This window comes from Pseudoliparis swirei, chromosome 18 (genome assembly GCF_029220125.1).
Source record: "Pseudoliparis swirei isolate HS2019 ecotype Mariana Trench chromosome 18, NWPU_hadal_v1, whole genome shotgun sequence".
Lineage (NCBI taxonomy): Eukaryota > Metazoa > Chordata > Actinopteri > Perciformes > Liparidae > Pseudoliparis > Pseudoliparis swirei.
In genome coordinates this window covers 15728226-16016583 of record NC_079405.1, presented here as the reverse complement: position 1 = coordinate 16016583, position 288358 = coordinate 15728226, and the positions used below count along the sequence as shown (strand labels likewise).

Genomic DNA, 288358 nt, shown 5'->3' with positions numbered 1-288358 from the left:
AGAGCCGAGTAGAAACCTCAAAGTGTCACTAACGTTGCCCGTTCAATACAACTTTTACTCTCTGAAATTAAATTAAGTTGGCATTCTTACCTCAAGAAGAGCTGTCATGTCAGGAGGCTGTTGTTCAATCTGTGGCGTTTCGTGAGTCACTGAAGCAGGAGAGCAGCGCGCAGCTCAAACTGCGGAATAGTGGCGCGAAACCGGGTTCAACAGTTCAATCTGTGATCGTTGCTTTCTGATCACTGCACCTGGCCTCGCCTTTGAACTCTCTCTCTCTCTCTCTCTCTCTCTCTCTCTCTCTCTCTCTCTCTCTCTCTCTCTCTCTCTCTCTCTCTCTCTCTCTCTCTCTGTTCTCTTGTCTGTCTCTGGCTGTCTGTGCTGTTTTCTTCTCTAGTAACTAGATTATTTGAAGAATACAATACAATAAAATAAAATCACAGGACATATTACATTTAAGAATTTAAATAATAAAGGACATTTAAAAAATAATAAAAATGAAAGTAAATACAGTGTATCTAAGTGTATATAAAGTGAAAGCGGTGCAATGTTCATTGATGTTGTTCAATTTGAGGAGGATCTGGCCTGAGGTGATTTATTGTAAAGTCTAATAGTTGCCAGGAAAGTTCTCCTGTATCAGGAATGTTCTCATGTCTCAGGAATGTCCTCCTGTATTAAGAAGGTTCTCCTGTATCATGAATGTTCTCCTCTATCAGGAATGTTCTTCTGTATCAGGAATGTTCTCCGGTCTGTCCTTGTGAAGCGGAGCTGAAGCAGTCTGTTGAAGAACGTGCTCCGCTGTCCCTGCAGTATAGGTGGTGGAGAGGGTGCGGTCCATGTTCTCCAATATGGACAAACATTTCTTCATGTCCTCCTCTCCACCTGTTCCGGATAGTCCTCTTTGCAGCCAATGATGGAGCCGGCCTTCCACACCAGTTTAGTGAGTCGGTTGGTTTTCTCCAGTTACAATGCTGCTCCCCCAGCAGAGTACGGAGAAGTTCAGAGCACTGGTCCAACAGCCTGGTAGAACATCATAACTGAGATTTTTCATATATTACAAACATTTGAGGACTTCCTTGAAAACCTTCAAAGGAGTGCATTTGTTTTCTTCTCGTTTTTTAAACCGCTACCAAGCAGGGATGCTAAGTGCTAGATATTGCCAGCCTACATGGTTGGGCCCCATTTGGGAGTGGCTACAACCTGGAAAAGAAAGCTAAGATCTGACATGTTTAGAAAAGAAGCTAAAATCAGCCCAAACTCTTAACAGGGTCTCATACCATAATATGCTTAAAATCAGTAATTTGACAATGTATATCATACTAGAAATGTGTAGTTCTTCTGTAAACCCAATGAAAACACAGTACAACTGTATAATATATTATAGTACTTTATTGAAAAGTTCAATTAACGGTGAACATACAAGACATGACAGTAAGTTTTGTAAAACAACAGTTATACTATAAACTTTATTACAGTTATGGTATTTTATTACAAAGTTCAAAGGAAGTTGCTGGCAACTAAAGTCACTAGAATTCCTTTGCAAAACATGGTACAGTGTATAACAATAGGTTGGCATAGATTTTACAGTCAACATTTGATTCTTGTAAATTACAAATGGAAATATCTTAATAACACCTTTTGGAAAACAAGATACAAACCATCATTGATGAAAACCTTAAGAAACTAACATTCTGTGAAAACAGGTTGAACTGATCCACTCACATGTGTTGTTTACTCACAAAGCATTGTTGAGATCTTGAAGAAACAGGATGTGGACATGAAGGATATCCCATGAATAAGCAAAAGATTAGCCACTTGCCCAGAGTTGATTAAGAGCAATGAGTCGCTGTGTCCAGACTTGACTGAAGAGGGCACCCAGCATGGTAGAGTCTCACACGGACACAAAGTTCAGGAAGTTCTTCTTGAAAACTCGTATGTTGACATCAGGTGATCCTCTGCAGCCAAAAAAACAAAGCAAAGGCAAAGTTAGATTGATGCAGTGCTTGAGCAAACAGATACACATTCACTGCCTTCTGGTAAACTGAGCTCCAATGATAAAGTCACCTTTATAGTTAAACAATATTAATAAGTCAGGTTCAATGTTGAATAAGGACATATTTTAGCATAAAGGCATCATTACAATGAGTTACATGTCTGTAATCTTGCAGCCTACAGATGAGTCCACTCAGGCAATCAAGACCATCATCACGTTTCACGTGGTTCGGGTTTCCAACCAGGGTAACAGCCCATCCAATTAATTCCATCATTTAAAAACATGTTTGTATTTTTTTAAGATACACTAACATAAAACCTGTGTATAACACAATTTTTATTGCAAAAAAAGGATAAACTAGATTACAGTCGAGCCTGTTGTGGATTTGTATAACTGAAATACTCAGTGTACAATAGCTGATATATCTTCCTCCGCCTTACATTTAAATTGTTTTAATGAGACCCAGTCCAATTGCAAACAATGCCCTCCTGCATTTATCATTACATTTATAGTACATGTCACCTGTGTGCAAAGACAGAGTTGCAAACCTATTTAGGGTGGATTTGGGTAAGATAGTACACATGACGATATGCCATAGAATTAATGAAACGTTACTGCTATACGTGGAACTAAATTTAAGGGGGATATCAGTTCAAACCACAAGAAAATTAATTGAGGATGATCAATTGAGGGAGGTTTGAGTTGTGCTTGCACCTATCATTTGCTATACTGAACTACATCACTGCTTACCTCGATTTAGCCTCGACAAGACTGGTGTCTGAGTCATTAGGTCCAGACTGAAGACAGGTGGGGACCGAATCTCCTGCAGACATGCCATGATGTTCAGGAAACTGGAACTTAAGGCAGGCGCAGTCATCATTACTGCTTGAAGACTCACAGGTCAATCGGTTGTCTGTGGGCTGACATGATTCTCTCTACAGCCAGAAAAAAGACAATTGAAAAGATTAACAATAATATAACTGTAAATAGCATTTACAACATGACAAAGTGGTTACAACAATAACAATTTATTCTGTTGTTAAATTAACACACTGAACCTAAAACCACTTACCACCGTTTATCCTTGACAACTTGTATCCGATCATGGGTCACACTAGTGGAACAGCAAAGAAGGTGTTGAGGTTCATGCTGGTCGTCGTAGTCACACCTAAAAAGAAAGAGTAAGGAGATAAAGGACAAGGGGAGGACGTACATCCTCTTCAGTAAAACCAAAATCATCTCAATCATCAACTTTTGCTCTTTTCAATGCTAAGGTTGTAAATCAAAATGAAAAGGCTAGATTCACACTCAAGTGCCCCATGTTGTCGTCATCATAGCGGCCAAGGTTTGATTTCCGGTGGGCCCTTTGCTGCAGATCCTCCCCTGTGGTGCTTGTGTGCGTCTCTAACACAAATAAAGAAAAAACATCTTAAAAAATGTCATGCTTCTTGCATTTAAATGGATTATAATCTCACCGTGTTGCTGGGTGTCATTAAGGTCACGAAGTTGTTCCATCCAAATTGGATGACAATGTCTGAAAGGTGGCAGGAGAAAATAATTAGCATTTTACAATAAACTAAATGTTCTTAATTATCTGTACATAAATGTAAACATCGACTCAAAGGACAATCTTTGGTGACGTCCTCATCTGATAATGTGGACGGTAAATGAAGATTTGAACATGAAACCATCCCCTCACTGGACAGCTCACGGCGCTTCTGAGGAGCTGCATCATGTCCCGCCACAGCGCAGTTATAAGCGTCATGTTAACAACAGTCACGTGAACAGAGTCCCGACCATGTCAACAGCATCAAGTTAAGAGCGTCACGTTAACAGCAGTCCCGACAGCATATGACACAGCGCAGTTTAAAGCGGTCACGTGAACAGACCTGTACAATAACGTGTCTGGTCACGTGACTATCCGGACTGACCGCTCCGGTATATGTGAGCTTGTCTACACATGTCTGCGTGGAACCAGTTTCAAAGCACTTCAATAAAATGGTCGTTATTAGATGGTGTGTACGTGACCCTCAGGTGTCTTAACCCACCTGCCACAGTAATGAACCTATAATACGAAAGTTAGCTACACATTGCCTGAGCTAACATGTGGTAAAGTAAGCTAATGTTGGCTCCTTCAACACAGAAACCGACAACCCACGTTACATCGACGATGTTAAAGAAACGTGAAGACACTTAACCATCAGATAGCTAAGTTAACTTACTCTTGACGTCCAAGGCGACACAGAACTGCAGAACACCATGCCTCGAATTCAAAAGTAGCTACCCGCTAGCTCACATGAGGCTAGCTCAACTCCTCACCAGAGCCGAGTAGAAACCTCAAAGTGTCACTAACGTTGCCCGTTCAATACAACTTTTACTCTCTGAAATTAAATTAAGTTGGCATTCTTACCTCAAGAAGAGCTGTCATGTCAGGAGGCTGTTGTTCAATCTATGGCGTTTCGTGAGTCACTGAAGCAGGAGAGCAGCGCGCAGCTCAAACTGCGGAATATTGGCGCGAAACCGGGTTCAACAGTTCAATCTGTGATCACTGCACCTGGCCTCGCCTTTGAACTCTCTCTCTCTCTCTCTCTCTCTCTCTCTCTCTCTCTCTCTCTCTCTCTCTCTCTCTCTCTCTCTCTCTCTCTCTGTTCTCTTGTCTGTCTCTGGCTGTCTCTGGCTGTCTGTGCTGTTTTCTTCTCTAGTAACTAGATTATTTGAAGAATACAATACAATAAAATAAAATCACAGGACATATTACATTTAAGAATTTAAATAATAAAGGACATTTAAAAAATAATAAAAATGAAAGTAAATACAGTGTATCTAAGTGTATATTAAGTGAAAGCGGTGCAATGTTCATTGATGTTGTTCAATTTGAGGAGGATCTGGCCTGAGGTGATTTATTGTAAAGTCTAATAGTTGCCAGGAAAGTTCTCCTGTATCAGGAATGTTCTCATGTCTCAGGAATGTCCTCCTGTATTAAGAAGGTTCTCCTGTATCATGAATGTTCTCCTCTATCAGGAATGTTCTTCTGTATCAGGAATGTTCTCCGGTCTGTCCTTGTGAAGCGGAGCTGAAGCAGTCTGTTGAAGAACGTGCTCCGCTGTCCCTGCAGTAGGTGGTGGAGAGGGTGGTCCATGTTCTCCAATATGGACAAACATTTCTTCATGTCCTCCTCTCCACCTGTTCCGGATAGTCCTCTTTGCAGCCAATGATGGAGCCGGCCTTCCACATCAGTTTAGTGAGTCGGTTGGTTTTCTCCAGTTACAATGCTGCTCCCCCAGCAGAGTACGGAGAAGTTCAGAGCACTGGTCCAACAGCCTGGTAGAACATCATAACTGAGATTTTTCATATATTACAAACATTTGAGGACTTCCTTGAAAACCTTCAAAGGAGTGCATTTGTTTTCTTCTCGTTTTTTAAACCGCTACCAAGCAGGGATGCTAAGTGCTAGATATTGCCAGCCTACATGGTTGGGCCCCATTTGGGAGTGGCTACAACCTGGAAAAGAAAGCTAAGATCTGACATGTTTAGAAAAAAAGAAGCTAAAATCAGCCCAAACTCTTAACAGGGTCTCAGATTTACAAAGCCACACACCCTCTTCAAGTCCTGGATTTCAGACAGCCAATTAACGTTTGTGGGTGTTTTGGGGGAAATTTCACCCCTTCACCTCATTGTAGGCCCTGTCTTGAGTGTTTGTGTTCAATTTTGGATATCCAGGACTAATATTTAGGAGATTATGACCATTTTTGCACTTATCAAAAAATATGCGAATATAAGAGAATAAGGCCCAATTTGACCATTTGGACCTTTTTTAAATTGCAGCTATCAGTCCCAAACTTTAGGGTATTCATATTCAGATGTCCCTCTAGAGGATCCACATGTCTAAGTTGCTTGAAAGTACGAAAAATTAACTAAAAGACTGGTTTTAAGGATTTTCCTCTTGTGAAGGTTTTGGAGGCGATTTCACCCCATGACCTCAATGTATTATAGTTAGGTAAATATTATATGTAAGGTTAATTTGAAAGACAATTAGGAGGTTACGGGTCAGTTGGCTGAGTAGTGTGTGTATGTGTGTGTGTGTGTGTGTATGCATGTGTTTAAAAAGATGTTAGTGTCAGAATTTATTTTAATTTATTCATTATCATTTCTGATTACAAATATTTGACAGTGCTGTCGTTGATGTACATTTTATGAATAAATAAAAGTACACTTGTTCTCTGATCTTGAGAATTCACATTTATCTTTTATTGAAGAGGGAATCTATGACAGATCTGCTCACTGACGTCATCGAAGGTATAGGCGCCAAAGTACTGAATGGTAATATGTCAGAATTTGGACTGGTGAAAAACATATTTCCTTTTGATTCCAACGTACAAGTAAAATACCATCTTGGAGATAGAATAGAATTGCACAACAGTTCAAATGACTCAGTGTTTTCCCCAGATGTCTATTATATACAATTGTGTTCTGTATTTGGTCTAGGAATACATAATTGCTCCGCTGTGTTTTAATATTGACACCAAAACAATGAACTCCATTGAGTTTTTATCTGTTTTTAATTTGTAAATAGATGGAAAGGATGGGAAGCTTGAAATAAGAAAGTCTGACTAACAAAGCAGTTCTGTACTTGTCAGTGTTGACCAAACAGCCTTATGATTATGTCAATTCTTGTTTCAAGCGTTAACTTGCTCAAAACAAGTAATAACATCTCATGAACAAGTTTTAATACCTTATTAAGATAATTAAGGACTAAAACACTTAAAACAAGTGAAATGCTCCAACATGCAAACTGCCTTGTAAGAAGAAATATCTTGTCAGTCAAAAAACAAGCATAGATTGCCTTAATTTGAGATATTTCATCTTACTTAGATTTTAATTTTTGCAGTGCAGCAGAGAGCGCCACGGGACAACAGCAGTTTGTTTCATGTCCAGTCGCAGTGTGGCCACATATTGCGTGCTTAGGAAGGCAGAGTATTTTATCTTGAAATTGAAATCCGCAGAGGCTTTACCTAGCCTTTATTAATAAATATGGCTTAGGATATATTCTGAAGGCTTAAAGTCAAACTGAGAAGACTGCACTGAACATACGTTTAGTATGAGAGAGAGAGAGACTGGCAATGTTGCTGATTTCTTTGCAACATGTCATGAAACTACCTCGTCACCAGAGAGCAGCAGAGGTTCAGCCGCAGAGACTCGAAGTGCATTTGTGGTCAACTCATAATTTTTTTCAGCCTTGTGTTGACAAAAGCTTTGTATCAATTAATCATAAAGAATTTCCACATATACTGGACAACATGAAGAAACAACAAGCAGAGTATCCACAGGAAAAGTCTTATTGTAATTGTCAAAGTTCTGTATACTTCTGCAGAATGGAAAGCTTTTGTTCTCCAACAAGACCACAGCACATCTCTCTGACGTTTAGTTTAAAAACAACAGAAACAGTCATGTCTCCCATCCACTGAGGATGAGTACAGAATTTAGTGTTGAAGAAATGTTACTTTCTGGATTCTTGTTGTTCTGAGTTTGTACTCTTGGTTGAATGCATTATTGTAAGTCGTTTTGGATAAAAGCGTCTGCTAAATGACATGTAATGTAATGTAATGTTTCAAGTTAAGTGATTGTAATTATTTCTAATATACAATAAGCTGCAACACTGTGGATATGAGTTTCAGTTTCCACTGTTGTCCTTCAATGTCATTTGTTTTCCACCCCTCTGGCGTTGCTGTCATGTTCAGACCTGTCAGTTAGTGACACTCCCTGTTCCGGCCCATCCTAATGTGTTTGTGAAATTCAGTCTGTGTTATTTGTTATTGACATATCATTATGCTTCAGTTCTCAGACATACACAGCTGGTAACTCGGCCACGGGCCACGGCTGAGCTTTTATCAGTCATGCATGTTGTGAGAGCAGATGAATAGATATACAATTCTTACACAGATTAATAATACACACACCCATCAAGATGGACTCCTTTCATTCCTCTGATAAATGAGTTCTGCAGTAAATAGCAGACAACGCCGCATGTGGAAAAGAATAAAAAGGTCTTTGGGGAGTCCTCGTAATGGGTGAGAGGTCTTTTCTGCCCTCAAGAGCCTTTTGAATGGACTCCGACATGGTCCTTTTTGTACATAATCACATAGACTTTCCTCTACAATCTTTTCAGCCCTGGTGGACACACACACACACACACACACACACACTTCAGTGAATGGGAGCTTTCCTCACTACCGGTAAACTGCAGGGTGGACAAATGTGTAGAATAGAATTGAAAGCTGAGTGACGGGAGACTGACCTTTGGGTGGAGGTCTGTGAGGTTCTTATCTAATCGATCTGTACCTGCTGAGGTTCATGATTAATGGATATGTTGGGAGTTGTGTTTTGAGAGTTACAATTGTATCTTTTGCTGGTTTTTGTACTCATTACTGCATCTCTTCATATCTGCATTTTTACCTGCGTGAACGAAATACACACTCATTGACAAAATATATGTGTTTTTACACTTACATAGTTTTTGCGTCTTGTTCAAAATTTGCAAAGCTAAAGTTGCATTTTACATAAACAATACAACCGTTTTTGTCCGACAAACGAAGCTTTATCAACACTTGTTATGTGCCAAACATGTTTGAATATATGTGTAAATTAATCATTTAACACTTTTGATTAGGCTTATAGAAATGATGAATTAGATATTGATACGATCACTCTAGTTTGTCCAGTTTGCATTCGAATTGATTACTTTCCGCCGCTCATTTAATTTTCTCTGCTCACGTGCCAACTACTGTAGTTATGACACAATGGTGTCAAGGCGTAACAACCGACTCATGTGTGTGGGAGGTGTGTCCTTTACAACCAGCCTGTTATTGTGACTGTAAATATAGTAAATATTAGTACCTCTGGTTGGAAATCACAAATCAAAACATGTGTAAATCTCATGCTACTGTATCTGAGATTGGCTTTTCATTTGTATCACATGATGGAATTCACAATGTTTCGTTAGAAATCAAGAGAGAAACACACTATCTGCGCTGTGTGTGAATAAAGTTTTTGGAGAATATGGAAGGATAGTCACCAGATGATGCAGCTGACCTTCATTCCCTTATCCTCATTGACTCTGCCTCCCATTCAATCTAGTGCCTCCTATACCTTTGTACTGATATTTTACAGTGCAGATAAGGAGTCTAACTAAGGCTGCCTCAGTCTCCTCATCTGTGTTTATCCTCGACTGCAGTGTACTGGCACCTGATGATAGAGAATGGGCAGCCTATTTCATTCAAGAGGCCGCCCCCCGGAGGGAGTCTGGCTCACCTACCTGTGTGAGTCTGATAGACTCATAAAATCCCTGACACCCATACTTCTCAGTGTGTGGTTCTGTCTCACAGTCATGTGTTTAGCTTTATAAATTTGGCCTGAGGATGTGTTGTCGGGAAATCCCAAAAAATCAGTAAGCAAAATGAGTCACAACCATAAATACATCACAGCTCTGGATGCGCATGCGCAGATCGTCTTCACCGCACACTTCCACACACAAAGTGGAGAATTCCAGGGAGAGTCAGTGAGTGCGTCACAGTTTCAGTGTGTGTGTCTGTGCTTGTCTGAGGTGAATTAACAGCTTCAGTCATGTTCTCTCCATCCCTGCCCTCCTCTCCCTCTCTCTAGATTTGTTATCTTCCCATATGCTCAGGGTCTTAGTTTTGGCTGGTTGTGTGTTTAAGGCTACTCTTACTAGGCAAACATGCTCCGCTTTCTTGAGTGAGGTTTTGTTACTTTGTCTGAGCTCCTGGGTTGACCCTCACACACACTCTACCACATGTCCAAGCACACACCTAAATCAAGCTCAAACACAATGTTGGTCCAGTCAGAAAGCGGCAGCAATCAATATCCTTATCATAACAATGGATCACATTACTACTTACATGTGAAAGAAACTGATTAGTGATGAACCTACAGATAATTATCACTTCTACAGAGCGTTTGAGCATCTTTCAGCTCATCGTTTAGATGTGTGGTTCACTCTCACCCCTTGCATCAACATAGCAGGAAGCTGTTTTTAGGGAAAAGTCTCTTCCAACCCCATCGTACAAGACCTACTCAGCAACAACAGATATCTGGTGAACATCAAAGGAACATGTTCCTTCATCAGAATGAACGTGACCGCTGTACTTTGTTTTGGTGTTGATCGTGTTGTTCGGTGCAAATATTCACGAGTCACAAACAGATGTACTACTTCTTGTTTGAGAACCATTTGCAAAAAATGGAAGGGCCTTGATGTTCCACAAAGTTACCATGTCTTTAAAACATATATATTTATACTAAATGTCTTCAGGATTACACAATGGGTGTCACAAACAGGATATAAAAGTCAGAAAGTATCAAGTGAAGTACAAATGTTGGAGGTTTTTGTCTTTTTGTGGTATTTGTTGGCAATAGAAACATATAGGATTAATATAGAATAACAGCCTTATTGTTTAGCTGTAATTCCATCACAGTGTACATGTAATATGGCTCACCTCGGTGTAACAAGTCCCCCAGGCAGAGGTCTGCCAGCAGAGATAATGACAAAGACAGAGAAACAGAGAAAGCTCTGCCTCTCAAGAGCGACATTTTGTAAACTTTGAAGCTCCGAGTCTGTATATATAATTCTGTGAAACCGTCCTGATGTGTGTACCGGCTTGCTGGTCTCCTACTGACGTGGCGTGTTGTCTTTGTGTTGGGATCCTGGGCCTGGCACCCATCACACACAGGAAACAGGCCCTGGCCCTGAGCTCCACATTAAACACACAGGAAATACACACAGGAAACCGTGGCTCAAGCCCTTGTGCACGGCTCACACACTCCTCCGTTCCTGCATGCCTCTCCTCCAGATCCCAGAGGAGGGCTGGCCGCCAAAGCCCTGCTGCACACTCAGCTGACAACCTGTCTAATTTCTTTGCAGTGTGTACAGTCTGCCGTTCACCCTCCGACCCCCTGACTCCACATCCTCCACGGCCCCCGCTCCAGACTCAGACCTACCATGAGCCCCTGGAACAGAATCTGTTTTTAGAAGTCAGACCAGAGTTCTCCCTGCTTTCTCTGAAATGCTTCATGAATTCACTATCATTGTATTAAAGACACAACCATACTTATGAATAATACACTTTGCTGTGAACTCATGCTTAAGATACATTTTTGGGACATTTCTTTTCCAATATGAGAACGTTTGTGCACGACTAGTGACTTTGCAGTCTATTTTGTTTTTTAAAATCTCTTCAGCTTGAAATTTAACTCCCTTCGATTGCCCCCTGGTGTTCTCTCCCATGTCCTTCTCCTGGACCCTCCACAACCTCACACTCATATGTCCACTGTGGGTTGCATGCCAGTCCATTTAAAGCATGGAGAAGGGGAAATGTTAAGGAATCATAATCATAATGCCTGATGTTGAATGTGTCCTTTAATTGTTGCCACAGCAGTCTCAGATGCAAAGTCCCATTGCTGCGTGGCTCTTCACAACATTATGTCCGAGTTCATAGAAAGAACCATGTAAAGGGCAGTCATACAAATAGCCAAACAATGAGTCTTTTTCTTCTTCTCTGCCCTCCCCCAAGCTCAAGCCACCATTAAGTCCTGAGAGACTAGATAATGAAGACTCTATCTGTTTACCATTGATTAATCAATGTCACGTTTAGCTCTGCTGCTTTGGGTCAGCTCTCCTGCTTAGAAATATCTGTTTCAGTCTGGTGGCAAAAGCCCGAGGCAGTTACAACGACTCTTCATCAAACCGGGATAAAAGCATTGTCTTTGGTTTTCTTCGAGAACCAATGTAGGCTATTCACATTGTTTTTGTTGATTAATTATCTTTACGGAAACACCATAAACTCTGTTAAATTGTATTTTCAGGAATTACTTGTCTACAGTGGGGTCCAAACTCTATTTCAAACTATTTGGATCATTACTTTGAACATACACATTGAGAGCATTGTGTTAATTTTGTGAATATCTCTAACTATGATAACCAATACTGATGTCAAAGAACATTGTTTACATCGTTGACTATGAAGTGATGCTGTTAGTCCTGTGATTAGTGATTAGATTACCTCTGAATTAAAACAAAGTAATGGTGTGAACATCAGAGCAGTCCTCAATTAAAGAAAGTCTGAGCCAGTGGTGAAAAGTAACTAATGCAAATATGAATGCACCCAATAATAAGTACTTATGTACTTTTACATTTGATACTTTAAGTACAACTTTTGTATTTATTATCTTCTATCACAGTAAAGTAACATAGTATAGTCATAATAATAATAACTCTAGTGGTAAAAATAATCTAATAATTGTCTATCTATATATTTTGACAGCGACTCTATTTCAAATCTATTGCTCATGCTCGTGAGGTCAGGATCATCTGGACATGATGGGTTTGTCCACAGGGAGCGCCAAAATGAGCACAACATGAAAGTTATCCTTGAGATGGTTAGAAGTCAAATAAATGGTTCTTCCACTATTTTCCACAGCTGACTGACTAACTGCTTTTGATTGAATTGAAAGAGAGGAATGTATTGACGCCGAGGGGCCTCTTCATTTCCAGAGACTAAAGCATATGCTGAATGTTTTGATGCCGGTGACGTTACATCATTCACCAGCAATTACCAATGACACAATGGTCATTTCTCTTTAAAGAATCGTATTTGTTCAAGACCTTGCAACTGTTCATCATTAAATAAGCTGTAGTTTAAATGTGAACCTCACTTTCATCCCATTCCTCAGCTGAGTCCTGTTTCGATGGCCCGACCACCATCTGGTTCACATGTCTGAGTTTCCAAGATGGAGCCATCCATCAGTGAGACGGAGGTCTCCTAAATGTTTTCTCTCTCTTTCCTGTATTTTATGATCTCTGGTTGTCGTTTCTGTCTCCAACTCCGTCTGGGTTTCTTTCACTGCTCTTTCTCTAGCCGTCTTGAATGTATACACAGGCGAAAAGATGAAATGAGTATGTTAAATGGAGCGGCTGGGGGTAAATGTTAATTTCCTGGGGTTAACATAAATGCAATAATACAAACAGGAGTAACAATACATTTCTCAAAACAGCACATTATTTGATTTAACATTAACAATGTGTGGAAATATGTGCTAAAGCTGATATCTTACATTCAGTGTTGATGAACCACATGAGAGAATGTTGAGTCAAAGCAGACTACTTCCTGTATGCGATCAGAGATGGGGAGAGACACACGGAGAGCACATCTGCCTGAGAGTGATAAAGTGTGATCGATAGGGGGACGAGAGAGTCACGGTTATGTTTGAGGAAGACAGGAGCCATCTTTGATTCCTTTGATCTTTAAATGGAAAGATGGATTAGGAGTTTCATTTTAAGCAGAGCCAGTGGGCTGTTCATATATCCTGGTGACACTTTGAGTTGTGACTTAATTGAAAACCGACTCCTGGAGTTTCAGCCTATTCTGCCCCCCGTCACCCCCCTGACGTAGAGTGACCTTTCTCTCCAACCTCTGGTGACCTGGTGTCGGAACCAGAGTGCCTGATTGATGCTCACCTGGTTTTCATTACTTATCAATCAAAACACCTCTCACATCAGCTGCCATCATGACATCAAATGCAAAGTTAGACTGAAATGTCTGATTTCAGGTGGGATATAGTCTTTGAATTTCTAACAGAAGTAGTAAATGTCAAGAAAGTCTATATGTAACGTAATACACGTGACAGCCTGTATATTCCTCCACCGTCAGGAAGCCTGTGTGTGTCTAACCCCACGGCTTTAGTGACCTGGTGTGGAAAAGCAGATAAATGACAGGTTAGCTCTATGTAAAAGCTCATCATCTGTGCCTGTATTCTGTTACTCGGCGCTGACTTACCTGACATGTGTTCCGAGAGCAGGATCCAGATGGAGGCACGACACATATGAATAGGAATGGTCATGAGGATCTCTATTACACACAAGCGCCACACATGCACATCCATGCATCTCTGCGCTAATCATCTAAACTGCATCGGAAAAGTAGCACAGGAGAGCTCCCACTGGCCCTCTTTTTTTCCATTTCGGAAAGTGTTTTGTGGGAATAAGGGAGCATGTGATACATCAGGCGGATGTTAATTAGGCCCTACACTTACTGATAGAACATGTCCAGAGGCACACTCTCACCTGCTACTCTATGTCAAGTTATTCTGCACAGCATCTCAGTACAACGGTCTAACCTGGCTGATGTCCATGAGCCTAATGAGCCAAACAGTAAACAGCCCTCACAGGACCATTTCACCCGAACAGCACTCTCAGTTTACATCTACGCAACATGACCTGTTAAAGTCACTCAACCCAAGTATATTCAACATAACCCTCATCACCCCCCAATTTATTCTAAAGTCACCATCCTTATAACATGTATCCCAACAGAACACTGTCAAGGAGCAGAGAGAGATGATAGTCTCACTGCACACCTCATGTCATATATGTGAACTTTTGTTCTGGTAACTAAAAGAGGACACCCAAGTGAAACCCAGGTGTGTGTGCTATGTATGTGTGTATCTGTAGAAAAGAACACCATGTTTTCATGTTCACCGTCTGTATCTGATCCTGTGCCCAGACTCATGGGTCACTTAGTGCTCACAACGTGTCAAAGAGTCAGCATGTGTTCTCTCATTAGTAACATAAAATGAGGTTGCTGAGGTAGAAGAAGATATCTTTATCTTTAAAATGACATCTTATAAACAGACTAATTCTCGACTAATTTCTCAGATATTTAAGTACGTGCTATTTAAAGTATCTCCTGCTCAACATGTGTTGAGCTTATTGTTACTCTATTTGTACGTCACTTTGCAGAATGATGAACATTCATGCTGCAGATGAAACACTACTTTGTGCTCACTCTTAAGAGTAACTGCAAATGTTTTTCTTAAGTTTTACACTAAATGATGCACGCTATGCTGTGAAGAAACAGCAATGCTGGTGTTAGTATTGAAAATAAATCTGCATTTCAGCCCTGATCTTGCAATTTTGAGAGTCGACAGATTAGGACTACGGTAATCTACGTCATGAAATAAATGTAAACACAACATATTAACGCCTTCTATCGTTTCTCTGGCTCTCGGATGAAATGGTCTCACAGCGGTGGAGAGTGAGGCTGTGGTGGCTGGGGTGTAATTATTGTCTCATTTGTGGGATGATGCACATGCATATTGCTATTTTCTATCCTACTGTTGCTGTCATAGTTGTCGGTGCTTCATCGAGCTTTTCATCATACAAAAGTGGCTGTTGTCTCATCTCTCAGCCCCTTGCCCACTTTATTGAATTTTTCTAAATTCTGCAGTAGGTGAGCTTAAACCGGGGAGGAAGTTAAACTTTAAATTCAAGCTTAACATGTGACTGAAGTAGGAGACCAATTTTGTAAAATCAAAAGTCTGGAAGCCAATTGTGGTGTAATATGCAAACTAGATGTCTGCAGATACAATAAGATATATCTTTTCGAAATTCAAAAAAATGTAGCATATTTATAGAATATGAAGAAGTCATGTTATTTTAAAAATATCAACAGAATCAAATTCCTTTTTGGGAAAACCGTAACAGACACAATCTATCATCAAAAACTGAGTAATTCATATTTTAAAACAAGTCTGGAAGGGATCTTAAGCCACTTCTAAGAATCTGTTGACACATAGTTCCAATGACAGAGAGGAGTGAGCAACACAAGCGATCTTGGCGAACAGTGACCAAATAACCCCACTGAACGTACAATATGTTGCTGGAAGGAGTCAGGTCACGCTGGCCCCTCGGGCGGGGCTGACCTCTGGGTTAACTACTCAGCAAAGTGCTGTAGGCCATAAAACTAAACGTGCGAGAAGAGGACCATTAATGAGGAGCACTCATTGGGAGGGCAGGACTGGAGCAGCGATGAGGTGCATCTCTCAGCTGAAGGCCCTTCCTGCCCTGTTGCATTGTCTCCTACATGCAACAGGATGGGGCCCCAGTGGATCCAGCTGTCATACAAAGTGCAACCACTGTCCCACTGGGGCCTGAAGTCAATCAGTGTAATCATCTCAAAACAAGCAACCGTCTGATGTTAAATTATACGTTAAAATTCCTAAATAATGTTATAGCCGATATGAGTTCTATTTTCAGAGGCAGAAAAGTTATGAAAATATCACAAAACTCTTCATCAAACATCTATTTGAATATTTTGGACAGCAGTGTTCATAATAAATGCAGTAGCTCACGAGAGAGTCCTTTATTATATGTATAAACAGTCGAGTCATCTGACCTTGACTTCTGGAGGCAAATACCGGCTAGCGAAGCAGGTTTGAGTGTCTGCACTCCTAAGAATTGAATTTGCTAATTTAAAAATCAAAAGGGCCTCTTTGAGTCCGGTCACATCCTCTTGGCTGAGCCCGGGCCTTAACGCATGTTGTGGTATGTGGTGGGCGTGATGGCGGCGTGTGCCCTGGGAAATATTGTGTTACACTGCTGGTTTTTAGTTTAGAAATAGGATTCAGGATCCTCTGCTGCAAGCATTTTTTTATATCAAGGGATAAGGTAGTGGTGACACATTGTAATAATAATCATTGCAATCATGATGTAAAACAGACGTCCACAAATACTGTACTCCTACTTTACATTTCCTTCATTTAAATGAGCCTGTGTTTGAACTTAGTATATATTTCTTGTGAGCTTTTGTTTTAAGTTTTGACTTCAAACATCAGAGCACACAGTGAGGCTTTTGTATGCATAATCCATCTGTGTATTTTTAAAAAGTAGAAGAAAAACAACAAATACATTTCCAATGGCATATGTGTAAACCCGAAAAATAAGCATGTCATTAAAAAATGACTTGGACACCAGAAATCTTGACTTTAGGCTTGAATTTTGCTTAAAAGTGTTAAATACAAGATTGGGATCCCAGCTCACAGCTAACGCTGAACTTGAAGGAGAACCAGACGGTGGGCAAGACGCTTCTGCGATGACACTGTCGGTCGAGATGACAATGTCACCTGTAACCAGAGGATGAGAGCAGCGGCCACTCAACCAAAAAGAGCGCGCTCACATGCACAAACATGCACTAAAATCAGCCACGGCCGGCCTGGCTATGTCAACAAAGCCCCGAGACGCTCAGATAATAACACACACAGACGGAGAGCAACTTTATTCTCTGCTCAGGTACAAATTACATTTATCATAGCAAATAGTTGTTTACTGCTATATTAATGCTCTGAATCCTGTGAATTGCACTTTTGAAGTGATTTTTGAGTGATGTCAAAGGTATTACTCCTCAATACACTGGTGTCTGCTTAGAGAGAGGAATGTTTAAATTACTCTTTCTTTCAATCATTTTATTTTTTTCAAGTTTTTTACAAGTTACACCAGATAACAAAAAACAACAACGAATAAATAAAAATGACATAACAGCATAACAACCAATTATATGAACAATCAGACAAGGACCAACAAAATTATGAGGAATAAATAAATAAATATATATTTTTAAATTACTCTGTTATTGACTAATTCTTCATAAATCCAAATAGGACCATTTCTAACGAAATTAAACATTTTCCATTTCGCATTCGGAGGCTGGTGTTCTTTTGGGTTTGAGTGGTACTGCAGGCTCCAGAGCAGAAAGGGGAGAGAGGCCTGCAGCACCTCCACGTTGACTCCTGACAGGCCTTGCTTTGTGTGGAGGGCTGTTTCCTGCTTTCACAGGAAACGCTCATATTGGAAACAGATTTTCTCTGACAGTTGATTTGAGCCAAAGCCCGGCTGAAACCACTCTCAGCTGCTCCGGCTTGCACGCGGAAAAAGGAGGAAGAAATTGAGGGAGGGGGCAGCTTTGAAACTCATCTCACTCATCTTACAGAGTGTGGCATTTCCTCTATTATTTTATCTGTTTTACAACCACATATTTTCCTTCTCTCTCTCTTTCTTTCACTCTCCTCACCAAGTTGCTGCCTTTTCCTCCTCGTGCATGGCTCATGTTTCACTGCTGAGTGCTATTTGGTTTTTCAAATGTCAACATGCAGGAGTCTGCCTGGGCGGAGGAGTTTCCCCGTCCTAAGCAGCCCAGTGAGGGTCCATGAGGAGATCTGGTCAGATGGACCTGCCAGGGCCCAAACATAAATACAGCATGCGACACACCATCACAGCACGCTTTTAACCCCTCAAACAGAGAAAGTTAACATCTGAGGGGCGCAGTGCAAGCAGCCTGTCATCCATTGGGTATATAAAACTGTCAGGAGAAACTAACTGACCCTGGACTCAACCCAAACAGTCTCTCTGCTCTATGCAGCATGTGGAAAACATGCTGGGAGTATGCACGTGCAGGAACATGGGTACATTGTTATTCACAGTTACATTGAGAGAACATCAAACTGTATGATTACAATGGGTTGTTTGGATCTGAAAGAAATGAGAACATATGATGCATTTGTTGTCTGGTTTTGCTGTAAAGATGAGGCATGATTACCAACACCCTAATGTGTGAAAGACAGATATGGTTGTGTCTATACTGATGCAGCAAATGACGACTCAGTGTCCATCACACCAGAACAGCTGCTGAAGTCTGTCCAGGCATCACCCAGTAGCCATTTCTCATGGGTGCTCTAGCCTGGATTACCATGGTGATAACCCTGAGGTCAAGGGAAGTGTGCCAGGGCCGGACCCCCCACACTGCAGGTTACCTCTGAGGAGACGATTGTTTACGTCATGTCATTTCAAAGTGGTCAAATGGACCAAGCATAAAACAAAGTCAAACAAGAAGTCTGCAATCATTTCTACTGTCACAAGCTGGTACAGTGCAGCCATTATTGGCTGAAACTGAATTGTTGGAATTTGCTGAAGGAGAAAGTATTGATAAACATTGGAATTCAATCTATATTGTCTGCATTAACAGGTTATTCCTGTCAATGTAATGGACTGTGTGCTCAGCCCTATCCCCTTAAGTCAGGGCTGCTACTCCTTCTCTCTACAGCGGTAAACAACCAGAGCTGTCACGAAATCAGAACCTTTTGATTATATTTGGATTAGGCTGTTTAATAAGAACATTCAATGATTTGTTCCTTTTTTTATATAGGCCATCAGAAAACCTGGCATGAATTTTCAGGGAAACGTTCAGTATCCCCACCAGCTCATGATCCACGTAGACATGTAAATCAAAGAAACAGCATTGTCGTTTTATAACAGTCAGTCGGGGTTTGCAATGTTGCTGATGTGGTCCACATTAAGGATTTCCCACCATTTCCTCTCTTGTCTTGTACTTCTCTATCTCTCATCCTCGTCTCACACTCGTGATTATTTTCTTCAGTTCGTCACTAATTCAATTCAATTCAGTTTATTTGTATAGCCCAATTTCACAAATTACAAATTTGTCTCGGAGTGCTTTACAATCTGTACACATAGACATCCCTGCCCCAAAACCTCACATCGGACCAGGAAAAACTCCCAAATAACCCTTCAGGGGAAAAAGGAAGAAACCTGGAGGAGAGCAACAGAGGAGGATCCCTCTCCTAGGATGGACAGATGCAATAGATGTAATGTGTACAGAAGGACAGATTTAGAGTTAAAATACATTCAATGAATATGACAGAGTGTATGAATAGTTCATAGTAGGCATATTCCACGATGGAGACCTCCACGATCCATCAGGCAGATGGCGGTGGGAGGAGGAGTGGGCGGAGTCTCAACAGGACAGTGGCGTAGTCATGAGCAGGAATTCCACGACCCAGACGATCCATCAGGCAGATAGGATCTATGCCGTCTCATAGGGTCCGATGACCCCATGAGACGAAAGTCAAAAGGACTTCGGGAGAAAGCAGAGTTAGTAACGTGTGATTGAGAGATGAAAATTCATCCTTAAGGAGAGAAAAAGAGGAGATAGGTACTCAGTGCATCCTAAAACGTCCCCGGCAGCTATAAGCCTATAGCAGCATATCAAGGGGCTGGACCAGGGCAAACCTGATTCAGCCCTAACTATAAGCTCTGTCAAAGAGGAAGGTCTTAAGTCTACTCTTAAACGAGGTGACTGTGTCTGCCTCCCGGACTGAAATTGGAAGCTGGTTCCATAAAAGAGGAGCTTGATAACTAAAGGCTCTGGCTCCCATTCTACTTTTTAAGACTCTAGGAACTACAAGTAGTCCCGCATTTAGTGAGCGTAGCTCTCTAGTGGGCAATATGGTACGACAAGCTCCTTAAGATATGATGGAGCATCACCAATCAAGGCTTTGTAGGTTAAGAGAAGAATTTTAAAAGTGATTCTTGATTTTACTGGGAGCCAGTGCAGAGCAGCTAGTGCAGGAGTGATGTGATCTCTTTTCTTAGTTTTAGTGAGAACACGAGCCGCAGCATTCTGGATCAACTGGAGGGACCTAAGAGATTTATTAGAGCAGCCTGCTAATAAGGAGTTGCAGTAATCCAGTCTCGAAGTAACGAACGCGTGAACCAATTTTTCTGCATCTTTTTGAGACAAGATGTGCCTGATTTTTGAAATATTACGTAGATGAAAGAATGCAGTCCTTGAGATTTGCTTTACGTGGGAGTTAAAGGACAAGTCCCGATCATGCTGTGTGCTGGTTTGGCCGACTGATGAGCCAGGCCTCATCTTACCTTCCAGGTGTTCTCAACGAGCCGTAGGTATCCTAGCAACCTGCCATTGAGCTGATTCTTGGGGAGCCGAGGCAGGTGTGGGTGCTCAGTCCAAACTCCATCAGAATCACTTAAATTATTCAAAACAACTCTCCCGCTGGATCGGGGGGGTCCCATCAGGCTATAACTGCATTCATGCTGTAATTGAGGCACAATCCTGACAACCAACCTCATGCAGCAGTGCACATACACAATAACCAACCGAGGACAGAAATAAACAGAGGGTGCTTCTTCTCTAGGCCACGTAAAGGAAAGGCTTCTCCAGCTCTCATGTGGGAGACAGCGAGTGTGTTTGCAGAGACCTAAACTTGTAGTCAGAGAGCTCTAATCAGGGGTTCGTGGGAGAGAGGTTTACCTTCCATCCTATTTTATCCACATGAATGCCACGCTGCCAAAAAACATGTCGATTTTTGGACGAAGCTTCAGGGTGTATGCTGTGACCTAATGCTGGGAAAGAATGTGTTCTCTCTGTGTCATTTTGTGCTTCTGCTCTTGTCTATATTTGAACATGAGAATCTCCACTGTGGTAAACCAGGCGCTTTACTCTGGGTTCAGATTGGGAGGTTGTTCTTGGCGTGGCTGGTGATTAAATGCTGGGAGAGAGGAGAGCAGCTGAGCAGATTGGATCTCTCACCACAAGCCAGGTTTCCCAAACTGCACAAAGTGCCCTGCGGTCGCAGCGAGATGAGAGCTATTACCTTACAGACTGCTGGAAGCAAAGTATTTTTTGTTTCACATTTCATGTTTTATTTGTTTTGTAGTGACAAATAATTTGCATTTCATTCTCTCTTATGAAGTACGATATGGCAATCACATGCTTTTGCAGAAGATAAGGAGGTCTCTGGAAATAACTTATACATCTTTAATATAACAAGCATGCAAATGTAAGCAAAACATTGAAGTTCAGCAAAGTGATTTTAAGCAAAAGCCAATGAGTCAAAGAAGCCGATCTCGCCCACTTTGTTAATGCTATGTTTCCTATTTATTCTCCCCTAGATTTTCTATCTTGTGTTCCCATCTTGCTGTCACCCGTATCTTGTCATCCCTGTGCCTACCTGAAAGTGCATATGGTTGGGATGTTGTGGGCCAGGGAGAGTCGCCTAGTCCCCCACTGCATTCAAGAGCTTTTCACACCTGGGTGTCAAGGAAGGGGCAGCGGCTGCACAGTCCAGTGCATCACTGTTATTAACATCTATAATGAACTGTTCACCAGCTGGATTTAGATCAGCAAGGACACACAATCTCTATCTAATATACTTTATATCTCATCAGAAGCTGATATTAATAACTTAAATAGATAGACATTTCAGGAAATATTTGCTTTATTACCAAGAGTTACATAAGAGGTTTGATACCAAGCAACACTAAACATGAAGCTAATGTTAGCAGCCTGTTACTGTCCAATATGATCAGATTCCCCGAACATGAATTGAAGCGTCTTTGGGTATTTAGAAAAGCGCTATAGAAGTCTGAATTATTATAATTAACGGCTCAACAATGATGTTACCAGAAAGGGGAATAGCGCTGAAACAAGGGGTTTCCATAACCACAGATTAAGTCCATGCACACATGTTTTTCTTTTGAGAAGATAAGAATATTATAGATATCTTCACTTCACTGTTTATTAATTTATAAAATCATGGCGCAAATTAGACATTATTGTGATGTTCCAGACCTTTGCATGAGGAACTTTGCATGTGGACCTCGTTGAAGTTTAACTCCCTGTTTTAAAGGATGTTTTCAAAGTGGTCTGATTAGTTGTTTCCTTCCTCCATACAGGTGTCATTTCTACAGTGTCTGATATCAAAGGATGTGCATGGCATGTTGATGAATATGGGGGATGTTGTAGAACACAGGCATGTGGCAGCAAGAACTGGTAGTGGATGTTTAATGTTCTTGTGGTCATATTTCAAGCAATACTTGTGTGCTGTTAACATTTAGACATGGAAATTACCCAGTGTTGGGCACTAGTTCTCAGTAGCATGGTAGCAGCGTATAATTAAACAGTGTATGTTCGTGGCTGTGAACACACAATGTTGGATTATATTTAAATGCTACAGACAGTGTAGCACACTGTAGTGAAAGGCAGATGGATATTTCTATGGTAGTAAGGTGCTCGATTGTCCATTGATTTTAGAAGGAAGTGTGCATCAATAACTACTGAATATGCATTCCAATTTACTTTATAGTATTTATTATATGACATCATTCTATAATTTATAAAAGGCCTATATAATCATATTATATTGAATATGTATGGCACTGACTTAGCTTGCTACATGTCTCTGGGTGGTAGCTTCCTGAAATATAAGAACACTGACATTAGCTATAAGCTAAACAGCTAAATTGAAATGGTAGTTTTTTTTAGGCATTATGAGCTCATTTCTTTCTAGTAGTTGTACCATACCCAACTTCTACATTCTCTTGATCTGGACTAATAATAAAAACACAAACTTAAGTAAAGAAGGAAAGAACCAAGCCTTCTTTTGTAGATTGCAGTCTGGTGCCACTTATCCTGATTGGACAGACCTGCTGTGTCAAGGTGATTACATCCCACACACCGTCAGGTGTGGCAGCACATAAAAGACCTGAAATCAGAGATGGGTTGTGGGAATGGGGAGTCCATCTGTTATTCACTCAACAAAATTGGAGTTTAGTGTTGTTCACAGCCAGACTCATTGAAATCAGATTCCTTCACAAAATGGTGCACCATTTTCAAAAGTGGTAAAGCAGAGTAAAACATTCCCCTGATGCTGGCACCAACTAGATGTTACAAGGAGGTTTGCAGTAAAAACAAATATGTGGAATGTGTTACTTTGGTGGAAAGGCAGCCAATTCATCTTGAAGGATAGCTTGAAGATTAAGTTTAGGTGACATTTAATTTTGGGGCCAGCAAAAGCATACAAGTGTTTCCAGACGCAGTGGAGTTAACCACTCAATAATATCAGGGAACAGACATATACACGTGTTTCCTCCTGTAGCCAAGGCCAAATGTTTAGTGAACGGTTCATTTCAAGCTGTTAACACAAAAGCTTTTTAAAAAGTTATTTTCTTATACAGTTTTGAGAAAGTATCTGTTTTAAAACTCCCAAGATGATCTTATGTTGCACAGGTATACTCTATGATAAACAGCATGATAAGCCACAGCTGTCACTTTCATCCAAATATGGTCTTGCATACATAAAGTGAAACCCATCCTCTCCATATCTGCCTCACTTGCTATTGTTTAGACAAGTTGCTATAAACGTCCGGTCATATAGAAGCTAACCATAGCATTTAAACTCACCAGCTTGCAGTGCTTCTTCAGCCCTCTCCTTATATAGGCCTTGATCATCATTCTGTTTGGCTGCAGCATCTCATTTCCTCCAGAGCGGCAGACAGTGAGCCCCTCTAAAAGGTCAGCACTCGGGGTCCCGGAGGTCACTGGCTGCAGTTGCCTTTTAGCTCTAGTGGACCCTTTTGTCTTTGGGAGAGCCCCTCTGTTCTCTCTCCTAATATTGCCACACTTCCTTCTCTTATTATTAGCAGCTAAAGTCCCAGTTGCCTGCGTTGTAAAATGCCCAACTACACTGAGGACCAGTCTGTCACCACTGACCCTATTGATCTTCTCCAACCACTGTGACATCTGCTCGGCACTAATTGAGAGAAGTTTCATGTGTACAACTGTCAGCCACTATTGTGCCAGACTGTTGTAAAACACATTCTCTCATTGGCGTTAACAAGTCTGTGTTGTTTACTGGCAAACACCAGGCAGGTACTAAAAAGATAAAAGTCCAAATAAATGTTTGGATTATTCTTTTCCATATGGAAATTCAACGATTAATGTGCTAAATGGGCCAAATCTTGTTTTATGGATGACTTAATTAATTTGGAATAAATGTTTTAAAGAACTTTTTTCATTCCAACATTTAAATCAATTCTTTAGATATTGTATATTTCGGGAAAGGCACTTATTTGCTTTCTTGTTGAGGATTAGATGAAAAGATCCATACCGCTGTCATATTTGTCCATTAAATATAAAATTTGAGCCAGCAGCCGTTTAGCCGATAGTTTAGCATAAAGACTGGGGTGACAGTTTTGCAAGTCAAAAAACAAAGAATGCAATTGTCATGAGAGATTTGTTTCATCAACTCAATTAATAAACGACTGAGAATCCAGATTCTAACCTTGAACTACAAACATCTATTTAAATACATTAGATCTCTATGAGAGGGTATATACCCCTTTGCCAGTCGTCTGCACTGTATATCACATGGGCGACAGATACCCCAGTACAGAGAGCAGACTGAAGGCATCACCTCAGAGTTCAGGGGTCAAAAGGAGCCACACTTCCTGTTGCCTGCACTGTCGAACCCCTGCTGACTGCTTTACTGGCTCTCTCATTGTTCAGATTTATCATCCCTGCCATTGATGTGGCCTCTCGCAGAGGCCATTAAAGACCAAAGAGCATCACCCTAAACCAGATGTTTCACCTGACAAAGTCCTTTGTGCAGTCTGTCACTGGAACATACAAAGTGCATGAAAGACTGATGGGCTGGTGAACAAGGTTTAGATGTCACCAGCCAACATAAAGCACTCAAATGAAAGGATATGTCCAGGTGTAAGGTATTCCTGCTATGGTTTTAATTTGAACAACCACATACTCCATGAGAAAAAATATACATACAGAGTATATAATAAACTGATAGATGAGGGTAAAACATACTTTGTGTAAGTGTTCATCATTCTTCAAAATAAATAAGTTCAGGTCACATCACATCTTAGAACCTTTCACCGTGTGTTTTTAGTTCATTACATTTATTGTCAATGTTTTGGTTGCTTGTATTTAGCGTCACCCTCTCCTGTCACCTCTTGTTACAAAAACCAACAAGGCGACGGCCAAGAACTCGAGGCTTCAAAACCGAAGTTCCCAAACAAATGTAACACTTTATCATAACTGCACGCTATGAAGCATGATAGTTAAGTATGAGGAAACACATATCTAATCATTTATAAAGAATTGTTCTACACTTTATAAATGATGGATTTAACATTTATGAATTAAATATTACATAATGCTTCATAGCATGCAGTTATTATAAAGTGTTACCGAGTCATAGGACCAGAGAGACTTCTCTAGGCCACTGCTGCCTCGAACATAACCAAATACTGCACAGACCCAAAAAAAACACTTTATAATAACTGCTCGCTTGAAGCATTATATAATACTTCATTTACAAATGTTGAATCTATCCTTTATAAAGTGTTGAACAACGCTTTATAAATGATGAAGTACCTTCCCTTCCTATATAGTATGATTACATGGCACATTTGGCACAACCACATTAACTAAAGTAATGCCAGTGGGAGAAAAGTGTATTCAAGAGACCTGAACATCGACAAAACCTCTGTCAACAAATATTTAACTGGATCATATTTTTAAGACATAAACAGATTGTGAATTGGGAAGGTAATGTCCCCACTCCACCACCAACAGTCTAAGGACAAGTATAGCATGCGACATGCATTTCACCCATAATTTAGCTGTCAGAGTCAACGATGCACAGCTCATTTTGGAGTTATTTTGGTGGATATGTGACGTTCTGTGGGACAGCTGTGTGTTTGTTCAGGGTGAGAGAGAGAGAGTCCCCTGACATCCCAGTAAAGAGACAGAGAAAAAGCCAGAGCAGGAGATCAGAGACTGTGGGAAAGCCTGTGTGCAGCGCCTGCCGTGGTCTGATGATGTGACATGAAAGCTCTCTTGTCATTCTGGAGTCAGGGCTGTAGGATCACCACCCTGCTGCTGCCTGCTGGGCTACAAAGGCGGGATGTGGCTGCAGAGGGGGGGGGGCTAATTCGATGACATCAACCCTATTAACAGAGAGCATGTGGAAAAAAACAGCTGTACACAAAGAAGCACAGTGTTCACATATTTAGTCGAATAGAGAAGTGTTCCAGTGTGGGAAGGATATTAGCATATATTTCAAAGGCAGCAGTTCAGACGGCTCCCAATGTAGATGATGCACATTTGTGCTTGTGATGGAAGTGAGGTGTCTCATTTGTCCAATGGAGGAAGTGGGGTAGAGCAGTAAACAAGCAGAATCATCTCATTTAGATGAAGTAAGATACTCTAAATTAAACCTCTTTGATATGTCAAATGAGGGAACATTTTGCTCAACTGATATTGATGACAAGTTGAAATCCTTGCTCAATTAACACCTCTGGGTTCACAGCTGTGGTCGGAGACAAAGTGTGACTGACTAGGCATACATACAATATGTGCTTCTGACAAGACAACAAATCGTGGTAGGCTAACAAGTAAGAAAAAAACACATATCGCACACATCTACAAGTGGCCTCGCAGGTTTGCGATTCATTTTATTTTTCATATAGTCAGCAACATTTAACCCTTGTGTTGCCTTTGGGTCATTTTGACCCGAATCAATATTACACCCTCCCCCCGCCTTTGGGTCATTTTGACCCGATTCAATGTTTCACCCTCCTGTTACCTTTATATTTACTAACATATTTTACCCTTTGGGTTCAATTTGACGCCAGCAATTAAAACCTCCAGAAAATTATTAGAATTAATATTGTTTTCCAAGTTTAAGTGTGAGGCACTTTATGTTTGTTTGTTGACTACCGACATTAAACATTGAATGGGGTCAAATTAATCCTAAAGCGGGGGGAGGGTGTAATATTGATTCGGGTCAAAATGACCCTAAGGCAACACAAGGGTTAAGTGAAGGAACAGTTTGATATATTGAGAAGTACTCTCGTTGCCTTATTTACAGGGAGGGAGATGATGAGAAGATGGTTTAAAAATATGAAGCTACAGCCGGCACCCAGTTAGTTTAGCTGAGCTTAGAATCCAGTGCCTTATGAACACATTATATCTTGTTGGTTTAAACCGTACAAAAGTAGAGTATGTTTACACGCTACGCTAAGCTAACCGGCCGCTAGCTGTAGGCTAATTTGTAGTTTACTGTGCCGACAGGAGAGTGGTATCAACCCTCTCATGAAGAGGAGTCTGTGCAAGAAAGTGATTGGCAAATTTCTCTAAATGTTGAACTATTCCTTTGAATAAATACAGGAGGCATTTCCAAATCACTGCACTAAATTTACATCCCAACCCCCCAACATTATTTTATGTTTTATTAAAAAATTGAAAATCAAAATCCCATCTTGAGCCAGGAGTCAAACTCATTCCTGGCCTGATTAGCTGAACTTGCAATAAAAGCATCAAACCCAGCATGCTAGTGTACCACTCTAGGAATGTGGGTGTCAATTGCCGCTGAGCCAGTGTTTTTGATCTGAACTTAGCAACATGCATTACTCAGCCTGGCAGAGCAAGAAACCACTGACAACCAGCCAAGAGCGTGGCCTGACTTCACTGTGTCAACAAGCATTATCTGGGGTTTATTTGCTCTAGTTTGTCTGATTTATGTGTTTGCATTCAAATACAGAAGGTGAAAAGGCAGCGCAGATAACAGAATAAGAATTATGTGATTAATAGTGCTGATAAGAAGATGCAGGGGTGAGTGAGTGCTGTGATATGAGGTGCTGAGTAGAACCCAGTGGGAGAATACATTTTCATATACATCTTCATAAAGCATCTTGCTTTAGCTGTAAACGTAGAAGATTTAAAAAAATAAGCTGTTTCCTGCATATTTAATAATTACTTAGGTATTGGCAGAGGTTTAGTTATTTGTTTCTTGTTAAGTCAAAGACTTTCACTTTTGTCCGGGGTTAGGCACTGTGTTTGGGAGGGGGTTGATGGCCGGGGTGGGAGGGGACAAGTCACACGGGGACACAGAGGTGACAGATCTCAATGTCAGAGTAATTAGCAACACAGTGGTCAGTCTGTGTTGTCAGATGTAGAAGCTGCTGTTCGGCCCTGCAGCTACAGACCCCATGGTGCCACGGGTCACCACCGCCGCCGCGGCCATAAAGTCGAGATTACAGATCTTTGCTGGTGTGTGTGTGTGTGTGTGTGTACCTTTGTGTCTCTGCATTATAGATGGCTCTTTACTCTAGTTTGTGTGTATTTGGCCAAATGAGGTGTTCAGTCTGATGCTTCTCTTTTCTTTCCCCAAAACCTTTTATTGTTTGGTATTTAATTTTATCAAACGACTATTTTGATTATCAAGTAATCTGATGATTAATTTCTAAATGAATCAAAAGTCGTTTTGTCTATAAAATGTAATCAGAACAAAATGTACAAAAGTGAAAGTGAATGTCTCGTAAGAAGAGCAACAATCCTCACATGTTAGATGCTGGAATCAACATATGTTTAGTATTTGTGCTTGAAATATAACAACAAAAATGTCATAAGAGTTGCCGATTGACTTTCTGTTAATTGGCTATTTTATTAATTGGTCATAAATATAGAATAATTTTCAAACTCTGCCAGTCAAAATTGCCCTGAAACAACATTTCAGTTAGCTATCGATTCATTATCAAATATGTTGTGTAAATGTCTCAGGAGAGATTTTTAACAACACATTGTTAATGCTATTCCACAGATTCACAATATTCTGCTGAGATAGCGTGCACCACCAAATTGGACTGACCTGCTTTGCCATTCCTAGAGCCATGCTGCAAACATAGCTGGGAAAATATGTGTCGACATTTAGCTTTCAACAGGCATGCGTGAGTGACAGTGACACCAGTGGTATTTTTCCCACGCTGCATCCTTATGCCACTTTCCCTCGTTATGCAGCTGGTTCAGCCGGTCTAAAGTCAGATTGATCTGAGTTCCCACATTGTTCCTCCTTGGGTTTAACAGACATCTATCCCGCTTCTTCAGAGAGGGCGTGGCAGCAGGTAGATCCGGCCAAGATCCAGAAATATTATACAGGCAACACGTGCAGGAAGGTTTATTCCATCTAGTGACTGGATGGTGACTGCGGAAACAAGTGTTACAGTTCATGATATCATGATATTTTTATGCTGTTTGTCATTTCATTTCAGTTTCCCATCCACTCTAAACTCCTCAGGACATCTAATAAAGGTCACAAAACATATAGGTGTTCCCAAGCATTACCACAATCGTGTGTGTGTGTGTGTGTGTGTGTGTGTGTGTAAACACGTCTGGTCATGTGATAGACTGAGTCTTGCCATTGAATTAGTCTTCTAATCAGTTTTAAAATACTGTTGTCAGATGAGACCACTCAACCACATGACAGCATGCGTCTCTCTCCTCTTACACAAAAGCGTGACTCTCGTAAAAGTAGCTCAACTATAATCTACTAAATAGCCACGGAAACAATCCAGTTCAAACACAAATCTATTGTGTATAAATTAAAGCAATTTTTCTTTTTGGGTAACTGTTCCGCCACATAATGACTAATCTGCACTCTTAAAGCCGTGTTTTTGTGACAAGTCACCCGACCTGTTTAACCTTCTTGTGTAACATTGAATCAACTAACTGAGTATAAGTAAGTCAAAGGCCGAAATTCAGGTTCTGAAATTGTAAAACTGATTGTTGACAACTGTTTAAGTTTCACTATGACTTATATTTAGAGATAAATAAAAAAAATTATATAAAATGTAATTGTTCAGATGGTTTAAAACATCATTAGTTATTCAAATCTGTGTTATAAGAATATTAGATGCAATAGAACATAAATATAAGTCAGTTGACAGAGTTTAATCGACAACAATTTAGATGATTGATGAACACATTTTAAAGGAAAGTTCCCAGTTTCCAGATTCTAACATGCAGCAATTCTTCTTTTTTTAATCTGTTTTTTACCATTATGAATTCAATATCTTTGAATATTTGACTAGGAAACTAAAAATGTCTTCTTACGGTCTTTTGGTTTTTTTCTCAGAATTGTCGACAATTGTGAATTAAACAAGTAATCAATAAACTCTGGCTGTACATTTAAGAGCTGTAATGCAAAATACACTACAACAATTTTAAAAAAAACTCATTATGCTAAATGACATGAAACAATGTTTTAAATCTTAAAGTAAAGCAGTGAGAGCTCAGATGTTCTCTGCTGTGATATTATGAGCACCAACATACAGTAGCTTCACAACGATGGTATTCAAATCAACGATTCAAATGGACCAACAACTATTGGACCAGGACCGTGTGTACTGGGAGGGTGTGAGGAGGTGAAAGGGTCATTAAACTCTCAGTTTAATATTTGACTCCATCAGTTGTACTGAGGCGTTCACTCAGCCATGCGATCTGCATTAAGACTGCCAGCTTTGTTTAAAATCAACAGTCGTCCAGGTGCGGCAGACGGCCATCTGGTGCCGGCAGTAGCCCACCTTCACTGTGCCGTGTGTTGACACAGGGGCCACGAGGAGGACATGTCTCTCTGCCAGCCAGGAGCTTTTCAATCTGCTCAAATACTGCTGCACTGGGAAATTTGGTGTTTGCTCTCTGCTGCAAGTGTACTCTATAGTTTACACCAGATCACTCTGACCAGAGAGGATGAGTGTATTTTAGTTTTGGGCCAAAGAGAAAGAGGTTACGCAAGACGATGTTAATAGTTTGTGTGAAATGCATAAGGAAGTACACCCCCAGAGCACCATTTCCTACATTCTCACTCGTTTCCCAAATATAAATACTAATATTGTGAATTTGGTTGAGGGTGGATGCATCTGGTCTCTCACATGATCATATGACTTCACCCTCTGACCCTCTGACCCTCCCTTACCCACATGACGGGTTGCCCTCAAACCTACGATCAACCCAGCTGATCCTCTATGACACATGATTTGAACTTGGGTTACACAACACCGCTTTTTCCGGCACGGCTGGTATCTCCTTGAAGAATGAAAGCACTTATTAAAAGGTTTTCCATTCAGCAGTTGAGCAATTTCAAAGAAATTGCTGAAGCGTATTCACTGACTACATACACATCTGTTTTTAATAGGGATTTCTACATGGAACCCATGGTGGTTAAACTGGTCCAAGATCACCAAAAGGTTGTCATGCTGCAGTTTCTCTATACTCCAGCACATTAGAAATAAATCTCTGAAAAAGTAAACAAACAACCCAAGGGGTATCATTATGATTATAATTTGTGTGACTGCATGGCCTCCAAGGACATTTTCTCTCATTTTTCTCAACATTTCTATTTACACTCACCCTGCTCTGGCATGTATCAGGACAAGAGGTCACTAAACAAGTTTGGCCGTCATAACAAATTATCCATCGCCAGACACAGTGGGAGAGCAAGTCAGCCATGACCAACTGGTTAGACAGCAACATAAAGCAAACAAATAGCACATCGTTATTAACAAGTGGGCCTGCTCTGATGGGAAAAAGTTTAAATGCAAAAAGTTGAGCATTTTTTTGTTGCAGTGAATTGAAAGGACATCATCCGATTGAGAAGATGAGCTGGAGGGGGACGTCAGCAGGAAGTGAAAATGTCAGAGAGAGAAAAGACTCGGAGGAAGTGGGAGACTGAGAGATCTTTGAGACCACACAATGTCTGCTTTCTGTCCGTCCCATCTGAGACTGAAGAAGGACTCTATTGTGTGGACGTGGAGCGAGGGTTCTCTGTCTGGAGCTGTGGAAGGACAGCTAGTGGCGCGACCATGCTGTGGAGCACCACAGGAAGACAACTTATCAAGGTCACTCTTCTGACCTCAGTTTCCTGCTCATCAGAATCACCAATTGTGTGGCCCAACGGCTCACAGGCATGTCAGAATTCTGATTACTGCTCACAGCCCAGTCTCTCCACTTTCACTCACATCCTAAACGGTGCTATTATTCATCTCTCTTCTGCTATTTTATTCCTCGTCAGCATTGGCTCTTTCCCTTCCCACTCCTTCCTCATACTTGTAGGATTTATGTCTCGTCTATCTACCTCCTCTTATCTCTCCACACCTTGAGCCAGGCAGGCCCACTCTCCCACACTGCCAAAGTCTGTGCTGCTTCCTGTGTCTGCGATATTTGGGTAAGACAGAGGGTGCCTTACTTCCCCAATCTTTGAATGTCAGTCACATGAGCTATTTTCAGACATGAACGATGGAGAGAATATGATGGCCGATATGGACAATTATAAATCACCCTTTTTTTGCCCCGGGGGCAGTTTTTAAGAAGATCACATGCTGCTTACTTTTGGTAAAAAGAGCCCCATGAAGCCCGACAATCAGAAGGCATGAGGGTGTGCGTTTTTATGAGCAAAATGAAGAACAGCATCCTCGCCTCCTGATTATTCTGCCTCATTAACTGTAACCGTCTGTGTCTATACTGTATCAAAGCATACAATGTGACAATGTTTGTACGTGTGAAAGTGTGAATATTTGTGTTTGGCAGTAAAAGTGTGTGTTTGCTGCAGGATGTCTCGTCTGTGTGACTATAAACACACATTGAGCCATGTGGCTGTGAATGGACTTGGCAAAACAAGAACTGGGGGTCGCTTGTCACCAGATGTGGCTTCGGCATCTTCCACAGGCTTTGTTTGGAAAGCCTTCTTTGTGGTATTTATTGTAACCATTTCCAAACGTTTCCAGTGGTAGCCCTGCAAAGTGAAAGAAGGGGCTGCACGATGATGAAGTGTAATCTACATATAGCTGTATAAACAAAAAGAAATCTGAGTCTCCGTCCCATTCTCACTCACACTTGTCTTTTCTATGTGGGAAACTGCTTCTTTTTGCAAATGCTGAAACATGAGTCTCTGCAAGAAATAGAAAAGCCATTAATTGTCTCCAGAGAAGCTAATGCTTTTTCCATCCCCGTTACTGTGGTGTTTTCCTCTGTTTCCTCCGGCTCTGCAGCGGCTCACGGGCCCAACGCTGACTGAGCCAGTTGTGGGTGAACTGGAACATGACACAATGCAGGCTCAGGCCGGTCCCGACTCACGTGCACATACGGCCAACTCATAGTAATAGTAGATGGGAAAGAATGGAACTGCATTCCAGAAGTGGTTGTTTATTTAAGCTTTTTTTTTATTGGAAGAAACATTTTAATAGAAGAGAATGACTCATTGTAATGTTACAGAAATTAAGAAATATCTTTAATGCATGAAAACGCTTATTGAAGCTCTAATGCTATTATGCATATGGTTAATTGGATATATATGGATTGTACACAGTGGATGAAAGGAAGGAGTTATATCAGAATAGTGAAAATAAGCATAATTGATTTCCTGTAGTGAAGTAGTCGATGCAGAAAATTGCTGATTTTGCCGAGAACAAATAAGATGTAATTTCTGTAAAAGCAAAGGTTTAACGTTGATACAACTTTTCGTTGTCATGTAGGAATAGTTCAATCGTGTATCTATGCTGATGCTGAAACCAACCAATCAATGGCATAAGCACAGTGGGCTATTTGGACCTCTAATGAGGCCGGTTTATTGCATGCCATGGAATTGTAGGTTAGCTTGTAAAGCCGTGGGTTTTAGTGAACAGAGGAAGTAGGGTCTGACCTAAGAGGCCCTGTTTGGCCATGAGAACCAAACCAAAGTCCTCTGGGATATTTCGCCAGTGTCATCTCATCTGTTATGATTCCCATGAACCTCGTTGTCCGTTTATAGTCAGCAGAAGAAGAGAGCAGCTGTGTGGTTTCTAAATAAAGCTTGTGTGAAGTCCCCTGATTCCCCGTGTTCAAATCTTATGTGGTCACAACAAGGAGAATATTAAATCGTTATGTACAGTAATAGTATACGTATGTATTTCAGTGGGCTATACAAGGAGATGATAAGTGTTAGGTACTTAAAAAACGATACATTTGTATTTTCAGTATTTTTTAAATGTCAAAATTATTACCTACGTACTTTCATTTTGAAAATCTACAAGGAAGTCTGTGTTGTATTAAGATATATAAGAATCACAACACAATAATGCAGTGAATTAATGACTGCGGAAATTATCTTTTAATTCTGGCCAGGGGAGTTTTACCCAAATAACGAGAAAGAAAACAAAAAAAGACATTAAGCGCAGTCCTTATTTGTCAGGCTGCAGGCTCAACACCCCCACTCTTCACTTCCTGTCCCGCTCTCTGTGAGCTGATGATAGGAGTTGCCTGTTCGTGTGCGCTTGTCTCAGCAGTCGTGAGAGGAGTCATCATCAGTAACATAAAATGAGAAATAGATTGTCTATATCTGTGACGGAGCATTTTTCTAGCAGACAAGTTTTGAATCGTCCTCTGGTTGTCGGACAGATATGGAAACCAAACACTGAGCATCTGTCCAGGTATTAAAACCAATGTATGTTTAGGCCTCTGTTAGAAAACGGCATACCTAAACTAAAAAGAGGTTATCTCTGCAACCACAACAGTCTTTAAATACTTTTAGTGTGTAAATATCAGTCTATATTTCATTCTTGCTCAGTGTTGATTGTTGTTGATTGTTAAATGTTGCTGTCCAATCTTGCACCACCGGCCATTACACATTCCTTGTATGTGAAAACATACTTGGCAATAAAAGGTTGTGGTTTAGCGGGTACACCGGCCAACAGCTGCCCATTTATCTCAACCACAGTTCTCAACCAGGCATGGCTCAAAACAAAAGGATGTCTGCAAACTGCTCAACATTTTCATTGTAAATCATCAATACAGCTATAAGAATGAGGTGGTCATCGTATTATCACGTTTTTTCAAGATTTTTGTGATTCAATTTTACAAAAGCATCAGAGTAGCTGTATATTATTGACAATTTACAGAAACATTCAACTTTTCTCACTCTGTCTCTCAAACACACACAGTGAGCAATATGGATCTAACAACACCATACATTGCATTTATATTTCACCACAATAAAAAAAATGATGTGTTCCAATTTCCTTTTGGAGATGACATCAATAAATATTACAACAGACTTTCAAAGCTTCATTCAAATACCTATAAGCCTACATTTCTTATGAAATATCTTGTCTTACCTTGTGCAATACATTTTTCTTGTCCCTGTTCCGTGCACAATGCTCCACGATACCATCAAAGGACTGATGTATCTGTCAGTTCGCTCAGGAAAGTGCGTTTTTGCTTCATTTTAATCCTCAATCTATTGTAAACCTGGACAGGTGAGAAACTGACTCCTTCATCGCTATTACTGACAGGGAAGAGTCAGAAATGGCCTAGTGCGTCATAAACATGTTGTAAACATAGATTGCAGACCATAATCCAGAGCAGTTATTTTGGGTGTGCATTATTAATTCATTTAAATCAGGGGTGTCACACTTATTTTCACCATGGGCCACATCGGCATCATGGCTGCCCTCAAAAGGTTGTAACCAAAACATATAAACGTATAAACTACTACCGAACATATTGTTAAATAACTCTCTGTGGGACTGTATAAATATTGTACATAAGAACATTTCTCTAATATAAATCCATTTCATTTTAGACCTTCAAAATAAAAGCACAGGATATTTTTTCTTAATCTTCTTTAAGAAAAGGTGATTACATGTCTTTCAAGCCATCAGGGGCCACATTAAATTACGTGGCCGGCCGGATTCGGCACCTGTGATATTAATAATCAAAACTAAACTAGATTAGGCCGAGATATCATATGTTCAACATCTGGGTGGTGCTACATTTAGCATGATGTGCACTTGTCAATCACGCTCAGGTTGACCTTATTTTGACCTCATCTGTGACCTGTCTGAAAATTCACAGTTTAATAACAGTGCCCTCTATTTACCAAGTTCTATGGGCTACTCAGATCATTTTAATGCGAATGGACATTTTAGCCTCCTTGAACAAATTATTTCACAATATTATATCTTTAAGCACCAATACGCTATTCAAAACAGTATTTTTATCTTCATGAAAGGATTCTCACTTGTCCCAGTTAAAGAATGACACTAAAACATACAAAGGAGCATAGAGTAGAGTGATACATAACAATAAAAGACCAGTCCATGAAGGTTGTCTGTTATGCAGAATATTTCAAAGAGCATTATTCAACAAGTACGTCTCTCAGCCCCTCAAATGCAGAAATCTAGTGTATGGCCATGCATTTGTAGATTGTTGTGTAGACTCATGATATATTATGAAAATAGTCCCCATAGACATATTAAAGGTCGACAATAACAACATTATTCATGAACCATGACATGTTAATGCAAAGTATATAATAAAAGCGCCACCCTGGGCCATTTGGCCTTGGTGCCTGGTTCACTGCAACATGAAACGCTTAAATTCCAAATTACGCATGACCTTGTCAAATCGCTCCGCTGGGATTTCATCAGAACCCAAAATCAATCGTATGTATTCATCGTGTTATCTTTTGTTTTTAGAGGCGATTCGTGACACACTTCTTTAGGATCCTTTCTTTCCAGTGGAAACCTGCTTCCTCAGAAGCATCACAGCTTCACAGCATGCCAAGTTGCTGCACACGACATAATTACCCTCTGATTACGCAGTAACAGGGTTTCAGGAGGTGTGAAGGCAGTTGCAGATCTACATGATCCGACTCAGCAGCCTTCTCATGTAAAAGCTGAAGAAACAAAATAAAAGTGGCTTCTTTCATTTTAAGAAAACTACAATAAAATCACCAGTTCAAGTTGTGACAACATTTATTCTGACATCTAGATATATTTAAGCAATGCGGTACCAGAGGCAGTAGGCCTACTGTATCGTCAATAATGTCCGCTTCAAGGGTGTTAGGCCTGACGCGTGAAACATTATGAATAGTAAGTAAGTAAATAGTAAGCTGCCTTTCAGCACTAAATGGTGTGTATCGCATTTCAGAAGCCGAGAGAAAATAGTCAGCCGGGAAGTCCGAATCTGTAAATATCTTTCCAACATTACTGAACTTAGTTTTGTCGTGTCCCAAACGTCTACAGGTTTTTACAACGCCAACATTTCATCTGTCTCACTTTCTTTCTTCTCTCATCAATTGTCATTCCCCCCAAAATAATAAAGTTCACACGAAACATGTTTGGTAACTGCCAAGTTTAAACTGACAACTAACGGTCACGCAAAATCTACCATTATTGTTATTTTGAATGCGCACTGAAATGTAACGCTCAGATAAATGTAAACAGCTGTCGGATATTATGGCTGAATAATGTACACCTCGTGACTCACTCTCAACCAATCAGAATGCTTGATTTCATCTACCCGTATTATAATTCTAGATATTGGTAAAGGCATCCATTAAATCTGCTGTGCAGCCAGTAAGCCATGGAGTTTTATACTGGTCAAATGTGATAACTGGGCGTAAAACACCATTCATTTCTGATCCCTTCCTCCCAATATGTGTTCACCTGGACAGAGAACGGCTTCTCTTCGCTGTAGCTCTGTTCACTCATATTAGAGCTTGTTTCTATCAACACACACAGAGCACAGAGAGGAGGACACATGGCCCATCTTCTCCTTCTGTTTACTGAAGGGATAATTACAACATGGGTGAAGGGAATGAGGGATTAGTGAGGATGAGTTCAAGCTCACAGCACCGAGGACTATCAGTGAGCACCAGGGGAAAGAAAATCCTCACCGGCGCTTTTAATTAACAGGAGGTTTGTTGTGTGTCCGCTACATTAGACTGGGCCACCCTGTAAGTGTGCGATGCCTCAGCAGATCATCTTTTCTTAATGGCAACTGGCACTAATGTATGCCAGAGAGTCTCATTTGCACCCGTCGTTCATCCTTTATAGTTTGAGGAAAGGTATTTTATTAATCTGTGATGGAGGGCGAACTCTTGAGCAATCTTCCTGGAGCTTCTTTACCTTCGTGCCGCTTAACGTGTCCCTCTAAAGGGGGTTTGGTGGAGCCGGCTCACGGGATGATACAGTTGTGAATGCTGACTAATTGCCATCATTCAGACAATAATATCTTGGCTCGTAAAGGGAACATTTGTGTTTTAGATATAAAGCATTTAGCTGGACAAAAACTATATCACGCAAGGCTCCTGTTCACATGAGTGATAAATGAGGACTCATATTTAATATGGTGGTCAGAGCAATAAGGGCGAGTAGCAGAGGTTCGCACTCCAGTCCACGAGAAGATGATGATGATTGTTCATTGTTTGCTGTCCTGGCTCCTCAGTGGTGGAACGAGCTCCACTGACATCAGGACAGCAGAAAGTCTCTACATCTTCCGCCTGAGACTGAAAACACATCTTTTCTGACTACATCTGGATTAAAACACAGATTTGCACTTCAGTGGCACTGGGATGGCACTTATTATGGTACTTTTGTAGTTCGACAGAGTTGAGGAAATGTTACTTCCTGTATTCTTGTTGTTCTTAGTTTATACTCTAGGTTGAAATGCACTTATTGTAAGTCGCTTTGGATAAAAGCGTCTGCTAAATGACATGTAATGTAATGTAATGTAATATGCATAAGTGTAACCTCAATTTACAGCAGTGAGGGATTAATTTCCTTCCATTAACGATGCTTGGCGTCGACTACTCTCCTTACTCGACGTACATGACAGACTGCTCTGGACATACGCAGTGTGGGTAATATGTGCTGGAGAGATGAGTAATGGCTGGATCCTTCGCTTCCTCCCTGTTCTCTTCTCCACTACTCTCCCTGAATGATTCTCAGTCAGCTGGGGGGAAGGTGATGTATTGATGCACTTAAACAGCTGCAGACCACTGGGAACTGGCGCGTGCTAAAAAAAGAAGAATCAACAGTAGAGCCAGAAAAATCTCTGGAAAAAGTGAACACAGATATATTTGCTCCAAGTTCTCTTGGCAAAGTATTCACTGTTTTTATCGTGCGTTGTCACACACATTTAAACTTATCCATGTTATAGCCGTGTCCTGATAAGTGACGTCCCACAAGGAGACCTAGATAATAAGGCTAAGACCAGCGCACCCACGAAGAACCATCTCTCTTCTGTTGCCCCCCATGCCCTTGGTATCAGACGTGATTTGTGAGGCCGGCTGCAGCAGGGAGCATGGGAATCAACAAATCCTTTTTGGGGGGAAATTCTTTATCTTTATAATGTCTGGTGCTATTTCTCCTTTGAATTGATGGACAAAGTGAATATGTAAAGCCAGAGGTGAAGTGATCATTAGCTTATCTTGGCGTTAATGTCACTCTTTACCCTCCTCAGTCGACCAGGAGCTGATAGTATCATGAACCAATGTGTGTGGATGAGTTGGTACCACCTTTACACCGCAAGAAGAGCAGGGAGCACGTTCAATGAAGCAGGGGGCTGTGAGTGAGACGCCATGCTTCATAAGGGAAGAGTAAACCTCGGCTCCATCTGCTTCACCTCTTTCTGCGTGGACACACGGGGAATTACCTCATCATGCACACAGCGCTCTGTGTTGATACAGCCTTCGTTTCTGGCCTGTAAAGAGCTCCGTTGCCTCGTTTACAGCCTCTCCAAAGGATTCAACTTTTTGTTGAGTAAGAAGAGACGCTTTTTTGAGAACATTGAGTCCCTTGGTGTCTAAACTTCGTATCTTGGTCAGCAAGAAATGAACTAAAATGCACTTTACAAACTCATTCGCTCTTATTAGTCCTGAAATTACTGCAAATCTGCTACTCTGTGATATCATGTTTGTCAATTTATCTTTTTTATTATGAACCAATTAACCATGCATTTACAAACTCCCTCATGCCTGCCCAGAGTATTACATTTCTAATGAAAACAAATGAACCTACATTCCATTGTTTCACCGCCAGTAATAGCCTTCGTTAATCCAGCGGTCCGGAGTCTCTGTCGAACTGTAATGAGCTGGAATGAAACTCAGATGACTCTGGCGGAAGCTTCATTCAAATAATGAAAACTGTGTTTGTGTGCCTTCTGGGAATTCAAACCAAACATTATGAGAACATCTTTATTTCCATTATCTTATTCACAGCATATCAGAAAATGAAAAAAAACAGTCATATAAAAAATAAAGTGACTCTGGGGATTGTCCCATCTTTACATGGCTTTGCATCAGACGTAGCCAAGGATATCTTTGCAGATTATGGGCTGTCGGCTGCGTGATTTCAAGAGAGCTGCAAAGTGGAAAAAATCTGGGTCCATCTCATTAATGCCTGAGTAAGACTGGTGGAAAAAGGGGACTTTGGGCTGCGATGCCATGACTGGACAGGACAGACGTTTTGGAGCATTTGCAGTTCTGTTAATATGCGCAGATTCTGTGGATCTCATCCTCACTCGGTCCTCTACACTCTTGGAAAGCCCGGCCAGTTTCCTCCTCATGTTGACAAGGAAACCTCTTCCCTGTCTACTTCTTGAGTTTGGCTTCAGCTCGGTGGGCTCGGGACAATCTGGTAAGTCCATCCAGTTCTGTATGAGGTCTGCAAAGCTGTTGTCACCCAGAACCAGCGGCTGGCGGTTGCGTCCTCTGGTCAACAAAGAGTTGGTCCAGTCCTCGGGGTCGCTGACCTCAAACGACGTCCACCTCTCCAGACAGGCATCGGACGTGGATTTGGGTCGAATGCGCCCACTTGGTGCTCTGTTCGTGCGAAGACAGGCCGAGGACGACACGCGCACATTCCGGGTCCTCCTGAGGACCACCACTTCGTCCTGCCACGACGCCTCGGAGTACCCGGAATCAAACTCCAAGCTTTTCTGACTGCTGGGAGAGCCCAGGCCCAACCGGCTGCTGGCGTTGTCCTCGTCCTCCTCCAGATGACTCGCCAGGCAGCAGGCCGAGTCGTAGGTGCTGGCCGTGCTGGCATCAGATATCCGCTGGCGTGTGCGCAGCTCTCGCTGCAATGCTCGCTGCTGACAGGCACGTGCCACTGCAGAGTGGTGCACTAAAGCCGGGAGTTGGGTACTAAGCGGCCGTCTGGCCGGAGGGCAGGTTTTGCGTAGTTGTTTCAGGTCTTGCAGTGACCTCATCATGTCCTGCATCTGCTCCCGTAAGCAGTCGCTTGAGTCACGCAGGCAGAGCTGAGGAGACAAAGAGAGAGAGTCAGACACAAGTGATATCACACACACATCAGTAGAGCCAGACCGTTTCGAAGTATTCATTTTTTTTTAATGGATCTAATCATAAGAGTTGAGTAAATGCAGAGCGTGTGATTGTAATGTTGAAGACCTGCCGATCAAAGAATACAGGTCGTCAATAGGCCGATTTCAACACAATGCTAATTCATCTGTTAATTTACTCAGCCACACCAGCAACGCCCTATTTTAATTGACCGAGGCATGATTCAACTGAAAACTCAGACGTTATTACAGGGAGAGCTGTGTTAATGCTGAAGCTCAACTATTTATCTACATCCTGAGACAACTCCAGGGGCAAAGTCAAAACATCTGCAGTATATCAAGTGTTAACTGGGGTCTTGTGGATCTAGATTAAGCTACAGGGGTCCTACTACTCCTGCCTCTTTAAGGGTGCAGCGGCTTTGCCTATGAAATTCACCAGCGATACACTGAGGAATATAATACTCCTACTTCCTCTCTGACTCACATTGCTGATTGGTCAGAATCAGCCAGTGAGCAGCGGTAGCTCACTCTCAAACTCAAACAGGGCATACGAGATCATGTGACAGTGTGTGTGTGAGAGTTTAAGTGTAGATGTGAAGCAAAGGAAGAAAGATGAGCTCCCATATTATTTGTAAATACCGTCTAGCTTCTTCTCATTTCTTAACACTGTATATGTCTATGTATGTCATATAAGCAAGTACTGCCTGTATACATTTGTTTTCATTTAAATCAGATTTTAAAAAAGCAATGCAACTTATTGTCAAAAAAAGAGCTGACAGAGGTGAGATGTGCTCATCAGAGGGGAACCACAGGATACCGGTTCATATGTGGCCGCCATAGAGGTCACATCCAACATAACTGATGTCAGCCCACTCACCGTTGAACCTGTCGTGACCTCTCTGCTCTGAGTCTACACAATCCATTTGAGTATTTGACCCTGCTGCAAGACCTCCTGCCCCCATTGGCTATTCATCATAACTCTGTGAGATGTTACAAGAACTTGAGAAAGTACCCAAAGCTCAGGTTTTATAGGCATGGCTCCAACCAAGCAGGGTATGCGCACCATGTGAAAATAAAGTACTCATCAGAAGCAGAGACTGTCCTAACGACCTCCTCCACATGCTGCTTACACACACATAACTGTTGGTATTTACTCCACCAAGTAGCTACAAACTCAAACTGTGGTTGTGTTCTCCATATGTTGGGAGATAGCCGGACTGATTTTATATTTTTAGATTGCACTAAATACAGTTGATTTGAAATTTTCATCGCGTAAAAATATTAGTGGCCGCTGTCTGACATAAGAGCGCCTGAGTTTATGTATGTTTAAAAACTACAGTTAGTATAAACATAGATTATACGGAGAAAAGGAACTCACCATCTCTTCCCTTCTCATCTGTAGCCTACAACTCAGATCCTGCAACAAAAAGGATGAACCACTTTTAAAACAAGATAACGCGTACACAACCATTCTGTAAGAAATCAGAACAGCAAGTAAAAAGTAGGCACACAAACACACACACACACACACACACACACACACACACACACACACACACACACACAAACACACTCACTTCTCATGTAGCAGAGCTTAGACAAATGCGTAATGTGCCGTTCACAGAGGAAAGCGTCCCGAAGCCGTCCAGGAGGGGTTGCGGGCTGCACAGTGACCAGAGAGGATCCTCGGGCAGATGTGTGCTGGGTCTCCACGCCGCTCCTCTCCTTTTCACAGCTCCGCGCTCTGCAGCCAATTACAGCCGCTTGTGTCTGAATGAGCCAATCAGAGCGCAGGAAGCTACCGCGAGTCATTTCCAAGCCCGCCTCCGCCTGCAGCCAAACACAACTGCAAGAGATGGAAGGAAAAGGCCCACATTGTTATACCTCTGTAGAAAAAAAAACTATGATCTGAGTCCCTCTTCCTCTATATTTGATATACTCGAGTGATTTTTCAAAATTAGATTAATGCTTTTTCGTCCCTGAGGACGTCTTTGACTTTAAATCTGTTTCAAATGCATCTCACTTAATCTATTTAGTTGAATAGGTGGAATATCACAATCAAAGATCAGAACTTTCTGTGGTCCATTTGAGTTGTTTGTGTCTTGAAGCATAACTGTTTATAACTGTGTGGCTCTGTCCATGATCAAATATATTGCGTAAGGATCTATCGTTATGATAAATGTGCCAATTCCATCCTGGATGAATTTCAATTCAGTTTATTTTGTATAGCCCAATATTACACATTACAAATTTTCCAATCTGTACACATACAACATCTCTGTCCCAGGAACTCACATCGGATCAGAAAAAAATCCCAAAAATAGGAAGAAAAAAAATTACGGGGAAAAAAGGGAAGAAAAGAAAGATTTGGTCTACAAAATTACAGAACTATTGTAGAAAACTTACCAGTTACCCAACAACCCAAATACATTGGGTTCGCCAGATTAATAATACATAATAAAAACACATGCAAGATGCTGGAATCAGTGTTTTTTAGGCATTTCTTTCAGCAATTGGTCCATTTTCAGTTTACTATTGATGCATTTGTGTATTTTATTAAACCTTATGAAAATAAAGGCAAGATATGTATCAATTTCCAGTAACTTCATTTTATTTTGCAGGATTGTTGAAAGTCACATTGTAAAAAATATCCAAACCCCTTGCACTCCTTTTTGGTCTGCTCGTAACTCTCGTAGACAGAAGCTCGTCCTCCTGATGACTCATTGTTAATCGCTGAATTGGAGCGTAAACAAAATACCTGCATGTAAATGTGATAATCTGCCCACTAATTGGGCATTGAGCCTGTGACCCCGGCAGTCGTTGGGCACTCGCCCTTCCATTCACAATATTCAGTTCATGGTTGTTTATGCAAATCTTTAATGGGTGGAGAGGAATGCATCTGTTCACTACTGTATAGGGGGAATCCAGATCTGATGGTCTGCTGTTAAAGTGCAGATTTGTCTCCACAGCAAGTCCAACATTAGCATCCAGGTACTCACGGCATGTCCAAACGGGCTTGACCCAACACTTATCCTCTGGTCTCATGTGGCTCCTTCAGGGAGATTGTAAGCACTTTAATACAGAATATCTGTTATTTGACTTCCCCCTATTTAATTATAGTGTTCCACATATGTTCATACAGCTTCAATCTATAGTATAAGTACAGTACAGAGTAAGACTGGAGTTTGAATATAGTCCTTTAAAGAGTTCCTGAGAACTCCATGCTTTTACTTCTATCAAGAATATGTTCTAAAAGATAATCACACAACGTTGAGGGCACCGCCTTCACTCTGAAAGCCACCAACGCATCCACTCTACATTGTGCATTAAGTAATTACACAGGGCTATTCATGGAATTGTGATCTTTTCAATTTTCCACACAAGCCAACCTTTATTCTGATAATTCTGCTTTTAGGGATGCCTAATGGATATCATAATTATATGAGTTGGTACTTGAACACAATCCATTAAGTCCGATGAATACTCTCCTTTTTTATAATAGTTGATTTTAAAATGAGAATGTTTTGTCAGTTTTCTCTTGACATTGCATTTGTATTTCAGTGGTGGTGATTAGGGCTGACCCTCAGATAAACAGTATTGTGTTATGTTGCGTTCAGCCGTACAGACGGGTACATAGAATATACACTTTTATTAATCCCCAAGGGGAAATTAGTTCTCTGCATTTAACCCATCCTTAGTTATTAAGGAGCAGTGGGCTGTATGTGTCCAACATACATCAGGATGAAGTTTTAAAGCACCAGCTTGTATGTTTATACGTCTCATTTATGGCTTTGTGAGAGAATCATTCATTTTCACAGACATTATTACAGCCATGTCTTACAGCTTAGATGCATGAAGAATTCATTTATGGCAACATTTAAACATGAAATGTCTGCTTCAGAGATTGCTTAAATACATCAAGCAATAAGCTTGCTTTTCAAAAATGAACCTTTACTTTAAAGGATTTACCCGACAGAACATTTTCTTTTACTGGCGAGTGTGCAAACTCTGAAATGTTGTACTGGTTTGTGTTGGGCCTCTGGGAGGCTGACGGCAGAGAGACGGTCGAGTCAGATGAAGAGCTGCAGTGCCCTCTAGAGAAAGCACTGCTTATTGCTTTATGAATGCTGATTGCTTTATGAATGCAGTTTCCCCCGCCTATTATTTTATGTATCTGCCATTGTTTCATTTCTTAAAAAACAATGCTCGTGTGATAATGTGTAATAATCAAAAGTTTTCCATAATTGAAAAGAAGAAAATGTATGGTTTTGTGGTCATGGCACAACAAGTTAACAAAACATGCGACTGTTTTAGCATTTATATATAATAAAAATAAGTCTATTCGGTGTCTTTATAAAAAAAAGAAGATCAAAGCAGAAATTGTGGTGGGCCAGTGCCGTCATTCAATGTGTTTCTATATTCCCCCGATCTTTATGCCCATCAGAACTCTTCAAGTATTCTGATAAAGCACTAAACTAAATTAGCCATGTCAACCAGCTTTATTTCCCCGTTGAAGAGCTGAATCACTTGAGGTCATTTCTCTGAACTCACCCATATTGGTTATTTCAGACTAATAAACTGTATACATCATAATTATCATACAATGTATGTCCTTTGCTATTGATCATTTCAAAAGGAGGTCTTGGTAATACGAGCATACCGGTAACACTCTTCAGTGACTTACAGCTCGACACATTTCAGTTGAAGTAAACCAGTGGCAAGTTATTTTGAATTGGATGAAAAGAACAGTGATGATAAAACCTTCTGAAAAATGTGCCGAGGTGGTTATGGACACGACTCACAGCAACGTGTCGCTCACACTCTCTGACCATCACTGTCTTAACTCACTCCAGTTCAAAGACAGACAACTGCAGGTAAAGGGAACAAGTTCACCTCTGCATCTGGACAAGTTGGTGATTAAATCTCTGACCGATGTAGAGTGCTCTGTCCTTATCGTGGTACTAATATGGTAGTCATTCTTAAAAGGCACAATGTTGTTAGGGAAAAAGAAAAAGCATACCTGAAGGCCAAACTGAGCTGGATGAGACTGAACAAGTTAATCTCTGGAAACTGTGACGGCATGTACTTCAACAGGCCACTAGATGGAGCCACCTGCCTGTTGAAAGACTTTTCTCGAGGAAGAAGTTGTGGATAGGTCGACAACACGTGTGTGTGTCTGTCTGTCTGTCTGTCTGTTAAGAGCAAGAAGATGTATCTTTTGAAAGAAGAAGTAACACATTCCTTCCTCCTACAAATTCAAACACACCTGTGATCAATTTCTACACTCGGAGTTCGTTGCTTTCGCCTTATCTGCTCTGGTGTGACCAGTAATTTAAGGTGTTCTATAGCGCTATTATTCCACTACATTTGAGCATTCGCCACGGGCCTTTATTTATCACTTGTGGCTTCAATGGTTGCTGTTCAGCTGGGGTACAAGGTCTTATTTTAAAATCATCCGTGTCTGCACCGAACTTTCATCGTTTAAATCACGAATCAAAACCCACCTGTTCAAAACTGCTTTTAATGTGTGATTGTGTGCTCTGAACGTTCTTATTTGCTTTTATAGTTTGTTTTTATTGTCATTTTTAATGCATAGCTTTTAGGATTTTTTAAATTATGTGTTGTAAAGCGTCTTTGAGTTCTATGAAAAGCGCTATAGAAATTGTATGTATTATTATTATTATTTTGTGAAGAGATATGAGTATTATAAATCCCAAGAACTTCCATTGCATTCATGTTTGCAATGGAACAACAGAAACGTGTTCCAGTAAAAAGTAGAAGTACTAAACAGAGAGGAAAAACAATGTGCAAGAGTCAGGTGATCTCTACTTTTATTTAAATTAAATCATATAAGACTTTTTAAAGCATTTTAATATTTACCAAAAACACTAACCTTTTTCTAAATTAGATTTTCGTCTCTCATTATTAATCACTATATATTCATAGGTGCTAGGCAGAAAATGCAAGAAAAATATAGGCGCACAGTAGGTCAAACATACTGAAAGCATATCTAGGAATTGGCTGTAAACAGAAGTAAAGGCACAAACATACTGCAACAGACATGGAAATGGTGCTATAAAAAGTGACAGAATGTTAGGTACACATATACTTTAAATATCAGTTAGGATTTTGCCATAATTTCCCCTGCAAGTGAAGCTTTTTTCATTTTTTTCCCAACATTTTAATATTTTTTCTTTTCAATGTCGGAATGCGATATAATTTGTGCAGATTACAGAGCTAATATTTGCCATGTTGAGTCATGCAGAACAACATACGGTTTGGCTATGAATGATGAACTTATGTAAACATTATTTAAAAAGCATTTTCCTTTATCGATCATATTTTCTGTCCATGCCTGTGCTTCATCTCTTCAAAAATAAGCTTCATGTGATTAAAAGTTTAATAATTTGCACATCAGAATTTCTAAAAGTTAAATGAATGCATTTATATAAAAAAAGTTTTCCTTCGCCTCCTCTAAGAATTGAAAATAAAGAAGAAAAAAAGACCCAAAATATAATAATAAATGTTGATTTTTGTGGTCATTGCCCAAAGAGATAATGATACGAGCGACTGGATCAGCATTTATTGAAATTCTGCGAGGCTCGTCGTTTTCAGTCGATTCGGTGTCTTTATAAAAAGCTGATCAAAGCTGAAATCGTGGTTGGCCAGTGCAGTCATTCATGATGTGTGTTTATTTCCCCTATCTTTATGGTCATCGGAACTCTTCAAGTAATCTAATAAAGCACAAAAAACAAAATTAGTCATTTCAAACAGGCTCCATTGTGAGCCCCTTTAGAGAGCTGAATCACTGGAGGCTCATTCGTTCCTCACCGTGACTCTTTCTCTCACGTGTGTTTAGAAGAGGCCGCAGTCCTTCAGGTTGTTCTTGATGATGACGTCAGTGACGGCGTCAAACACAAACTGCACGTTCTTGGTGTCGGTGGCGCAGGTGAAGTGGCTGTAGATTTCCTTGGTGTCCTTCTTCTTGTTCAGGTCCTCGAATTTGTTCTGGATGTACGCCTGGGCCTCCTCGTTCTTGTTCGGGCCTGAGAGACAGAGAGTGTTGGGAGAGCTTGAGTCTGCTGAGGGCGTCAACGCCTCAATATGATTTCAACATGCTAGTTTTTTTCTCAAACGAAACATTATGTCTTTGCTTGGTATATATACTCTGAAACAAAATGTTAACAATTGTATCATCAGTTATATATTTGTCTATGTTGAGGTTATTATCATCTTACACAGGCAGATTGTGCCTGGTTTTGATTCTGTAACAGGAACAAAGAAGTACAACACATGGAAATGTCACACCCTATACACAGATTATTGAAATTGTTTTAAATAACTGAAAAACAAGAGGTTTTGTCCCATCGAGACGTTCAGACTGTACCGGGGTACTCGGGGAAGCAGATGGTCAGAGGGCTGTGGGCGATCTTCTCCTCGAACAGGTCCTTCTTGTTGAGGAACAGAATGATGGACGTCTCTGTGAACCACTTGTTGTTGCAGATAGAGTCGAACAACTTCATGCTCTCATGCATCCGGTTCTGGGTGGGACGGGTGCAAATGTGGAGATAAAGAGATTATTAGGGAGCTCAACGAGGACACATAGGGGAAATGAGTTTACTGAAACCCAACCTCCCCTCACCATTTGGGAACATCCTGGGAACTACAAAACACATGCAAGGCTGCAAAGCATTTTATTAATTAGTGCCCGCGATTCCAAACCGTACCTCTTAATTCAAGTTGGGTTTTAAAAATGTGCACATAAATAATGGTATATGCTGGTAAACAACTTTGCAAGAAGTTGGTGGGTTCACTTTTGCGATAGAAATATTGTTAATGTCACACAAAATTGTAACATCTTATTAAATAGTATTTTTCATAATGTTATCTGAATGAGGGAAAGGTTTGGAAAGAGCTTGCAGTGGAGTATAAGAGGTCCATTATGTTTTTTATGTAGTCTCAATCCCTTTTTAATGGTTTCATTTTTAAACTTAAATCACCATCTCCTCGTCCTCAGCCAGGACCAAGTCGTAAGCGCTCATGGCGACGCAGAAGATGATCGCTGTGACTCCCTCGAAGCAGTGGATCCACTTCTTCCTCTCCGACCTCTGGCCTCCAACATCAAACATCCTACACACGCACACGCACACGCACAGAGCAGATAGGCCTAAGCATAAGAGAACACTTTTTAACGTATCATTTTCCCTGACATTTGTTGGCATTTCGGTTCAGGGCGGTTGCTGCGGTAACAGCGGCCTTAAGGCACGTTGAGGCACGGCAGGTTTTTCACGAGGCTCCGATATGACTTATTCATGAAGATGGAGGGTACCTCGCTGGATGAAGGAGAATGCTCATCTGGATTTTCTCCACCTTACATTGAGAGGAAGCTTTTCAGCTGGCAGCTGAGCGTTATCGTTTGCAGCATTGCAGAGATGCATTTATTTTTCCTGCCAAGCAGTTTTCACTTTGCAAAATTTGGTTCGTTATGGAGGAACTTTAACTCCGACGGACGACCAGCTTTATGCTGAGTAAGCAGAGCTCATTATAACAGTGACACATCTCCAGCAATGCTTACGTCGACTAAATATATCAGCAGTAAAGAGGTGCTTGAGGTGTAAACATATGCCAGATGGATTTGGTCCAACTGTCTCCCAGGAAGACATAAAATAAATCTAGACTGAAATATGAGACTAAAATATGACACACAGACATACAGCAGCTACAGAAGCACACACGCCTTTTTATTTCCACTGCCTTGTTAAAGCAGCAGTGACTAATGTATCCATAAGATACGAGGTGACACGTGTTTATGTTTGGCTTTATTTCATTATCTCAATGGGTAATATATTTATATATATGTAATGTCAGAATACATAAACACAATGATGAAACATTTCCATTGCAGGAACAAGACTTCTGAGAGGCGTGGCTGAAAACCGTCATTCAAAATAACAAACTGAAAGGGTAATTGTGATTTTGTATTCCTAAATCTTTTTTATTATTAATATGCGTAACCGTGCTTTGATAATAACTCACTTACACAAATCTCACGCATGTATATAGTTTATGTGGAATAGCAAAAAATTAATTCTGTTTAAGAACTTTTACTGGTGTTTATGGGTTGGTACTTCAATGAAGGCGTTTCCTTCTTCTTCTCAGCTTAAACAATATAAATATACATATAATATATATATATGTATATATATATACATATATATATATTATATGTATATTTATATATATACATATAATATGATATAATATATATATATATTACATGCTGTGAAAAATAACGCGTTAACTCAGTTAATAAAATTACAGGATTAATTAGTTGGTTTTTTAAAACGCATTTAACGCATGCGCAGAATGAGCTTCCAATCCGTCTGTTGTTGGTCGTCTCGAACCAGCAGCATGTCATTCTGTCTCTAGTGTCGCGTTAACACGACTTCGATCCCCCCCCCCCACCGTCAACAACTCCTCTCGGAGCTCTTGCCTGTCTTGAGAGCCCTGTAAATGTATATATGTGATTAATCATGATTAATCCACAGAAACCTGTGATTAACCTGATTAAAAATTGTAATCGTTTCACAGCCCTAATATATATGTATATATATAAATATACATATATATATATACACACATATACATACACATATAAAAATAATAGTAATAATAATAATAATAATAATAATAAAAGTGGCAGCCATTAAAAAAAGGCCCAGTGACTGGCTGGATGAGCCTTGTGTAACGTCTTTATTGACTTTCCAAAAAATAGTATTGTTCGGTGGCAAACATATGCATTTTTGATTGCTTTCTAAATCATGTTTTGAGTCTGTTATAACTGTTTTAAATTAACAAAATGATGCACCAAGGATTTGTTGGGAGATCAAATAGGGTTTCACTGCTTTTGCAAAGACTTGTATTATTACTGCTAAATATTTCAGGCAACCCTCAGAGAACTAAGAGAAATGTGTTGATATACTTCAGGTGGCGAGCTTGAGCGTAATCAAATGCACCCGAGTCCTGGAGGCACCTCACCGTCTCTGATTTTAGTTCCTACAAGATGATCTAAAAAATGAATTGCTATTCAACACAATATATATCCTCTGCTGTGAGAAATAGCTTTTTATTTAATATAGGAATATTAGCAGAGGCGGTTGTTGAGTAAATATAAACCTTTTGCAGATGAAATTAAATTTCGAGCTGTACATTATAAACTGATTTGCATCTGTATAAATTTTAACTGTGTTCCACAAAATGAGCCGTTGAGTAAAACACACGGTTCAAGGGGGATCTTACTTAAAGTGCAGGTCCTTGAAGGTGAAATGCGTTTCCACAATGCCGGTGGTCTTCACTCGGGTGCGCAGCACATCTTGCTGTGTGGGGATGTAATCTGGCTTGCCTATCCTCCCCATGTCGTTGAGGTAGCTGATGGGAACACGGACAAAAACAAGATACATCACATTTCTCCCACCGCCAGAGAGGGAATTTAAGGTGTCAGGGTTGTTTCGGGTTATACGTCTCATCTGTCCTTTCACACAGACAAGAGAAGGACTCAAGCGTCGCATGGTGGCCCTCTAACAGCACTGTGCCATCTCAGCACAGTCGGGTTCAAACTCTTATTAAATGAGCCGATGAGCCGTCACAGAGCAACACACGGCTGCTGCTAGACACATTTTTGTCAAGAATAATAATTTCATATAACGTACATTGTGTATCAGATAAGGAAACATTTCCTGAAACTTCGTATCTGCTGACATTGTGAATTCCTGAAACAGCTTCACTCATAATTCATTGATTGGTAATTGGAGAGTCGAGTATATTGTCCGTGAGAAGCAACCACGCTGTTGCAGACAGAGATTGCGAATCACATACTGCACACCCAGCCATGGGAAAACATCAACTGCAAGTCGTGTCAACACAATAGGTAAAGCATGGGGAGGAGTCACACTGGTTAGTGTGACCTTTGTCAATAATCACAAAATGATGTTGTATGTGGTCAGCAATGTAAACAATAACATCCTGCCGAGGGCCACTGAGATGCTCGTCTTTTCATATGCACAGTGACTTTTGTTAAATTTAAATGTCTCTTAAATGTGATGTGTTGACGTTCTGTTTTGTTGACAATATTGTCAGCATGTTTTGGTTTGTTATGCGTTTGGAAGAAACTGTATCTGTGTGTGTGTGTGTGTGTCGGTGCACAAAAATGGTCAAAAAGCAATTTGGCTTTATGCCTAAAACCTGATAAAAGCACTACATACAAGACCACAATCAATGTTTGAACATATAGTGTTACCATGGGAGACACACAATAAGACAAAAGTATTTGATGTCATTCTTTCAGCACAATATGCAACTGCATAAAAAAAGAAAGGGTTGTATAACAAAGTGTTGTTGCTGAATGTAATCCCCTGCAAGCCGCAGCCCGGGTGTAGATATTAGAGCACGTGTTTGACAGTTTCATTATTATCCGGCTCCCCAGGGAGAGCGCTTCAGGCTGCTTTTGTAGTCCACACATCAGGGAGTGTAGCACTACTTCATTTGGCCCACGGTTTATATAATAAAGGTAATCAACTGCAGTGTAACAGAGAATCATCAATGGACACATTTTATGATGAGGATTTTACAGAAGGTTTTAAAACCACTTCACTATATTTGATAATTGTTTACTCAGTGACACGAATAGAGGCCCAATGTGGAGACATTATGGAATTCATATTGCTGCAGACACAGAACTGATCTAGGAGAGACCATTTCCTTTTTACACATCCAGACGTGTGAAAAGGTCTTCATTGGCTGATGGATCCATTATTGTCTGAGTGCACAGTACATGTCTCTTTCTATCCAACCAGGGAGAGAGAAGAGAGAGGTCTCTGTTAATGTGAGCTGTTCGATCCCTCTCTTTCTGTATCTTTCGCTTCCTTTCTCTGGCTCTCAGCAGGTGCCATGGATTATGTTCTAGTACCAGACTCATTAGTCCTCTTATAGGAACCGCCTCTCCCAGTGCCCCACCAAGTCATGATGAACCATTGTACAATCTCCCGGCCTACTGGCGGTGTGGTTTCAGGTCCCCTCGGCTTTAACAAGAGCAAAGATGGGGAAGTTATGATTCTAGCGGCCCCCACAAACAGAGAACAAAATCACTCCCCCTGGAAGTTAAATACAGCCGTGACTGCAAAGCAATCTTTTGTGAAAGGCGTAACACTCCCCTGATATTTTACAGCACATTTTGGAGGTGTCATAGTATTATCAAAGGCCTTGCGTATTAAATATAATTCACTGCAGTCAATTCCCGCTGCAGCTTGCAGGCAGCTGGTTGCCAACCGGGCTGAAGCTCTCGGTTTTCACTGGATTTCCATTTCGGAGCAGCAGGTCGGAGTGATAACCACCTCTCACTTCTTAACCAGCAGCCTCTCCCAGTTACCTCACGCTCTCTCTGTTATTATCCTGGTATATTATAACGGGTCCAAAAACAGAGTGCTCAGAAAGGAGTGTCATTGAGATAATTAAGACCTGCGGAGAGAGGCTGAGGGTGCTGTGCTGTTGCAGATTAGCGATGTGATTGGTATTAATATTGAAAGCCACTTGTTAAACAAAAAAGTAATGGCTTCACTATTAATAACTGCAGCTGCTCTCTATGGGGCCCTTCTCTACAGCCAGGGCTGTGATGCTGAGAAAATTAACAATATGAGAAATGATCAAATAGAATCCAGCAGAAAACACTTTTGAATTCTAGTAAAGCAGACCAGAGTAGTAATAGTGCAGTAGTGCACAATAATGGTCCTTTTATTTTGAAACACAAGGCTCCATATATTAGCTTTGATGTCATTTGATGTTCTTAATGCACTCACTAAGCTGCTGAGTCATTGAGCTGGTACTCTCTGGCCCGTGTGAAGCAGCTCTGGACGCCGGCGTCGGCCCACAGTCGCTGGATGACGTTGGACAGGTCTTCTGGCAGGATGCCCTGCTCCTCTGCTACTGCTGACAGGGCAAACAGCTGGCGGGCATCATCCTGAAAGAAAGAACGCAGACCAGATAGAGTAGGTCTCTAAAAAAGTAATGTGACCGTATATTAACCCTCGTTATTTTTCTACAATGGACAAACTTGTATGACAAGTTGCGGTGAAAGGAATGTTCATATGTTATAAACTGTGTATATGGTTCTCAATACTGAGCTTCTGGCTAACTGTGACAGAGGTGTTTTACAATCTAACCAGCAATAACTAGGAAAATAAAACCGGTACAAAGCATAGATTCATTGGGATGGTTGTTTACTGCGTTAATTGGCTGGCAAACATTAAATCAGATATGGAGAGTGATTTTTCAGAAAACTGCCTTGTCAAACTACAAGCTGTAGCTAGCTTCTGCTGTGGGTACCCATTTAAAAACCCATCTCTCAATATACTTTACTTAGAAATTGTGGATAAGAGATACAACCACTGGAAAACATTCCATGACGGAAAGAAAGTTTTAATTATTCTAGTATGACTACAAAGTATCCATCGTTGGCATCGGGCCATCACACAGCCATCTGCCATCAAACTGCATCGTAATGAATCCATACAGTATATGAAACGTGTAGTGGTATGGAAAAACAGACGCATCAAAAGGTAGACTGTGCAAAAATATTTATGCTAATATTTACTTACCTTTATTACTCTGAGACATCCATAATAAATAAGCTAGAAGGCGTTTACAAACTTAGTTTATATTGTATTGGAGCACGAGGAAAGAGCTTACGTCACCTCCGTCGCACCACTCTGACCCTTTGTGTTTGATACAGGACCAGGGCTAGAGAGCAGACTTCCATGTATTAGTTAACCATTGGCTGACCCTCCACTCTATCTCAGCTGTAGGTCACAGTAAGTAAGCAGAACCTTTACATGGGACCACGTGGAAGTGATCGAAATCCTGTGACCAACACAAGCAGTATTAAATGGACGTCAGAAGAACAGAATCCAGAATACCATGGGATGGCATTTTTCTGTTTTTTTGATCTCTTTATGTGTTGACGAGTTTAGCTCGTAGAGTCCAAATACATGTTCCACAGGCGGCCATCAAGTATATATTTAATCTAATATCTAATCTGACATTTTCCCTCAATAGACCTTTAGTTAAACTAAAATACATTATGATACAGTCATGAAAATGTCTGCAACATCTGATGAGTTTGTAGCAATGGATATGTTTGGCCAACAATGAAAGCAGCTATTTGCTTTTAAAAATAAAGAAATCAGACGAACCAGTTCAGTCACCTTTTTAAATTGAAATCTGTGAAATATCCCAGGCTACTCAAATAACTCTGTAGGCCATTGCAGTGTGTGTGTGTGTGTGTGTGTGTGTGTGTGCGTGGGGGGGGGGGGGGGGGTCAAATAAACTAATTCACTCAGTCCAGCAGAACTTGTCATGCAGCGCTAGCTCCCTTGGCAGAGCCAATTCTGAGAATATACTATGCGGTCAAAAAGCACTTTCCACATAAAAAACATGTTTATCCAACTCCTCTGGACTGAAGGTCAACAGGGAGCGTGACATTTGGAGAGAATAGAAGTATCACAGATGTTCATACAGTGAACATTATTAGGATTAGAATCTGTGAGAATATAATATATGAATCATAGTAGACTTACTTTTGTATACATTACTTATTAATGCCTGAATGTTATGCGTGTCATCTTATCTCTCTGTGTGTAGAACACGTATTGTACCTTTTAACAGCTCTCACATTCATACAGGCAGATAATGCATGGCTCTGCTGGAGTCCATCTTAACCATCTGTTTCCCAGAGTTGATTTCCAAAGAGAGACCGTCACGTTGCACTCGGTGAAATTCTTGAGCTGCATCATTTCTGCCGCCTCAAATCCTCAAGGCCAGATATGGGTGGTTAGAATGTAGGCAGAGTGGAGGCGTTGATTAGAAGAGATGATATCACTGAGCTGAGAGCCGCTATACTACACTAAACTTAATCAGATTCCCAGTAGGATGTGTCACCTCCTTTTACATGGGAACGATATGGCCCTTAAAGCGACTGTATGGCAGTTTTTAAATGCATCTGTCATATGTATTTTCATAAGGCTTGTATACTTAAAATAATTGAGCCACATTGGTTGGAGATGCTTTCAGCCACACAATCTTCTTTCTACAACAACACTGACGCCTTGATGACATTCAAAAAGTTACCCATTTCAACTTTAGTGTCAGATACCTACCGCTCTAGTAGCTTCCTCATAGTCGATCTTCAGGTTGGCCATAGCTTTGATGATGGCCATAATGGACTGGATTGTGTTGCTGTAGACAACGGCTCTGTACTGCTTGCACTCATCTTCTGAGTATCCATCCTCATGGATAATCCTGGAAACAGAGACCAGAGGAAGGGAGGGGAAGAGCAAGAGACCAAAAAAAGATTAGTTTGTATTTCAAGCTGAAATCCCAAAGTCACAATGAAACACAGTAAAGATGTACATACTTATGATTACATGAATACATAAAATGGTGTAAAATAGTTGAATTTTCCCCAAGATCTTGCAAAACAACTTATGAAATGTTGTCCATTATGTGTTACAATAAAACAACTTAAAAAGTACACATTTAGTTGATATTTCATTAGATCCATTCACAATGCCTCAGTCCTCCATGTATGAGATCACATATCATAATACTGGTAGTTTGGATTAATGGGAAAATTCAAATGTTTTTCTATCTCCCTCAGCTAGAGAACATGAACAAATATTGACTCGCTTTTGAAGCTGTGGAAAGAGACAGAGAAAGAGGCATGTGGTGGAAAACGCAAGGGGCAACCAGAACCATCGCCCATAGCCCGTCGCGGCCCAAAGACCGGAGTCGCACAGCCAGGACGCTCATTGGCTGTGATGAGCTGAATGGGACCTCATTAAGATGCAAGGGAGCCCACTGAGCAGCAGCCCAGAGGACTGAAAGCCGACAGTGTTTCCCCCACATCCAACAAATACTTACAATCATTGTATACACTTATTTGATTGACTTGATTGTGAAGCATTTTGCCAACTTTATTTCTTAAATCAATCTTTTTTTTAATTATCATATTGCAGTCTCACATTAGGTTGGCACATTCAATTAAATTCAATTCAGTTTATTTGTATAGCCCAATTTCACAAATGTGTCTCGGAGTGCTTTACAATCTGTACACAAAGACATCCCTGCCCCAAAACCTCGCATCGGATCAGGAAAAACTCCCAAATAAACCTTCAGGGGAAAAAAAGGGAAGAAACCTTCAGGAGAGAACAGAGGAGGATCCCTCTCCAGGATGGACAGGTGCAATAGATGTAATGTGTACAGAAGGACAGATTTAGAGTTAAAATACATTCAATGAATATGACAGAGTGTATGAATCGTTCATAGTAGGCTTATTCCACGATGGAGACCTCCACGATCCATCAGGCAGATGGCGGTGGGGAGGAGGAGTGGGCGGAGTCTCAACAGGACAGTGGCGTAGTCGGTAGCAGGAATTCCACGACCCAGACGATCCATCAGGCAGATAGGATCTATGCCGTCTCATAGGGTCCGATGACCCCATGAGACGTGAAGTCAAAAGGACTCCGGGGAGAAAGCAGAGTTAGTAACGTGTGATTGAGAGATGAAAATGTATCCTTAAGGAGAGAAAAAAGAGGTGATAGGTGCTCAGTGCATCCTAAAACGTCCCCCAGCAGCTATAAGCCTATAGCAGCATATCAAGGGGCTGGACCAGGTGAACCTGATTCAGCCCTAACTATAAGCTCTGTCAAAGAGGAAAGTCTTAAGTCTACTCTTAAACGAGGTGACTGTGTCTGCCTCCCGGACTGAAATTGGAAGCTGGTTCCATAAAAGAGGAGCTTGATAACTAAAGGCTCTGGCTCCCATTCTACTTTTTAAGACTAGGAACTACAAGTAGTCCCGCATTTAGTGAGCGTAGCTCTCTAGTGGGGCAATATGGTACTACAAGCTCCTTAAGATATGATGGAGCATCACCAATCAAGGCTTTGTACGTTAAGAGAAGAATTTTAAAAGTGATTCTTGATTTTACTGGGAGCCAGTGCAGAGCAGCTAGTGCAGGAGTGATGTGATCTCTTTTCTTAGTTTTAGTGAGAATACGAGTTGCAGCATTCTGGATCAACTGGAGGGACCTAAGAGACTTATTTGAGCAGCCTGATAATAAGGAGTTGCAGTAATCCAGTCTCGAAGTAACGAACGCGTGAACCAATTTTTCTGCATCTTTTTGAGACAAGATGTGCCTGATTTTTGAAATATTACGGAGATGAAAGAATGCAGTCCTTGAGATTTGCTTTACGTGGGAGTTAAAGGACAAGTCCCGATCAAAGATAACGCCAAGATTCTTTACAGTGGTGTTGGATGCCAGGGCAATGCCGTCTACAGAAACCACATCACCAGATAATTGATCTCTGAGGTGCTCAGGGCCGAGTCAAATTACTTCGGTTTTGTCTGAGTTTAACATCAAGAAGTTGCAGGTCATCCATGTTTTTATGTCTTTAAGACATGCTTGAATTTTACTTAGTTGGTTGGTTTCCTCTGGTTTTATCGATAGATATAGTTGAGTATCATCTGCATAGCAATGAAAGTTTATGGAGTGTTTCCTGATAATATTGCCCAAAGGAAGCATGTATAAGGTAAATATAATTGGTCCAAGCACAGAACCTTGTGGAACTCCGTGACTAACGTTGGTGGTTATCGAGGCGTCATCGTTTACAAATACAAACTGAGATCGATCTGATAAATAGGATTTAAACCAACTTAGTGCCGTGCCTGAAATGCCAATCGACTGCTCCAGTCTCTGTAACAGGATGTCATGGTCAATGGTGTCAAATGCAGCACTAAGGTCTAACAAGACCAGGACAGAGAGGAGTCCTTTATCTGCTGCCATTAAGAGGTCATTTGTAATTTTCACCAGTGCTGTCTCTGTGCTGTGGTGTTTTCTAAATCCTGACTGAAACTCCTCAAATAAACTATTATGATGTAGAAAGTCACACAACTGATTTGCGACCACTTTCTCAAGGATCATGGATCACGTGTGGACAAGAGTTGGACACAGAGTGTGATAGTGTGCTATATAAACCTGAACACCTTAAATGTGAAGGGTTAAGTGGATAACACTTCCAGTGAGTAATAATCTGGAAACCAATTATAGGAGCACAATAGCACCAGATATTATATAAAACACAAAATTATGTTTGCCGATATAAAACCATTGTTGATGAAGAGGGTCGTAAACTCTTCTTTGTTCATTGGCCACATAAAACATAAAACCATTGTACAATAACCTATGAAGAAAAGCTCAAAGTGTTTTCCGTATATTAAACAATCCATTCACAAAACGGACGATGAACAGCCTGAGACGTCGGCAACAAATAAAAACAGACGTACGTTTCCTCAAACCTGCCAACAATTCATTCATCCCCTCTGTTCTGAGTTGTCCTTGCAAATTCCTTATTTCTTGCTATGATGAGGCTGATAATAGTACCGAATATTATATTCCTTGAGAACTGAAAGCACATGAGCACTCGCTCGCCGTTTACCTCTGTGAAGAAATATGAACTAGTTCATTTTACTTGAAAAACACAAAACTCTGTCCACTTCTCTCCCTCTGGTCAAAGACATTCCCCCAGTAGCTGGTGCATGAACAGTGGTCCAGCTTGACTTTGTTGTGTCACGTCGCCTGTACGTAGAATGTGGTCCATCAGATTTAACTGTAACGTGTTGAGTACATTTAATATATATTTTGCATTGAATCAGACAAACTGAACTGAAAACATGGCCATCATAATCATATTATAGACCAGGGGTTCTCATATAGGAGGGGTAGAAAGTAAATGTCCACAGGGTGTACATGACTGGTGTACTTTGTAAACGGCTTCCTTCTCATTTAAATATTTCATTGATTCTGTGTTAAAAACACTGCACTTGCAAGTCAGCCAGGGGTATATTTTCACGAGGATACAATAAAACTTGATTAAATTAATACATCCCATTAGTAGTGCTGTCATATCCTATGACGGTCACATTTTTGTAAGCATCAAAGACTTGTCAACCGAAGGGATTTTTCAAATTTAAAAGCCAGATTAAAAGACACCCCATCATTAGCACACCCGTTTCCTGTGACTCTCAAAGAAGCATAATTAATTCTTTTATCAGAATTTTGAATGGAAAAATCCCACAAATAATAACTCTGAAATCCATTATTTTCCATTTTACAAAAAAAGAAAAACAACCACAGAAAATGTTTCTACTTTCTCTAAGCCTAATTTGGAACTGTTGGTTCTATTTTCAGGGAGCCACAATGCACTTGATGACGGTGGTGAGCTGCTCTTCAGCTAAAGGGCTCGAGAGGCCTTCTCACCACAGTCATTTTGACATGTCATACCAGATCCAGGGCCCTATTATTGCATATGAATCATTCATGTTAATAATGATGTACGCTTTTGCTCATGATGTATCAAAAGAGAAAGCATCAAGCGTGTAGGTGTTCACTGATGTGAACAAAGAGCGTTTCTGAGAGATTTATCGAATTGCTTCAGTCAGTGTAGAGAGAATGAACAGGGAGACTAACATGACGTCATCAGCTGTGGAAATCCACATGTAGCACCACCTTCTCCACGCTGGGTATGAGGACAAGTAGGGAGTTTTTCACAGCGACTGCTCAGAGTGAACCTCTTCATTTGTGCGACAGAGTCATGGAGATTAGGATGTACGCAAGACAACACAAATACCAGCCTTTCTATAGACGGTCATCTTTACCCTGCCAGTTTCCTCCTGGCATAATTCTTACACTGATTGCCAAAATGGAACATTTTAGCATTATTAATTTTAAAACATCCTCCCACAGTCAGTTTTAAGTGGCTCACTTTATCATTATGTAGCAAGCTATGCTTTTTGTTTAAAAAACATCCTTTGAGAAACCTGAGGGATGAAAGCAAGAACAATCAGGAAATCTACGGACGCTGGTTAATCGTGACATGACTCTTTCAAATGTTGTGTACTTGTATCCTTATTTCTGCTTGGTATTGTAAATGTGACATCAAATGAATCATAATTCACCAAATACATGTTAAATTTCTTGGTTTGATCAAGTTACATACTTGGATATGGAATTTGACAGCGTTTCAAGACCGGCTTCATTTCTTTCTAGTTTTGTGATCTTAAGCAGCAAGCAGTGGCGGTCTAGTGAGGGGGAGGCGTCCTATCAGGTGAAGGACAAGTTCATGATGATATTTCAGTGTAGAGGAGCACTGAAAATCATCTTTTGTACAACCTGACTAATGTTTCCTGTCTTGAGCAAACACTAACTAGTGCAACAACATTGCCAGGATCATTCTGAATTGCACAATTGCACAAACATGACTGGAAGCCCATGTACCAAGATGAACCCTGGTATCTGCTTTTATACAGGCTTAGTGCAGTTAAGTAATGTACACATGTCAGAAGACATCTGTATTCTGCCCAGTGACTGGACTCCCCAATTGATTCGGTAAATCACTTAACAACGCTTCTCTCCTCCTTGAGGCTGGTGATAAAGGTTCAGGGTGAAACGCCTGTTAAGGCCGATTTCATCCTGCTGGCTCTGAGCCGAGCAGCGCCAAGCTAATACAATATCAGCTGCAGTACAGAAGAGGATAGAGCTGTGTGTGTGTGTTTACTAATATAAACTACATGAGAAGATACCATTTGGCACCTGCTTTACTTGAATGTAAATACAAAATATGAATGTATTGAAAATGTGATTAGTTCATTTACATTTGAAATGTGCAAAGTGACCAGTTTCAGAGCTTTTGGCTGATATATGTATATATGTGGACGGCAGAGATGAAAACCCTTCCACCTATGTGGAAATATCTGTCCAGACTCAATGTGGATTTTCAGCTAAACAACAACAACAACAAACACAGCAATAATATAAAGCTTGTGACATAATCAAATTATCGGATATGTTGGTTATTGACAGCAAAATACTGTCTTACCGTACAAAGGCTATATGTCGATGTATTTCAACCTCGGACATCGTCAGATAGGATCCAACAAAAGACAAATTAAGAACACATTTTAGGCAAAAAAATTCAAATTAATCAGCAATTCATCAAAGTACGAATTTTAAGGGGGCTAGGAAAGGTCTGAACTCAGTATCCTCCACTTTTAAGAGACTGTCGTTTCCATTATGACAATTATTCTTTTATTCATGCATTTCCATTAAGGCTTTTTTTAATAAATTGAAAGCATGGTTCATGGGAACATGGGAGCCGACAGTTGGAGTACATTGATGTGAGGCAACATTCGTGCTGCACTGCTATAACTCTTCAGTTTAAGTTTATGCATTCATTTAGATACTCATAATCAAATACATGTGGGAAAACCATTTATTTGTAATTAGTACAAACACATTAAATTGTGCTGTTAAACCATATATTAATTTGTCACAGATGATGGGAGGAAAAGCAAAACAATGAGCAGTCACTCACTTCATCTGCTTCACAATGGTGCTCTTCCCCGACTCTCCAGCACCTGCAGAGAGAAAGAAAACAGGCAAAGGTTAAAAATACACTCCCGTTGGTTGAGAAATGTAAACAGGCAGCCAGCGAGGCCGGCTCACATCTGGACCCTTGTCTTGCTCCCCTCCCTTCGCCTCACAGTTTTGCCTTCAGCTCTGCAAGACATCTGAGTTCTCATTTCCATCCTGGACAGGCCTCCTGCTCTCTCTTAATGTACAGGGATCAGTTAGAAATCAGTCAGTTATATTTGTGGTCTGATTTCAAATGGTAGTACAGAACTCTCTCAACCTCTAAAAGGAGCAAAAAAACACCCGTCATCATATTCCCCTCTTTTTATTACGCCTTTAAAGATGTTAACATTTTGATGGAAACATCTCACACTCACAGGATATGGGCTTTTCTTATCCACTGCTATGTTTATTCTAATAGCCTGAGGCCAGAGAGAGCACATCTGCCACAAGGAATCTAACACACACACACACACAAACACACACACACACACCCAGGGGTGACTGTCAGTGCACTCTCCATTCGTACTCGCCTGGGGTCTTTCTGGGATAACCCTTAAAATACCCTACTACGCAGCATGCACATGAACACCAAAGCCTCTGGGTGGGAAGGGGCAAAGATAGTTTCCATGGACAGCTGTCAGCTCCTACTCCTCCGTGGGATATAAGCTCAGACTGGCTGTTGGATCAGTTTTAACAAATATCCAACAGATTTTGACAGTCTAAAAGGTATGACATCATCACGTGCCTTGCTGCGTATCAAGGCTGACCCAATGTGACTAAAAATTCAACAAAACCTAAAGAGTGCGGGTGCTCGCGATCTGGATGGGTGATTTTACCTACAAACACATTGTGACATTCTCTATTTAACATCCACCTCATGGTTCTGAAGTCCTAACTCTCCCCACCAAGCAATTTTCAAATCACACTGTGCTGAAGCGCTGATCCATCTGCTGAGCAGTCTGTGGGTGATATTGTTAAGCAGAAGGAAAAGCAAGGGGAAAAATGCTCTCTCCGTCTGGCTCACTGCACACCTTGAATGCAAAACTGTAAACAGAACCCCGACTGAAAACAATTTGAAATAACTAAGATGGAGACTGATTCAGTGGAAATGAGCATCGGGAGCATGAGCATTCCTCAGCTATCCAGTTGTAGATGGAACACTTTGTGGTGAATAAATCATGACAGACAAGCTTTGTTTGATTTAAGCTGGTTAAAACCACAATATTGGTTTAAAGCCCAAAAATGCCTTCAAAATAGTTGTCTCTTAAAACCACAAACATTAAACTCTATGTATTAAACTAATGTGGCGAACTAATACGTTTCTAATTTTGCACCGCAAGCCATAACAGAGTTACAGTTACAGACTGGAACTAGACCTGCTTTCATGAATTTGATGAGCTAGCAGGCATTTATCTCATCTACAACACACACATACACACGCACACACACACACACGAAAGTCGTAAACATACCCTTTGGAGTTCGGACCCGAGTGTGACCCGTAGCTGCTAACAGTTAAGAGATGAGTGGTGAAGTTTGCCACATACCTTGGTGACACGGCTGCTTTGGGTAACACATAGGTAGCAGCTCTTTGTATTGACCCTTACAAACACACTTAAGATGCTGGAACTCTTTGAATATGTTTTGAAGCGTTTGCAAGAATAAATCTGACGTTCAAATGAAATAACTGTAAAATACAGTCTGTTCCTCTTCACACATGACAGTCACTTTAAAGTGAGAGGACAACACTCAACATGGATTGGAGTAGAGTGGGGTTTTATGTACACCTTCAAAAACATGAACAATGCATTGCTGCTATAGCATTCCTTATTATGAGTACTTCAGTGACCTCAATGTACTTTATACACACACACATATGCAGAGGCAAGGGACATCTTCCACTGCGCTGATACCTTTAACATTTCATACTTGGCGGTAAAAAGCTGCCAACAACTGTACCTGCACTTGTACTTTCATAAGAAGGTTTGCAGAATTCCTACAGGAGTGGACACACTTTTTTTCTACTAATCAATCCTTAACTGGATGAAACACACACACACACACATACGCACACTTGGTAGGACAGCTGGGTCTGCTGAGGAATCATATAGGATGCTGTCACGGATGTGATACATATGCAATCACTCTCAATATTGGGGCAATAAGCATATGCTGCTGGTGGTTCTGTGGGGAGAGGCGGTGGCAGGAGCTCAGATCCTGATGACAGTTGGAGTCATATCACTGATCCTATTACACAACACACTTTGCCTGATCTGTGGCTAACGTTGCATTATCACCACAGCTCCCTTTGGACCGTGCAGGCGCAGGACTGCAGCTGGATGAACATGAACACACACACACCCACACACACACACACACATACCATTTTCACATGCCCTATTGATACTAGTATGTTCTAAAGATTATTTGGAAAAAATGGTATGACTCAGCGCTGAACAAGCACAGCTTCTCTCTCCAGTCAGCTTCAACCTCCAACTGGCGGCCTTTGGTGACTGAAGAGACCCCCAGGTCTCACATAGTGCGGACAAACCAACTTTGCTTTGCACAAACAGCGTACGAAAATCAATACTTAACAACTAAACTGAAGCCGGATCTCAGCTCAAATTTAGCTAAATGGACCTTTAAGCCATCTTGAAGTGACATGAAGATGAAATTAAAAACAAATTGCGTTTCATGAAACAGTTTGACCAATGCACAGAGGAATAAGAGCAGGGGATGAAGAAAACAGTAGGAAAGTAAATAATGTTCACTGCCTAGCAACTGGGCAACATGTACGCCAGTTGTGGTTGTCTTTGAGTTATGGCGGAAAATGAGTTGAAATAACAGGCACAGGAGGAAAATAGTAAAGCGCCAGTTCAGTCCCAAATCTCATTTGAGTGAGATAAGTTAGCTTCTATATGTCTATCACAATTCCTTTACCCTCACCAATACAAAAGAAAGATGATAAAAATGGATAAAAAAAGGAGGTGACATATTGTCTCTCTGTGTGTGTTAGGAGAGAAGTAGGGTATCAGCACGAAAATATGCATTACTAGGAAAATACAGCGGGGAATTTGTAAATCTCCCAAAAGACTTCGGAAATTGCCCGATTACAGATGGGTTCCAATGTGACTGACAGACCGGCAGAACCAACAGGGAGACGGGTACCAGGGGAGGCTGTGCCAGGGAGCTGACAGGATTAGGGGGGTCCAGCTGCCGCGAGACAGCGCTTGACCCACAGTGGATGGACTGTATTCACAGGTGGATGTGTTATCAGACACAATCAGGTCAGATAACAGTATGCGCCTTTATGGGAGCATTCCCTACACACAATACATCAGCACATGTTCAACTCTGAAGTCCAAATAAGGAATTTGGGTTTTATTTTGCAGAAATATGATCCGAGAGAAGAGCTGATAAAGCTTTTTATCGGCTCCCACATTTGATCATTGATGAAACTCGTCGAGCCAGCCAGCTCTACTGTGAAAAATCCTGGCCCGCTCACACCGTCTATGGAGTTTCGTTATTCAGTGAAGCATGATGAAACTGACAAGTCCGGAGATTAGAGGAGGAAAGAGGGAAGGGCACATCACACTTTTCTGTGTCAAGACTGAGGATCAACAGCTTAAAATAATTAACGCATTTCTTCATCTTCCAGCAGTGCTGTGTTGCCTCAGCATCACACAGTGACACCCTTATCAAGTTTAAAATGTTAACAGTTTCAAAGGTCTACCTCCTGTGGTATGTTACTCTGTGTGTGAATAAATGTGCATGTGTTTGGAGCGAGTGTGAAGCATCCTGGTGGGATTGGGAGCAGTACACAAAGGACGCAGTGTGAACCCCTGCTAGCTGAGAACACAGGCCCGCTGTTGATGTTCAGGCCTGGACCGCTCCAATCAGCGCAAGAGCTCACACACAAGTTACTCACATCGCTCCGCCTCCTATGAGTCAGCACGACAACTTCCTTCGTCAGCCACAGCAAATCTTGTTATGGCCACTAGCAAGAGAAAAGGCTTGAGGGACGTTACTGAAGAATTTCAATCTCACTGCTGATGGGAGGAACATACTGTATGTTCCACTACGCATTGCTTTCAGACCAAAATAATGACTTGTGGCTTTGTTATACTTTTTAAAGCTTCATTCCTGATATTTGTCTAAATCTGGTAGCTGATTGTTTTGAACCAGATAATTTACTGAAAAATCAATAATTCTTTGGCTCTGATGTGTGAAAAATGAATGCTCCATGCTTTAAAGTAACATTATGTAACAATTGTACCTTAAAATAACAGCTTGAAAAAAATTGTGCCGCTACAATGACTTTTAATATGGCGATTTGCGTCTCCGCCATTGCCATCGGGGGTCTGTGGGGAAATAACTCCGCTATGTAAGATTCTGGAGCCGCCCGCTCCGGGGCGGATGTACTTCGACCTGCTTTCTGGCAGTGATTACGCAATGTCATAAAGTGCCACTCCACGCTCGCAGCTACAGTATAAGGGTAGCTTTTTTATGTAGCTTTTTGGTGTTGTCAACAATATTGTATTCGATCACACGTACTCCACATTCAAACATTTAGAAAACAACGTATATAGGCTGAAAACGCGATCGGTATTTCATCTAAACTAAATGTTGTCATTCTTTTGGTTATGTTGTTTCATTCGCCCTTAGCAACTCAATCAAGGGGAAAAGGTACAATACGCTAAAAAAAAGGGAATGGACGGATCTGCGAGTTCTGGTGTTAACTCTCTCTGCTCAAATGGTCGTAAAAGAAAAACACAGTCGATATGCGGAAACCCAAATGTTATTATATTAAATCAAATTCAATGCATCTGCAAGCCCCCAAAATGAACACATACACGACAAACAATCAAACCCACTCAAAACGAAGTATAATCCCCGGATCCCGACAGTCCCCAAAGTCTTTGCAGTCCCCCAAAACAAAAGTAAATGACTGCAGGCCCCCCCCAAAAGCCGGCAAACAGCTGACCGACCAGGCGGAAACGTGGCGAGGCGCCGCGTTCAATCCCCGCGCTACTTCACCCTAGTCCGGTAGGTGCTGGGCCCAGTTCACAGTGTTCCTGCGCAGTCTTCTATTAGTGATCCCGCCCGTTGGTATAAATCCAAAATAGAAACAGTCGCCGGATTGCTTCTACCGGGCTGCATCTATCGTAACTGGGTATTTACGACACTGAAGTAAACGTTAAATACCTCAAAAACTGAAGGGGGCGCTAAAGGGGAAAAACGACATAATGGGGCTTTAACGAGACAATTATTTGACGAATTATTATGCTGCCACTGTGAATGTAGAGAACGTTAAGTAATAAATAAAGATAAAGTTGAATATAGCATTGACAAGTGGCAGAGCACAAAGACGTTTTCTTAAGTCATGCTCATCCGTATGTAAAGTGGAATGGACCCTGTGGTCCTTCCTGTCCTCACTTCAGAGCAAATCTGTTGAATAAATTAATATATGAACCATTGGTGACAGGCTGATCCATGAATACCAAATCTGCATTTGCTTTTAAGCTCAACTCGACATTACAGGCAGAAACTGGATGTCATGAGGTTTTTAAATCAATATGCACTAAAAGAAACTGAACACTTTTCTTCAGCAGATTGTAATGTGATTTTTCCTGCTTTGCTGCATGCTGTGGTGGCAATGCAGGCAAGACACATTTCATTGTTAGACATTGCCTCAAATGAACTTGAGATTTTCTTGTTTTGCTCTCAGCACCCTGAGACACATTGAGATTTAAATAAACACAGCGAGAGGCTTGAATTCCAACACTCTCCTCATCCAATCCAATGCAAATTTTTTGTGGGCGGCTGTAGCTCAGTGGGGTAAGGGGGTCGTCCTGCAACCCCAAGGTTGTCGGTTTGATCCCCGCTCTCCCCATTAGTTGCAAGTCGAAGTGTCCTTGAGCAAGGCACTGAACCCGCAGTTGCTCCCCGGGCGCATCACTGCAGCCCACTGCTCCTTAATAACTAAGGATGGGTTAAACGCAGAGAACACATTTCGTTGCATGTGTACCTGTACTCTGTGCAATGACAATAGATTGAATCCAATCCAATCCAATTAATATGCAGTACACTAAGCATACAGGGGGAAAGTGATGAGGCAGCTAGTGTTAAGGCCAAGATAAGTAAGTGGCACAGGATGCAATGGGAATTCAAGAAACTGAAGTAGAGAAGAAGAGGACAGGGTTAAAGAGGAGAAAACACAACAATAAAAACGCTGAGTTAGCATACTCCAGCCTGAGGGGGAACTAGTGAGTCAACCTCACTATACAAAACATTCTGACACTCTTATGCAAACAAATAAACTACCTCACTTATCCATCTCCCCACTAGTTACTCTCTCCTAATTCCATAATCTAATTAATATCAAATTCTATCATTTCTCAAACTCCCCCTCCCACTGTTCCCGGACGCCTACACACCAGCCGCCTGTTCCTTTTAGCTACGTGTTGAGAAAATGTGCCAATCCAGACTCGAGACCAGAGGCCCTCCGAGAGACACATGTGCCACTTCCTATTTTCGGACCCAATCAAGGAGGAAATGGAAGCAGCTTGTATACATGCATGTAGACTTAAGAACAGAAAAAGAGACGTGCGCGCACAACGAGAGGCAAATCGTTCCGTTTGAAAGACAGGGACGGAGAGATTCAGTGTCCTTCAACAGATGGCACCCATGCCTGGGGCTCCGATCAAGCTGGACAACCCACTGACAACTGCTGCCAAAGAAGAGAGGGATGAGACGCAAGAAGCCCACGTCTACTTCCTCTATACATCGAGTGAATGTCAGAGTAAAGAAGGTGGATGTCGATACAATTGATGACAATTCTTAAGATTACCTCAGCAAATTGGCAGCCACAAAAACTATCAAAAGATTCATAATTAAAAACGTCAAGTTATAAGTGTTCAGAAGGGCAGCAAGAACCAGTTTGGGAAAACTCGGACCTTTAACCTTTAACATGTTTTAATGCGTATGGAAAACTCCTCTCACCCTCCCACTGGCAGGGCTCTGCTCATATAATAACTCAAGATCATCAATTGACATTGTCAATTAAACTAAAATGTTCAGTGCATGTTGTCGGACCAAAAACATGCAGAAAATCAATAAATGGAGCTGGAGGAATGATGTGGTAGTTCTCCTGCAGAAGTTATTAGAGGACCACTTCCAGAGCAATTAGATGGTGTAAAGATTAACCAATGCAGAACATTAGGAGTGGAGAGGAGGGCGAAATGGAGACAGCCTTTAAATTAGTCAGAGATGTTGTACTAATTTAAAACACATAAAAAAGATGTAAGAGGTCAATGTAGTGGAAAAAAATCAATAAAATTCAAGTATCTAGTCTCTGTGGGATTCACAGTGCATGTCTGTAGTGTTATTGTATTGGATTACAGACCATAGATGTGTTGAGCTGTACAACAAGGTGACTACAAATGCCCGACTACTAGCAACACACCGCGGTAACCTTGCAGGTAAGGATGCTGCACAGACATCTTCCTTCCTTCCATTCGAGACTGAAACGTAGAGGGTTGCCGAGAGAGAAAACACAAATTAGTATTGTGCTGAAATGTGCATAACTGATGATAACAAAGCATGCATGTTTCGACATTCTACTGGGTTCAACTACTAGAAGTCTGCAGCTGGTTGAATGATAGAGGGAGAGCTCCCTGCTAGTAATCCTAGAGAGTAATAACTTTCCACCCCTCTGCAGCTGCTGCCTTACCTTTATGGTTCTATTTTCAATAATGTAGCGTCAGGGTTTTTTGATAGGATAAAGAAGCAAAGGAGAAATAACGTTTATTTATACAGCAAAAACCAATCCAGGGTTAGTATTTACGCTCCGAGGTAACTCGCCCTTTTCAGTGATCCCTCTCTCTAAAAGCAACATTCTCAATTCCCCTGGAAACAGTTTCTTCCTCAAAGGTCTTTTCGGCACATGCAGCATGGAACGCACGAAAAGGATCTGTCAAGGTAAGTAGGAAATTATATGTTTCCCTAATTGGACAGATTGACGAGAAGAGCCGGTCATGTCTCTGAACCACCTGCTGTCTGGTCTACGGGGGGGGGGGGGGGGGGGTAGACAGTGGTAGAAGTCAGAGAAGTGTTCTTTGGCGGTAAAAGTACAGAGGTTGGAAAAAGTCAGTGACGTTAAAGGCAGACTGAGATGAGAGGGACAGCAAGCCATTAATCGTAGCGGACATCAAAGAGGATCAACTGAGGAGAGGGAAAAGGTGAAGGGAGGAAAAGAGAAGGAGAGAAAGAGAGAGATGGCCTTTAGCCCTCCTGTCGCCTTCGGGTCAATTTGACCCGATTCAATGTTTAATGTCGGTGTTCTTTCGGGAGTCAACAAACAAACATAAAGTACCTCACACTTAAACTTGGAAAACAATATTAATTCTAATAATTTTCTGGAGATTTTAATAGCTGGGGTCATATTGACCTCAAGGGTAAAATATGTTCGTAAATATAAAGGTAACAGGAGGGTTAAACATTGAATCGGGTCATATTGACCCGAAGGCAACACAAGGGTTAGAGACACTGAGGGGATGCTAGACGGTGGTCTCCCTGGGAGTGTGCCAACTTAAATGCCGGTTTCTTGTCCGTAACTGCCAATGATTTAAATAACCTTGACATCCACCACACCAATGAGTACAACAAATAAATAAAAACAGGTATGGTCTTTCCCGCTCTCATTTATTTCTTGGATTTGGCCTGAGTGTCTCCCCCGTCTTATTTCATTAGCTCTGAATGCTAATAGTCAAACCATGTGACGGAGCGGCTATCAGGCCCGCTGCAGTCATTACCTTCGCATTGAAAATGCGGAAGGTTATGTTTTGATCGCTGTGTATTTATTTATTTATTTGTATGCGTGTTACTCGCATAACTAAATAAGTATTAAACCGAATCGCATGAAATTTGGTGGGATGATTGGTTATTATCCGGGGACCATTTGATTAGATTTTGGGATCGATCGGGTCAAAGGTCAAGGTCATGAAAAGGTCAAAATCTTCATTTTACCATAGCACGGTCAATTTCTATCCAATTGGCATGCAACCAATGCCAACATGTTCATAATTCAATGCCCAATCTTGTGATATGCGAAGGTATGCGCTCTACCGAGTGTCCGTTCTAGTTTATCATTTGCATGGATGAAGAAGCGCCAAGCAGAGGGATGCAGAGCGTCTGCAGCCCACAAAGCTTTTTGTAACGTGCTGTGACATCTGGAGCAGGCCATGGCCCACGGCCGACTATACAAAGCAAATAAATACGCTCGTTTCCCAAAAAAGGATGACCTACACGTCACACAAACCACCAATGTGTGCTTCTATGGTAATTTAAATGCTGGTGTAAAGATTTTTAAAGGTAAAACAAATGACTGTATTGCTTGCTACACAATGGAGTTCGCCAACTGCACTTCGGCCCAATCTCAGCTGCTCAGTTAAACAAAATGTTTTAGGGATTTGATATCAATGGAAACTGAATTCTAATCGCAGACACACACATTTATTCCCCCCCTCTTTAGACTTCCATAACACAGCTGTACTGCAGCTGACTACTGTGTATAGTTGTTATTTATATCAGTTGATAGATCTGTGCCATGAGTTATTCAAGTAATTTTTATATTTCACAGAACGACTCCTAAAATAAGGCCCGTAAAATATACACCGGTCGTAAATCAGACAGCAAGATAATGTCACCAGCTGGAGGCCAGGAGGTCTGCACGTCTTTGTCTCAAACAGCCTCTCTCCATTTCGACGCCTATAATTTGATCAGAGGTTACTACATCTCGCAGGCATCACACGTACTGAAAGACCCTGAAACGTATTTCTTTTGCATTAAAAAAACACAAACATGAACACACACACCACCTACGGGCATAGTATCCTCCGTCTCAAGCAGCACTATGGTCTCCAACCAGGGTCAGACACGGACTTCATACCTAATGCAGATGTTTAATATGCCGTGATGAACAGAAAATACACTCAAACCCGCCTTTAAAAGGAGAAAGCAGCACCCAAATACGTCTCTGTCTGCTACTGAACAATGCAACATAACTCCCTGTGCTTTTATGATATTTGATATGATTGCATCACATTCCCTTTTGGTTTCTCTGCATGTTTGATTTGTGCTTTACATATGAAATGTGATTGGATTTGTTTTTTTGTAATCTTTTTCTCTAGTATACAGATAAAATCTCCCCTGTCATGCTCATTGTATACAGTTGTGTCGCGGCGCATTCACTCAAATGTGCTTATTTATTGCGAAGTATCAAATACCTCAAAGTAATCCGTAACTGCAAGTTCAACCCATCACATGTATCAACAGATTACATGGGGGGACACTTCTATTTTTGCCCCCCCTCTGAAAACAGCTGAACATCAAGCTCTGACAAATATCTTTCATAGCTGGCATATTCTAGGCTTCTTGGCCCCCAACAATCAGTCAGTTCCCCAAAGCCACCCCAGGAACAGAGCGGACATGAAGATCCACTTGTAGAACTGTATCTGGCAGCCTGGTGACAGCACTTCCATTTTCCATAACTTAGGTTACACGTCTACGATTTTTGAAGAACTATGGCACATATTATTAAGGTGGTCAGAGCACCACCGCGATGTCTTTCCTCATAGTGCAGTTTTGTGTCACCCAGAAAGCCACTCCACACTCGCACTCCACTCACAGAAGGAGCCACTTCACACACCATCATTATTTGAGCCTCACTTCCAGCAGCAAAACAAAGCCTGGAGCTTAGCGTCTCTTTCTGGCATTAGCAGGCCACAGTCACAACAGCTGCGGCCTCACAATCACGAGACTGGACCATGGGAAGGAGAGCTAGTATACGTTGCCTCATAACAAGGACTGGTTCAAAAAATACAGGAGGAAACAGTTTGTCTTCATCAATGGGCAAAGATGAAGGCAAACATGGACATAGCGTAAGGAGGTCCTGGGCTTACTGGAGGCATGTGCTGCATCACTGGATATGTACTGCTGATGCATTATGTAAGCATCCATTACCAGCCGCCCTTCTGCACTAACCTTTGTACTCAGACACACACTCACATGTACAGGCACACGGACAGAAGGATGGAAGAAAAAGGTTCAATGATTTATGGATTGATGCATCCACAAATAAGCAATGAGATGCCGGCCATGGTATTAACATTTGGAAATAAACGTGCTTGGTAACCAAAGTCAGAGCGTGAGGCTTCTTGAATATACTTCTAATACTTATATATATATATATACATATTCAAAGCAAAAACCTGGAGCTGAATTAGAATAGATCTGAAATTAGTTGATTAAATGTATTAGGTCAAATGTAAGACATAAAAATAAATCTTAATTATTTTGGATCATCAAATATTGGTTGAATGTACTACTTTCAAAGAGGCATTCATTTGACATTTCAGTTGGGGAAGTAAACCTTTTGAAAAATGATCTCAAAGCTGCTGCGGATGCAAGTCATCACATGTAACCAGAATCTTTAGGTTCGTGCATCTTTGTACAGACTAAGTCACCAGCCTGCCAGTCTTGTCTGGGATAATTACAGCGGACTGAAAGGCCATCGATCAAAGAGCAGACGAGGCAACCAAGGCTGCCTGAGACGACTGGCCTTGAAGCCTGCCGACATGAAAGGGCCGGCCAGACCGCTGCGTCTGACATGGCCAGAGCAAACGCCATCGCTCAGTAGTTCAACTCACGTTGCAATGAGACACTGGGAATCCAATTTGAACATTCAGATTTAAAAAACTGTTCTCTTTCAAGATGATCTTTAAAAGCTAAATAATAAATGCGGCAATTCAACAAAATATCTAAACGTTTTAGCATTGAAAAAGGAGAGATGTGGCGCATGTAGGTTTCAGTGAAAGGAAGTGAAAGTTTTTAGAACGTAACTTAACAATAATGAAAACAAAATCAGTTTTTTAGATATATATTAGACCCACTGTGCATTTTGTGAAAAGTTGGCAATGTGTGTTGTGTCCAACTAATAATAAGATGTGTTTGTTGCTACGCTTGAGAAAATGAATGAAACAGCTCATTGGGAAGAGGAAGACTTCAAGATGTGTTTAACGAAGAAACTGCTGTGCTGCATGAATAATATCTCGATGATACCAGATACCAGAAAGCAATCTCGTTCCTGCGTCTTGAAAGGTAAAGTGATCAACGTGCAACAAAACCTCTTGACAAATACACTTTAAAACAAGGGTCTGAAAAAGGGCTTTGCTCATCAGGCAAACTGGTAATGTACTGTGTATGTTATAATTAACTACATGAAACGATGAATGGTGTAAAAATCAACAAAACTTGAGCGTGCAAGAGATTGTGGGGGAAGTAAATATGTCTGTAATTAACCCCTGGAAATAGACAGGAAGTGTATTCCAATTCTGCGTCTTTATAGTAACTTTAAAAAAGCACAGGAAATTAAAAGAGGAGGGGTGAAAACAAAGTTTCTCAAAGGTTCACACATTTCCTCAGCACGCAACAAGCTGGAACTTGCTTTGAATTAAATAATTATTAATTTGTCACTTCATGAAGACTTTAAGGAAGTTAATAGTCTCAACTGACCCACAGATCTCATGTGAAATGTGTTGGACAAAAAGTAAAGTTATGCGTAGCTGGTGACAATTCTGGTTCTGATGCAGTGGCTCTTTTATAAATCATGATGGGAACTCTGTCACATATTCGATGTTTTGACTGGGTTTTGACATTTGCAAAGTAATGCACACACCTTTGGTACATTACACTCAAGGGGTAAAACAATATAATAATAATATTGACTAGAAACAATACCGATATTGATACCGACGCAACTATATGTACACCATTATTTTAATAAGGAACAATTCCCTCCATTTACATTTATGCATTTATCTTCCACTTTTTGTTTTACAAAGTAAGGAAAATCAACATTTGAGTCCAGCCTGATGTTGCTTTATACATAAAACAACGATACCAGTCACTTGGCATGTAGCTAAATTGAACACTTATCAGATTGGTTCTCGGTATCGGATGATAATTAAAGCCCAAGTGTCAATATTAATATTGGGACTGTCAACGAGACAGAAAGATCTGTGTGATGAGTGATGCCAGGGGGACGATACGTCCACTTCTTTATTACAGTCAGTGGTAGCAACAAGCAGCTGCCTCCTGTTCTCACCAGTGGAGGAGATGCTGTCACATCATGGAGGCGTATTAAGATTTCTTAATTAAAACTATAATAACTGTTATCAGACAGGATATACAACCCATGACACATGTAAAGAGCTCTCCGTGTACTGATGTCAGCCAAAGATGATCAGACTCACTGTGCAGGCACCAAAGGGAAACCTGGATTCTCATTTAAGATACTGTGTTGATTAAACAACATGTGTGATGAATTTAATTCATCACACAATTCAATTGATGGGAAAGTTGGTTTGAAAACTTAATCTGTAAAAAAAATAGGTGTTGTTAAACTCTTAAAATACAAGCAAGCAATGCACTTTTCTTTCAAAGGTTCATGTTGCGTGGTTTTAGCTCGGCTTCCAGTCAAAAGATGTTAGTCAATCAAATGCTAACATTAGAACGAGCAGATCCAACTTGTTGTTCAGCAGCATAGAGGGGTTCCTGTGCTCTTTTATGGCAGTTATTTGTAATTAAAACAATTATTGGGGCATAACCCTGAGCATTGACCTCCCAAGACAAATGTAACTTCATTTTTCACATTTCTGACTGACCAACAACTGATCCTTCGCCAAGTCCTGCCCCTCAAACGCAGACTGGCCAATCACATGTAGCATTGGCCAGCTCCATCCAGGGTCATGTGATTGTGTCATTATGTATCTGTGATACTGGTAGGAAGGAGATATGTACGCTTCTAAAACCTGCGAAGCTACCATTAGCAGAGTCTGTTACCTCATCATGAACTAGTGTTACCACTTCTATGCTACCTAGTTGTTCCTTCGTGTCATTGTCTTCTGTCTCCATCACCAAGCAATGTGCTGCTTCACTGTTGTCTTTGTTTGTAAGCTTCCTTTTGACTTGTTTTCACTGCTGAATCAGTTTGTTGACATCCTGGTATACCCTTCAAACACATATTGTAGACCCTTCTGTCTTCTTCTCGTTGACATATTTGTTGAGGGAGTTGGTGAAAGTGTGGGCTCCATGGTAGCTCTGACAGCTTGACGGAGTAGCAGTGGGGGCGGGGCTTAGCAAAGGGTCAATGACTTGTGTACTCTTCTCAACACACAGTCTTTGAATGGGAACCTGTTTCCTCTGCGTCTACTGTTCTGATCATGTTGTTCGTCACTACTCATGCGCTACAGATACTCCTTCACAATGTCTGTATCACCTCCTTTACACTTTGACACTTTACAGACTCAGGAATTCTCTCCATTCTTTGACTGCTGCAACTGACCTTTGCAGGATGTTACTGCCCCTCTGCACCCTCATGGTTCACTAAAGTCATGCATTACTGTGCCATAATAAGAACAAGATTTCTTCAGTCAGTGCTTATTCAAATGTGTGTTTAATCCATACTGGTATTCCTGGTATCCCTTTACTTGTGACACAGCGTGCGCATACTAGGTTTTGTTCCTGAAGCAATAAACACGAATACATCAGCAGAGAAAAAGACATTATGTAGAAACCCACACTTCACGGAACACTGCTGGTTCTGAACCCGTATCCATTATGCTCTACTGTTCACAAAAAGTGAGCAGTTGTTTATTTCTCTGGTGCGACACAAAGTGGCCCAAGATTTATAAAGTATCCAGTGTGCCAACTCCCCTAACAAGCACAAAGCTTTTGATAAATCTCAGCATTACAGACTTCTGAAGCGTAGCACATAATTCTGTTGCTTAGATTGCCTCTGAGATTCAGGACAGGTTCATTCATTATGTAACATGTGTATGGTGGCCTTATGGGGCCAGGACTGAAAGAAGCTGCAGTCCAGAATCTGTTTATATTAGCTGATAAGAGACAATCACAGCCACATACAGAGGGGTGGGTGCTTTTATATTTTGGACATTTCAACAACAGCTATATGGAACACAGAGAGAAAAATGTCATCACAATTCAATCAACTAATGTGACAATTAAAATCAAATACATGTGAACTACTCACTACCACTGCTTTCTTCTGGAAACCCAAGTAATCTCATTTTCAAATCAAAGTCTTTTTAGGAGTTAATATTTGCTTCTGATGAGTGTGGACGGAGCCTGGTAGTGACTCCAGATACCTGCATCACTGGTCCAGAGATGATTCTACAAAAACACATGTACTAACAGATTAACCATGGCATGCTTCAGTTATCTGTGTGTACGACTGCTGTGTGTGAGATTGTATTGACTGTGAGTGACTGGGTGAGTACATCCGAGGAATACGGAGCACCGCTACTCTCACAGAGAGCTCTTTGTGAGCGCACGTTGCCCCTGAACTGGCATGTCTACCAAAGCCTCATTGCAGCTTTGTTTGGCTTGCTTTCCTTTTGTTTATTCCACTTCCTTTCAGGTTCCTGTCTCTGCAGCTGACCAGAGCGATGGCCCCACACTCTCCAAAGAGGGAGCAAAAGAGACTCAGAGAGAGAAAGTGGGAGATAGACAGACACCAGACAAACAGACAGGTGCTGTGTAAAGTGAGTTTAGAACGCAGCCAGGGTAATTGACATATTAACAGAAGAGATGGCAGAGAAACAAAAGCTCTCAGTACTTCTATTACTGTCATATTATTTGTTTGACAGTTTGGTTAGTAACAAACTTTAAAATATCACAGATAAGAATGATGGCCAAAACTTTGAAATAGGACCCATTTAGAAATTCCCCTTCCCTGCTTGTGGCTTGCTCATGCAGACCACTTTAATAAACATGGCCATCTTGGGTATCCCAGCAGTCAAGAAATTCTCATCTTTGCAAAGAAAACATTGATTTTATTTTATTTTTCATGCAAGTTTCACAAGAGGAGTCCAAATACACACTGCTTTCCTGGGGCCGTATACAGCCACGCGTAACGGAGCCACCTGCATCCTGCCTTGTTTACTATTATCACAAACATATATTTATGTATATAACGGTGTAATAACCACTAATAATAATGCAAAATATAACTTCGATTCCAAGTGGAGCAGATGCTTTAAATGTCCTTTTTTGGAGCTTCGTCTGGATCTTTTAGTGTAAAAAACACTGGAGAATGGTCATACTTTGTCCTATCTTCTTCGACTTTGAGGCAGGTGTTGACTGATACCGCCCTTCTTGTCCTTTACCTGTACAGGCACAGGCAGTTATTTATAAGTTCTGTTCTGCTCTGTTTCTATATATATATATGTGACACTTTCACAAGAAACTTTAGGGGTTTTTCTTTCCGGCAAGAGATCATTGAAGCCTATCGTCAGAGTGGTTCAGAAGCTCCAGACAATTTAATTTAGGTACGTCAATTTAGGCATTTTTTTTTCAAAATAGGGGTGGAGTGGAAGAAGTTAAAAACAGACATGTGACTGTGCACGCAAACACAGTCACCTTCATTGCCATCAGTGACATCCTCCGCGCCGGTTATAGTGCCAAAACAGACTTGTTTGCTTTCAAAACACACTCTGCTCCAGTGATAATCGCCATAGTAACCAGAGAGCTGAAACTCTAAGCTATCTGGACGCTTCCACACGTTAACAATTAACGTTGACTGAAGTCAACATGCACAAGACATCAAACACGGGGTCAGAGATGACCAGACAAAGCAGATTAATTCATTAACTCTTTTACACTGAGTGCAAAGCTTCAGAGTTGACTCTCAACCACGAACACATTCCCATGACAACGCAGCCTGGTGAGAGGGCCCTCTGTGTGGCTTCATCCGGGAGATGGCACAAAAAAAAGGTGGAGATAAGGATTGAGTGCATTTTATTTAACACCTGTATTTATCCAGGGTAGATTTGCTGTGCATGAACGCCCGTTTGCAGGAAACGCCCATTTACACTCACTCACTCTGGGAGCAGCCCAGTACAACCAGTTTGATCTCAAGGCCGGTGCAGAGCCTGTAGAAAACTTAAGGGCCAAAAGAACAAACGCAGCGGTAACACTATTTAACAGTTGTCCCATAATTACCTTTATGCAGTGATTTACATTTACAATGTCATTGTCCTTTGTCCTTCAAGAGGACAATAACTATGGTCACTCACTGCTAAAGAGGAAGTTGGGGTCAAAGGATAAACAAGAAATAGAAAAAGGGCATCTTTTCAATGCCCCTCCTCTTTCTAACACTGTCTACAGGAAGTCAGGGCAAACTGCAGCGTTGCTATTGAGGTCACACTGAGGTACGGAGACTTGGTTAAAGTGTCTGCATGCCATTCAATCTGTCATTTGTTGATTCAACTTTGGGTTTGATGCTGAGGAACATTTTGTACTGATGCAAGCAGAATCAATGCCATATAAAAATGAACAGGAAAATAAGGTATGAATCAAACTTACAAGTTCAAAATTCAATTCTCCAGCCGCATTTGCAAGTGGTTCTAAAGTATGTGGGTTCAACTTGTGGTGGGCAATGAATGCAGGTCTAGAACATATTGGGTGTGTATACTTTGTGTGTGACTGCTACGGTGACAAACGCTGTAATCCTGATGAACAGACACATACCCAAATGAAAAATGTATTTAAATATATTAACTTAAGTCACAGACCTTCAGACACCTGTCTATGTGTAGCTTTGACACAATGCCATCAAGTCATGTGACTCCAGTCAGTGTACGGCTGTGACTGAACTCTGTCTGTGAGCTTTAGTTAGTTCATAAGCAGGTCTGAGCGTATTGAGCTTGTCTCCATTTTTTCAACAAGATTTAAATAATTAAAATGATAATAAATATGAGATCTTTGTGATCTGCATCTGTGCTTTATCAAATAATAGATGAAATACAATTGCAATCACTTTCTGTTGAGCTTTTGTTTTACATAAACATTTACATTAAGGTACAGGCATTTCAACATTTATTTATTCATCTTAGTTTTATTCTGTACTTTGACCGTGTGTAATATGTGGAGTTGTCAATAAAGGTCTTTCTGCATTTCTGCGCCTCACCTGTAGTCCTACGTTTCTTTCAGGAGCACAGCTGACAACACGGCTGTCAGATAACCCGTTTACAGGCGTTCTTTAACATAGATCTTTTCTGACGTCCATCTTCCAGTCAGGAAGAAAACGTTTCAGAAGACACCAGAAAATGTAGAGAATGAGCAACAATGTGTTTCTGATTTTATTTTCATTTTATCAATGTTACGCAGACAAAGGATTTCAAAGAAAGAATTGAATGACTATTACTGATAAAGGAGTTTGTTCATTGATTATAGTTCAGCTTTCAACACCATAGTCCAGACTAAGCTGATTGAGCTGGGTGTGCTTGGATCCTGGACCAGGCCACAGGTTGTCTGGGGTTAACTCTTTCTGCTGGCTCTGTTGTGCCACATGTTCTCTTTTACATTCATCGTTGTTGTTTTTTCCGTATCAAAAGAAAATAAACTAGAACGGGCACTCGGTAGAGCGCATACCTTCGCCGCAGCCACTTTTTTGGTACTTGGCATGAGAGTGTGGGGAACTTGATACCGGATATTGTGGTAAACATCACAAAGACGACACATCAGTCATCGGCCTCATCCGTGATGATGACGAGTCTGCATATAGGCGGGAAGTTGAACAGCTGGTCCTGTGGTGCGGTCGCAACAACCTAGAGCTGAACACGCTTAAAGGGTACCTGTTGTGATCTCGAATATGTAGCCAGATCAAAAGATAATGTGTTTCTAAAGGTTATTCATGCACTGACGGTCCAGTATTCAATAACAATACGTAGTTTAGGCTGTTCAAAGTCCCTCAACTCCGACAAGCTTCATTGCACTGGTGCTTGAATATGGCGCCGGTGGTGTGACGTCACATCGTTGATAGATCGACAGCCAGCCACAGCGGATGTGTTCAGAAACCAATGTAAACAACGTCGGCCGCAAACAAATGCTGAGAACTTGATAATAATATAGAAAACGGGCGAAATATGGACGATGAAAGATTGTCAGATTCAGCAACTGGATACTTGTATGAACCATTAAAAGCAGACTATCCCCATTTAGTGAATTGTGACAGCGATGATAGCGATGATTCTGATGAAGTTGATGCCGAGGACCGCGGTCCAGATGCTTCACCGCGGGACCGTGCATGCAAGTCGGCGGACGCTTTGGTGCAGTTGTGGAAATGTGCCACAAAAACAGACATAGTGCATTTGTTGTATAGAGCACGAACTTATGTCCGATGATATAGTGTCATTAGACCTCATCTGCTTCACACAAAAGAGTGAGCTTGAGAGCTACATCGCGCATAAGCCAGCGCTGGAGATGTCTTTCATTGATGCAATGTTCGCCGACATGTTCGGGGTGCTAGTGACTTTTTTTGCTCCGTCCGTCCCGATGCGCCGCAAACCGGTGTCGGAGCTCCGCGCATTTAGACGCGGGCAGAGGACTGTAAACGCAACACGTAGAGACAGAAATGACATGCTTCTGCTGTAATGTGGCGCTATAGAGAAAGTGACAGGGGGGCGGGCCAATGTTTTTAAATGTCATGCGACCTACCAATACTACGCCGCGATCGACTGGCAGGTCGCCGCGATCGACGTATTGAGCACCCCTGATATAGATTGTGTAATTCTTGAGGCCACCGATCTATCCCAAGAAGCAACGCGTGTAGAAGTGGCTCCGGATTGGCTGAATTCCTTTCAACGACTCAACGTCATAGTTAGCTTTGACATGAGTAAATAACTGGCAAGATGTCTGCGCCCTGAAGCGTTCACGGACTCGGAATGTTGACAAAGAAATGTAAAGCCTCGGGCTATGCGTGACTTGTTGACAATAGCGGCAGGGAAAATATGATTTATTTGATGCGCCTAATGGATGTAGCACGTTGTTGTTTTTGACTACAGGTACCCTTTAAGACTGTGGAGATGACAGTGGACTTCAGGAGGAGCCCCCCAGCACTGCCCCCCCCTCACCATACTCAATAACACTGTGTTGGCTGTGGAATCCTTCAGGTTTCTGGGATCCACAATCTCCCGGAACCTGAAGTGGGAACCTAACGTCAACAAAATCATCAGGAAGGCCCAGCAGAGGTTGTACTTCCTGCGCCAGCCTAGGAAGTACAACCTGCCTCAGGAGCTGCTGATCATGTTTTACACCGCAGTTATAGAGTCTGTTCTGTGCACCTCAATCACTGTCTGGTTTGGATCGGCCACCAAACTAGACCAGAACAGACTCCAACGGACAGTCAGGTCTGCAGAGAAGATCATCGGTGCCAACCTGCCCACCATCCAAGACCTGTACACCTCCAGAGTCAGGAACGGCAGGAAAAATCACTGCAGACCCCTCCACCCCGGACACAAACTATTCAAACTCCTCCCTCTGGTAGACGCTACAGATCACTGCTCGCGAAAACCTCGAGACACAAAACAGTTTCTTCCCCTCGTCTCTCACTACTAAACAATAACCCACTGTAGCATATATATTTATCCCTTCTCTTCTCGCACTCTCCACTTCTTCTTGTATATACTTAAGTCACTTCTACTTTAGACCGTTGCACTGTTTGTTCTGTTCTGCACTACTTGTTTTGTTTGTTCTGTGTTGTAATGTACATTTTGTGTAAGCACAGAGACACTTTACCAAGACAAATTCCTTGTTGTGCAAACTACTTGGCCAATAAAACTGATTCTGATTCTGAAAAGAATTATGTATGAACATTTGACTGCGCTATGGTAAAAAGAAGATGTTGACCTTTTCATGACCTTGACCTTTGACATGATCGATCCCAAAATATAATCAAATGGTCCCCGGATAATAACCAATCATCCCACCAAATTTCATGCGATTCGGTTTAATACTTTTTGAGTTATGCGAATAACACACAAACACATACAAATAAATAAATAAATACACAGCGATCAAAACATAACCTTCCGCAGAATGCGAAGGTAATCACAGCAGTTTTCTCTCTTAGGGGGGCCTGAGAAGAACTGCCTTGTCAGTTTTTTTGCCTCCAGGTTAAATGTCGAGTATCATTATAATGCCCCAACATTTTAAAGGCATTATAGGCTAATTTCCTAAATATATGCACGGTTATAGTAAATATGGGGATATTCATCTGAATAGTCAGTATTTGTTCGATTCATTATGTCACTATAAGAGATTCTTCAGTCATATAGCTGCTATACTTCAGGGTAACCACACAACCACAGCATGGTTTACAATGAGCGGAACAAAGCAGCTCTGTGAGAGCGGACAGATCCGCTAAACGGTGTAATAAAACAAAGTTTAGTGTAAAAGGGTTTGTGTAATGGTCCTCAAGGTCAGTCCTTTATGACCAGTGAGAATACTCATGGCTATACATCAGTTTGACAATGACATATTTCCAGCAAATAGAATTTAAAGGCAGCTGTCCTGCTCAAATTCATGATTTAATTTTCCTGTTAGGTCCTGTTAGGTCACGGTTGAGGTGCCACATTGTTTGTCTTCACTTTAACCCTTTGTGAGCAGACGGTTATGTGTCATGGGCTTTCAGTGATTTCTAAGGTAATATGCAACAATCATCACACAAGGAAATACTTTGTTTCTTTTCCCACCAGTGAATCACATTGTCCAAAGGGAAATGAGATAAAGCTTCGTACAGCCGAACATCACACCAGTCCGTTATGTTATGTTTGGATGTGTTTAGTAAAATGGTGGGTGGTGTCTCAATAACTTTGATGGTGTATTTCTTAATAGTAATATAGTATTCCAGTCCATAACTGATGCAGTGCTGGTGTTCAGGAATCTTAATAGATTACTCATATGAAAGTAAAGGTTGTGAGTCCAGTACACTCCCATCTGCATGAGTGAGTTGTGTGTGTGGACGTGTGAATACAAAACAGACAAGGAAGCAACGAAGAACGAAAACAGTCCAATATTAATGTCAGCAGAAACAGACCAGACCCAAACAGCTGAGTCATACAGTTATTTCCTCCTTTAATTCTTCTTTGATCCTCACACAAATGTCGAGTTCCTGTCCTTCCTCATACTGCATTACTTATACGATCAGCTCTTTTCTGTCCACAGTAACCTTCAGGAGACTTCTGAGGCAAAGGCAACATGGACACAAGTGTTTCCAGGTACAGGGGGCAGGAGCCAATGTTTTTACTCTGCAATTTAAGAATCTGCTGAGCTCTGAGGAGGAAAACAAGACTAGAGTGTCTGTTTCATCCTGTAGTGCCATTGCTGATAGTAATACAACACTGAGAAGTAGTCTAATTAGTGTAACGTTGGAAATCAGAGGGAATGGATTGTTTATTTAGGCTTTTGGCAGCAGCAGCTCAGAGCAATAACTCAAAGTGCTTCTGTGGTCTGACCCTGCTCACTTCCTGCCTCACAGGAAGCGCGCTGCGTCGCCCCAGCCCCACCTTTCCTGTTCCCTCTGCCTGTATTCATACACTCTCACAGTTTGTCTCAATGGATGACCGTTTCGTTCCCGCTTTAATTCAATTCAATTCAGTTTATTTTGTATAGCCTAAAATAACAAATATGCCTCAGAGGGCTTTACAATCTGTACACCATCGTATGTTACATCTTTAGGTTACACCATCAAGTCACCCAGGTAACTAGCATGTGAACATAATTCTACACTGGATAGTTTTATCCTGAAGGGTATATATTATCTGCAAGATTAACTTTAAAAATTAAAAAATAGCATTGAACTGGAGTCTTTACAGCTCATCACAAGCACTAAATCGCATTCTGCTTCCCAGACTGCAAACACAAACTAAGTCGTCTTTACCACAATAAGAGACTCACTCAGCCAATGGAAACACAGAGTACAAAACATCAGGACTGCACTGTCTGGGCTCCAGTGGGAGGTCATTTAGAAGTGATATAGTTAATAAAAAGGTTCTCATGTAAAGACGAGAAAAGCTGTATTTAGGACTCTTATAGCAGAGAAAGCAGGGAGGCCCTCCCCCGCACTGCTGCAGCCCAGATCCTCCAAAGCCTCTCAAAGCCTCATCTCAACAGTCAAACTTGAGCAGAGTGCAGGTCATTTTTCACCTCAGGCACTAGCCTTTAGAAATTGCGAAATAATTGGGATCCACTTTAACAGATGAGGATGTGTGACTAAAAAAGCTGAGCCATGCAGAATCAAATTGTCTTGAATCAAATCTGATGTTTCTTTGAATGTTGCTTCAGTGTTTTTTGTGCAGGCAAAAAAAGAGAAGAAAGCCGAACAGGAAACCAACCATGCTGCAACTGGAAGCCTTCGTGGGCAGCTTTGAGTCAATGCATATAGCTCTCTGCATTCGGTTCAGTCTGCTTGTCAGGGCGGACCCAGAGAACAGTGATCAATAAGCAGATACTAACACAGACTAGAAGTCACGGTCTGTATACAGCATGTTGGACTAAAAATTAAACAAACTATGAACATTACTCACTGTTGAAAACGCTCAGCTTCCAGCCTCAAATCAAAATGACAACAAACAGCATAGACTAGTTCAGATATGCAGCCTATAGTTTTACATCCCTGGCTGTGCAGGCACCACCATTAAAGTGGCATGCAGGCATTACAAGCTGCCCTCTTTCCAAACTCAGTCCAGCCGTCAGCTCTCTTCAACCCAACTGGCACAGCTCAGCCACGAGCCGACAGCAAAACATGCAGCACCGCAATTTAACACTCCAACACTCTTCATCATCACCTCTGCTCTCCACTCGAGCTCCTTCCCTCACACTCAGGTCCATCATTCATTTCATATATGTTCATGTTCAGTTGGAAGACAACTACATTTGTGATGTCTCTTCTATTTAAAAAAATCTTTGTGTGTTTTTCATTTGTTTGTTCAACTGTAGCCCATTTGTCTTTTCCTCCACGTTTACATGAAGGGATCCTCTGTCTCCTGAGGTGGCCGAGAATAAGGATTCAGGTCTCCGCGAGCACACGGCTGAGGAAAGCTGAGCCCCTCCAGAGACAGCCTCCGTCTCTCACGCACAATCACACAACACGGACTGACAGCTCTGCAGACGAACAGCTTGTTGGAATCTCACAATAAAATAAACAACACATCAATGAAGATATTTTCACACGGTGCTGCCCACTGTAATGTTGTGTAACTTGTGTTTGTATCACACGTCACTACGGTGCAGACAGATCAAGGGTTAAACATGGGACTTTGAGACTATTTATAATCCATTTGCCATTGAAGTGAAGTACCACGATAATTTAACCGTTAATGAAACAATGGAAGGTTTGGTTAGGACTGAGCAATAATTCAGTTTGATAATTAATTGTATTTCAATGGAATAATATCGTTCAGAGTTATTAAATTCACATATCCTGATTCCTATTTGCATCATCTTGTAACTACATGGGCATGTTCACCCCCAGGACTACCTCCTCTTCTTCCTCCTTCCTCTCTCCTCCTTCTTCCCCCTCCTTCCTCTTCTTCCTCCTCCTGCTTCTTCTTCCCTCCTGGAGGCCTCCTCCACACACGTCACTTTAACATGCACTTTAACTTAAACACACGTCACATGTAACATACACTTTTAACTTAAACACACATCACTTGAAACACACACCTAAACACTTTAACATTATTTGTTGTCCGAGCACTTTATCTTTATCTTATACTTAAGTTCACTGTTGCTGTTGCGTTGATTGTTGTTTGTCATGTCTAAATGTCGCACCTTCCGCCAAAAAAAATTCCTCGTTTGTGTAAACATTCCTGGCAATAAAACTGTTTCTGATTCTGATATAAACTATTTATTTACTGAATTACCCAAAACAACACGCTTTATCGTGACATATATTGTTGTCGGGATATGAAATGACCGATATATGTATCACCAAACATGCTCATCAGTAATCTACAGTCTATCATTTGCTCTAATGTACCCGTCAATGGGTTGTTGCAGTAAATGGCACTGAGTCAGACGCTGTGAATGCACGTGCAGCTCCAGAACCCTGTGCACTTCATTGCTGTGACCATTTGACCACATGCCTGTTGACTTGCTTCTGATACACATATCAGCAGCTAGTTTAGTCTTTCATGTGTTTTGTTATTGCTTCCTCTTTGGTGATTGTACAAATGCACAGTTATCCAATTCAAACGCCGTGCTAACCACACATATTGAACACGAAAAGGAAATGGTAAGTACAAAAATGAACCTTTTTGTCAACAAGTTGTGTGTGCATTTAAATATATACTGTACCTGACTGTTTGTGAGCCACCGTATTTTGCATGGCTGGACTCCAGTTGCGCTCCAGCTATGTCTGATCATTCTTGGTTTAACAGAAATAGTGAACAGTGACCCCAACCCCACCCTCTCTCTGTTCTCCCACTCAGTATTCCCTGGCTAAAAAGAGCCTCAGTGTGGGAGCGCACCAAACTGAGGCCCCACAGAAAACCACATAATTACAAATGACAATAAAGCCCTCAGTGATGTGTCCCTGCCAGAGGCTCAGCTGCACCCTGCTCTGCTCCCACTCCAGGCCTTTGCTTACAGATACACAGCCCCCCTTTCTTTCACTACTTTCTTTCAGTTTTCTAACCCATGGCCTCCTTCTCTACCTCCCCCATCTCTCTTTCTCTCGTCTCTGCTGTACATCGTACCCCTTCTCAGGACGGCTGAGCAAACTGGTGTTTGGATCAGAGGGCTGCACTGTTGAGCAGTATGAAGTAGAATTTGCTGTTGAGAATATCTGAAATAACTCATTTAAAATGACAATAACTCTAACAGTTAGACAAATACAGGTTCATACAAAAATAAGCAACGCTATTGATGTACAGCGCCAGCGACACTAACAGGTTTACTTTCTGAGTGAGCGCTGAACAGAAATGTGCTTTTATGAGGATTCTTGCAAGAGCAATACAAATATAATAGTCTAATACAGAGCTAAGCTAAACTCTGAACTAAACTAATCGTTAAGCCGTCTTCAAGTGTAATTGGCAAATATCAAGTGAGTGTGAGTTAAATTGAAATGATGGTAAGATTATTCCTTCAGGTCATCAGTGGGGTGTCTGACATTGAGGTCACCTTCATAGGTAGAGAGTCAGTTACTGTGAGAAGGAGGCAACGGCAGAGTAATCATTGTTCAAAATGATCAAGTGGAACTGACCTCAGCTTGTCGACTCGACACACAGAAATATTAACAAGGGGAGCTAAAGGCACACGAAAAAGGAAACTACACAAATACATATAATAAGCAGACTGTAACTCCATCGTAAACATGTGACGTTTGTTTCTATAACTGTTGCATATTTGGTGTTGGAATCAACAGAATGTGATGGGATATAACTTTGCCTTCAGTTTAGGTCCCCAGAGCTGCAGTCGAAAAAACATCAAATATGTAACTTTGGTACTATAGGGTGGGGTCATCGGACGAATACATCCGCCATCGACCAGTGGCTGAGTACATCGACGATTGTTGTTCTTGGCCAATTTAGGTCTTTTTTTTGTTGCTGCTAATTTAACGGTTTGCCTCCAAAGAACTAGTGAGAGCCACTGCTTAGCTTACACCTCCACAAATATGTCGGCAACCGGTTGCTGTTGGGGGGACTGTGGTCAGTTGAAAAGTGTTAACACATCACAACCCTATGAGGTAGCAACCAGCAAAACACAATACTGACATGTTTCTAGAATTGAAGTCCTTTTGAAGTCGTATTGCTTTCATAGATTCACAATATTCTTTCCAACATGTTAGCAATGAGGGTTGCAGGAAAGGAGCCAAGTCATATCAATGAATTTACTATTGGGGAGTTTTAACTCTTATTGTTATTTTTTTTAATTCAAAGTCATTCATCAGATGAATGAAGCTAAAATGTAGTAAAAATGTAGTGGAAGTGAAGGCCCCAAGTACAATACTTTTATTTATTGTTTATTTATTTAACCAGGAAATTCCTCATTGAGATTAAAAATCTCCTTTACAAGAGTATCCTGGTCAAGACAGCAGCAGTAGCACATTACACAAAGTTTCAGACAATACATACTTAAGTGAACAGACTGACCTCTGGCAGGACGAGCGCTACAGTCCAGCCAAGGAGCCACTAAATGAAGACCAACACAATGCTTCCCATTGAACTCACAGAGGTAGACAAAGTCACTCGTTCTGCTTTCTCGTTCACCTCTTATCACTGCCCCGTATCATTCTCGAGTCATTCTCCAACTACTGTAGCTACGAGCATCATCCCAAAGGTTCAAAAGGTCAAACATGGAAATAAAGGGTCATAAAAAAGGATTGGGTAGCATGCGATTATGATTTTTATGAACATACGCTTTAGGCCATATCTAGCTTCAGAGTCATCTCAAATCGCCCTGACTAGTCAGCCAATGTGATTGTTTATGTTTGAAGCAGGGAGGAGTGTAGCTCCGTAAATAACTTTTTTCTCTCATATTTTCTCTGTTGCACCTTTATCTTCAACATCGGACTCTCACACCAAATGATGGGCACACACTCACTGATACCTCTGTGGTTATTTTGCTTGTTGTCAGAGACAGAACCATCATTTCAACCAGAATGAACTCCCCCGTGTGGGAAGGAATTATTAATAATGTGGATGAGAGCATTTTATGCTCAACTTATTAGTTTTCCTAACCTCTGGCTCTCCAGCATTCAACAACTGCACTAGCAGTGGAAGGCACACAGCTCCTCAAGCCATTGGCACAGTTGTTGCAGTTGAGTTATTTAAGCGGAAAGTGCTCGACTGGAGTAAAATCCAGAGTCGGCTTCAAAATGGAAAAGAAGGAATGATGTAAAAGTGAGGATCGAGGAACAGTTAATCATTATAAAAGAGATTTACAGGCCAAAGCAAAAAAACATTTTTATAATACAATTTGAACTTTGTAAGATATAGTACAAGTGACTTGCAGCATGTTAGTATCTCATAAGTGAGGGAATAAAACTTTGTTTCTACTGGCATGTTAACACGTTAACATATTGGGGCAATCCTTTCAGGGAAACAAGCCCGTTTGAAATTAAACAATAAAAAAAATAAAAAAATGTCTTGTGAATTTTGTGATTAGTTTGCAGCTGAAGCTTGAACAGAACAAAACAAAAAACACAGGCTAGTCAGGTTGTTCCTTAGTCTGAGGAGGAATTTATCTTCAGTGCAATACGGTTATTTCCTTCCCCTGTAAGCACACATACAAACAATGCAGTATATCTTCACACGACAGGCCTGCGCATACACGACTATGACCATAAAACAGATGTAACATGAGCTGTGGTTCAGGTCTCATGAGATGCACACACGTATAGTGGACAGAAAAGCTGTCGACAGTATATCCATGACACCAAATGTTGTTTTTTTACTCATTTTATACGGTGTATACTATTTGTTATGTTATTGTTAAACAGCACAGGAGAATGCCCACTGCCTATTTTACTTGTGTTTTCTTACTGAATTTGTATTCCATTTAGATGTCCTGCTTTAAATACAACTGTTCTCTTTGTATATTGTCTCCACACCTAGAGTCTCTGTGGGGAGGAGACACAGCAGCATGCTTTGAAATAGAAAACGAATAAATCACCTTTTCTTCAGGAAAGGCACGGTGAAACTCTCAGCCTGCTCATCATATTTCCCTGGAACGTTAATGTGAACTGGTTTAAGTTGAGGGAATGTCAGCATGTCTCCCACGTGCCACACTGTACACCACACGAAGGCCCTCCATAATACACACTCACAAATTACAAGTGGCACAACCCAGCCTGTGTTGCCCACGACATCTTTTTTAAGATGTGGAGCTGGTATGGGGTCTCACACACATCTCTCCATTATGCCCTGCTGCTTTAAGAGTTGTTATGTTTATAGGTTGGAAAATAAAGACATTTTATGGCTCTGCTACATTCTTTCCAAAAATCGTGTTCAGGCAAATAACAATGGTGACGGAGTATTAAGTCTCAAAGATGAGTTAAAAGTCTCCCAAAGTATCACAGCTCACATTTGTTTTAAACTTTAGCAGACAAAACATGCTCGTGGCCCTTTTTGTTTCAGACTTGTTTTCGGGCTTCCTTGTTGTCTGACAAACAGGGAGCCTGCAGTCTGAGGATCAGAAGCAGAGAACTGACACAGGATGGGTGTGCTGGTTTCCTCAACCAGCCAAACAAAAGACTCACATCTACTTCTCTCTTACATGCAGCCAGCTGAAAGAGGAAGTGACAGATTGGGGAGGGTGACAGGCGGTTGAAACAGGAAATGACATAAATTCCATCTGCAGCACGAACATGTTCAAAAATGGTAAAGGGAGCGATGGAGAGATTTGAACACGACGCCAAAAGAAAAAGAAAAAAAGGTGCATTGAGTGATGATCCAAAACTATTCTTTTTTCAAATGGGACTTATTTAAAGCTTACCGCTTTATGAAATACAACACATTTAAATTATTAAAATGTTTTTTTTTTTTATATTTCAAAATATGATGAAATCCAATGAGCTAAAAGAAATGGTTGTGGTCTACATTTGTTCCCCCATGTGTTGTTCTTATTATATAACCGTGAAATGACTCGTGCCCACAGAGGACCATAATGTGTTAATAAGCAGGAAGTTCTGATTGGTTTTGGAGGGTGAACACAATTTCATTGATACAATGTAATTTGGAACATTTCCTTCAAAACACAGGTCTAATTGTTTGCCATTAATCGATTTCACAGCATCGACGTGAGTCTTCTGGTGTCATCAATATTGCGGAGGTTATTCAGTATAGTGTAACTGGAGAAATAAGAGAAATACATCCAAAGCGCTTGTACTCCCATTCATTTAGATGTGGTTATATATTTGGGCTGCAGTGGTGAGGATGCTGGGAAAACCCTTCAGTGGCCGGCTGAAACAGAATCGCCTTCATTGATTATAAAAGGCGATAGAGATCCAGCATATTTATGACCAACACTGTGAAGTTGAAACTTGTAGCTCCTAACATGGGCACTTCAACAGTCCGCTTTCATCTCAGTGACCCCAAAACATGTCAAGTGTTAACCTCATTTAGGTTTGGCTTCATTGAGATATAAATAGAAAATATGTAACTGCTTTTTATACGGATGTTATTGAAGTTTCAAGAATTCATCGGGACCTTAAAATCAAAGCAAGGCTTTAAGTTTAGCTTGATTGATATCATACGCGTGGTTGATGTCATTTAGAATCAGAGCTTTCGCACTAAAGTTGCACACTTTGGAACTGAGATACAAAAAATATATACAGAGACCGCGATAACCTCACTCAACAAGCTAATCCAAGATAAAGTCATGGAGTCAGTGGGGAAAGCGGGTCGGATGGTCGTAATGCGGGACAACAGCTGCCACAGAATCAAGCGTCACATTCCAGAAAGCGTTATTTGGTATGAGAAGCGCTGAATGCTCAACAGGAGGATTTGTTTGAGAAGAAGTCTAAATTGTTTATTTGGGAATAAGGGCAGCTTGTTATGTTAAATAATTCACAAGATGCTGAATTCTGTGTTTTTACCACGAGGATGTTGATACAGGCACAATATTATTTATTTTCCTGTTGGTTCTGTTTGCAGTGCTTGGAAATATAACCCTCCAGTTGACACTTCTATTCTATTTGTTACAAATATTGAATTAATACAAGATAATTAAAGTAAATTAATTTGGTTTTTTAATCATAAATCATTACAAATAGGCAGTGTGTTAAACATAGCAGATAGCCAGTGAGAAAAAATATATTATGTGTAGCAAGATTTTGATGCATTAAGATGAATCGATAATCGATTTATAATCCCATAGTTCAGTGGTCCCCAACCTTTTTTGAGCCACGACGTTCCGTAAGAAATTATTTTCACGACCGGTTGTTTGGTACGCTGGTTTGTTTACAAATGGGTTACTCTTTTAAAGCCTTCCACGTCAACGCCTGAAACATGTAGAATATTCCGCTGTTCACCAGCCTGAAGTGACAGAATTCATTGAGCAGGTTGAATAGCAGAGGGTTCGCAGCGATAAACCCGAACTTTAAGACTCCTGAACGCGGCTCAGACGTACACATCCGGTCCTTTTTCAAAATAAGATATTTTTCCGACTGAATTGGAATAGAAAATAATTGTGAGATGCCGAGAGATTTCCACCCCAAGTCGTGATCATGACGGAATTCTGTAGAACTTGAGTCCGTTGTTGGAATATTGATTCTGACCACCGAAGATGTAACAACCGGACATGTTGATGCCGTTTACAGTTTTAATTGAAAGTTTAAAGCAAAGCTTTTGCTCACCCGCCTGGATGTTGCCAACATGCGCATGTGTGCTGACGTAGGCTGTAAAAGGGTCCGGTGGTCTGAGGACAGACACTACTGCAATACATCAAGCTCTCAATTAAAGGAACAAAGCGCAGCTGTCACAACATTATCACCCTGAGCCCCCTTGGGGAGAAAAAACACATACCCTCACCCAGTGTGACTATTCCCACCATCAGGCCCCTTCCCATTGGCCCCTGCTGCTCAAGTTGTGTTAGGCCCCTCGCTCGATGCACTTTCTTCACTGATAAACCAACAGAAGCCAGAAGCAGCTGAAAGCCAGCAGCTTGTGACAGATCAAGTGCGGTCCCGGCAGAAACAAGAACATCTTACAGAAATGAAGGGCACCCTGATAGAAGAGATTACAAGCAGTTCTCCACTGCTTCCTGTACCTCTGGAAGAGTGACACATCCCCTTTCCTCCGATGTCTGCTTTCTGACAGAATCGCTACATCATTCTCGGTCACTTGGTACAAAACACAGACCAGTTAACGTTTTCCAAGATAACATTTCTCGCCATCTCGTCAGCTAGAAACTGACGGCCTTTTATCCCCCCCTATTCTGCACTTTTTTTGTTCGCCCTTCCAAGTTTTCTTCTTCTGTAGTTCTGTGAACGACTGTGAAGTTTAGCAGTGATATTTTGGGTTGAGTTAAGCCTCCCAGCTAATCATGCTCAATCTTCCACTTGGTTAAATAGGATCTGTGGCCTCCCCTCTGCTTCCATCCTTACGTATTATGTCATGAGCTACTAGGATTATGTCACCAATTAAATTCCTCCTCTCTTTCTTCTTTTTATCTCCACCTCAGCCCCCACAGTAGTACTGCTTATTTCTCCATGCAGGGCTCCAGACTAACTTTTTTTACTAGGAGCACAGTCGCCCCTAATTTAAAATTTTAGGGGCGCAAGCAGAAAATTTAGGGGCGCACACAGGGTTTTTCCTGGGTCAAAATGGGTCTTCGGTGCTCCCCAAAAATGTTTAGGCTGCAGGCACGCACCGTCTATTCATACAGGTCGAGCTGTTGAGTGAGTGATCAGCAGCTGGCCGCTCTGTCCATTCACGCACCTCACTGTTGTGTATTGATCAGACAAGAAGACACGCTTATCAACTCCAGTGTTTCCCCTACCATTATAACAGGGTGAAATCTCCACCCGCCACTCTGTAATTTCGTCACACCTCAGTGTTAAATTAAGCTCAGGGCACCAACATGGCTAGCGGCACTAGTCCCGCCCCCCTGAAGCTGTAAACCTCGGGTAAACACTGAACTCGATTACTATTGATCAAAACAGAACGAGGGTTCGGCTGTAGCCGACTTGAAACATACTATTGAGAACATATTCGCTGACATGCACCTGATGAACAGTTTTTTGTTTTTTTGATCGCAGACTTTTTTTTGCCTTAGGCGCTCGGGATTTGTCATAGGCGCTCGGGAAAACAGCTTAGGCGCGCCCAAATTTTCTCTGCAGGAAAAACCCTGACACACTACAAAACGACTTGCAAAGTTTTCCCATCATTTTTACTGTATTACTGATAAATAATTTGACAATATACAATCTTATGCCTGTTTGCCTTCATGAACTGCAAAACATTCACAACAGAGAACTCTTCAGAAGTTACTGTATTGAGTTTAAACATATTTTAAGAGAAAACATACCTTGAGCATGTGCATGTTGCACTTCGATGTGGCCAATCAAAACATTTGTTGGTTTCTAGAGATGCACCGATCAGGTTTTTGGTGCCGATCACCGATCACTGAAATCAGTATCTGCCGATCACCGATAATACCGATCACTGATCACTGAAATCAGTATCTGCCGATCCGATAATACCGATCACGGTGTTGATTGAAGCATTCTATTTATTGTGTAGCATTATTGCCTTGGACTATGAGGAAATACATATATAAAGCAACTCAAACATTAAAGAAATTACCGATTTCTTTAAACATTTAGGACTTTTACTTTGAAAAATGTCCTAATTGATACATTAAAATTGTTTGATTGCTATTGTAGGGGATTTCAGATATGTATGGAACACATCTGCATTATTCATTTCCTGGAACTCTTGGGGAAATCTATATACAGGACTTTTCTTAACATACAAAAGACTGACTAATTTTTATAAACTCTTCCTTGGTCCAGTAAAAATGTTTTAATGTTAGCATAATTTAAGCTAAATCTCAGAAACGATCTCTAAAGATACAAAATCAGTTAATTGTTTACTTTTATATGTTCGTGTATGATTTGTCGACATCTTATTTTGAAAAACGGATGTTGTTTCACGTGGTTCTTCCCGCTAACTTTGCAAAACCGGATGTTGTCACTTAAATCCTTCCGCTAACTTTATCAAAATCCTCGCGCGCTCCCGATCGAATGCGTTTACCGTGAGCATCAGTCTATAGGGGCTCAGACATGTGAGTGTCGGCTGAGTCGACCCAGAGATTCAACTCGGGGGACGGGGACGCCGCTCGGTGGTGAGGATCCCCTCGTGGACCTCTCACTCTGCGGCCCTCGCCCTCGTTGCGTTTCCGTTGCGGTTTTCCTCTTTTCACACATTAGCCCCCCCCCCCCCCCCCCGCGCTCACACAGGCCAGCCTTCTTCGGTTTTCGTCTCCTTTCTTCTTCTGGAGTTAATGTCGGTTAGCAAACCAGTCATTCAGGCATTACCGCTAACTATAGTGGGCTGAAGTGTAGAACAAGTTTATAAGCAACACAAATATTTAATAACAAAAAAAAGAAATCTGCTAATTTACTGGTCGCGCATGCGCGAGTTGATGAAAAATTTACTCGCACTGTGTCTAATTTTAGGCGCAAAATGCGACCATTTGGTCGCAGTCTGGAGCCCTGCCATGATTGCTGGGGTAAAACGTAACAAACAGTCACAGCCTACATTGAAAACTAAGAGCTATTTCCTTCTTTTTTTTAAACATTTGGATGTTAAAGTGAACTTTATCTGGATTCAACATGCAGAAAGCTGAGAGTGCAGACCGGTGCACGGAGGAAGCCCAGGAGCACCGACCCTTCCAGTGCAGAAAAATGACAGGATAACCTGATGCAGATAGAGGGGAAGTGAAGTGAGCTCATTTCCTGTAATGGCAAGAAGAAGGAAATGGATTGTGAAAGGGGAGAGAGGGATAATGGTTTTCTGTATGTCTGTTTAATGAAATGGTCAGACCAAGAAAGCCCCCACCTCCAGTCCCTAAGGGCACTTGGAAATGTAAGCAAAATAACTTAAAGGAACTTTGACCTTTCTGATGATGCTATAGGGCAGGGCTATTCAACTTCAGTAGCAAGTGGGCCGAATAAGAAAATCACGGGGGGTGTGAGGGCCGCACAGAATATTGATCAAATAATGGCTAAAAATGAAAAACAGTAATGTATATTTCCACAGGTAAACAGTCACACGAAAATGCGTCGGTATTGTGTGGCAAAAGTGTTGCGAACAAGCATCACTATAAACATGTTTCAAAGTGTAAATATCCGCTCAAGGTAACCAGTTGTTTCAGGTCCCTTCAACCAAACTGTTCCCATGAAAACATAAGAAATGTGACTTAATGGATCAATATATAAATTACTTGACTTGAAACTAATATCTGGTGGCGCAGCGCACAGACTGCGTGTCTTTGAGTGCAGTCTCCTTTTGCGTGAAAGAGATCTAAACCAGGTTGGGCGATCTTTTTATTTTTATTTTTTCGAAAATGTATTTCTTCATCCGTGGCTGTGATGCACTGCTCACTTATACAATCATAATCGCCAAAATGGATATGAACGGTGGCTTGAAGATCTTCAGCAATATGTTTGTGAATGTGTGACGAATCTGGTGAGCGAGACAGAGCCCCGCTGCAGATGTGAAGAGAACAGAACGCACGCGCAGGGAAACCAGTAGGTTTGAAAACCAGTAGGGGTGTAACAACGGCAACCAACACGGGTGCGTAACATAGAGATGTAACCATACAGGTTTGGTTGAGGCAACAGTGAAACTCAATGGCTCTGGGTTAGATGTCTCAATGTATAAAAGAGGCGTGTCCGTCAGTTTTATTTTTTCTTACCAAGCTATACTGATTTGCAGGCAGTCTTGCGGGCCGTAGTTAAACTCAAACGGGCCGCATCCGGCCCTCGGGCCGCTAGTTGAATAGGCCTGCTATAGGGGGTCATGAACTCGAGGAGTGAAGTGTGTGTTTTCAGGACCCTAGCAAAATAAACATCACTACAGGGAACGCCACTAAATATACTTTACAGAACAATGGCGATCAAGTTTGGCTTCAAACATTGAAAATAAAAGGTTTTTCTGGCCCCGGGCAAAAAATGGAAGAAAGACAGAATACTCACTGATGCGCATTAGCAGGTCAGTTAATAGAACATAACAAAAAAATACATATTCCCTTGACCCTGGTGGTATCTAGTCATGCAGATACATTTGGATTTATTCCCCCATGTTTTCAAACCTCAACCACTGACAGTCCTGCAAACATCCCAATACAATGCAAGTGAATACATCTTTGTTTGTGGTACACATGCAGCTTACCAGCAGCATGTTATCTAACCACAAGCAGTGTCCTTGTTACCCTGGATAATTCTAGTTAACCACAGTCAATGTATTTTTCCGTTACCATTCTTTTAATCTTTGGTAGAAAAAAACGTGTGCCAATTTGTCTAAAACAACCACAATACCATTCTGGCTAAACAAAATTACTAATGTTTATTTACTTTGAGCAGCAAAAAATAAAATGCCATTCACATTCAGTGTTCCGGCCTGGCTAAGCTAAGAAGCTAAGCCCAATCATATCGGCGAGGCTGCATGACCTTATGATTGACTGGGAAAAGATTTGTTCTAATTTGCGTGAACAGACTTTAAAAAAAGAGATCACGTGAACTCATTTGTACGTTCTGGATCTGAGCCCACATGCTTCTGGCTCTCACTGAGAGCTCTGCGTTTTGCAACAGTTCCGCTGTCTGTGCAGGGCCGTCTGCTGGCTGACAAGCTGCAGTATCTACTTCCCTCCTTCTAGAGACAACATCAGCAGTAAAGGGCGTACACAGAGGGTTGGGGTGTGATCTGGTCCTATGTTTATCATCTTCACACCCTGTGGTGACCAGGACCAAGGGGAATCCTCAGGGCTGCAGTCAAAATAGGGTAGCTTATACACCTTGGGATGCAAGACACAAACTGCCTTTCCTCAATAAATAATGTAGGTATATAGCAGCAAAATATGCTGCCGTGTAGAGGTAGGATTTTCCGTATGGGTGGAGGATTTTCTACTCCATCAGTATTTTCAGAGCAGAGAGGAGAGTGGAGCCTGTCCCTGGAGACGTACACTGAGACACCCAGTCTGCAGGAGCAGGCTTTATCTTCAGAGCCCTCTCAGTAATTGCAGGATATTCTGCCTCTTCACATACACACTCTTCTGCCCAGTGCGTCATACAGCTAATTGGACAGCACTGTGGTGCAGACTGTTGAGTAAACATGGTCAAGTCACCCAACAAAACATAGGGCAGCAGTTCATTTGATAAACATTTCAGAATTGGCACATTTTTGCCAATTGTGCTTTTTTGTAAATATCGGTTACAATGTAGCCGCTAAGTCGCTGATGTGAAGATGAGATTTCTTGGGGTAGCAAAAGTGTGCTCCTCTGCCAGAGCAGGCATTCAGACATAGAGCTGTTTATACCTGAGGAACAGGTCAGTCTGACTCAGATTCTCCAGAGAAACCCAAGTCTCTATAATCAGCCTCCGGTAATTACACCCACTAAAACTCAGACACTGACTTTAATAAGAGGAAGGAACTCAGTGTCTATGCAGCCCAGACCACATGGGCTGACCAGCAGCAGAACATGTCACCTTGTGATGTCATCAAACATGACTATATACAGTAAATAGGTGACTATTTGGGCTACACTGTGCTGCCTGCTTTTCAGAGAAATACTGCAACCTCATTTAAAACGTTTTACCCAAGTTTGACTTCTTCAGTGTTAACCTGGAGAGGTATAAAGAGGAAATGGAGAAGTTGGGCCTGACACGAGCAACTTTCCAGAGTTCAGCAGACCAGTCAAACACCTCTAATCACCAACTGGCAACGGGATAATAACAGGATCCGATCAGCCTGAGCTGCCTGCCTCCAACTTTACTACCACAGTAGCGACAGCTCAGGTTTCCCAGCTCAGCTCTGCTTATATTGATAGCTTTCACAAATGGGAGCAGTGACTGGGCTAGTCGGTAGGCGCCTTCTCTCTCTGATCGATACTGAGTCTGCAGCACTAAGCTTTGAGAAAGTTACCTGAACAAATCGTTTAAGTGAGAGGAAGGCAACTGTTTGTTCTCCTGGAACCAACAGGAGGAAACTGCCTTTGAAGATCTGTGGCAGTGTTACGACCTAACACAATTAGATGAGCTCAAAGGTCACCTCAGGCCTAGTAGGGTGTCTGCCTGTGGCCTTTTTGCAACAAGGAAAATGAAATACATTAATGCATGATACATCATCAAAAAATTAAACTCTCAAGGGAAAACTGTTCCCGTAATCTTGATGTATAGCTTTGTCAAATGACGTGGTGTTGTGAACTAGATTACCGTCTGAGCCTTTTAAAAAAAACATACTGAAGAAATATCCTTCAATTATTTTCATAGTAGAGGGGTACTGTGGTCAAACATCGGCCCAGGTCATGTGACAGTCTGCATGGCGAGATAACCGCTTCCAGGAAAATGTGTTTGTGATACGTATGGAGTGGCGCTAATTTCACACAACTGAGACACGTCGTACTCATCAATATGGGATCAAATAAGTTGAAAATCTATGAGAAATGTCAACTAAAAATGGTTGCAACTCCTAAAATTAAGTACTGCGAGCGCTGCACTGCAATGGCATTGCTGTCAGCAATAGATAAAGCATTACAGAACACCACTTTCACAATTTTTACTTTGAAACCATGTAACAGTAAATACTGTATACATGTCGGTTCTACTTAGGGTCATGCTTTTTATAGTTTTTAATGTTTTCTAGCCAAGAAAACATTAAATATCATAATATGATTTGTTTTTGGAGCTCACATCATCCAAAAAACGATCAGCGATCATTGGGAGTCCATTTCCCTGCCTTGTTACAAATACTTTAGCAAAGTACGCGGATTAATGAGTAAGCACCCTCACGCACAGAGATCAGAGTAAAACTGAGGAAGGTTTTGTATCATGTGTTCTTCCTTTCTTTAGTGGTTCAAACCATTCAATGTTGGTTTATAATAAGGACTAGTGTCTTTAGGTAGATACGGTCAAGGTAACTGTGTTAGAGCTACACAAGCTTCTCTCTACATCCCCTCTCCACACACAGATAATATATTCTTAGCCGGAAAGCATAAACAGCACACTTCTCATTCCGTGGCATGAGGAATGAAATGTGGCTGCCGCCTTCATTTTAGTCTAACTATTTGATGCTTTGATCACGAATAATACCAGCTGCAGGCTGAACAGTAAGTCAGCCTTACATGGTTACATGTGACAGTGGCATGACAGGCTTTGTAATGGGATCCAAGCCAATTCAACACGCAAGCAACGACCAAGTCATGAACTGAGTTTATGATGTGTACCGCAGTGAATGCCTTCTACGTCAGGTCAGAAAAGAAAAACACCTCCACTGTCCTCAATGAAGAATAAATAAATAACAGTTCTGCCATACTGGTTGTTTCTAGACTTCAAACAGACCACGCTCTTTGTTATTTCCCTTCTAAGGACATGATCAGCATATTTTTCACCACAGCCTTTATGTCTTTATTTTCCATCATTTATCACCTCGATCATGTCAAGCTGACAGCTGTGGGGGAAACGGGAGTATTCCATGATGACACACTGCATTCTTCTTTAATGTGCATACAAAGATGTTTTGAGTAAAGTGTCTGTATGTTGAGCTTAGAGGCTGAAGGGGGCTTCGACTGTGCCCACAAGCAGCATTCAGGATGCAAGCATAACCTATCAGGCCCCTGAGCCTATGTATTTATGCATAATTGACACAGAAGTGTGTGTGCGTGTGTGTGCGTGTGCGTGTGTGTGTGTGTGTGTGTGTGGTTCAAGCAGAGCATGCTGCCATTCGGAGCTTCTTATTTGTGTTGAGCTGGAAAAAAAAGGTTGGCAAGCCAAAGAATAGAGAGAATCAACTACAGTGAGAGGAGAAGTTTTCATTGTGGACGTGAAGGAGATTAAATGTCAATCAAAGACAAGAATCAGCAGGGAAGCCTGTGAATGAGTGCTTCCTGTTAATGAAAGCATAAGCCTCAGCGGTATGAAGTCCTCCGTGTTACATTAACTAATGGATTTCCCTGGGGACATCTAACAAGGCACAACAATCTAATGCACCCTTCTTTTAGGTAAAGCATTTGAGAAAAGTAGTTTAAAATGATGGAAATCCTCATTGCAATATAAAGTGTGAACATTTCAATGAAGCTTTCTGTGGCTAGACTTCCTCTGCTTGTTGAAGGAAGGCAGTGATTCAGAGTTGATTCAAATAGAGATCCATCATTTCAGTAGAAACAGGCATCCTTCAACCTCCACACCTCGTCTCAAGAGTCTCTCGAGTTTACTCTAGGAGCGACACAGGATTACAATCTACAAGTTAGGCTACATTGGACGGACAGAACAGACAGTTTACTGGTGTGGCCACATGCAGGGGGATTTTCTCAGCTGTTCCAACAGATATCAAGGCAGCAGATGGGAGAGCTGAAAAGCATGAAGCGTGATGTAGCACCTCTGGAAGGATGTCACACCTCTGTCACAAATACTGCGAGAAAGATCAGGATTTACTGCAACTACAAACGTATCATTCAATGGATTGAATCTTTCAAGAAACAATCATTCCCTTAACACTCTCTTTAATTCACTGTCATGGAGAATGAAATCCACTGAATCTGGTTCAGTCTTGGTGGAATTAACGGCAATTTTTCATTAAACAGTTAGAATTTAAATTTCACTTTTTAGAGAAAATCTTCCACAAGAAATTGCAGGTTCATATCCTCCTGCCGCCTCTGTGCGCCCTGACACATTCAGTTCATTGGTATGCACGACTGAAAAAGTCTTACTTGCATCACGTGATTCTTTACGCACAAATTCACAAACCCTCGGTTCAGATTCAGACCTCTCCTATAATTCCTCTCCACCCTCACACACTGCGCCGGATGGTAATTACTGATATGAGACCTGCTGTACAGAGCACAGTAGTAATTAGCCTTCTAACCAGGGGCACAACTTAACAACCAGCCGTCTCTTCAAAGACCCAGGAGAGAAAAACACAGTATGTTCTCCCTATCAATTTAATTTGAATTTCCTGTTTTCTGTCAGGAAAGAGGATAACAAATCAGTTATGTTACAAAATGCATTAATTAAATAACCAAACTACTTCAGGTGTATTCAAGCTACAGGAAGGAAAGTATGCTTGAAAGTGGGGCAAAAATAATGATATTTCAAGTATATTTCTTTGCTGAGTGGATCAATATTAGTTTGAACCTGAGAAAAGTCTGTTCTAAGAAAATGACTCACGATGTGAGATCATATGGGATTTTAATGATTACTAACAAACACAAAGTAATGGTTAATAAGCAGCAGCCAAGTGACTTTCTATCGTTCTGCATGCCTGAGCTGCATATCAAGTAAGGTTCATATCTTAGTGGATCCAAAAAAGCAGGCAGTATAAAATGGTATAGGACAACATTAAATGGATAAGCATGTAGGAAGTCAATCAAGATGACGGCTTCAATATTAAAAAGGACTTTGCAGACAAAAGCAATCTGTCCAGTAGCTTTGTATTGCATTCAGAAAGCTAAAAGGAACCAAGGAGATGTGTATACGCCTGGGAAAGGGTCTGTCGCTGTTGTTTTGTGTTTATGTGTGTGTGAGCTCGAGCCAGTGCTGGGAACTGTCAGGGCTGTTCAGCCTCTATCCAAACAGCAGCCCACTCATTATCAAGCAGACTCTGTCATGGCTGACCCCTGAGTCCATTACTGGTGAGAGGAAACCACTGCAAATGTAAGACTGCCTATTTTTGACCGCCCTGTCTAAATAAATCAGACCCTCTGCCCGGATCTCTCACTCAACATCCAGGGTTCAGCAATTAACGCCATCATTTACTGGATGTGTTTCAACTTCAAACCTTCCCAAGCATACTCAAAAAGGCACATAGGTTTCTCTCAAAGCAGAGTCGAGAATGAATTCAAAGGGCTCCAAGACATGCTGCTTTTAACATCTGAACTGGGAACAGTGGAAGGTCAAGTTCACATGGCTGCTCTCACACGAAGGGCATGTTCCTGCCACGTTTGTCTCTTAAGGAGGTGATGAACACTCAGGCAAACAACTCTGGACAAGTTCTGGAGGAACTAGAAAAACACTGAATGAAATCCACATTTCAAAAGACCAAATAAATGTTACAATAGATATACTTTCTAAACAATGTAATTAACTCCTGGACTTTTTGTATGATATGCTCCTGAGTCATATTTGTACAAACGGTCAAGTGTTTCATGCTGTTGCACAATTCGTCTGGACCCATGAGTGCGGTGCGTTGGTGTCGTGACAGTCGAACTGTTACTCACCCAGCAGCAGCAGTTTCACTTCTCTCGCCGCCTTGTCTCCATCTTCTCTCAGGTTTTTATCAATCATTTTAGACCTCTCGGCCGCGGCTTTATCCTCCTGACTAACTGTACACCCCATGGTTCCTAGTGCACGCTTCAGGACTGCTGCTTAGTGGGAAAATATCACCAGGAAAAAATATATATGTATCTTTTTTTAACGGCCGTGACCTACAAAAAACCTTATTTAAAAACAAGGGTTTAAATTGAGTAGTGCGACTTCCCTTTTGGATGAGTGACTGAGTCCGTTCACCCGCGAGAGGGAACGACAATGAACGATTTTCTCCTGCGACGTGAACTTGGATTCCTCACTTATGAAATCCCCCGAACACACGTTGGTTATTCAGTCAGTGGAGCAGCATCGGTGGTCTCTAACGAGAATGGATTAGTTGTCCTGCGCACGAAAACAAATCTTGAGCAACTTTTTGGGGTTAGACGGTTGACGTTTAGCACATTGGGAAAGTCCTCCAGCAGACCATCGGAGCGGATTAAAACACACGAGAACGAGCCGCGAAGTTCAGCAACAAAAAGTATTCCAGCTGTTGAAAAGCGAGCACACGGATTCCTGCTGCCAGTGAAGCTACCAGTCAAACACAACCCGCTTTTCAGAGGATATTTATCTGTGTTGCTTGATATATCTTCTTTGTTTTTTTTGTTTAATCCCTATTGCTGTTGCGCATTCTTTCCCCGCGTTGAGATTTATCACGTTTGAAGCCACACCCGGAGCCGCGGTGAAGTTCCCCTCCGCCCGACACAAACAGCGAGACAGCGCCGTCACCTCCCAACTCCACAGCAGCAGGGCCAACCCCCACGAGAAGAGACACGCCCTCCCAGTGCTTCATGGGAAATGTAGTTAAAGGTGGAGTGCTGTTTCATTCAAGAGTTGCCTTGCAGGTTCATCCGAATTATACTCCCTCAAGTGGATACATCAGGGCTTTATTTGATTCCATCTTTGACGAGCAGAGATTAGACGTGTTTTGTTGTTGTAATAGCTTACATTTAATTGATGGGTTAAAATTAGCACCATTAATCAGTGTAGCTATGTATCCCCCACACACACGCACACATTGCGTGATGGTCATAGCTCCACAGCTAATGCCACCACAGCACTTTAGTGTCCCCTCGTGGACTGGCTCCTAACCCTCAAGAGACTCAACTCCCTTCTCTTACACTTGCGTTGTCCTACGAAGTGTTACTGATATTTAAATATTACTGTAATAAACTATTTTTGTAAAATGTAAATCAAATTGTCCTTTTTCGCAGAAAAGATATTTTCTTAAAAGTTCAGTTTATTTAATTTTTTGTTTTGGTTATTATCATCATTCAAGTACTGTACATTGGGAATTAACGAATAATATAACATTGAAAAAAATAGTCTTTAAAGTGTGTCCATATTAGATCTCCTGTTTCCAGCGGACCATATCTGACAGATGATGAGATCAGCGTTCTGTTACCTCATTATCTTTATTGCAACATGGTTTACAGTACAATACCTGCCAGCATCATATTAAAATACAAAGAGATACAAGAACATTGACATAAAATGAAACACAAAGAAATTTAAAAGCACTTTGAAAATGATTACATTTTTATTTTTAATTGGACTAAAACTTTAATAGCTATCTACATTGTACAAACTAGATATGCATATAGAATATAAAGGGTATACATCTATATACAATATTTATAAATGCTGGCCAATGTCAATATGTTACTATTCAAGCATACACATTTCAATAAATCACACACAGGGAGACTAACAATACAGAGATCTAAGGTCATCAGGGATCATCTTGTATCGGCCAATAACAGTGTCCCTCACTTTGTTGCTTCATGTTTATTTCAATTGTTGTGTGTGTTTAAAATGTTTTTACATTTGCACCATTGCAAAACTTACCAATGTCAAATAGGGAACAGGAAGTTTGGGATAAATATAACCCTTGTATTGGTTAAACAACACCAAACACTGTTATGCCACATTGGCTGATTCACATGATTCCCTCTGCATACACTTACATCAAGACAACCAAATATTTAGATACAATGGAAAAAAGATAATAAAAGAGGTGTGTTGACCAATTGACTGGACAGTGACTCACTGTGACTCACTGTTGTCTGGTGTAACAGAGTTGATCATAAAAAAATATATTGAAATATATGCTAGTACACCAGATTACAAACAACTCAGAGTTAACAAGTCAGAAACAACTGAAAATGTACCACTGATGATATGCCATTGACTATAATAACAAGTAAGAAAAGAAACCCACACAATTCAACCCTTAACAAGATTTGTATTTCATCACTGGATCAGATTCAACCGAAAACATTAAACATGAAGTTGAAAACAACAGTTAATCCATCAATGGCAGGAGACGAACACTAGAGTTATACTTGACCAGAGTACAGGTCCAGGTTTATCAACACTAATGCTTATAGGTACGATAGTTTAAATTCAGTGGAGCCATGTTTTAGTTTTCTTGAACAACACGGACACCAGTACATCCAACTGATTAGTTGTTTTAGCTACAGAACGGACCAGAGGAGGTAACGAACGGTAGCAGGGCCGCACAGGAAAACTAACCATAACATTATTTCAATTCATGTATGAGAAGACGTCCATATTATACCATCAATGCATTGCTAAATTCTTCATAATCTACATTAGATTGATTACATCACCAAATGTTTACTTATACAAAAGGGACATGCCCTTAAATCACATCTATCAAATCTGGGAATTAAATTTGCTCGTGTTTAATCGTATTAATGGCAACAAGAAGTTGTGCTTATCAACGGAAAGTGCTATTGCTAACCACAAACTTTTCAATATTGTGTGAGAGACAGTCATCCCATGTCTGTCATTTCTGTTAGGGATCAAGCTTGAGCTGGACACAGACATATTTACAGACACCAAACTGTTACTAAGCACTTCATGAAGTGACCCTGCTGTTGAATTTTGGTTTTGCAGAGCACAGTAGTAATTAGCCTTCTAACCAGGGGCACAACAACAACCAGCCGTCTCTTCAAAGACCCAGGAGAGAAAAACACAGTATGTTCTCCCTATCAATTTAATTTGAATTTCCTGTTTTCTGTCAGGAAAGAGGATAACAAATCAGTTATGTTACAAAATGCATTAATTAAATAACCAAACTACTTCAGGTGTATTCAAGCTACAGGAAGGAAAGTATGCTTGAAAGTGGGGCAAAAATAATGATATTTCAAGTATATTTCTCTGCTGAGTGGATCAATATTAGTTTGAACCTGAGAAAAGTCTGTTCTAAGAAAATGACTCACGATGTGAGATCATATGGGATTTTAATGATTACTAACAAACACAAAGTAATGGTTAATAAGCAGCAGCCAAGTGACTTTCTATCGTTCTGCATGCCTGAGCTGCATATCAAGTAAGGTTCATATCTTAGTGGATCCAAAAAAGCAGGCAGTATAAAATGGTATAGGACAACATAAAATGGATAAGCATGTAGGAAGTCAATCAAGATGACGGCTTCAATATTAAAAAGGACTTTGCAGACAAAAGCAATCTGTCCAGTAGCTTTGTATTGCATTCAGAAAGCTAAAGGAACCAAGGAGATGTGTATACGCCTGGGAAAGGGTCTGTCGCTGTTGTTTTGTGTTTATGTGTGTGTGAGCTCGAGCCAGTGCTGGGAACTGTCAGGGCTGTTCAGCCTCTATCCAAACAGCAGCCCACTCATTATCAAGCAGACTCTGTCATGGCTGACCCTGAGTCCATTACTGGTGAGAGGAAACCACTGCAAATGTAAGACTGCCTATTTTTGACCGCCCTGTCTAAATAAATCAGACCCTCTGCCCGGATCTCTCACTCAACATCCAGGGTTCAGCAATTAACGCCATCATTTACTGGATGTGTTTCAACTTCAAACCTTCCCAAGCATACTCAAAAAGGCACATAGGTTTCTCTCAAAGCAGAGTCGAGAATGAATTCAAAGGGCTCCAAGACATGCTGCTTTTAACATCTGAACTGGGAACAGTGGAAGGTCAAGTTCACATGGCTGCTCTCACACGAAGGGCATGTTCCTGCCACGTTTGTCTCTTAAGGAGGTGATGAACACTCAGGCAAACAACTCTGGACAAGTTCTGGAGGAACTAGAAAACACTGAATGAAATCCACATTTCAAAAGACCAAATAAATGTTACAATAGATATACTTTCTAAACAATGTAATTAACTCCTGGACTTTTTGTATGATATACTCCTGAGTCATATTTGTACAAACGGTCAAGTGTTTCATGCTGTTGCACAATTCGTCTGGACCCATGAGTGCGGTGCGTTGGTGTCGTGACAGTCGAACTGTTACTCACCCAGCAGCAGCAGTTTCACTTCTCTCGCCGCCTTGTCTCCATCTTCTCTCAGGTTTTTATCAATCATTTTAGACCTCTCGGCCGCGGCTTTATCCTCCTGACTAACTGTACACCCCATGGTTCCTAGTGCACGCTTCAGGACTGCTGCTTAGTGGGAAAATATCACCAGGAAAAAATATATATGTATCTTTTTTTAACGGCCGTGACCTACAAAAAACCTTATTTAAAAACAAGGGTTTAAATTGAGTAGTGCGACTTCCCTTTTGGATGAGTGACTGAGTCCGTTCACCCGCGAGAGGGAACGACAATGAACGATTTTCTCCTGCGACGTGAACTTGGATTCCTCACTTATGAAATCCCCCGAACACACGTTGGTTATTCAGTCAGTGGAGCAGCATCGGTGGTCTCTAACGAGAATGGATTAGTTGTCCTGCACACGAAAACAAATCTTGAGCAACTTTTTGGGGTTAGACGGTTGACGTTTAGCACATTGGGAAAGTCCTCCAGCAGACCATCGGAGCGGATTAAAACACACGAGAACGAGCCGCGAAGTTCAGCAACAAAAAGTATTCCAGCTGTTGAAAAGCGAGCACACGGATTCCTGCTGCCAGTGAAGCTACCAGTCAAACACAACCCGCTTTTCAGAGGATATTTATCTGTGTTGCTTGATATATCTTCTTTGTTTTTTTTGTTTAATCCCTATTGCTGTTGCGCATTCTTTCCCCGCGTTGAGATTTATCACGTTTGAAGCCACACCCGGAGCCGCGGTGAAGTTCCCCTCCGCCCGACACAAACAGCGAGACAGCGCCGTCACCTCCCAACTCCACAGCAGCAGGGCCAACCCCCACGAGAAGAGACACGCCCCCTCCCAGTGCTTCATGGGAAATGTAGTTAAAGGTGGAGTGCTGTTTCATTCAAGAGTTGCCTTGCAGGTTCATCCGAATTATACTCCCTCAAGTGGATACATCAGGGCTTTATTTGATTCCATCTTTGACGAGCAGAGATTAGACGTGTTTTGTTGTTGTAATAGCTTACATTTAATTGATGGGTTAAAATTAGCACCATTAATCAGTGTAGCTATGTATCCCCCCACACACACACGCACACACATTGCGTGATGGTCATAGCTCCACAGCTAATGCCACCACAGCACTTTAGTGTCCCCTCGTGGACTGGCTCCTAACCCTCAAGAGACTCAACTCCCTTCTCTTACACTTGCGTTGTCCTACGAAGTGTTACTGATATTTAAATATTACTGTAATAAACTATTTTTGTAAAATGTAAATCAAATTGTCCTTTTTTCGCAGAAAAGATATTTTCTTAAAAGTTCAGTTTATTTAATTTTTTGTTTTGGTTATTATCATCATTCAAGTACTGTACATTGGGAATTAACGAATAATATAACATTGAAAAAAATAGTCTTTAAAGTGTGTCCATATTAGATCTCCTGTTTCCAGCGGACCATATCTGACAGATGATGAGAGATCAGCGTTCTGTTACCTCATTATCTTTATTGCAACATGGTTTACAGTACAATACCTGCCAGCATCATATTAAAATACAAAGAGATACAAGAACATTGACATAAAATGAAACACAAAGAAATTTAAAAGCACTTTGAAAATGATTACATTTTTATTTTTAATTGGACTAAAACTTTAATAGCTATCTACATTGTACAAACTAGATATGCATATAGAATATAAAGGGTATACATCTATATACAATATTTATAAATGCTGGCCAATGTCAATCTGTTACTATTCAAGCATACACATTTCAATAAATCACACACAGGGAGACTAACAATACAGAGATCTAAGGTCATCAGGGATCATCTTGTATCGGCCAATAACAGTGTCCCTCACTTTGTTGCTTCATGTTTATTTCAATTGTTGTGTGTGTTTAAAATGTTTTTACATTTGCACCATTGCAAAACTTACCAATGTCAAATAGGGAACAGGAAGTTTGGGATAAATATAACCCTTGTATTGGTTAAACAACACCAAACACTGTTATGCCACATTGGCTGATTCACATGATTCCCTCTGCATACACTTACATCAAGACAACCAAATATTTAGATACAATGGAAAAAAGATAATAAAAGAGGTGTGTTGACCAATTGACTGGACAGTGACTCACTGTGACTCACTGTTGTCTGGTGTAACAGAGTTGATCATAAAAAAATATATTGAAATATATGCTAGTACACCAGATTACAAACAACTCAGAGTTAACAAGTCAGAAACAACTGAAAATGTACCACTGATGATATGCCATTGACTATAATAACAAGTAAGAAAAGAAACCCACACAATTCAACCCTTAACAAGATTTGTATTTCATCACTGGATCAGATTCAACCGGAAAAACATTAAACATGAAGTTGAAAACAACAGTTAATCCATCAATGGCAGGAGACGAACACTAGAGTTATACTTGACCAGAGTACAGGTCCAGGTTTATCAACACTAATGCTTATAGGTACGATAGTTTAAATTCAGTGGAGCCATGTTTTAGTTTTCTTGAACAACACGGACACCAGTACATCCAACTGATTAGTTGTTTTAGCTACAGAACGGACCAGAGGAGGTAACGAACGGTAGCAGGGCCGCACAGGAAAACTAACCATAACATTATTTCAATTCATGTATGAGAAGACGTCCATATTATACCATCAATGCATTGCTAAATTCTTCATAATCTACATTAGATTGATTACATCACCAAATGTTTACTTATACAAAAGGGACATGCCCTTAAATCACATCTATCAAATCTGGGAATTAAATTTGCTCGTGTTTAATCGTATTAATGGCAACAAGAAGTTGTGCTTATCAACGGAAAGTGCTATTGCTAACCACAAACTTTTCAATATTGTGTGAGAGACAGTCATCCCATGTCTGTCATTTCTGTTAGGGATCAAGCTTGAGCTGGACACAGACATATTTACAGACACCAAACTGTTACTAAGCACTTCATGAAGTGACCCTGCTGTTGAATTTTGGTTTTGGTTATCTCTGATTACGTCCAGTAAATGTTCAGAAACAACACATCTTTCAGTAAAGAAATCTTCCCTCCATTACAAACACTGTTGATAGTGACTTTTTTTCTTTTCATTTTATTTATCACTTTGAGCTACAATCCACCTGATGAGGTTTTCAGCACCATTTCTTTCTTTCACTTACAAAGTAACACTGGAAACAAACTGCAACACAAGGCCTTGTTCTCTGTGGTGATCTGGAAACACGAGAGCCATTGAATAATCCTTCTAACCTGAATAATCAATCAATTCTGTTCTGAGTTGTTGTATCAAGTAGTGATTCATAATAAAAAATATACATCATCATATTTTGTAGGAATGTTTTGATAAATGTGCTCACAACAATTTACCACATACTGTCTGTGTGGTTTAAAACCCGCTCTGAAGTGAGAGAGGCGAGAGCGTTGACAACTCGGAACTTTAAAATAACCGTAAGTGGAGCGAAAGGGTGCACACTGAAGAAACAGTTAAAAATGTTCTGGTCTTTTTGCTAAGCAAATTTAACCAGTTGTTGACTTTAATTTCAAATATACGGCACAGGGCATTGAGAGTGGTATGACTCAAGCGTATTTACCAGAAATGTTAAACCATTCCTTTAACTTATCTTTCTTTCTTTGCAATAGCACAGTACTATCACTTTCATCTGCACAAAGTGACACAAAATGAAATTCAAATAACTTAATCAGAACTAATAATAATACTGATAATAATAGACAAAAAAATCATTAATTAATAATTGCCTATCATTGAGATTTTTGTCAACAGTTAAAATGGAGGTGACTCAGATGGTCTATTTTAATCTGAGTAGCACATTTCAGATGATAGAGGGAAAGACATTGATGGAAGTTGATCACAACCAATGCAGGGACCAGCGTATAATGACAGCTGCTTTCTATATTGTTACTCATTTAGTTTTTGAATCCATCTCACAAAGCACATTAACCTTTATGCACCTGGCCTATTTTGTAAATTCAACTATCAATTTCCCAGTCAGTAGACCGGCCTGGATCTGCAGTGACTGTTGGGCAGGATGTAAGAACAGTGTAACGTCATCAGACTGAGATCTTTTCTGGAGAAACTGCCATGCTGACTCCTTCTCTGTGGCCAACATTCCCTCATGGAAAAGGTTGGGCATATTCAACATCGAACATCATTCAAAGTAAAAACATCACAACACTGATCTAAATCAACAATAAAAAACCTGAACAAATGGAAGGTGTTGCCTATTGACCACTGCTGGCTTGGCTGTTGCCTGATGTCCAATCAATGATGATAAAGCTGACGCTCATTATCATAAACAGGATGCCTATCCCAGCAAAACAGGCCGCCTAAAAGAGAGGAGGAATGATTGAGTTAAAGAGAGTGACAGAAGAGAAGGTAGAGAGATGTGCAGTGGATGCATCCAGACAGCGTCACGATATTCATAGTAAGTTCCAAAGTAAATTGTTGAAGATGTGTATGGCTTTGATTGACATTTGTTTCAGAGTACATACTTCACTTTTGGAGGTAGAAATTATCGATGTAACGATACTGATGCTGATATTGGACATTGGATAGAGACTCTTGGGAATTTCAATATTGAAAAAGCGTCATGTCGGCCGGTCAACACTGATCTTCCATCTGAAGTTAAAGAGATAGTTTGGATGCTCTAAAGTGGGGTTGGATGAGGTACTTATCCATCGTCACTGTATTACCAGTAGATGATGGTCGGCACACTTCCAGTTTGGAGAAACAGACTATAGCACCAACACAAGAGCAAAGCAATGTACGAGTGGGGACGGGGCAGCGTACTTTAAACGTACTTTAGCCACCAAGAAGAAAGCCTACCGAAAAAATATCCCTCAAAATGGATGCCACACTGAGAATATTGTAATTGCTTTGTCTGGCTGACAGCCGTTTCTGAAAGTTAAACTTATTAAGACTATGTCTGTAACAGTTTAGCTCCACGCCTTCCTTTTTGTAATAGTTGTTTTCATCCTGTCACACCATCTCGTCAATCCAACTCCCCTCACCTGCCTCTGATCTCTCCCTCGTTAGTCCCTCATTCCCTTCACCTGGTCCTCACGCCCTTCCCACCTGCAGCCCATCCCCTCATTAGTCCCTCACTATTTAGCTCCCTCACTTCCACTTGTCCTCTGCCAGATTGTCTTGTGTTTTCGTGCCAAGTTCTCCAGCGTTATTAGAGTATATTCCTGACCCTGCCTGCCTGCCCTGACCTCTGATTCTCTGTCCCGCCCCTTTTTGGACTTGTTTGCTTCTTCGACTGATCTCCCGGTGTTGACCCAGCCTGTTTCCAACCAAAGACAGTATTCTTTGTTACTCCTGTCCAGTGTTGGGAGTAACGCGTTACTTTGTAACGCGTTACTGTAATTCCACTACTTTTTGCGGTAACAAGCGTGTAACGAAGTATTTTTTTTAATCAACTAACGCAGTTACAGTTACTGAAATTTAAATGAGTTCGTTACTCGCGTTACTCTCTTTTGTGAAAAATGAACACTTGCAGACAAGAAGACAAGCTAGGCTACTTTAGCTGCTTCTGATCTGACATCGCAGGACCTTGGTGGCGCAATGATATTGTAACGTCTCGGACGTTATGGACTGATGACACGGAGACGGGGCGACGTTATTATTCCTCCCTTTATTGGGCATTCACCAACACAGACAGCTGCTCCTCTCAGCTCAGCAGCTCGAACATCAACGGTTCCCGTCAACCACCCGTAACTTCCGTTTTCCGACAGGTTAACCCCGCCTCCCCTCTACTCCGCCAATCACAGGCACGCCTCCCCTCTACTCCGCCAATCACAGGCCCGCCCCCTCGACCAGCACGTACGGTGCCACACTGATTGACAGCCACTTCCAGTGTTGCCAGGTCCGCGGTTTTTGCCGCTGGTTGAATTTTGTGTCCGCTAGTTCGGGTAGACCTATTTTGCATGCAAATTACATGAATATCTTTAAATAAAAATCCATATTTTAAATGAAATAATTTATTTATACCCAAATCCTACCAAACTGACTCCAGATCAGCACGTACACGCCTCACTAGCACCCCCCCCTCAATTATATGCAGCACCTCAAGGCACCTTTGTTTTCTCTTTTAATTAGTGTTAATACTGTAGGCCAATCACTTTTATTTCATTGGGCCTAATGTGGTAAAAAAAAAACACTGTTAAATCACTGAGACAGTTATTTTGTATTAAGTTAACTAAAAAAGGGACTTTTGTACTCCTGCTTGATTTGAAGGCCTGTTGCCCTGTTGATTGCAATAAATAGGTCTACAGCATATGTTTATTGTGTTTGACTGTTCAGTACTGTTCATGACATTAAAAAAGCAGACATAAAAGTAACTTAAAAGTTACTTTCCCTAGTAACTAATTACTTTTGATATACAGTAACTAGTAAAGTAATTCACTTACTTTTAAAAGAAGTAACTAGTAACTATAACTAATTACTAATTTTCAGTAACTTGCCCAACACTGCTCCTGTCTGAGTCGTGCTTATGGGTCCATTCTAATAGCGCCGTGACAATGTCTCCCTGGACAAAAACAGTATTAATAAGTTTCACTTTCAGTTCCCGTCAGAAAATATTGTATATTATTGCATACTTGATATGATATTTATTCTTTCAGAAAGATTTTCTCTTAGGTGGATAAAACAAAACACAACGGCAGTAGATTGCTTTGCTTCCGAGTGCTCCGGTCTGCTTCTCCAAACTGAGCGTGTGATGACCGTCATCATCTCGTGTAAATAACACACTGATAATGGATCAAACATCCCCACCTCAAAACACACAATCTATTCCTTTAAGTTTCTCTTTACATTTGATATTCAAAATAACTGTCAATAGAACAACTATGTTTAGGAGCAGCATTCAAAACAATGCTACATTATACCATATAAATACAAAAGGTATTATATATATTAATTGTTTAATCACACCCAATATATCAACAAAAATCTAAGCACACTGTATATTATACTGTCATTTCCAACGACCGTATGCAGATGAAGCAACCTGGTACCGTCTACAAATGTCATTGTTGTTTTGCTCACTGAACCCAACCTTAAATAAACGTTACTAATCTGAATTTAAATGTACACTACCGTTCAAAAGTTTGGGATCACCCAGACAATTTCGTGTCTTCCATGAAAAATCACACTTTTATTTATCAAATGAATATAAAATATAGTCAAGACATTGACAAGGTTAGAAATAATGATTAATATTTGAAATATTAATTTTGTTCTACAAACTTCAAGCTCAAAGGAAGGCCAGTTGTATAGCTTATATCACCAGCATAACTGTTTTCAGCTGTGCTAACATAATTGCACAAGGGTTTTCTAATCATCCATTAGTCTTCTAAGGCGATTAGCAAACACAATGTACCATTAGAACACTGGAGTGATAGTTGATGGAAATGAGCCTCTATACACTTATGGAGATATTTCATTAGAAACCAGACGTTTCCACCTAGAATAGTCATTTACCACATTAACAATGTAGAGAGTGTATTTCTGATTAATTTAATGTTATCTTTATTGAAAAAACAGTGCTTTTCTTTGAAAAATAAAGTCATTTCTAAGTGATCCCAAACTTTTGAACGGTAGTGTATGTTATTCTCATGGGACGCTCACCATCACTTTGGGGAATGAGCGCATCGGCTCCTCTTCTTCGGGAACAATACGGATGTAGAAGACAGCAGGGAATATGAAGATGAGACATGGGGCAGATGTGGCACCTGGAAAGCAGACACAAATTATTCATAAAACTATTTTCTGTCAATTCTCACTCCGTTCACTTCTCATTAAGTGCAGCTGCAAGTCTGACAGCGCCATGGTGGTGATATGGAAATTAGAAGAAAGGGGAGGCAAACATAAATATGAATATACGTTCACAATCCACTAATATATCGGCTTTAATGGAAGGAGGATTTGTCAGGATGCATCTTAAATAAGCCAGGGCCAGCCTACCTATGACCCCAAAGATGCCCAGGATGTTGGGAGCAAAGATGACGAGCAGGTTTATTAAAGTGAGCAGAAAGAAGGCAATGGCGATGTGACGGGGCCAGTTGAAGGTCTTGTTGGGAAACATCATCTGCTGGATTGCTCTTCGCACCTGATTATAACACACATTTTATTCAAAAAGCCATTTTCAATTGTAACCGCACGGAAGAAATAACGTCTCCGTGACTTTACGGAAGTGAGCGAATGTGTAAAGTTAAAGTGCTGAAGTTGTACTTACGGGAAAGAGCACGATGGGTACAGTGAGTGTGACAGCAGTGAGTACAGCCACACGCACACACACAATCAGAGTATCATAGGGGTCGATGCGACTGTAGGTGTGAAGCAGCTCTGGTTCCACTTCACCTGAAAGAGATTTTTTTGTTTTAATTAAATAATAGAATAGTTTGAATGAAGGTAGAACATTCGTTGTTTCCTTCTATAGTGATAATATTAATTAATAACCATGGACTTATAATACAAGTCAAATATTAATACTAACTGGTATATATTACAATGATACAAATGAGAATAATGCAAAAATCTTTCTTTATCAACATCCTGAATATAAGTAAAATGATGCTGCTGTATTTAATAAAACCTCCATAAATCATGCAGTGGATTACTTTAGAGGTATACATGGTTAACGTGAAGTCTGCATTATGACCACTAGAGGGGGAGATGAATCACGGTGCTTTTACAGCCTTCAGGAGGGCCGTTCTGCTGAAACATGGTGATTCAGACTTGTGCTGACAACCATGTAACATTAAATTAAAACAATTAATATGAATGGAAAACGAAAATTAAGAAGCATGTAGAGATAGAAAGAGACATATTTATAAATAGATATACATTTAGACAGACAGGCAGAGTGAGAGAGGGGGAGAGAGAGATACATAGATATACACAATGTTCTGCAATGGGAGGAGGACCAGGCCTCACCATAGAAAGTTAGGTATCCAAAAAGGGCAGCCAGGAAGTACATGCCGTACATGACTGCAATGGAGATGTTGGCCACATGCTGCATCTTTTTCTTGGTGGGACTGAAATCAGAAGATATTGCCATATGATGTCACATACACACACACACACGCGCTGCGCACACAAACATAAACTCCTACATAGACATAACATCAGGGCATACACTGTCATATAGAAAGCATGTAGCACGGTTGCGGGGCTTCTTTAGCTGTAGGAAACTGCAACAGGCAGGATGATACTTTTTAACTAACAACATGCTACATCAGACAAGCAGTGCCAACGCATTTCAAAATAAAGTGAAAGCAGTGCATGTGACTATAGCCAAGCACAAATAAGACCTTTTCTCTTTGTTATACAACTGATTCATTGTCCAAACGGTAGCGCGAGTTTTCCACCGTAAGAACATACTTGCGCAGCTCTGTGTAGATGGGCAGGACCTCGGGGTGGCACACAAAGGCAAAAGCCAGGATGGGGATGGTGTAGGCAGTCTGAAAATGAACCCCAACAGGTCACCATAAATACAGCAATGCCATCCCAGACGTTTTACCCCAAACCTCGCGCTTTACTGCCCATTACTGCCTCAGACATATCACAGAGAGCTAATTGTATCCCTGAGATTAACTCGGGCCTGGCTGTGGACACGTTTTAGCCTATTTAAGAATGCCTTACTCGTAAGCTGCTGAGCAGCAGGGATTGGTTTTACGAGCCTGGGTTAGGAAAGTCTCATACATCTTTAGGGGTTATTAGGACTTGATATGAACAACCGGTCAGTCTTTGCAAATGCGAAAATGGAGTGATAAAGTTATAATAAAATAAATTAAGCATCCCGCTGCCATTAAGAGTCCTTTCCTGTGTGAAGGTATGTACTGTGTGTAAAACAGGAGGGTACTGAGAGAAATGTCAGATTGTTCCCATTTAATTCATGACCCATCTCTCTGGCCCACAAAGACTTGAGGATCTCACTGTAACCAGCAGAATGTCAAAGCAATTTGTATTCCTCTGCTGACAGGCGCCGTCAGCTCGGGGGTCACTGTCCATCTTTGATCGTTGCAGTAATCACAGACTAATGTCTATCATCAACAGCTTGGTAAAAGAAAAACCTGCGTGCAACCGAGTGCTTCCAACCAAGTGCAATTCCCATGCTTGGATTGTGAACCGTCCCTGGCAACATGCTAAAGATGGGTGGCGGTCAGTGGAGGTGCATTTGCACTTTCAGACTAATTTTCATGCGCAAAAACCTACTTGTGAGTTGATGTTGGCCATTTTGGGAATACAGGCCGGATCAGGCTCCCCACCAAGATCCATGGCACTGACATTCAACGCAATGCCAGTGCTATTGAATGAAAAGTCCACAAATGGACACGGGGTGTTGAACTTCTTGTAGATGACCTGTGCAGAGCAGAGGAGAGGCGTTAAGCGGTAACAGTCTGTGGGACACAGTTAGCATCATGACTGAGAGTATATGGTACTGAGAGAGAGCCAGAGAGCGATGCATGGATTACAGCTCGCACAGCCAAAACTAGGTCAGAGAAAGACAAGAGATCCAACACAGCCTTGAACTGCAGCGTGCAAACATTAGTCCATGACAATGAGTAGAGAGAGTAGGGGGTACGAGAGAGAAGGTGGGAAGGTGAAAGAAAGTGTTATAGACTGATCCCAGTGCATTTGAGTATATTGCCTTCATGTTTCTGCCAAACAGACAAGAAACAAGAAGCAATAGATGATCTAGTATATGATCTAGTATATATATATATATGTGTGTATGTATAGAGGACGTACCGAAATGAGGAAGAAAACCATGCAGCTCAGGGAGAAGCCACTGGTGTATCCCAGGTATCCTAAAACACAAACGAATGACGGAAATAACTCAAATAAGTTCAACTATGAGGGCATTTTACAACTTTTAGGACCTAATGATTTAAAATCGGTGTGTTTCTACTGGGAAGTAGATTTACTCCAAAAATATTCATCCACATTACAGACGTCTCTCCCCTCCAAAGTCTTTTTGGGCCCCATGGTGCATCACGTGATGGACCCTGAAAATCTAATTTCACTATTTAGCCTTGCATATGGTCGAAGTTTGCCTTTACACGCTCACATGCAGTAACATGTACTAACATGTTCTAAAATTGACTAATATGCACAAAATGCACACGCTGCCGGCCTGGCTATGTGAACACAGCAGCCAGAGGAGAAGTTCTGATAACACGATACAGAGGGAGAGCGACTTCATGCTCTCTCAGACATTACTCGAATATATCTTTCCATAGAAAATAGTTGTTTGCTGCTATTTTCATTCTCTGAGTGTTGTGTATTGCTCCTTTAATCAGAATCAGAATCAGAAACAGTTTTATTGCCAGGAATGTTTTCACAAACAAACGAGGAATTTTTTTTGGTGTGCTGGGAGTTGGAGCTCATTACTGGATTCTCTCCGGTCTGTTGTCCTTGATGTCTCAGCAGGAGAAAGACTAAAAGAGGTCAGCCAATATGCCCCTCTTCCTCACTTCCAAACTGGCTCTCCCTGCTTTCTATTCCTCTTTCCATCCATTTGGTTTCATGTACTTTCTCATCTCGAGCACTGAAAGGCAGACGGACCCACATGACTCTTGACCAAACTTGCAAAAACATTTTGGCCGTTAAAGGAACAACAAATTCACATTGTTTTAAAGTGAGTGAATCCTCTGCAGTCTCGCAGCGTATTGGCAATTATTAGGCATGGCTGCACGATGAATTCAGGTGTGACTTGAAGATGCAGGGGCAGAAGCACCAAGGGACATCTCAGGAGGACAACAGTGGGAAGGAGAAGACTCTCTTTGCCAGTGAAAATGGGACTTGCAGAGTTCAGCTCACACATGGAAGCTCTAAAAAAACGAAGACATCCATGACCTCAAACAATTGCAATACCCCTCTTAAAATATCTTATTCCAAGGCATAGCATTAATTAAAACATAGAAGGTGCCTTGGAGGATATCATGGATTAAAGGTAGTTAAGGAAATTTATATTAGCACAAGACCAAGTTTCTTGTGACCCTGCAGGGTGTTGGGATGAAGTAAGTTGGAAAGCAAAGGCCACATTTTATAAACAATACTAACGGCTACATTCCCATATGTTGAGACTTTAAGAAGTATAAAAAGTAGTATAGTTGTGTTAGCATTTCAAAACCTTTTGTTCAAGCAAAACGTTGAAACTTTTGAGAGAGAAAACACATTCTTCTTCTTAACAATAACACATTGGATTCATGCCCTGACCGGCAGCTTTTGGTGGATACTGGATACAAACGTAGGGTAAATATGGCTGTTTATCAGTTGGCAGACTCCATAATGTCGCTCGTGCTGCTGTTGTTGCAATAGCTTAGCATTTTTCCTAGTCCGACATTTACCTATAACCCCGTAGTTATTGTATGCAGCTGCAGTGGCCGCTGTTCATCAAGCGACAGAGTCTGGCTTTAACCGACTCATGCAAACGGTAACACAAGCCTTCAGTTATCAAGCTCCTCTTTTATGGAACCAGCTTCCAGCTTCAGTCCGGGAGGCAGACACAGTCACCTCGTTTAAGAGCAGACTTAAGACTTTCCTCTTTGACAGAGCTTATAGTTGGGGCTGAATCAGGTTCACCTGGTCCAGCCCCTTGATATGCTGCTATAGGCTTATAGCTGCCGGGGGACGTTTAGGATACACTGAGCTCCTATCTCCTCTTTTCTCTCTACTTATGGATGAATTTTCATCTCTATTGCACATTACTAACTCTGCTTATTCCCCGAAGTCCTTTTGACTTTTGACAGATCCCATCTGCCTGATGGATCATCGAGGTCTGGATCATGGAATATGCCTACGACCAACTATGCCATGGCCCTGTTGAGACTCCGCCCACTCCTCCTCTCTACCTCCATCTGCCTGATGGATCGTGGAGATCTCGATCGTGGAATATGCCTACAACCAACTATTCATACACTCTGTCATATTCATTGATTGTGTTGTTAGTGTTTTAATTTGTGTATAATGATTCATTCTGTACACATTACATCTATTGCACCTGTTCATCCTGGAGAGGGATCCTCCTCTGTCGCTCTCCTGAAGGTTTTTTCCCTTTTTTTTTCACGTAAAGGGTTGTTTGGGAGTTTTTCCTGATCCGATGTGAGGTTTTGGGACAGGGATGTTGATATGTACAGATTGTAAAGCACTCTGAGACAAATTTCGAATTTGTGAATATGGGCTGTACAAATAAACTGAATTGAATTGAATTGAAAAGGAGGCCCAGACTGGAAAACTCATGAAATGGGTGACCCGCTGTAGGAAGAACGCTTGATATACTTACCTAACTGTTTCATGAGAGCCAGAGGTAATATTACTGCAAAAGATACCATGATCACGAGGTAGTTCCCGTTCATGTACCATTCACTGCAGAGAGGCAGAGAAGAAAACGTATTTATTTAGAATTACTCGGCTCAAACACTCACAATCTCAATCGTGGTAAGCATTTGCATTGTGTCAGATATTGATTGAGAAGACGTGGGGTGGAAATGGGTGAACAGCAAGAAAATTTGGTGCAAACAAATAAGGCTGACGTGATGGAAAAAGCAGTTACTGATTGAGGATTATTATGCCAAACTGAACAGAAGTGAACACAAATTGAACTGGTTGCCATCAAATCAAATATCTAGAGTGGCAAAAATAAGCCTCTTTCCTCCTGTACCAAAAAAAAAACTGTGGCTACAGCTCAAACACAGGGGTCATGTCCTCTGTATCGTTCACAGGAATATTTTAGGAGAGGTTAATATAACACACAAATTACACATGGTAGTTTTATACTTAAGATTTTTAAATTGTACAGCAACAATTTGAATTATAACCCAAGCAATGTGTAGAAGGTTTTGACAGAACATTTAGACAATTATCTTTGAGATGCAAGAGGTAATTTAATTCAATAAAAATCATGAAAATGAAATATACGTGTAATATATTCTATTATAAAGTAGTATTCGTTGAAGAGCTATTGTATTCTCTTGCATCAGATTTGGAGTTGTCTAGCAATAGAAATACACATCCAGTGACGGGATGAAATGCCACTGGGACAATCTAGTCTGTCATTTCAAATAAACAGTGATTGTTGACCATGGCCCAGATCACTGCTCCACAGAAAGCACAGAGCTGACACCACGGTGGACATGTTGTCACAGTGCATCTCCTCTATGGTGACTATATGTATCGGGACACATCAATCTGAACATTTACGAGCAAACGCGGTCTCAGATGTAGTTTCCATTCTCCTCCATATAGATTGAGGCCAGCGCAGTTTATGCACATATATCATGCCACACTGCCATCACTGCCAATTCCCCCGCTTCCTTCTCGAATACTTCTCCCAAACGCTAACAAGTAGGTGAGGAGAGGCTCTCACTGGGGTAAGGGTTAATGTAAGGGGGTTGCATCACACTTGAAATCACATCCAAAGAAGTGAGTGTTGTTTGTCTCTGAGGCCACCTGCACTGGCCAGTGATATCCCGTGGTTTACGTTTTCAGCCGTGGAGTCTCGCTGCGTTTTGTTGTGAGCGTTACCCAGAGGCTGTGCTGCTCTGCTCATCCAGGGTCACAATCACAGCTGTTCTCACGCCAGCTGCTCGCTACATCCTGAGCAGCACCAGGCCGATAGCTGGCAAAGCCTGACACAACTCCTCTGTGGAGGCTGAACTCCTTGTGCACGCAGGACTGCTGCCTAATATCCCACAGTGAAGTGGTGGGATGTCCACGAAATAAAATGTTCATGGGCAGGTTGCTTTTTAGCCTTTAGGAGGCATGGCAGTGACTACAGATGGGACACTGATCCTGATGTATTTCAAACATTAATTCAAGTGAATAGAATTACTTTTACTTCAATCAAGTTTCTTTGGCTGTTGTTGCATTTCTGACAAAGTGGCTGCTCAAGGAGCGTTTGCTGTAATGTTGAACTATATTTGCCATTACCACCAGTAACCATGGGAATCGCTAATAAACCAGGACTGAAATCTTCAGGTTTGTGTGAATTTGAGTGAAATAATGAAATATTTTATTTGTTATTTTTTGCTAGCAATTTTCTTAAAGATGGTAATAAACAGAAATTAACATCTATGTTTAGATACAAATAAGACTCCTTCCCTGTGTTTCATGGATCTGAAGTCTTATACTCTGGATGAAATGTCATGTATTGTCCACTCACCCTGCAGGTACATCCACCATCAGAAAGGCCTGGATGACCAAAGGAAACTCATACTTGACTATGTACAGGTAACTGGACATGGCTGTGGAAAGGAGAAACAAACAATGACTTTACTTATACAGTAATATTTCCAAGCTTCTAATTATAGAATACTATTATTACAGAAAACTTGTGTGCGCGTGTGTGTGCGTGTGTGTGCGTGCGCGTGTGCGTGTGCGTGCCTGTGTTAGTGTGTGTGAAAATGTGAGGATAGATGGAAGTGTGATCTCACCTCCAATGTTCTGAAGCGTGATGGCAATACCTGCTGCCATCTTCCCCGGGGTCCCAAAGGCCCTGTAGCCGAGCTGCTCATACGCACGAATACCTGAGCCACAAATGGCAGATGAAAAGCATTTTATCAAAGTGTTAAATCTATACAAACACAGTATAAAACTGCCAAGAGATTGTGCATGGTTTGAGATATATATGTTGTCAGGGCAAGGGAAAGAGCACAAAGAGCACAAAGAGCACACGCCATCATCAGAAACATAAGGCTGTCACTCATTTTCACTGCTACCATCAGCGAAGCCATATCGTAGAATCAAAGTACACTCCAAGGCTTATACTTGAGACCCGTATCTTTTTATTTATTTGAAACTTAAAATAAAGGACGTGTTCACTGCTGGCTGCAGATACTTTAATTAGCTAACAAAAGCGTGACCAAAATGCTGCCCTTGGTAATAAATAAATGATGTTGTTGGATGCTGCTATTTGACCTCTGCTGGGTCTCACGTATCTGGGCACAAGAGCAAAGAGCAGTTTTGAATGAAATGGAAATGCACTAGTTGCATTTTAATGCATATGCTAATACATTACTTGAATCGGAAGATTCATATTGTCAGACTACATACGTACCTACAATACCAGACAACTTTAGCAGGAGATGGATGGAATATGACGAGAGGACTGCCACCACTGTTAGAAGTACCCTGAAACAGACATGCATCAACAGTATTACAGCCTCTTCTTTTACCTGGACAAAATATTTTTGTAGTCATCGTTATACCAAGAATTCTAATTTATTCACCACTTTATATGTTACATGTTTACACCACACATTACCCTGCAGGCTATTTATACAGCTGCAGCATCGGCATACATTTTCTGGATACCGGCACATAGATTTTGTTGGGAGAGCAGAGTCCCTGTAGCTCTGCTTTATCCTGGATTGTTACTCAAGCTGAGCCAAGGAGGCAGCCATGTCCGCCTCTCTGCCCTCTGACACAGTAAGTAAGCACACACACACACACACACACACACACACACACACCAGATGGACAGTTTCAAAAGGAACCGTTTCCAACACAATGCTGACATTGACTGAGGAAAATTCTCTGTAAACATTAATCTTTTCATCTTTGTTCATCAGTGGTGGAATACAGGGGCGTCTCTAGGATTTTGATAGATCTGGGGCTTGGCCAGTGCAGCTGCTCGCCATGTTGGTGCCTTAAGCATAACTCCTTCATGATGCCCCCCTGAGATAAGAAAGTGACCCACGGCGAGCGTTGTCGACGGGGGGACGGGGGGGCTAGTGAGAGTGTGCTCACCTGTGTGCGGATGTGTCGGCGCGCATCACCGCAGAGCGATGCGACCCGAGAGGTGTTAACGGGGGTGCTGAGCGATTAAATATATCACTTGTTCTATCTTGTGGAGCCCCCTCAGGACTTGGTGCCCTACGCGCAGCGCGTAGTGCGCGTTATGGGAGCGGCAGCGCTGGGCTTAGCCCAGAAGAGTGAAGCAGCGAAATGTGTAGACATAGAAACACTCTCAGACAGCAGCTTGCTGTTACGTGCGCCTGCTGCCAGCCTGACTCCGCTGTTTTGGGTGAATGACGTCACGTGCGACCTGGAGGTGTTAACCACTTGTGTGCCAAATCTTTTTAATTTTTAATTAACATTCGGGGCTAATTAAAAACGCCACTGGTGGAATAACTGACGTCAGCCACCACAAGTCATTCCTTCAATTTTCAGTAATAGAGTGTTTTCCTCAAAAGGGACTCGACTCGCCACACACTCGTGTTCACATTTTTTACATATTCCTCTTCAGGCATTCTTGTCATAAGGACTTTAGCCCTTTTCTAGTTTTGCCTGGCTCTCTGTCGCTGTCTCCAGGTCCCGCTCACTTCCCCCAGACTATGAACCCTCCTCTCACTTCTCAGACCTGCCATCCTGTAACCGTCCACCAGATGCCCCCAGACGCTGCTATCAGTGCTACTCACCTGACGTCCCCTCCAACTGACACACCTGTTGCCATTTCCCTCATTAGCTTATGCGAAATGTATGACACTATTTGTGGAGCTGTAGCCTTGCTGTGATCCTAGGTGCATTAAGAGAGAGTAGCATGACCAAATAACAGGACTGGACGGGCTGCTATATCATTAACATGTTTACATTAGCCCATGGGGCTTTACTTTCACATGGCTTTAACATCTCTAAACGTGGTGTTTAGTAACTTTGTGAATGGGTCCCTGATCTAGTGACTTTCCTTTACCCAGTCCACCTCATTCCAACTATTTCCTATTTTTTTCCTCTTGGGGACATTAGCTCTCGCTGTCTGACACACACACACACACACACACACACACACACACACATTCCATTCCTCTATCCTTTTGGAAAAGCCAGACTGCAAGTCTCTCAACTTGACTTCAACTCTTGGCTGACTCAAAGTTTTTTGGGGGGGTGGGTGGGAGGGGGTTATACTATGTGAAAGAATGTGGGGCTGACTTGCAGTGGAGGATTTAGTCAGTCCAGTGGCAATGGGAGGACAGATCTGCTGACAGTCAGACCGACTGACACACTTGGGTCACTGTGATTCTGCTCATAGCTTTCAACTCCGCTGCATTCCTCGCAGCCAAGGCTACTGACCTGCTGAAGCATCTGCACCCACCCAAACAAATCTGTGTGACATCAGGGCATTTGGGAAAGTGAAACAAAGGACATTTTAAAATCTCAAATTAGATACACTATATATCTAGTTTAAGAGCATGAGTCACGCTGTGGCTCACACTAGTACAACACATTGCTCGTACTTCAAAACCTGTCCTGACTCCAGTCTGAACACTGCAAGTATTGCAACTTCAAATATGATTTGATACAGAATGCCATACAAACTATTAAACACACCTATTCACCTAATCCATGAGTATAGACCCAAAAACCCAACCCCACTCTTGATTTATTTATTTTGAGAATATATTGATACTTATATGATTATCATTCAAAAGACACTGACAATTATGAGCAAATGTTGACATATGTGGAGTGAACTGATAGAGCTTCCCTCACAAAAGGTTAAAGTAAATGATCGAAAGCCTTCATACTCCTTCAATGTTGAATGTACAGAAGATTTCTGCAGCAGACGACCCATCGGTGGAAATAAATGAGAACAAGCCATATGACAAAAAATATATATTTTTTATTTGCTTACCTCCCCATGTTTAAGCAAACATGGTTGCCTCATTTGTAGGTATTCTGTCCCCTTTAGGGGCAGGACCTAAGGTTCAGAATGACACTGGTAGGAAAAACTTCTCAAATGTGTTTTGAGGCGATTACAAGCCAGGAGTCCAATGTGAAAAATGTATTAAAATTGAGAAATTGTAATTGACCCTGTCTATATTTCCATTGTTTGATGCAAGATTGTGCACACAAAGACACAGAGTTTCATCCATTTCTGGACAGATAAATACACGCTAACTGCTGCATTCAGTCACGTACTATCAATTGGGAAATGAGTAGGCTACGTGTATTCACAGTTCAATGTAGTTCAGCTCCTGTCTAGGTGTCAAAGACGTCGGTGTTCGGTGTCAGAGCTCAGCTGGTCCAGAGAGCAAACAGCGTGAAAAGCCAGTCACACAACTCGGCTCAAAATAAGAAGCTTTCTTTAACACAGGAGAGAAATCCTGACATGGCTACCTTGGAAAAGCTCAAATAATGTCCTTGGGGAATATTTTGAGGTGATGGTCGCTGTTATTAGACCTATAGCTTTACATTACACCCAGATTGTATGAATCTTGAAATTTAAAATGACTATGCTTTCACCTTATGTTGAGCCCCATGACTACAAATCCACACAAAAAACAAGCCAATATTTATACAAACTTCCAAACCCTTGCTTCACCTCTCAATTAGACTCTGCATTGCATTTTATAAATTAAGAGATGCTCAGTTAACAGCAGTGCCTGCATTTTCTCACAAATATAGATCTGGAGGGCTTAATCTTTCTGCACCAGACATCTTCCACACTCTAGCACCACCAGGAAGAGGTGTCATAAAACAGCACCAGAAAGTGAGGAGGGGATCATGTTGATCTTGTTAGTGCTTTCTGTTGAGATTTCCCTCTGGAAACACCAGCCTGATTATTCTTGAGAAATATACATATATTATAAAAGACAGATCAACCTTACAGTTGAAAACCTGATGGAAAAATTGAGATTTTAGAAGCAGTGAATCCAGGAAAGACCTAAATGAACATGCATACCTTTGAAACCCCATCAGTCCGACGTTATACCACCACCAAGTTGTATCACATAGCTTCATGTTTGCATGTTTATGCAGAATTCAGCCACCATAAATGAATAATTGAGAAATATCTAGCCGACTAGATCTGCTCGAGCAGGATGAATCTGAGACTGACAGGATGGTCAACAAAAGTGCTGATGGTGAAGCTAACACACGACATGACACACAATGAAATGGTAATGCTTGTGATATTTCCTGAATGTGAGTCAGTCTATACGCTTTAGGGCTGGAGATATTCAGTATGTTTCTTACTGTCCGCTATACCGTAAAAAGACGAAAACAACTGTGAGCACTCACTGCAGCTCAAAGGTCAGAAGACCTCCAGTGAATGTAAATAAGGTACAAAAAACATCTGAATGAAAATAGAAATGTTTAACCTCAAAGCTGCAGTCGACTATGCCGTCATTATTGTCCTGACAGATAATTCTGCTGCAGAGGTTTTCATACGTTAAGCCCCTCTTACATACAATACAGACGCCCACTGGTTCGAGGCAGATAATCAATCCCACAGAATCAATCTGGTTCTTTTTTGCATCCGTGATTGCAATTGGGCCTCTTTATAGCACGAATAAATGACTGCCAGTAGCTTAGAGTCTTTATTTATCAAACAAATGTGCCCTGTGTCATAAGCAGTGACTACGAGACAATTATAATACAATTAGGTGCTATTTATGTGTGTCTCAGACCTCTGCTGGAAAGTGGGAACAAAATAAGTCAGACAATATCTGTGAGCCAGAGTCCTCCAATCTGAAATCATGGAGTTACATATTGAGTGTATGTAATGCATTTGAATATCTTACAAAAATAGGACGACCCCTGTGTTGGCCATAGCGTATGCCAGTCCTAGGATTCCACTTCCCATGATGGCATTGCCAAGGTTGAAGACAGACATCCCAAACGAGGTTTTCCCCTCAAACTATAACCAATGCAAGACAGGGGAGAGGGATACACATATTAGATCATCTGATAGTGCACACAAATATATAGATAGATAGATAGATAGATATTGAACTTACATCTGTAAAGCGAGGGGTCTTCTTGTCCTCCATGGCTGATAAGAACTCCTGGCTCTCGGGGAGGTTGGCCTCTGCATTCTCAGTTCTGTGGGGACTCATGGAAAGAAATGTCAGTCAATACTCATCATAAACCATGTCAGTTTTTATAGAACAAGCTCTGGTTTAGAATAACTTCCTGTACTGTGCAACAGACTCCCACTCTGAAATACAGCACACTATATTACAAACACATTCTCTGTTCCTTATCAACAAACCTATCATTCTGGACACTATTGGGTTCAGTTTCCCTACAGGCAGTGGAGTGAGAGGCCATCCATCACCCAATGAGAGCACAAAGTAGAAAAACAACACCCTCGGCTATGATATTATCAGTGAAGGGACCATCTATAAATGATCATCTGGATCTCAGAGAGATTTTAATTAACCAATCTATAACATAGGAAGAGGATACAAAAACATATTGCTAGATAACTAGTGACATGATAATGCATTTATCTATCCTCCATTATCCAACCAGAATGAGTGTACTATGAGTGAGCAGGTAGTAGGTAAATGTATTGCACAAAGGCACATCAACAGGCAAATATTGGACACAGTATTTGCTGTTACAGGGATTTTTAAATGTTGTATATCCATCTAATGTATTCTGAGCATTGAGGGCCTCACTCCGGAAATATGTTGTTATGATACTTTTATCTGATACAGAATTCCACCTGCACATTATATCATGCTTCTATACGGGAGAGAGTCAGGTCCTTCTCGTGTTGAAGAAGTAAAGATGAAGATTAGTAAAGAAACAGGCACAGGCAAGCTCCACATGACTCCTATTTCAATGGATTGTCTGTTAGCACAGAGCATAAACGTGATGTGGGCACGAGAGAAGATATGTGAGACTTTCGGTAAGTGGCACGTTAAGATGACAAGGAGGAGCAACAAGTTAATCACATCACCTTGTGGCACAAATAGTGGCAAGAGAAGCCTTTAAAAACAGAATGGAGATTTTGTATTTCCTGTAACAAACATGATCTGTGAGCCGTAATGAATTCAAAAGGTATTCCACATAGGAATGTAATAAATTGCACTTGCGTACTGTGGTATTTTATGTTGTGATACTGTATTGCTATTTAAAACATCTGTTTACATGCTAAGATTGGTGGTAGACGGTGGTTTCGATTGTGTTATGAGGTTGGAATGTACAGGTATAACACTGTGATATGCAGATCCCACTGATCTGAGTGCATAACTCTTTCTGCTGAGGAGACTGAGGTCTTCAGGAGTGCAGGGAGCACTCCTGAAGACCTTCTTTGACTCTGTGGTGGCATCAGACATCTTTTATGTAGTGGTCTTCTGGAGCAGCAGCAGCAGCATGGCAGCGGCTGACAGGAAGAGGCTGAACAAGCTGATAAAGAAGGCCAGCAGCGTGCTGGGTGTCCTGTGGATACTGTGGAGGTGGTGGGGGACGGGAGGATGATGACAAAGCTCTCGTCCCTGATGAACCACACCTCCCACCCCATGCAGGACACTCTCGCAGCTCTGCACAGCTCCTTCAGCTCCTTCAGCCACCGGCTGATTCACCCCCGGTGTCTGAGGGGCTGATTCACCCCCGGTGTCTGAGGGAGAGGAACCACAAGTCCTTCCTTCCTGCTGCTGTCAGGCTGCACAACACACTGCAGTAGATCACTGGAGATCCTGGCAAACTCAACACTTTACTCAGCACTTTACTTTGTCTTCCCCCTGTATATTTAGTATTAGTATTAGTATTTAGTTTTTAGTATTTAGTTTTTAGTGTTTAGTTTTGTGTTTTATAATTATTTTCATTGATGCTCTGATGTGCACCGCTGCTGTGATTTTTGAAATTTCCCCACTGTGGGACGAATAAAGGTATATATCATATCATATAAAAAAAGGAGAGAGAAATGCGCATTTTTGTATATGTTGGGGTGTTCTTTACACTATGACAAGTTTCCTGAAATTAGATTTAGAAAATCGCAACATATCTGCATATATTGAATGACCTGTAGTGTATCGCCAGATTCTTGCCAATAAAAAACATAAATTCGAAAGAGATTAATGAAGACTGTGTTCAAATGAATTATACTCACTTTTCCCCGGCCTCTGCAGATGGTGTTTTGACCGATGCTGCGCTCTCCTCCTCGTGACCTTTTCCATTAGGAATAGCGTTCACCTCAGATGGGGCAGTTTCCACAGTATCTGCTGGTTTATCCTCACTCATATCTGCTCTGGTGCCTGCGTGTGTGTGTATGTAATAATCTGTTGATATGTATCAGTGTATAAGGCGGGTGTGAGTGGTTGAAAGGTGCTCTGAGAGGGTATTTTCTGTCTTCTTCCTGGGATCTGTCGGGGGGAAAAAGATTGTTAATTAGCACAACATCCTGAAATCACAAAACGTTTTGAATCGATATTATATATTATAAATACCATAGTTCAATGAACTGGTCATATTTAATACATATCTTTTAATTATAAATTTGAAAACAGACCATGAACATTGAAGGCCCCGTATACTCTCACAGCTGATGTCACTCATTGTGTCTGATTGGACCTTATCAAGATGGTGTGAATGTCAACATACTTTAATTGATGCCTCCCTCTTTCTCCTGATGGCTCTGCCCACCTTCAACCCGAGCAGAGGTCTAATCTGGGCCCACTTCTTTATTCTCTGTATTACACTTGTGTGAATATCCAACAGTTTTATTATTTAGATCCCAGAAAGATAAGCTTTTTCTTAAAAGTCATCTTAAGAGGATCTGAACTAAGAATGTCAAAATTGGCATTCAAGTTATGTCTAATAAAACCACTGTGTCTCCAGGTTATTTTTTATTTTATTTTTGGCGAAAATTATCCAACTTGTCAGTTAAACATTTTTTATCAGTGTCCCAAATAAAAAAAACAGTTTCTCATGATATTTTGGAGATTATGTAACAATGTATTACTGATGCTGAAGACTCAACATAACATATACTTTTCTTTGATACTACGGCTGGAGCCCAGTGAATAGAGCGGGTCGTCTTTTAGCCACAAGGTTCAAGGTTAGATTCCTGGTTCCAAAACACTGACATCAGTTCACTGCTCTTAAATGCTGAGGATGGGTAATATTCAGAGGTCAGATTTCATATATGTACCCATATGTGGCAATCATAATTAATTCACTTTAAGAATTATAAGAAGAAGTTAAGCTCAATCAGAAATGTACATTGACTGCATTGGCACGAGCAATGCTTTCATTCTTAGTTTCCAACAATAAGAGGCACGTGGGAAGATAAAGGAGGCTACCCGAGGGCCTTCAAGTGAGCCTGTATCTTCCTGAAGGCCCAACAGGGACGTGACTGAACTCAAAATCACTCTAGGAAACGGGACGTCAAGATGGAAAACAAAACTTCTTGCAAACCTATTAAAATATTGAAGTGACTAAATTAGATATTATAGTTGTGGCTTAATAGGACTGACGACAAATGAAGAGTCTGACCAAATTGACCCTATTTAGAGAATGCCACAAAAAATGTAAACTAATGTGTCTATACTGAGAATACTACATACTATACTGATAATATAAATATGAATAGATGTAAATAACATGGTCAGCATGACCAGGAGACTAACAAACATGTTCCCTTTGCTTCCCAATAGTGAAAACACCAAATCCTGCTATGTTGGTCAGAATATAGAGTTGACAGTGGGCATTTGGGCAAATCCAATGAATAATTGACACATCAACTGACAGGTCTACGCTCAGAAAAAACAGGGCTTTCAGTTAACTGTGACACACTGGGCTTTGCTTCAGGCCTCTATTTCCTGGGCAGCATGCTGAGGTGTCTTAGCTGACCAGCCGACTTGAGGGGCCTAGAAAGGACACGTATCTCCTGTATGCAGCTGACCAAAGCCCTGTCCGACAGGTCCTGAATGATGTCCTTTGCTGTGCTGCATAAACAGCAGTGGAGACTTTAATGGAGAGCACATTCGGGGCCATAGAGGATTGCAGCTCCAGCATTGAGATCAAAAGAGATGAACCAGCTAGAACCAGCTATGAACCAGTTCTAGCCGTCTTTGTGCCTTCGTTTTATTGCGTGTCACTTTTCTCTTGGTTTTCTCTTTTTTTGAGGGGGTTTAACTTGACAACAATGCTCAGGGTTTTCTGTACTACCAATCCTGACAACCACTCGGCTTCCGCTTTCCCTCAGGCTTCTTCTGCTTCACAACCATGACCCTTTAAATGTAGCTTTTTGTAATATTATTTCAACACATCAAACGCAGTGTGAGGCGATGAATGAACCGTGGTCTTCGTCTTGCAGTCCTCTGAACCTGTCCTACCAACCACGTTGCTGTGAGCTCCACTGCCCAGACAAACCTCTCGGTGTCTCTGGCAAAAGCAGGGCAACGTGGTTGGGCAGCAAAGCCCAGTGCACAATGGCACATGTTGTGCGGTTTCCTGGGAACGGGTTGGAGAACAGTGCTACGATTGTGCCAGGCATCATTATACTGCTGGGGCCCCCTTGGCTGTAGTTCGCCAGACCACTCGACAGGCTGAAAAGGTATTTCACTGGGCTCTCGTTGAAAAGACGGCACCTTGGATTCAGCAAATGCCAGTATCCTGTATTCATGCACAGTTGTAGCAGGGTTGCTGACGGTAGCAATGGCACAGGCAGGGCCCCTCTCGAGGGACAAATCACTGCACAGAACTACACTGCCACTCTGATAGTCTACAAATCATGAGGAGGTTAGGGGGAGGCATTTAAAGACAATACATGATGGGCTGTCCGGCTAGAAGGGTGCTTCTTCAATGGCCTCAAGCAGTGGAGCACACCTTATTGGACAGAGTTATGGCTCTTACAATCAATATATTCAATAACAAAGGCAAAATATGACACATTTTGTCAGAACCTCTTATTTTTGGGTTCTCCAGTCCTCTAAGTTTGAAGCAAATGAAGGTGAAAAGGAAGTAGCTGAAACGTGGTGGGGATAATACTCAGTTAAGAGTTGGACGGAGTTTTGGCAGCAGATATACAAATTCCATTATCATTTATTATTTGCAAAAAAAACATATTTGAACTGAAATATTACAGATTCAGTTGAAGATGTTGATACTGTACGGCTGTTATGGGACACATTCTTTACAGAAACAGTCAAGTAGACCTACAGGTATGTGCACTACGAATATAGACTGACTATAATATAAATGATATATACAATCTTACTACATCTGTCTGCTGTATTAGGATACAATTTGTTAAGTGACAGGCCCATACAAATTCTTATAACCAAGATTATGAAGAAAATGAAAACAAGCACAAAGACAACCGCACGGGCTTGACGCCAGTCTTCATAGCACCATTGTGGAATTAAACAGGAAGAGTTGTGTGTGCTGAGCAAATGCTGAGCAAAACTGAAATGCTCTGTAGTCTGCAGACTCTGTCATGCAAAAACACATTACTGTTTACCCTAATTTTAAAATGTCCCATATATAAAAGAAAAACATTGGTGGGAGAGTAGATTTATCAAGAGCATCAATGCAACTGAACCACAATAAATCATCAAGATATCCACCATAATTATCGTGGGTTTATTTTGTGTGTTCATTTTCCTAATTACACCCTGCAACATATCACAACATGAAGAGGCTGACAGGGTGATAATCAATCTGGCTCAGTAGTGCCCTCTGTTTTAAATATAATAAAACACTTCTCAAGAGCAGAAGCACATTTTAACAAAGCTTTATAATAGAAAATAAAACAATAGTTTTACAGGAGAAAAGATCATCGTAAGAGACAACGCAAGGACCAGATGGAAAAAAGATTATCATTAGAAATCCAATGTTTCCGCAGTGGTATTCATCTTCTGAGACCTACGCAAGAGTTAATCCCACTATGTGATGCTCTTGGTGAGTAAATGAGTCTTTTCACAGCAGCAGCAGAGGCTATGTTGATTCAAGCCCTCACCCAAAACAGCACCTCAGTTTGCCAACACGCGAGTCAGTTCGCAGGCTCTGACGTGAGCAGCTCTGCTGAGACGTCATCCCACCAGGAGGAGGCAAGCGGAGACAGTTCCACTGATTGTTATTCCTGAACGGATACCTGAACCAAATACTGCAGTGCATGCTGATTCATCCTCACTTGTTGCTATGCATGTGTGCATTTGTAGTTCATTCGGTGAATAATGCAGTGTGTGCGTTTGCGTGTGCGCTTGTGCAGTTTATGCAATGAGTAATCTCAACATGTAATACTGCCTCCTCTGTCACTACTTGATGATATTCTCAAAGTCCTCTGGCCGTATAAGCTTCCTTAATTGAGTCTCCACTGTAATTGTCAGAGACTCTTAATCTGCTAACGTGAATGTGAAAAATCATTGACTGTTTTTCACTCTGTTTTTCTCACACCCAGGTCTATGGGCGCGCTTAAAACAGAATGATCAGATTAGGGCCCATCTTGATCGAGCAGGAAATCAGGATCAAACCGCTCAGGTCACTCCATACACGCTTGTTCCGGTATAAAAATAGCTGCATACAAGTTAATAGCCTCCCTGTAACCCCGACATCATGTCACACTGGAAGCTGTGTTAAAGTGCCACTGCATGTGCACTGCAGCTTCCAGAAAATAAGCAGCAAACAGTAGGGATGCACCGATCTGATCGGCGCCGATCCATATCGGCCGATATTCCCATTATCGGTTTTGATCGGCGTTCTCAAAACGGCCGATCAGATGACGTAACATCTGCGAGAATTATCAAACGTTTCAATCGCCGCGCACCGCAACGGAGACCATGCGCCCGGCGAGGACCGCAGAGTGCAGAGGACCACGAGGGGATCCTCGCGCACCGAGCGGCGTCCCCGTCCCCCGAGTTGAATCTCTGGGTCAACTCAGCCGACTCTCACATGTCTGCCCCTATAGACTGATGTTCACGGTAAACACATTCGCAGGGCTCTCAAGTTTTTAAGACAGGCAAGCGTGAGATTTCCATCAGCACCCAATACAGCTGACCGTTGCGCGCGCCTGCATCGAGCCGAAAAGAGTTGTTGACGGGGGGGGGGGCGGGGGGGGTGCTAGTGACTATTTTTTTGCTCCATCCCAATGCGCGCAGACCGGCGTCGGAGCTCTGCAGCGGAACAATCGATCGGCGTATCGAGCACCCCTGCATTCAAGCATTAAATAGCCGAGAGTTTTTTTCAGCGTGAGGAATTCGATGTGTGTTGGGAGTGCGTGAGATAAGACCGAAATGCGTGAGTCTCACGCTCAATGCGTGAGACTTGAGAGCCCTGCATTCGATCTGGAGCGCGCGAGGGTTTTGATAAAGTTAGCGGAAGGATTTAAGTGACAACATCCGGTTTTGCAAAGTTAGCGGAAAGAACCACGTGAAACAACATACGTTTTTCAAAATAAGATGACGACAAATCATACACTAACATATAAAAGGAAACAATGAACTGATTTTGTATCTTTATAGATCGTTTCTGAGATTTAGCTTAAATTATACTAACATTAAAACATTGTTACTGTACCAAGGAAGAGTTTATAAAAAATAAGTCAGACTTTTGTATGTTAAGAAAAGTCCTGTATATAGATTTCTCCAAGAGTTCCAGGAAATGAATGATGCAGATGTGTTCCATACATATCTGAAATCCCCTACAATAGCAATCAAACAATTTTAATGTATCAATTCGGACATTTTTCAAAGTAAAAGTCCTAAATGTTTAAAGAAATCGGTAATTTCTTTAATGTTTGAGTTGCTTTATATATGTATTTCCTCATAGTCCTAGGCAATAATGCTACACAATAAATAGAATGCTTCAATCGACACCGTGATCGATATTATCGGATCGGCAGATACTGATTTCAGTGATCGGTGATCGGTATTATCGGTGATCGGCAGATACTGATATCAGTGATCGGTCATCGGCACCAAAAACCTGATCGGTGCGTCTCTAGCAAACAGTCATCTATCCGTCTGTGTTGTGGTTCTTCCCACGAGGGTGAACATGGATATGAATACACGCGATGACAAACACAGACACACACACACACACACATATAGCGGTGTAACTACGAGAAAGCGTTGCGCTGTTGTACAGCTCTCATCCCAATAAAAGGATTACGCTGCTATAGAACCAAGATGTTTGCAATCTGTCAGATCTTCTGTGTTTCTATGACACAAGCGCATGCATGGGCATGAAAATAATCAAATTACTTCAATTAGGATGTGAGTTCATCTTGGAGGAGTTTAGCAACTATACTGCAGTTTTAAATCCACCTGCGACACCAAAATGTATTTTCTGATACTGTAGTTTTGATTTGCGTCTCTGACAGTCTTCTTCTCCACAGCAATGGCGACTGAGGCTCAAGTTAGTTTTTACAGCCATTCGTCATAACCAAACAGATGGAAATGTGATGAAAGGTTGTATTTAAAGTAGATACATGAGGAGATAAATGATCCGGTGGGTGTTTTCATGTTGAGGAACACTGAGGTTATTATTTAAGGCGGTGCAGACCCACAGGTGTCTTCAATCAGTCTCACTAATTAGAGCTCTGCTCAGGTGGACAATGAGGTGAGGCTACTGGGACTAATAGCGATGATAAACGTGAGCGCTCCCTTAAGGCTCCTTCGTTGTTCCTGTCTCTCCTATTATTTCCTGTCATCCCTCTAGTGTTGCCGCTCAAAAAAGGCATAATCATGCCCCACAAAAAAAGTTTTTTTGTTTAATGTTGACCAGCTTTGAGAGTTTTACCTGACGTTTAGGAATAAAATTGTTCATAACATTCACCACAAACTGAATAGAGTTATATTGTGTCCGTGTGTTCGAGTCTCATTAGACACTACTTGCCTTACAGGCCTCTGTATCATCCGTTTAGCTTCCTCTAGTGTTGTCTAGCCATATCTCTCTCCCTCTCTGCTGCAGGCCCTGAGTACCACTGTGATTAGCCAGCAGGGAAAATCGGGGATTAATTTCTGACTAAGAGATGTGTGTGTCAGTTTGTGAGCTGCTCCTCAACTCCAGGGTTCTTATAAGCTGTCGTGAGATACCCACGTCAGAGAATATAAAATGAAGCGGGATGTTGTCTCTACTGTCATGAGGAAGGTATTATCTCACAGCAAGTCAAGTGTTACACAGAGTCTCTAATCAGGATTGTGTATGGTAAAAACAGAAGGAAAAGAAGGATTGCAATAATTTGCCCTCAAATCTCGTTTGATATAGGCTGGATGGAAAGAATTTCATAAATATTACAAAACATTTCCAAAATACATTATCCTAGCTTTTAATATTCCAGTTGTGACCTCACACTGGAGGTCAGTTTAATCAGATTTCAAAAGGTGTGTGAAAAGGTGTGTGTGGTCACAATGTAGCTGATTCGATTCTAGCTGGTGTCTGTTGGCACATGTCATCTCTATCTCTTTCTCTCCTCATTTTCTGTTTTTATACCATATATTTTCCAAAAAGACCTTCAAGGCAAAATATATATTTTTTTTATTTTGTTAAACAGGAAACAGAACCACATTCTGGCTTCAGTGGCTATTAATTAACCTCATACATGTAGAGTTTTGCACAGGCCTCAGAGATACTGGTATAGGCTGCATTGATTCTGGTCTCAGTCTTGAACCCTGAACCTGACCCAATACCAAAGATCCATTTCACTCCATTTCATCCTCTCGCAAGAAATGAACTACACCCTGCGTGTTCTCGCTCGAGTCAAAGAGAGAAACAATGGAAGAATTTGACATTTGGAAATAACCAAACACAAATCTGTCGTTTTACACAAACAAAAGCTTGACACAACAACCACTAATTCCAAACCGAATGATTTGAGACACTTTTGTTGATTTTTGGTCGTCACTTGTTGGGTCACTTAGATTTGTGCATTTCCTCTCTGAGACTTAAAGGGACAATGTTCTACTGGTTTGTCTCCTGGCCCGACTGACACGCTTTAGCTCAAACATGACGAGTGTCTGCACGCCAGCGTGGAGCTGGAGGCGTGAGGCCTGAGGCCTGAGGCGTGAGGCGTGAGGCGTGAAGCGTGATGCGGTTTGCCTCGTGACGCACCTGTGCGATAGCACCCTCCTGGTGACTCACTGAAAATATGATTTATTTATAGAATCACACAACTCGTTATGTTACTCTGGCTCAACTCTGATACTGGCCACAGTCAGGAGGAAACACGAGAGCAGCAACGTAACCACACATAGGAGTCCAGAAACTTCCTAAAAATAGTGCAGGCAGGACAAGTGAAAACTGGTTCTGGGATGAGTTTAAGGATATGAGCTCAGCCCTGTGGGGACAGGACCAAAGGGAGTGGGTAAGATGCAAGACTAAAGTAATCAATCCGATGTTCAGGGTCAGATTTACATAAATGAACATGCAGGGAGCTGAGCGTTGCTTGAATATGCGCTTGGATTGTAATAAGCATCTGATTCACTCAATGAGACGCACAATGCACGCTTAATGTCTTATCAAAAGAGTCAGATTGCTATCGTGTATGAGCTAAGTTCAAGTCCAACAAATCCAAACCTTTTCATCGTCTTTTTGCAATAAAATAGTAAAATATGGTCTTCATTTATTATTACTATACCCTTTTTCTGTATTTATTTGTTTATTTAGTATCGGATTTGGTACATTTCACAGTGCAATCTTTTAAGATATTTCCATTTCCAGTCATTCTTGCAAATTGTGTGAAGGTTATCAAATCCATTATGTTTAATCAAGCAGACTTCCTACATTTCTTTTTTTACAATCCTCCATTAAATGCATCTGTATTTGCCTTATTATTATTGAATAAGTCAAATAATAATATTATAATAATAATAATAATAATATTATTATTTGCCAGTCAAATGTTGGCTCCAGGCTGCCGTGCACATTGAATATGAGGTAAAACACACACTGACTCCAGCTGCGGAATGCACTTATCATAATGCACTGAAGGCATGGTCAAATAAGGTCACTTGTTGACCCAGGAAAAGGGCGTCCAAACAGAAACAGACAAAGCCAATCAAAATGAGAAATGCCCCCCAAAAAAGGGGAAATCATTCCAGTATATTCAGTGCGGATACCAATGCCGTTTACAGGAAGGATGCAGAATGCCATGTTGCTCTTGCTGCTTCAAGATATTTGACAGGTTATTAAGATTATGTACAGTCCTACATCTATTTCAACAACATAGTTTGTATGTAGAACAAATGATTCACTTGATTTGAATGTGGCCCGAGCCCTGTGGCTCCTTGGCTCACAAGCTGCCTTCATCACCTTCATCACCTCTGTGCACAACACAGTAGCACTGTGCTAGGCTGCTGAATAGGCACAACTGTGTATTTCAATACACAGAACACACAGTTCATTTCATACAATTCAAAAGAATATTAACCTGCAATGTGAAATTGTATTGTGGCAGGTATCATCACTGTCCTGTAGTTATAAATGCAAATGTTCTGCCCTTTGATAATTTAGTCAACCTTGCAAACTCCTGCTTGAAATACAGAATCAGCCACAATCTTGATCTTTCCGCTCTGAAAAGGTGTTCTTCAATCTGCTAAGATAACATCAGGAACACCAGTGTATCTATCAGAGGCTACTGTTTTCTACACGGTCCTACACACTTTATATGGTGAAATGTGTATTCCACATAGTGTCTGATTTTTAACATCTGACACCATAATTATATTGTTATTATACCTGCAGAGTCAATGACGGTCCATTGTCCCTGTTTAACAAACTTCTTCTTTTTTAAATGGCGGGAGAGTGAAAAGTCAGAGCAAGGAAGGTGTAGACATGAGAAAAACAGCATGAATTTTAAAAAGTGGTGTGATAGAGAGAACTGGGATCAAAGTAACTGTGTTTTTTTTAGTTACACATGTGCTTCATTCATCCTATCTGATTGAATAAAGTAGGATTTGCTCTGGACAGTAACACAATCCTGGAATGGTAATGCCTAATCAAATGTGTCCGGCTCTCAGGTCAAATAGCACTGGAAGCAAAATGCCAGTATTCTCACTGCCAGACTAAGACGTTTGCAAGTCATGGTGGGAGAACACATGATTTGAACACTCTTCGGAATTATTTCTTTCTTGTATGAATATATCTGAATATTATCTGACATAAATTATCACTTGATGCTGCTGACGCACTGTAGCTGTGTGTAAACAGCTCAACAAGTTTGACATACCACATGGTTTTGCTTTAAAACCAGTAGTTTGAGTGGCCAAGACTGAGTTAAAAAAATATCCTACTGATATATAGACTGATATTCATTTTCTTTACACAAAATAATACCTTAAATAAATATGTGTAATAAGGTTCCCCCAAATTATTTTCTTCAAACCATTTTGACCAAGAAATAAAAAATAAATAAAACAATTGTCACGACTCTCTGGTGGACAAAACTATTAAATGGTGAAAACATATCTTTGTCATTTGTCGACTACAATCTCTTGAAATATACCAATATATCTGCAAACTAAGATCAGCCAAAACATATATATTATTTTAATATAAAGTCATCACTGTAACCTTTTCATATTATGTTGATAAGTTTGATTTCTGAATGTGTTCAACAAAGATTCTGACTGAATCTTACACATTGCTCCTTTAAGAAGTCCCTGATTATAGGGCTGCAACTATTATCCTCATTATCCATTAATATGTATCAATTCATTTTCTCGCTTATCGTTTGGTCTATAAATCATCAGAAAACAGTGAACACATTATAATGTAAGACCAAGAAAAGAAGCACATTCTCGTGAAAGAACCTTGAATCATCAAGTGTGTCACCGTTTTGTTTAAAGAACGACTTAAATGATGAACTCATTATCAAAATAGTTGCAGTTGATGCTTTTTTCCAATTGATGAATCAACGATTTGTTACAGATCTATCAGATATCACAGTTCAGGAAGCACTTTTGGACTCAGACACAGAGTTCACTTGATAAGGTAGCAGCAGGTGGTTGTAATGATTTATTTTGAGGAATAAACTTAAAGAGTCCGAAAACAGACCAGCAAAATGTAGGAAACAGGGTGGACTACTTAACACAAGGTAACACAACAAACTGACACAATGAGAGCACTGACACTAACAAATGAAGAACAGGTGTAGCAAAAACATTTGGTTGGAAAACATTCATTGACAGGTAGTAAACCAGACATGGCACAAGAGGAGAGAAACAGACTCAAACATCCCTGGACCATGACAACCGGTCTTACTTGGCCTTTTGTCTCATTTTGTACCGTGACTCCATCGGCAGATTGTCTCATGGCTGAAGCTAAAGGACAGTGACACGCTGCATCCAGTTGTATACTAGTTAGAACAATAGCACAGGATGCAATCAGCTAACCGGCCTCCCACCCAGAGAGTGCTCCCTCAACACTGTTCAATGACAGCTCTGTCTTCTCTCAATCATGCACCATCCTCTCCTGGCATCGGCCACTCGTCTCCCTCCTATTTCCTCCTCATCACATGGGAGGAGAGCAAAAGGAAGAGAGTGCACTGTGGGGGCGAATGCATTCATTCAGCTGAAAGCACAACTCGCGCAGTGTTTGACCCCGATGGTGGCTGTTGCACTGCTGACTCTGTCACATGCCGCAGCACCATGGACGCCCAAATCCCAATCCACTGACAGAGGACTCTGGAGCACAGCAGGCACCGACTGTAAGCAGATCAATGCTCGGCTTAAGTATCAAATCCCTCATAGAACTAAGAATTGTACTGACTACAATAAGCCAACGATGGATAATGAGCAAAAATACAGCCCTGGCTGAGAGCCAGAAGATTGTATTCAGACTTTAGGGTGTTTAAGGTGGCGCAGCGGTCAGACTTTCCTCTATCAGTCCTTCTCAAGTGTCATTAGCAATTTAATCGACCCCAACAAGAGCCAAGAGAGACTCACACCGACCGACCTTTTACTCTGACTTCCGTATGAGGACAGGGGCCTATGGGAGTGGTTCTTAACCTGGAAGTCTGGAATGAAACGTGTTGATAAACTTTGCTTTCCTTCTCTGTGTCGGGTCATCTAAATGAGCCAAAATCAATTAATTAAAGAACAAAAATGACTCTTCAAATGAACTGCTCACAGCTCATAGAAACAGAACATTTAAGGAGCCACTCCCCTGTTGGGGTTAATATAGTATAATGCACACAGTCTCACTTTGATAAAACATGTACGTTTTTCAGCCAATATGAAGTTTCAATTACATATAACGGCTCTTCACATAAGACATACATGTGGGACTGCTCAATCTACTGCTCTTTACTGGACTGCACAGGGTTGAGGGTACAATCATCTTCTCCTACTTAGGATAAATGCCAGCCTATTTGGTGAGATGAGCTCTAAGTGCAATGCCTTTATGCCAGCTGCAGTTCATCTATCTATCATATGCCTCAGTATGTCAAACAACTCTTTCATAAACAAATCTGAACTTAGAAAATGGAGAAATACTGTGATGGGACTATGAATACGCCCTCAGAGGGATAGATGTATCTCTAAAAGACAGAGCAGATCATCTGAGAAACTGACACACTATAATTGTTACAACTGCTTTTGGTAACCAGTGTGAGGATAGAGTTAAAACCAAAATCAAATCCCTGTCAAGTCCAGACAGAAGCTTGTGTCTGTTCATACTTTAATAGCGTCAACAAAGTCCCGGCCGGGTGGCCTATTCTTCCCACGGTGAACTACAGCCGTCCCTTCATGTTTTCATTTCAATAAACGAAACCAATACTGAAGCAGGATAAGAATACATGGCTTTCATCGTATCAAATAGGAACTTAGTGAATGTCTAATCGAATAGAGAAGGAGAGAAAAAGCAGGAGAAGGAGCCATGAATATTTCTACTCTAACCTGGGATTGAAAGAGAAGAAGAAATACTTAAGCAACTTCTGACAGTTTATTTTTTGCTGTCCAGGATTGTAATCATATTAACTAATTATCGTAGTTGTGAATGAGGTCTGTGACCTTTATTGCATAGCACTCCTCACTCTTTCCCTCTTTCCCTGTCAATCGATACATTTTGTAATTAACCAGCGAGACACAATATCTTTTCAATCACTGATCTAATATTGCATTTCCAAACACATGCACACATGCTTTCACTAACAATGTACAATGATACCGTCTGAAACACACATATGCAGGGGTTGATAACATACACACCGCATCAAAAGCTCAGCACAACCCTGTGCCGGCTGAGGCTGGATCAGTCTGATCTCACTGTGATTTCATTCTGGGATGGGGTTTGGAGAGAGCCAGCACATGAGTCCATGACAAGCCAGAGAGAGGAGCAAGTCAATTATCACAGCAGAGGCCAAGCCGGTCAGACGTGCTCCCTCCCCAGCTCGAGCAGTCACACAGTCTCACCTGCTGCCCACGAGGCTTTGAAGTGACTCATCGTGGAGGAGTGAATGACTGGGGACTCTAGAAACCATGAGTTGTATCCAGTCTACGGGAAGTGTTGCACCTAGCTGGAAAAATAAATACATACATTTTCTAAATGTAAATATTTATGTAAACGAGAAATCTAGTTCACTGTGTGCATAATTCGGTTCTTACATGTGTTGCCTTAAATCAGACACATTTTAAAAAATGCTAATACTTTAAAGCAGTATTTCCCATTGTTAATATTATCAGATATATATTTAGATATCTGCATAAAAGCTATATGAGTTGAGGGCTGCTTTGGCCACTTCCTACTTAGACTTGGCCTCCCACCAAAGGCCTTGGTGTGTCTCTCAGGCGAAGCAAGATCATCAGACATGAGGACCAGATGGCACCTGTAGCCAAGCTGTGACGTGGTGTCAGCCAGCTGTGGATGCGTCGCTGGCACGACTTAAAAATAAGACAGGCAATCCAAAAATTAAGCTTCAAACTGTGCAATGCATTTGCAGCAGCACAGCTCTACAACTCAGCCACTTGAATGACTCAAACATGCATTACAGAAACAGCACCATTAGGCCTGTGTGACACTCATGCAGTGAAATTGTTGTTTGGAGAGTGGTCATTTGTCAAATATTGTAATGAAAGTCATAGGAAGGGTCACGGGGGAGCTTCTATAGTCCCCCCAATTCCCAAGTTTGATCTCTCTAAGCTATTTGATCATGTTATAGTGATAGGTCACCACTGAGAGTTTAATCAGAGGATTCATCCTCAGCAGAGTAAACATGTCTCCATTCAACAAACCACAAAGATAAGGTCGGTGTAGTCCAAGTGGGAGCACCGAGCCCTCAGCCGTGTTCGGCAGCTACATGGAGATCAAGTGCAGCCCGGTTCGTCATGTCGCCGCTCGGCCGCTTCATCCGGCGATCGAGGAGCGCGCAGGTCGCTGAATGAATAGCAACGCTGTCTCAACTTGACTTTTACTTTGTATTTGTAGCTGTTATATAAGTGCCACACGCGGACTGTTAGCAAGCGGGCTTTGCTGCACGCACACGCACAAATAGCGTCGTATCGAGCTGTTTTATCTTCAAATGTAGTCTAATAAATAGGTTTCCATATCTGTGAAAAACATGTTCCTTGATGAGGGCTAAACGTCAACGTTAAAACGTCCAGCATCCTGCCAGTGCCTTACCAGAGAAGTACCAGTGTCCTCCTCCAACTCCAAATATCTCCACACAGGTTTAGCCTCCGCGTGCTGCTCGGCTCTGACTCGACCCGTGGCGTGCCGACCTGCCTCTGTCCCACTACATCCGTCCGCTTTCCCTCCAAACGGCGTTCATGTCATGTGTTTCTAACTCGATTGTCCGCGTAATCTTCTCAAAAGTGGGATGTGAAGAGCGCCCGGGTTCCGCCTACCGCACGCACAGCGACCCCAATCAGACGAGTGATGTGCGCGAAGCCAGCGCGCGCGCAGACAAGAGATCCCCCTCTTTGGCACGCGCCTTATTTGTAATCCGTTTTGGTATTGATGACCCCGCGTTGTATGGATATGATCGTGTCTCGGTTGTATGGGCGTTTATCTGTTGGAAATGTGGCTTTTCTGTTATTTCACACGGTGATGGTTGCGGTCTCTCTCTCTCTATAAATATATTTATATATTTATATACGTCATGTTCACTATGTCATCGTGCTTGAGCGCGCATTATGAGACGATGCGATTGAGACAGTGGGTGGTCGCGAGGAGACCACTCACCATGCATTAACTTGATCTACTCGAGCGTTTCCCCTTCAATTGATCCTTAAAGAATTCGTTGTTTCCCACGTAATCATCGACGTAAACAGCTGCCTGCGCCATGTGAGACAACAGCTCGCTGTTGCCTACGCACGCTCCATTTCTAGGTCATTGGCGGAAGCGCGTTTTGATGTCACATTGCTCGGGGGGGGGGGGGGGGGGTCTGTTTTCACTCTCCTCTGTTCAAACACTGAATACACACACCTGCAGCCAAATTAGACCAGGTTCCCTCATCCTGTGAGCCTGTATCTGTATTCATGGTGGGAGAACCAACTCCTCATCCTAGCTACTCATTTATAAGGCATTTATTACAACCTGCACTCTCAAAACAGATGTGTGTGTTTTTTTAACACACTTTTTTGACACATTTTGTGTTGCTTTCAACACAGTCAGTGTGTCAGCCCATTTAACACATGCTGTGTGTTACATATTTCCACATGCATATTTGTTAAACATAACACAAAGATGTGTTAAAATAACAATTGTGTGTTAATAGTTTTTTCAGAATTGATCCTTAAAATAATTTTTTTGTCCGTGGTAAAATTGCTCTAAAATAATCACAAAATAATTGATATAAAATGCAGGTGACATTTATTTATTTCATATAAATAAAACATTTGACAGATGTTCACAGATCTGTTTTCTAAAATTGACCTCTTTAAACCAACATTTCATAGACTAAATGTAGTCACTATATACAAATAATTAATTAATTCAGTCTGTTGCTGACTGGCAAAGGATTGCTGCAGGGGATATCAGGCCACACCGTCATACATCGACAGGACCACGGAATAGGCAGCGAAAATTCGTGAAAAACTTTTCCTAATAGTTACAAGTAAGTTGTTGGTTTGGGTATGTCCTCGAAAGTAGAGCACATAATACAAAAAACTGTTGGTATTTGTCTATGTGTCTATGCTTATGTTTCTAAGTAATCTGGAGCTAAACATGCTAATTTATTAGACTTGTGACCAAAATGTTAGAAAAATGTTGATGATTTAAAGAGAAAACAATTTAATTCAGATCTGAAGGTGAAGAAAGTTCCGGAGTTCCCAGAAGCATTCACCAATGTCCTCCCAGCTTAAATTAAAAAGAATCCCAACCCTCCACCTGCAGCATGCAGTTCCCTCCCAGCACCAGAGTCAATCCAGTCACACTTGAAACAAAAATCCGACTGATTGAAAGATGTTAACCTCACTGAAGATGTGGATAATGCTGCTTGCATAACACAGTCAGCCCATCATGGAGAGCAGAACAGGAGCCATCCATTTGAAGCATCCATTTGAAGTTTGCATGTCAGCACTGATGCCATGCGAGACCAGGCTCACTCAGTTGCAACCATCAAGCATGTCCTATTGGAAAGGTTTGTGATACAGTGGCTATCCTTAACCGAGAGCAGACACCTGTTGTTACTGCTGATCAACCGCTGTATGCTCTGGCTAAACAAATCCAATGGCAGTGGCCTGGTTATGGAGAGGACAAGTTGGTAATAATGTTTGGTGGACTTCTCATTGAGATGGCTCCACGGAGATCTTTGGGAACTCTTCTACAGGACAGCGGTTGGACCAGTGACCTTGTGGAAGCAGGAGTGGAATTAGCAAGACACAAATAACTGGAGGAGTTTTCTTTGAGATGAAAACAACAAGATCGAGCTGTTTACCTCCTAGCAGATAAGATATGTGATGCACAGACGACAAGTACAATTATTGTCACAAAAGAAGAAGTCATTAACAATACAAGAAAATGCCTGGATGCTATGTCCCCATGCATGCTCTTCTGAGGAAGCAGACAACCGCATATTTGTACATGCCAGGAATGCAGCAATGGAAGGTATCAAGTCATCAAGTCCCTCATCATCAATGCTAATGACACTGATATCCTTGTTATAGCAATATCTATACTGCCATCCTTACAGGCCATTGGTCTTGAGCGTATGTGGATTGTGTTTGGCCAAGGAGCCAGTGTTCGATGGATTCCAGTCCATGAAGTAATAGCGGCAATTGGGATTGAAAAAGCCAGTGGATTACCGTACTTTCATGCATTCACAGGCTGTGACATTGTGTCTGCATTTCGACTGCAGTGAGACTTGCAAATATGTTGTTCAGTTGTTGTGGACATCTTTGAGAACCCATGGGTATTAAGATTTCATCCATCCATCCATTTTCATCAGCTTATTACATGGTCCACTTGGATTCCATGTCCCCAACCTCCCTCAGGATGTGTGAGAACTTCATCCAGAGGTGGGAGTTGAAGACCTCCCGACAGGGTCCTCGGCCAGACGTTCCCAGTTCACCCTCACTACACGTTTGGGCTTGTGTCCAAGTGTCCAAGACATATGGCCAATGCGCTATTTATTATTATTTATTTTATATTATATATTATGATATATAAAAATAAATATTATATTATATATACTATAATATGTTATATGTTACCCACTGTCTATTTAATACTGTTATTATGTATTAGAATATATAGTATATATATTAATACATATAATATTATTATATACATATTATATTATTATATATTATATTGTTCTATATTATATTGTTATATATTATATGTTACCCACTGTATATTTAATACACGGTTATTATATATTATTATATATCATGGTAGGACATTTTTGTAGGGAGCTGAGACAAAAGACAAAGCTGTCAATTTAATGAAAGCAAAGACACACACACACACAGACACACACACACACACTCACACACACACACACACACACACAATGTAAGTGACGTCACGGACAATGTCACTATGGATACATTGTCATTTTGGAAACATTGTCACCGATATATATGTATGTGTGTCTGTATGTGTGTGTGTGTGTGTGTGTGTGTGTGTGTGTGTGTGTGTGTGTGTGTGTGTGTGTGTGTGTGTGTGTGTGTGTGTGTGTGTGTGTGTGTGTGTGTGTGAGTGTGTGTGTGTCAACATTTAACCTCTGGGACGTATGAACTCGACATCTGCAGAGGGGTTGACCCAGTGGGGAATGGCTACCCATAGAGGAAAGGGCCAGAGATGCTGAGAAATGTCTGGTGCATCCTAGAGATCAACAGAGGAGCTCAACAGATGTATGCTGGATGCTATAGTTCAAAAACAGACTTTTCAAGTGTATGTGTGCTTTAATTTAATAAGCACTGTCCTCTGCTTGTTCCTATTCCTGCTCACAAATAACATCGGAATGCCAATTCAAGTTCTAAACTAATGAGGCTGAGAAGGTGAAGGCGGATGACATCTGGCAACATGGTTCTGAAGGCACCGCGTTTTCCTTCAGCTGGATGAACTGTTTGTTCTTCTTTTCATGAGGGGAATATCAATCTCCCCTTGCCTCTCCTCTCTGTCTGCTTAAACAGTGAGGCATGCGTTGTGCTCATAGAAACTGTGTGTAGCAAAGGTTGCAACACAATACAAGTTAGATGACCACTGAGCAGAGATGACATGACTCATAAAGTATGTCACCACTAATAGAGGATGGCAGCACATTTTTAGATAACAAATGCCATTCCGGCCAGGATACTTTGACCCGAAGAATTCAAGTAGTTACTGAAATGGGGAACATCATGCATAAAATACGTATCTCAAATAGTAATATGTGGTAACAGAACAAAGATAAAAATGTACATTAACAAGACTACAGTCATGCTAGAGCTTCTGTCGGGCGTCATTTGGCACAGAGCGTTAAGCTCAATGATAAAGTCAACATGCTAACATGCTCACCGTGACAATGCTAGCATGGGGATGATGAGCATGGTCAAATGTTTACCATGTGAAACACCTTGGCTTAGCATGCTAGGATATGCTAAATAGCTCTAAATATCATGTATTCTAAAGAATATTTAAGATCCAAGACAAAACTGACAGAAGGGTTAGCTTCAGAAAAAAAGGCATTGCAAATCCATCTGCTTCATCAGTGCAGCTATGCTACTAATATTTCTGAGCCATGGGTGGGGGGTTGGGGGGGGAGCAGAGATTATAACTTGCACTAACCTCAATCAGATAAAGGATCAGTGAGTCAGGCAGACTAGACTACTCAGCGTAACCCTCTGGGGGATGACATTCCCCTCTCATCCTTCCTCAAATTGCCAACTGGGTACAGTTGAGGCTCATGGGAATGTCCGTTTTGCAGTCATTACTCAGAAACCAAAGTATTGGACAGACAATAAAAATGTTATCAGACTATGGCGCTAGGTGACATCAAAGCTATTACAATGGATCCTGTGGGAGCAGGTATGTCTGCACAACATTTCATGGCCATCCATCCAATAGTTTTCGAGTTATTTTGAATTCTGGAAAAGTCGTGGACCGATGGAGAATAATTGCGGGCTGCATTCTTTCTGTCTTTATGTAGAGATCACAAGTGCACATTGCACCGTAACCAATTTCATTGCAGTTTTATATAGCAGTATTTTCATAATAATAAGCTAAAATGCATGCAATGCAATGTGCGTCTTGCAGTTAGCTGCACGATTTCAATGATTGTTCATGTGCATAATAATCTGTCAGATTTTCCTTTTACCCCACATCCCAGTAACTCATTTGTAGAGAATAATACAGACTAAGAAATTATATGTATGATAAATTCCACATGTATTTTTATAAATAAAATAACTTAATGTTAATAACTTTAGTACAGTACGTTTTGACTCTTGATCTTGAACACTCATTATGATTGTTGATCAAAAGCAGTTTCATTTGGTGGCATTCATCGCTAAAAGCTATAAATCACCTTTGCACAATACACACACTATTGAACATCAACAAAGCAGCACAGCTTTGAATGGATTTCTGAAAACAATGGGAGACTTTGACTTCTGGGAGGTCAGGCAAATCTGCGTAACAATATAAAAGCTTACAACTGTTGGTGACTGATACATAAGTGGATTTAGACTTTTCAAAGGCAGGTCTCGAAAAATAATGTAAAACCAGCCAATTATTTTAAATTGTACAAATCTCCTTTCCCGGAGCCTGTTATTATCCTGCACCCTGTAACAAAAAACTCTCTCATACTTACTCAATTGACTTCAGTGAGATTTAAAACTATCCTATTAACTACACTTTTCCAAGGAGTTTCTTGTGTAGAGCTTGCTTTGTGTTCTCCTGTCCATCCTCTACAGCCCACAGCTCTCATCGTGTACATAATTAGGAGAAACAAGAAGAAAAGATTGCATCACAGACCACTAAACCCATTCAGTAGTTTTTGCTGAGCCCTGCTGGACGATGTAATCAAACTCAATTCAGGTCAAACTTCTAGTGCATTCATCATGTGGGGAAGAAATGCCAGTCACTGTGTGCTTCATCCAAAACAACATGGTCCACTCATGGATAAGCAAGTAATGGCCGCACTGTGGACATTATGTGGTTATGCAATTTCTTAAGAGCTGCCTTCAATGAGATGGTGCTTTATGTCGGAGCATAGGCAGTTTGGTGAAGGTTTTACTAATGCTCTGGGAATCGAGTGTGGTGGTGACTCAGAGTCACGCTGTGTGAACATCAGCTCACACTGACGTCACTGGCGCGACAATTGGCCCGGTGCCTTGGTGACTGCGAGCATGAGTCAGTTTGTAGGTGTCAATTAAAGAAAATGACATGCCCGCTCATTTGATCAGGTTTACATTCATACAATGATTAAATCAAAAGGAGAAGAATGTGATCCATATAAAATATGTCAACAGTCATTCATTTGCTTAATTTCTTCTTTAAATTATCAACATTGGTTTCACGTTATGTGGGCCCTGGTTATTCTGGGACAGGATCATTCATACACATTGTTTTGTAATCAGTCTTACAAAAATAAATAATGAAATCCTTTTCTGTGAACAAACCCAATTAGCCACTTGGAAATTGTAGTTTTACAATCCCAACTCAAATTTGACTTGCTAGATTCTTTGCTTTCAACCATATCACACTTACTTCATCAGTATATTTAGATTGTTGAACAGACATGGAGAAGGATTGTTTTACATGTTGTTTTAGTTAACAGAAAGCACAACTTAGCAAAATATAGTCTCATTTAATTTTACAGAACCAAATAGCACACTTTTATAAAATAAAAAAAATAACAAAACGGCATATTGTCAGCAACAGTAAATATTACATGACGAGGTAAGATAGAGTAATCAGGGAGTTTCTGAAGCATTTATCAAGAGGAGACATCTGTCATACCAGGGCGATGGTGTTTGTTGTTCTCGCTAAACTTCAATCATCTGAGAACGTTTTTACAGAAGAAGTTCACGAAGTGTCCCGTCTCCTACACACATAAACATACTTGGGCCACCTGCCCATCCTCTTCTGTTACCATCAAAGAAGCTGCACTATATAGCACACGCACACACACACACACATCCATACATACACACATACATACACATACCCCCCACTGGTCCTGAGCATTATTCCTCTCTGCAGGAGGAATTCCCTGAAGGAGCAGCTTAGCCCTTCCAGGAGGTGAGAATTGACACATCGAGGCCTAGAGAGGGAAGAAGGTCAGGGGGAAACAAAGTGTAGCCTGCAACGATGAAGAAAAACACCTTCTGAGATAAAAAGTTAGGTTTGGTTGGCTCTAAATCTAAATAATGTATCTCTTACACATTGAGTCACTAGAACCTTTACATTTCAGAATTATTTCAAAAGACATGTGCTGATGTGAAATGTTCTGCTGTTTTGTGTTTAGATGGACATTTTAGTTGGAGACCACTTTCATAATATGTTATTTTAGCCACACTAGTGAGGTGGCTCATTGGATGGGAATGCCAGTCAGTCAATATATATATATATATATATCGAAAAGTGTGCATCAAATGGGGCATTCGTAAAACAGGCTATTCAATTAAATATATGGTGAATCGCTCAAAATCGCTTTAAAATCTGTACACATACGACATCCTTTGTCCCGGGACCTCTCATCGGTTCAGGAAAAACTCCCAAAAAAACCTTCAACAGAGAGAAAAAGGGAAGAACCTTCAGGAGAGCAACAGAGGGGAATCCCTCTCCCCGGATGGACAGTTCAATAGATGTCATGTGTCCAGAATGAACAACGTTACAGAGTTACAACACATTCAATGAATATGACAGAAATGTTATCAATGTGATCAAACAAACCTGTCATTAGATGTAACCTTTGTTGGTTAATAACATTCAAACTCAAACTTATAATCTCCAAATAGATGGTTTCATAAAGTTGTCTTTATGTTCGTGGGAGAAACATCCCAAACATTTTGGAATAATAAGTAAATAATGAAGTTGAAATACCTTGTTTTATGACCGCTCAGCTTTAATCCCATATCTAAACTCTTTTCGAAATGAATGTATAAATTCCTCAGTTATTGAATTCAGTTTCCTCCTGTTTGGACAGCTGGTCAGATTTGAGGCACGAGTATTATATGTGGTCCTTCTGGTTGTCATGCATTTATTACGAGTATAGTCTTAGATGTATTTACTTTTAGATCCCTGAGGAAAGAAACATAAACATTTGCCATGTAGACAAAAAAAGATGTCACGTTGAAACAAAACATATCATCCAATCTATTTCAACATGTCATGCTTCCTCTACATCAGGGTGCTCCAGTTTGATTAAAGGCCTTCTTTCCTCTAGCTGCACGGAGGAATTTTCATATCTTTCATCCCATTTTCTGTCTGTATGTTGATGGTGTGATTGAGTTTGATAAAGAGAAATTTAATTTGTTGCTCTGCAGTTGTGAAATGTAAAAGACGACACTTGGTAAAGCAAAAAGCCATTACTTAAGTTCTCTGTCCTGCTCCAGTGTGGCACAGCAACACCACGTGACAAAAGCAGGGTCCAATCAGATTAAACCTCAAAGAATTCAGCGGTCTTTTGGCCTAGAAAAAGAGAGGGCATTTGCTAAAATCCTATTCATATCACTTTTTAACATGGTGGTCATATGCCAACCTCATCTTCTCAGTTGTATTCAGTGTGGTCACTCACGGAGTTATGCAAACCGGCTTAGTCAACTGACACAGATTCTGGTAAGCCGAGCCAGTGCCTTGCTGAAAACTGAGCAGGCATTCACAAGTATCCCTGTGGGACAGCGAGCACAGTTCATTTTGTGCTGCGGTATTAATCAACAGGCAGATCAAAGCGGTCCCTCTGCTAATTCAGGGTTACGAAGCTGCACTGTTTGGCTGTCCGTCAAGCGGAGACCTGGGTGAGCTCCGGCCTCCTGACCTCCCATGCCACCTGGTACGAGACCTTGGCTGAAGCAAAAGAAGAGGAAAAAACAGTGATATTAACCTTAAGCTGTATCCTTGTGATGTTTGTAGACCCCCCCACCCTGGGCTCTCTTTTGGAAGCCAATATGTCGCCATAAATTCACAAGTAGAGGATATTTTAAAATATTTTTGGAAAGACTTTGGAATTTTAGCACTGCCGTCTAGTGATGGAAATCAAGGTGAATGTATGCATTTGTAACACCTGTAAATATGACGGGGACATCAATGGACACAACACACATGCAATCAAACATTAGCTCTAAAATAATTTTCCCATGTTGGTCCAGAAATAACTTGTAATTCACTGACATGATCTTTCCAAAGGAAACAGGTGACATTCTCCTGAGGAATTAAGGCCTAAACAACACAACACTGGACATTTCTTTAGAGTTACATAATTAGGAACGGTCATTCAGGTGGCAGGAGCTACTGCACTGCGTCTCTGGGTTCACCTCACCAGTCTGTCCTTCAGCGAGTGGAATGCCCCCGAACAAACAAAGCAAAGATTCTTCATCTTCAAAATCCCCACTGAAGCGAGAGCTCATGGTAAAACATGTCAGCCAAGAGGCCTCAGGAAAGAGGATCTGAAGACAGCCAATAGAGTCTGGCAGAATTTATGGACAACACATAGTGGGGGATGAAAGCAGAGAATCCGAATTGTTCTGGCGTTTGTATGATGACCCTGTAAAATATGTTCATACTGAATTAAATGAATGTTTTCACAAGCCCAGCCCATCATTAGAGTCTGAGGATTGTGGATGTGTGACAGAAACAAGCGCAGAGATAAGTTCCCGGCTGGCCACCATGTTTACATTTAACAGCTTGGTGCTCTCATAAAGCACAACTAGAAGTGGATCTAAGGAACATACTGAATAAATAAGCCTTAGCTGAGGCTGAAGCTGTAATGTCTGAAGGGGACACTCGAACATTATTAATCCAACCTCTTAAATTAAGTCTCCAATTATGATCCTATATATCCACGACATGAAAGAAACTCAATGCAGATGGTGTCTTGACATCAACATTTAACTCTGACTGTTTAATAACGGTCTCATCCTTTTTGTACAGTTATTCTTCTCATCACAATTAGTTTCAGGTAAAAAAGGGAGAAAACATAAAATATTGTTACGCACAAAAATTTGAGTTTAATGTAACATTAATTCTTTAGATTTTCACAGAAACGAAACCTCAGCAGATCTGAATAATTGAATGTACAAACGCTATACAACATTTACATGTTTAGTCAACTACAAAGATACTATGGATCACAAAATATCTCACTATATAAAACAACAATATATACATAAAGATAGAAACTACAGTTTGAGTCTGTGCAACTCTTTCTTTCCAAAGTATCATTTGGCCACAATATTAATATTTCCTGGTTTAGCAGGACCACGTGTCCCTCTCCAGTGTGAACATGGCCTTTGGAACAGCATCCTTGTAGGTGTCGGATGCTGAGAGTTCATATGAGCTTCCTTTAATACCCCAGCCTGTGCAACTTGGTCCTTAACGAAGCCTGTGGGGAAAAGATGTGATTAGAGGAGACAGATTGGATGCACACACTTCTCAGGTAACACTGCTAATTACTTTGAGAGTGAAAAAAACACATTGACTTGTATATTCCATCTGCCAAGAGCTCGTAGGGAGACAAGAACCATGTAAAAGAATTGCAGTGGGCCTCCTCACCGAGATGGGAGCCGTGATGTCCTGTTGGTGGCGCCCCAGACCTTTGTCTTCCTGCCAGCCCATCGCTTGCAACATTTTGTTTCCAATGTTATCGCTTGTGAGGCCGTTTTTGGTTGGCTGTTCATAGTTTCTGTTGAAGGAGAATGACAGAAGTTATTAAAAATAAATTTGTGAACAATCACATATGTTTGCAGTGTAATGTAATTCTTACACTGTTGGAGTTGGTGGTTTATAGAATTTCTTCTTTTGAGCAGGAGGTTCAGGAACCCCGTACTTGTCCCGTCTCTCTGCAGCTCGGTCTCTGCATTACAGCTGTTAAAAAATGGCCGTGACACTTTATTGTGTCCTCATTGCAAAAAGGAGAAATCACTCTGAGAAAAATGAGCATACATTCCTAAACCAAATGCCAGTTTGTTTCTCTCCAGCTTCTCCAGCTCCGCTTCTCTGAATTTCCAAGTTGTGCTTCAATAAATGAAAGCGACTTTAATTGCCAAATAAATATTACATTCAGATTCAACTGGGACAACAACATGCAGTTTTAGCATCTGACTAGAAGTCAGAAGTGCAAAAAGCAGCACTAAAAAAGGTGCAGTTCAATGTGCTCACATGACACATATAGTGTATATATATATTCAAGAAATCATAAGATCAATAGTGTGCTCCCATTTCGTATTGAAGCTTTACATGTTGAACAGATGGCACTCACAGCTAGTTGCAGATTGAACGCCATCCTCACCTTGTGGAGGTCGGAGAGCTGCTGGTGACGCAGCAGACAAACCATCCGACTCCCGTCACCTGCTGCTCTCTCCGAGCCGCCCTCCTCTGGGTCACTGTCTCCGTTGTAAGCAGCAACCACGTCGCTCTATAAAATGGAAAAGGATAAAGGATTAAATGTTATGGGATTTATCTTTATTAGTAATTGTGGTGTGGAAATAAAGTCCAAGGCACAACAACAACAAAACCTGAGCTAAAGTCTCCTGCTCTGTGATCTTGAATTGTTCAATCGTGAAAGACGGCATCTCAAAATCTCCCATTTGCTAAAAAGGAAGCGACACGTTCATCATCAAATAGACAAATTCAGTTCTATCGTGATTCTCAGAGTGGGGTCCCTGGCACTCTGTCAGGGGTCTATGAAACGTTTTCACATTCATATACAGTCATTTTTATTATATATATTTTGTTACCAAAAGTTTATAGTTCTACAAAAAATATTTGAATTGCTAAATCTACAGCACAATAAATAATATGTTACGTTTTAATGTCAATGTTTTAAGTATACATTTTAATGAATGCCAGTTCCCAGTTAGCCCCCTCTCTATATCAGTACCGTTTCAAGTATGCTATGAATACTAAGATAAAATACATACCAAGGCCTAGTAGTAACTACTAAATACCTTTTTCTCAAAGAGGAAGAAATCGGCATCAGCAGCTGCAGACTCTCTCCTTTCTTCCTCTTTGGATGGTCCAAAGCCCTCCATTGTGGTGGTGTAAAGAGCCAACATGATGAAAATGGTGTCATTGTCCAAATATTTATGGTCCTGACTGTACTTGACTGCTGGGATCATAGTACAGGCCAGTCTGTGGATCATAATAGTACCCTGAAGACTCATCATACTGGTACACGGAGGTGTCAGGGGCAGCTACAGAAACAACAAGGAGGCACATATGAAACAAAACATTCGTCATAAATCACATAAAATAAATCTAAGGTTGATCTATTCAATCACGTGCAGGGGAGCCATTGTGAAGCAAACTAATCTCACCTGCTGTGTGAGCAGTCGGGGCCGCACCGACGGCCGCTGCAACCGTGGAAGCTGCTGGTGTTGCGGAGCAAACACCAGCAATCGGCTGTACCGCATCAACAGCCCACACTAAGTGATGAGGCTGAGTGAGGAGGGAAGAAGTCATGATTTACTTTGTAGCCACCATACAACACCAGAGTTGTACATTTGACATGTAGGACATCGATGCCATGTTAATACACCGTCTACCTGGATGGCAGGCTGGCTGATAATGACAGGTTGGTAAACCTGAGCCGTCTGGGATAAGACCACACCTGCAGCATGCAGGGATCAATGTCTTCATTCCTGGAGCAGCTAAAGACAGTTGGCAATGATAGATTAGCAATCCCAGTCAGAATAAAAAGTCAAAATACCCCGGAGTGATTCGAGACCTCTTTTTACCTCAGAGTAACCCATCTCCGAAGACAGGAGCCAACGCTTCAGGCTGCTGCTGCCATAATTGATAATTCTGTCCTATACATGAGATGAAAAAATGTCAATCACTGGTCTTTCTTGTTAAAGTCAGTGCCTCAATAAAGTCGACTGTAAACGAACCTGTGTCTGCTGTGCACAGCCCTCTGGAAGGGCAATGTAGTCAGAGGTGGGACCAGAACCTTGCTGTAACTACAAGAAAATACAGAGAGATAAGTCAGCAGCAACACACAAGAACCCCAATATTTGCAATTTAGCCAATATTTTTGCACAAACATTTTTTTTCATACATAGAAATAATTAAAACAATTTCTTTTTAATTAACAATGAATCAAATTACTCTACAGAGAACCAAACTGAGGATCAACACTCCACTTTGCATTATTGTGATTCACCAGTCGCTAGGTTCAGGCCACAAGTGTTCTTTGCTTTACTTTAATGTCCCACGATTAAGTTCAGGGAATTTTAAATGCAAAAAAATTAATTTGAAGTAAGAAACAGCACAAGTAAAACCCTGATACCTGGCTGGATGACCACTGAGCGGCAGCAATAGCTGTGTTGGCAACAGAGAGAGCACTAGCTCTGATCCCATCAGGTAGAGCCGAGTCTCTGGAAAGGACACAGAGCAATTAGTCGAACCGGAAAATGTTAGCACATTCAGGATGGAAATGAGTCGTTGATCAGCTTCAAGTATGCTTGCTTTTAAATTACTGCAGGACCAAATAAGCACCCACTAAAATGTGATTAGATAAAAAAGAGCTTATATGTGCTATTTTAAAATAATTTTAAAGTATATAAAGCTGAATAAAACCACGTGTGTGTGTGTGTGTGTGTATGTGTGTGTGTGTACGCACTTTCTCGCACTCTTGGCATAGTCCACACCAATTGTTTTTCCGTCCAGTTTTAGAGGTGGCTGAAGGTTGTGGAGAATGGTGAGCAGCTGAGAAGCCTCCTATACAGGAAATAAAAGATGCAAAATTGTCAAACATGTGTACACCCCAGAAGAAACATACTGACATATATCATGACTACATATGGACTACAGAAATAACAAACCAGAGGAGATGAGAGCTGAATAAAGGTGAAGAGTCTAATCTGTCCTGTTTGCTTGTCTTTGATGAGGCGGATGTTGCCCACTGATAGGTTGGCATAGGGGGCCAATATGTTCAAAATTCCATCAACAGTTGAAAGAGGGGCAATGTTTATCAAAATGATTGCTGTAAACAAAAAAAAGGTGTAAAAAAATAAATGTAGAATATGACCACTGGGGGGAACAAACTATTTAAAACTCCCTTAATGTCTCCATTGTAATCTCCTGGCTGTTGAGACTCAGCATTTGAACCACTTCGTCCGGTGGCTCCCCATCTGTGTATACAAGGTAGAGGAACACAGAGATAAGACATTACATTAATATGTAACATTAGTCAGAGCAAGCCAATCAAATAGTGCAGGACACCGTGGAAGTTTCTCACTGGGAAGAACAACACACTTATACTCATGGTTTGTTGAAGTTGCAACTCACAGACATTGGCTGCTCCACACCTTAACACTTCAGCCTCTTCCGGAAATTGTACAGGACACACTATGATTAACCAATGAAAATGTAGTTATACATACACCGGGATCACAGTTTAGTACGAAATGTATTTATTTATGTTGTATGTCATTTTTTATTTATTCTATTTATTCTCAATTAGGAGATTCTTCCAATTAAATGTCATACATTTTTGTTTCAAGCTATACGGTTTTTTTCCTTTTTCAGTTTCCGGTCAGCAGTCTTCTTCTGTGTTTCAGATTGATGGCAAACTGATAGATTGCGCTATAGCGCCACCCACTGACCAGGAGGACACAGAGCACACTACAAACGAGCGACTATGCAAGACATTGTATACGCAGTCTATAGTAGGCCTAACATTGTCTAAAGATACATGGTTAATAAATCTGGTTCCTTTTTCTTATTCAGTAAGACAGAAAATAAAAGAGGTTCAAATCCATATTACTCCTAAAACTGGTCACAATAGTAAGCTGCTTTCTGTTTTCCAAGATCTTACCTGCGATCATTCATTTTTAAATACATGACGTGTCTATTTCTTATGCTTGTTTCAGTGTACAATTCATTTAGTCTCTGGTCTTTTAATATATCCAATTACTGCTCTGCACATCCATCTGCTATTTCACTATACTTTCATTCCTACACGTACTGTATATCAATACAACAATAAAAGAGATATGTTAAATGCTACACAATTTACAGTGGCCTTGTGTTGATCTCAAATTAAATTGTTTCGCCTTTCATGTATTTAGGATTTGGAGCAAATAAAGAAAGAGATTGAAAATAATATTCCTCCTGTGTTTTGTTGCTGTAACCTACAACATATCACCTAATAGTTAGTGTGTCCTGTTCAGTGATGGAAAGTAACTAAGAATATTTAATCATGTAAGGTAATTGTACCTTGAGTATTTCCATTTCCTGCTACTTAATACTTCTACCATACTCCAATTCAAAGCAAATTGCAGTACTTTGTAATACATTACATACATGCAATACCTTTAGTTAGTTACTTTGCTATAAGATGAACACGAAATATACTCAAATAACAAATACGATTGGATTCACCACGATAACTTAAAGTACAACTTAATTTCTCCTGAAGGGAAATTTACTAATTATCCAGCAGTATCAAAAGTATATTGATTTATTCACCTCCATCAGCTGCAACTTTAAAGTTATCTATACATTAGTAGATCAATGTTTGTAATACAATAATATAATATATGGTTCTGAAATGGGTCATTCAGCATGATGAGTGCTTTTACTTCTGGTACTTAATGCACATTTTGATGTCAATACTTTTGTACTTTTTGGAATGTAGGAGTTTTACTTGTAGAATATGTGTATGGTGGTATATTGCAATCCGTACTTAAGTTACAGAGTATGTCTTCAACCAGTGGTTCAGTTCGTCCTTTGGCACTGCGATGGACCTTGAAGGTCCGTGTACATTTTTAATCTTTTTTTGTTGGTTTCATTCAAAATACGGAATACGGAAATAACGTGGTTTCTTCGTATTCCATTTCAAACCAAAAAGGGAAAAACGGAAAACCACTTCTGTATGTCGTTTCTGTCTGAATCAAAAAACGACAGAACGGAAGTGCTTAAAATGAAAGTCAAAATAAAAGCCAGTGATATGTATTCGTATTTACAGTGTTCTATCATGCAAACACATAGCAGGGTAACGTTAGAAGAATATTTATTAGTCAATATAAATAATAAATAATTAAACCTGGATATTTTAGCGACTACAGGAAGTTTAATATTCATGTACACAGCAAGAATCAACTTGTCACTTAATCGTTGCATTGTTTAATGCAACACTGTTCCTAATATAGATTAATCAAAGTAATTTGTCTGTGCAGAGTTGTTGCTGTTATCACATTTATATTTCCACCTCATTCTGTTGCTTCTTGGGCCAACACTGCAGAGCCTGTGTGAGGATACGCAGAGTAAAGGGTTCACCTTTATACCACTAGATGGCATTATACCTGTATGTAATACTAGGTTATTGATACATATGTATTTAATGCCGTTTATTTCCTCTGATATTTGTTCATGGTTAACTTCCAGCATAGTTGTATACATCATGTATTTACTTGTTTTATTTGTGTCATTTTGGAACTAAACATTCCTACATGGATGAGTGAGGATATGATGATCACCAGGCAATACATATTGCCAATTGAAAAATATAGACAGTTGATTTATTCTTATTAAGCAGCCTTCAGTTAGCACCCAGTCACAACACCACCTATGCTTCACCTGTAACCTTCATTACTACTGTCATCATCATGTGACCTGTTCTGTTGTGACTCTGCTGTCAGTGTCTTACCCCTCTGACTACATCACATCATCATAATGTAGTACTTTGGTCTCAAGAAGGATGGAGCTCTGTGTTGTGTGTGAACACTGTTTTGAAGAGTTGACTACATGAGTTATTGAATCAGACTGAAACATGGAGAGCACAGCTACTCTCACATATCTAAGATGACAAGTTAATGCAACGATTAAGTGACAAGTTGATTCTTGCTGTGTCCATGAATATTAAACTTCCTGTAGTCACCACTGTCGCTCACATATCCAGGTTTATTTATTTATTATTTATATTGATTATTTAATATTCTTCTAACGTTACCCTGCTATGTGTTTGCATCATATCCATCCATCCATTCTCATCCGCTTATTCCGGGGTCAGGTCGCGGGGGCAGCAGACCCAGCAGGTTGACCCAGACTTCCCTCTCGCCCACAACATTTTCCAGCTCATTCTGAGGAGTTTGCATCATAGACCACTGTAAATACGCCCTTCCTTTCCACATCATCTCTCTTTGGAGTGAGCAGTTTGATGGGATCAAAGCGGCATCGTTGATGTCACACAGTGAGGTCATCAGCTCTCAACCAATGAGTTTTAGTCAAAGGCTCACTGGTCCGTGTACGTTTTATTCGTTTGTATTTGAAACAAAAAACGAAAACACTTCTGTATTTCGCTTCTGTCGTTTGAATCCAAAAACGATAGAACGGAAGTGCTTAAAATGAAATTCAAAATAAAAGCCAGTGATATGTATTCGTATACAGGACTGTCTCAGAAAATTAGAATATTGTGATAAAGTTCTTTATTTTCTGTAATGCAATTAAAAAAACAAAAATGTCATGCATTCTGAATTCATTACAAATCAACTGGAATATTGCAAGCCTTTTATTCTTTTAATATTGCTGATTATGGCTTACAGCTTAAGAAAACTCTAAAATCCTATCTCATAAAATTTTAATATTTCCTCAGACCAAGTAAAAAAAAAGATTTATAACAGCTGAGTGTTTGTCAAGGCTCAGGAAACCCTTGCAGGTGTTTCGAGTTAATTAGACAATTCAAGTGATTTGTTTAATACCCTACTAGTATACTTTTTCATGATATTCTAATATTTAGAGATAGGATATTTGAGTTTTCTTAAGCTGTAAGCCATAATCAGCAATATTAAAAGAATAAAAGGCTTGCAATATTTCAGTTGATTTGTAATGAATCCAGAATGCATGACATTTTTGTTCTTTTAATTGCATGACAGAAAATAAAGAACTTCATCACAATATTCTAATTTTCTGAGACAGTCCTGTATAGTGTTCTATGATGCAAACACATAGCAGGGTAACGTTAGAAGAATATTAATTAGTCAATATAAATATTACATTATTATCATTATTACATGTATTTATTATTTATATTGATTAATTAAAATTATTAATTAATATTCTTCTAACGTTACCCTGCTATGTGTTTGCATCATAGAACACTGTAAATACGAATATATATCACTGGCTTTTATTTTGACTTTCATTTTAAGCACTTCCGTTCTGTCGTTTTTGGTTTCAGACAGAAACGGAATACGAAAGTGGTTTTCCGTTTCTGGTTTCAAACGGAATACAAAAAACCACGTTATTTCCGTATTCCGTATTTTGAATGAAACGAAAAAACAAACTAACAAAACGTACACGGACCCAAAACGTACACGGACCCTTGAAGGCTGACACTGACTGAGGAGCGCTGGTTTTCCCGGACAGACAGTTCCCCTCATCACCGCCAGATGGCGCTGCAGTCCCGGCGAGGCGCGGATGAGCTGCAGAAGCAGAACGCTGCTCTCATCCACAGACATTACGCTCCCATCCCTCAACACCACAGCGCGATGGCCGCAGCAGTGGATTCGAACTGTTAAATGTTGTTTAAATATTTTTAACTTGCGTTACCTCACAAAACGTATGATTCGCGTCTCTCGCAGCTGAGCTACAAACACTGCAAGTGGTCGCCACTGCGCTACGACGACTCACCAGCTGCCACAAGCCGTGACCCGAGCACCAGGAGGAAGGTAGCCGGCTGGCTAACGTTACCATTAGCGGACCATTAGCGTCAGCTGTTTTAATCAGCGGTAGTTTCAATGAATTACTGCTGTGGTTTTTGATAAACACCAGATTGTTTTACTCGTTGTAGTGGTGCTTTGATTAGGTGGTTTAACATTCGCTCGTTAATGCCACCTATTAGCAACGTTACGTTCATGACGCTGACTAGCTAGCTATATGGGCTGACAGCTCGTCCCTCTGTGGTTTCGAGGCTCTTGATCGTAGCTCGACAAAGCTAAGTTACATCTTCGTAAATTAGAAAATGACCGCAATAAAAATGGCTTACATTAGTTAGAACTTAACCCCAATAGTTGAGACTGATAAAAGCTGTGTTTAACTTGCCCGCTATGTTTGTAAAGTATTTCCCTGACGCTCGCGTTGCTGTGTTTAATTCTCCAGCTGAGCTACCAGGCTGCATGGCGGAGCCGGAGCTGCTGTTGGACTCCAATATCCGACTTTGGGTGGTGTTACCCATCGTCTTCATCACGTTTCTTGTCGGGGTGATACGGCATTACGTTTCCATTCTTCTGCAAAGTGACAAGAAGTTGACGTTAGAACAGGTTTCTGACAGGTAGGTTATTATTATTATTGTGAAGTGGATCCTATTAATGACACACACTCCAAATTCATGTGAATTAATCAATTTGATTTATTCTCCAAATCCAGCCAGGTTCTTATTCGGAGCAGAATCCTTAGAGAAAATGGAAAGTACATCCCCAAACAGGTAGCACATTTATTCATCCATCTCCAACCCATGTACAAGTTATTATTATGTTATGTCTACTGTATATATTACATATACTCTCAACACAACACCACTGTTTTGTCACAACTACAGTGTGTAGGACTATGCTGCTAAATATCTCTCCTTGTTTTAGTCTTTTTTGATGAGGAAGTTCTACTTCAATAATCAAGAAGATGGATTTTTCAAGCAGACCAAAAGAAAGGTTGTTCCGCCTTCTCCAATGACAGGTAATCATTTCAGGTATTCACCACAATACCTGATATGATAAGGCAGTACAATTAAAATGTCAGTCATTTTCAATTAAGCTTTGTGTTTTGTTTTAACAACAATGTAGTATATATATATATATATATATATATATGAATGACATATGACTGTGCTTTGCAAGAAGTTCATTAAGTGCAATTTGTTGTCTTTTCACAGATCCCAGCATGCTGACAGACATGATGAAGGGAAATGTCACCAATGTTCTTCCCATGATCCTCATTGGAGGCTGGATCAACTGGACCTTTTCAGGATTTGTAACAAGTAATTATGTCACTGATCTGGCAGCTTGTGGTCTTGCTCCCAGATAAGATAGTGTATATGCAAATCCTACCATTGAGTTCTCTCTTGTCTCTATTTCACACAGCTAAGGTTCCCTTCCCTCTCACTCTGCGCTTCAAGCCAATGCTTCAGCAAGGAATAGAGCTGCTTTCACTGGATGCCTCCTGGTAAACTAATAAAACAAGATCATTAGAGATCTACTGTCTTAGTTGTTGTGTATTCATCTCAAAATGCTGAACCTAATGTGTGATTATCTTGACATTTGTTCTGTCTGGTTGTGCATTTGTCAATTAGGGTGAGCTCGGCGTCATGGTATTTCCTGAACGTGTTTGGACTACGAAGCATGTACTCATTAATTCTTGGCCAAGATAATGGTAAGTGTTGCTAATTTTAAGATCGTTAAAATATTTTGTTGTGTCAGATCGTTTGATGATAAAGTGAAAATGTAAATTGAACCATGTCCTACTACAAGTAGTTATTGGATTCACAGGAATGTGACCATAAAAGAAATATTTAAATTCAGAGATTTTAATTTTAAGATTGTGCTACAGATGCATCCTGGTCTGTGATATATGCAGATCAATCCAGCCTTAAGAGAAAGGCCTGTGACTTTGATGAATTATATGCCAACAAAGCTTTGCATTCAGATACTTATTTTTCATTTCCAAAAGATGATTGTTTCAACTATGTTTTTCAATCCCCACAGGGGCAGATCAGTCGAGGATCATGCAGGAGCAGATGAGTGGTGCAGCCATGGCCATGCCTGCAGATACAAATAAAGCTTTCAAGGTATATATCGCAGCAGTTACAGCATAATTCATGAATGTGGTGGGGCTTTGCTCGGTTGTTCATGCGATCTCTGTCTTTGATTTTAGGGTGAGTGGGAGGCACTGGAGCTGACGGACCATCAGTGGGCGCTAGAGAGTGTAGAGGAAGATCTGATGAGCAGAGAGCTGGACTTGGATGGCATGTTTAGCAAGGAGCTGCCGAGTGGCATCTTCTGATGGCCGGGTCACTTCTACTTGGAGCCTTCATTTTTAATTTTGATCATTGCAGGGATTTGTTTTTGGTTAGAACCCCAGAGATTGGACACATCCCTTCATGTTATGCAACGTTTACATTTACTTATTTGTTGTCCTTGTCTTTGATTACCTTTCCTGTCCATGTAATATCTGAAATAACACTGGTTCTGCTGCTGTTCCATTTCTTTTAAGACATTTGAGATGTTTGGGAGACATTAAGTGGCTTTTTGCTTACTGGAATGCATTATTATTAGCGTGTAACTGTATGCCCCTCATGCCATTAGGTAATATAATGTGAACTACCTAGTGCTTCTTTTTTATTGTGTCATGTACCGCTAGACTAGCTGTTTCAATTTCCATTTGTGTCATAATGTTTAAACAATAGGCGTTTATTTTATTATACTTTAACAATCTTTATTTGACTCCTCTGTTAGATCATAGATTGATCAGTGGTTATGTCAGCTGCCTAAAGCTGGAAATAGACCCATAACTGATTAGCTGTTGGCAGAGAATGTTTGTGTCATTGAAATATTGTGTTTTTGAACTATGTAGATGGTTTATTTTGTAATGTAACCCCTCCGTGTTTTGTACAGCATAAAGCCTGTTTTGACAAAATCCACGGTTTTATTTGTTTCAATGCACACCAACGCAAGCAAACGTAACATAAACAAAATATGTCAGTCATCCTTCAGGCTATCCATTTTCAAAGGCGAAGTCGGTGCTAAGGTTTGTTGATCCCTACAAAATGTTTTTCATCATATACACGCATGCTATTATGAGTCCGTTTGGTTCCTTATGACTGACTGGTGTGTCGATGGTGGTGCGAGGATCAGTCGCATTGGAGTGCTACAGCAGCCCTCCTCGATTGTGTAACGTCACTGACCAGCGGAGAGGAAGAACTTTTCCCGGAGCAGAGCTCTGAAGCTTGCACAAGTCGAGTGCGCGCCTCTTCCACCCGCGCGTTCACGATACCGGCACACTCTCTAGATACATGATGGCCGAGGGAGGCGGACCCGAGCCGGGTGGCGCGGCGGACTCCGACTCGGAGCCGGTAGCCGCTCAAATGCTAACACCTTCAACCGAAAATCAAAAGCAGACTATTGGGTCACTTTTGAAGGCGACTTTAAGAAGGGGAGACGAATGGTAAGAATCGCCAATGTTATCTGTTTGTTTCAGCTCGCGATGCTAGCTCACGTTAGCTCGTAAGAAACCGGAAATGATAGCACGGTAAAGCTAGCATGCTAACGGAACCGATGGTTGCAAGTCTGAAATCGAAAGCTGCTGTGCTACCGATAATTTGTCCAGCTAATGTTGAACAAGTTAGCCCGCTAGCTGCGAGCCAGCTTGACTTAACAAGTTGCATGGTGCCTGTAGTAACAGCATGTTGGTTGTGTACAGCGAAACTTACACGGCTAAATTGGTCGTTTGTAAGCGTTAACGTCGGTTTTGTAACAACTTAAGTGACGTTGGCTGATGTGGTAGCTAGTCGGCTGGTAGAATAGGCCCTGGATTCAGATTGTGAGTTTACCTGCCAGTTAGACCAGCTCGTCAGGTAAACAACATCAGCTATCAGGAAATGGGCCCGTTGACAGGATTATATTGCGAGTCGTCACCTGTCTGTATTGACACGCCAGGAGAAGTTGTCTCTCAGGTTTCTGAACTGGCCAGCTTCCTGTTGTTGGCTAACAATGTTTCAGATCATACAAGCCGTCCAGGCCGAGGCACAATGCAGCGACGTTTCACGATTTTATTTGTCAACATAGAAATGTGAGATAAGCAACAATAGAAATGGGCAGCTAGGGAAGAACATGGCACAGGCATAATGCTTATTAGTTGCTAGCTACTGACCTAATAACACGTTGATATAGCGTTAGTTGTTGAGTCAGTTCATACGTATATAGTATTTCATGATACTTTATTATCATTAAATATAAATTGGAAACTATCCCATGGCATTCAAGCTGAAATGTAAGATTTTCCGCAAGCATATTTACACTCTTGCATAGCTTGGGGATGTTAACCTCAGGTTAAAGGGCAAAGTAAAACAAAACAAAGATATTTTACCCTCACATGTGTGAATGCTCACTAACAAGTCTATTAGTTGGAGATTATCTTGGGAGGAGATTAAGTCAAACTAACTAGCTGTCACTATATTGGCAAATGCCAATGCAGTTTGGTATTACATCATGTTATGGGTTAACATATGACTAATTACAATGTCTCTCCAAATCACATGTATCAGCTCTTAAACCTGTCTTGTTTTTGCTTGATATCTTAACCTATCAGGTGATTAGAAATACTTTTTTAAGTGTAAGTCTTCCAAGTTCAGAAGAAACTGTATGTACTACATTTGTTGTTAACTTTTACCAACCAATTTGTTTTAGGTATCTAATAGACAGTCGGTGGTTCAAACAATGGAAGAAGTATGTTGGATTTGACAGCTGGGACATGTTCAATGTTGGAGAACGTAGCCTCTATCCAGGACCAATTGATAACTCTGGGCTTTTCTCAGGTAAAACCATCATCTGTAAACAAATGTCTGTTGGACTTTGATTGGCTTGTTCTTGAGAACAGCATACACTCCACATATAGATTAAAAGAGCTGTTCAGCCTGTAATCATCATTTTGTTATTGTCTCCTTAAAGACCAGGAGACTCAGGTCCTGAAAGAGCACCTTATTGATGAACTGGACTATGTCCTCGTACCAACTGAGGCATGGAAAAAACTTGTCTGCTGGTACGGCTGTCTTGAGGGCCAGAGACCTATCATCAGGAAGGTAAAGCTGTTGTAATTTTTTTTTTTTAACTTAACCATTCACTTGTGGTTCTTGCTCCTAAATGTATTTTTTTTTGTGGTTCTGGCTCCTAAATGGCTTTTGTTCTTCTTCAGGTTGTTGAACATGGCATGTTTGTCAAGCACTGTAAGGTGGAGGTCTATTTGCTGGAGCTGAACTTGTGCGAGAATGACAACATGGACAATGTTGTCACACGTCATTTCAGTAAAGCTGATACTATAGGTGAGGGCTGACATGCGTTTTTATATATTGGACCCTGCATTGAAATGACGAAATAGATGGCTACTTACACATCAGAAATATCATACTTTGTCATTAAATGGGTTTGGTGTAAAAATAAATAAGCAGGAACGATTATCAAGTCTCGCAAATCCCTTCTTTTCAGACACTATAGAGAAGGAGATGAGAACGCTGTTCAATATCCCATCAGAGAAGGAGACACGGCTCTGGAACAAATACATGAGCAACACCTACGAGCAGCTGAACAAACCAGACAGCACAGTCCAGGATGCTGGTCTCTTCCAGGGGCAGGTAGGTGTTATTCAAATAACCTTCAGATTACTGATAGACTCTGGTCCTCGTTTCTTTTGAAGAACACCACGACCCAGTAGCGTACCGGTGCTCACTGCAAACATAATTCATTAACAGGCATGTACCGAATAACGTGAACTTTAAGAGTATTGCAATACAATACATTAGCCCTGCGATAAGATCTATATTGTTGAGGTTATAATGTGTACGTCTTGTGTAGGAGGTCAGATTATGCTTCAGCCGTATGTTAATTTTTTGTCCAAAATTTCTTGACGGTGTTGTCTTGCAATAGTATTGAAAGGTATTACAAATATTGTGTGTTCCCTTCATATCAATTGGGGCTTGACTGGGTATAGGATGATAATTACATTTCACCACATATCACAGTCCAATTTAAAAACTTGACAAACTATGTTGTGTTTCACATGCTACTCTAGAGCAGTGGTTCTCAAACTTTTTCGGTCACGTCCCACTTTGGAGGAAGAAAGCTGTTTATGCCAACACAATTGTAACTAAATGGTCCACGCTCATTATTATTGAAATCTGTGATTTTTTAAGTAATAGAATTGCTTTTCAATCACTTACAATTAAACCAGATTGCTCCATTAGACAAAAAACTAATACACGTTTGTAATCACTTAGAATACAAATATTGTTCTATTTGGCAACAAATAGCTTATTGTGGCTGAAATTAACCTGTTTTGCACTGAATATATTTTCAAGATAATGACAATAAAGTGCAACCTGTGAAAAACTAAACAACAAGTTCAAATATTTGACAATCAAAAGTTTTACTGAGTTTTACACTGCATATCTTAAAAAACAAAACCAATAACATGCAACCTTTGCAAAACGAGTGCAGATATGTGTGAGTCATCATGTTTGAGCATTATTATATGTTGCAATAAGCTTTCCACTCCACCTCTTTTTAAAAAGGGCATCCCAGAGGTAGGCTCTGGCAAGTCGCTCAGCATCTCGGCCGTCACGCATGCGCATCGTAACGTGTTAACGCCGTAACGTGTTACACGAAAGTACATGCATTTAGCTTTTTATTTATTTATGACTGTCTGTGTACTTTGTAATTGGTGAAGTACTAAGGTAATAAAGGTCTTGAAATAAAAAAATCTGCATTTCCTCTTGCGCCCCCGCCTGTCATGCCTTGGCGCCCAACTAGAGGGGCGCACCCCACAGTTTGAGAACCACTGCTCTAGAGGTAAGCCAATACCTCTATGGTATTACCATTTTTTTAAAGTAAGTTTTACTATTCAATACTTTGTTATTTAATGATATTAAAGTGTCACAGGTTGCAATGTGAAAGGTGAGAGATGAAGCTATTTTCTGAAAACTAAAGCGAACAAGTAGACTTAATCACACATTGAAGTCAGTGCAGTTGACAGACCTACCTACAGCTGCTAAAGGTGGCAGCACCTGACGCATGTTAGTATTCACTTTACGCCTGAGACACGATGGCTCTGACATGAAGGTCAGTTTTGCCGGCTTGGCTCTCAATCAGCTGGTTTTCCCACAGGTGCTTGTGATTGAGCGGAGGAATGAGGATGGCACATGGCCCAGACAAGCCTCCCATCCCAAGTAAGCAAATACCTTGTTGTGGTTTTTATTGTCATTTTGTAAACGCCTACTAGAATACAAATTGTATCCTATCCTAGTATATGATTTTTCGAGAGTTATCTATCCAAACATTGAAAGTAGGTCATTCTTTAACAAACGTTTAACACGGTCTTGCTCACCAGATCCAGTACTACCCCATCCAGGAATTTCACGACTTCCCCAAAACTCTCCTCCAACTCAACAGCCAGTATCTCCTCAACAGTAACCAATGGAGACAGTAGCTGTAGCCCTGGCTACACACTCAACAACAGCACATCCTCTGGTAACAGGCAAGTGTCGTTTTCTGATTTATCCCTCCCATCACTTTTTCCTCCATGCACAGAGTGCCGTCCTTTACCTCTCCTGCACATGTACTGTCTGCTTAATTTAGCACAGGACTTCACACTTATGGTCACGTGGGTTTTTGAACCAACTCTTCTCATAGTATTCAGTTGTTCCATCTCCAAAGGAAGTATGCTCTGCTGGTACTTGCACAACAAACATTTCTCATGCTGGTGTCTTGTAGAGGAGATTAAAGGGACAGTCCCGCACACTATTCTTGCATTTGTTGATTACAGTATAGTCAGTTCTGCCCCTACAGCCCATCGGAGCAAAAGAAAGAACAGATAATTAAATTTCTGTTACACCCCACAGTATGTTATTTACCTCTTCCTATAATATCATTAGTTCTTATCTTCTAGTACTTCTGCTTGTCATTGTTTTCGATTTTGGGTGTTTTGTTTGCTTTCAAATGCAACGCTGTGCGTCACTCAGAAAAGCAATGCAACGCCCATTTGAAGGCGAGCTGGTATCACATTTGTACATACACTACAGTGCTGTGTCAGCATAATGTTTATCATTTTTGCATGGTGAGGAATGTGTACTGTTGCAGCATGGGTCCATTATCGTGCTTTGCTTAATGTAAAAAGCATTACGGCCTTACGGTGCTTGCATTTGCTCTTTCTAAAGTTCACTGCTACCGAGATCTTAGTAGGATAACTGAAGCGTTGACTACTTGTAACTAAATGTGTTCCTGCACACAATTTGATATCAAACTTAAAATAAAAGATGGACAATTTGACTGAATTTCACACGTCATAGAGACTTTTTAAAATTTAGATACAAAAGAAAGCTGTTCTTTTACATGTTGCATGATTGTGAGTTTTTGTTTAGTATTCTATGAGTGTGATAGCGTGGCAATAGCATGTGTTGTCAACTCATAGAGCTACGCATGACAAATGGTAGAAACATGTTCTCGTCAAGTGGAATTTTGTCAATATGTTTTTATCCATATACCATATTTGAATGTCATGTTTAAACACAAGTGGCTTCATCGCAGCACACTGTCTTTAAAGAACCTCCACAGTAACCGATCTGCTCTTCCAACAGATTGGGGGGCTACAATTCATACAGCTCCTCCTACAACTACAGGGAGTCACAGTCACAGCCTGGCCTGTGTGGTCTCAGTAATTTGGGCAACACGTGCTTCATGAACTCTGCCCTCCAGGTACAAAACAATAATAACCCCATGCATCAAACTTCCTTTCAGAGAAAGTTTATATTTTTTTGGTGTATCATGTTAACATTATCCATTTGTTATTCTTCTTCCAGTGCCTGAGCAATGCATCTACACTCACAGAGTACTTCCTCAATGACCAATATGAGGCAGAGATTAACCGAGAGAATCCCCTGGGAATGAGGGGAGAGATTGCAGAGGCCTACGCAGATCTAGTCAAGCAGATGTGGCTGAGCCGCAGCAGCTACGTGGCCCCACGTACTTTCAAAGTGAGTCGTCTTCAAACTATTTCTCTTTGAAGTGACTGTTTTAAGATTCCGAAGGTACAAATAAAGTTGACCTTTTTTACCCCAGACCCAGGTCGGACGTTTTGCCCCCCAGTTTTCAGGCTACCAGCAGCAGGACTCCCAGGAGTTGTTGGCGTTCCTGCTCGATGGGCTCCATGAAGATTTAAACCGTGTCAAGAAGAAGCCTTATCTGGCTGTGAGGGATGCTGAGGGCCGTGCAGATGAGGTATGGTGGAAATGGAAGAAAACTAAAAGCGAACTGAATCTAGTTTCTGAATATAACGCTGCTAAAATATTCATATTCACAGAATTCCTGGCTTTGTTGTGTTTCGATTCATGAAGTTGGTGTTACATTTCAAAGATATTGATTGAGCTGCAAGACATGGCATATACTGTATTTATTATATTTGTATGTAGAAATATCAAGTGACACGCTTTATTTCTGAGGCTTTAAATTGGCATCTAATGAAAGTTGTTCTCCTCTGTTTGTGGAATTCCAGACTGTTGCAAAGGAAGCCTGGACAAACCACCGTTTGCGCAATGACTCCATTATAGTTGATATTTTCCACGGCCTCTTCAAATCCACTTTGGTATGCCCAGAATGCTCCATGGTGTCAGTAACCTTTGACCCATTCTGCTACCTCACACTGCCTCTGCCCATGAAGAAGGACCGTACTATGGAAGTTTTCCTGGTGCGATCAGACCCTCAGTCCAGGCCAACACAGGTGAGGCTGAATTAGAGTTATAGCTCTAGACTTGGAACACCTACAAATTAACTAATGATAATTAATACCAACTAACCAATATGAGCATTCCCATTTCTGAAAACAGGATTTGCTTTGTACCTCTTATGTTTCTGAAAGCTCAAGTATTTCTTCTTCTTTTTTGTCTTGCAGTATCGAATGGTGGTCCCCAAACTGGGAACAGTGACCGACCTTTGCATCGCCTTGTCCAAACTCTGTGGATTCCCTCAGGAAAACGTTAGAACTTTTTTAAATTATCCCTCCAGCTTTACATTTTCTTTGTCTTAGTTTGAAATGGAAATAATATGTGCAATTTACTTCTATATCTAGATGGTGGTGGCTGACGTATACAATCATAGGTTCCATAAAATCTATAGACGGGATGATGGTCTCAACCAAATCATGGAAAAAGATGACATCTTTGTGTAAGTAGTGTTGTTGACGAAACGATGAGATGTCTTCAGCGAGTCACCGTGGACACTGTTTGACACTATAGTTGTATTTGAAGTGCCTGCAGGGGTCGCTAGCTAGCCAGCTGGCTGGAGCTCTCAGCAGACTATTCTCATATTCAAGAGACTTCCCTGTTTGAAGAGCACAACCCACATTTCCATTGTACAATTAACAGGAACTTGCAATCATTTGCCTTTTTGGAGGTAAAAAGCTCCACAAGTGCTTACAAGCTTAGCTTCGTAGCCAGCTGACGAGTGAGACTTACAGACCAACTGCAGCGTAGCGGGCGAGATAAGAGGAGAGGGGGAAAAGCGGCCTCTGACAGGGCAGAGAGGTAGAGACAACATGACTCTTCTTGAACATTTGTTTTGAACTGAATACAACTAATAGACTAATATGTGTGGGATATTATTCCACTGTTATAACTGAAAAAGTAGGTCTAGTCAATTTTTTTCCAGCAAAGTCTTATAAACAGTCTCCCCTTTGATTCTCATGTCACTGTCAGCTCTTAGAATCAATTGTTTCAGGGGTGGGGAAGATAAACCATGCAGTCTCTTAATTAGGTGAACTAGCAAAACATTTAAAAGCACAATCAGTGTTTTTCTTCTTCTATAATATTGTAATCGTGGTATGAGTTTGTTTGATACGTTTTTAGAATTCTCGGTATATCCGTACGTTACTGTATGTCATCTCACATCCGGTCCATTATCGTGAAAGGGATTTTTCTGAAAATTAAACAAGTACAGGACTAATTGTACTGTCGTATCTGCATCCTGCGTTCATCACTAGAATGCAGTAGCAATTTCAAATACAGCCCACGTGTGTGTAATGTGTGTCTTTTTGTGTTGCTCTTTGCAGGTATGAGGTACAGGAAGAGGACAGTGAGAGGATGAACCTCCCTGTTTATTTCAGGGAGCGCCACTCCAAGCATGCAGGAAGTTCCTCAAGCACCATGCTGTTTGGCCAGCCTTTACTCATCACCGTGCCCAGACACAACCTCATAGCAGACGTTCTTTATGACAAGATCGTCGAGAGAATTGGGTAAGGACCTACTGTGTAAATGGAAAAGAAGAAAACCGCAGTGACAGTATCGTGACTTAAAATACAAAAGTGAGTTCTGAGGGCATTTGATGGTTAACTTATCTTCTCTGTTCCCTGGTGCAGGCGCTATGTAAAAAAAACCCAGAGCCCCAACAGTGAAAGCAGGCCGTCGGCCTCTGCGTCGGCTTCAGCGTCGGCCTCTACGTCGGCCTCTGCGTCGTCCCCTCCGACAGCCTCAGTGTCATCCCCAGCGTCGGCCTCGGCGACCGTTGCCAGCTGCAGTCAGGCTCCTGAATGTTCCACATCGTCTAGCCTCAATGCCAGCCTGGGTGGCTGTGGCAGCCCCCTGTCAGACGGGGCCTCGTGCAGTGCCAGTTCCAGTAATGGCAGCAACCACTCAGAGACCTGCAATGAAACTAATGGTTTATATGATGGTAATAAGCTAAGATTCACCACATTTGAATTAGTTCAACGGAAACATTGATCAGCCATGCAAAACACTGCAATGTGATGAGATGTCATTGTTGTCTGTTCAGGTGAGGAGGAGGCCATGGACCACCAGGTGAGTCCCGAGCGAGAGAATGGCCAGTCCGAAGAGGATGAAGAAGAGACCTCTGACTTGGAAAATGGGTCGAAAGGAGCCTCAGCCAAGCAGAGCTCTTCACCAGCCAAGCTCTTCACTTTCAGCATCGTCAACTCTTACGGAACAGCTAACATCAGCCCGCTGCCCTGTGATGGAAATGTCCTTAAACTGAATCGTCAGTGCTCTACCTTTGAACTTACAATTGCATAGTTTTATTTTTCAATTGCTTTTTCTGTTGACGGCGCCTCTCCCTCATCCTAATCTCTGCAGCACATTCCACGGTGGCCATCGACTGGGACGCAGCATCCAAGAAACTGAGCTATGATGAACAGGAAGCCGAGGTCAGTAGGTTCATAGTCGGCAGAAAAATCCTGTTACAAGAAATGCAAGCCGCCTATTTATGTTTGTGTGAATATTGTGTGTAGGCCTATGAGAAGCATGAGAGCATGCTCCAGGCCCAAAAGAAGAAAGCCACCGTGGCTCTGAGGGAATGCATCGAGCTCTTTACAACAATGGAGACACTTGGAGAACACGATCCATGGTAAGGGTTCACCACTACAGCCTAGTTCAGTGTCAAACCACCACTTCTGCCTATATCTTTGTCATATAAATATGATCTTTTTTGACGCAGGTATTGTCCAACATGTAAGAAACACCAACAGGCCACCAAAAAGTTTGACTTGTGGTCGCTGCCCCAGATTTTGGTGGTTCATCTAAAGCGGTTCTCCTACAACCGGTGTTGGAGGGACAAGCTGGACACAGTGGTGGACTTTCCCATCAGGTATGCAGGCAGTATTGCTCATTAACATTAATTTGAATACATTTAAGAACAATGCTTTAGTCTGAAGATGAGAAAAGCCACTGATGTGTCTTTTTCGTAGTTCCAGATGTTCCGATAACTGGTCACTTCTGAAGTTGCACAGTCGATGAGTGGGCCTTTTTTATTTTTTAGATTTGTTCACGTTGTCTCAGGTCTTAGCATCATGACAATATCTGCTTACTGAAAGTTCCTTTTGTTTCTTAATTATTAACATAGTTATGCATTTCTTTAGTAAATCAGCGTTATAGATTTTGGTGACCAAGTGATACTCGATGCAAATCAGTTAGACATACAGATCAAAATGTGACAAGCCGCTTTTGATACATATTGTTTTCCTCAATTTATATAATATTATTGTTTTGTCATTTGAAGATTGTGCTGAGAGTGCAGAATCAGTAGCACTTTAACACTAGGGGGCGCTGTAGCCTGAAACTCACAGAACAAAGTAACCTGAGGTCTCAATGAGGAAATACTGTATTTATTGTACTATCAAGAAATGGACTGTAGCCTCAGGAAACTCCTCTCAGGGAACTCCTCACAGAGTGAAAACGGTGGTGCTTTCAGGGACCTTGTTTTTATGAAATTGACTGCGCTACTAGCATTGGTCAAAACCTTGTTTAGTTCACGGCACATCTAGCTCTTCTCTGTGTATGACAGTGTGTCCATTGCACATTTGGAGAGAAACTCTTGACCAGCGCCTGCAAGCCCTTCCTTGGTCTGCGCATCATCTGTGACGCCGCGATCGCGCATGCGCAAGCGAAACCTGTTGACGCCGTAACTGTAACGAAAATATAGTTTGAGAACCACTGGCTTAAAGTAACATGCGAGCGGGCCATATGCTGTGTTTTACATTGAATTGGACTTTAAGAAAATCTACTCTCTTCTTGGCTGTAGTAGTAGTCGTAGTAGTTTAAGTTTAAATTTAATAACTCCGTTTTGGTGAAAATGTCATTTTATTTCCAAATGACTGAAGATATTTTCTTTGTCAGGGATCTGAACATGTCCGAGTTTGTGTGCGATCCTAAGGCCGGCCCCTTTGTATATGACCTCGTTGCCGTGTCCAACCACTACGGAGGAATGGGAGGGGGTCACTGTAAGTAACTTTTAATAATTTTTTAGTACAAAAATAGTTTTCTGTTATTTGAATTGCTTGTTCCACTTTAGAAATCACAGGTCAATATAACTCTACATCAACATACCATTTAAGAGCTGTTAATAGCTTATTTTAACATGCAACTATAATATTTTCATAATTCCCTGTCTTGTTCTTTTGCCAATGCAGTTTGTTTGTCTTAAAACATTCACACAGCACGTGTCCACAGGGGCTCTGCTGGACAAGCACAGTGTCTCATGGACACTAGGATCAGTTACATTTTAACACGGCGACGTGTCTTATGCATCTTTTTGTCAAGTAGTTTTTGTGTTTGCTTTGTCCCTTCATAGTAAAGAGGTGTGAGTTGTATCTCTTTCTGGATAAACAAATAAACTGAGTAGCTGCTTGTTTAACACTTATTTACATCTGACAGACACTGCTTATGGCAAGAATAAAGTGGACGGAAAGTGGTATTACTTTGATGACAGCAGTGTCTCCTCTGCCTCAGAGGACCAGATTGTGGTGAGTATAGACTCGTTGATGTTTCTTACATTTTCTGTATACAGGCAAAGTTATCCTGGAATTGAGAGATGCAGTGTTTGGTAAAAGTGGCCTTTGTGTCATTGACTGATGTTTGACGAGGATAAGCCCTCTTGGCCTTCTGTCCTCGGTGTTGAGTGTCCCTGTGTGTGTAGTGTAACGCTATTCTTGTCACCCTTTGCAGACTAAAGCAGCCTATGTGCTGTTCTATCAGCGCAGAGACGAGGAAGCCCCCTCCAAACCTCAGCCTTCGGGCTCACTGGGAGGAGCCCCAGAAGCAGCCGATGACCACATGGACACAAACTGAGAAGCCCTGATGCGAAGGGACACGCACTGAAACATATATGGCAAATTGAGACACTCGGACACACACACAAAGCTACTTTAGTGACAGAGGACTCCACAGACTTAACATTATTAACCCAACCTTCCCCGTATTTTATTTGATTTCTGTCTCAAATGTTGTCAACTAGAGCCAACAGCCGCGTCAGAGAGTGACCTGAGAGACTTCGTCCCTGCAGCAGACGGCCTCCTGATTTCTGATCATAGTTTACTAGTCTGGAACTAAAGAGGAGTATGGATATAGATCCTCTCACTGGATGAGCAGAATGTTAGAAGTGCCCTCAAATGCGTCGATAAACAAATGCTTCTGTTGCCCACAACAGTCAGACATATTTAAAAAAGCCAAATGCACATGTTTCAACCAAAGCGTTCCAAGGTTTTTATGATGAAATCTAACAACTGTTAAGACATTAGCAGGGTATTGGCATTGTTCCTCGATGCATCTCTGATAATTTTGCTGATGTAAATGCATACTCTTGACAGTGTGATGTGCACACAGAACAATACATGCCATGCTTGTTGAAAGAATCCTGTGACCTTATTTCAGCTGCGTAAAGTGGATCACTGATGGGCAGATCCAAACCACAGAGGGGTGTCTTGTCTCAAGGTTAAGAGCTGCGTCTTGACATGATTTGTGGCAGAAGCCGTTTTCCTTGTTCAGCCATCTGTTTGTGTTCTATGATGCACAGAATGGGCTCTGCTGCTTCGCATACCCTCAACTTATGAGAGGACTCTTACCCTGCTCACGATCTTTATTGCCTTTTTTTTGTAATGACAATGCAAACGCGGCCTTTTGATTCCTGCAACCTGACTAAAAAGGGGGCACTTTGAATTCTCCATAAGTACATTATCATTATCTACCTGCTTCTGGTGCATCAAGACATCACAGGATTGTATGATTTGGCCTTAGCATTAAGGGTTATGGTCTGTCATACACTTCCAGATCATTATAATGTATCTTATAAGCATTTTTTGATTGCTGCCTGATCAGACCCCTCGCTCACCTGCAATGGCTTGTCCTTATTAGTCTTGTACATTAATGCAGTGCTATATTGAAATGGCTGTTATTTGATATCTTCAAAGCACACTGAGTGAAGCAAAATAAACTAGTATAAAAGTGGTGCTTTTTGATGAAACTTGAACTCGCTCCCTGTCGTTGGGAACGATCGACATGTGTCATCAGATGGAGTCGGGGCAGCAGTACCTTGACAGCATTCCCACTGAGTGCAGGCATTTGCTTCCAGTGATCCCAGTACGCCACTCGGCTGTCAAGTGAAATAAGGCAAAGCTGTCTCTGTTGGCGACATAAGAGAAGAATCCCTCTGTTGCATCTTAACGGGTCTTCAGACACAGGAGAATCCTAACCCCAGGAAGCGGTTCACAACAGGTGTCCTGTGTGCCTGGGTATAAAATACACTTCTGTAAACTGTCTCACGGGTCTTTGGGTGAAGCCAGATGGCAGTTAACACTTAATGGATCTATTCCCTTAAGTCTTGTTCTGTGGCATAAATGCTGCCCTTTGTTGCATTACAGCATGTTGATAAGAAGGACCTCCAAGTACCCTTTTGCTGATTGGTCCTGCCAATCATGTCTTTCAGAGATGACTACCTAATTATAATCATGTAAGCCTCTAGAAAAGCTTTACATCATATTTGTAATCCTAGATACTTGGTTGAAAACAAAATCCATCTGCAGAATGCAGCGAATCTTGTTTTCCCTCTTAATGACAGCATTCAAACAAAAAAATAACCGAAGATATGTAAATAATCAGACTATTGAAAATAGATGTAAAGATTCACGTCATATTTATGTTATTGCCAATATCTACAGTATTTGTTATTAACTGAGAAATATTTGAATTTAAAGTACAATAAAGACTGGAGGCCTCAACAAAGTGGTTTGTTTGGACTAATTACCCAAAATATATACAATACTCTAATAAGCCTTCAATAAAGCTGTGACTAACAAAACTGGTTTAACATTTGAGATAGTTGGGAAATATCTATTGTGAAAGGATCTTGTTGGCAGATGATGCAGCCTTAGTTTAATGCTGACTGATTGCAAAATGTACGATAATCTGCTAATCCAGGATCCCCGACAGAAGTGCTGGGCGGGGAATCTTACCCACAATAACTAAATTACAACTAAATTACTTTAAATGCAGGTTAACGTTTTGCGTTTTATCATAAAGTTTTACTTGCATATATATTCAAAAGAACAATATAAAGTATTGGTCCTGTAATTTCACTGAGAGGCAGTCAGGAAATGTGTGAATAAAATAGTTTTATTGGTCCTCTTTACACTTGAAAACACTGCTGTGCTTTGCATACACAATGCAGCTGAAAACATTCAGGCTTTTACGGTTCATCAGATTCCCCCCTTACAAATAACTTGTTTTTAGAGGGTGCCTTCATATTGTAAAAGAACAGAACACAGCTACCGTATGTAAGAGAGCACAGGCGGTCTGACAAGTGTTGCACAGAAGCTGCAGAGAGACAGCAAGGAGCCCAAAGTGGGTCAACGGTACTGGAGGACGGGTTCTTTAGTTGGCCTGGCTGAGGAGCTTCTTGATGTCACCCTCGACGTCACTGGTGACGAACCTCCTGCTGTAGCGCTTGAACGGCACTCCATCCGGCCCGATGAGGAACTTCTCAAAGTTCCAGGCCACGTCGTTCCTGCAGACCGGACTCCACGTGATCAGCTTGGGGTCATCGAGCAGGGCAGCCGACTCGTCGCTGGGGTATGGGAGCGCCCCCCTCAGGAACACAAACAGGGGATGGGCATCTTTCCCGTTCACATCTACTTTCTCCAGGAGCTGGAACTTTGGCTCAAAGCCATTTCCAGGACGGATATACTTCAGAGACATGAGGATTTCCTCATTCTTGCAGTTCTCCTGAATGGGTTGAACAGAATTTTAGGTGTGATTGTTACATTTTAGGATGCAGGTCACTCTTAAGGAGTTTCCTTGGTAAAGTATATAATGGCAGTTTGTCTCTAGACCTTATTTCATTTTCATGTTTTATAAAGGAAGTGGTTAGCAGATAACGTCATGGAACAAAGGTGTGAAGTTCAAGTGTGATGTAAAACTTTAGAAGTCCAACATCATTCCAATACCACTGACTCAAGGTTTTAAATGGCTGAGGACAATGTAATGACGAAAGAAATCATGCAAGTCTTTACAGATCAGGTCTGACCAGTTACTATTACAACATGTTGTAAGTCCACTGTTTATTTTGTTATCTGCCTTTTCTCGAGCAGAAAGAACCAATCCCTACTGTTGAACTCTGCGGATTATTTGAACCATCATTTCTGTAACCATCTGTTAATGAATTATTAGGGTTGTCATACATAACTAGCTAGGTGTGCCTTTTATTACCAACAGTAGCACCATTTCCTCTTTCCTAAATTTGCAGAAACAATTTTAAAGGAACTCAATTCCTCACCAGCTAAATGTATCCTTAAGTTTTAAGTTTACTTTTCGAATTTTCATAAATTGGTTGAGATAATATAATTATTAACTTGGATTAGTGCATATATATAAATAGTTATATATAACTAACTATATATATATATAACTATATAGTTATATAAAGTCTAAACCAGGAAAAACACTTATTCCATCTGAGTAAATAGCCTACACATTCATTATAATTGACAATTTTGCTGTATGCCGTTGTATAATTGTTTCAAAATTCTAAAGTTATTTTCGGGTAGAGTCGACCTGTTGGAGAGAACAATCATTTCCTCACCTGATGGCCGAACTGGTTGCAGGGCACTCCCAGGATCACGAGCCCCTTGCCGGCGTACCGCTGGTGGAGCTCGTTCATCTGAGTGTAATCCCTGGAGGTCGTACCTCAGAGAGACGCGACATTCTCGATGAGGACAACTTTGCCCTTCAGGGAGGAAAAATTAAACGTTTTCCCCGTGAGGAGTTTGGTTGAGAGCTCGTAAAATTTCGCAGCCATTCTTGATACTTATTCTTTTTGTCGAGTCACTATGATCCCTTTATTTCCGAGTCACTCCACTTTCTTCGGTGTCTTGAGCATGCGTCAAGAGCAAGCGATGATTTATAGTCAAAGATCTTGTATTTAACTCTCAAGATGGTTCACATCCTGCAGCCTACGGGACGGGATTAGGATATTCCCATATATCATCACATTAATAGAAAGTATTAATGATTGTATCGCTACATTTATGGTATGTTCTATGTTAAAATAAAAGCATGCAAGAGTAAGTCAACATTGTTTTACTACACCCTGATTATTATTGTTATTACACAGCATGGAATTTAGAAACTCAAATGATATCTTCAACTAAATCGAAATGTTGCCTAAACATGAATACTAAATGTTGTAATTTCAATTTATATTCCTGGGGGAAGTTATCCAGGCAAGCAATGAAACAAACTAAATTAAAGATGGATATCATTGTATTGTATTAAAGTGCAATATACTAAGTGCCCTCTAATGGCACACAATGCTAGTTTATTTCAGGACAGGTTTAGTCTATTCGTTTAACGGCCGCTTTAACATTTTTTGTTTAAAAAGAGCCTCCTGCTCTCTTTTAAAAACAAAAGGGCTCGTGAACTGACTGGTTATGTCGCTCCAGTAAACCAAGCGAGGCGAAGGAGGACGCAGGTAGCAGTGAAGCCGCTCAATGTACGAATACACTCTTTGAAGTCGTTGGGCAGTTACAGCGCTTTGGGGCTGCGCCTGTTTCGTTACACGGCGTATCCCAGAAAAGTACAAGGAAAGTATACAATGATAAAATATGTCGACAGACTTCTGACCCCGCCCACCAACGGACAAACAGATTGTCTGAACACTTAACCTAATGCTAGAAACGGAGAGACCGTTTACAATATGTTGTCGTGGTTGGAGTGTAAAACGACGTACCGTTTTTAAAAGCGCAACCTTCAGTCAACATACTAACTTATAGAGGATATATTTATACTATCTATATTCACTTTATTAATTTACGTTCGGACGAGTTCATTTCTTCCCGCTGTGCCCCTCGGTTCCCTAAACTCATTGAAGATCATCTAAATCGAGTATCCCTAACTGGTTTGTGACGCACGCAATACATTTGGCGCGGAAGGTTGATTTGTAACTTCTGTGTCTTAAGCTTTGGTCGAAATATCGACGTCTCGCTACCAAAACGTATGTCTCCCTTTTAATATTTAACGTAACCTCAATATAACATACTTCAATGTGGCGTGTTTGTATTGTAGCGTGAGCTAACAGCACAGCTACAGTCTAGCAGTTTGCTGTGACTTTATGTACCCAGTGAAGTTCACTTGTTACAACAGTACATTATCTTGTTTGCAGCTGTTGATGCTAATACTGGTCTAACGCCAGCTATTAAACACGTGTTGTCCTTCATATTTTATCAGATGATGCGTAAAAAGCGACGCTCGTCTGTGGATAAAGGAGAGGAAGCAACGACGACCACTAGTAAGTATCATGTCACGTAACATCATCACACCAGTTAGTAACGCACCTATGTGTTGGTACGGGATTCACAGTGAATTTCCCCAGTTCCACAATTGACAGATCCAAAGTACCAGATGCCTGTCATTATTACGATGGAGTAGAATCAGTATCACAGGAGTATGCCATAAAGTAACACCATATCTCACTCCCTGCATTCACTGATGGCCCCTTGTCTAAAATCTCTATAATAATATAATAGTGCCCAGTATCCTCTGCTGGATTCGGTTATATTTATGGTGTATTCTCTTCTCTCTGTAGAGGCAAAGAAGAGTCGCAACACTGGTCGCAAACTAAAGGAACCGGCTCCAGAAGAAACAAATGAAAGTGTATTTGGTGTCTTTCTTCGAGAAGCAGGTGTCACCTTGAAACACGCTGGAACATCCAATGAGATTGGTAAAACACACTCAAACCAGATTTCAAAACATTAGTATGTCCACTTCTGATTTTTCTGGTCCTTATCTTTTCCATCTAGCTGTCGACCAAGTAGTTTTCCAAAAGAGGCTACAGAAGCAACTCCAGAAGAGTCCCAGGTACCCTGGGGTAAGTCTAAGCGATACACCATCCCTCACAAGATGAAGGTATGTGATATGAGGCAGTTATGTTTCACTGACATTTCTTTGCTTAGATTGTGAAGGAGTTTACCACTGGACTAGAGTCTCATATTGAGGACCCTGAGCGGTTTAGGAACTGCCTTCTTCCATGTGTCCCACGATTGTTGGATGGAGACTCCAGGTGACTATAAAAACACTCATTGATAATAGAGACTACTTATAAAGGGCACAGCTATGGCCTTGACCAAGCTCATGTCAGGAGTCTGACTGTATGGGGTGACCTACTGACATGTTTTCTTCTGTTTTGCAGTCAGGTCAGCTCTTTTCAGGAAAGCCTGCTGCGCATGCTGTTGGGCATTGAGATGCTGCAGGTTAGATGTTTTTTCATAGGTTCTCCCAAAGACCACTGCATCACCACATCACAAAGAATGACACGCTGAAAAACAAAATGTATTTTTCTGCTTTAAAGCATGCAAATGTGAATTGTGCAAGTGCATATTCCACTAAACCTTAATCCGCTTTTCTTTTTCATGCAGAGCTTTATCATTAACACCTTGCTCGAGAAGCTCCCTGAGTTTATGTTTGATGGGTCAGTATCATTGAAATCATTTTACACTTTCTTTGCCGCTGTGTTGTTTTTCTAAACGTAAACGTGTTCTGTCCCTCACAGCACCGGAGATGGAGGACTCAGTATTCCTCACGCAATTATCAACCAGTTTAAATGGCTAGACCGAATTGTGGACAGCAAGGTAGTCATTTCTATGATCATAGTTTGCATGTGAGAGAGCCAATCACAGCTATTTAAAGTTAATAACTGTGTTTTTGCTGTTCAATCAGATCTGTATTCATGTGTTTCTTCATATCAGTCATCATATAATGTCTAGATGGTGACGTCTTTATTTCAGCCCTTTTTGTGGCCTGTTATTTGCAGGAGTTGGCAGCGAAGCTCATGGAGCTGGTGTCAGTCGCACCGGTGGAGGTTCAGCGTGACATCATCACTAGTCTGCCAGAGATACTGGAAGACTCCCAGCACAATGATATAGCCAGAGAGCTCAAGTATGTTCAGTAACTCTCGTGCTGCATGTGTGGTTTCAGAGTTGATGATTATACTCGCTACTGTTCTCATCCCTGTTCTCTGTAGCTCTTTACTCCAGGAGAACACTCAGTTGACTGTCCCCATCCTGGATGCCCTCTCTAGTCTGAACCTTAGTTCCTCATTACTTACTGAGGTAGTACAGACACACACACACACACACACCTACACCTACACCTACACGTAAACACACACACATGCACAGATTATATAACACTTATTGTTGGTGAATTGTTAGAGGCAAAGTGAATGTCACTGTGCTGTTACTGTCTGCTCTCAGGTCCGTGGCGCCGTTATGGTCACCTTGGCTGCTGTGCAACTGGAGGACTTACCTGTGGTGGTCAAGTTCGTCCTGCATTCTGTCTCAGCCTCTGATGCCTATGAGGTCAGAGCCCAGAGTCATTTCCGCACCATTTTGCATTTATGATGAGATAGTAATTGTGTTCCCTACATTACATACTGTATATTTTTTAAATCAAGAATCTAACATGGGTTTTTCCTGCGTCTAGGTGGTGCGTAATCTTCGTAAAAAGTTAGAGTTGGAGCAGTGTGTTCTCCCTCCTGTGCTGCAGGCCTCTCAGAGCCGCATAAAGAGCAAAGGATCAGCAGCGTAAGACATACATATATGTCAGTATGTTTAGTCAGGAACCTATTTTGAAGGAGACCACTAGGTTCTTGTTATAATTGTATTCCTGAAGTGTAATCGAATACATCTGGTCTTGGAGCAGGTCCTCTTCCACACCATCAGCTGGCAGCAGCCAAGATAGCGTTACATTGATACTGGACGGCATCAAGTCAGCAGTGCGATTCCAGAAAATGATATCTGAGGCGTGGCTCAAGGTGGGAAATTAATCTTGTATTCCCCCTTGCTTTAATTGATTAAAAAATGCAGACTCTGGAATTTGTCTTCTCAATTTTAGTTTGCTTACTGAACTTTTACTGTGTCGTTTTTCATCAGGCAATTGAGTCTGTGGACGAAGAGGAGGACCATAAGGTGAGCCTCATCTCCTTCGTTTAGGGTGTCCTCTAGTTAATGGGTTCGATGTATACATGTGTAAATAGATTGTTACATACCATTCTGGGCTGATGTGTCTAAAAATCTATAAAATCAAAAAGGAATGTATTCATCTTGACTACAGTTCTGCAGTTGTTAATGAAATCTGGACAATGATAGAACAATAACTTATTATTTAATATTGGAATGCATCATACTGTATTTTAACTGTCATCTTCAAATTCAATCACAAAGTTTAAACACCGTAAACATGTTTAAAGTCAAGGACCTTTAGCAGAACTATTTTCATGTCTCACAGTCATGTGGGGATGTGAGAATTCAGTCTATTCCTTAAAATGTGCTCGGCCATGTCAGGTAGTAGATCTGCTGGTGCTGTTCATCCTCCACTCCACCAACGCTAACCAGAGCCGACGGGGCGCGGAGCGGCTGCTGAAGGGGAAAGTGAGGACTGGACTGATCCAGGAGCCTCTTCTCCAGAGGACCTTCAGGGACTATGCTCAGGTGGGTCAGTCTGCAGACGTACACGTTTAAATATAAAGACCGTAGCACAGGGCATTTTATGTTATGCTGTTGTCGTTGTTCCTTGTTATTTGAATGATTGCTTATATTTATCAATGATGGCACTCTAGGTCATGCGAGGGTATTTCCCCTCCATCCTGTCTCTGGCTCAGAGTTTGTTGCGCTCCCCCGACCCATGTGTGGTGCCTTTTGGTGGACACATGTACCGACACTCATTCACGGCTTTTGACTCTTACTGCCAACAGGTGGGTTTGGGATTCACTTAAAAAATACAATGTACAACTGTTTTTGCAGCCGAGTCATTTTATGTCTATCCTGTATGTTTCATAGGAGGTGGTGGGCTCTTTGGTGACCCATGTGTGCAGTGGTGTGGGTGGGGAGGTGGACATGGCTCTGGAGCTGCTCTGCGGCCTTGTCACAGAAAAACCCTCAGAAATGGCCCTTTATGCTGTTTTTGTCAAGGTAAGGAGGTGATCCTTATATCTGCGATTCTATTTGCTCACCAAAACACGCTTAACAAATGCATAAAGTACGGCTCTGAGCTTGCAGGTCCTTAAGGACAACTTAAATCTGCAGAACCGTTGTCAAGTTTTACTTAATAATATAACATAAATAATATTTTGCTCTTTAAAATACCATACTCTGAATCTTAGTCAGATTGTAAACAGAGATTATTTTCACATTAACCCTGGATTAATGGTTAACGGCAAGCTCTCTCTCTCCAGAACACATATATGTTCTTCATATTTGTGTCTCCAGTTGGCACAAATGTGTAACTTCTGCTTCTCAATTTTCTTTAACCCTTGTGTTGCCTTCGGGTCAATTTGACCCGATTCAATGTTTCACCCTCCTGTCGCCTTCGGGTCAATATGACCCGATTCAATGTTTAACCCTCCTGTTACCTTTATATTTACTAACATATTTTACCCTTGAGGTCAATATGACCCCAGCTATTAAAATCTCCAGAAAATTATTAGAATTAATATTGTTTTCCAAGTTTAAGTGTGAGGTACTTTATCTTTGTTTGTTGACTCCCGAAAGAACACCGACATTAAACATTGAATCGGGTCAAATTGACCCGAAGGCGACAGGAGGGTTAAATATTGAATCGGGTCAAAATGACCCGAAGGCAACACAAGGGTTAAAAGAAAAAAAGTACATGTATGAATGACATTTGAGCTCAAATGATGGATGTGGCCAACAGCTTGTAGCTAGCAGATGGTCCCTGATGGCTTTCTTACAACGGTTTAATATCATTATGTTTGGTTTAGTTTTTAACTGCAAACTATATTTGATTCAGGGAATCTTAGATTACATGGACAACCTCACACCCCAGCAGATCCGCAGACTCTTCCACCTTCTGAGCGGCCTGGCCTTCGGGCAACAGCAGCAGGGATCTCACATCCAGGTCAACATTCACAAGATAATTCAATCTTTTATATCCAAGGCCTTCCCTCGACATCCTCTCACCCGCTGACGCAGCTCTCTGACTCTGTTCCCTCTCAGGATGACATGCACATCGTGATCCGCAAACAGCTCTCCAGCACTGTGCCCAAGTACAAGCGTATTGGCATCATTGGCGCCGTCAGGATTGTAGGAAGCATGGGCGCCGTCAGGTAAGAGGTGTTCCTCACAGGAGGCAGTGTACATGTATCACATTAGTATTGTATCTCTTTATTCTGTCACTTTGTCAGTCTTGCTCTCTGCTGCCCCCCCCCAGGCTTAAAGTGAAAGAGTCACAGAATGGCTCGTTACCCCAGGAGACACTCAGACAGGTACATATTATTCATAACACAAATCTGAATGAACAATGTGTCTGTACGGATAATACAGTTTGGGATTTCGCTTTAGTTTGGTTTTAATTTTTTGAATTTTCATTTAAATTTAACTTCTGTTCTAGACTCACATAGACAGACCTTTCTCTACACTTAGTGTTAGCGCTGTGCCAGTGCAGGAGAAAGGTCTGTTGAATCCTGGTTGTATTCCTTTAAATCCATCACAGTTGTCTTCTAGGCGGCACTACGGTCAGGATGAAGCAACCGTGTCCTTGTGAAATAGAAAGCAGAAGGGGAAGATAAATAATTGGCCAATGGCAGGCTTATACGCAGAGACTACATCCTGTAAGACAATGTTTTTGTGGCTTTTATAGCTGCAATACATAACTTCAAGTCCATATAGATAACAGTATCATGTTATGTTGTTCATGCCTAGAGTTAGTGTTTAATAGTGGATAAGGGTAAATCAGATAACCAATGAATATTGTTTAGATTTTCCACATATCATCCAAAAGGCTGTTGCTTTTTATTTTGCATTTAATTTGGTTATATAAGTTGATAAGATGGCTTTTGGTTTGTGTTCATACTTTTTCCATCTTCACTTTATTAAAGAGATCAGTGGTGTTTTATCAACTGGAATTTGTGAATAACTTTTCTATAATAAAAATGTTAAACCAAGGGGGGTTTGGGTAGGGTCAGCACTTGTTGGGGGCTCGTGTTCAAGCATTTCAATCACGTACAGAGCCAGTGTCTTCAGACACTGCATCAGCTACAGGTTTGCTCTTCAGACCGTCACCTGCTGTAACCTCCTTGTGGAAGAGGGCAAGCAAAATCATTCCAACAGTAATCATTTCTCCTTCCACAAACTATCAAAAAGCCTTTTAATCTCAGCGCAGCATGATGTAAACTGAAGTTGACTGGCCTGTGGATATCTTTGTGTTTGTACCGTTTGCTGCAGGTGACCGCCCTGTTGGAGCTGGTGAAGTCCAGCAGTGAAAGCTCACCTGAGGCTGCCGCTCTCTACTATGATGAACTGGCCAACCTGATGCTGAGCTCTACCCTGGACCCACAGGTGCAGGTCTGTGTCAAATAAACATTGACTGTTGTTCCTTTATCGCTCCTCTTATGTCTTCATGTTTAGCGTCTTTGACATGCATCCAACACAAGACACAGCGAAGACATCATTAAGCATTCTGGTCGTGTTATTCTCCAACCAACAGCAAAGCATCGAAAAGAGTGTCATAGATGACTTCCAGGTTGACTTTGTGGTGGACGTCGGACCAAAAATATCAGGGTTAGTCATCGACAGCTGGCAGCATAGGAAATTATTTGTTTTAATAGAATTCCTATAACTACTGTCACTAATCCCTCCTCTCTGTGTGTCTCAGTTCCTTTCCCTTTACGCCCTGTGTGTTGTATGACCTGGAAGGTCAAGGAAACAGCATTGCCATCAACTTACTGCCTCTACTGGCCCAAAATGTCCAGATGAAAGGAGAGCAACAGAATCAAACCTCAAAGACCCACAAGTCAGTCCCCTCACTTCTTACCAGATCTCATGTGTGACAACAACATATGTAGTCAATGATCTATTTCACTTGTAGTACAGTCAGATTTGCAATTAGAGTTTATTTTGTAATATCTTACAAACATGTAAAGCATGTAATCAACGACTTGTTGCATATTGTTTCCTTCCTGTCCAGGCGCGTGTCTCCTCTCTGTCTGTCTCCATTATTCCGCCTCCTGAGACTCTGTGAGCACAAACAGCACCAGGGAGACCTGGAGGAGATTGACGGCCTGCTGGGTGAGGAAGTGGAAATTAGACATTCCTCATGAAAACCAGTTGGACCTCATTTTCTGTAGCTGTAAAATAATTTATGTGTGTGTGTTTAAAATTGCTGGGTCACAGGCTGCCCTCTGATCCTGACGGACATGGATGTAGTAGAGAAAATGGAGAGCCTGTCTAAAGCTGAGAGGGAATTCCTCTGTACGTTGCTGTTTCACACCATCAACTGGTTCAGAGAGGTAACTGCATGCCATGGATTTTCATTGCAACACTTTCTACCAAGTAGGTAAGATCGTGACGAAAGCAATCTCTTACCCTGTTTTATGATAGGTCATAAATGCATTCTGTGAACAAAAAGAAACTGAGATGAAGATGAAAGTGATGACCCGTCTGCAGAACATCACCTACCTTCAGACACTGCTGGAGAGGGCTTTGGCAGGTGAGCTTTGGATCCATAAATACTGAGCATCTCAAGATCTTCCCCTTGGGCCACATGGTGTCAATTCTATTACAGCATCGTTTTTAAATGTACCGTTTCTTTAATGTGTCTTCCAGAAACACCTGGCTATGTTCCACCGGTTGCCAACTTTGATGGAGAAAGCACAGAGGGTGTTATACTTAGTTCTGCTGCTCCTGTGATTAAGGCAAAGAAAGGTAAGAGAAGATATTTTACTCCACATTAATGAATAAGGAATACATACTCATATCATTTTAAACTCTCATTGTGTTATATTAGATGCACCAGGAAAGAAAAGGAAGGCTCCTGGTAAGAATTCCTCAGAGAGCAGCGCTCAGCTTGAGGAGATGACTGAAGCAGACAAAACTCAGCAGGTAAACTTTTACCTCCTGTATTAATCTCTTTTTTTATAGAACTACACTAAAAAGGTGACTGTGCTTGTGCTAAAGGAGCAGCCAGAAAAGGAGAAGGAAAAGGAGATCCGGCAAGGTGTCAGCCTGCTGTCCTACAGACAGTTTTTCAGGGAGCTGGACATGGAGGTGCTTGATGTGCTGCAGTGTGGCCTGCTGTCCCGCTCACTGCTCGACTCTGAGCTCCACACCAAGGTGAGAAAGGGAATAAGAAGGTGTGTAGGGCTTTCTACAACAATTAGAGATGTTGTAGTTATTTGAATAATAATAATTTAATATATTAAGGCTTTCCAACTCTAAAGGGTAATGTCTGTATTTTTCAATCCGGACCCTATTTTCCCACGTTGTTGCCGTCAGTTTTCTAGATTGTATCTAGGTAGATTTTGGTCTTGACAGAATGTTTTTTAACCAAACCAAATTTAAAGTATGAAAATGTGATTACCATTAGACTTCTACTGACCGGGCAGTCACATTGTAATTGTGAAAGTGTTGAGCAGATCCCGCCCCGCTACTTGTAGACTGGACTAATTTATGGAGAAGAACAACAGTTCGTGGACAGACAGCGAAAAAAATTGTCTGCTGGCATGTTTCATTTCACTCTGCTTTTACTTTCTGCCTCGTCCGCCTCAGGCTTGATTTATCTTTGCCGCATTCACGAGGGTCGCAAGTGTCCGACCTCACACCGTCGCACACGGCCCTTTGCTGGGTTTTCATGAGAAAGATTTTCGCCTGTCAATGCAAATCCATTTTCTGTCGGAAGAAATATAGAATTAAGAAGAGCATTGATAATATCTGTTTGCGTGAGGAGAAACCAGCAAGAGTTCTTAAAGATCCGAACGTTCCTGCATCAGCTCATGTGCAACTGTCCTCGTGGATAACCGAGGCGTATCATCTCAGGGTCGTTACAGCCTCCTCTTCTGCACCAGACAAAGACAGCAGCGTTCTCGCTCAACCCTGGACCTACTTAATACATTGTTGTACCCATTAGTCACTTGGACAAAGAAACATTGGAAATCCATGTTGAAAAATACTGAAGTTACCTTTTAAGGTTAGCGTTGGGTAGGGTTATTCAGTGTGTTTGTTTGTGTGTCTGTGTGTGTGGTCTTTTGGAAACATGGGGATTAATTTGGATTAGAGTGAAATCAATGTCTATGCAAATGTAATCTATTGTACAAATGTAAGCACCACTTACATCAATACACAGATTTCTGTTATACATCTCTAATATCCTTATGCGAGGTGCGGGAGGAGGTTCTGCTGGGTCCTGCTGAGCTGGTGTTCCTGCTGGAGGATATGCATCGCAAAGTGGAGTTCAGTCTTACCGCTGCCCCTGCAAAGAGAGTTCCTTTCTTTAAGGTGCATACAAAAGCTAACATATACAGTGATAAGCGCAGGTCAGAGAAGATATGAAAGCTCTCAAGATGTAAGAATGTGCAGGTATCCAAACACAATATCCAGGGAAACATCCATTTGCAATATTCATTATTGATTCCAAAAAACATATATATCGTTAATACAGTCAAATAAGATGAAGGCCTAAAGAAAGTCTATCTTCTGTCCTGTCTGCCAAGTTTCTTTGAGTGTCAATTATATTTTGTGGTAACTGTATAAAACATATGCAGGCTTATATGAGACCAGACTTAATGACGTGTTCTTGTGCAGGCCAGGGCCGATAAGAGCGTGGGCTTCTCCCATCTACAGCAGAGGAGCTCCAAGGATGTCGCCTCCTACTGTGTCCAGCTGCTGCCTGCCCTCTGCTCCCACCTGGAGAACTGCCACAACCACTTCCAGGTGCAAAATAATTCCGTAGATATGAGGGAAGACTTTGTCTCTTCCTTCCAGTTGTCTATTAAAATAAATAAATCATTGTTTTGTGTTAGTTTACATTGGTGCATTTTTCTCCGCAGACACTGCTGTCTGATAACAACGGTGTTGTTGACGGACCTGCCACAGACATTCAGCAGCACCATCTGATGTCATCAAGCTACCAGCTGCTCCTGCAGGTCCTGAACACCACCTTCAGCTGGTGAGGAGGACCAGCACCCCGGACTTTCATGCCAGACATTGAATATTTTAACTATTTGGAATTACAGAGGTGTAAGCCTTTGGAAGAGTCGGTGTGTCGAGCTTCTTTTTAGTTTAATCTCTGGAATAAATCTACCAATGTGTGTGTTGGTCAGGTCTGGATTCAGCCAGCCAGGACAGCGGGGCTTACTGAAGAAGGCGCTGGGAGTTTTGGCTGAACGACTAAAAGAGGAAAGTGCTGAGTTGACCTTGGAGCAGCTTGTAAAGTGAGTGATAGAATATGCTTTTAGAATTTTAGAAAAAAAGAAACAATCTATTGATCTATTTGTTTATTACATTACATGTCATTTAGCAGACGCTTTTATCCAAAGCGACTTACAATAAGTGCATCAACCCAGAGTACAAACTAAGAACAACAAGAATACAGAAAGTAACATTTCCTCAACATAGTCGAACTACAAAAGTACCATAATAAGAGCTATTTAAATGCCACTGAAGTGCTAATCTGTGTTTTAATCCAGATATAGTCGTAAAAGATGTGTTTTTAGTTTCCGGCGGAAGCTGTAGAGCTGTTTATCACGAGAGGCTTTTGTAGCCTCTCGTTTCCTTTTTGCTCCGAGTGACACACATACATATTTTAAAGTCAAGTGGTTTTAGTTGTGTTTTTTTCTTTGCCCCGTTTCCTCTGTGTTCAGACACAGCTTCGAGTACCTGGTGAACTTCCGCAGCACAATGCCAAGTCTCAGCACAGCTCTGTGTCTCTCCCAGCTGCTGTCCACTGTGTCAGAGAAAGGAGGCAACTCCGCTTCCTACAGAGAGCAGACTGGTAAGTGTTGTCTCACTTAAATAAATGTATCTGCTATTGATTGGACTGTGATGATAAATGCCTGATTTTTCTTCCAAGCTTCCCTTGCAAAAAGATTCCTCAGCCAAGACTGGGTGACAGCCAGCGGACAGAAGGAGCGCGGGAATAAATTCAATGAAGCGCTTCACACTCTCCTAAGGTGGGTCTGAATTTCAGAAATACATTTAGCACAAAACAAAAAAAGTTGCTTACAAAATTTATGGAACGTATCAAAAGAATATGTTTGTATTAAAGCCTGTCTGATACATTGGCAATGGATTTAAGTGTATCACACATACTGTGCATTGTTTTGTATTGGTGTATATGACGACTGATAAGATTAGATGAGAGAATATTTGTAAGGTCTCACATGTCCTTAAAATTCCAGTATTGGTCTAGCTTTTGTGAATCATTCACACAAGTTTCATCTTTAATAGGTAATTCATCAAAGGACTTTAATTTATTTGTATCATCTCGAAAGAACTGTTGAAAATAAATGTATGTTTTCAAAAGTATATTTTGTGTGTAATGTTATATGCAATGCAAAGTGCTGAGGGAAACATATTACCCATTGTTCTTTAATAAATGAACTCTATGCAGTACAATCAAAGCATCAATTCAGGGACAGCGTGCACGTAGTTTAGTGTAGTGGTCACACAGTAAAGTTATGAAGATGGTATTTTGTTCAGCATTTTTCAAGGTAACAACTCTATGACAACATCACATAATGTTAAAGGACCTAGAAGGGTTATAAAGCACACAGTTTTGTTATCTTATATGTTAACAAGCATCTGCACATTTTAATTATAATGTCTTTGTCTTTTTCCTCTGCAGAATTTACCTGGAGCATGTCGATGATGTTCTGAAGGCAGTGGAGGAAATAACTGAAAGAGGAATTGCAGAGCTCCTGAATGCATCAAAAGATGAGAGCTCGGCGTCATGGCCCACTCTCAACAGGTACATCACCATCACTTCAGGGTGCTTAGTTTTCTGAGAGCAAAATGTGAGTGATTATACAAAAGTAGCAGATCACAGTTAGATTGATTAATGCTTCTGCCATCGGGCACTCGTGTGCCGGACAGCTAATTGTGATAACAATAAATCAATAATAATCACATTAAAGCATCTATTTATCCATATTGTTATTATTTATGTAGTAAATTACTTGAATTTTTTAGGCAAACATTCCTGGTGTTCTACAAAGTGTTGATGGCAGAGCTGGAAAAGGCCATCAGGAAGATTCCTGTTGGCAAAGTCAGTGACAACGTTGAGGTAAGCCGTCAGTGTTTGGACTGTACACTGTTCTCTTGTATTCAGTATAGCCAACAGCTCAATGTAATGAGAAACACAAAACACTGCTACACATCTACTAAAAGGAGCAACGATTTATTTTAATGCCAATTTGTCCAAACTCTGTGAACTAAGAAATGTGCATTTTTGCGCATAACTAACTATATGTAAGTTTCTGTGTGTTTTAATGACAAAACCATGTGACTTGCGTCCTCCTTTAGGCTCAGAGTGAGAAGCTGCTGACATGGAAACTAGCTGTCGAAGATTTTCATGCCCTGGTCAAAATAGTGATGGTCTGTAAGCATCATGATCTAATGGCTCTGAATGTCTTGAAATGATTTATGACATTTAACCTCATCTATTTTTCCACCATTCAGCTGGGTCTTATTTTGACTAGTTTTCGGTAATTTATACTGCAGGTTAAATTAGATGTGCATTCTCATCCCATCTTTACCTTCGCATTGAAAATGCGGAAGGTTATGTTTTGATCGCCGTGTATTTATTTATTTATTTAATTATTTGTATGCGTGTTATTCGCATAACAAAAAAGTTTTAAACTGAATCGCATGAAATTTGGTGGGATGTTTGATTATTATCCGGGGACCATTTGATTAGATTTTGGGATCAATCGGGTCAAAGGTTAAGGTCAAGGTCACGAAAAGGTCAACATTTTCTTGAATCGCATGCAATTTGGTGGGATGATTGGTTATTATCCGGGGACCATTTGATTAGATTTTGGGATCAATCGGGTCAAAGGTTAAGGTCAAGGTCATGGAAAGGTCAACATCTTCTTTTTACCATAGCACGGTCAATTTCTATCCAATTGGCATGCAACTAATGCCAAAATGTTCATAATTCAATGCCCAATCTTGTGATATGCAACGGTATGCGCTCTACCGAGTGCCCGTTCTAGTTTGTTTTATGATTTTGTTAGTCTTTACCAAATGTGTGAGGCTCATCTGCGCATGTATTTTTGCTCTAATCTCTTCCCACAGGTGTTTGATTCTCGGCCCGTGCTCATTGTGTGTCTGAAGGTGAGTTGGCTGTGTGTGCTGAAAAAGATTTCACGTTCAGGTGAAACGGTTAACTGTGTTGTTAACTGTGTTAACTGATTCTAATGTTGTTATTGGTAGTATGGCCGCCTTTTCCTGGATTCTTTCCTGAAGTTGGGGATGCCACTATTGGACAACAGTTTCAAAAGGCACACGGTACGCATGAAATCTTTTCACCTAATACAGCTTGTAAATGTCATATTAAGTTGAACATCAGACATGGTGTATAGTACGGCCTTTAAAATCTCAAAAGCGAGGCACCTTATTTGAAATAAACAAAAGTAAATTACTGTAATAGACCACAAACTAAGTGCTCATACATTTCCGAGTTTATCCTAGAACAAGTTAATTCATACCTTGCTTTATGTATAAGTGCATGTTTTCTTCTTCCCTTTGTTCTTCAAACATGTGTTTGCACTACAGAAAGGCTCAGCACAGAACACAACATCCTGTGTTGTTGTGTGAAACTTGCCAAACTAGGAGGCTGCACTCAGTACAGTGCACCCCAGGTGTGTCTCCAACGAACACAGCTGTGTTGTGTGATTGAATTAACACAACCAGGGCTGCAATGCGTAGTCAAGACTTCATCCAAACTTAAAAAACAAGTGGCGATGTAACATTATGCAAGTAATTGTGTCAAAGTCGTCATACAACACATTTCAAACATTGTGCCAACACAAAGGTAAATTCACCAAGCTGTCTGCCCACGTAGCACGGAGAGTTTCTTTAGTGGTTAGACAAAAAAAAACTGAATAGTGAGCTGCAGAGTATACTGGTAGTTCCGTTAGCTCAGTGGTTCTCAAACCTTTTCTGTCGCGCCCCATCGCCCCAACAAAATTGTAAAAAATGGTCCATGCTGAATTTTCATTGAAATAACCTTTTGTGACTTCTCCATCTGTGCTTTTTCAAATAATAAAATAATGCAAAGTGCAATCACTTTCAAATAAAGCAGATTGCTCCATCAGTCAAAAGCAAATCACTTTGTTAGAACAATGCAAATAAAGTTATATCTCTGCAAAAAACAACTCATATTTGGCAAAACAATTGCAACCTGTAAAAAACTAAACCAAATAAGTTCAAATATTTGGCAATAAAGAGTTTTTTCATCTTTGATACTTTCAAAACAACAATAACGTGCAACCTGTGCAAAACAATGTGTTTAGGTGTGTGTGTGAGCAATCACATTTGATTAGTATTTCTTCTTTCCACTACCAATCTTTTAAAAACGGGGTTACAGACTTGATACGGCCACCCTCAATGTATGCTCAATGTTAAGCTTATATATATTTTGTTTTGAGAGGCAACAGCGGAAAAGCCGATCTCACGGAGGTAGGATGTGGTGAGTTGCCTAGAATCTTGGCCGTCGCAGTGTTTATTATTATTATTATTAATGACTTTGTTCTCAATAAAGGGCTTGAAATCAAAATAATCAACCCTTGCGCCCCACCTGTAATACCACCGCACTCCACTAGAGGGGCACACCACACAGTTTCAGAAATACTGCATTCGCTGCCAGACAAAAACACTTTCTAAAACTTTAACGGTGTGCTAACTCTGTCGGCCCAGAGTAACGGCTGTGCTTCGGCGATGCACTCAGCTCTGCTCTCACAAGCGGCCCCCGCTGGGGGCCAGTTATGAGCAGTGAGTCAGCTGGTAATCGGGATATAAAAGGTGTTTTGAGAAAGTATGGGTCACCGTAACCACGACAAGTCTTTGAGCATGCGGCTCTAACTGTGCACCCAAAATATTATGCAGTTTTCTGTAGCAGATTGCAAGATTAGCCATGGACAGACACAGAGGTGAACGCTCACTCAGTCACAGTCACACACAAGACTAATAAACACATCACCTCTGCCCGGGCTTACTGCTGGTGAAGATATCAAAGTGCTGACCCACTTCACCAGGTGACTCTGTGTGATGCTTTGCCTTTTTAAGGAGGATGTCCAGAGCCTGCTGAAAGTCTTCCAGCTCAGCACCCGGCAGCTCCATCACATGTGTGGACATTCTAAGGTCGCTACACTTCACACAGTTTCTAGCTCCTTCATTTCCAATTTCTTTAGTTGGAGGCCTCTCTCTCCATGGTCTGGTGCCAAATCTTACAAAATGTAATCAATACTCCCGTTAAATTAGAAACGGGTTCTGACCTCTGGTGCTCTATAACTAAATAGCCTTGTCATAATGTGTTGGCACTCAGATTCACCAGGATACAAGCCTGACCAATCACGTACCAGCCTTAAAGAAGAGCCTCGAGCTGTTTGTTTACCGAGTGAAGGCCATGCTGACGCTCAACAACTGTCAAGAGGCATTTTGGATTGGCAACCTGAAGAATCGCAACCTGAAGGTACAACATTAGTGAACTCATCGTAAGTGTCTGAATATATCTGTTTGTTAACAATAAAGCAACAATTTACGCTGCAGGGTGAAGAGATTCTTTCTCAGCGGTCACAAGGAAGTGATGAAGATGAGGATGAGGAAGAGCAATGTTCCCCGCTGCCTCAGGACCAGTCAGAGGACGAGGTACCTTTCAGACATTGTGTTCCCATCTCAAACAGGAATAGGATTGGATGAAAAGTTGAAAAGAGAGTTTACTCCAAACAACATTGACTTGACCAAGAGTTAATTCAGTTAATTTTATTTTCAATAACGCATCAAAATTGTGAAAAACTGAAGAAACTAACAGGTATTAACAATGCAATTACATTTGTGTCCACACAAATTATATATATATATATATATATAATTATATTATAACCAGTACATTGTGGGGTCTTTCAAAGCAACAACCTGAGAAATTTGAGAGATTCAGCGACTAACAAAAAAATCAGGAAGTGTATGTTGTAAAAAAAACATAATACAACCTTTTCCATGAAACTAAACATTGGATGTAAGTAAATAAAAAACACATAAATACAGTAATGTGTAGAAAGCATAACGTAGCTAAACAGATTAGCAGGAGAGGACCACAACACAGGTTTTATTTGAAGGTACAAGCAGCACTCAGTAATAATACTGTTGGTTGTATCAGCCAGCCAAACAATGAGCTCCCACTGCGGCGGAGTCGTTACTTTGTGAAGTTCAAACCAAACAGTTCAGTTAACCCTCCTGTTACCTTTATATTTACTGACATATTTTAGCCTGGGGTCAAATTGACCCGAAAGAACACCGACATTAAACATTGAATGGGGTCAAATTGACCCTAAGGTAACAGGAGGGGTAACAGGCGGTTGGAACTGTGAAGGGCAGATAAGGTAACTGTTGGAGCTCTGTAGCGCGCTAATGATTAGTGGATGACAGTTAATAGAGAAAAACATCTGATTATGGTGTCAGTACCAAGTTAATGTTATGCATTTTCTAGTGCTGTGAAAAATAACGCGTTAACTCAGTTAATTCAATTACAGGTTTAACTAGTTATTTTTTTTAAATGCATTTAACGCATACGTAGAATGAGCTTCCAATCCGTCTGTTGTTGGTCGTCGGGATAAAAAAAAAGTCACTTGCAAAATGAGCTTCCAATCCACCACTTCAATCTGAACTCTGTCCGCTCTCATGCAGACGGTCTGTTCATCGGTAATGATCCTTCCGCAGGTTCACCTCCGGAAACCTTGTTACGACTTTTACTTCCTGTAGATCAGGGTCTCAACACGTCGATCGCGACCTGCCAGTCGATCGCGGCGTAGTGTCGGTAGATCGCATGACATTAAAGAGATTGGCCCGCCCCTGACATGTTCTCTAGAGCACGTCTTTGTTCTTTTATTAAACTAAACGTCTGTTGTTGATCGTATCTCCACAGCAGCATGTCATTTCTGTCTCTTCGCGTTGCGTTAACACTTATCGATCTCCGTCTCGCCTGCCACAGAGCTCCGTGCGCGCATCGGGACCGAGCAAAAAAAAAGTAACTTGTCAATCTGTCCACCTGTCCGGGCCGGTGAGGTTTCAGCTTTGCAGCGGTGTCCCCGCCGTCCCTTTCATCACGGCCCAGTTCATGAAGAAAACCCACAGTCAGTTTGCCTCAGCAGCTGCTAGAGGAAGACTAGAGGCCTTTAGATTGTATCATGGTGGAGTTAATGGTTGACAAACAAGAGAAACATGTTCTGTTTAACCCTCCTGTTACCTTTACATTTACTAACATATTTTACCTTCGGGGTCAATTTGACCCCAGCAATTAAAACCTCCAGAAAATTATTAGAATTAATATTGCTTCCCAAGTTTAAGTGTGAGGTACTTTATGTTTGTTTGTTGACTACCTAAATAGCCCTTTAAATAAATAAAAAAGTTGATATTTCTGATATGTTTGACACAGTGAAAAACAGCCGACATTAAACATTGAATGGGGTCAAATTGACCCGAAAGGTAACAGGAGGGTTAAACATTCTGTTTAGGATGAAGATGTATTAATGTTCCATATGGAAGAAAACTGCTAAATAACTGCTGAGTTGCAGCACCATTGTATAGAAGAATGTACAAATGTATATATCCGTCTTTTGTCATAAATCTCTATGTTCTCACAAAATATACCGAGAATATCGGTAATATGTGATTAATCATGATTAATCCACAAAAACCTGTGATTAATCCGATTAAAATTTTTAATCGTTTCACAGCCCTAGTATTTTCTCCCTAATGCTTCCTGCTTTATGCGAGCTGGTTCACAGCGTGAGTTGAGCCAAATGTTTCTCGTGTGCTTTTCTTTAGGATATGGAAAGTACGACGGTCAACAGAGAGGACGATGTGGATCAAGATGATGTTATAGAGGACTCTGACTAACACACTCTTGGTTTGGAAGTGTCTTTTGTACATTAACACTTTCTATATGTGTTGAAAACTGACTCAATTGGCATTGCATTTATGTACTTCCATTGTTTTTTTTATTTTCTGTTGAAGTTAAACTATCCCTAATAATTAGGTGTTTTCACATGAAGTATGGTTCTTTAAAAAAATGTGCTATATGCTTTATTCTATTTGTTGGCGACAAAATAAAATAGAGATTATGGCAAGATTGTTTTAGTCTGATTTGTCATTCAATAAAAAATTCAAAAAACTGCTGTTTTTTTTCACTGACAAAACACTGTCATAAAGAGGGAAAACACTTTAGTATTAAATTAAGACAAGCTATGTCTTTGTTAACATGTTAATTGTGAAATATTCAGGATTCAGAGCAGCACAAACTATTTGCAATGTAAAGATAGAGTGGAGGTTATGTGAATGTTGTATCCAGAGATTCTCTCTTCTTTGTTGACAGTCAGACTTGCATACATTTGAATGATATTCTTCTTTCATAACCCACAATACCAAATATCCAGAAATCAGCCGAGTCAACAGGCTTGAAAACTCCGAATGCCGAAATTAAAGAAGTTAACTTCATGGACGTGGAAGGAAATATGCACCAACAGTAATAACATGTACTATCCGAAGCTATTTGGACACTTAAGTCAACTTTTCAAAACCATTAGAACAAAAACTTGTTCCATTGGCCAGTTTAAGGATGTGTCTCTCGATGACTTCATCACTTACTTAACTTTCACAAATTACCACTCAGCTGTACAATATTTTATAGAAAGCACGGCTGCTTTTATGTGCTCCACCAAAACTTGAGAAATTAAAAAGAGAAAATAAAACAATTAACCAATTAACAAGCAATTGTGGTTGAAAATAATTGCATTACATGTCACTTTTACCTGCACTTTACAGTCCACATTCTCTGTCTTGACACATCACATGATCTAATTGAGTCGGCGCTGACAGCAGAGTTCCAACACAATTACATGGAAAACAACCTGGACTCGATCCAATTTAGATCCTGGTCGAAAGTCCACCTGTGAGGCCCTCTATTGCAGGAATCCTTCATTTGCTTTGCCTGGGGGGCACTTTTGCAAAATGACAGGAGGCCAGCCCCAGTTAATAAACACATAACGTACATTCAGGGCTTAGGCTAGAACCCCAAGGCATTTCTCAATTTGATAAACAAGCTCTATTCGGCTATTTTGGATGCTTTTGATGCACTCTTGAAAGCTATTTACATTCAAAGTACGAAAACAATTGTGAATCATTTATATCCATTGCAAATTTCTAAATGTGTTGGTGGGACCTTCCATCGTGCCATGAATTGATTATCAATGATCTGCTGTTTAATCCAGTGATATTCCTGCATTTGTGTAACCATCAGCTTGTTTTGGCAGTTTTCTGCATCTGTTTAGGCACATAACTGCCAGAACAGCATACCGAATTGAACAAATTCCAGTGAGCAAAGAAAGCTATACTTGTTGTTTTTAAACATATATCACACCTCTGCTCTGATGTTGGGGAGTAGCCGAAATATTTATTAAATGACAAAATAAATGAAAGTGTAATCCTGATTCAGTCCTAACTTGATTACAGAACATGTTCTGATTTACAAATCTGTACCCGCACCCTGAACTCCACTGTATTCTCATTTTGTTATTCGCTTTATATTTTTTCTTTAATAAATTTCCATATTTTGGATACATTGACATAAGCAGGACATTGCAATTCTAGTTGAATTCAGTGTTCGCATCCCTAAATGCATCACTGACAAGTTGTGACAACTGTCTGCAAGCACCGACACCCTTCAAATAAGTCCCGTACATCATGTAAGGAGCAGTGAGAGAACAAAACACGTTCATGAAAACAAAGAAAATCCTCGCTTTTGTGACAGCACTATTATCTTTCTTCACAGCTCTTGGATTAAACCACGATGATGAAAAGGGGGGACTTCTTTTCCACGCATGCGTGAGCTGTACGCATTGTACAACTATGACTTTCGTAAAACTGGAGGAATCACATTCACTGATTATTATTTATCCTGTTTCCACTTCTTATTTTCGCTGCGTGATTAATACATGCAAAGTAAAAATATAAAAACGCATTCACGCCCCCCCTCTGCTATGGACGAGAATGGTCCATCCAGGAAGCGTGTCCTGTGTTTGTGGAAATACCATCAACAAACTGTCCTTTTTGTCAACTTGAACGAGTGTTTTTCTTTTTCATATCAGGTCATTGCGTCTGTGAATCCTAAATTCGACGCCGTCTTTTGAATAACCACTTTTTTTGGTCGCTGGAAGCTGCTGGACCACAGTCTCGCTGTGTGTGTAACCCGGAGGAGGACGTGTTTGAGGCTTGACAGATATTGTTGTTGCATCTTTACGTTCCCGCTTTGAGAAGGAACCATGTCGGATATCATTCTGGTTCTCCTGGTACTCGTTCTGCTGGTGTGTTTGCTCGTGACAGTGGGTGGCTTCGTGCTGTACTCGGGGCTACTGTGTGACGTGATTATAAAGACTGGGCCACCACCTGTCAAAAATGTGACCATTGCTTATAAGTTCAGAGAAGGATCATACAAGGACTGCGGAGCAGCGTACACGGAGAGCTGCAGCATTGGGCCGAAGCTGAGCACCGTCGGTGTCTTCTACGATGACCCCAAACAGGTGAGGGCCCAGCACTCAGGCTCTGGCAGTCAACTCCACATCACTGTATCCACACACCCAATGTCCTTATAGTTTCCTGATAAGATGTTCCAGCTGGTGTGATATGCTCAGTTTGACCTGGCCAGAGCCTTAAAGGTCATGGAAAGGAGTGTTTCAGTGACTCTCTAAAGAGTTGCGATTGTTTATGTAGTGTTTGCAGTAACAATGTATTCTTAAGTTGTAAGGGGGAAGAAAGTATAATATAAATAGGGCTATAACATATTTTAAAATCTTCACAATTTCCCAAAGTCCAAGTTGGCATCTTTAAATTGCTTTTTTTGTCCAGTTTATAATCCAAAATCAAAATATAGTTCACATACTGTCATGTATGACAAAGAAAAATGTAATAAGTTCAGAACAAGCAGATATTTTGCACTTTAAAATCCACATAAATGGCGAAACGGTTATCAGAATTGTTGCTCTTTAACTTTTATTCCATTAATAGGCAATTAATCAACTTACCGGTATCTCCTTGCTTTAAAAAGTTGTAGACAGATTTAATGTTTTTAGGGAGTTTCTGATGGAATTGTCCTATCATAGGTTCTTGGAAATTTGATATGGAAATATAATGTGCCGTGTAACTAAATGCCATACAATGTAATTTAGCATCTATTGGCTCAAGGGGTTAAGTAGACAAGTGGCCTTTTGAAGGAAATGAGCCTGGCTTGTGAAACCAGTCAGCTGTTCAATGCCACGTTGCACTGTTGATATTTCAGCCCCTCATCTGTGGCTCCAGGTTGCCTTTGCATTTGTCTGTTTCTAACTAACATATTGGAACCGGACTCCAAAGAAAAGGGAAAACACAGCCTCTTCATACGTGTCATAAGAGAGCTGATGCATGTCTGCGTGTGCCCTTATTGATCCAATCTAAATGCTTATGAAGCTACAGGCACTATCCAGATGCTTTCTAGAAGCAATGAATCTCCCTTTGTCATCCAGATCCAAATCCCAAACTAGGTCATTCCCCAGTTCTGTAGTCGTGTCCTGCTTTCATTTCACATTCTACTGTTCATCACGAGTTGTGTTTTTGTCAACAAGAAATGTGTACACACAACAGCTGCTTGTTCCACAATATGGTGTCTAGAGTTCATACTGATGCAAGAAGAGTACACACACATGGTAAAACTTTACAAAGGAAGAATATAACCTATTCATAGCTAAATCTGTGTCTTAACATCATTCACTGTATAATGTGGTGTGCTCTTTGATTAGCTCTTAGCTTATCTTGAATTGCTTCTCGTCCTGCTGACATTTGAGTGCTGAGTCTGTTGTTTTTGGTGAGTTATGCCATCTGATAAAAAGGTGTGCCGAGAGTGTAGGAGAACTACGGTGACCGTATAAACTTCTCATTCTAATGTCACGAAAAAACACATTTATATTTTCAGAAAACATACTTATTAATTTTATATAAAAATTGTTGGCACAAAATCCCCTGAAATGGATTGTTCCTTTTAATTCAATTAAGTTGCGTCAATTGATTAAAGGATGTGGCACACTGGAGCCCTTTGTGTTCGTCTTTCTGCTAAACACTGCCAGTTTCTGTGGAGCCCGCTGTCCTTTTTTAAGTAAATGCTTTCAGTGGAAACCCTGACTGAGTCATACCAGTGGAAAGTTGTGGCAGGAGACTTATTGAGGAACTTTTCAAACGTTTCCGCTGGTCTCAGAATGGATGGAGAGTCTGGATCATAAGTGGCCATTATGAAGAAGTCTCTGCAGGGAAAAACAATGCAGATCTGATGACTCGGTCCTGGGGTGTTTATTTTCAGATAATTTGAAGATGTACGGACCTCAGACTTCCTCATGGAGATAGATTAGACATCACAGAAATAATTTAAGTATCAAAATACTGTCATTAACTGATTCAAAGTTTAAGAGCCCAAATTCAAATGTTCCATCTGCCTCTGGCTTTTAGAAGAGGGAACAGTCTGTCAGAAAAGATTTGTCTATGGATTCAGAGAATAACCCCAGTCGGTCTCATACTTCGGTTTTCTTTGTCTGTCTTGTCACATGATACATTGTTGACCTTTGTTTACAAAGGCCAAGAGTCACTCACCACAAGTACATTCAAAATGTGATGAATGCCATTTGGCTGAACTTGGGCTGAGACATAATTTCTAGTCAATGTTATTACTTGTTTTTATGTGACTCAGTCCACAACTCTAATGCCCAATTGAAAGGAAGTCAAATTGTGTTGCTACTTTTGCATGATTAACAGTGGACTTTGCACCATGCTGTATTTAGACTAGACTCCATACTTAAGGTGGCCTCTGCATTGGGTTTAATTAGCAACTATTTATTACATTAAGAATACAAGGAAGTATTCATAAGCCACTAAAACTGTTCTGACATTTCTGCATAAATTCAATGATAATATCTTCTAAATGAGATCTTAGTTGATTGCATTAGAATATTTAATCTGAATGTTGTTAAAAGGTAGTATCATCCACCATGTACTGAGCATTAAAAGTCTGTTTGCTTACCGCGCACTAGATGGCAGTGTTGACATTGGAACTTGTTGTGTGGGAGATAGACACAGTCCTCAAAACCACATGAATCTATATAATTAATTCATTACCATGGCACAATGAGTGTGACTCTGCCTCTTATTAATTCAGTCAAAAATGGATTCCAGATCGACACAAGCGTCTGTGTGACAATTGATCACTGTGACTCTTCTGGTTTTCTAGTTTCACCGGTTTTCAACAAATTGCACTCATTTGCATTCACCTTGCGTTCACATTTGATGTAATCCTTGTTTAATGACCACAATACAAGCCCGAGAGTTAACCACAACAATGGATCAAATGAATCACTGGATGTGTGGAGGGCAGGCTTTGGTTCTCGTGGCTTAATCAACTGCATGTTTGGGAAGTCTGACCTCTCACTGGACAGCTGTGGACTCCAGAGAGTGGACTGTTTGATTTCACTAGTCTGCACTGGAGATGACTAGATGTTCACTCCTACTGGCATGTAGTGGACATCCTTACCTCACTCACTTGAGGTGGTTCAGGCCACGGCAATTAGCACTAATGATCTCATGCGTTTGTTTGTATGCTTATAATTGCCACAAGTTATTATCACAAAGGCCTGAGGGATCACGGGGCATTCAAGCGGAGAGCAGTCTGACTCACCGGATATACACTTTGGGTATACGCCTGCTTTTGGCCGTCTACTTCAGCTGGCATTCTCCTTCCCTTCCACCGTCATCGCTATCTATTTAGCAAAGGCTGCGTCGCCGTGTCCTGTATTTAAGGTGCAGTGTGTGGGTTTAGAGGGTTACAGATTGCAATCAACTGAAACTTTTCCTGATCGCCCTATCAAGAGCCAGGATTTTGTTTGTCTGTTTTGGGCTACTGTAGGAAGATGGCGGTCGGCTCTGTAAATAGGATATTCTATTTTAGCCAATATATTCCTCTAACTGCTACACACTGTTCCTTATACCAGAACCAGACTGAAACTTTGAGGCATCTTCTGCTGAACTTCGGTCAAGCCAGACGATGCTTGAAATGTAATACTTGTCTATTTGTGTTGTTACGGTACGGAGGCATGAACAGCCCAAAAAGCACGGAGATAGACCTATCATTTCTCCAATTTCATACAATTAGTCAAAAACCTCATGTTGTACATTACATTAAAATCTGAAGTTACTACACTGTTTTTAATTCAAAAAGGGGGCTCTAAAGTTGAAATGTTATCAAATAAAAATAGTTGATCTTTATAAATATTTCCTTGATTGGTTAGCTAAAATGTTCATCTCAAATGTCATGTGATTTAATTATACAGCTTTTATGTGTAAAGGCAAAGTCAGCTCAAATGTCATTCACATTCATAATTTCCTTAGACTTTAATTACAGGAATTTATTAAACAATCAATGTGTTTTTATTCTTGATAACCCTGACTACGACCATGTCAGATTTCATGTGATTTTTACTGAGGGAGTGAAAGGGAATATCAGCTCAGCGTCGGGTGAATGTTTCGCTTGGCTCTATAGTAAACTATAACCTTTTCAGGAATTTCTGCAATTAAGGTTAACATATAAGGAAACTCTGAATAGCGTAATGACTTTTGAGCTGTGGACTGAAATCCAGTGCACATTTGAGCAAGCCAATAAATGAAACATTCTTCTTATTTGATAATATTGTAATTTATAAGCTCCCTTTTTAAAATAAAAACAGTATAGTAGTGTAACTTCAGATTGTTTGTCAAATTAGATTTCATGTAATGTGCAACACAATGTTGTTTTGGACTTGTTATATCAAATTGAACAAATTACTGCTAAACTGTTGGTCTATCTTCATGCATTTTGGGCTATCCAAGCAGCTGTACCATCGCACAACAAATAGACGAGCATTTAATCTCAAGCGCCGGCTGGTTGACCGTAGTTCTGCAGAGAACCACCCACTTGACCGCAGTCTGACACAGAGGAGACGAGTATTGAACAATTCCCAGTCTGAATGAAGGACAGACTGACTCATTGAATTCCTGGATTGTCGCACTTTATTATGCTGTAGAATGGCAACGGGTAAAACATCCACAGGCAGTGTGGGAGAAAATGAAATGTCATGTGTTTACGTTTATGGAAGTGGCGGTGAGAGATGAGGCGAGGTTTTGAACTGCCTTGGACGAGGGGTACAAATTGGTAGGAGTCTGACTCACCTTGAGAGCCTTGAAGTGCTTCAATTCATCAATTGGAATTGCAGATCAGAGTGCCGAGCATCGCTGCACTCCCAGTCAAATGTATTGGCATTTTACTGCCGCTTGTCTGTCTGTTGACAGCAACAACATAAAACGGGGGCTTTTGGTTAGGATTTGCCACTTTTAAAGTTAGATATAAAATGAAAAATAAATAGGCCGATACTCTGAAGTCTGGTCCCGCAGGTCATCAAGTCAATACTCTGCATGATTGTGGACATGCAGGCTCTCCGTAAAGGGTATAGCACCCCATTGTGTTTATGGACATCTCTACTCTGTAGAGTGAGATGCTGCAAAAGGAGGAGGCAGAGATGCAGACAGAATCTATTAAATAGGTAGTGGATTTTTTGAAATCCAGACACACAACTGTTGATTCTATTTTTAGGATGTCCTTTTGATCCGTTTTTAACAAACAGTGTAGAGAGGAAGACAGCACTCAACTCAATGGTGAAGAATGCCCTTAAAATCATCTGCGCCCTCAAGCCTGTGACATATATTGACTCGTCAACCAGTGTTATGATGCGCAAGATATTGAATTGCACAGACAAATATTCATTGGAGCTGCTTAAAGAGAGCAAGGAGGTGGAGCGAGTCAGTTGAACATTTGTAGAGGGATGTAAGATGATGTAGTCGAGGGAGGGATTCATTCATATGATTATCTCCATGCTCTGTGACATCTGGCTGGAGGAGTGCCACACTATGTCCAGCTGGCCAAGGGGTGGGGAACCAACTCGACGACGATAGCGAAGGAAAACTGAGTCCTGCCCCCAGCAGGCTGCTTATCCACGCCAGTAATTATACATGCCAGAACTCCCAGGATGCCATGTGTAATTACCAGCTACGTCTGAGCACAGCCTCCAGGCACAGTGCTGCACTTGGTGAAAGAGGCACCGAAAAACAACCTGCCTCCAGACTTAAGGGGCCTCTTCAATGCAGACTATATATATATATATATATCTCATATGTGGGTGCTTGAGGGCCCCTTCCCTTTTTAAAGGGGGACATGTTGATGTTTTGAATAAGTCTTCTTTTTATTTCCCCAATCATAACAAGCGGTGACACATTGAAGTGGCTTCATGTTACATCAGTCAGTGTGATTGTTGTTTTCTCTTTGTCTCCAAATCGTAAAATGATCCTCACTGTTCCCTTGCTGAATCGGTCCGCTTTCCCTGCATTAGTTTGTGTCGGCGTACTTGCTTCACTGCCATTGCTGCTCCGTTAATTTAGCAGCAAACAGCCCATCACAGCGTACCTGTGGTACCAGTGCTGTGGAACGCTATTCGTTTCAATTACCCTCCTGGTGACTTTGTCTCTGCTGCCTTGGCTGCCGAATGGCTTCCAATCAACTGAGACAGGGTGTCGCTGTGACACACTGAGGCAGGAGATATCTCTTGTTGAGATATTGCTTATCCCGTCGTCTTCTCCTCCCGCTCCACATGTGTCAGGCTCTTTGCTGGTTGCCCACACACCATCTGTCTCGCTGCTCCAGATGTAGTAAGACAACTATACTGCTTAACAGACAGAGAGCTCTCCGGCAAAGGCTGTGACGTGTATTGTTTTTGTGATAAATCTATGGGTGATGTTTTTTCGGGTCATTATGTGCTCGTCACCAACTTTGTGTGGTGCTTCTTCTTTTACGAGGGCTGCGTTTGCCACTTGTAATATTTCACTGCAGACGTTGATTTGAAGACGGCCAACAAGTCCAGAGAGGCCCAAAATGTGCCGTGCAGTGAAGGGTCCTCGTACAATCACAGCCTCTTCACTCCATTCTGGCACACTGGTCAACTCAGTGGGCCAACACGAGCATGCAGGGCAAATGTGATGTTTTTCCTTTTCTTAAAATGTATTTCAAGATACTTTTTAGTTGTTGTATGGAATACTACACGGCAGCCTGTACAAACAATGTATTTATTCTTTTGAAGTTCTTGTTTCCTGTCTCACAGCATTGCTGCTGTGTTGCCTTCACTAGTTTATGTGGCTTGTTTTAAAGAGGTAGATGTGTTGCTCTTTTAATTGAACTCGCTCCCACTCAGCTAGTTTAGCATTTTGAGGATCAGTCGATGTGTTTTACTGAGCGTGGCGATGGTCCTCGGTCAGGCGGAATGTGGTGTGCTAATGATGATCCTGTCTTACCAGTAAACACAGAGTGGTGTCTTCTTGCCTTGCTCGTCCCTTTCCTCCCCAACCTGCTACCTCTAACTATACCAAGTGGTGATAGCCAGGATGGAAGACAAGCCGGGCAAAGAAGAGGAGAGATGAAGAGCGTAAATCCTCATTACCTGTCTGCTAATAAGGAATTACCTCTGCCAGCTATACCTTTTTATTGTTTGAGTACTCTCATCCATCAAAAAAAGGCCCTGGAACCTCAAGCAAAAAATTGCTTTTGAAATTACTTTCTTTCCCAACAGGTCCTTGGAGACCCGGTTTAGGGGGATCTGGTAGAGATGGGAATGGCACCATTTGTGAAGGGAAGCCATCTTCGGGTCCCATGGGCCACAAGCTTGACAAATGTTGGCCCTATACATTTTTTCCTCCCAATTTAGCGAGCTTGCTTAGCATAGAGAAATATAGGAAATTAATGTTTCCATGAAATCAGCAGAGACATATTCAGATGAAATTAACCATTTCTGTATATCTTACAGATAGCTCGAAATTAGTAAAGACTATTTCTGGGAGTTTGTTTGCTGTTCACTGAATTTTGTATTGTTTTTATGCAGCTTACTTAGCTGCGAAATGCTAGTTATGGTGGTACAATCGCCCCAGTTTTCCCATTATCTGGCTTGTTGAGTCTCACCCAGGACAATCAAAAGCCACAGTCTGCTTTCCTCAGCTACCTGCGAGAAATAGAATCACACGTTGTGTTGTGGGGTTTTCACCTTAAAGCTAAAGCCCCGCTAGTTGAATTACCAGACCAACTCCAATGACCACAGATGACAGACTGGAGCTCGTAGTTTTACTTGTCACAAAGAGAGTTGAGCTGTGCCTCCGCACGTCTCCAAAACACTCTGGCTCCATTCTCCCCCGACCGTCCTTTTATTGAAGCAAGTGGTGACACAAAACAGGATGAGGTCTCTTATCAGTGATGAGCTTCATGACCTTGAGTCCTGTGTGGTGTGGATGTGGGTGAGTTATGTGGGGAGACCTGAAACAAAACATTGTTCCTGTGTCTGCTTATTAACCAGATGTAACCCTGGAACCTTTTGCTCTCAGGGTGACCGGTATAGAATAAACAACACAGCAATAATATGATTGTAATTATTAATCTTCTTCTAATAATTACAACCCTGAGGAGTAAACAATAATTCATAGGGCTTACATTCTTTAATACAAATTGAAAACACATGCTCTAAAACCTAACATGTGTTACAAAGCACAGCTTCAGAAGTAGCTGACTTCGAGAGTGCAACTGCTCAGCATGGACAGCGAATTTCTACCGTTTGTGGTGTTTGAATTTCTGACACAGACAAAACAACTTTGGTGGGGAATACAAGACAAGTCAAGTTCATGCTGGTGCTGCTCTCTTTCCTAATTGCCTGTAGTCTCTGGGGTGTGTTATCTGGAGCGAAGCAGAGCTGCGATGCAGTCAGGGCTGCTGTTTGTTCTTGCCACTGTGGGATGTGAGTGAGAGCTAGAGCCCTGAATGATATCATTAGTGAACTACTGGCTTGGCTAACACACTGTCGTCTATGAGAGCACGAGAGATGGCGAGATGGTAAGATGCTGAAGCAAAACCGTAGGAGGACAGTTGTTATGCCCTCTGTGTTTATGTCTTATCATAGTGTTGACAAAGAGAAGCTCTGTACACGTCAGCCCATACTTTAATGGGTTCATGTAGGAAAAGACAGCGACGCAGATCAACCCCTGCACATAAATGCATCAGGATGGCAGCCTGGGTACTGCGCTCTTTGGTACTTTATCTGTTTTTGTTTCGCTTACCTCTGTTCTACTTTGTTGTCCTTGTTTTGTTGTTTATTTGTTTATTTCTGTGTTTGTACACAGTCAAATTCCTTGTATGCGTACACTAGGGATGAGAATTGATAAGATTTTAACGATTCCGATACCTTATCGATTCCTGCTTATCGATTCGATTCCTTATCGATTCTCTTATCGATTCTTTTGGGCAAGGGGTGAAAAAAAGAGCACAAACGGGTTTATTCACATTAATTTTCTTTTATATAATGCTGCACACACACAGTATGTATACATACACATTTACTTTTTTTAAATAAGCAAAAACATTTATACGATATTACTCTTGAACTTAAAATAAAACTTACATAACTTAAATAAAATGTATTCTGTTTAATTTAAACATGTTCCTAGAAATTACAGTGCTCCTTCCTTTTTTAAAAAGGGTATATGAACTGAGCTGCCAAAAATGAAACTAGCAGTGGCAAATACCAAGTGTGCACCATCAATTGTATGGATCATCAACAATTCTTGTGCAGAAAAATAAGCATGTCTGCTTTCTCCGGGAGGATAAGCGATCTCTCAGGACTTATTGTGTCTCCAGCCGTGGAGAACACTCTCTCAGATGGGGTGGAGGATGAACACAAAGATATGAGGAGGTGTACAAGACGTGCTGTAGCCTGTGACCCAGACAGACGACCAGCCTCTGAACCGGTCTGACTCTGAACCTCATCAGCTAAATGGGATGGCAATGGAGATTATTTATATAGTGAAAGCTGGTTTACACAATGAAACAAATGGCACTAACAAAATCGCTGAATTTGCTGAGCTGACATAAAGCCACATTAAGAGGGGAGGCAAACACGACCTCTGCCTCAATGTAGGGTGACAATGGAAGATTCTGTAGCTAAGCTAGCGTAGCTATATGCTAAGTTTAATAATGGATTAAAATCGATATGCTCAGTTTAATAATGGGTTAACACGATAACGCGAACGTTTGCTGATAACACACGCCCTCAATAATTAACACCGTTACGATCAAACATTTCTCAAAACTGGACTTTCAATCTAAACGTGAAGTGATCGATAACGGGACCAAAGCCGGAGCTCAAATGTCTGCTTCAAACGAAGGGACAGAAGATAACTTGATCGACTCCACACAATAAAGGCAAATGGCTTCACACAGTGAGTGGTTGTGATCACTTTGGAGGAGTTTACCTTGGACAGAAAGAGATGAAGCGCCGGCGTTAGCTGAGCTGCTGCATCGAACACATGACACTCCTGTCATTTAATTCCACGCTGTGTTCAAATGCTTCTTCATATTAGTTGTATTTCCTCCCTTCGACGAAATAGATTTTTGACACACGTTACAAGTGGCGTAGTTGTCATTTTGTCGTGTGAAATAGAGCCAAACTTTAGAGCGCTTCTGCCTCGTTGCCATGTTTGCTGCAGTCTGAAGAAACTAAAAAAGTTCGCGCATGCGCAACGCCACAGAGGACCGTTAGCAGAACCGTTAAAGAATTTGGCTAACGATCCCAAACAATCGGTTTACTGGGAACCGGTTCTAAAACAGAACCGGTTCTCGATGCCCATCCCTAGCGTACACAGATGGACAATAAAACTGATTCTAATGCGAAATCCATTCAGAAACAAAGTACTTGGAGAATTTGTATAACGGGCTTGGTGATAATTCAGTATTAATGTCATGATGATATGATCATGTTCTGTTGTTTTACACAAATGTGTACTTAATGATTCCAAGGTAAATGTAAAAAAAAATTGTTCATTACATTTGTTCAAGTGTATGTTTGACCGATATGAATAGTTTGTTCAATGTATTTGTATGCAAGTATTTTTTTTAGAGGCTGTACTTAATGCTGCAGTCACATGGAGTCACGCAGACTGCACGTGGAAAACACCTTCTGGATGGAAACATGCAATAAATCTCTACGGTGGATTAATAAAATATATATATCTGATATAATTATTTTGTGTTAACTACAGTCGTATGCAAAAGTTTGGGCACCCCTGATAATCTCCATTACTTTCATCTATAAATTGTTGGGCATTTGGATCAGGAACTTCTTTGTCATATATATAATACTTCATGGACACAGTGATATTTTAGCAGTGAAATAAGGTTTATTTGATAAACAGAAAATATGCTATATGCATCATAAGAGAATTAGACAGGTGCATACATTTGGGCACCCCAACAGAAAAATCACATTAATATTTAGAAGAGCCTCCTTTTGCAAAAATAACAGCCTCTAGACGCTTCTTATAGCCTCTGATGAGTGTCTGAATTCTAGATGAAGGTATTTTGGACCATTCTTCCTTACAATACATCTCCAGTTCAGTCAGGTTTGATGGGTGCCTAGCGTGGACAGCCCGCTTCAAGTCACCCCATAGATTTTCAATTATATTCAAGTCTGGCGACTGGGATGGCCATTCCAGAACATTGTAGTTGTTCCTCTGCATAAATGCCTTAGTGGATTTGGAGCGATGTTTCTGGTCGTTGTCCTGCTGGAACACACAACTCCGCCGTAACTTCAGCTTTGTTACAGATTCTAGAACATTATTGTCAAGAATTTGCTTGTACTGAGTTGAATCCATGCGACCCTCAACTTTAACTAGATTCCCAGTACCTGCACTAGCCACACAGCCCCACAGCATGATGGACCCCCCACCAAATGTTACTGTGGGCAGCAAGTGTTTTTCTAGGAATGCTGTGTTTTTTTGCCTTCATGCGTAACGCCTCTTGTTGTGACCAAAGAGCTCTAGCTTTGTCTCATCAGTCCACAGCACTTTGTTCCAAAATGAGCCTGGCTTGTTCAAATGTAGTTTTGCATACCTCAAGCGAGCCGGTTTGTGGCGTGTGTGCAGAAAAGGCTTCTTCCGCATCACTCTCCCATACAGCTGTTCTCTGAGCAATGTGCGCTGAATGGTCGAGCAATGCACAGTGACACCATCTGCAGCAAGATGCCCTTGCAGGTCTTTGGAGGTGGTCTGAGGGTTGTCCTTGACCATTCTGACCATTCTTCGCCTTTGCCTCTCCGATATTTTTCTTGGCCTGCCACTTCTGGCCTTAACAAGAACTGTGCCTGTTGCCTTCCATTTCTTAATAACATTCCTCACAGTGGAAACTGATAGCTGAAACCTCCGGGATAACTTTTTGTAGCCTTCCCCTAAACCATACTGCTGGACAATCTTTGTTTTTAGATCATTCGATAGCTGTTTTGATGCCCCCATGTTGCCACTGTTCAGAGGAGAATCAAAGAGAAGCACAACTTGCAATTGGCTACCTTCAATACCTTTTCTAATGATTGGATGCACCTTTCTCTGGAATTGAAGGCTTAACGAGTTAATCAGACTAATTATGTGTTGCAGTTAATCAGCATTTAGTAGGTACAGGTATTCAAATCAACAAAATGATAAGGGTGCACAAACTTTTGAACAGCCTATTTTTCACATTTGATTTAATTTCACACAACTAAATACTGCTCCACTAAATATCTTTGTCTGGAAAACACCCCAGCACTCAGTGTTAACTAGAAAATGAATATTACACAACTGATCTTTTTTTGGTGAAGACAGAGTAAATTATCATGCAGCCTCAGAGGGGTGCCTAAACTTTTGCATACGACTGTATTTTATGTAATTACCTTCGAATTGAAAATGCCGGAAGGTTATGTTTTGATCGCCGTGTATTTATTTATTTATTTATTTATTTGTATGCGTGTTATTCGCAAATCTCAAAAAGTATTGAACCGAATCGCATGAAATTTGGTGGGATGATTGTTTATTATCCGGGGACCAGTTGATTAGATTTTGGGATCGATCGGGTCAAAGGTCAAAGGTCATGAACAGGTCAAAATCTTTCGCAGAACTCAAAAAGTATTGAACCGAATCGCATGAATTTGGTGGGATGATTGTTTATTATCCGGGACCAGTTGACTAGATTTTGGGATCGATCGGGTCAAAGGTCAAGGTCAAAGGTCATGAACAGGTCAAAATGTTCTTGAATCGCCTGAAATTTGGTGGGATGATTGGTTATTATCCGGGGACCATTTGATTAGATTTTGGGATCAATCGGGTCAAAGGTCAAGGTCATGGAAAGGTCAAACTCTTTTTTTACCATAGCACGATACATTTTTGTCCAATTGGCATGCAACTAATGCCAAAATGTTCATAATTCAATGCCCAATCTTGTGATATGCGAAGGTATGCACTCTACCGAGTGCCCATTCTAGTTATCCTAGTAATGCATGCAGCTATAACATGCTGCGTTTTCTTAATATTCTAATACTTTCTCTGATGTGTGTGAGCTACGTAGCATCACCCAGAGAAAGTTACAGAAAGTTAAAATAGTTCTCCTGTTATTGTTGCCGGGTGTTTTGTCAAAGTCGGTTCCTGTTTCCAATAATGTCCAACACATCATACAAACTAGAACGGGCACTCGGTAGAGTGCATACCTTCGCATATCACAAGATTGGGCATTGAATTATGAACATTTTGGCATTAGTTGCATGCCAATTGGACAAAAATGTATCGTGCTATGGTAAAAAAAATATTTTGACCTTTCCATGACCTTGACCTTTGACCCGATTGATCCCAAAATCTAATCAAATGGTCCCCGGATAATAACCAATCATCCCACCAAATTCCATGTGATTCAAGAAGATTTGACCTGTTCATGACCTTGACCTTTGACCCAATAGATCCCAAAATCTAATCAACTGGTCCCCGGATAATAAACAATCATCCCACCAAATTTCATGCGATTCGGTTCAATACTTTTTGAGTTTTGCGAATAACACGCATACAAATAAATAAATAAATACACGGCGATCAAAACATAACCTTCCGGCATTTTCAATGCGAAGGTAATGATAGCGCCCCCTTCTGTGGGTAGTGTCAGTGATAAGGGTTGGTCCCGGTTTAGGTCGTGAAAAAACACATCGACTCGGAAACTGGATTCGACACAACACTGGTGCTGCTCTCGTTGTTTGCCGTTTACCTTCTGCTTGATTTCATGTTAACGGTGCAGCAATATTTTGAGGTCACTGCTAATGTCTGCATGTTAACATGCTCACAATAACAGTGTTTCGTAATAGTGTTTGGTAACATTGACAAAGTTCACCAGTATCTTTCATTAAATACTTAGCATACCATATATACATAGAAGTACACCTGAAGATGATTATTCTTGCAGGTAATTAGCCCAACAGTACTGGACAAAGTCATATTCTGACCGCAATATTGCAAATTATGTCCCAGCAGTTCCTGGGCTAATACTACTATAAAATGAGAAACAGACTAGTAGCTCCTTATGTTGATTATTATATGGCATTCATTCAAGCCACTTCCTGATAGTCAAGTCAAAATGTGGACATACGGCCTAAAAATAGATATATAGTCATTGTTACATGGCTGTCATGACTTATCCACACAATGCTAACACAGCCTTTGTGACTGCCTGTATTTACAATGACTCATTGCTTCATTGTAAATATATCTAGTGTATCTCATGGTGTCTTCAATAAATAATTCCCTGTCTAAAGCTGAAAAGTGATGTGTGCACTCATTGTTGAACATGGTTGCAAGGCGCTCTGTCAGGTGACAGTAAAGATTATCTGCTCATACTCAACAGGCAATGTCAGTCATTATTATTACCCACATGATGCAGACATTAAGAGGCACTGAGGGTTAGGTTGGGCTCCTCAAATAGATTTATCTCAGCCACGGAGTCTCACTGGCAGCCAACATCGCTGAATTACGGCACAAAAGCTGCTGTAAAAACAAAGTGGGACCGTGGAAAGAGTGAAGAGTATAGTAGCAACACAACACAGTCAAAAATAACCCAGAATGTGAGAAATGAGACGGAAAGGAAAGAGGTTGTGGCGGTTAGATGTGATAATTGTGCGAGGACGCCAGGGACATGAAGATGAGTGTTGCTGACTCCCATCTGTGTCCCCTCAGTGCCAGCCCTCCACAGACGGCCACTGTCACAGGGCAGAAACCAGCAGCAAGTCGAAAGGCATCATAGCAGGGTTTTAGTATGTTTTAGCACATTTAGTTTAGATCACATATAGTGGAGTTACTTCTTTTTTAATCCAGCCTTGAATGCTGCCACCGGTTCCTAATTTTAAGAGCAATACAAAAAACAACCTGCAGGTGCACATAACATTACTTGGATAGGTCTCTCAAAATTGCTTTTCTATACAGAAATGAATGGAAACCATTTGGTTTTTTTATGAGGCCTATTATATATTCTGTTATAAGATTCTGCAGATAATCGGTGCATGCTTTCTTACATCATCATTAGTATTGCCAGTTCTCATGTCTAAATGAATTATTCTAATATACTTTGCCCATCCATGCCTGCCTGGAAGCTAGTAAACAGGAAATAGCTCAAATACTGTGCCAATAAGTAAAGGAAATGGGCAGAAATGTAAAGTCTACTGGTACAGTCCTTTAACAACAGCTCCCAGTCTCCATCTGAAGCTCTACAGACAGACGGACAGCAAACTGTCTGCAAACATATGTGAGGAGGAGCGTCTGTGTCAGATCGTTGTCCGACTGACAATTTCCTCAGTGATTTTGATTCTGTCTCTTTCACATCTTCATGCGGACATGTAGGCACATTAAACATTAAACAACTAGAATGGGCACTCGGTAGAGCGCATACCTTCGCATATCACAAGATTGGGCATTGAATTATGAACATTTTGGCATTAGTTGCATGCCAATTGGACAAAAATGTATCGTGCTATGGTAAAAAAAGAGTTTGACCTTTCCATGACCTTGACCTTTGACCCGATTGATCCCAAAATCTAATCAAATGGTCCCCGGATAATAACCAATCATCCCACCAAATTTCATGCGATTCAAGAACATTTTGACCTGTTCATGACCTTTGACCCGATCGATCCCAAAATCTAATCAACTGGTCCCCGGATAATAAACAATCATCCACCAAATTTCATGCGATTCGGTTCAATACTTTTTGAGTTCTGCGAAAGATTTTGACCTGTTCATGACCTTTGACCCGATCGATCCCAAAATCTAATCAACTGGTCCCCGGATAATAAACAATCATCCCACCAAATTTCATGCGATTCGGTTCAATACTTTTTGAGTTTTGCGAATAACACGCATACAAATAAATAAATAAATAAATACACGGCGATCAAAACATAACCTTCCGGCATTTTCAATGCGAAGGTAATTATACAAAAAAAGAAATAAGCTAACCACCAACTAGCAGCAGGACAAGAATATGCAGTATACAAGTAAACTTCTCAAACTCTGACAGCCAGTAAAACAACATTGCTATATTATTACCTTCGCATTGAAAATGCCGGAAGGTTATGTTTTGATCGCCATTTATTTATTTATTTATTTGTATGCGTGTTATTCGCAAATCTCAAAAAGTATTGAACCGAATCGCATGAAATTTGGTGGGATGATTGTTTATTATCCGGGGACCAGTTGATTAGATTTTGGGATCGATCGGGTCAAAGGTCAAAGGTCATGAACAGGTCAAAATCTTTCGCAGAACTCAAAAAGTATTGAACCGAATTGCATGAAATTTGGTGGGATCATTGTTTATTATCCGGGGACCAGTTGATTAGATTTTGGGATCGATCGGGTCAAAGGTCAAAGGTCATGAACAGGTCAAAATCTTTCGCAGAACTCAAAAAGTATTGAACCGAATCGCATGAAATTTGGTGGGATGATTGTTTATTATCCGGGACCAGTTGACTAGATTTTGGGATCGATCGGGTCAAAGGTCAAGGTCAAAGGTCATGAACAGGTCAAAATGTTCTTGAATCGCCTGAAATTTGGTGGGATGATTGGTTATTATCCGGGGACCATTTGATTAGATTTTGGGATCAATCGGGTCAAAGGTCAAGGTCAAGGTCATGGAAGGTCAAACTCTTTTTTTACCATAGCACGATACATTTTTGTCCAATTGGCATGCAACTAATGCCAAAATGTTCATAATTCAATGCCCAATCTTGTGATATGCGAAGGTATGCGCTCTACCGAGTGCCCATTCTAGTTTTGTGTGTGGTGTCGGCGTACAGCTTAAGTTAGCTGTGTGTGGCCTGTGCCACTACCTGTGGACTGTACAGTATGGAGGACTCAAAATGACTTATGTATAAATAAATGCATGAATAAATAAGTAAATAAATGTTTAAATAAATGTATAAATAAATAAATGCTTATTTAAATGTATAAATAAATGTATAAATGTAGAAATAAATGAATAAATGCTTAAATAAATGTATAAATAAATACAGGAATGAATAAATATAAGTTATAAATCAACAGGACATCATTAAATAAATATATTTCTACATTTCTGTATTTCTTCATTTATTTATTTATCTATTTATGTGTCCACACGTATTTCTTCATTTATTTATGTGTGACATTTACGTATCCGTATATTCAAATGAGCTGGGGCGGTCCGAACCTCTGTCTAAAGCATGATTGGTCACAGGAGTGTAATGCACCTGGTGTGTTATGCTCAACTATTTCTGCCTGGCACATGACGCTGAAGTTGGCTCGCTCAGCTCACCCTGAGCAGAAGTTAGCCTAGACAGCTTTTTGACTTCAGCCGTTTATCAATTCCAAGTGCACTGAGTACAGACTCGTGTTCTTTTGGAGTCTGGTCTTGGGAGTCCAGACTCTCGAGGACGCAGGACGGTCTTTCTGGTCTTGTGACGTCACCACATCAACTGTTCTTGCTCATGAATTTACTCCAATTATTCACTGTAAAATACTTTACAGTGGAGTAGAATGTGTTGCGGTGTTCACTGTTGTTTGGCGTAGGCTACGAATAAACGGTAATAAATATACAACGTCTCGTGGCTTTCCTGACCCAGGGTCGCTACAATATGAAGTTATGAATCTTAACCCTGTCAAATTGACGTAACGTTATCTTTTAGTAAATAATAAACTCGTTGTGCTCTTTAGATTCTCCAAAACCTAATTATATCTCATGTTTAGCCGCTACGGAGACGTCAGAGCCAGCGGAGCATTTCAAAAAGTCCTGCCGAGATCAGGCTTCTCTCGGCGGCCACACAGTGCGCTGAGGGCCCGGAGCTCAGAGGTCCCGCGAGCAGAACCTCAAATCTCCGTCGGATATCCTTATTAGGCTGAATCTCGATAAACCGACCACATTTGATGCTTAAACTACTAACTTCTCGGCTGAAAACATCCTTAAATTACATTCCGTGACTCAACAACAGTAGTATTTAGAATGTACAGACAATAATGCATAATAAACGCTGTTCGTCTACAGGTCCAAGTGCTAGGGATCGATTGCTGCTGTCTTGCTCCCTGACTTGACCAATCCTGTTCAACAATGAGGTTCGGACAGCCCCAGCTCATTTGAATATACGGACACGTAAATGTCACACATAAATAAATGAAGAAATACGTGTGGACACATAAATAGAGATATACATAAATGAAGAAATACAGAAATGTAGAAATACATTTATTTAATGATGTCCTGTTGAGTTATAACTTATATTGATTAATTTCTGTATTAATTTCTGTATTTATACATTTATTCTTGTATTTATTTATACATTTATTTCAGCATTTATTTATTTATTCCTGTATTTATTTATTTATTTATACATTTATTTAAGCATTTATTCTTGTATTTATTCATGCATTTATTTATTTATACTTAAGTCCTCCATAGTACAGAGCATACAGGACTGTCTCAGAAAATTAGAATATTGTGATAAAGTTCTTTATTTTCTGTAATGCAATTAAAAAAACAAAAATGTCATGCATTCTGGATTCATTACAAATCAACTGAAATATTGCAAGCCTTTTATTCTTTTAATATTGCTGATTATGGCTTACAGCTTAAGAAAACTCTAAAATCCTATCTCATAAAATTTTAATATTTCCTCAGACCAAGTAAAAAAAAAGATTTATAACAGCTGAGTGTTTGTCAAGGCTCAGGAAACCCTTGCAGGTGTTTCGAGTTAATTAGACAATTCAAGTGATTTGTTTAATACCCTACTAGTATACTTTTTCATGATATTCTAATATTTAGAGATAGGATATTTGAGTTTTCTTAAGCTGTAAGCCATAATCAGCAATATTAAAAGAATAAAAGGCTTGCAATATTTCAGTTGATTTGTAATGAATCCAGAATGCATGACATTATTGTTTTTTTAATTGCATTGCAGAAAATAAAGAACTTCATCACAATATTCTAATTTTCTGAGACAGTCCTGTATAGGTTTTAGAAAGCGAGTCGTCCTCCCAGGAGAGAACTTAGTGGATGGAGGCGTGCAGCAGCTCCAGGAGATGGAGCTTCAGTTAGCTGAGCTGTTGCGACTCACGGTCAGCCAGCATGAAGCCCGGTGCCGGGGACTCCCACCCGGAGCAGCACATTTACCGGTGCAGCCGTTACACAGCTGGCACTGGGGTTTGCATTGCAAGCTAATTACTAACTATAATTAACTTATAGCTGAATGTCTGCCCTCCTCTTGACAAAGTTCTCTCTGGGTGGTGGGAAGTTATCAATATTTCACTAATTTCCCTAATTTGAATAGACAGGAGAACACTTATTTGTGGTTGGGCCAACTTATTGATTGATATTCAATAAAAACCTTCTCATGTCAAAAACAATTGACCTAAGTCAAATAAAAAATATTACATATAAAAACTGTACAATCTTTACTTCTATTAATAATACTTTTTGATTGGGGCACAGTGTAAACATAAGTGACTACTTGTGGCACACTAACATGTTTTGCAGCACAGATACAATTTGAGCTGCCACATATCATATGTGACCTGGCTGTTGCTACCTGGAGTGGGATGTTTAGCAGAGCTGGCATCTGAGCGTCCAGTGACACACAAACTATGTGAAGGTGCAATGTCACTCCAAGTTAAAATCAAACATCTACTATTTTTACTTTCACACACGTTCAGCATTAATAGCACGAGTGACATGCAGGTAACATCCCCCTCTCTAATGGGCCACCCTGCTGTTTCTATAATTAGGTGTGACAGGTGGGTCAGACCAAACCAGTGGGCTCTGCATGCTGATTTGATCTCTTGCAGTGTTCAGTTTTTTTTTTGGCAAACTCATTTAAGAGAGATAATACAAAGATGATCACCTCAATACAGTCACGACGACCAGGGAAAGGAAAAGTCAATCTATGGCATAATGATAGAATAGCCCAAATTCCAGCTGGAGCTAGCCTCAGGTCCTAATATCAATATCAATATAATATATTCATATTTTATTTTTATATTTTCTTGTCTTTTTGCCTTTAATGGATAGTGATGGTCAGGAAAGGGGGAGAGAGAGGAGACCACATGTAATAAAGGGCTGCAGGTCAGAGCCAAACTAGCGGACTCTTTTTTACCCCCACTATCTACTAAATGGAGAACCTTTATGATAATAATGTTTGTTCAAAAGTTTGACATAGTGCTGAAGTCTTTGATTTGCTTATTTTCAGTGTTTTGTTTTTAATGTGACCGACTCAACTAATTACATTTCCTTGCGCATAAGAAACAACACATTTCCAAATTGTGATTTATGTTATGGATCAATATATGTCTGACTCAAATATGTCCAACGGGAACCGTTACCTTGCCTTCCGTTCGATGATTGTACAATAAATAAGTATGAGTTTCTACTGGTGATGTTTCATATCTATCCCTTCTCTGTCCCTCCCAGAGGCCAGCAGAGAAATGTCGCTACGTGGTGGGCAGTGTCCTGTGTGAGGGTGAAGAGAAACCAGATGAAGAACTTCAGAAGATGTACGAGAAGTTTGGCTTCAAGGTGTTTTCTCTGCCTGAAGTGAGCCACGCTGTGACCACCAGCTTCACCTGCACCACCCCTCTGTCTCACGTGGTGGGACCTTACAGGGTCTACCCCAGGCTCGCTTCCTACATCGAGGTACAGACCATATGAGAATATGGGAGCACAATGTGGATATACCTGTAATCGATGGAGTCAACCCCAGCCTCCGTTAGCTGTTTATTATCTCAAATTAGTCAAATCTGCAATTAGTTATTCAGGATTTCTCTGATCTTATTAACAAGCATCAGTGAGAAACACAGGTGTATAGGTGTCGGCAGTGTGCAGGGTTTTTACAGGATGATCACATTTTTTCCAGCATTCTCTATGATCATTAATTGTGTCCTAACCTTCTTCTTCCACACAGGGTATGCTATTGTATGAAAAAGTATGACAGAAGGCTTCTTCTTTTCTCTTCCCGTTGTTTCAGTGGGTGACATTCGTCTTGTGAACATATCTGTCCTTGTTTCTGCTTCCAGCTTGTCGAAAGACCCCCACTCATGTGTTGTTTAATTCATCACATGAGCAGATGAGGTCTTTAAAAGTCGATTAAGAATAGATAAAGTAGTAGGAAATGTAGGTATGCCGTGTCCCACGGCCCCTGTGCTGGGCTCCATGTCCTCAGGACAGGCCTCAAAAAGCTATTGACATTTACTGATGACATTTACACACATGGATTCGTTTTGGGGCATCCCACTGCATGAATAATGCTCCACATGTGCTCGTGTGTGAGTGCATACATGTGTGTATGCATGCACATCTGTCCAGCTGTTTGTTCAAGTCTCTTTACAAAAGGTAAAACTGACCGACCCACTTCCTAGTCAGAAAATGTACCATTATTTCTAGAAATCAAGATGGATTGTTCTGGCATTTGCCTTTTGTGAGTGGAGCTTTTCTTTCTCGTATTAATGAAAGTCGGAGGCAGTGTGCTCATACAAAACTGCTCGATGGAAATGACTGCTGAAATTCATTGGAATTCATTTTTTAATTGTCTGCACAAACCCAGTGAATCATCAGCATGTGGTGCCATTATGCCATCGGAATAGGCCGAGTGTTCACTGTGTTGCATTGAGTTCTCCATCTGTTGTTGTGTTGAGCACAGGAAAGTAAAGGAGGCAAGTATGCGACGGATGTCATTGTTCATTGGCTGCTCGCAGCTCTGTCAGCATATCAAAGCCATGCGATAGTGTGCGCGTGTGTTTGTGTGTGTTTGTGTAGTAGGCAGAAGGTTTCTGAACGGGTTTAGTTGGTTGGTTGTTGAGTTTCATCCTGGCCTTGTCCCAGATACTTTATTAGGAAGATTAAATTCCTGGCAGAATGACACTGTTTGGATTTTTTAATGTGTTCATTTGTTATATAAGACAATCAAACATTAAACAATAGCTAAACAATATATTATGTAGGACATACATTACATTTAACCTCAACACTGTATATTGCCTCCCAATTTGAACTGTCTTAACTCTCCATTTACTCGTCTGACATGTTCCCCTTTTATACATCCAGTCACCAGCTGTCTCTTTTCACCTGCCCTGAGGGCGTCCCCCCGTCCCGCCCCCCCCCCCTGCTCAACCAACCAGCAGAAATTGCTAGGGCATTGACAATAAATGATCCCCCTCCGGCTTCCCAACCTGCAAACACTAAAACATTTTTGTTGGTATCACACAAGTCACAAAAGCAAGGAACAAATGTGTGAAGTTTAACAGGTTTCAATAATTTCACCTTTTTTCTTTTTTTTTACACCTTCATGTTGCAGTAGTAATATCAGTCCTGATCTACAAATTCTAATCTTTAAAGAACAACTGTCTGGTCAGATTATCATTATTTACCAGCCATCTCATCTTTTTTTTTTGCAGTTTGGTCTCTGCGACACGTTGCACACTGCGTCAGAGGGCAGGACGGACTCTAACATGTGTGCACTGACACAGACTAAACAATCTGAAGGCATAGAAATAGCATCCCTCAGTGTTAAAATGTAGTAGTATTTCTAGACGCCAGTGTTGTTACATAATCGTAGCCAGTTGTAAGTGTGCATCTTTTGTGCGCACGCAGCTGTCAATCTGTAGTCTGTCAAGCTGGCTGATGTCACTCTAGAGAAAGTGTCAGTTTTTACACCCTCACACTTGTCCGCCATGAGGCAGAAGTGGTTCTCGCAGTCCATCAATTGACCTGAGTTCTATGACAGGTTGTTAAGGAGAGGCTCCTGTCCACTAGATGGGCTGAGAACACACTAACATCCACGTTTTGGTTGTGGAGGGGCGAGTGCACGATGCAGCGAGGCAAATTAATAATGGAGCATTTAGAGAGGCTTGGTATATGAATGTGCTAGAAATGTGTGCATATATACTGTATGTATGATTCATTGAGTAGTATGAGGGAATTTGAAAGCAGGGAGACACTTTTGACGTAGCTCTGTACTCTGTATCTACTGTAGATCAAATAGATTTGAATAAGTCCACCAACAATCTTATCTATTTCTTAACATATAAATAGAACATTGTGCATTGTTTGAGTATTTTTTTGTGGCCACTTGGTGGAAGCTGTTGCAACAATTTCTAGCAGACACATATAAACATTAACACTTAATTTGAAGACACATTTTTTGTGTCAAATGTTAGTCCAATATTTACTTTCTTTGAACTCTGCTTTGGTCTTTACCAACTCCTAAGGGAAATATCCGGCTGCTGCATACTCCAATATGTTCATCAGTTTGGTACGGGGCAGGTAGCATAACGTTGGTTGAAACAAGCTTTTTCACTGCGGCAGCTTCAAACGAGGGTGATGAGAATGTTGAGACTGTCAAGTTATGGACAAACCACAATTATTTGCTAAACCACATCAAATTGCGTATCACCAGGAATTATTACCTGACTTTTTATCACCAGACTATGATGTTGGAGGTTTAATATTTGGGGATTAACTAGTCATTTGACCAATAGCTCATACAAAAGCATTGATTGGGATACAGTTCAGCTTTGAAATTTAAGGTCAAATAAAGCAAACCTTTGCCATGATCAAGACTAAGGAGGGCAGACTGGTGAGGTGGGCGTTGTGTCGGACCCCCTGCCAGCTTTCAGAGCCTCTGGTACACCTCCTGGCTTCCCAGCGATTATCAGAGAGAAGATGAAGTGCAGAACTGTCCTTTTTTACTTGAGTGCTTTCTCTCCAGTCCAACAGCGTCATCTACACACCAGTTTACCTTGCCTTATCTGTGCGCAATACAGAAGCTAACACACACACACACACACACACACACACACACACACACAATTGTCGCTTAAAAGATCTGAAGTAGGTTATAGGTGTTTCATCCGGATGTTTTTATTGTTCTGTTGATAATAAGAGGGTATCAATATCAATGAATTTGTAGGCTCAGCAGAATGTCTGCAATCTTAGTAATTGGTGCCCAGCAGCAGTTTGTGGTCATATGAATCGAAATCAAAGTGAGTGAGTGTGAATGAGCGCAGCGATTGTATCATCTTCTAGTTAAAAAGCCTCAAGGTGATGGAAGGAAAAAAGAAAGAATAAAGAAGTAGCTTTCACGCTATAATAAAGGATTTGGTCAAGCCCTGTTTGATCTTTGTGAAAAGCACCTTTTGAGGAACTAAAGAATGAGAGCGAACAAGCATTGTGGGTGTTGTTATGGTGGCTGTGGCAGGAAAAAAACTCCCAGTTGTCCCTGTGAGTAGAAACGAGATGAGAAACCGATAGCGTCAATCCATTTAGTAATCCATTTATCTGAATAAAGCTTAAAGCATTCATTTGTTCTCTCCATTTAACTCGATACTATATGGTGTTGCAGTTGTGTTTGCCTTGCAGGTCCCACAGCAATTACAAGGTAGACTCTAAACCCCCCAGACATATCTTGGGTTTGTTTCCTCTGGGGTATTTCACAATTCCATGATTTGGATGTCCCTACTGTCGTTCTGTCTGGTGCCCCATATTGTGTTCGTAGAATAAAAATGTTATTTCAGGAGAAGAAATCATAAGCAGTGCTGCCAAACAGTCTCAGTTTTAGCTCACAAACTCGAAACACTTTCAGAATTGAAGCACGTTTGTGTTTTTCCCAATTTTTGACAACAAGCTCAGTCTAATGTAGTAATGTGGCCATATGGGCCGTCCGCCCACAATGTTAGCTGGATGGGTTGGATTATTTGCCAATATGCAGCAGTTGAAGCGGATAACATGACTGTTGCCTCTATGTGACAAGAAATCGCAAATGTTCTAAACTTATAGTTGGACATTTTAGGCCAAAGACTATCATCAAATAGGTCTCAAACACCATCATCATATCGGCTTCTTTAGTTCTCTGACTCTCGGGGAAGAGCTGTGCCGACTGTCGACACACCTAACGGGGAGTTGAATTGGGTAACAGGACGCAATTGGACAGACCGGATAAAACCAAAAGGTGAATCTGAATCTTCGACTTCTTGCTGATAGCTTCATCAATCCTCTTGGGAACAAATCATTGGAACGTCCTGGGCTGCGATCAAAATGAAAATCGTATTAGTGGCATCTCTCTCCCTCTGACTGTCATGAGGTTGAGCTTTGGTGTCATTTGCTGGTGAAGTGAAGGTGACTCATTTAGCACCGTCATGCTTTACCACTGCAACTTTTTGATTCATCACCTGCATCCCGCTCATGGGTTATTCACAAGTCACTCTTCTCAATCGTCTTTGATGTTATTATTTGCTGAATTCTAAATGTTGAAAATGTGTTATGCCTGTCCCCAGCATCTATATTTCATGCAAAGGCCTGATTAGGGGTTATTCAGTGGAACTGAGCTGATTTCAGGTGTACCCACAGAGGAAACAACAACTACCCTTCGCTCTGGTTCGATGGTTCTGAAATGAATTGTGAATCCCCTGCCTCCTTACGATACGATACATATGCAACAAGTGTTTTTATGTTGTTGAGGCAGGGCAAGTGGGTGCAATGATGCACGCCCGACTCCGCAGCCAGACAGTTATGTTTAGTAGCCCCCGCCTCCCGTCGTCGCTGGAGCTACCAGTCAGGCTGTTAGCGTGCCCGTAACCGTGCAGCCGGATGGTTGCTGAGGGAGTCGTGAAGTCTACACAGAAGCCCGCTGTGCCAGCCACTTCGCGTTCGAACTCAGCCACACCGGGAAACACCCTCGTTCTCTATAGTATAGAGCGGAGAAATAAAATAGCGACCGGACCAGAGTCGTGGTGCTCTCCGGGGCAAGCGGGCGGCGTGGAGTGATAGTGCTGTAGCTAAATTTAAAGCGATTCCTTCTGACACTGGACCTCTCGAGCCCCTCTGAAGAAGAGAGAAAGAGGAAGAGGTTTGCTCCCTGGTATAGACCTACCAAAAACTGAAAAAACAAGCGTCAAAGCTTGCGCATATGGCGTTCAGACAAAACGAGTAATTTTAATGCCCCTGAGCACCTCCTTTTTTTCCAGTCAGGGAGCAGACACAGTCACCTCGTTAAGAGTAGACTAAGACCTCCCGGAAGTCCTTTTTTTTTCATGTGGGGTCGGGACGGACCTATGAGGGGCATAGATCCTATCTGCCTGATGGATCGCCTGGTCGTGGAATTGAATTGAACTATGGAGCTGTATTGTTTGAATTTTCCTTTACAGTCATTGATGTTTACTGCGAATCAGAATTGACTTGGTTTCTAGAATATTAAGTATATTTCATCTTCATTGCCTGTCTGTCTTTATCTCAGTCTTTGTGTCTTGCACCATGTGTGTGCAGCTGATAAACTGTATGCTGTCTGTCAGTCAACCAGCAGGAGAATTAAAGGGGAACCAGGACACTCCTGTAAAACAAGTGTACTTCTACCACCTATTGTAGCACAGGTCTTTCTCAATGTGTTTGTATCTACTAAACACATCCTCACTGAAACACACACATACCATTTATTAACAATAATCCTGTATCATCTTACATGGATTTAAAGCCAATTATTTTCCTTGCAAAGTCACAGAAGTAAATCGTCCCACACACTGTCACATCGCAGCATTTCTTAACCCGTGTGTTGCCTTAGGGTCATTTTGATCCGAATCAATATTACACCCTCCCCCCGCTTTAGGATTAATTTGACCCCATTCAATGTTTAATGTCGGTAGTCAACAAACAAACATAAAGTGCCTCACACTTAAACTTGGAAAACAATATTAATTCTAATAATTTTCTGGAGGTTTTAATTGCTGGCGTCAAATTGAACCCAAAGGGTAAAATATGTTAGTAAATATAAAGGTAACAGGAGGGTGAAACATTGAATCGGGTCAAAATGACCCAAAGGCGGGGGGAGGGTGTAATATTGATTCGGGTCAAAATGACCCTAAGGCAACACAAGGGTTAACATCTTGCCTTACATTAGAGCTCTTCCTCTGTCATCTCACTGACAGAGCTGAGTTAAAGTACAAGTCTGAGGAATTTATTGTTATGCAGATAACTCTGTTTTGGGCTTTGTTCTATAGCATGTTGACACCCAACCCAAAGAGGCCTCTGGGCCCATATATAGGATATCTATACAAGGGTATCTAATTATCTATCTAGGATTATTTAAACCATTGATTGTGTTTCATTCCTTTTTGTCCTGCCTTTCCCACCTGTTTTATTGTATAAAGCACACGATAATTCAATTCAGTTTATTTGTATAGCCCAATTTCACAAATTACAAATTTGAATATGACAGAGTGTATGAATAGTTCATAGTAGGCATATTCCACGATGGAGACCTCCATGATCCATCAGGCAGATGGAGGTAGAGAGGAGGAGTGGGCGGAGTCTCAACAGGACAGTGGCGTCGTCAGGAGCAGGAATTCCATGACCCAGACCTCGATGATCCATCAGGCAGATAGGATCTATGCCGTCTCATAGGGTCCGATGACCCCATGAGACGTGAAGTCAAAAGGACTCCGGGGAGAAAGCAGAGTTAGTAACGTGTGATTGAGAGATGAAAATTCATCCATAAGTAGAGAGAAAAGAGGAGATAGGTGCTCAGTGCATCCTAAAACGTCCCCCGGCAGCTATAAGCCTATAGCAGCATATCAAGGGGCTGGACCAGGTGAACCTGATTCAGCCCCAACTATAAGCTCTGTCAAAGAGGAAAGTCTTAAGTCTACTCTTAAACGAGGTGACTGTGTCTGCCTCCCGGACTGAAATTGGAAGCTGGTTCCATAGAAGAGGAGCTTGATAACTAAAGGCTCTGGCTCCCATTCTACTTTTTAAGTCTCTAGGAACTACAAGTAGTCCCGCATTTAGTGAGCGTCGCTCTCTAGTGGGGCAATATGGTACTACAAGCTCCTTAAGATATGATGGAGCATCACCAATCAAGGCTTTGTACGTTAAGAGAAGAATTTAAAAAGTGATTCTTAATTTTACTGGGAGCCAGTGCAGAGCAGCTAGTGCAGGAGTGATGTGATCTCTTTTCTTAGTTTTAGTGAGAATACGAGCTGCAGCATTCTGGATCAACTGGAGGGACCTAAGAGACTTATTAGAGCAGCCTGATAATAAGTAGTTGCAGTAATCCAGTCTCGAAGTAACGAAAGCGTGAACCAATTTTTCTGCATCTTTTTGAGACAAGATGTAGATGAAAGAATGCAGTCCTTGAGATTTGCTTTACATGGGAGTTAAAGGACAAGTCCCGATCAAAGATAACGCCGAGATTCTTTACAGTGGTGTTGGATGCTAGAGCAATGCCGTCTACAGAAACCACATCACCAGATAATTGATCTCTGAGGTGCTCAGGGCAGAGTAAAATTGAAGATATAAAAGCCGAACACACTTGTGGCATTCTTTCTCCAATGGAAATCAAATATTGTTCAGAAAGTTCTACCCAACACTGTTTCAGGTTATTCACTGGACTGATTACATTTTAATACAACTGGAAAAATGGGGTTGTTCTAAAACCTTTGACCGGTAGTGTAGACGGCAGCTTTGTAGCATCTCTGTAAGTATAGTGAAACTTATACTTTAGCACACTTTATGAATATCTGGTATCAAAGAGATCTTCACCATATGATAGATAGATAGATAGATAGATATATACTTTATTAATCCCCAAGGGGAAATTTGTCGTGACAGTAGCAGCAACACACAAGAGTAAAAACAAAACACAAAATATAAGAAACAGGGATGAAAGATATAGAAGTATACAAGTAAAATAAAAGTAAAATACAAAACAAAATATATATGTAAATATACAACACACATGCATACACAACACACAACAACACTGACAAATCAAATACACAAAATATTAAATATAGACAGAGTGCAAAAAGCGAAGTGTGTGTATGAGTGCAGAGCAAACAAATGAGATGTGTGAAGTGCAGATCAACATAGTGTAAGTATTCAGTTATTGCACTATGATCTGGCAAGAGGTGATCTGTTGTAGAGCCTCATAGCCGTCGGCAGGAATGTTCTCCTGTATCTGTCCTTGTGGCAGCGGAGCGTGAGGAGACGTCTGGAGAAAGTCCTCCTCTGTCCCTGTAGGAGGTGGTGGAGAGGGTGGTCCGGGTTGTCCAGTATGGACACAAGTTTCTTCAACGTCCTCCTCTCCACCACCTGTTCCAGGTGCTCCAGCTGGCAGCCGATGATGGAGCCAGCCTTCCTAACCAGTTTGTTAAGACGGCTGGTGTCACCGGCCCGATGCTGCTCCCCAGCAGACAATGGCAAAGTGCAGCACACTGGCCACAACCGACTGGTAGAATAACTCCAGCATCTTGCTGCACACGTTGAAGGATCAAGCTTTCTCAGGAAAAAGAGTCGACTCATCCCCTTCTTGTACACAGCGTTGATGTTGGCCTTCCAGTTCAGTCGGCTGTCGATGGAGACGCCCAGGTACTTGTACCTCCACCATGTCCACGTCCACTCCCAGGACACTCAGAGGTGTAGGAGCTGTCGCCTTCCTCCTGAAGTCCACCACCATCTCTCTGGTCTTGGCCACGTTCAGCCGCAGGTGATTCTCATCGCCCACTTTACAAAGTCGCTCACCACTGCCCTGTACTCCTCCTCCCGTCCATCCCTAATACACCCGACCACTGCAGAGTCATCAGAGTACTTCTGCAGATGGCATGACTCCGTGTTGTACTGGAAGTCACTGGTGTACAGGGTGAAGAGGAAGGTAGACAGAACAGTTCCTGTGGGCTCCAGCATCACTGACCACCGTTCCAGACAGCACACGGCCCATTCTGACAAACTGTGGTCTGCCTGTGAGGTAGTCAGTGATCCAGGAGATGGTGGACGCATCCACACCGACCACCCGCAGCTTCTCACTCAGCAGCAGTGGCTGGATGGTGTTAAATGCACTGGAGAAGTCAAAGAAAGTGACTCTCACAGAGACACCGGTTCCATCCAGGTGCGACTGAGCTCGTTGCAGCAGGTAGATGATGGCGTCGTCCACTCCCACATGAGGCTGGTAAGCAAATTGCAGAGGGTCCAGCGACGATTTCACCTGGTGCCGTCAAACGTGCAAGCCATGAAAAAGCAGTCATTTGTCTCACCGAAGACAAACGGAGGGAAAAACACACAAACATGTATGTTATATGCATAAGACTTTAATCATCTCTTTCTTTTCTCTGTAGTTTTTGCTGCCCAGGAACAACACGTCAACCCTCATGACGCCCTTGTATGCTTTCTACCTGTAGACTCCAGACCACAGAACCTGATGCAGCAGTATTGGTCCACACTGTCTGCAGTATCATTAGGCTTGTGGCGGTTTTACACGGTTCTACACTGACCCTCCCAGCTCCTTTTAGTCAGGCAATGAGAACTTTAAACCAGCCCAAACAGAAATGGAGGCGGGGAGCGTGACAGGATTCTACATCTTTAATGCTCCTGGGCTCAGAGCGCAGACTCCCCCAACTGCTCTCTGTTGAGCGATTTCTGCGTGGGAGGGTTCAGGATCGCAGGGGGTGTGGCTCCGATGGCATCAAGGCCCAATGAGAGTCAAAAAGTGAAGCGTAAGGTTGTGAGCGAGCGTGCTACTGTGTGGCTGATTGCTTGGGAGCTCGGTGAAAGTTTGAGTCTGAGGAGGAACAAGCCTGTCTGCTCGTTGTCTGTTTGTGCTTTTGAATGCAGGGTGTGGTGAGCGCAAGATAAGTCTCCTTTATTATTAATGCTGTCATCCCACTGCATCCATTACATCTTTTATGGGTTAACACCTTTTTGAAAAAATAAAAACAATTATTATTATTATTATTATTATTATCCTCAACAAGAAACAAAATAAGCTTATTTCCCAAAATGACACACTGTTTCTTTTAGTATTTAATTTACTTCCACCTATAAAAGACCACGCTGTACACATTTGGGCATTCCCAGGCTTTAATCCGTCTGACCGTCTGCTCCTGTTCTTAGTGACAGTCCAGTGATGCAATAAGTGAGGTTGATAGCAGGCACAAGCATTTGTGGTGTTCTTATTGATTCCTGCTTCCCTTCCGGCTCTTGGATACTCTTCCTTCTGAAACTCCAGCTGTGCATCACACAGCATGCTGCAAATTAGACTGTGTCGTGTGGGCTCACTCTGAGAGGTAGTATCTGTGACCTGTGTGTATTCCTGTCCACCTGCTCCACCGTGTGTGTGTGTGTGTGTGTGTGTGTGTGTGCACACGCTGTTCCCGTTTGGCCGGCTATTAAATTGGCCTCTCAAATTTTTCAGCCTTACCTATTGAAATGTGAATAATTGTTGCCATGGCAACAGTGTCACTGAGGCATAGGGTATGTGTGTGTTTTGATAGAAAGTTTTGCCGCATTCAGGTATTTTGTTCATATGAGTTCATGTGACGGTGTCCTTGAAATTATGCGTTTTAATGAATAAATGTGTAACACATTATGTTCCCATGGTATTTAGCACTGTCTGTTTCTTTCTCAGATACAAAATTGTGCTCTGACCTGGCAACCAATAATAGTCTAATTGAATGTGTGGGCCTGTTTTCTTTCATCTGCATGGAGAATGGCAGCTGGAGTGTGCGACCAAGGCAAAGAGAGTGTTAAAAACTAGACACTGTGATGGCAAAAGCTCCACAGGTTTTTCATTGGAAATATTATTACCCTCTGTGCACACACATGTTCTCCAAAAATTGTGTTTGTGTGTGTAAAGTAGTTTGTTCATCAGATAACTCAGTGTGGCATATTGACTTGATTTCAGTTTATTATATCCAGCTAAGCCAGCGAGGACATCTTGGCCTTTAAACAGAAGTTCACAACCTTTAATAAGCGATTCTCTGTAGTAACTGTGGGCTCGGTCTAAATCTGATTCATCTGAAGTAGCAGACTGTGGAAAAGTGGGTTTGTGAAGATTAGGCTTATCTTTGCATCATCATCCTTCCAGGAGGTCTCTGAAGCAGTGCACTCTGCTGGAGGAGGCTGCGTGGAGAGAAGTTTTATTCTCAGATAGACACATCGGATATAATTGTGGCACTCTTTTTAACTGTTAAGGTTAATTTATTGTCAGTCTACAACACAAGGTTGCACAACAAAATGCAAGTTATAGTCCCTATTCTGATACACAAGAACAGAAAAACAGTACAGAAAATAAGCCAAGGAGTCTTACAGCCTGTGGAAAGAAGCTGCTCTGTTGTCTGGTGGTGTGACCGCTGTGCGGGGAAGTATTCTAGATGGTATGAAACCGGTGCACAACCTTCTAAAGGGATTATTTGTGAAAATAAGCACACAATGTTCAGTATAGACTGTTTCATACTGGAACCTGGTTAGACAATAAAGATGTTGAATTTCCAACCGATAATGTCTGATTTCTAAACCTGTGAGAACCCAATGTGCCTGCTGCTGAGCAACATGGTTCTTATCGGGTGTAGGTGGTAAAGCATTGTTAGATTTCAGGCAGGGCTCCACTTAAAAAATGAGCCTGGACCTAGTTTGGGGTGGATCAGGATGGGTTGTGGTGCCTCTGGGCTTTATGTTGTCAGCCTATCTTAAGTTGGCCGGAGCCGGAGTTGTTGCTGACTTTAGGGATGAGCCCCTTCACTTTAATCATCTGGTGGCCACAAGACATAGGACCTTGTCTTGAGTCTTGAGGAGTTGTAGCTTTTATTTACCACCAAATAAACTGTGCCCACACTGCACTGCTACGTTCACAGCTATGCGCTGATTTCATACTCGTGGTCATACACACACACACCTCTCTCTAGCTCTCTACCTCTCTCTCTCTATAAAATGTGAGTGTGTCCATGTCAGTGTCTGTATGACTGGTTGGTTGCACATTGTTCCTGGCGTCACATAATTGTTTGGGAGAGTTTTACAAAATAAGCAAGACTAAATGAAAGAGGCGGTGTTTTTTAATGTAACACAGACAGTATCTGTGTTCTGTGTGTTATCTCTGCTTTAGCATTTGTGCCTAATTTACAGAAAGAGTTGTAGATGCCCCAGCAGTGTCATCTCAGAATAACAAAGCTGTTGGTGAGCAGAGGATGAAATCTACCTCGCTGTACTTTTAACTTCTCCACAGCTACGATTCTCACTTCAATTATAGATCTATATTTACCCACAACCGAATGAAAATCATCTCCATCTCACACCTAGACCTGAACTCCAGGTCAGAAGAGTATTATCCTCTGGACCACATGATTCTACCTCTGGATGTCCCACAGTGAAAAGGCCACACTGCCCTGCCACTGTGGGTGCGTACATCTTAAATAGATGCCAGATTACTGATTACGGCAGATAATCCAGAACCCCTCTGGTTGTAAAGACACAGGAGATGAAGAGGAGGAGTAGAGGTTTCAAAACAGATCAGCTGTTGACATTTCCTAAAATATGTGTTCCAAGTATTGCTTTTCTGTTTATGGGTGTTGTTATGCTGCAAACCTCTTTGTCTGAGTGTGTGTTTGTTCTCCAGTGGATGCATAATAAGGTGATGGGCTTATGTAAAGTGGCCACACAGACGCACACACTCGCCTTTGGGCACTGTACCAACAGCAGGGGGAATGCGTGTATTATGTGGGGAGACAGGGCATGCTGAGTTTATGTGGCAAAAGTGGTAATAATCTGGTAACCCTATGCTGGATGCTGTGTAAATGCAATTTACACAAAAATTATACTTTGGTTCTGGTCTCCTTTATTTTGCATTTATTTTCTACTTGACATTTACTTCAGAGGTTATTACTATAATTATCCTACATACAGGACTGTCTCAGAAAATTAGAATATTGTGATGAAGTTCTTTATTTTCTGTAATGCAATTAAAAAAACAAAAATGTCATGCATTCTGGATTCATTACAAATCAACTGAAATATTGCAAGCCTTTTATTCTGATTTATTGCTGATTATGGTTTACAGCTTAAGAAAACTCAAATATCCTATCTCTAAATATTAGAATATCATGAAAAAGTATACTAGTAGGGTATTAAACAAATCACTTGAATTGTCTAATTAACTCGAAACACCTGCAAGGGTTTCCTGAGCCTTGACAAACACTCAGCTGTTATAAATCTTTTTTTTAACTTGGTCTGAGGAAATATTAAAATTTTATGAGATAGGATTTTAGAGTTTTCTTAAGCTGTAAGCCATAATCAGCAATATTAAAAGAATAAAAGGCTTGCAATATTTCAGTTGATTTGTAATGAATCCAGAATGCATGACATTTTTGTTTTTTTTATTGCATTACAGAAAATAAAGAACTTTATCACAATATTCTAATTTTCTGAGACAGTCCTGTATATGTATGAAGCCAGGGATGTTTGCTATGTCTAATGCAAACAGACAGAGCACACTTGAAAAAGTCCATCTCACAAAAAAAAACCGAGGATGAGAAAATGGTCTTGCTTCAGACTTATTACTTATTGAGAAGTTCTTTATTTCAGGGTTTTGCTAAATGATTTTTATAAATCAAACCACCGATTCGCCAACCCGGTGTTATGCTGCGAAAGCCCAATAACAGCAGTGTTGACAAGCCCTCCCATCCCAAAGCTCTGTAGTTCTCAGGTAGGTCAGGATAATGAGGGCAGTATAATAGGGAGGCACTTCATTGTTTTTTCAGAGAACCACGGATATATAAAATTAACCGTACATTATCTTTGACTACATTGTCTGGGAAAGATATGAAGAAACGATAGCAGCGTGCTCTCTGAAGCTGAACTTCCATCTCGAATAAACAGAGCAGGAATAACATCAGAGGTGCAAGACAGACAATGAGGCTGTGAAAGTGTGGAAATGTCTCAAGTTGTACACACCTGAATCTGTGAAGCGGAATCCTTTATTGCAGAAACTTGGTATGTTTAGATCACACTGAATCTCTTACAACCAAACCTGAACTTTCATCTCTTTTGCCCTCTTCAGTGTTGTCCTCCGCCCGTTCCTCAGTGCAGCATCACTGCCCACCTGCTGCTCGGGCATCTTAGGGGGATCACAGAGGTTTAATGAGGGGAAGGTCTTTCAATAGATGTGTTGTCTCATGTGAAAGTCATTGTCAAATACCTTTTCTGTCACTTTGTCCTTCCTCTCTCGGCCCCGAGTGTGACCAGTTTCTTACCAGATGTTTTACGGTTTGCCAAATATAATTTACAATATATAGATTTATCATAAAATTGGACACTTTTCATCTATTGTGACACCAACAACAATAAACATTTTCAGTTTATTGTTGTTGTCTTGACTCATTATGGTGTTTTTTTGAACTGTATGACCTAATTGGTGGTTTTGAATTAGTGGTCTCTGCCATATTGTTTTCCAAAACTTTAGCCCTGCTGCAACAATTCCTTCCTGATAAATACATCCATCTACCGAAGTCATATTGATTTTTCAACGATGATTCTGTGGTTGGCAATCCAATGTTCAATGGTAATCTGATGAATGCTGTTATGGGCCTTCTTGAGCATCCAGCGATGGGGAGTATGTATGCTTCAGAGAGCAGTTTGTCCAATAACTTGTAATCATGCAGGTGTTTACTTGGGGCTCTCATACTCACTATGTGTGTGTTTGTATCAAGTCTATGTTTGTATACACTTTATGTATACATCCCTTTCTTTGAGCAGTTAATTCTGACATAAAACCCAGTCTTCAAATATAAAGTATCAATTAGAAATAGACAGGTGCACTAAGTAGATAGCTTGCAAAAAACAAACGTTGACTCACCAAGTGGCCTGCCAGCATAGCAGCGGCTGACTGGCTGTGACACACTCGGCACTGTGTGCACTGGTAATTCTGTTTGTTGTTAGCTGTTAGCCAAACACACAGTTTAACTTTTAAAACAATAAAAGTGAGTAATCGGTTTTACCCCGGCTCTGGGCGCATAGCAGCGTCTGAGAAGCACGATGCACTCAGCTGTGTCCTCACTCGTGGCTCCTAACGAGTGGTGAGTTCGGAGTCAGCAGGCAGGCGATGGCAGTAGGAAATGGAAGGTGTTTGAAAAAAGTCACTGCAACCACGAGAGGTCCTTTACGAATCAGCCCTAACTGGCATGCAGTAATATGAGATTAGCCCTGATCAGACAGAGGTTTACACTCACTCACACGACAATATTGCCTGATTCTTTTGGTGGAAATCCTAATAATCACATTGACGTGGGTGAAATTACCCGTCGCCTACTACATTCCGCATATTATATTTCTTAAGAGAAATACACATTTCAACCCTGAATAACTTCCGTTGTTTCATCTTTGCTGTACTCGTCGAGTTGGCATCAACAGTCTCATTGCAGCAAATTAATGGAGCAAAAGAGAAACATATATAGAGGTCCCACTGTGACGATGCTGTGTGAATGTCACATGACTGCAAATAGGCATAAATGAGACACGGTGGCTCAGTGGTTAGCACTGTCGCCTCACAGCAAGAAGGCTCTGGGGTCGAATCCCGGTCGTTCCAGGTCCTTTCTGTGTGGAGTTTGCATGTTCTCCTCGTGTCTGCGTGGGTTTCCTCCGGGTACTCCGGTTTCCCCCACCATCATAAAGACATGCACCGCAGCCTCACCCCGGTTCGTATGGATGTGAATGAATGTTGGTGGTGGTCGGAGGGGCCGTAGGCGCTGATTGGCTGCCACGCTTCCGTCAGTCTGCCCCAGGGCAGCTGTGGCTACTGATGTAGCTGACCACCACCGGGATGACTGTGTGTGTATGATTACTGGACTCTGTAAGCGACTTCGGGTGCCTTGAGAAGCGCCATATAAAATAAATGATTATTATTATTATTATATTATGCACAAGGGATTACTGGTGGTGCTAATAATGAAAGTTAGGTTGGTTTACACAAGTCAATTAATGTAGCTTTTAAACTTAAGTAAGAGGCTCGAAGCATGCTCAGGGCTCCAGACTGCGACCAAATGGTCGCATTTTGCGCCTAAAATTAGACACAGTGCGAGTAAATTTTTCATCAACTCGCGCATGCGCGACCAGTAAATTAGCAGATTTTTTTTTTTTTTATTAAATATTTTTGTTGCTGACAAACTTGTTCTACACTTCAGCCCACTATAGTTAGCGGTAATGCCTGAATGACTGGTTTGCTAACCGACATTAACTCCAAAAGAAGAAGAAAGGAGACGAAAACCGAAGCAGAAGGCTGGCCTGTGTGTGAGCGCGGGGGGGGGGGGGGCTAATGTGTGAAAAGAGGCGCACCGCAGCGGAGACACAACGAGGGCGAGGGCCGCAGAGTGAGAGGTCCACGAGGGGATCCTCACCACCGAGCGGCGTCCCCGTCCCCCGAGTTGAATCTTTGGGTCAACTCAGCCGACTCTCACATGTCTGCCCCTATACACTGTCGCTCACGGTAAACTCATTCGATCGGGAGCGCGCGAGGATTTTGATAAAGTTAGCGGAAGGATCTAAGTGACAACATCCGGTTTTGCAAAGTTAGCGGAAAGAACCACGTGAAACAACATCCGTTTATCAAAATAAGATGTCGACAAATCATACACGAACATATAAAAGTAAACAATGAACTGATGTATCTTTATAGATCATTTCTGAGATTTAGCTTAAATTATGCTAACATTAAAACATTTTTACTGGACCAAGGAAGAGTTTATAAAAATTAGTCAGACTTTTGTATGTTAAGAAAAGTCCTGTATATAGATTTCCCCAAGAGTTCCAGGAAATGAATAATGCAGATGTGTTCCATACATATCTGAAATCTCCTACAATAGCAATCAAACAATTTTAATGTATCAATTAGGACATTTTTCAAAGTAAAAGTCCTAAATGTTTAAAGAAATCTGTAATTTCTTTAATGTTTGAGTTGCTTTATATATGTATTTCCTCATAGTCCTAGGCAATAATGCTACACAATAAATAGAATGCTTCAATCGACTCGGTGATCGGTATTATCGGTGATCGGCAGATACTGATTTCAGTGATCGGTGATCGGCACCAAAAACCTGATCGGTGCATCTCTAATCATAACATCATCAAACCCTAGATGGTATTGAAAAGAGAACGTGCTGCATAGTAATATTTATTTTTGATTCCGTTTCCTAAAAGAAACTGCTTTCTATGAATGCATTCAATCAATGGGTGGGGGGGGTGGTGAGAGTGTGCTCACCCGTGTGCGCGCATCACGGCAGAACTTCGATGTCGGTGCGCGCATCGCTCTGTCACGCGAGCCGAGAATTGTTGACGGGGGGGGTAGACGAAAATTACAGAGTGGCGGGTGGAGATTTCACCCTGTTATAATGGTAGGGGAAACACTGGAGTTGATAAGCGTGTCTTCTTGTCTGATCAATACACAACTGTGAGGTGCGTGAATGGACAGAGCGACCACCTGCTGATCACTCACTCAATAGCTCGACTTGCACGAATAGACGGTGCGCGCGCAGCGTGCAAACATTTTTTTTGGGGAGTACCGAAGACCCATTTTGACCCAGGAAAAACCCTGTGTGCGCCCCTAAATTTTCTGCTTTTAAGTTAGGGGCCACTGTGCTCCTAGTAAAAAAAGTTAGTCTGGAGCCCTGAATGCTGTCCAGGTCATGAATCACACGGCTGACACATCTAGACGGGTGTTTTGCACATAAGAATTTCACAAACCGATTATACTTGTATAAAAGGGGATGTGACAATAGAAACTTGAAACTTGAAACTTAGACAAAGACATTTACACTCACATTCACACCTACGGACAATTTAGAGTTTCGAGTTCATCTAACCTTGATGTCTTTGTGCTTTTGATAAAACTCAAGCACTTGCCGTAGAAAACTCATGTTACATGCACACTTTAAACAGAAAGTACCCGACCAGCCTGGTTACGTTTCACTTTGGATTTCAGCAACTTCTCAAGAAACTATTTGCTGAAACTCATTTCGTTCTCTACAACTCTGGAAACACAGCTTGGTGATGATCACATTTTCCTCATTTCCACGTTTGCCTGCACTGAAAGACGGTTTGCAGCTAAACCGCTCAGCAGTCAGTATATGTCCTTGTGTTACCATACTTCACGTGCTTCCTAGCATTTAAACGCCATTGGTTCTGCAGCTAAAATTCAGCTGGCTAAACATTAAAATAACACGATTTATGTTCACAGTTAATAAGTCAGAACACCTCCTCGTTTGAATCATAAGTAGTTGCTGTAAATTAATTTAATGTTTTTTTTTGTCTTCAGGATAGATTATCCAAAATAGTGCCATGACAAAACGTCTTATTGCAAATGTACTACGTAGACCAAACTCCATGCATGTAAATGTTCTGGTTTTCAGCCCCTTCTTGCATCTTTTTGCCGATTGCACATTTACTGTATGTGACATTCTAGCAAGCAGCAGCCTGGAGCTGCAGTGGGAACAATCTATGTGCAACAGATGTCTGGTGATCCATCCCTCATTAAAAGAGATGAGACATCAGTGGTTTGTACTGCGGAGCCTGGAGAAATGCTTTATGGGTGCACATATTGATCCTATTGACTCTCCCTGTGGGAGGAATGTTGTAGCTGCATGCGGTGGAGTATTTGCTCTGATTAGTGTTCGAAGACACATAGGGCTCACTATTTTCAATTTGTAAATAAATAAATGCGTTTATCTGCGTTCATTTTGAATATTAAATTGGTTAGAATCAATTCTATTAATATCTGGGTTAAAAAAATTATTCGTGCATATTCAGCAGCTCATTTATGCCTTTTCCAGTCTTCATTTTTCTGAGCTTTGCTGCAAGATGACATTGTTTGCTTGTTATCTACAGTGAATTATGTATTTTTAACTGCACTAGGAAATGAAGCTTTTGTATGTGTGAAAACAAAAATGTGAAAATAGTTTAAAAAGGGAAACGATGCGCCTTAAGCATCCATTCAATGATGCTTCAGCTATAGTTCTAGAAATTCATATTTATTTCAAAACATTAATGAAATAATTCACTGTTTAATTTAAAACGAAAGAAAGGGAATGGGTGGTAGCCCCTTGTTCACTGAAGTTGTTTTCATCCGACAGTAAGTGGCATAGTGGTGCGTTCAATGCCTGTTCCGATGTGACGCTCTTCTCGCTTCTCACCTGTTTGTAAAGCTGCTCGGGTGATGAATGGTGTTGATTAAGAGACGGTGTCAACATGTCAACATCATCTTCTGCCTGCTCCACATTAACCAACCTTAACCAACTCCTAACAAAAAGGCAGCACATTCCTGGGAGAGGCAGGGGGCTAATTTGTTTATTTGTGAATGTATTGAAGCATGTGCATGAGGACATGTATATATGAATACAAAAAAAGGGTTTATGCATGTGCGTGCTTGCATTCATGCCACTATAAATGGCATGTGTCTCCCTGTTTGTGCCTGTGTATGTGTGTGTGTCATTGTCTAGATTTGTAGAACTCATGTTTATGTCACCAAGTGTGCAAGAAATAAATAGAGCTCAGATGCGTGTGAACTGCTTGATGAGATAAGGGTAGCAAATTGATTGTAAGCGTGTAGTTGTCTCTATCGGAAAGTGCCACTGATTGCGGAGGCGGGTAAGCGTGCTGTTGCCTAATTTGATCACTCAGTCGCTAATGCAATCTGCGTTACGGCAGCCTTCGCAGATTGGGATTCATGTGGCAATAGGCTGAGCGGGAATGGAGAGGTGGTGGAAAGTTAGACGGCTGGTGATTACACACAGCATCGGGATCAATACAAGTTACAGAGTGACAGAGGCCCGAGCACTATCCAGTCACCCCCTGTGGCTGAGTGGCCCGGATGTTCTCCGAAAACATTAGACATTTTGACTTCGGCCAGGGCAATACAACTAATTTCATTCATTTATCTTTTTGAGATGCAGTGGGAACAATGGAGTTTTCTTCTTTGTTCACCCCACAGATTGTGGACATTTCCTTACCAAGTCAATCATGTTACATGTGTGTTCGTATTCATCTGGCTTTGTGCACATGCACGGTACCCCAAATGTTTTTGTTTAATCTAGGAGTAATTTTTCAAATATGTTTCCACTTTTATCTCCACGTAGGGCTTACATCCCTTCTTTTATTACCTTCGCATTGAAAATGCCGGAAGGTTATGTTTTGATCGCCGTGTATTTATTTATTTATTTGTATGCGTGTTATTCGCAAAACTCAAAAAGTATTGAACCGAATCGCATGAAATTTGGTGGGATGATTGTTTATTATCCGGGGACCAGTTGATTAGATTTTGTGATCGATCGGGTCAAAGGTCAAGGTCAAAGGTCATGAACAGTTCAAAATCTTTCGCAGAACTCAAAAAGTATTGAACCGAATCGCATGAAATTTGGTGGGATGATTGGTTATTATCCGGGGACCATTTGATTAGATTTTGGGATCAATCGGGTCAAAGGTCAAGGTCAAGGTCATGGAAAGGTCAAAATCTTTGTTTTACCATAGCACGATACATTTTTGTCCAATTGGCATGCAACTAATGCCAAAATGTTCATAATTCAATGCCCAATCTTGTGATATGCGAAGGTATGCGCTCTACCGAGTGCCCGTTCTAGTTTGTGTATGTATTGTTTAATGTGTGTTCTATTGTTGAATTCAGATGGACTTCAAGTGAAATGGGTAAGAGGAAAGGAAGGGCTGGCTATCAAAGGGTAATAAGGGTCTTGCCTGTCCCCTGTCCACTCCCATTAACTCCCGTCACATTCACTTCTGAACCAAAATGCCACATTAGCCTGAGACCCAATCCCACAGTGCAGAACACTGACAGCTCTCATACCTGCACTGCCTGTAGATCTTCTATTCTGGAGCAGCAGCTGACATCATGGTTTATGCATCTCTTCATGGCGCTTTATTCAATTCAGTTTATTTTATTTAGCCCAATATCACAAATTACAAATTTGCCTCAGAGGGCTTCACAATGTGTACACATAAAACATCCCTGCCCCAGGACCTCACATCGGAGCAGGAAAATCTCCCAAGAAATAGAAAAAACTCTTTCACGGGGGAAAAAAGGGAAGAAACCTTCAGGAGAGCAACAGAGGAAGATCCCTCTCCAGGATGGACAGAAGCAATAGATGTCATGTGTCCAGAATGAAGCGTTACAGAGTAACAACACATTCAATGAGTATGACAGAGTGTATGAATAGTTCATAGTAGGCATGGACCACGATCCAGACCTCCATGATCCATCAGGCAGATGGAGGTAGAGAGGAGGAGTGGGCATCAGACCAAGCCAGGTCTTATGAGACGTAAAGTCTCAAGAACTCCGGGGAGGAGCAGTTAGTAATGTGGAATGGAGAGATGTAAATTCATCCATAAGGAGAGAGAGAAGAGGAGAGAGGAGCTCATGTGTATCCTAAAACATCCCCCAGCAGCTATAAGCCTATAGCAGCATATCCAGGGGCTGGACCAGGGCAGTATGTTAAAGTAGGAAATGGGTGAAGTGTACAAATAGTTTAAAGAAAGATCCCTGGGGTTTGTTTAGTTCTGCCAGCATGACTTAATAATATGGTAAATAAATGTGTCAATTATGTAAAAATTGACAATCAAAAACAAGCTTGTCACACAAGAGTGAGATTGAGAGATATGAGTTATCTAATGGAGTTTGTGGACCTTGTTTGATGCTGAGTACCATTGTAATGTGTCACAATATGTTACAACTGGCAAAGAAGGCCTTTGTTCCTGAGAGGACAATGAAAGCTGTTCTTCATCCTTCACCTTTCACCGTGACAGCTCCACTTTCAAAGCCCAGGCATGTTGCGGTCAGAGCAGTATCATCCAGCTGGGGAACGGGCCTTGGCCATAAGGGCTTTAGTGGCGCTATCAAACCGTGTGATGTTTTAGGTACCTTTAATTTTTGTATTCAAAGAGGTTTAGAGCCAGAACCTACATTCTATTCAAACCCACGGTGTTTGTTAGAGTCTCACTCTGTCAACCATATGCCTCCCTCATCTTCGCTATCATAACTAAGAAAACATTTGGAGAGCACAGACCTCCACCAAGTGCGTTTTGATAAATGAAATAGGATGTCTATATCTACCCTTTGATTCAGACACGATGCAACATGTAATGTGTTTTCCTTGATCCATGATGCACCCTTTCAAAACCAGGCCTGTAGAGAAACAATCCAACATATCGAAACAAAAATACAACCTCCTTGGCATAGCAGTAGTATGGTGTAGCTAGCTGGACATGTTACACTCAAATGGGCCAAATAAATCACTTTACAGATGCAGATGGCTGGAAAAGAAACCTTTTACACGAGGCTTTACTTCCCGCTTCTGTTCAGGGCATACCATACGATGTGAAACATATGACCCTTCCCTTTGTGTGTGATTTACTTCGGTTTGAATCTTTAGTAACCTCTCCCAATACTCGCAGCTGTGCTCATGTAAACCTTCCGCTTCTCAGCGTATCAATCTCAATTCTCTCGTCATCAATTTGCTAGAGATAAACATTATTTTCAAACCTCTAATAAAGCTGAGACTCTGCAACTGCCTAATTTGACTAAATTATGCTCCTTATTGAAAATTAAGTTTAATATAAAAAAAATATTATGAAGGGTCACAAAATGATGTGAAGAAAATCAGTCGTCATAATTTCTGATCACCGACTGAAATACATTTAGCACAATATTTGCTTCGTACAAAAACCTTGACCTGAGAAATAACCATAAAAGACATTCACTGATATTGTCCTGTGTTGTTGATTTTTTTCCGCATTTTGTGTCTTAAAAATGCCAGATGTGCTGCTTCCATCTTTTCATCCAAGGTGTTTGGGAGGTTGTGCTCCTGCTGTTACTAAGCAACAAAAGCTGCATGCTGTGATGGCGATGACAATGAAGTTGCTGTAATTCAACAGTAAGATCATTGATTAACCTAAAGAAAAACAGATGGATTTCCAGCATTACAAATTCCTCTCAGTGGCTTTGCTGCTCAATGTGTCAGTCTGTCTGCTGACCTTTCAACTGGATGTTGTGAAGTCCTACGGCTAAAGCAAGTTAAACATTCTGTGGGACTAAAAGTCCCTACTCCTCTATATATTTATCGTTAAAAAAAATCTGCTAACTGGAATTGTTTGTTTGTTGTCACATGACATGGGCGCGGCAGCATTCCAAAAGTTGACCTATTTCTCGAGAGAAATTGGTTCTTGGCAATGTTTGATGGCGTCTTTGTGGCGTTTGAGGGCCTTCCACACATCTACATGGACGACAATCGGTTTAAGGGTGCAAAAATTGTGCGATGTGAACGGCCCCTCAGTAAATTTCATTAATTTATTCCATATCCTATCTTCAACATGATGTCACTCATAATCAGTTTCAACCTTATCCTCTGTGGTGGCACAACATTAATGGAATATGAGAGGTTTCTTGAATTTCTAACCTATTTATTGGAAATTCCTCATACAGTTGAGATTTCCATGGTTTCACAGCTAATATGACTACAATGATTCCTCAAAATACATCAAGAAAGCCGTGCAAAAGGAATTAGCCCATGGAGGACAGCCAATTCATTTGTAAAGATGTGTGGGAAATAAAGATGTATATGTTCCTTCAAGTAGCACTCGGCCCTGGCACCAATATTAAATCATTTACTGGGGAAAGAGAGTGGAAGAGGGGAGAGCTTTTCATCTGAGGGGCAGATGCAGTATTTTAACATTCAATATGCCACAGGTTATGAATCAGCAGTCCAAGCCACATCCCTCTCCAGCTCCTTTGCCCTTTACATTCCTCGTGGATATTTTCTCACCACTGTAAGCATTGCATGGGTCCTTATTGGCCTGCCTGCTCCCATCTATGACCACTCTTGGGCAATGTTCTTGTTTGTCTGCACAGGTTGGAAAAATTAAGACGAGGAGGAAAGGTTAATGTTGCACAGAAAGGATGTCAGAGTGTCAGCCAAACAGCCCTGTGAGCCCCATGTGAGACAAACAATCACAATTGATGTTTTCACTTTTGGTCCAACACCTAGAAAGTAAGATGAGCTTGTCCACACACACATGCTACATGCCATGCACTATAGATGGGATGGTAATGAAGAACAAAATAGAAGCGCTTTGAAGACCATCTTTTAAGATCATACATGATAAAATGGATGCTTGGAGATGAAGTGAATACAATCCATCTTATACCATGCGAACAACTAGATCCATTCAGACGAGTGATTTACTTACATTTCTCAGTGAACTATATCTGCAGCAGTATAATGAGAAATGAATATAGTGGAGAGGCTTGTGTGGGCACTTTACAGCTGAAAGAATGCTTCAGACATCCGACCCTTCTGACCCGAGGTCCCTCACAGATGCAGACTGAGTGCTCGTTCCTCTGTGGACTGAAGTGAGGACCGCTAACGGGGTGACTCGATGCATTAATGCCATTCAAGAAGCCGTCGCTCAGAGGAAGGAGGCAGAGCAGGGCAGGGTGTGAAATACCACGGACATCTTCATGGCAGTGAGCAGGACGGTGGAGGCGATGGGACGCACCCGAGTGCAATGATGAGTGCCGCATGAGCAGAGGAGTGAAGAGCCAGTTTACCATGTAGACCGCGACACAGCCCCCTCCTCCGGTCTCCTGTGTGTGTATGCAAATGGTTGTTTCTATTTTGTGGCTCATGGCATGTAGCTCACCGACTGGGTTCAAGCCTGAAGGAGCACACACACCTTGCAGCAGGACGCCAGTGAGCTGTACTGAGCTGCAGATCAGGGATGATGATGACAGTAAAGACAGATGTGAAATAAAGTGGCTGACATACAGATGAACCCCAGAAGGTCAACTTGGTCGATATTAGGGTCACGACTAAATAGACTTAACATTGTTGGTGTCTGCTTGGGTCATTCTTCCTGTCCATACTACCCCTGAAGAGATTCCTCCCCGAAGTGATGGGGTACAAAATGTACAAACTATTAAATTAATTTCATACTAATTGGAGTGAATGTAATATAAATAAAGTTTTCTTGGAACCGAGTTGGATGTCTAAGTTGTTTAAAATACATTCCTCACATTATAGCTAAAGTGTGTGTATGAGTACATGCGTGTCATATCTCTCGTCACTTGATGGCGATGATCTGCAGTCACGTGTGCTCCCTGTTTGCTGTACATTATAACATTTACATTTGTCATGACATTCGGTATCACTGCCACAGTTGAGAGCAGAAAAAAAATCTATTGTGCCTTCATTCATCTCCCTCATGTCACCTGCAGAGCCTCGGCTTCGTGATACTTTCATATGGATCTACTGTCCCCCGAGACTCGTTGGCAGCTTATTGTTCTCCATATTCTCATGTCTGGGGAACTTTTTCATATTCGCCTGGAAATGAAGATACTGTGACACGCGGGTTGCCGTCACCAGTAGGTTTCTCCCCCCCTAAGCACCAATAAGGACTGAGCATCCAGAGGGATAGTTGGTAATTACTTTTATTGCCACCGCAGACTGTGTCTCTGCTCTCCACCCTGACTCCCGCTCTTCTGTCCGTCCACCTCCTTTATGGAGACAGCCTCAGATACACAAACACATATCATCAGCTGGACTGATTACCAATCAGATTGGCAATCAGTCCAGCTGATGACAATCAGACACCGTTCCCTGAACCACACCCCCGCTCCACCCACTCAGCAGCCGAGCCTAAACACCCCCCCGCTGCCACAGATACATTATTTCATTGTTTTATGTGAGAGCCGAACTTTACACTTGAAGACAACCCCAGCGGACGTAAGCACGACGAGTGCGTCTTTGGAGCGGGCTGCTTGGCGAGACAACGCAGTCATCTTCCTCCTAGAGAGAGACTGTGGAGCTGATTTTGCGCGAGTTTTTGCTGGATTTGGAAGTTTCTGGTGCGGCTTAGTTGGTCAGACAGGAAGAGAGGTAACAGGTGGTCACAGTCGACCCAGAAGTTTGACTTTTACGCTTCAGTCAGGATGGCTGGAGTAGAGGAAGATAGTGATAGCATGGAGCTAAGTGGTAGAGAGGCAAGAGGCAGGAGGGAGAATGAGTGGGAAAAGACAAGGAAGAAGAAAAAGAGGGGAAAAGAGAATTTGGGTGAAACCGAGAGTGAAGAAGAGGAAGTTGGAGAACCAAAGGCAGAACTACTGAATGTAGTGATACGATTTGAAGGAGAAGGAGGAGTTAAGAAAATTGATCCATTAAAGCTGACTAAAGTAATTAGAGCACAATTGGGAGAAGTGAAGTATGCAAGGGTCTTGGGAGATGGCAATCTCTTAATTGGGTGCAACAGTAAGGAACAAGTTGATAAGGCAAAAACACTTGCCGTGGTTGGACAGATAAAAGTGCTTAAAGTGGTGAAAGTGGGAGAACAGAGGCCAAATGACGCTAGGGGAGTGATATCTGGAGTACCCTTGAGTATGAATATGAAGGATCTGGTGGCGAGCTTAATAGTACGTTGCGGAGCAGTTAAGAGTGCTAAAAGAATGACAAGAGGAATAGAGAAAAAGGAAACGGAAACAATTTTGGTAGAGTTTGATGGAAAAGACATTCCTGCGGAACTGTATTGTGGATTTGTGAAATACAGAGTAAGGGAGTTTACACCAAAACCAGTGAGGTGTTTCAAATGTCAGGAATTTGGGCATGTGGCAAAAGTGTGCAGAGGAAAGATAAGGTGTGCCAGGTGTGGAGGAGAACATGAATATGGAAAGTGTGGAGAAGGAGTTCAGCCAAAGTGCTGCAACTGCGGTGGGAGACATAGTGTTGCGTATTGGGGATGTGAAGCAATGAAGCGAGAGGTGGAAGTCCAACAAACAAGAAGGAAAGGAAATGTAACTTATGCAGAAGCAGTTAAGTTGGTGAGGCAGGAGAAGAAGCCAGAGGAGGGTATCAATAAAGTCCAAATGGCAGTGGAAGCAGAAAGAAATGATAAAGTCAGGGTACGGGCAGAGAAGGAGAAGATGGTGACTTTCATAGCAGGGGTGATAAATGCAACTGCTGAGGTTAAGTCAAAAACTGAAAGGATTCAAATAATTGTTAAAGCAGCAGTTCATCATCTTGATATGATAGGTTTAAAATGGGAGGAAGTGAGAGACCGTCTTAGTGTACAGGCAAGCCAGCATGCATGTATTGGGTGATAATCATGTTAATACTTCAATGGAATGCAAGAAGTTTAATTTCCAATGGGCAGGAGCTTAAGAAATTTATAGATAGCAGAAGGGAGAAACCAGATGTCCTGTGCATACAAGAATCGTGGCTAAAGCCAAGATTGGACTTTGTAATAAATGGGTATGTATCAATTCAAGAGATAGGAAAGAAGGACAAGGAGGGGCTGTGTTACTTTTATAAAGAAGGATTCCCATAGGGTACTGGGTATAGGGCAAGAAAGGGAGTATGTGGTAGTTGAAGTTTGGAGTGATAGGAAGAAATTTGTGGTTGTGAATTATTATAATCCATGTGTAAAACTAGAATTGAGAGAATTGGAAGAAATAGAAGGACAAGATCGGACAAGTATAGTATGGTGTGGGGACTTCAACGCACATAACACATTATGGGGGAGTGGAAGTACGGATGGCAATGGACAAACTATAGAAGAACTATTAGATGTTAGGAATTTAGTCTGCATAAATGATGGGAGTAAAACCAGGATTAATGTCAGCACAGGAAAGGAGTCTGTGCTGGACCTAACACTAGTGTCAAGTAACATTGCGGCAGTGTGTGATTGGAAAGCATATCATGAGGGAACTATAGGCAGTGATCACTACCCGATATTTTGTAAAATAAATATTCGTATGTCAGTAGTGGAAGAAGCCAGGGGTGAAAAATGGGTCTTTGGGAAGGCCAACTGGAAGAGATTTAAGGAAAAGAGTGATGGGCATCTGAGTAAGATTAATGGTGATATGCCTATAGAAAGCCTAAATGATATGATCGTAGAAGGCATTAGGGCAGCTGCTCTAGAGTCCATCCCAAAAGTAAAGGAAAAGCAAGTAGAAAAGCAGTACCATGGTGGACCAATACTTGTAAAGAGGCGGTTAGAAATAGAAACAGGGCATTCAAGTTCATGAAAAGAACCCATAACTATCAGTATATGATACAGTTCAAGAAAGCTCAGGCATTAGTGAGAAAGACAATAAGGCAGGCAAAGAGGACATACTGGAGGAAGTTTTGTGAGACAGTTGGAAATACAACACCAGTAGGAGAAATATGGGGAATGATTAGAAAGATGGGAGGGGACAGAAGAGAGTGGAGTTATCCTGTACTAAAAGCTGGAGAAGAGGTAGCGGTGACTAATAAAGAGAAAGCTGTTATGTTGGCTAGTACATTTGTAAAGATACACAGTAATAATAATCTGTCTGAGGAAGGGAAGCGAACTAGAGAGGAAACAAGATGTACACATAGGGAGGCCTTGAGGAAGAAGGAGGATACTGAAGATGAACTAAGTGTACCATTTACAATAGGGGAGCTAACAAGAGCAGTTGCTAAAGCTGGAATGACTGCCCCAGGAAATGATGACATATGTTACATTATGGTAAAACAATTAAGTGGAGAGGGCTGAATAAATTGTTAACATTGTATAATAAAGTGTGGGAGGAAGGTAGCATACCAGCAAGGTGGAAGGAGGCTGTGATTGTCCCTATAAGGAAGCCAGGGAAAGATGCCAGTAACCCATCAAATTATAGGCCAATTGCGCTAACGTCAAATATATGCAAACTTATGGAACGGATGGTAAATGAGAGATTAATGTACTATGTAGAGAAACATCGGATACTAGTAGGGTGCCAGAGTGGATTTAGGAAAGGTAGGGGAACCTTGGATTCAATCCTATGTTTAGAAGATGAGGTAAGAAAGGCACAGGTTAACAAAGAAACTGTGGCAGCAGTGGTTTTTGATGTAGGAAAGGCGTATGATATGCTATGGAGGGAAGGGCTATTGATTAAAATGCATTCCATAGGAATTGGGGGGAAACTGTTTAATTGGGTTAGGGAATTTCTAGATAAAAGAACTATCCAGGTAAAAGTAGGGACTGAAAGATCAAGAACATTTGAGGTAGAAAATGGGACACCACAAGGGAGTGTGGTAAGTCCTATTTTATTTTGCATTGCAATAAATGACATCTTTGGAAAGGTCTCACCAGATGTGGGAAGGTCACTATTTGCAGATGATGGGGCTCTATGGAAAAAGGTAGAAACTTGGAACATATTGTTAAAAATTGCAAGAAGGGATAAAACAAGTTGAAAGGTGGGGAAGAAATGGGGATTCAGATTTTCAGCAGAAAAAACGAAAGTAATGCTCTTTACCAGACGGAGAACCAGGGGAAACTGTCAGCTGAAGCTGTATGGGAGCAATTTAGAAATAGTAGAGACGTTTCGTTTCTTAGAGTACACTTTGACAGCAGATTAACATGGAAGGACCACATTAAAAGCGTTAGCGATAAGTGTAAAAAAGTAATTAATGTATTGAGATGTCTGGTAGGGTTGGACTGGGGAGCAGAGGTTGCATCTCTACTGCACATGTACAAAGCTTTAATTAAATCCAGATTAGATTATGGTAGTGTAGCATATGGGTCAGCTTCAGAAACCGCACTTAAGCAGCTAGATGTTATCCAGGCCAGGGCCTTGAGAATCTGTATAGGGGCAGTAAGAACATCACCTGTGTGCGCCATCCAAGTAGAGACCGGAGAAATGCCACTGGGTCTTCGCAGAAAGCAACTGCTGGGTAATTATTGGGTAAATTTGAGAGGTCATGAGGGTAGTCATCCAACTAAAAAAGTACTGCAGGCATGTTGGGAAAGGCACAAAGTGCCAAAGACGAGTTTTGGCTGGATAGGAGAAGCAGCAGCAAGAAGCCTAGGAGTCTCTGAGATAGAGCTTATCCCTACTGTCATTTGGCCAATAACTCCTGTGTGGTTGCTGAAGGAACCAGAGGTAGACATGGAGTTGCTGCAGATTAAGGTAAAACAAAAGAATCCTGATCTAGTGAGTGAGTTCTATGAGTACACAGCTGGAAAATACGTAGAGCATGTGCAGGTTTTCACTGATGGATCTAAAGATCCAGTTGCAGGCAGTACAGGGTCTGCTGTTTCAGTCCCGAGCAAACATTATGAAATATACAGACGCACTTCGGATTTTCTGGCTGTGTATTCAGTTGAATTGTATGCACTTGTCTTGGCATTAGAGTGGATTGAGAAACAAAGACCAGGCAAAGTCCTTGTGTGCAGTGACTCCATGTCGGCACTCGCCAGTCTGAAGTCGGGTCTGTCCAAAACGCGACAAGATCTACTGTTTAAAATATTGACAATGAGCTCAAGAGCAGTGGAGCAAGGCATTGAAGTAGTATTTTTATGGGTGCCGGCCCATGTAGGTATCAGAGGAATGAGAAAGTGGACAAGCTAGCCAAACAAGCACTAAAGGAAAACAGAGTACAAGTAGATCTTAAGTTATCAAAAGCAGAGGAAAGGGCATCATCAAGGTAAATATCAACAGGGTGTGGCAACGTCAATGGCACCAGGAGACGAGGCGGAGACACTTGTACTCAATTCTGAGTATAGTGAGGGGTAAAAGTCAGGGAGGAAATAGGAGGAAGAAGTCACAATGGCAAGATTGAGGATTGGGCACAGCTATTTATGCAGCACATTATTTGTGATGGGAAACACCCAACTGGACTTTGTGAGCGCTGCCAGGCACCAGGAACGGTACAACATGTTGTTACCACATGCAATAAATACAGGTCAGAAAGGAAGGTCATGTTGGAAGAAATGGAGAGACAAGGGATGAAGGGAAGCGAGATAGGGAGTATATTGGAGTGGGGGTCGAGTGGTGTGGGAAGAGGGTGTTTCATGCAATTTTTGCGAGCTACAGGACTGATGGGGAAAGTATAGTAGCTAGGAACCGGAAGATGGCAGTAGTGCAACTTAAAGGATGCAAGCTGCCGTAAAACACCACAGAAGAAGAAGAAGAAGAAGAAGATTGTTTTATGTGGAGAGCACGGAACCTATTTGCATTTTCTTCTTTCCCTGATTTGTTTCCATACAGGCTCATTTTCTGTGTTTCTCTACCCGTGGGCAGGTATGTTTACTTCAGTAGATGTAATGTAATATTGACGGGTTTTAAAGGAGCTTTTTAGCTTATAGCTGAAGCTGAGTTTCACATGTTACATAAATAATGTCACTTAGTGATTCGGTATCTAACTTTCATTTTTATGTGTATCCCCAGAATACCAGACCATGGTATCAATATGGTGGAATCACACAAGAAAGGGAATTGTACCTTCTATTCAAAGAAAGAGTTTGATTTGATATTATAACACTTGGTCCGGTCCTTTGGTAAATAGGGGCAGTTTACTGGAATACATTAACATTGACTCGGGGGGATATATTTGTTGAGATAGAAAAAATAGATTTAAGTAAATAATATAAATGTATTCAAATTTGTAAGACAACAATCAATGTAGAGATCTTGTCTTTGTTAAAGGAACAATTCGACAAGTGTTGAGTGTTTGAAAACCAGACAAATTCAGAGAGCCATTCGATCGAGTCAGAGCTAAACAACCAACAGTTATCAATGTAATAACTGCAACATTTGCAAACTTGAGTGAACCATGTATTCAAAATCACTCAAACAGAATACACCTTGTGCCTTGTACCTGCAGCGAAATGTTTCCTTATTCTTTTAGAAAAACAAGATTAGCCATTTCTCCTTTGACATAACTTTTTAATTGCTGGACGACTACATTTATGGAGCATATTGGTATAGAGATTGGACACATTCAGTGTTGCAAGAAGATCGATTGTACTTGGGGCCACTATTCTTACTTTGTGTTAAAAATCAGAACATGTGGGGCAATAATGCAGTAATCCAAATAAAATATGCTTGCTATATATAACAACCAATCAAACTGTTGTCATTGTAGTACATTATGATTACTGTCATGGTTCTTGAGCGTTTTTTTAGGGAATTTTTTAGTTCCACTTAATAGCTCTACATGATCAAATTGATTGAATTATGGGAGTGGGTTTAGCTATTGACTATTGCAGGCTCCTTACATATCAATAAATACATGGTAAAGTAATCACGGATTGTATGTTGAAAGAAAACACCTCTTGCAAATGAGCGGGTGTCAGAAATGTAGACGGCTCAATAACACACAGCAGCACTGGTGGCATGTCTGCTTCTGTTCTCCTTGTGCTTTTTTGAGAGAAGCTTCAAAAGGCATTTGGCAGCCATTCCACCCCCCCCCCCACGTCTTCTGCAATCCCTGAGATTATCAAAGTATCTGGGCTCCATGGAAAACAGAGGGGGGAATCCTTGGCAGAGGCGGTTGCCCTGGCAACAAGTTCAGTTAAATCAGCTGCCCAAAGCAGAGGTAAAACACAGCTGACTAAACCACATAACTGGATGTTGGCAGACGGTTGACAGGTTGGAGTAGATACCTGTCGTGGCCCAGCAACCAGGGTGAGAATAGTGTAGAACAACCCTGTATCTCAAGATCTGTGTTAATGATAGACCGGCTGATGGAGCTTTGATCTGTTGTATATTTACTGATAAAATAGAATATTCTATAGGATGCTGTCATCTGAACTGTAAGAGTTTCCTCAAAACATATTTTCTATTTTCTTGAAGTTTCCCCCTTTGACATTTGCTGTCAAACATACTTTAGCAGTGCGTCGACTTGTCTTGCACATGTCCTACTTTTGTATTTTGTGAACATGTATTTCCAAGCTGCTGTCATTCACTGTGTCGTGGGCTGCTGAGCTCTTCAGTTTTCCTCACATTTATGTCCAGCAGTGTCTTTTAGGAATGACTGTCAGGCTGAAGTTGGTGTTGTGTGTTTCAGTGAAAGAAGCAGTCAGTGTTGACATGTACATCATCCAAGTCATGTCAGCCCCAGTAGAACATGGTAAAAGAAGCTTGCATCCTCTGGACTTTACAGCTCAGCACATTCTGCTAGGCAGAGACAATTATTTGATTTTCTCTTGTTTGGAGCGTCCAGAATCTTGACTGAATAATGCATGCAATTCATGTGGTCACATAGTTCCCATAGTGTTGACCCGGGCAGATTCTTTCAGTGTTTGATCTGGACTGAAACTTTGCTGTTGACATGTCGACCTTACTGGTTTCTTGAGGGATCCTACAATCCAATTAGTATTTGTTGACAAGTTAGGAATGTGACAGACCTAAAACTAAAAGGTCCAAGATGACGGTGTCAAATAAAATTCGGTAGCACAGCACTTAATGGACACACGTCCATCTCATCAGTGTCAATGTGTCTGGGGTTAGGTCTCCTGGGTGGTTGTAAGTTAGCAATTTTCATGTAATGCAGCATTAACAATATTCAGCAGAGTATGAATACAATAACAATTTTAAAAAACATAAGCAGGAAAGTACAACGCAATATCTTTAATGTGTAGCTTTAGTGCTTCATCCAGGGAGAGCCGTTAATGAGTATGTATAAAAACTGGAGGGACATCACGTGTGTAGCCACTGAGAGAGGGCACCCAAACATCCACAACGTTGCAAACAAACAAAACTGTTCTCTAAATCGAGTAATTATTCAAAACAACAGGCTCTACAACGGGTGATCAGGGATCTAAAGAGTACGAACCGACACTGGGGAAGAAGACAAACAGGGTTTAAATACACTTGGAAGGTGCAGGTGATGAGACGCAGGACATGGCAGACAACAGGGGGGCCAGGAAGTGCAGGGAAACCAAGGACACGAAAGACAAGGACTTCTAAATGAAACAGGAAACTAGACACACAAAAAACCAAGATCATGAAAAGGCTATTAATTATTTAATTAACGATAGATTTAGACTGGTATTTATACTGACCTTTGTAGCTAAAGAGGTTCAATGCTGAAGCTTTCAATCATATATGATCTTCATCAATTATGCTCAAACTCTGAGCTTTACTCAACTTTTACCCCATAATAAAAAAGTGAAAATAGGGGGAAATAGTCATTGTTATAGTTTTTAAGCCTATATATATATAGGCTTAAAAACTATAACAATTATTATTTTCGAACGATGATTCATCTGCGGATCTTGCTTTAGTTAGGGGAAAATAATAATTTTCTTACATACATGACCAAATCTGAAATTATCATGGTATGTTAAAAATCATGTTTAACTTCTTGTTTGTAGTGTATCAACGTTAACTTTACTTAATACACTGACTGCTCTGTATTCATGAACAACATTGTTTGCTAGCTAGCTGAAGATTCAGTTAGTTAATCTCCCGTCGTGATGGCCCGGCAGAGAAGCTCTTGTTGTTCCTCGTTTGAGAAAAAAACATCAATATAGCCAAATATTAGAAGATGAAGACAAACAATATCTCATGGATGAAATACCAGACTTCCTGTTGCTCCAATCTTCCTGTTCAGTTTCCTTGCTGAAAAGATACGTATCTTAAGCGAAATTCAGAAGAAGCATCATACATCTCATTTGGTTGATTCTATTCCTTAAAGCAAGGGTTGATAATCTTGAAAAAGTAGCAAGAGTGCACTGGAGTTTGAAAATGTTCCAACTGAAAAACCCAGGCCAGTATTGTCATCTCCTTTCCAATGAAAGCAGCTGGCAACATAAGTAAGACTAGAACGGGCACTCGGTAGAGCGCATACCTTCGCATATCACAAGATTGGGCATTGAATTATGAACATGTTGGCATTAGTTGCATGCCAATTGGATAAAAATTGACTGCGCTATGGTAAAAAAAAGATTTTGACCTTTCCATGATCTTGACCTTGACCTTTGACCCGATTGATCCCAAAATATAATCAAATGGTCCCCGGATAATAACCAATCATCCCACCAAATTCCATGTGATTCAAGAAGATTTGACCTGTTTATGACCTTTGACCTTGACCTTTGACCCGATCGATCCCAAAATCTAATCAACTGGTCCCCGGATAATAAACAATCATCCCACCAAATTTCATACGATTCGGTTCCATACTTTTTGAGTTTTGCGAATAACACGCATACAAATAAATAAATAAATAAATAAATAAATACACGGCGATCAAAACATAACCTTCCGGCATTTTCAATGCAAAGGTAATAAACAATGAACATGGCTATTGTTCGTACTTACAGCTGTCAAGAAAGCAGATTGTGGAGGACTCTGGTGGCGAGCAATGAGGTCACAGGCAGGTAGCCTATCTAATCACTACATGCCATGGTCGGATTTTTCTCTTTTTTTGTATAAGAGCTTTTGATACACTGATCGAGAATTTCAACAAATACAACAACATTTACCAACCATGTACCTTTAACTTTCTATGTGGAACTTAATTATTTTTTCTTAATCCAACTCAACACGGCAGACATTTTTAAACAGTTAAACTTCTTCAAGTGTAATTTTAAATATTGTTTTTCATTGTCAGCTGGATGTTTATATTGGGAACATGTACTAAAGTTGAATTGGCAGGGAAAGAGAGATGGACTGGAGTGAATTCAAATCTGTATGAGGCCAGCCGTTCAGCTTAATGAAGGATCCACCAACATGAACATTTTTTCCCCAGATTTTTATATTGGTATTGCTAGACTCGTCACCAGTCGACCGCTCCACCAGGAAAACTCCCACTCCTCCAGATGGCCTGTTTTCCTTTGATTGCCAATATCCCTGCAAGCGTTATTCTTAACTAAGGCAGTAGCAGCAAAAGGCAAGCAATTTTAATAAGCGTTTGGACTTCATTATTAAAAAAACTAAACAATTGGATTGGGGGAGATTAGAGCAAAATAAGAGGAAGAAAAGATTTAAACAATCGATGTATTTTATATTTCTCAGCCTGTTGCAAGTGTCCCTGGGGTTTACTCCCAAATCCAGTGGAAAAATAAGTCTTAATATTAGTTCAGCAATATCAATATTAAAAGACTAGGCAACATATCAAATATGGCTTTTGTTTAAATTGTTTTGACTTTAAAAGTGTTTTCACCTTAATGAGTTGAATGTTTGAGTTTATCATGACAAGAAAACTCTTTTAAAATAAATCACTCAATCTATATTGCTACATACTGTATCTACAGTCACATTCCCTGATATTGTCTCAAAGCTCTTTTAACTGTTGGATAAATATTTAAATTTATTTGTTTGGTAAATCTGTTCCTCCTGTACTCTTCATCTTCCGGCTCCATGTTTTGGAGTTTGGGTTTTCTCTTTCACTGCGCCTATAAAACACAGTCATTAGAGGCTGAGAGGAGCACAGAGGGGGCATTCACATCGGAGCTCTGCCAGCTGAAGGGACTGGTAATTGTAACCATTATGCTGCTGACAGAGGGTGGCCTGGATGGTCTAAACATGGCTCTTGTCCAACGGACAGCAGCAGGTCTATCGCAACTTCAACCCAGATCCAATAGCTTCTATCTTTAAACTGGCACTGGATCATCCCTCCTTGGGTATTTTCCTTGGTCTTTGGGGATGGAGGCGTGGAGCTGTAACAAATTGTTATCTTTGTTTCCTCTTAAAAACATGCCATTAGTCAGAAGTTAAGTCCCGGTTTCCTGTTTGCTTCTCTCCGTTTCACTCACTGATTGTCACATACAAGTGACGTTTATTTGCCTTCTTGATGACCGCTCTGTTGGCAGTATGGGCAGTTTATGGGGGTTAATTGAAAGACTCTAACTTAATTAAATTCACATTAGTCACTGTACTGTGGCATAATTAGATATTGGCAATACTTTTGCTTTGAGGACTATGTGTTGTGATGGGTTCATTGGCTCATATTAAGAGGAGAGATAGGTAGGAAATTATCAGCAGAATTGTGTACCTTAGCATTCAGACTCCACGGTGTTCTTCATGAATGGCTATATTGAGGGCACAGTTTATGTTTTACCCAACATTTTTGGGATTTCTGTAATGTAATCTTTTTTAGTCTGCATTAGATGTGCTCTGGACAAAGGCTGCAGGCGTAGAGTCTACATGCTAATGAGGAAGTCAATGCTGCTTCTTTGTGGGCTCATTTATGCATGCGCTTCTCATAATTGAAATTGTTGTTAAGCCAAGCTAATAGATTGCTCCAAGGATGGCTCTGTCTTTCCACCACTCAGCTCACGCGGGAAGCCATTGGTGATCCACTCTAGTGCAACCATGAGTTTTTTTGTGGAAATCTTCAACAACTATTGAATGGCTTGCTATGACATTGAGCACAGGAACATGGTTTTCATGCACAACGTTCTTCTGTTTCAACTCTGCAGATGTTCATGGCTTTCTGGATCCATTTGATGATCGACATTACCTGGCAGGGCCTGTGAAATGTTTAGATGTAGTTCTCCATCCCAGTCCTGGATTTAGCTCTGTAGGCTTTTAAGGATATACCATGTTGAGCTGCAAGACACAAGAAGGGATTTGAAGTCTTAATGTACAGCTCTGGGGCTTTTCAATCACCCTCATGCCCAGGAAAAGAGTAACGGGAAGAATTGAAAAAACAGGAAGTCAAGGACTTTACTGTCTCAGACGAAGAGCTAAACCTTGTGACAATTATTTTGACCAGTTACCAGTCTGTGTGACAGGGCGTTCAGAAAAGCATGCCGTCTTGTTCAAACACACAGATTTATATTTAAACTATAATTAAAGGAGCCAGAGTTACCAAATATGTCATGCCGACACACAACATATTTGGATGAGAAAAGGAAGACATACACTACCGTTCAAAAGTTTGGGATCACCCAGACAATTTTGTGTCTTCCATGAAAAATCACACTTTTATTGATCAAATGAATATAAAATATAGTCAAGACATTGACAAGGTTAGAAATAATGATTAATATTTGAAATATTAATTTTGTTCTACAAACTTCAAGCTCAAAGGAAGGCCAGTTGTATAGCTTATATCACCAGCATAACTGTTTTCAGCTGTGCTAACATAATTGCACGGGTTTTCTAATCAGACATTAGTCTTCTAAGGCGATTAGCAAACACAATGTACCATTAGAACACTGGAGTGATAGTTGCTGTAAAAGGGCCTCTATACACCTATGGAGATATTTCATTAGAAACCAGACGTTTCCACCTAGAATAGTCATTTAGCACATTAACAATGTAGAGAGTGTATTTCTGATTAATTTAATGTTATCTTTATTGAAAAAACAGTGCTTTTCTTTGAAAAATAAAGTCATTTCTAAGTGATCCCAAACTTTTGAACGGTAGTGTATATCATTGGCTATTTTAATTAATGATGCTGTTAAAAGAAAAATAAGATGTATTAAATATTAAAACCAGTAGATATTGGAATTTAAGTTTACTTTAATGCAAATTAATTTAATATTTAAAGAGAAAATTAAGGTTTAAGAGGCCTTTATTCTTTGTATTCCTTGTGCACCATGATGTGCTTTGAGCTGCCCTTTTCCTGTGTGAATGCCAAGTATAGGTATCCATGGTTTATTCATAAAGAGGTGGTAGAATGCCTTTTTTCTAAGGATACGAGGCCAGGCTGACGAAGACTTTGTGAAGGAAAATAGATGATTTGAAGCCTGGTCAAAGAAATTCTGTTGCTCTCATTTTATTAAGATTTGTAATGTTGGGAAGTAATTATAATCACAAATACTGTCTTTTCTATTCTGTTCAGGGTTTTTCTTTAACTCACTGTTCTTTGTCTGACTCTTAATTCATTATTGAGCCATTTTCTCAAAATACCAGACAGAACTTATTAATGCTACATTAATCACACCTTTTTTGGACGCATACTTGTCTTCTGCAACTTTTAATTATGTCTGGACAAGATGGGCATATCAACATTGATTGGCTGCACATGTTTTTCTATGGCTGCCATGAGGAAATGGACAGAATTAGGTTTTGTTCTTGTGAGCTTCATTGTGCGGCTGAAAATGAACAAAATTCCACTTCTGCAGAATTATGCCTTCTGAGAGGTCAGAAATGATTCACTATAATTGCTCAGCCCCCCCGGTCCCACCTCCCAGGTGTAAAGTACATAAGAATCCTGCAGGAAAAAATATAGCTAGTCCAGTCTCTCTCCATCCACATCCCCTCTTTATAATTGTATCTAATTAGAATAGAGTTGTGAATATCTCTAACATTAGACTCCCAGATTAGGATCTCAATCAGTGGAGGGAATCTGTCTGCCTTTTTAAAATGAATAACTATTGATATTCATGTATCTCCATATCCTTCTTTGCTTGCAGTGGTTCACTGAATGTTGAGCTTTTAATGACCAGGACTAATTGACTGCAAACCTCTCCAGTGGTTTTCTTAATGGCCTCATGCGTTCTGTTGAATCTCTTTTCTGAGGGAAATCTCACAGCTGCTGTAAAGGCACTGTTTGCTTTTTAGTGAGTGTTTACTTTAGGCCTTGAATGCACATTAAGTGTCCTCCTTGAAGGATGCCTTTAGAGCTAAAAAATAACTCTGCATCTCACTCAGCAGACAAGCAAAGAAACTGGTTATTATTGTTTTTCTTTGGCAACCTGATTTCCTAAACACCATGTAAATGAGAATCCAAGCCTCTGTAAACTCGGTATTAAAAGAAACCCGTTAAGCATAACCTAGATTCAGACTGATTTTTTGGGGTTAATATTGGACAAAGTCTACAGACGGGAAAAATTATTCTACTGATGTAACTGTGAATTAAATGAAGGCTCGTTACTTTTAGCGCTGTTTTGATGTACACATAAAACGTAGACATGAACATAGTGACTTCACCCATTGGTGTGTGGACGGTCGTTTTGAAGCACTGAGTTTTTAAAAAAAATCCGTCACCATCTTGACTTTTTGCAACCATATTTGGACTGAGGAAAAGTGACAGAGAAACACAACAACGAAGAAAACTAAACTCAGGTTGCAGCATCATATAATAATGTGTTCCATATAATTGAGAGGTTTCACTATTCCCAGTTGAAATTTCCAGCTTCAAAGCATCCCAAGTGCACAATGCCAAACCTTGACTGACTGTGACAAACTTGGCATGGTAACCTGTGTGTGAGAGGTTCACAGTTGGGAGACCAGCTACTCGTATTTCCTACTCGCCAGCCCACCAGATCAATCGTTGGAGACCTCTGGAGACCACAGCAGCTGCTGACAGTCACTTTTCTTGAAGCTCATCAAGTGTTTCTGCTTATTGATTGCTTATCCACCTCCCTGCCTTGCCCTCTTCCAGCTCCACAGCCTTTACAGCAAAAGCATTTTCAGTCCTCAGATCTCTGCTACCTCCACCCACAGACACCTTTGCGCTCTTCCACTCGGTCTTGGAAGGAGGCCTGGGCTTGTTGAGACGGATGCAGAAAATAGCCCCACTGCAGCAGAATGAAAATACACCGCTCTGGGGAAGGAGGTGACCATAGGGGACAGTCTGAATTGGACACCACTACCGAGGTGTGAAGTAGAGTTTGTCTTTTTCCTCGGATAGGAGGGGGAAGAGGAGGTTATGGTGGGTGTGAGGAGGGTGGCTGTATTAGTGCAGTGGGAGTAAAGGGACCAGGGGAGAGAGTGACAACTCGAGATTGTCACCATGTGTTGCCCGGCTATTGTATTAATTTTCCTTTTTCTGTGTCTGGGGACCAGGATGATAAATCATCCACCTACAAATAGATGTGTGTCTGAAGTGGCATACACCCATAGGTAGGGGCTCGGGTCTTTCTTTACATCTCCTTGGTTCCATGCTAGTTGGAGGCTGTAACTGTGAATACAGGACTTAATGAACATTCTTTCATTCTTCACCACCGCTTGTCAGCATAGCTCACGTCTCTCCCCTGTGGGGGAGGTGTGCTGTCACTTTTCTGCTGGCAAGACAACACTTTTTTCTGTAAAGGATCAGAAGTTTCTTCAAATGATTGTCATGACCGTTTAAAGGAGAAATCCATCTTTGGATTGTATTTTTTATTATCAAGATGTAATTCTACGTTTGGTGTGCATATTTCAACTCAAGTTACCTCTTCTTTTTTTTCCAAGTGATGATTTCCTTAATTAGGAATAACTTTGAGCAGTACGGAAGCAGCATGAACCATTTTCTTTTAATCAAATCTGTGAGCATTGGCACCATGGCTCATTCACTACGTAGCATCAGGTTAGCCATCATCAACCATTTTTGACCAGGACTCCTGACCAACTGACCAAGCGGCCTAGGAGCTATTATAGAAGCACACCAAACATGCTGCATTTCCATCTCTCATTTTGCTCAGTTTCCTGATTAGTCTTTGACCCTTGACCTGGACATATAAAGAGTAACGCAGGCCCTGCTGACTTTTCTTCAGGCAGTGACAACATTGAGAAAGATGGAAGGACGAGCTTTAGTGCAAAGTAGGGAGATAATTTGTGTTGCTAAACATAATGCACTTCTCTAGTTGTCACTCTTGTTTAGGTTGCTAACAGTACAATTAAAGAGGTACTAGTGGTTTTCTAACTTGCTCATTTTGATGGTGAGGATCAAATCTGTGACCTTCTGGATATGAAGTATCCCTAAACACCATTCCATTCTGGCATCTTGTTTTTTAATTAAAATGCATCCTTGGATCTTATTCTCTGCTCCATAGTTGAAGCCCACTGAATCTTAGGGGTTGTATGAAGTGTTGTAATTACATTCTTGTTGCCTACACGATTCTTCCGCCTGCTTGGCCGACTTGCATTTAACTTAGTGCATTTCTGAATTTCTTAAAATACCTTCTGACCTCTCCTAGACAAATCCACAGGGCCTTCAGTGCCCAGCTGAGTGTTATGCGCTGGTGGAGAGTGATGAACCTAACAGGAGTACAAGTAATAGCAGGATTGTGCCTTTCTAGTTGTAACAAAAAAGCGTGAACCTTTTACTTGCTATGATAAAGTATCTTCCAATTTCGATGAGAAGTTATTGATTCCTGCATACATGGTTGTTGAACTATCATGCAAAACTGTGGTGTGGAAAAAACACGAGACAATCTGGCAGAGGACAAGTGCAAGTGACTGACGGACTGATGAAGGGGTGGGCTGCAGGTGAGATGGGCGTGAGAACCAGGTGAAGGGAATGAAGGACGATCAGGTGTGAGTGGCCGGGTCTGAGTTAATTAAACCAGCAAACAGAATGAAAACAACAAATATGAAGCGAAATTCGTGATGAATGTGATGAGACTGAAAACAATAGACTAGGGAAGAAGGATCATGTACATTTTCAGTAGTACATCCACCCGTCAGTCTACATTGTTTAAGTTGTATCTATGCTTTAGACAAATACTATACAGTGCATCTCCAAAAACACAATTTCAGTCAGATCTCTTGATATTTGCTGCAATTTGCCCCTCAACATTGTGAGAAGGCTGGCCTCTTAGGACTGAGGTTCTCCATAGTCCCTTCACAGTCCCTTTAGTCAGCCAAAAGAGCCACTTAGTTGTAAAGAAAGAGAGTAGAGAGACAAGACATTAAAAGAAGAACGAAGCTAATGCACCAATCTTTGAAAATGGCTGCTTGTTGTGTCTTTCAAGCCACATCTGTAAGTGGAAGATGGTTTGCTTCATCAGAACTGAGAGGACTGACTACATCTCATATATGAAAGGCTGTGACACAACATAGTGCCTGTATTGAGCTCTTCTGCTGTACTGATGGTCCAGTTACTCCATAGCCATGTTTATGTCTGAGGGTTAGTTAAGTGATGCAGTAAATCAAACACCAGAGGTGTTGTTTTCTATGTTTATTGGTATTTATATTGGAGCAGCTGCCAGAGGCCAAAGACACTATAAAGCCCCATGAGACCCTCACCCATATATGTCTGTTTCTGTGCCCCTCAACCTACCTTACACACACACACACACACACACACACACACACACACACACACACACACACACACACACACACACACACACACACACAATTCCTTATTACATCATCATTTAATGAACTTCACGATCAACATTTTACATAAAATGAGTGTGTGCAAATGTATTTTCCACCTTTCTCTAAAGTTCAGTAGTTTTATTTGGTTGCTTCTGTAAAAAGCTGTTTGAGTTATGTCACCTATAGTAAACGACCAAGAATTGTGAATATGACGGAGCTCATTTAGATTTTATAATTCCAAGTACTACAGTATTCCTGTCAGGCAGCTTGGTGAGCAATACTCTTAAAAAATGTGATGCTTCTATTGATTTAGTGGGAAATTACTGCTTGTATCTTCCACTGAAGGTCAAAGGTCAACTAAAGCATCATACGCAGGGGGTGCAAGAGATTGAATGTCTTGGCCAAGGACGTTTCTGCAGAAGTTGTGCTTTAACCTGTGTCCTTCGGTCTGTTATATAACGGTCTCACAGCTTTACAGCTCGTTCTCACCTGTACATTCTTTCCTGCTTTGGTCTATCCAGATGATTATAATGAGAATCAAACCCTTCTAGGATAAGGCCAGACATCATAGATTAATTGTGTCTTAATTAGGCATGATAGTAAATATACTAATAACTAAATGTCACGGGATTTTCTTCGTTTGATGACAAAGCTGCTGTACGTTGCATAAACTAATTAATTTATATGTTTTAAACCAAACTTCATGGTTATATACAGAGCAATTAAAACTAGATTCGTGGTGAAAAAATCTTTCCACAAACAGACAAGAGAGGACAAGACCAACACCGAGACAGAAAAAGAGAGAGAAATATAAACACCTGGTGTGGATGTGTCATGCAATGATTATTATGATATCTTACAACAAAGCCATTACTCATTCATTCTTTGTGCGTTATCTAACAAATGTCTAGCAAAATGTACTTTCTTAGATTTGGGCAACAGCAAAACTATAATTTAGGTTTATCTAAGGTTTACAAAAATATCTTTGTTTGGGTTAAAATTGCTATGGAAGATGCGTGAGCAATAAATCAACTGTGACTTCGACAATGGGCTCGATCAGCCGTCTCCCCAACGAACGGCCAGTGTTTCACCCACCCACCCTAAACTCCTCCTGTCAGGCTCTGTTCTGTGTATCCTCTGTCGACTCTGTGTGTCTACTCTATTCTCGGTGTCTTCTCTGCGTCTCCTCTGTTTCCTTGATCGTTTCATCCCCTTCACCTGCCCTCAGCCACTCTCGTCTCGTTAATGTCTCATGTCGTACACCTGTTCTCATGTCGTACACCTGTTCTCAAGTCGTACACCTGTTTCCATGTCGTACACCTGTTCTCATGTCGTACACCTGTTCTCATGTCGTACACCTGTTCTCATGTTGTACACCTGTTCTCAAGTTGTACACCTGTTTCCATGTCGTACACCTTGTTGCGGCGTTCCGTCGTTGTTGTTTTCTTAATCCGCTAAAGAGCTGCAGACACAGTGAGTTTCCTCTCACGCGCATGACAGGAGACCGTTCATTTCCTTTTCTTTCGATTTTATTTTAAACAGCAAAAAACGCTGACAAAGTAAACAAAATAATAAACGTTCAAAACGATCTCATGGTCTTACGGTAAAAAAACGATATCTCTCATGTCTAATGCGGCTCTGTTCTTACACCTGTTGCCGTCATGACGTCATTAAATAGCCTGGCCCGAGCGTCAGTCATTAACATAAAGATCTTTCAATGTATTTAACTTATAATTCCTCCACCGTGAGCATAATTCTCAATTTTAAATTATAAACAATTCTGAAACTTAAATCTACGAAAAACACACTTGTGGCTCTTACACACCTGTTTTCTCCCCTATATATTGTGCCACTCTTTCCCTTGTCTGTTGCTGGATTGTTGGCTTTTTTCCTTCGTCCTGTCTTTCGTGCCTGATCCTGCCTGCTTCGATCCTGCCTGCCCTGAACCCTGATTCTCTGCCTGCCCCTTTTTGGATTTTTTTTTTTTTTGTGTGTGGAAACTTCTGACTCATTAAAGAGCATCTTTGTGTTAATCTACAGTCCTCGATTCCTCTGCGCATGAGCTCCTGCACCTCGCTACCTGTGACGTCAGGCGTGACGCCTCCCTATGCAGCGTTTGATGCTCTTGAAGCTTCCTTATCAGCAATACAAATTGATTTTGTGGCACGTATACAAATTACAGTGCATTAATTTTAATATCTCTGGCTACAAACAGTGTTTTGGAATAGCCTGCATTTCCTGATTAGTCTGCCACCCTTGACCTTTACATAGATGAAGAGTAAAGCAGTCCCTGCTGACTTTGCCTTCGGCACTGACAACAATGAGATGGATGGAAGGATGAGCTGAAGTGCAAAGCAGTGAATGTATTTGTGCAGTTAAATGTTATGCTTTTTCTCTAGTTGTCCCTCTTTTTTGGTTTTCTGTCTTGCTCATGGACACTTACAGGACGTAACTAGTGATGGACATGGTGAGGATCAAATCTGTGACCTTCGAAATATGGAACAGGACCTCTCACCACCAACCCTATCCTGACACCTTGTTTTTAATTGAATTGAATCCCTCGATCTTCTTGTTCTCTGCTCCATTGTTGATGAATCTCGGAGGTTGTGTTTTGTAATGTTCCTTCTTGTTGCCGGTTTCTTTCGCCTACCTTGAATACACTTAATTATATCATTTTCAGAAATAGGCTAAGTAGTACTTGATAGAAATGGCTGACATACTTTAGAGGAGGTTTCAGAACAGAACCAATACGATACCTGAAAAATAAAATCAAGGTATTAGCTCAAACTGGCGCCAACCCCCAGGTGCAACACCTTATGCTTGGGAATATTATCTTCAAATAAAGGGCAGTGTGATTCACATGTGGAAATAAAATGGAGAATGTTTTGTATAAAAATAGGATCTCATATTCTCCATCTATCACTTAATCTCCACCAATTCAAATGTAACATGTTTAATGGACAAAGCACTTCAGTGCAGCAAGGTCATTAATTATTAAGAGTGAGGTTACATAACATAGAGTGAGAGGCCAGGACTGAAAGTGACCCATTTTGTAGAACCACTATAACCATAAATTAGGAACAGGTAACGCTCCATGATTTACTGGTGCTGATACCAACTGGTTGTTCCCTTGCTGGTTCTTTGTTGGCTGATGGGTCAGTGATGAGAGAATAAGTGTGACTGAGTCTCTTCTGAGGTGACAGAGAGGAACAACTGACCTGTTCTAGGACTATTCAGTCTTTTCCTTCGTTTCCTGCAGGAAAGCACATTTCATTCAAACCCCCGGACACAGACGGAGGTAAAGTGGATGCTTGTTGACTCCATGAGAGGCTAGAGGGAAATAGATGACACCCAATCCGACCGTAGAGAGGCCAGAAAAGAGCACGCGGAGGAAATAGAACATCTTGCATGTCATATCATTAAAACATGTACGCCAGGAGTGAGTTTTTATTATGATGGGGACGGTTAATCTATTTTATATTTCTTTATTAATTTCCCTGGTGAGAGGAAATATGAATTACTGGACAGTGAATTGTGCCTTCTAAAGATGAGACCTGCTTTGATCAGCTTACCATTTTAATAATAGATGTTAGATGTGTTTTTCTCTTTTTGGGGGCTTTTTTTTGGACAGTGAACAAGAACAATTAAATAATAGACTAACTAATGATAATAACAATATCAATCTAAAATAGATTTGATACTTATATGTAAGAAGGAAAGAGCTTATGATTGGAGTTGTTGAACACTGACGTGACGCGACGCAAGCCAGACACGTCCGCAGACTCTCTTAACTTTCTTTTTTTGTAATATAAGAATAAATAACAATTTTGTTACTTTGTTACTTTGCTCAGTGTGTACTCATAATTATGTTAACGTCTTAACTTTGTCTGCTTGTGTTGCCTGTTGTTTTAGGTTTTAGTCTGTAAACGGTGTCAGTGCTCAACCAATCATAGTGCACTAACGTTACTCCCGGTAACTCTTGTGCACACAATACAAAAATCACCATAAAAATGCCACAATGTCACAAAAGTGGGTAAATTCATGATGAGCGCCTTCTCTGTGGTCGATGGTGTGTTAATCCGTAAAATCACCTGATATAGTCTCTGGTCGAAAATGTGCAGTCCCCGCTGGCACAAGGGTTTAATAGAGATGATGATGCTAATTATGAAGAAGTTACTGTTTTAATAAAGTAAAGCACATATTTTGGTACATATCTTTCTTACATACAATTGTATTTATCTCATCTGTGACCGTTTCCCTTGGTGTGTGTGTGTGTGTGTGTGTGTGTGTGTGTGTGTGTGTGTGTGTGTGTGTGTGTGTGTGTGTGTGTGTGTGTGTGTGTGTGTGTGTGTGTGTGTGTGTGTGTGTGTGTGTGTGTGTGTGTGTGTGTGTGTGTGTGTGTGTGTGTGTGTGTGTGTGGATTTCCCAGCTCATTGAGGCAGGTTCAAGGAGATGGGTACTAGTCCTCATTTGCATAGCTAGCTCTGGGGCTCGAGCCCCCCGTGTCAGCCAGGTGATTCATACCAGCTACCACAGTCTTATTTTGCAGAGGATTAAATTAAAACCCATCAGTCTGTCTAGAGCACCCTGACCCATAGGAAAATGAGTCAGTTGACTGACTGGTGTGAGACCATCCAACATGTTTTGCCCTCTCGGAAAAGGCCAGAATAGACATACCGGGTATTTGTCGCACAGCCAAGGCACTATTACAAGGCTGTACAATCACTTCAATTTAGAGACGAGACATTTATGCAATTCTGAAAATGTTCATGCAGAGAGGCCCACATTATAAAAGCATTACAATTCCAATAAAGGGAGATATACTGCATCGTAGGGTGTAATCTATCTGTAAACAAAAATATATATTGTAAAAACGAGAGGAGTCCCCAAACCAAGAAAGGACATAAGAACATAAAAGGATATTTAACAGAAATAAAAGGTTTTTTTCGGGAGCAACTTTATAGAAATGAAACATTTTGTTTTTTTACTTTGCAAATAGTTTAGAGCAAGTACAGTATATGTTAAAGAGAATGGAGTCTTGGAGAAACTCCTCCTTAAAACTAAGCTCTTCAGGGCTCTGCGGACCACGCGCCTGCAGCCGGCCTTCACAGAAACCAAGTCCGCTCCAAACAGGCACTGCACTAGTTTGATCAAATTGGAGAGTAAAGCGTACTAAAGTTGTCAAAATTGTGTATCCATTATAATTAGTGGGACTTGAGTTAAATATCCTAGTGTCATGCCATTTGGGTCATGAATGCCTGCATAGGTTCTCACACTAAAACATTAATGTGTCACTTAGCGGCCGATCGTTGCTGAGACCGGCCTGTGCAGCTCACCTCCTCCTGCTGCACTCAGCCCATTGAAGAGCTCTCGTCTCTGCAATCCCTTGTGGACTAAAAGCAAAAAGCAAAAATTATGTATGGCTTATTTCCTCCTTCGAGAAAATATGGTATAATATTTATAAACCCTCCACTTTCTGCACACTCCACAGGAGGGTGCAAGTGTAGACACATAGAGGTGGATGGAAATGCAACTTTAATGCGCTTACATGGGTAGGCATTTTCATGTTAATGTGCCAAAGAAATAGTGTTAGGTCAGCAAAGTGAAGACCTTTGAAAGCTACATACGGATATTTACATCATCTACGTTGTCCATCTTGTTGAGTGTGCGAGTATGAAGCAGTTGATAGAGGAGAAACGCAATAACTTTCATAAGAACACTCCACACATTCCTACTTGAATGTGTTAGATATTTTCTTATAACTGAACACTAGTTGCAGTTTAATAATAATTTCCAAACTTTGTGAAGCCGTGTTATTCAAGCCTCATCTCCTTATGTTTGGTATTCACGACTACATAGTACAGCCTGTGTAACAATGCATCATGTCTCACATCTCATTGTCCACATTGTCTTTGTTCCTCCACAGGAGAGGAAGCTGTGTGCATTCCCCACTATTGAGATCTGTAGCTCAGATGTCATCAACTACATGGTTCCACTGTCTCGCCAGACAGACTTCTTTGTTCCAGAGATGAAGGAGGAGGTTAAAACAGATGCTAAAGAAGAGGACTCTGATGAGGACAGAGGAACTGACATTACAGGTAATGTGTACTTTGTGTACAACCTAGTCTCTCACTGCCGGACCTATCGCCACAGCGCTAAAGAAAAGGTTCCACACATTGTCATTCTGTTTATAAGGGGGGGAAGAAGCTCTGACTAGTTTGTATTTCTTTAAACCAACCACAGTTGTCTTAGTGCCGCTAAACACATGATGCACTGTTGTTACTGAGCCCTCATTAGGAAAAGACGTACAGCATCAACCCACAAAAAATAATTCCAGATGTTAAAAGAAATGTCTGTTTCACTGAAAGCAACAATTTAAAAAAAGGAAAAAGAGATTCATTGAGGATTATTAAAAAGACTGAAGTTGTTTTTTGTTATGTTATTTCATCTCATTGCAGTTTAATAAAGCTTGATGATAACAACTCAGGTTTATGCTTTATTAAGACTATAGCTTATTAAGAAAACATGAAGAAATGATGTGGCAACTTTTATTTAGTTCGACAGCGCCTACCCTTGAGTCCTCACAGAGAATATGTGATATATGGGACTCAATGTCTACTCTTTCAAACTTGCTGCACCTGGAGGCTGGACCCGAGGCAGTGTTGACATTGTCATTGTACAAATCACTCGAGAGAGATGGGACAGAGTGGGGGAGGTGGGCTAATTTACATCATCAGATCTTACTGATCTTAGGTTATGTTACACCCCTCGTAAAGGCTGTTTAAATGTGGACTGTACTTGTAAAGCGCTTTTCTAGAGTTCTGACCACTCAAAGTGCTTTAACACTCCATGTCATCATTCACCCATTCACACCCAATCACACACGCCATCGTGCACAGTGGCGATGCCTGAGACGATTTAAAGCCGTTCTTCAGACGACAACAGCACAATTGTCAGCTGTTGTCAAAAGACATTGTGTTGGACTTCGAGTCATGGCTATTTACAGTTATAAATTGGTTTGTCAGCATCAGCATATTTTGTGTTCATGGTATGTTTTCTAACAAATGAGAAAGTTAATAAGAACAGCTTGATATATTTTTACTATAATAATTCTGATATTTCATCAGTGTATGAATGAGTGGGAATAGGTAAATGATGACATGTAGTGTTGAAGTGCTTTGAGACTAGAATATTGCTATACAATAACAGTCCATTTACCATTTAAAGGCGGAACGACAGTGAGCACGCAGAGATGTTCTTTAACTGACGGACATAATTAATATCCTGATGATAAATCACCTGAAAGATTACCGATTTACTACCAATTAGAACGGGCACTCGGTAAAGCGCATACCTTCATGACCTTGGCCTTGACTGTTGACCCGATCGATCCCAAAATCTAATCAAATGGTCCCTGGATAATAACCAATCATCTCACGAAATTTCATGCGATTCGGTTTAATACTTTTTGAGTTATGCGAATAACACACATACAAATAAATACACAGCGATCAAAACATAACCTTCCGCATTCTCGAATGCAAAGGTAATTATCAATAATCTAATGATGAAAGTCAAAGTCTTGTTTATCACATGGAATCAAGTTGTGATACTATTACAAAAGAGGAGCTTTAGATAAATACAAGCCTTCGGGATCACTTGTCCAAAAAAACACATCTCATATGCTTTAGGCTCTGTTTAAAAGAATGTATTTATGTTCCTTTGGAAACACTCATCGCCCAGCGCCTCTTTATTGCTCACAGGAGCGCTGAGACGGAGCTATTGTGTGATTGGTGATAGCAGGAACATAAATGGAGTTTCAAGAGTGACCACATTTCTATTGCAAAGTGTATCCACTTGTGAAATTGGAATGTAAACTTATCTTGTCTGTTTCTTTCAAAGTGTTGTTGAATGTCTTTAAATCTGAAGAAGCTGTTGTTCTTAGCTCAGGCATTATGTGTTCTATGACAACCAGAAGGCAGGAGTCTGAATGTCTTCCTGTGTGTTTGCAGTTCTCTCCACCATGGCTGGTGTGTGTGTGTGTGTGTGTTGTATGATGTGTTGGTGTCGTACATGAGGGTTAGAGCTGGGTTGCCGCTCTTCAAAATGGAGACTGAGCGTGTTTATGTTCCCAGAGACAGCTGAGCGTTCTTAATGAGACGGATCAACCAGTGGATATAAGCTTTATCTGCCAAGCCAGTGGTGGAAATCCGGCAACTCTGAGATTGCTTTAAACTTTTCATCCCTCAACTCCAGTTTCCACATTATAGACATTATAGTCCTGACCATAAATTCGGCTTGTGCCCGAACATTGAGACTGTTTATATGTTCACGGCACACTGAGAGCAAATAAACACGAAATGCAAACACTTTTATGATGATCTGTTGTTATTCTTTTGAACAGTTTTAAACAGGCCAATGGGCTTAATTGTTATAGCATTTATAGCATGGGTGACTTATTGGACTTAGCTATGGTACAACCTTACAAAATATGTCAGGCTTGTTCAAATAATTTGAAATTGGTCTCCTTTTACTTAATGTCTCAATGTATTTGTTATATTATTTGTATAGTCATGGTATAAGTACACACCATCGTGTATTAATCCACTATTAAAGTGTGTGATGATTGTGGGAGGTATCAAATGTAGCTATGTTTTGATGATTGTTACATTTGATGCAACAAGCCCTAACCCTATTGACGAAGAAGAGGCATGAAGTGTGTTTCCATCCACCTTTTATGTGCTCGAAATTAAAAAAGAAAAGTCTGCACTTGGCTGAGGTGGAAATGTGGGATTTTAGTAAAATCAAAATGCAATAAACTGATCAAACTAATCAACTGTTCATCTCCACTGTGCAAAGAAGATGTCAACCTGATGGCAGCCAGAAAGATCAGACATGTGTGGGTTGATGAGGATACTTGAAACCAACACAAATATTGGGTTTGCTTTGTCTGTCAGTGAGATTATGGAAAAAAGCTACTGTCCCTGTTTTTATCAAACTTGGTCATCAGGGTGTATCATGCGGGCCAAAGAGTAACCCCTTCCATTTTGGAGAGGATGGTCTTGGCGGAGGTCTGCATTCCCCGAGTGCCCTTCTAGTTACATCATTGCCAGGTCATTTTTGTTTGATTGAGGTTTGACTGTTGCCCGTAAATTGTCAACATTTGCACTAAATTTGGATGGAATTCTTTTGAGAAACACATCGTTTATCATGACATACATGTACAACAATATATGTTCATATTTACATGCATTTAATGCTTCTGCCTTCCAGCCCTAATTTGTAAACCAGAAGATCCATCTACTGTATCACCTCTTTCGCGTCTGCACTTTATTGTTGCACTTATCTCGCCTTCCACTCAGACTCTGATTCTCCAAACTCTCAGCACGCCTCAGCCCGATCAGTCTCTAATTACTTCTTTCGAAAGCCTCTCCTCTGTTCCAAACAGTTGGAGGAACAAGACTTTGATTCGCTGCTAATAATCCCAATGGGCCTAATTTAGCAACTAATTTAGGCAAATGTTATCTAAAAGACTTTCAGAGGCACAGCTGGCTTCAACTAGAGTACCAATTTCAGGACTTGCTTGCAGGTGGTGGAAGTTGTCCAGTGTGTCGAGGCTCTTCCTTGGGGGGCTGTCCACCCGATTACCCTAAATAGACCCATTATTTCCTGTAAAATTCCTTGTATTGTAGAATGAGTCTCTCTGGTCCTTTTTACTGCACCATGCAAATAAAAAATACATAAATAACTCAACTCCATATGTATTTTAAAGCAATAAATCTCAGTCGCATGATATTCACACCAGCGCTGATCCACTGATGACCATACCCAATGGTTTTGTTTGAACTTGCTAGCTAATCAACAGGCCTATAAATGGATATTATAATTTACCTAAATGGACGTCCCATTTATGATATTCTTCACTGTTGACAGGATCAGATCTGCTGGATGTGATAATTAGATGGCTGAGTGATGTTGAAATTCGAATGACGGAAAAAGAAAGACTGACCTCAGCGCGGAGTGCGGAGACTCCTTGCTTATTGTATTTGGGTCCCAAATGACACATTTAGTACAAACACACTTTGATGTGTGGATGAGATTTATTTGGAGTGTGAAAGCAGCAGGAAAAGGCTGCGGACAATAGTGTGTTTGTGTCCTGTGGGATAGTCAAGTCATGTCGAGTTAGATGTTATTTATAGAAAACACTTTATATGGAGGCTGTTCATTTCAAACCAAATAAGACATATAACAAGTGAAACGTGTTCGTATACTACACAGGTACAGGTGTCGGTTGGAGATGTGTTGGGCTCATAACGTTTTATGACCTGATTCCTTTTTTCCATTTGTAATTATAGGCATCATAAGGGCCTCATATCCGTCATGTGTTTCCCATGTTATAGTTGTGTTATTCTCATAATGTTTTCATCTTTTGACCACCTGACACACAGTGCTGTGGTTTTTACAATCCTGTGTTTCAGCTCACAACATTACAGCTATACCTTCTAGTTGGCTTCTACACAAATGCCGACAAATAACAGTAGTAAGAGATAAAGAATGGCTAATAATAAAAAATAAATAATTGTGCCTTTGGCTCTAAATGACTATTTCTGTCGTGCAGTTGATTGACCATTCATACTCTAATACAATTAGGTTGACTTTTATTTATTTAAACATATCTAAAGCATTTGGATGGATTGTATATAATAGATGTGAAGACAGAGGCCGAATCCCATGACCTCTAGGGCCACCATGATGTTGATTTGTGGGTTTGAGTGGTTTTGCAATGCTGTCCGAGAGGATAAATTGTAATAAGATTGGTTGTCCTGTTTCATCTTATTCCATTATTAGGTCAACATGTTCATTTATGAAAAGGTTTATGACTCACTATGTCCAATCATGTCTTTCATGTGTGGTATACATTTACAGTAACCATTATAGGGTATTAAAAGTGTTATTCGTCATTGTGTTCATCTGAATTGCCAACATGGTAAGCACTTATTCACAGTGCCACCAAGGGACATCAAATTAGGTTATAATAAATCAGCACACCTGTAGTTCACTCTAATTGAGTTTTGCTTGCCTGTAATTTGTTTGTTTTTTGCACGCTCACAAAGCCTTTGTTATGTGTCTATTTTCCACATTGCTGCAGGTGCAGACTCCCACAGTGACGTGAGCTCAGTGAGCGGCGGTGCTCCCTGGGACAGCAGAGAGACGTCCCTGGCTGCTTCCACAGCCGCCTCCCTGGCATCGTCCCTGCCTCTGAGGGACGTAATGGATGCAAATGAAGACGTTAAGCATAGGGACAGCGAGAGAGGCTCGAACGGGTCCATGGGCAGCGGCTCGTCCTTTGAAGAGCTTGACATGGATCAGCAGGAGCAGGAGGCGGGAGAAGAGAGGGAGGAGAATGGAGATGGAGATGAGGCGGAGGTCCCTGAGGGTGAAGATGCAGCTCGAGAAGCAGTTGAACTGGTGGCTGAGAAGAAGAAGCCTGTGGGGGATGGAGATGAGGAGGGTTGATGCCGAAGAGATAAGAGATGAGGCCATGTAACACTGGCATGCTCAGCTGTTACTGGTTATCTGTCATGTAATCTTGTTGGTGGTTCTAAAGCTCTTCATGCCATGACCACCATGCGGTATTTCTGCGCCTTTTAATTATTTTCTTCTACTTTTCTTAAAGCGTGTACTTTGTGTGATACTTTTTTTTGTTTTTTAAGTTCCCGATTCTATATTTACACTGTGTCCGGATTGGACAACACACAGCCCCATTTGGTTGAGTCTTCTTGAGTAAACCACGTTCTCTGCACATGAGAATGAGAGCCGAGATTCGTTCAACTCTATATTTAATTTAAAACTGAAATCCTGTGTGAATCTCCGCCATTCCTGTTCAGATTAGAGGTGACACTTCAGTTTAAGATATACTTTAATAGAAGGACACTGACGCCAGATAACTTGGATCATAATATATCATCATTTTTGCCTGTGTGTGAAAGTTGATATTGTACCCCACTTTCAAGGTTATGTTTGAGGATTTTTATGTAACGTGTTGGTGTCTTGATATTCCGTAATGATGGAGTGAAAATGTGCAGGAGCTAATGCCGTAGACATTTTATGGACCTATTGAAGTGTGTTACTCTTTCTAATTTTTTCTCCACTCTGAACAATAGAGATCCCACAGGTGGAAACTGAGGCAGAAGAAACACACAGTAAAGTAACTTCACAGTAGACTCCAAGTCGCCGATGGAATTCAAAATACAATTCAAAGGTGTAAACCTTTCCCCTTGGATAGTGCAGTGGACAGAACGTTATTCTCTCACTGTGCTCAGATAATTACTTTATTTTTTAATGTAATGTTCTCCTCTCTAGTCGGTTTGTTGAACAACTCTACAGTTCTGTTTGTCGGAAAAATTCCCTCTCTTCCAGAGCCTAGTTGTGATATGTTTGTAGATTGTCGGTAATGTGAGACATTGGAAGTGATACAGTGCATTGCCATTTTGGTGTCTTTATATCTGTATTAGAGGTTTCAAATGAAAAGTAAAGTGGACAGGAAGAAATTGTGCTTCGATTTTGTTGCACACAAATATCATAAAATTCTTATTCGATACAGTTGTCATTACTGCTATACTCATACAACAATTATTATCCATTTTTATTTGTCTGTATCCCAACCACGAAATGTTCTGTGTTAAGTGTGGGTGGCAGTGGGACACATTGTTGTCTAAAGGTTAGTGGCTAATAACTCACCAAGCTCTCTCTTAAGGCTAACGGCTTTGGTTTCACATTGTAACGACCGTCTCTTGCCGCTACTTCTTTTGGAAAGAGCCAATAATAGAATTATTTATGTTTCTGTTCAGAAAATTAAACGCTATTTTAAGATTTTCCTGGAGGAGAAATTTGGCACCATTGCAATATTTAACCAATGCACACAAAAGAATACAAATATGGAAAGCACAAAAATATTTCACAATGTTATTGTATCAGAATTCTCCTTCGCAGGAACTCTAACATTTGAATGAGAGGTTTGGCATTTGTGTCGCAGTTTATTTAATCAGCCGTGAGTACAGCAGCAGAGGAAGACTATGCCTCAACACACTATTTATATTTGATGGACACATCGCCAGTCTTCCTTAATGAGCATAGTGACCTATAAGTAACAATGATTTTATTCAACCGTCGTCGGCCCAGTTATTTCACTGATTAATACAGCAGTAACCAGAGAGAGAAAAAGTCCTTGTTTCTGCTCAGGCCAAAATAATTGGTGGATATGGGGCACACGTACATCATGTATTACAAATATATTAAATCAATTTGAAGTAATTTAGTTTAGAAACTAATTATTAATTACGTTCTCAAACAATATTCCTAAATACCTTTGACACAAGCCTTTTTTTTTGTATATAAAATGTCCAGCACAGTATATATTAATGTTATTAATAAAGCTCTCAAATATCTGTATGTCACTTCAAAATTAAAAATGTGTCTGACATTTGTCGACTTTCTAAGGTGCAGAAAAGAGCTCAATCCTCAATGGCAACAAGATACACAAGGTGACAAATCTGAATATTGTTTGGTAGAACGCTGGTTGTCAGTAGAGTTCAGTCACAATGATGATCCAGGCTAGCATTACAAATATTCTCGCACCTTGGCGTGGGAGAACCTTATACTTTATGTATGTATTAATGTAAGCCTCCATCTCTACATTGTTCTGTTCTTGCATGTCTGCATTATAGAAAAGAAGCATCTTTCTTTCTTGTTGGCTATCCAACAAATCATTATGAACCATAACATATCACCCTGATCGTTCATTCTCAAACATCAGTCAAGTTATAACATATTTCATCTAAACAGTCTGTATTGTGATCAGACTCTGAGATTGGTTGCTGCCTAGAGGTGTGATCGGTCTGCGGGGACAGATGCCCTCACCACATGTCTGTTGCACGTTCAGTTTTTAATCCTGGCTCCACAACCTTTGTCCAACGAACATCAGCCTGGAAGAGACTTGCGATAACACACTGGGTCAACAGCTGATTTGATTAATTGTGAAACCCACAGGGGTGTTGCAGCTTTGACAGGGTACGATATGCCTCCCGATGATGTTCATTATTAATCTCATTATATTGCACGTGGAAAGATTTCTTTTGTGTGTGGGGGGGGGGGGGGGGGGTCTCAGCATACAAAATAGATTCTCAACCATTGCGTGTTCGAAGCTGCTTTGGGCAGTAGAGGGAAGGCTCACAGCTCACCCTCTAAACGCGCACGTGCCCCTGCGCGCATGCTGTACCATCTGGGACTGACCTCACACTCCGCCGTGCCGTGTCACAACTTGTTTGCAGGTCCCAAAAAAATGTCCGTCGCTAAAGATGAGCGGTCTCTAAGGAATCGTTATTACAATATAATAAATCCCGCTCCCGACCGCTTGAACAGATAAAGGGAGCGACGCCTCGTCTCCACGTCCGATTCAACAGCTTACAAACTAACCAAGCGGCTGGAAGACATATTCTCCTCCGTGCTCTATTTACATCGTGTTGATTTGCGGTGAACCGTCTCTCGGACTGTTCAGTGGATCGACTGCGCCTTTGTTCAAGTGTCCAAACTCTGTGTTGATGGCTCATTTGAACACAATCTTTAAACAATATATATTGCCAGTTACTGAAGATTTAGCATATAGCCTGCTTGAGTAACAGGTAAAAATTAAACTTTGTGTCCAATTTTCCGATTTCCTGCGCGCTATAGCCGTTAACCTGACATCCTACCAGGCAAAGCGTCACATTTGTTGTTCTAGATTGGTTTTACCATTTATATTTCCACACACTTGATGCTCAAAAGCGTGAACGCTGCCCCCCATCAGAACAATGAAGTGGGCGTCAATTGCATCTGCCTAGGAAATGTGATTTTGTAACCGCTGTCAGCAGGACCCGACCTCACTCAGGCTCGTCGTTGTAGTTTGAGGTTTTATTCCAGCACCACGGACAGCTCCTTGCGCGCGACTCGGTGGCACGCGGTTCAAACTTCAGGCAGCGACACACTCGCCTCCTATTTTCATTCATTCATTCTTCCAGCACCACTGTAGTTCACATCTACGGGAGTTTGAGGCTTACACATCTCAACACTGCTTCAAAGGATATGCGCTGGGTTGGCACGCGCCATTCAGCTCACGGCAGCTCTGGACACTGAGGAAACCTGCAGGTAAGATATTTGGTGTGGTTTATATATCGACTGAATTGTACATTGAAAGCACGAAGGTGCATTTTTATAAACTTCTACGAGCTGGTTTGTAGAGAGGGAAATATTTTGTATTCAGGTTTTATTTTGTTGAGAAGTTGACCTCAGCTTTTATCTTTGTAGTTTATATCCTTAAAGTGTATTTGTGTAATCTAAAGACTCTGTGGATAGAGGGATGTTTACGTAATTTGTCAACATCAGGCACTATTCTTATAGTTTTTATCGACACTATTTAAGATTTTTACATTCCGTATAATGATCACATTTTACACAGCATGTCTGTCGCTGAACAACCCTTCACATGTGCAAGGTACTACTAAACAGGCTCAGCAGCACACGACAGACACCATATCTCCGATCTAGATCATTTGGCAAATCATTTATTATAAAAAAGTCAAAAACTTGAAAATTAGTTTGTGAGGTGTTGTAGAGAAGAAGGTGGTATTTGGTGTTATTTCTTAATAGTTTGAGGATACTCAGAACATTTTATATTGCATCTTTCTTTTTCATTCTTTCATCAAGTCCGAAATAAAATAATAATCTGAAATGATGGAACAGCATCAGTGCATCTTAGCATCACATTGTTGCAAAGCACGAAACAGTGAAATATTGTGCTGTAGATGGAGGGATTCGCTTTAATTCTTCGTTTATCATGTCATCAGGAGTTCAAAATACATATTTAAACACACTAGGAATCTAAATGAAAACCCTAAGGTGCAAATATGTGGATGCTGTGTTACTAATGCTTGACAAATTCTTTATAAGGGAAAGAAAATACTGTTGATGCTTCCTCCATGTCCCAGAGGCATCTGTGCTGCATGTTCAGCAGATACGACACCATCAGAGTGTAATCTCTTTAACCAACACAGTTATTGACTTAATTAGCACAGAAAGAAAGTATTTTAATGACCATATAAGAGTATCTGATTCATGTATTTATTTTACGTCGTAGGATTAAGCATATTTACAATGTAAATTCTCCTTCTATATGACTGAGAATCTGAAATAATGTGAGCCCAGCGCTCACTGCTGAAGATGTGGATTACAGTTATTTATTCAGTTCATGCTGACTGAAGAAGACCATGCTCCATCATCTAAGTTCAGAGGGAAAAAAGTAACAGGAGGCGTTGAGGCTGTCTGACCTGTGCTCCCTCCACAGCTCAGGCATGATTGTGGTCTGCCTTACCTGTTACTTGTGAGTTGATGCCAAGGGGACGCATTAACAGCCTATTATGAGGATGGAGAACTGTGTTAATTATTTTGGATGATGGACGACCAGCTAGGCAGCAGCATGTTAAGAGTTTTGGAACAAGCAATGAAAAAAATACTCATTATTTGCAAAGAAAAATCAAATCACAAAATTCTCTTTGTTTGATTTGTTCAATTTGAGCTTACATTTAAGTGCCTGACCTTCCTACAGACAAGACAAGTCTGTTTTTACAGCAAGCCAAATAACGCTTTGTTGGGGGTTGTTTTAGCTACAAGTCATTTAATACTCAGGTAATATACAAAATGACACCTTAATAGTAATAATACAACGGTTGGAAATTGGATTGCTTCCAGTATCATATCAGATACAGCCTGGTCTTTACACTGGAAACTAAATACCCTGTAAATTCAATATGTAATGTCCCTTTGCACCACTGTAAATGTAGGTATTTACTGTATGTACTGATTTGTATTCCGTGCGCTGAAATTAAGTCTGCTTTCGAAATGAGATAAACTGTCTGGCTGTTATGTGAATGACAAATGGAAAATGACAATCAAAAGATTACTGGCCCTTTAGATGCACAGAATGAATGAATGGAATGTTTTCAATGTGTATGCATTGTGGGGTTTCCCCCCCAAACATTACATTCTAGATCAAACATACTAATTTAATGAGTCTGTAAAGTCCACCTGCTTCATTGATGATGCAGTCCTGATATAATGATGGTCAAATCACACATTAAACAGAGAAAAAATCTCTGAACGTCCAGTAGATTCCTCACCAAGTAGAAATAGTTGAGGATAGCGTTACTCAGATGAAAGTAGAGGAGCTTTCTAAATGGTGTTCGTATGACTCTCACATCAACATTAATGGCTAGATTGACTGCAAATGAAAAACTCCTATAATTAACTGAAAACACACTGTGAAAGTTGTACGATGAACACCACGGACCATTCCCAGACCCGACAACATGGTAGCAAACTGTCAATCACAAAGTGGCTCTCCCGAAAGCCTGCCTTGTCATCATGCTGTATTGAAGAAGACTTGAAACTAGCAAATGAGACCATAAACTCATGTTTACAGTATTTACTGAGGTAGTAGATCAAGTGAGAAGTTGAGTAATTTTCTTATAGACTTCTATACAATCAGATTTCATTTTGGAACCAGAGAAGTCGCCCCCTGATGGCTATTAGAATAAATGCACGTTTGCGGGCGGCACTTGCGCATTGGCTTCACTTTTCAGACCTGGAGGTTTCCCACTGGAGCCCAAACTCTTGTTTTAAAAGTATCTCGAACCATGAAACGTGGCGGCAGCTGATCGGCTGTTTAAGAAAGGATTTTGTTCTAAAATGATCAGCGTTGAGTGTCTTGAGACCCAACGTTGATGCAGTGGTTCCCAACCATGTTTTATGCCTTAACGTTGCACATTTCGCAATGCAGAGCTTATCTGTTGACTTCACACGGCTCTTAACATGGCAACAGCTGAGTCGGAGGCTCGCAGCTAATGGTGCTAACAATGCTGACACTGCAAACAACAGTAACAGTGCTGACAGAGCTAATAGTGATCTGAGGGGGAACCGGAGGGTTGGCCGCTCGAACATTTGCAATGACGCTGTCAGTCGGAACGGCGTTATCAGGTGTATTCGCAGTGCAGAGCAGCAGCCAGGAGCTAGAACACAGAGATAACAACTGGAACACACAGAGAGGGACTGACACACAGACCTCATTCTCGGCTCAGGTAGAGCCAATACTCTAATAGTTGACATATATGCTCTGAATGTCGCATAGAGAGCCTTTAAAGTAAACACTTGGTCTATCATCAATTGAATCTACAGAAATGTTGCGTCACAAGTTCCCAAATAAATGTTTTGTGTTTTTGGACAGTTGAATTATAAAAAAAGATAATATCAGAGGAAAAGAGCGAAAAGGAATACAGATATTCTCTGAATTAAAGTTTGAAATACCACTGTGTGTTCACCCAAACATATCACGGCTCAGTCTGAATGCAATTAAACTTTCATTTTGAAAAGGCGCAGAACTAATATCAGTGAAACTGACGCATCCAAAACTAATCCTTACTACTCTTGTTTTTTTTAGTGATGTAAATGATGCGAATTTAACAAAACAACTAAATGTGACCTCTAATTTTTATGATGTTAATTTGCTTAATAATATCTTTTGTCAGTCCAGAAACAGGATTTATTTTGATTCCCCCCCCCCCCCCCCCCACATGTGTTTCAGGCCACTTTCTTTCAAAGGTGTGGTGGTGTGATGATGAATAATGCAAAGATACAATAAAAACCTCTAAAACAAAACTACCATATACATCTATCACTGTGTTCCGGCCAATCACAGGCATGGCAGTATTGATTTGTGAGAGACAAAGAAAGAGGATGAATGTTTCATGAGGGATGCAGAATGGGGCTCCTGGGAAGCGATGGGACCGTTGAGCACATGCAAGGGATTTCCCTTTTACAGGTGAAGGGATAGCAGGAGATGGAGGAGGGGATTGAAGCATGAAAGCATACATCGAATGAGATGGATTCTGGGATAACCAGGAAATGAATATGAGGTTTGTTTACCATTTACTGACTGGCATAGCTGATACAACAGTAAATCCGTACAGCGAGCCTCCCAATTGATCCCCATATTCTTAATTGCTGCTTTGTAAAAAATACTGTGAAATTTCCTCTTCCGATATTCAAACCTCAAGGACCTCCTCGCACTTGATTTGCTCCTTGTATAAATTACCAGGAAAGGTCAGCAGTTGTATTTTTGGGAGATATTTCATTGTGTTAAGGATGTAACTTCAATGAAAATTCTCTCTTTTAAAATCAAAGAGCCGACCAATTGTGCCCAAACTGTTTGCTACTGTCTGAATGAGTCATTATGAGTAATTTCAAAGAGGTTTAGTGAGAAACACGCACACGGAATTTTGATAAAAGGTGA

At 41.0% G+C, this 288358-nt stretch overlaps 9 protein-coding genes and 2 long non-coding RNA genes across 18 annotated transcripts in view; 4 read left to right on the top strand and 7 right to left on the bottom strand.

Moving 5' to 3' along the window:
* LOC130208487 (uncharacterized) overlaps nucleotides 1–218 on the bottom strand; it is a 3193-nt gene extending 2975 nt beyond the window's left edge. The window contains exon 1 of the long non-coding RNA XR_008834425.1: nucleotides 91–218. This is a non-coding gene — a long non-coding RNA (uncharacterized LOC130208487). The remainder of the gene's footprint in view (nucleotides 1–90) is intronic.
* Nucleotides 219–1559: 1341 nt separating this feature from the next.
* LOC130208556 (uncharacterized) lies at nucleotides 1560–4537 on the bottom strand. 3 transcript variants are annotated; one of them, XR_008834442.1, is made up of 6 exons: nucleotides 4401–4537; nucleotides 3466–3524; nucleotides 3297–3394; nucleotides 3063–3158; nucleotides 2741–2925; nucleotides 1560–1952 (listed from the first exon to the last, which is right to left on the bottom strand). It is a non-coding gene; the product is annotated as an uncharacterized LOC130208556 (long non-coding RNA). The 3 variants fall into 3 exon arrangements; XR_008834443.1 differs by lacking the exon at nucleotides 4401–4537 and adding an exon at nucleotides 4213–4289; XR_008834441.1 differs by lacking the exon at nucleotides 4401–4537 and having other exon boundaries at nucleotides 3466–3675.
* A 35743-nt stretch (nucleotides 4538–40280) lies between these two features.
* On the bottom strand, nucleotides 40281–43325 carry LOC130208357 (PAK4-inhibitor inka2-like). Its single transcript, XM_056437433.1, has 3 exons — nucleotides 42978–43325; nucleotides 42779–42817; nucleotides 40281–41361 (listed from the first exon to the last, which is right to left on the bottom strand). The coding sequence occupies exons 2-3, from the start codon at nucleotides 42794–42796 to the stop codon at nucleotides 40399–40401; spliced, it is 981 nt and encodes a 326-aa protein (XP_056293408.1). The 5' UTR covers nucleotides 42797–42817; nucleotides 42978–43325; the 3' UTR covers nucleotides 40281–40398.
* Nucleotides 43326–47214: 3889 nt separating this feature from the next.
* LOC130208100 (guanine nucleotide-binding protein G(i) subunit alpha-2-like) lies at nucleotides 47215–105506 on the bottom strand. The gene is made up of 9 exons (XM_056437020.1): nucleotides 104717–105506; nucleotides 62877–62919; nucleotides 56607–56748; nucleotides 54252–54412; nucleotides 51700–51828; nucleotides 49401–49530; nucleotides 48788–48941; nucleotides 48232–48446; nucleotides 47215–48134 (listed from the first exon to the last, which is right to left on the bottom strand). The coding sequence occupies exons 1-8, from the start codon at nucleotides 104832–104834 to the stop codon at nucleotides 48256–48258; spliced, it is 1068 nt and encodes a 355-aa protein (XP_056292995.1). The 5' UTR covers nucleotides 104835–105506; the 3' UTR covers nucleotides 47215–48134; nucleotides 48232–48255.
* A 5080-nt stretch (nucleotides 105507–110586) lies between these two features.
* Nucleotides 110587–152127, bottom strand: LOC130208720 (sodium-coupled neutral amino acid transporter 3-like). Of its 4 annotated transcripts, none has more exons than XM_056438001.1 (16): nucleotides 152058–152127; nucleotides 131991–132243; nucleotides 129889–129982; nucleotides 129673–129788; nucleotides 125208–125281; nucleotides 124585–124677; nucleotides 124314–124395; nucleotides 122436–122518; nucleotides 119900–119958; nucleotides 119363–119509; nucleotides 118529–118608; nucleotides 118082–118182; nucleotides 117381–117505; nucleotides 117110–117254; nucleotides 116774–116877; nucleotides 110587–113469 (listed from the first exon to the last, which is right to left on the bottom strand). In XM_056438001.1, exons 2-16 carry the CDS (start codon nucleotides 132119–132121, stop codon nucleotides 113365–113367), a joined length of 1539 nt encoding a protein of 512 aa, XP_056293976.1. In that variant the 5' UTR covers nucleotides 132122–132243; nucleotides 152058–152127; the 3' UTR covers nucleotides 110587–113364. The 4 variants fall into 4 exon arrangements, with proteins under 4 accessions (XP_056293976.1, XP_056293974.1, XP_056293977.1 ...); XM_056437999.1 differs by lacking the exon at nucleotides 152058–152127 and adding an exon at nucleotides 146441–146636; XM_056438002.1 differs by lacking the exon at nucleotides 152058–152127 and adding an exon at nucleotides 146441–146636 and having other exon boundaries at nucleotides 129889–129973.
* A 4265-nt stretch (nucleotides 152128–156392) lies between these two features.
* Nucleotides 156393–160577, bottom strand: rbm5 (RNA binding motif protein 5). Its single transcript, XM_056436724.1, is given in 18 exon segments — nucleotides 156393–156772; nucleotides 156774–156791; nucleotides 156962–157091; nucleotides 157173–157275; nucleotides 157368–157405; nucleotides 157407–157423; nucleotides 157698–157823; nucleotides 158356–158511; nucleotides 158513–158601; nucleotides 158725–158845; nucleotides 158953–159024; nucleotides 159026–159057; nucleotides 159145–159216; nucleotides 159294–159366; nucleotides 159696–159783; nucleotides 160029–160126; nucleotides 160231–160391; nucleotides 160454–160577. Coding segments are annotated over 18 exon segments (1632 nt in total). The 3' UTR covers nucleotides 156393–156658.
* A 4263-nt stretch (nucleotides 160578–164840) lies between these two features.
* On the top strand, nucleotides 164841–168039 carry emc3 (ER membrane protein complex subunit 3). Its single transcript, XM_056437489.1, has 9 exons — nucleotides 164841–165078; nucleotides 165509–165680; nucleotides 165776–165833; nucleotides 165988–166081; nucleotides 166278–166382; nucleotides 166486–166567; nucleotides 166695–166774; nucleotides 167107–167189; nucleotides 167276–168039. Exons 2-9 carry the CDS (start codon nucleotides 165526–165528, stop codon nucleotides 167402–167404), a joined length of 786 nt encoding a protein of 261 aa, XP_056293464.1. The 5' UTR covers nucleotides 164841–165078; nucleotides 165509–165525; the 3' UTR covers nucleotides 167405–168039.
* Nucleotides 168040–168398: 359 nt separating this feature from the next.
* usp4 (ubiquitin specific peptidase 4 (proto-oncogene)) lies at nucleotides 168399–180890 on the top strand. The gene is made up of 22 exons (XM_056437013.1): nucleotides 168399–168565; nucleotides 169807–169934; nucleotides 170068–170198; nucleotides 170312–170438; nucleotides 170602–170747; nucleotides 172276–172337; nucleotides 172499–172645; nucleotides 173745–173862; nucleotides 173967–174140; nucleotides 174226–174384; nucleotides 174659–174883; nucleotides 175055–175138; nucleotides 175232–175326; nucleotides 176210–176392; nucleotides 176516–176826; nucleotides 176929–177150; nucleotides 177246–177316; nucleotides 177401–177516; nucleotides 177607–177756; nucleotides 178785–178888; nucleotides 179322–179410; nucleotides 179613–180890. The coding sequence occupies exons 1-22, from the start codon at nucleotides 168414–168416 to the stop codon at nucleotides 179733–179735; spliced, it is 3117 nt and encodes a 1038-aa protein (XP_056292988.1). The 5' UTR covers nucleotides 168399–168413; the 3' UTR covers nucleotides 179736–180890.
* A 1143-nt stretch (nucleotides 180891–182033) lies between these two features.
* On the bottom strand, nucleotides 182034–183814 carry gpx1b (glutathione peroxidase 1b). Its single transcript, XM_056437014.1, has 2 exons — nucleotides 183520–183814; nucleotides 182034–182663 (listed from the first exon to the last, which is right to left on the bottom strand). The coding sequence occupies exons 1-2, from the start codon at nucleotides 183733–183735 to the stop codon at nucleotides 182313–182315; spliced, it is 567 nt and encodes a 188-aa protein (XP_056292989.1). The 5' UTR covers nucleotides 183736–183814; the 3' UTR covers nucleotides 182034–182312.
* A 669-nt stretch (nucleotides 183815–184483) lies between these two features.
* On the top strand, nucleotides 184484–203116 carry fancd2 (FA complementation group D2). 3 transcript variants are annotated; one of them, XM_056437652.1, is made up of 44 exons: nucleotides 184495–184833; nucleotides 185163–185223; nucleotides 185521–185655; nucleotides 185735–185802; nucleotides 185888–185994; nucleotides 186124–186184; nucleotides 186350–186402; nucleotides 186484–186562; nucleotides 186745–186869; nucleotides 186955–187042; nucleotides 187187–187291; nucleotides 187416–187516; nucleotides 187635–187746; nucleotides 187865–187900; nucleotides 188276–188422; nucleotides 188551–188685; nucleotides 188771–188902; nucleotides 189741–189848; nucleotides 189947–190056; nucleotides 190161–190215; nucleotides 191174–191293; nucleotides 191436–191509; nucleotides 191604–191741; nucleotides 191916–192016; nucleotides 192122–192237; nucleotides 192329–192437; nucleotides 192554–192652; nucleotides 192735–192829; nucleotides 192905–193060; nucleotides 194105–194221; nucleotides 194528–194656; nucleotides 194773–194891; nucleotides 195046–195156; nucleotides 195586–195716; nucleotides 195795–195894; nucleotides 196569–196691; nucleotides 196913–197006; nucleotides 197246–197317; nucleotides 198020–198058; nucleotides 198158–198232; nucleotides 200012–200086; nucleotides 200271–200417; nucleotides 200495–200593; nucleotides 202769–203116. In XM_056437652.1, exons 2-44 carry the CDS (start codon nucleotides 185163–185165, stop codon nucleotides 202838–202840), a joined length of 4329 nt encoding a protein of 1442 aa, XP_056293627.1. In that variant the 5' UTR covers nucleotides 184495–184833; the 3' UTR covers nucleotides 202841–203116. The 3 variants fall into 3 exon arrangements, with proteins under 3 accessions (XP_056293629.1, XP_056293627.1, XP_056293626.1); XM_056437651.1 differs by having other exon boundaries at nucleotides 184495–184929; XM_056437654.1 differs by lacking the exons at nucleotides 200012–200086; nucleotides 200271–200417; nucleotides 200495–200593; nucleotides 202769–203116 and having other exon boundaries at nucleotides 184484–184929; nucleotides 197246–197321; nucleotides 198158–198217.
* A 1922-nt stretch (nucleotides 203117–205038) lies between these two features.
* Nucleotides 205039–281579, top strand: tex264a (testis expressed 264, ER-phagy receptor a). The gene is made up of 4 exons (XM_056436965.1): nucleotides 205039–205518; nucleotides 225891–226112; nucleotides 274907–275078; nucleotides 280130–281579. The coding sequence occupies exons 1-4, from the start codon at nucleotides 205261–205263 to the stop codon at nucleotides 280495–280497; spliced, it is 1020 nt and encodes a 339-aa protein (XP_056292940.1). The 5' UTR covers nucleotides 205039–205260; the 3' UTR covers nucleotides 280498–281579.
* The last annotated feature ends 6779 nt before the right edge of the window (nucleotides 281580–288358 follow it).

What these genes read in the sequence shown, in the direction of transcription:
- LOC130208100 (XM_056437020.1), bottom strand. Translation starts at nt 104,834, where the DNA reads ATGGGGTGTACAGTTAGTCAGGAGGATAAAGCCGCGGCCGAGAGGTCT. An exon ending in TTCAAGGACCTGCACTTTAA is followed by an intron (nt 49,531 to 51,699) that starts GTAAGATCCCCC and finishes GTGCGTGTGTAG; the next exon opens with GATGTTTGATGTTGGAGGCC. An exon ending in CTGCTTCCCCGAGTACCCCG is followed by an intron (nt 48,447 to 48,787) that starts GTACAGTCTGAA and finishes TCTGTCTCTCAG; the next exon opens with GCCCGAACAAGAACGAGGAG.
- LOC130208720 (XM_056438001.1), bottom strand. Translation starts at nt 132,121, where the DNA reads ATGAGTGAGGATAAACCAGCAGATACTGTGGAAACTGCCCCATCTGAG. An exon ending in TACCCATCGTGCTCTTTCCC is followed by an intron (nt 117,255 to 117,380) that starts GTAAGTACAACT and finishes TGTTATAATCAG; the next exon opens with GTGCGAAGAGCAATCCAGCA. An exon ending in GCTCATTCCCCAAAGTGATG is followed by an intron (nt 113,470 to 116,773) that starts GTGAGCGTCCCA and finishes CCTCTCTTTTAG; the next exon opens with GCGGCCTGTTTTGCTGGGAT.
- emc3 (XM_056437489.1), top strand. Translation starts at nt 165,526, where the DNA reads ATGGCGGAGCCGGAGCTGCTGTTGGACTCCAATATCCGACTTTGGGTG. An exon ending in CTTTCACTGGATGCCTCCTG is followed by an intron (nt 166,568 to 166,694) that starts GTAAACTAATAA and finishes TTTGTCAATTAG; the next exon opens with GGTGAGCTCGGCGTCATGGT. An exon ending in AATTCTTGGCCAAGATAATG is followed by an intron (nt 166,775 to 167,106) that starts GTAAGTGTTGCT and finishes CAATCCCCACAG; the next exon opens with GGGCAGATCAGTCGAGGATC.
- usp4 (XM_056437013.1), top strand. Translation starts at nt 168,414, where the DNA reads ATGATGGCCGAGGGAGGCGGACCCGAGCCGGGTGGCGCGGCGGACTCC. An exon ending in TTAAGAAGGGGAGACGAATG is followed by an intron (nt 168,566 to 169,806) that starts GTAAGAATCGCC and finishes AATTTGTTTTAG; the next exon opens with GTATCTAATAGACAGTCGGT. An exon ending in GAAAAAGATGACATCTTTGT is followed by an intron (nt 175,327 to 176,209) that starts GTAAGTAGTGTT and finishes TGCTCTTTGCAG; the next exon opens with GTATGAGGTACAGGAAGAGG.
- fancd2 (XM_056437652.1), top strand. Translation starts at nt 185,163, where the DNA reads ATGATGCGTAAAAAGCGACGCTCGTCTGTGGATAAAGGAGAGGAAGCA. An exon ending in TTGACTCTTACTGCCAACAG is followed by an intron (nt 188,686 to 188,770) that starts GTGGGTTTGGGA and finishes TATGTTTCATAG; the next exon opens with GAGGTGGTGGGCTCTTTGGT. An exon ending in CCCAGGAGACACTCAGACAG is followed by an intron (nt 190,216 to 191,173) that starts GTACATATTATT and finishes CGTTTGCTGCAG; the next exon opens with GTGACCGCCCTGTTGGAGCT.
- tex264a (XM_056436965.1), top strand. Translation starts at nt 205,261, where the DNA reads ATGTCGGATATCATTCTGGTTCTCCTGGTACTCGTTCTGCTGGTGTGT. An exon ending in TCTACGATGACCCCAAACAG is followed by an intron (nt 205,519 to 225,890) that starts GTGAGGGCCCAG and finishes TGTCCCTCCCAG; the next exon opens with AGGCCAGCAGAGAAATGTCG. An exon ending in CAGAGGAACTGACATTACAG is followed by an intron (nt 275,079 to 280,129) that starts GTAATGTGTACT and finishes ACATTGCTGCAG; the next exon opens with GTGCAGACTCCCACAGTGAC.